At 42.8% G+C, this 288,358-nt stretch overlaps 1 protein-coding gene across 1 annotated transcript in view; it reads right to left on the bottom strand.

The window, feature by feature from the left end:
- Window positions 1–279,230: 279,230 nt before the first annotated feature.
- CDC73 (cell division cycle 73) overlaps window positions 279,231–288,358 on the bottom strand; it is a 103,111-nt gene continuing 93,983 nt past the window's right edge. Inside the window, exons 14-17 of the mRNA XM_083156792.1 lie at window positions 287,013–287,174; window positions 284,406–284,506; window positions 283,972–284,113; window positions 279,231–279,822 (exon numbers count right to left, since the gene is read on the bottom strand). Of these exons, the coding sequence (XP_083012918.1) occupies window positions 279,786–279,822; window positions 283,972–284,113; window positions 284,406–284,506; window positions 287,013–287,174 (442 nt within the window). The 3' untranslated portion in view covers window positions 279,231–279,785. The remainder of the gene's footprint in view (window positions 279,823–283,971; window positions 284,114–284,405; window positions 284,507–287,012; window positions 287,175–288,358) is intronic.

The raw sequence follows: 288,358 nt of genomic DNA, 5'->3' as shown, positions 1-288,358 counted from the left end.
CTGCTGCTTCCGGCTCTCCCACTCTAATGGTGTGTGCACACGGTCAAGTTACCCTTCAATTTTTACTATATAGTCAATTCTTGTGGCAAGGTGTCACCTGTTTTTGCACAACTGGGTGGCTTTTTTGGTACTCCTGCCTTTTTAAAAAGCCACCCAGTTGTGTGGTGAAATGCATTAAGGAAAAAGGTGACACCTTGCCACAAGATTCCAGCCACTGCCACTGTGTCCTCTGGAAGTTGCACAGTGCCCAGTTGCTGGTGAGGTGATATTTAGCTACTTCTATCACCTTTGCAGAGACACTGATCTATTTTAAACTTGCTGGATATTGAGAGAAGACAGAGATTGGAGGTAGAAGCAGATAGGGACTGGGATGGAGTGGAGAGTTTATAGGCTAAAAACTGTCACAGCTCAAAGTGAAAGTAAAAACTGCCACAGCTCGAAGTACATTGCAGAAACCATAATTTTGACAGGCTTTTAACGAGTATACATATATTTAAAATTAACCTTTGAAATTGATGCAAATACATCTGTGTTACAAAATTTACAAACATCAGAAAGTATAATTATGATGATTCATCAGTGCAGCTAAATAACTGCAATTTATGACATGATTCATACAGTACGTTCCAAAAAATAACTATGATAAAATGTATTGGAAATCCAAACACTAAAAGATCTTTTAAAACCCTTTCAGTACTTTAAAGCCCATACACACTAAACCATATGAAGGATGACCGATACTGGTGAAGGATTTTTCTTGAGCCGGAAGGTACAGATGGAGCGTGGTCCATCTTTGCAGGGGATGGGGGAAGATTCACCAGCCGCCATCCCCCGCCAGCCGCCGTAAGGGGACGCGTGCGCCCGAGATGTGCGCGCGCCCCCTTACAACGGGGCTCCCCCCGGGTCCCCGCTGCCTCGCCGGCGGTCACCCTGGGTCCCCGCCGCCTTGCCGCACCCCCTAACCCTGTCCGTCTCCCTGAAGCAGAGTCGAACAGAGTTCCCGTCCCCCCGCCGATGGGAACCTGGGACGCACGTGCGTGTGAGACACACGCGCGTCCCAGTCTCTATCGCCAGCGCTCGCCAGTGCAAGCGATCTGGCGACCGCCGGCCAAAGTTAATACCATTGAGGCCATTGAGACCTTTGCATTGCAAAAATACAATAATGTAGTGGCTTAACTTTAATTTGCACCTGCACACCAAAAAAGTCTCTGCCTCAACCCCCCCACAACATTATCATTTTTTTTACCTACATGATCATTGCCAAGGGTTTCTTGCTCATTTCAAAGAGTTTGTTGCTCATTGCCAGGGGCTACATATGGTTACATGCTTGTTGCGAGCAGTAACATACTCGTTGACAGTGTTGTATGCATTTACATGCTCATTGCCAGGGGTTACATGCTCATTGCCTATGGTTACATGCTCCTTGCAATACTCAGGGCATGGAGGGAATCAGTAGACAGGCGGCCCCAACTGTACCTGCCCGCCGCAAGGTAGAGCTCCCATTCATATATTTACACAGCATATATTGGCTCCTGTTTATAGCTTTAAACAATGGGAGCCAGGGGCATATCAGACACATGAAGACAACAGATGGTGCCCCGTACTTGTTATTTTCACCACCAACACATGCAGCTACATATGTACACACAGCTATACAGTATATACAGTACATACATAACCACATATGCACACATATAGCAACATAAATACCTACATACACACACACGCACACACATATATATATATATATATATATATATATATATATATTCATGACAGGGGAAGCAGCATTACCGCCAATACAGTAACTTTAAGGGTGCCGGACCAAAGTATCCCACGTGTGGGCACCAAATAAAACTCGCAGATGGCCGCACTCCCAATAAGGACTCGAGACACAGGTCACTTGTCAAATAATGTTTCAAGGCTTTATTGCCTCTTCAGCAGATCTGCTGAAGAGGCAATAAAGCCTCAAAACGTTATTTGACAAGTGACCTGTGTCTCGAGTCCTTATTGGGAGTGCGGCCATCTGCGAGTTATATATATATATATATATATATATATATATATATATATATAAATATATATATATATATATATATATATATATATATATATATAATCATGTAGCAGGGAGGTGTGGCGCACGCAGAAGAAGAAATCACTCAGGTACAGAAGGTCATTTAAGGCAACATTTCAATGCCATTTATTGCCATTATCATCAGGCTCCAATAAATGGCTTTTAAACGTTGCCTTGAATAACCTTCTTTACATGAGTGATTTCTCCTGCTGCAGGTGCCGCGCCTCCCTGCTACATGATTCTACACATTTTAGTGAGGGCACCCAGCCAAGCTGTATGTGTACTATTGTGGTTGTTCTCTCCAGTGCACACAATGGCCTGCGTGCCCTTGCAAAATTCTTACATCCAGCAGGTAGGATCCATCAACAGGTTGATCATTTCAAGCAGGGCACTGACAGGACTTTCTTAAAATATCACTTTTATTTCATTTTGAGAAAATTGAGAATACAAAGGTGACCCAAATCACACTAGGTGACTATGGGTCAGGTGCGCCTGATCTGAGTTGTAGTTCCCAGCTGCTGCTCTATGACAGGATAGTTAGTCCTGTGCTGATGTACAAAAAGGGAAAACAGGGGGTGTTTGAGCAGCGCTAAGTACAGTAAGAATGGAGTGATATTATAGTACAAAAATGAGTAAAGATTGGTTAGATCTAGTACAAAAATTTATTACTCTAAAATAGGAAATGACATGTAGCCAGAATACATGATTATTTTAAAAGACATGAATAAAAATGTGTTCGTATCTCACCAACCAACCAAGGAGTTTGAATGACCTGGATATTCCCACAAGTCCAAACGGAGCTGAGATGGTGTCCCCAATTGGGCAATGGGGAGGGAGGACCAGATGTAATGTCCAGGAGCGGCCCAAGTTGGCTCGAATAACCGACTCCCTCCGCTAGATGTAGTATAGCGGGCTGGTATCCTCAACCTCTACCTTATTGCTAGGTGTTTGTATCCAAATTGGACGGGGGTCCGGATGGGAAATGAGCGGGTTGATAATCCCAGGATCTCCTGTTGATGTAGGCTTAGTAGCTGGAAAGGTTGGTGAGAAATCCTAACCGGTTTCGCTGCTCCAGGCAGCTTTGTCAAAGGATATCTGGCTCTGGGAAGCACCTGGCTTTTATTTCCTGTAACATGGGTCATGTGACCAACTCATTAGAACAACCAATCTGTATATTTAAATAAAACAACGCTAGGGTAGGAGGCAAATGATCCCTTTTTCCAAAAAGCAATAAATGTGGTGTGCTGTTTTATAAACTAATAAACATACACATTGTTTGTATTAAGAACGAGAATGGGAATTAAGAGAATAGATGGTAAATGGAGTGGGTATTTCCTGTTTCTCCCCCGGTCATCATGGTGACCGTGCTGACCTAGTTTGTAACAGCCAATCTCTTTGTATGGAAGCTCTATATGCTTCCGGGTCCAGCGGCTGCAGGTAGAGCTGGGCTGTGAGGGCGGAAGTGTTGGCATTGCGCCGCGTCATCGGCGCTTCCGGTAAATCATCTGGTCAGTGATTTAGTGTCCCCGTCATGCGGGGGCGGGTCCTTTTCGGGCATTCGTCGTAGATGAGATTGAGTAGTGAGGGCGGAAGTGCTGATGTTGGGCCGCGTCATCGGCGCCCCCGGTTGCTAGTATAGGCTGAACCTTGTTATCCCCATCATGTGGGGGGCGGGTCTTACATTCATAGTGATGGAGGCTTGTCTGTTGTTTACAAGCCGTCTGGGTTGCCATGGAGATCGGCACCATTGTGAGCAGCAATGAGCGGGGCATTGTAAACATTTATACCGGTATTTATACATGCCATTAATAATAGGAGAGGGGTTGGATTGCCATTTCCATCCCCTTATTATCTTAATATAATAATAAATCCTTAGTGCAATAAGCTCTGAACTGGGATGCATGTCTCTACTGACCCTTTATGGTTGGTTAGCTTATTGCATACTGCAAAATTTCATATAACTACACTAGATATCCCTAGCTACTAAGGAGAAAGAGGAATGGAGGAAAAGAATTACAATATAATATGAGGAAAGTATCATGAGGAGAGGAGAGGAGAGGAAAGATGATCATGTCTATATAAGTAATCATTGGTTTCTTATTAGAAGAAAGATGAGCATATCTCTATGATTTCTCAGATCCGTACAGGTATTTAGATCTGAGAAAGGTACATGTATAAATATTCATGGTGGGGGCGGGGGCTTCTCTTAGTAATTTGGGGGGATGTTGAGTTTGGTTCTGTATAACTAAATAACAGAGTTTAATTTTACCATTTCATTAAGGCCCTCTGGGTGGATAGTGTTCAGCAGGTGCATCCAAAAAACTTCCTGTTTGCACAGCTTGCTGAACCTATCCCCCCCTCTGTTGGTATTTTGAATATGTTCCACCCCGATTAATTCTAGACCTCGGGGGTCTGCGTTGTGCTTCTCAAAGAAGTGTCGGGAGACACTGTGCGATGTTAGACTTTTCTTAATGTTCCGGCGATGTTCCAGGAACCTGATGCGGAGTTTCCTGGTTGTGCGGCCCACATATTTGAGTCCGCATTCACATATTAGTGTTCATTCTAGCACCCGCTATCTTTGAAAATACATGCAGTTCCTCTTCCCTGCCTGGGGTGTCGCTGTCTGCTGTAGTGCTTCTAGCACAGTGCTGTCTGTATATCAGCACTGATATGCAAACCACAGCTGTGCTAGAAACACCACAGCAGACAGCGATACCCCAGGCAGGGAAGAGGAACTGCATGGATTTTCAAAGATAGCGGGTGCTAGAATGAACACTACATATCAAAACATAGATTGTGTAGGTGGTATTGCAATTAATACAATTTCTAATTGGATTTACCTTGTTGTCTGCCATTATTTGTGTGGTCTTGGAGTTTTTTATGTGTGTGCATGTAATGCATCTGGAACTGCCGCATCTATAAAATCCGGCTGGTTGGGAGGGCAGCCAGGACGTCTGAGGTGATGGGGTGATGTTAGTTGGCAAAAAACTGGGGGCCAAAATGTTCTTAAGAGAGCGGTTCCGTTTGAAGATGAAGTTAGGTCTAATGGGAAGTGATCCTGCCAAGAGTGGGTCTTGATGTAGTATGTTGTAGTTTTTGCGAATTATATTTTTTACTTCGGAGTGGTGGCTGTTGAATCTACTTATATATGCCATTTTCCTATGTTCTAAACTTGTATCTGAATTCTTTTCTTTTTTGTGTTTTCTTCTTGGGATTTAGAAGAATATCGCGGTCTAGGCCGACCACCTCTTCGAAGGCCTTTCCAACTAGGAGGTCTGGGTATCCTCTGTTTTTAAATGAAGTCATCATTTTGCCAGCTTGAATTTTGAAATCGGAAAGTGTGGAACAGTTTCTTCTAATACGGATTAGTTGTCCCTTAGGGATACTTTTTTTCCAAGGGGGATGGTGTCCACTTTGGAAATGAAGATAGGCCTGGTTCCCTACGTCTTTTATATAGTTTTTGTGACAATTTTGTTGTTTTGTATCGAGAGGGCCACATCCAGGAAGGAGAACTCTGTGTGGTGAAAAGTGTGGGTGAATTGTAAATTATATACATTATTGTTAAGTGACTGAACGAAATATAGTGCTGATTGTGCGTCCCCATCCCAAATCAAAAAGAGATCATCAATGTACCGCCCATAGAATACCAGACCGAATCTGGTCCCCATGGCGGTACCCATCACCTGTAGATAGTAAGTGTCTTGAAATAAAAAATGATTGTGCTCTAAGATGAAGGTGATGCAGTTAAGAAGAAATAGTCTGAGCTCCACCCCCAGGTCACCATCGTTTTCCAAACGTTTTTCGACAGCTCGACACCCCAGGCCATGTGGGATGTTGGAATACAGGCCTGTGACGTCGAGTGTGAGGAAGTTATAAGAATCTTTCCATGTGATCTCTTGTATTATTTTTAGAAAGGAGGTGGTATCCTTGATGTGTGACCTGAGAGTGGCAACCCTAGGCTGAAGAAAAGAGTCCACCAAAAACGAAAGATTGGAGGTTAAAGAATTAATGCCCGAAATAATAGGTCTCCCTGGGGTGCTGTGAGTGATTTGTGTACTTTGGGAAGGTGATAGTAAATAGGCACCACTGGGTGTTCGGAGAAAAGAAATTTGAACTCCTCCCTGGATATGGTCCCCTCTAACACGGCCTGATACAATAGTTTAAACAGTTGTGCTTTGAATTGATTTGTCGGATCCCCCTGGATTTTTGTGTAGAAGTGGGTGTCCTCCAATTATCTGAGGGCTTCGCAGATGTAGTCTTGCTTATCTTGTATAACAAGACTTCCCCCCTTATCTGCTTCTTTAATAATTATCCCTTTATCTTCAACCAGATCTTTTAGGGCTTTTTTCTCCCGTTTGGTGAGGTTGAAATTGTATCTTTTTTTCTGGGTGTTTTTAGTACACATCAGACACTCTCAGCTCTCTGACTGATGAGACACACAGTACTCTCCTTGAATTTAAATCTGGTGAAGACATCAGTCGGATAGTTTATATATCCATCCTGAATTTTTGATATCCTGCGAGCCTACACCCGTTTCTAGGGTGTTTGATCCAACTCTGGTACTCCTACCATTCGTTATAGAATACATGATTTGATACCTTGTTACCCCTGAGGAAGTCCCTATGGGACGAAACGCGTAGGGTCTCTCGGAAGTGGTATCTCACATCAAATTTATGATGCGAACATCTGTATGAAATACATATTTTATATACTTTTTATTGTATGAAATAAAAACTTTTTACTGCTTTATATGTGTGCATATATACAGTTTTGGTGAAACTGCCATCAGCACACCTCTACACTTTATTTCTCTCTCTCTCTCTCTATGTATGTATATATATATATATATATATATATATATATATATATGAATTTACAGAGCCAAGGAAGAGGGACAGAGAGATAGGCATGGGGTAGAGGGGTGGGGCATCATAGGGAGAGAGATGGCAGGTAGTTACAGTACCTGGAGGTCAGGAGGCTGTTGCATGGTGGCTGAAACCATTAGCCTCTAGTGTCTCTTTGGGGCTCCTTGAAGCCACACTGCTGCAAACCCCACTAATCATCACTGCATCGCAGCTCCAGTGTTTTCAGCATGCCCTGCAGACTCTGCCGGTGCTGGCCCCCTCAAGCCACTGTGGGGTCTGTGGCACAACTGTTATGCCATTTGCGCAGAGAGGTCTCACAAAGGAGAGGTGCATCTATATTTATAGTCCGTCTAGGGCAAGGTTAATTGTTAAAAATGCATTTGGGATCCTCAATCACTAGTTTAGTATATTTAACATGGACATTGACCTGCGCCTGAAAAAGGTGGAGTGGGTGGTGTTTGCATGTTGTGTTCGGCATAACTATCTAAGATAAAAGCCTACCAAAGCAGCATCTGTTTCTACAGCTACAAATGTCCTAGAGAACATAGAGGCCATTGACTGGTGGACTTCTGTGGCTTAGTCACGGGTTTATGTAATACCCACTGCCTGGGCCAATCAAGTTTCTGATGAGAACATTATGGAGGTTATTCTGGTTGGTGCGTAAATTTCTGAATTCTTTCGGAGCGGTCCGCACGCCACGCTGTGCGGACATTGTAAGAAGAAACGCCCACCGGTACTCCGCATTCGGACGGACTCACACTTTCAGAAGAGGGCGTGTTTACGGACTACATCCAAACCTTGCGTGTGCGGTGGACACACACATATTCTGCACGGTCTTACAGCGTCAGAACAGACGGGAAGCTGCCCGTATGCACCGATGCGGTGTATTTCCGCAAAACATACTACTGTCATCGGAACTCATACATCACACACATGACACACTTATGCAATTAGGCTATACCTTTTCCCATTATTAGGCCATGGTGCCATTTATACACTTACACTTACCTTATACCGGCCCACACTATAGATGTGGATTAAAATGTACCTAGCATCAAGGCAGTATTTATAGGCCTATCACATGTGATTTGGAAGCAAGCAGTGATTATTATTGCATGAGTTGTGGACTGGATTAACATATGGAATGGGTTAGTGTCATTTGTTGTACATACCAAACAAGTGCACAGTACAAAATAACATTCACAGATATAATTTATGTCTGCCTAAAGTTGCAGTTGTTCATTGTGATTAAAATCTGCCAATGACTGCAAAATCACAATTAGAATGTAAATTTTTGTACATTTTTGTTTGTTTTGTACATTCCTGTTATGGTACCTTTATTTTTTGGCATGTGCCACATAACATGCTATTAAAATGTTATGCTTTCCCTAACTGTAATAAATTTTTCATTTGATCTCCAAATGTGTCCTATTATTGCTGAATGTAAAAGTGACATGTATATTTATATTAGTGATACAAAGTTCTGTCCATTGCTTGCAGTGTAAATGTGTGCAAAAAATGCAGCCGTGCTTTCAGCATATATTTGTGTGTTTAGTAATGGTCCATTTAGGCTGCAATGGTTCCAACTGAAGCAATGAAAAGAGTGTAATTAATGAGTAATGAGTAGAGGAGTGGATTGTATTGTGTTCAGCTGACAGTGGTTCAGGTGTGGCCGTAGTAATTGGGCGATCCGAATGCCTAGCACATGACCGAGTGTAGTCCGCAAAGTGAAACTTGCTTATGAAGACCGCATATTTCCTGCCTGTTGGTTCGTTTGCAGTCGGTGTTCTGTCCGAATGCACGCCTACCAGAATTAGTGCACTCCCTCGTGTATGCCCATGTTTACGCCCAGTTTAGCCCACTTTGAAACTACGCCCCTGTGTAGTACCGAATGATGCCCATATTACGCCCATATTTCCCGAGTGATTGCGGTGCACATTTCTGTACGGTATTAGTGAGAACGAGTATGGAGACCGTGCGTGGCACATGCGCATAGCGTTGCCCACGCATGCGCAGACGGCTAAAAAACGCCATCCGAAAGAATTCGGAAATTTACGCATCGACCAGAATAAGGCCCTATGTGTGGATAGAACTGACCCACAAGGGGCTGGGGAGTTTTTTTTTTATTTGTTTATAATTTTTTTATCCCATTGATTTTCCTAAATACCCTATCCGGGACATATACAGGGGAATGTTGAAGGAGATAAAGAAGCTTTGGGAGAACCATCATTTTTACAAGATTTACCCTTCCCAATACTGTTAATGGCAGTTTTAGCCAGCTCTTACATTTAGATCTAATAACTTTAATCACTGGTGCAATGTTATGCTTTACAAACTCAGATGTATCTCTAGTTATCACTACACCCAAGTAATCGAACCTTTCAGCATAAGGTATATCTATGGCCTCATGAAGTTCATCCCTCATCTCGGTGTTCTCTGCATTGATCAACAGATGGGATTTACTACTGTTAATTGTCAATCCTGAGTATTGACCAAACTCATAGAGAGTTTCCAACACTTTCGGAAGATCATTTTTATAATCCATCGTTCCCACAAGTAGATCGTCTGCGTATAGCGAGACGAGGCCGCTCCCCCCACTCCCCGAACCGCTCAAGCCCAAGATGTTTCTCAGCCTACATGCCAATGGCTCTATGGCCAATGCGAAGAGCGTTGGGGAGAGGGGGCAGCCCTGCCTCGTGCCGCGGTATATTGGGAATGAATCTGAGACAGCGCCATTAATAGTGACTCTTGCAGATGGTTGCTGGTAAAACAGCAAAACCCTTTTGACAAAACAAGGTCCGAATCCGAATGCCTCCAGGGTGGCCTTCAGATATGGCCATTCCAAAGAGTCAAAAGCCTTGTTTGTGTCAAAAGAGGCCAAGACAGTCTCCAAACCCTTAATTTTCCCCGTCTGTAAGTAGGAAAAGACTCTACGAACATTTATGGCCGTTGATTTCCCTCTCCTAAATCCCGTCTGATCTATATGGACGATTTTATCAACTACCTCACTGAGCCTTGTAGCCAGGATTGATGCATATACCTTGGCATCTACTGTAAGCAACAAAATCGGTCTATAGGAATCTGCCCTTAATGGGTCTTTGCCCTTTTTAAGAATAACTGTAATAATTGCCTCGGTCATGGAATGAGAGAGTTGACCCTCTCTTTCCATTCCTTGAAAAAAGAAAATAAGCCTACTGGCCAAGGTATCACTGAAGAACTTATATATTTCGATTGGCAACCCATCAATACCGGAGGCTTTACCAGATGCCATACTTTTTATCGCCCCTTCCACCTCTCCCTGCGTAAATGGTAAGTCCAAAGCTTCCCTATCTTGAGAGGACAGGACAGGCAAATCAACATTCCCCAGGTAATTCAAGCTATTCCCAAACTCAGGTGTCAATTTAGACCTATAGATTTCCCTGTAGTGGTCCACAAACACCTCCATGATTTTTGGGGTTTCACCAACTATTTCCCCGTGGGATGAACAAATTTTAGTAATTATCCTGGTAGGATCCTCAGTCTTTGCCATGTAGGCCATCAGTTTGCCAGCCCTGTCTGCATTTAGATACTTTTTATGCAAATCTTTCAGTAGCCTGAGCCTAACTAAATCCTGTAAATGTGTAGTCCAGGCAGATTGTGCCAGCAGCCACTCCTGTCTTGCAAGATCTGTCTGGTCCCTAAGATATATTTGTTCTTGTACAACCATTATATTTTCTAATTTTAAGGCTTTTTCTTGTAGCAGAGTTCTAGCATATTTTATGTTTTTAATCAAGGTACCCCGCAAGAACGCCTTAAAAGTTTCCCAGACAGTATTTGCTTTTGCCGACTCAATATTAAAACCAAAAAATCCCTCCATTTCAGCCCTAAGTTCATTCATATTATCCAATTGTGTTAGCCACATTGGTTGGAACTTCCAATACCAAAATCCCTGAGTAGATTCTAAGTCAAGGACCATTATCAATGGAGAATGATCTGAAATGCCCCTTGACTGGTACTCGATTTTAGATATTTTATTCACTAGGGTCCTAGAGGTAAAGATCATATCTATGCGTGAAAAGTTATTATAAGAGGAGGAATAACATGAATATTGACGATAACTAGGAAATTTCTCTCGCCACACCTCATGCCATCCTAAGTTGGCAGTAAATCTGGCAAGAGAACTCTCTCCCACAGGAGTACTTTTCCTAGGATTCCAAATGTCAAGACCATAGTTCATAACTGCATTGAAGTCCCCAAGGCAAATAAAAGGGATATCCGGCCTTGCGGTATTGAACTCCAAGGCTGCTCTAATAATATCAAACCCAAAGGGAGGTGGAATATACACAGATAATATTACAATTCTAATAGTACCCAATATGCCCTCCAAGAAGACAAAACGGCCCATCGGGTCAATCTGATCCGCTATGTGTTCATACACCACTGATTTCTTTACCAATATTGCTACTCCTCTGGAGGCTGACGAAAAAGGAGCCTGGAAAATTTGAGAAATCCAAGGTCGTTTCAATGAACGCCCCTTCTCTATCGTTAGATGCGTCTCCTGTAAACAAATTACGTCAGCCTCCAGAGATTTACAATATTTAAGTACCAAAGCCCGCTTCACCCTGTCATTGAGCCCGCGGACATTCCATGTCACAATTTTAACCATAGAAATGGATTACCACTGGGGTCCACATTATACCAGTAACATAGCAATACCTAGTAATAAATATATCGGGCATATAGGAGATCATACAAATGAATTACCATCAGGAACAACATTATAATAGTAATATAAAAGTAGCAGAGTAAGTAATATAAGGGGCATATAAAAGTCAGAAAATAATATAACAATTTCACCAATAGACCAAACAGAAAAACAAACAACAAATAACATATACCCCTTACCCTCCCCCCACCCTGTATAACCTCCCCTGTAAGGCATACCTATGGCCACACCCCCCATTTACTTCTACTCCCTTCTCCTTACACTTGGGGAACTATTACTAAATAACCACATCAAGCATGGTGGGAGCTCCGACACATCATTTCAAAGCTGTTATTCAAATCATTAGTCCCACAATCCCCCTCCCATCCATCCACTGCATAAATACACCAATACTTTGGCCATAGCCAAACGCCAGGAGAAAGTTAGTGAATAATCTGTAGAAGAGAGAAGTAGCAAAGAAAAAAAAAGTTAGTTTGCTACTATATGCTCGTCTTGCCGGGATAGTACTTATCCAGCCAAGTACCTGCATCACCAGCCGATGAAAAAAAAATTGTCTCTCCATTAGCCACTACTCGGAGTTTTGAAGGGTATTGCATCGAATATTTTAACTCTATTTCTCTTAAGCGAGCTTTAACAGAACGGAATTTTGCCCTATCTCTTTGGACATCTAGAGGAAGGTCTGGGAAGATAGAAATCTTGGCCCCTTTATAGCCAAAGTCAGTTTTTGTCCTTGTAAGTTTTAATACTTGGTCCCGGTCCCTAAAGTGCAAAAATCTGGCTATAAGCGTGCGTGGTGGTCCACCAGGGATTGAGGGACGAGCAGGAATACGATGTGCCCTCTCGATAGTGAATTGATCAGAGAAATTGTCTTTTCCAAATTCTTGCAGCAACCATGTTTCTATAAATTTTTCAGGTTCGCGGCCCTCAGCTCTCTCTTCCAGACCAACAATACGGACATTATTTCGACGAGAGCGACCCTCCAAATCTATAGCCTTAAAGCGTAGATCAGCTATCTGTACAGACATTTCCTTAATCTGGGCCCGTAATGGAGCCACTATATCTTCTATGTCTGAAGTACGTTTCTCAAGCTCCACTACCCTATCCCTGGTTTTTTGAGCATCATCCCTAATCAGCATTATGTCAGATTGAACTTTGCTCAGTTGTTCTAAAAGTCGAGATTCGCATTTACTGACAGCTTCCAAAACTTGTTGCAGAGTCACCTCAGGGACAGACGGCTGTGGCAGGGATTTGGAGGGGGTAGTCTGTGGTGTGGTCGGTTGAGAGGGATTTGAGCGGGCATATTTTTCTAGCCTGGTGGCAGCGGAGCTGCTTGCTGATTTAGGCATGGTACTTTCTCCCCTGGTTTACTCGTATTCGATGCAGTTACTTAAGAAGTCTCTCAATCCCTATTGGAACCAGTCACAGTATTGACCGCTGGCATATAGGGCCAGGTTTTAATAACAAAGATGGTATGAGACAGCCACCTATCAGGCGTGTATCTGTTAATTTTTAGCGCATAGAGAGATAGGGTAAACCCCTTCAAACAATGGGGGACTCACTCTTCCACCAACCGCCTACAGTATCTGCGCAATTCTCCACATGCCCTGGTCAACCACACAGTATTCAGCACCAACCGTGCTATATACTAGAGAGTATTTTTTGGAGTCACAAATCTGTTTAAGCCCAAAGTCTCTCTCACAGACCAGAGCGAAATGACCTGGGTTTTATGCAGAGGAATTACACCGTTATATGGCACCACCAGTGGCCACTCTGGCGGGTGAAGCTTTCTGCCAAATGATGTCATCAGTACATATGAGCCGGTTCTCTCACAACCTAAGCTCGCCCAGGGGTATTATACTGGTGAGGTACCTTCAGTATGCTGGCCGCCGTTATCTGTACACTTTGCAGGGTGCCTTTTATCGATGACAGAGTTGTATGTGAGCGGGCTCTCTCACAACCCAGCTCAGGTGGCCGCCGCTGATCACCCCTCACTCGGTCCTCTCACAGCCGCCACGAGAGACACACCAGAGGAGGCTGCTACTGCTGCTGCTGCCGTCAGCCGTCAGGCGGATTCCTTTTGTCGGTGGCGGGGTTATGTGTCAGTGGGGTCTCTCACATCCCGATCTCATGCAGCCGCCGCTAGTCACCCCTTGCCCGGTCCTCTCACAGCCGCCACGAGAGACGCACCAGAGGAGGCTGCTGCTGCCGCTGTTGGTGACGACAACCGGTAGGCGATTTCCGGCAGTGCACCTCCGATCCACGTCCGCAACAACAGCCCACACAGCACGGCAGTTCCCGCCTCGAACCAGAACGGAGCTGCAGTCACAGCACTCAGGCACACCTGTTCAATGATCTCAGTCCCGGCGCAAGTACCATCGGCAGTCACACAATAATGTATTTCATGTCAGGCTGGATAAAGGGTTTCCCTCTTCTCTTTCAGCGGGGATAGCAGGGGATTAGCGTGGAGTAGTCGGAGCCATGCCGGAGCTCACACTTGCGTGACCTCACTCACGTGCTGCCGTGGTTACGCCCCCGTGTCTTTAGGGCTGGGGAGTGTTTACCAAGGGCCTAATTCTAGTTCACTCTTTCTGACAAAATCCTTATTAGATGGATAAAACCATGTGCACTGCAGGGCGTCAGATGTTACTTGTGCAGAGAGAATTAGATTTGGGTGGGGTTTTACTTCAAAGTAAGATCTATATTGCAGTGCAAAAATAAAGCAGTCAGTATTTTCCCTGCACAGAAACAAAATAACTCACCCAAATCAAATTCTCTCTGCACATTTTACATCTGCCCCCCTGCAGTGCACTTGGTTTTGTCCATCTAAGAAGGATTTTGGCAGAAAGAGTAAACCACGTAGAATAAGGCCCCAAGAGTGGAGTTTCCTGTAACCGCTCAATAAACGGGGTAGTTATTCCCTTGAAAAGACAGTAAGAAAGGAGAAACTGGAGCAGCGCATAAGAATTGAAAAATCAATAAAAATAAGTAAATATAGATTGGATGATCGTATACATGTATTTAATAAAGCATATTAAAATATTAAAAGCAATTAAGTGAAAAGTGCATATAAAATAAAACAATCAGGGGACATCCCAAATGGTATCAATTGCTGCCGGAGAGTCTGTTCCTATACTACTCCAAAAGCATAGAGATGGTATAAACAGGAATAATTACCACCCTTTTTAGGGTATGAGTGTCCTCCACCAGGTCTCCACGTGGTCGGTCTCCATGTGGTCGGTCCAGAATTGGCACAAATTAACAAAAGTCCACTGGAGAGAGTCATCATGAGCAAGATCCCAAAATATGGTCCAGATTAATTTTTGAAACATTACAAAACAAAACAAATATAGTAAATTATAAATTGTAAAAATTAGGGTCGCCAAGGTGATTGGACTGTATACTTATGTCGGAATACACTACTGGAAGTGCTGGGTTAGGAGTGTGGGTGGTGATAGCTTGGGCCTGCAGCATAGCTGTGGGGATGCTGATGAGGATTTCCTGGGGTAGAATACTTGGATGGTTGAGGTGGGATAGGGCAGTGCAGGGGCCTGATGTTGTTGGATGCTGCGGTGATGGAAATGCTATGTAGCATCCCTCCACCAATCTGCCATGGATGGCATGCCACATAGAGTCTTATACCATGGAATTGGCATTGGCGAGTTGTTGTTCATCCAAGTTACTAGCCAGGTTAAAGGCAACATGGTCAAAATTGTCTGGGGGCTTCTGTAAAATCTTCTCCACATGTTTCAATAATTGATCAGATTTGGACATGCCAGAAGTGGATGTCTTGGAAGGCATCCTTGCCTTCTTGGAAGGTTGCTAAAGGTGTTTGATCCATTTTGACACCCTTGAGTTCAGGTTGTTCACTATGAAGTACCAACCTGTAAAAGAGAACTGCAAGTGGATATGTAACTTCAACAAAAGAGTTGCTGTTACTTTAAAAAGCGCAGCATTGCTCAGAAAATCAATCAGTAAATAATCGGTTTTTAAATACAGGTCGAGTATCCCATATTCGAATATCCGTTATCCGAATTATTCCGAAAACCAGACATTCCAGAAAGTGAAAAAATTATTTTTTTTTGCTAAAAACTCACTGGGGACATTTGTAACAGCATCACTGGGGACATGATATGTAACTGGCACTATATATGTGCAAGACAATGATTGCTTGGCATTCAAATTCAGTGCTGAGATAGTACACACATTTTGTTTCACTTTTTGAAACCTTGTTTTTTGAACAAATACAATATATTTGTGTTTATTTTATGTAGTAATAAAATATATTTGTGTGTATATTGTGTGTTTATACAGCATAAATGCAAGATACTTCAAAATACATCATTGAAATATTAAAATATTCCGAAATACGGAATAATCCGTTATCCAAAATTCTCCTGTTCCCGAGCATTTTGGATAAGGGATACTCAACCTGTAACATATATTTATTAAAATAATTCCATAATAAATAGTGCACTTCACATTACTAATTAATAAGACATTCACAAGACGAACAACATATAACATAATATATAATGCTGGCATCAATTCTTATATTTTTAAGAGGGTTTTATACGTGGCTTAAATATTATAGAGGCACCCGGCTAATAAGTCTCTTTAGAGGCAATGGCAATTATATTATAGTTACCAGTCCCGCGTGTGATTTACAATCTCCAGTGGCTCTTGTTAAGATTGCACCTTTTTCAGGCTTTACCAAATAGATGGTGTTAAATGCTCAGTCCTTCCATTCCATGTATTTACAAGTAGGTATAGTACCTCGATTCAACCTAAAAGTGACAGGTACCACGCCTCTTTTCCCTCCCATAACAACACCCACTTTCACGCCCACATTCACGACCCTATTGATATGTACTGGAGATGCTTTGATATTGTTTCATATTTCAAAAATGGTTGTTTGGAATTGAGTGTCACACAACACCGTGCGTCAAAACAAAAGGATAAATGAATCCTATTATGACGTATTAAAACCAGGTAGTTATAGCGGTATTGATAAATATTATGAAGCGGTTAAAAATAAATGTAAAAGAAACGACGTAAGAAAATGGTTACAAGAGCAAGACGCGTATACATTGCACAAGCCGGCGAGAAAAAACTATAAAAGGAATATGATTTGCGTATCAGGGATAAATCATCAGTGGCAATGCAATTTGGTTTCGCTCATAGACCTGTCAAAGCACAACGACGGTATTAAATGTAAATTAATGATCATCAATATATTCAGTAAGAAGGCCTGGGTTGAAAGTCTGCCCGCTAAGAACGCTACAACTGTCGCTAAGGATTTTTAAAAAAATATTCAAACAGGGGGATGTGCTGAAGAAGATACAAACCGATAACGTTAAAGAGTTTCTAAACAAGGTCCTAAAAAAGTTGTTAGAAAAATTTGGAATACAACATTTCACAATCAATAACAATGTGAAAGCCGTTGTTATAGAGCGCTTCAATAGGACTTTAAAAACACAAATGTGGCGTTATTTCACGGCAAAGAATACCTACAGATATATAGATGTTTTACAAGATTTCATAACCAGTTATAATAGCACCGACCATAGAACGATTAAGTGCGATCCAAGTTCTGTGAATGACTCTAACGCATTGAGAGTCTTCAATATGACATATGGCTATTACTTTAGAAATATGAAAATACCCATTTGTTTAGCAATCGGTGACCATGTCCATATTTACAAATATAAGGACAATTTAGATTACCCTTTAAACCCCAACGGTGAGGACCAAAAAAAAATTGTGATCTGTCGACCCGGCATAGTACGAGTGAAAAAGTACTGGCAGATTGAGACTCGCATGCTGCAGAAAACTCAAAAGTGCATTTACACTAAACGGATGCTTACAGACAACTTCACAACCCTGCCGTTTGGTTATTAAGATTGACACCAGATTTCAGCACCCCTTCTCCTGTATTTTAGCGGGCCCATTTAATTCGGGGAAAAGTTATTTTGTGAAAACCCTGTTGCAGCACACCACCACGCAAATGACGCATGTACCTGATAATATTGTTTAGTTTTACACCTGTTGGCAACCTATATAAGACCAACTTCTGCGTGATTTCCCCGGTATACATTTTATAGAAGGTTTACCCGAGTCTTTTAGCGACGACCAGCTTTTTCACCCTGATAAGATTAATTTAGCTGTGGTGGATAATCTGATGGAGGCGGCTATTAATAATTCGGAGGTTGAGAAAGCTTTCACAAAGTATGTACACCATCATAATCTCAATATTGTGTACCTTGTGCCAAAAATGTTGTCAAGGTAAAAAGAGCAGGACTATACATTTAAACACAAAATATATGGTCCTGTTCAAAAACCCGAGGGATAAAATGCAGGTGGGCATTCTGGCTAGGCAAATGTACCCGTCAAGACATTGGTTTTTCATTGAAGCATTTGAATCTGCGACGGCACCCCGTTATGGCTATTTACTGGTTGATTTAAGAAACAGCGCTCTTGAATACGACGCAATTGGGCACCTTTAAAAACCCTGATAAAAGCGAAGCCATCCCAAATAAATGCTATTTTATCCAACACTTCAAACGATTTGGTGACTGCTATATGTTAGATTGCTCTCAATACGCTTAAAGGTAAAATACCTCAAACACCAATTGAACAATCTTAAAAAGAAGAGGGCCCTTATAAAATCACTTTGTAATAAGAAATGCGCCATTGGCAAAAAGAAACGGCTGGTGAAACAGTCGGGCGGATTTATCGGGTCGCTGCTTGGTTTTGCTATTCCATTAATTACCGGATGTCACGCTCTTAGAAGCACCAGCTGCAGAGTAACGTAGGCTGGGTGGTTTAACGTATGGGGGTTGCATCCACGACAGAATGGAGTGAAACAAGTAATATAAAATGAAATTAATTTAATAAAGGTATTGCAAGATAATGATACTGATGGCATAAAAGATATATGGCAGATATGCAAATATAAAGTCAATAGTCCAAAATATTATTGCAGAAGATGATGATGCATGGTCTTGAAAGAATATTGCAATATTGTTTGAAGAGTTGTAGGAATAATAAAGAATCTGATTTGAAGAATGAAGGATTGGTTGAAGATTGGATAACTGGATTGAGGATTGGATAATTGGTTTGAAGATTGGATGATTGGATTGAGGATTGGATGATTGGATTGAGAATTGGATGATTGGATTGAGAATTGGATGATTGGTTTGAGGATTGGATGATTGGATTGAGAATTGGATGATTGGATGGAGGATTGGATGATTGGATTGCGAATTGGATGATTGGTTTGAGGATTGGATGATTGGATTGGAAATTGGATGATTGGATGGAGGATTGGATGATTGGATTGAGAATTGGATGATTGAGTAGTAGCTTGGATGAGCGGATGAAGATTGGAGGTAAATGGATGAAGAAATAAAAGAAGAAGACTTGTCCTTGCTGAGTATGGTCGTGGCTGCAGACAGAGGTGACCGTGGAAGTAACCGTCGGGAATGGAAGCAAGGAGAGACCCCTTGCTAGATCCTCTTTGGCGGTAGGGAGTCCTTGGCACTTGGAGCAGTAGACGACCAGCAGGAAATCTTTAGAGGGAACGCTCAGGATTGTAGCGGATAACTACAGAACCAGGCTGGAGCAATGATGCTGAGGGATCGACATCACTGTACTGACTGCCGGTCTGACCTGGCCAGTCAGTACTTAACAGGTGAACTGTGCAGCGATAGGTCAGGCAATCTGACAGGGGAGGCGGAGCCACACAGGAGAGGCTGAGGTACCCAACCAGATGGCGCCTGCCAGTGAGGGCGACAGATTTCAGCCGGCCTGGATTGTACGCAGCTGCGCAATGCCGGCATTCAGTCAGAGAGCTAACCAGGCACAAACACACATGGCGGCACGCCACTCATACCCTGCATAGGAGCGGAGCACATAGCACCAGTGTCACCACGCGATGACAATGCGGCCACATATACCCCACCGGAGCCAGGGACACAAGCAGAGGTGAGCGCCATGGTTCTATAAGTGCAGCTAGAGAGCCTAGGGCTGAGTGCAGCACAGGGGTTTTGGGTAAACACCATGGTGGATGTGACACCTGACTACTGTCTAATCATTGATGGAGTACGCTGAGAAAATGTATCTGGTGCCTCAGCAGCAGATAGACCGTTTACACAACAAAATGAGTAGCGACGATATACATAAAACAGCCACGCAGGAAATCCTAAGCATACTACATAATAACACATTATCAGAATATGAAAAGGCAAAACTATACACAGCAGCTTTACAGAGATATCTGGTGTTGAGTAAACAGACTGATAGAGAAATGTCAATTTTAACCCTTTTATCACCCAGTGCAAATGCTGATGCTGAAACAGTTAATGCCATGCAAACAGAGGCCGTGGACTCAGTTTATCAAGATGTTTTGAACGGTGTTAATGTGAGGTATAAAAAAAACCTGTGAAATACTAATGAGCAAGATAGTTCGCACTAAACACATCACAAATTGGGATGATAAAGGCGTGTTTATGTATAAAGGGACCGTTGTACCCGGTTCCAACATGTTTGATTTGATAAGAGGCATAATGCAAAATCTCAGCTTATTGAGTCATAAGATGCCTAACAGCTGGCCAGAGTTTATGAGCGCTATGGCTGAATTGAATATACCATCCACAGTCATTGGTAATGCTGCAAATAGACTGCAGCTTGATTGTTTAAAAGCAGAGGCCTTCGCTGACTCTGATGGTTCTTTAATAACCACTGCCCCGAAACAAACTACTCAAAAAAGCTGTATAAATGTTTTAAGTAGCCCGGGGCTAACATCGCCACATGGATACTTGTTACCAAGGAAAAGAGCTGTAAATTTAATTCAGGAATCACAGTGGCTGAACCTATAACTTATAAATAATTTATGCTGTTTTTATACATTAACTTTTGTGTGAATATTTTGTAATATGTTGTTTGTATTGTGTCAAGTCTTGAGCCGTTTTCTATAATATTGCAACACAAATGCTCTATAAATGTAATTTATGTATTAGGTTTAAACACAATGTATTAGGTTGTTTATTATAATCAATATAGTTATGGCGTGTTGTACATAAAACGCATGATGCTCAATATTTGTTGCAACATTTCTAACTCTGTAAATTTGCTTTTCATGTACCAATAAAATATATTTCTGATTTAGAAATTCATCGTTTTGGTCTTTTTTTCTAATCAACGGGCATGGAAGAATCACACAATCACACGATATAAAGTTAAAAACATTGTTGTTTATTATAATCACCATATTTATGAAGCATTGTACATAAAATGCTTTAAACACAATGTTGGTTACAAGTTACACAACCCTGTACATATTTAAACATGTAATGACATAACAATGGCTTCGTGGTAGACGTCTTACAAAGTTTGAAATGAAACGATCATTAAGTTTTTTATCACCGGTAAAACGTACCAGGAAATTTGTAGTTTTTACAGATGTAAAATATAAAGTATATACAATAGTGCCGCAAACAGTGCTGTTAACATCTTGCAGCTGACCATTTTGATGGTAAATACTTTTTGTATTCGCATTTAAAAATTGTATTATATGCTTTGGGAATAGGGTGCTGACAGGGGCTAGGCCGTAAGAATCAAAAAAGTAACATTCGCGCCTTGTGCTCACCTGGTTGTCTGCTGCTATGCGTATTGATTACAAACGCGCAGGGGTATTATGACAGTTTACAGGTAGGTAACATATCATACGGATAAGACCCTTTAACCCCTTCCTGACGCAGCCAGTTTTTGCCTTCCTGACAGAGCCATTTTTTTCAAATCTGACATGTATCACTTAAGTGGGTATAACTTTTTTTTGCTTTTACTTATCCCAGTGATTTTGAGATTGTTTTCCCGTGACACATTGTACTTTAAATTAGTGGTGAAATTTGGTCGATACAGTTTTTTTGGGGGGGGGGAAATACCAAAGTGTCGTGAAAAAATGGAACATTTTGCTATTTGCAAAATGTTCCATTTTCTGCTTGTGAGACAAATAATCATATCACTCAAAATAGTTAATAACTAACAAAGACCATATCTATTCTTTATTTTTAAATCATTATTTAAACCTCCTTTATTTTTTTTGGATGCTAGGGGGCAGCAGAGTCTCAATTTTACACTACATGCATTTCAACGCTACTTTTGGCTATTCACTTTTTAACAGCCAATAGCAGCGATCGCCCAAGACGGGAGGCATCGCTGCCCCCCCTGGGCAATGAGGGAGGATGTCTGCTGTCAGGGACAGCAGACATTGTCCCTCTGCCACCTCGTCTCGAGACGGGGTGGCAATTTAAAGTCATGACGTACATTTATGCCATGTGTCGGGAAGCACATCCCGACCATGACGTAAATGTACGTCAAATGTCGGGAAGGGGTTAAAGTAAAATTGCGTCGTTGGGTCTGCATACAGTATGCAGTTTATCTGCAATGTGTTCATCTTGTTGCTGTGTAATGATGATTGATAAAATATGCAAAAAATATTAAAGTTATTAATTTCATTTATAGATAATCATACAACCAGAGGACATCCTAATTGGGAACCTTGAGTCCTTGAAATTATAGGACATACTGCGGACACTTATTCACTACACCCTGGCTCCAAATCCACCAGGTGCAATGGGATGGTAATATACAGCCTATCTTTCTATCCATTACTCTTGTGCAAGTGATGCTACAATACAGTGCTACCTAGTACCATCTAGAGCGATTCACCTTATAGCTAGTGTTTTTAATGTGTTGTTATTATTAATAAATTTGTAAATTTGTATCTTTTGAACCGCGTATTGTTTTTTCTTAAAACAGCCAGCGCTGGCACACCATTTCTCTTTTCAATGAGGGAGGATGTCTGCTGTCAGGGACAGCAGACATTGTCCCTCTGCCACCTCGTCTCGAGACGGGGTGGCAATTTAAAGTCATGACGTACATTTATGCCATGTGTCGGGAAGTACATCCCGACCATGACGTAAATGTACATCAAATGTCGGGAAGGGGTTAAAGTATAATTGCGTCGTTGGGTCTGCGTACATTATGCAGTTTATCTGCAATGTGTTCATCTTGTTGCTGTGTAATGATGATTGATAAAATATGCAAAAAATATTAAAGTTATTAATTTCATTTATAGATAATCATACAGCACATCACGTCTTTGATTAATTTCAATGATATTATCAAATAAAGCATAAATGATTGACTGTCCGGTCTATTGCTTCAGCAAAGCGGAATTCGGCCCTTAGATTTCCCGTTCTGATTAGCGATAGGTGCTCGGCCCATTCTTGCTCAGCCACGTTGAGGTACTCTTCACTCTTCAAATAGCACAGGAGAAAGACTTCTGGCGAGTTTGATCTTCGAATAAACCTCGTTTACGATAACTTATGTTGATGAAAAAGATTGCAGTGTAGCAGGCCCAGTTCCACCATTTGGGCATGCACCAAGGAGGAAGTTGTGTTGAATTTTTTACTTTTATAAAAAACACCTGGCAAGGAGAGTTTTTTAATATTATAAGTGGACTTTCTACGGCTAATTATATTAATCATTCTTTCTGGGCATACATCCTTTTACTGGACCCAATGGTGAAACTGTCATAAGAAATACAAGATCAAAGAAACCATTATGAGAGTTTCAAGACTTACTAAATCGTAAGTCGGGTACGCACAAACTTCCCCATCTCCTTCTTCATTAGAAAAAATCCCCTGGTACTTGCTGCCCTTCCTGTTTCACATGGTGAAGGTTTATGGTTCCTGTGTATAAAGATACCTTTATACACTTAAAACAGCACTTTACAGTGTGAGTCTTGGTACGCTCCCTGTACACATTCACCTTCTAGAGATAATTATCTGTATCCACAACACTGATTGATATTTTACACATTGTATATGTGCTTTACTTCATTTATGTCGACTGGATGGGAATCTCCACAATTCACTGAATAGACAGAGGACGCCAAACAAAAGAACCTGCTACGGGCCTGTTTACCATCTGAAATACCGTGAGTGGGGTACGCCAATCCTGTCTCAATTTCTTAAATTTTCTCACAAAGAAACCTTTATAGGTGTACCCCCACCGTCCACTTGGTGAGTGAGGTACGCCCACAAAAAGGAAAAAACTTTGTCCTGTTCCTTGGAAATTTCTGTTCTAGGAACTAAACAAAGGATACACACTAATACGAATATTTCGTTTATTTGTTCACTTGTATGTACATACACGGGGAGAACGAAAGGTTGATGTAAAGAACCAGAGGGTCCCTAAAGATAACGCTACATGCCTATACCCCTCCGCTAATACCGTGAGTGGGGTACGCCCATCAATTTTTCTCTCACAACTATTTTTAGTTTAAATAAGGAACAGCATATAACAGTTGGCTTTCTCCCCATTTTTGTTCTTTTTTCATATCGAGTGTGAACATTCAACCTGTTGACTGGTGCCCACACCGGGCGACCGCAAGCGGGTCGCACCATAATTTTAAACCGCCATCCAGTTTATGCTGGCAAATTTCAGCATTGCACGCATCGATTATCAACTCCATAGTTTCATAAAACCACGGTTTAATGCATATCCTTGTGGCTGATCCGATCGATCCATCCCACATTGTTATTTTCAACACACAATCTTGTACATCGATTGTATTCCAGGTGTGGGGGTATTGTATTTCTGTAAAAGCTACTTCCCATTCACCGTTTAAGTCTATCGGCTTCACCAGTTTTGTCGTATACTCAGAAATCTCAAATGTATCGGCTGAGGCGTTACTCGGCAACATTATGTAGAATGGTTTGTCATCCATCTTCCCCTTTGTTTATGTATCATTTATCTCCGATGCTGCGATCCAGATGTTAAATGTTTCAGGGTATCCGCGCCACTTAACTAATGCGTATTTCAGGCCTCTGACCGTATTATATTTTAAAATCTTTTCCACTTTGTAAACCCTATTATAGTTTTTTGGTATGCTTTCTAACTCCTCTGGGTAAAAACTGCTGGTTATAGTCTCGCCATAGAGGTCCTCCAGCTTGCAAAGCGGCTTAAACCCTTTAGTGCTTACGCCATGTGTACAAATATTTCCTCCGAAAAATTATTTTTGTCACCTTTCTGAAATATGTCCTTACATTTTGAAATACGGACGTGGTCACCAATTGTTAAACAAACGGGTGCTTTTATATTTCTAAAGTAATCGCCATACGTCGTCTTGAAGACTCTCAATGCGTTAGAGCCATTCACAGAACTTGGATCGCACTTAATCGTTCTATGGTAGGTGCTATTATAACTGGTTATGAAATCTTATAAAACATCTATATATCTGTAGGTATTCTTTGCCGTGAAATAACGCCACATTCGTGTTTTTAAAATCCTATTGAAGCGCTCTATAACAGCAGCTTTCACATCATTATTGGTTGTGAAATGTTGTATTCCAAAATTTTCTAACAACTTTTTTAGGACCTTGTTTAGAAACTCTTTACCGTTATCAGTTTGTAGCTTCTTCTGCATGTCCCTCTGTTTGAATATTTTTTCAAAAGCCTTAGCGACAGTTGTAGCGTTCTTTTTTTTAATTCAATTTTTATTTATAAATTTTCCAATAAAATCTGTTTACAAACATTCGAGATACAAAATATTAATATTGTTCGCATATGTCTCATTCTTTCTTCACAATAATATATTATTAGCTGCCGGGGCGCTGCGGTGCCCTATCCCAGGTGGCCTATTTATTTATTGAATCTTAAAGTGAGTATAGTCAGACACTTAGTTAAATTTTACCTCTTCTTTAGTATTCTTGGTGCCCAAGATAGGTTGCAGTGTCTCAACTTGAATTATTCTATTGTGGTATCTGCTAACTTTTACTCTATACACCTACTTAATTTGTGCTCTTATTTTTTAATACACTACATCTCATCCATATATATGGAGTTTACAAATATAGCTATATGGTTACCCTACTAGGAATTTTGGGCCCATTTTCCTGTTCGTGCCCCCTACGGTTATCCCTGCCACAGATGGGTAGCTCACCGCAGCTCCCAGCTCACAATCTAAGCGCAATATGCAAACATTTCAGATCTTATTCCTTACTCCCATCCACCCCTCCCTCCCCTGCCCCAGGTACCCCAGGTTAACATTAGCCCGATCAAACTCATATCTAATTTAACACTAATCGCTCCATTTATCCCATATGAGATGGTATTTACTCTCCATTCCCCTGATGCAATATAGATACCTTTCGTGTGATTTGGTCTCTTGTACTAAAACCTTCCAGGAGGCGACTTCTGGCCCTTCTTGAGCCATCCATTTCCGTGCTATGCACACCTTGGCTAACATACAGAGGTTATTGAAAAATTGCCTCTCCCCTTTACTCAATGGGCCCCCTTCTTCTATAGCTAATATACATGCTCTGGGTGTACAACTCTCACGGGGAATTCCTTTTGTTAGGAGTATATTTATAACCCCAGCCCAGAACGCCGCAACGCTCGGACACGTCCAAAGCAGATGCAAGAAGGTTCCAGAGGGATCCTGAAATTTAGGGCAGTTGGTGTTATTTCTACCTCCGAATTTATATAGCCGTTCCGGTGTCATATAGGTCCTATACAATAAAAATAACTGAATCTGCTGGAAAAGTACTTGATTTGTAGCGGTTTTAACATTATTTAGGGCTTTTCCCCACTCCTCTTCTGTTATAAATCCCAAGTCCTCTTCCCATCTCATCTTTATGCTTTCCAGCCCCTCCCCCTGTTTGATGTTAATTAGCGCTTTATAGCAAAAAGCAGTTTCATGTCTTGCTGGGATTCTTTTTATTAATTTTTTTGTTTGGGAATCACGTATCTCTGGTTTATGTCCCTGAAATTGTTTCTCCAGACCGTGTCTTAATTGAATATATCGAAACAAATGGGTATTGGGAAGCGAAAAGTCGAGTTTTAATGACTGGAATGTTCGCAGCTCATCCCCATTATATAACTGGCCAATCTCCTTTATACCCCTTTGCCCCCAGGTTCTTTCCATTTGTAATTCTTTTAGTTCTCTCAGGGGGTGAGCATTATGTAATGGCATTTCCGGGTCTATCCCCTGGCTCTCCAGTAATTTCTCCACATGTTTCCATATCCTGATTCCCTGAATAATCATTGGTGGCCAGTTACGTTTTATATTACCACTCAAGAGCAGATGCAAGGGGGTATGGCCCGGGGATACCATTCCTACTAATTCATATATCAGCTCATACTCGCCCCCTTTTTGAATCCATTTTTTAAGGTGAGTCAGATGGGCCGAGAGATAACACAACCAAAAATCCGGAAGAGCCAACCCTCCTTCTCCCTTTCGCTTCGTGAGGTTGCTTTTCCTGATTCGGGCTCTCTTTCCCCCCCAAACTAGGGATGATATTAGGACCTCCAATAACTGAAATATACTCTGGGGGAGATATTGTGGGGAATGGCCCAAGATATACGCTATCTTTGGCTGAATGATCATCTTGACCAAGCTGACTCGTCCTGTCATTGTTAGGGGCAGTTTACTCCAGGTCTTTACCCTAGTTTACTCCAGGTCTCTTGTACTAAAACCTTCCAGGAGGCGACTTCTGGCCCTTCTTGAGCCATCCATTTCCGTGCTATGCACACCTTGGCTAACATACAGAGGTTATTGAAAAATTGCCTCTCCCCTTTACTCAATGGGCCCCCTTCTTCTATAGCTAATATACATGCTCTGGGTGTACAACTCTCACGGGGAATTCCTTTTGTTAGGAGTATATTTATAACCCCAGCCCAGAACGCCGCAACGCTCGGACATGTCCAAAGCAGATGCAAGAAGGTTCCAGAAGGATCCTGAAATTTAGGGCAGTTGGTGTTATTTCTACCTCCGAATTTATATAGCCGTTCCGGTGTCATATAGGTCCTATACAATAAAAATAACTGAATCTGCTGGAAAAGTACTTGATTTGTAGCGGTTTTAACATTATTTAGGGCTTTTCCCCACTCCTCTTCTGTTATAAATCCCAAGTCCTCTTCCCATCTCATCTTTATGCTTTCCAGCCCCTCCCCCTGTTTGATGTTAATTAGCGCTTTATAGCAAAAAGCAGTTTCATGTCTTGCTGGGATTCTTTTTATTAATTTTTTTGTTTGGGAATCACGTATCTCTGGTTTATGTCCCTGAAATTGTTTCTCCAGACCGTGTCTTAATTGAATATATCGAAACAAATGGGTATTGGGAAGCGAAAAGTCGAGTTTTAATGACTGGAATGTTCGCAGCTCATCCCCATTATATAACTGGCCAATCTCCTTTATACCCCTTTGCCCCCAGGTTCTTTCCATTTGTAATTCTTTTAGTTCTCTCAGGGGGTGAGCATTATGTAATGGCATTTCCGGGTCTATCCCCTGGCTCTCCAGTAATTTCTCCACATGTTTCCATATCCTGATTCCCTGAATAATCATTGGTGGCCAGTTACGTTTTATATTACCACTCAAGAGCAGATGCAAGGGGGTATGGCCCGGGGATACCATTCCTACTAATTCATATATCAGCTCATACTCGCCCCCTTTTTGAATCCATTTTTTAAGGTGAGTCAGATGGGCCGAGAGATAACACAACCAAAAATCCGGAAGAGCCAACCCTCCTTCTCCCTTTCGCTTCGTGAGGTTGCTTTTCCTGATTCGGGCTCTCTTTCCCCCCCAAACTAGGGATGATATTAGGACCTCCAATAACTGAAATATACTCTGGGGGAGATATTGTGGGGAATGGCCCAAGATATACGCTATCTTTGGCTGAATGATCATCTTGACCAAGCTGACTCGTCCTGTCATTGTTAGGGGCAGTTTACTCCAGGTCTTTACCCTAGTTTTGACATATTCAATTTGCGGTGTTACATTGAGCATTTCGAATTTTTCTGTCCTTCTCGAGACCCATATCCCTAAATATTGAAATTTCTCAACCCATCTCAAAGGGAGATGTGTTATGTGATCCGGGGGAAGGTTATCACTTAGGGGGAGGACACATGATTTAGCCCAGTTTATCTTGAGACCAGCATAGTCTCCGTAATTGTTAATTATTTCTAGGGCTGTTGGTAGCACCCTGTAATGGTCATTAATGAACAATAATATGTCATCCGCATATAATGCAATACGATCTTCTCGGGAGCCTATTTTTAAACCCTCCACCTCAGAGCTACCTCTCATTATACATGCCAAAGGTTCAACTGTGATTGCGAATAATCCCGGTGACAATGGGCATCCCTGTCTTGTTCCCCTCCCCATCTTAAATTTTGAGGATATATAACCATTAACGGAGACCCTTGCCACCGGGGACTTGTACATTATTCTGATCCAATTGATGAAAACTGGGCCTATCCCTATCCATTCCAGTGTTTGCCAGAGAAATTCCCACTCAATAGAATCAAAAGCCTTAGCGGCATCTAAGGCAATCACTGCTGGATTTTGACTATCATGCCGCGGAGTCTGGAGGTGACAGTAAAGTTTCCTTAAATTGGTCGTAGTTGATCTTCCCGGTATAAAACCGGCTTGATCCGGGTGGATTATCTCATTTATTACATTATTTAATCTTTTTGCCAATATCTTGGCTAGAATTTTTATATCATTTGTCAATAGCGAGATCGGCCGATATGATTCAGCTAAGCTTGGATCTTTATCTTTTTTTAGTATTACTACGATCAAAGCTTCTGTCATAGAGGCAGATATAGCTCCTCCAGCATAAAGCTCCGGAATCAACTCCATTAGCTTCAGCGAGAAGAACTTACTGTGCCTCTTATATAACTCCTGCGGGATACCATCCACACCAGGGGCTTTGCCTCCGGGAATGTCCCTTATTGCTTTTTCTATTTCGACTAGAGTTATTGGACTGTCCAGCATAATTCTGGACTCATCTGCCAGTAACAGATGTGGTATGCCCCTAAGATAAGCCTGGATTTCCTTTGGGGTTTTATATTGCTGGGAGGTGTATAATTCTTCATAGAATTGCCTAAATCTATTGGCTATTTCAGGTGTATGTGTTAGTACCCCTCCTATTGCGTCCCTAAGTTCTGTTATTGTACTCGAGGAGTGTTCTGCCCTTACCAATCCCGCCAAAAAACTCCCGGGCCTATCTCCCTCCATATATCTAGTGTGTCCTGCGAATAATTCTCTATACATTGTCTTATCTTGTAAGGCTTTGCGCCATCCCTCTTGGGCTTTCATCCACGCTTCCTTGTTTTCTTGGGTTTTCCCTTGTATATATTGCTGTTCTAATCTATCACAATTTGCCTCGAGTTTTTGTTCTTCCTTTTTATGGCTTGCTTTTAGCTTGGCTACTTCCTTTATGAGTGTACCTCTGATATTCGCTTTAAATGTGTCCCAGATAACCTCTATCGGCGCTGATCCTTGATTAAATTGAAAAAATTCGTGCCACTGGGGTTCAAGGTTCTAAAGTGAGGTTTCTCACTTTAAAGTGAGTAAGCCATTTCACATTCAATTTCCATAGGGAGAATCCCCTTTCCTCTCCTAGGTCAACACTAAGCTCTAGTGGGGAGTGGTCTGATATACCCCTGGTGTGATAACGCACAGCGTGAATCCTAGGCATCCAATCTCTAGTAACCAGTGCCATATCGATTCTTGAGAATGTATTGTGTGTAGTAGAGAAACAGGAATATTTCTGCTCCCCCGGGAATCTTGTTCTCCAGGCGTCTACCAGACCCATATCTCTAACAAGATTTGCAAACCCGTTTCCTATCTTCCTCCTGCTTCCATCCCTGTCTAATATGGGGTCGAGAACGTTATTAAAATCCCCTAGCATCAGTACCGGGGTTCTTGGGGACAGTGCTATAAACTCTGCGGCTTTTTTCAATATCTCAAAATTAAAGGGGGTGGGATGTATATTGTCATAATTAAAAATTCAAAGGGACCTAGTTTGCACCTAATAAATATATATCTTCCATTTGGATCAATTTGAATATTTATTGGAGAAAAGGGGATACCTCTTCGGATCAATATCGAGGTGCCTCTGGATGTGTTAGAGAAGGTGGAGTGGTAAGCCCATCCTATCCAGGGTTTTTTAAGGGCCATAACTTTATTTCCCACTAAATGGGTCTCCTGTAAGCATATTATATCAGCGGCGTATTGTCGAATTTGGCGCATAATCAGAGACCTTTTAATTTTGTCATTAATCCCCCTCACATTCCATGTGAGGAGGCTATATTTCATGTTAACCATAGATCATGGGACAATTCGCCACTTTCTTTCTTCTTCACCCACCTCAAAGTGAAACCTACTAAGCAAATTAGTGTACCTGTGTTCGGGCTTATTAACCTGATTACCCTCCCCTTTCCCCTCCCTCCATCCCCCCACCCTGCATGCCCTATCTCTTTTTCTCCCCCTGACATGCCTCACTTCCCCTCCCTCCTTCCTCCTCCCCTTCACTACTCTATCAATCGATCCAACTCCGCTCTTCCTTTAGGGCAATTTATATAATGGCTACGAGACGGGAGCTCTCTCCTGCTCAGGTGAAAGAACCCTATAATTATGAGGTCCCCAGTAGCTGGCCTCTCAGCTTTGGGAAGTGTATTTCCTTTTCTTCCCACCTTCTACATTTCCTTACCCCTCCCTATTCCCCTTTTTCCTCCTTTTTTTTTCCCCTTCTTTTTCCTTCCTCCCTTCCCATTCTTTCCCCCTTCTCCTCCTTCATTGCACCTTATCCTCTATATCTTACCGAGTATACATGTAAACTGAGTAAAAAAGGGCGTACTTCTTTACCTCCCTATCCGGTTCATATACCCCTATTCACACTCATCCATCCCGGGACAATGTGCTTATGTCAATGTGATACCATATACCGCCCCTCTCTCAAAAAAAAAACAGAAAAAAAAAAAAGGGGGACCGCCCCCATTTTACCTCGTTCAACCTCGTACAACCTTTAAAGTGATACAGCTTCTTCCATAGCTAATATATTATATATTGCCTTTAATCAACTTATTTAGCTTTAGGTTATAATTAAATCTTCCCAGCATGAGGTGGCAGTCCCGCCATCCCGTGCTTGTTTGCATCATATCATGACTGTTATGTCGATATTTGCGGCTCCCGTTCAAGCCCTTTTTTTTTTATTTTTTATCTAATCGTCATGATAGAGCATTCTGCATCATGGATAGCGGGGCATAATATACTCTTTATACTTTTCCCAATATAATGTCATCTCTTGCTACTGCTGTCCTATCTATAGCCTTATTCGTGCTTTATGCCACCCATTGCAATCTCTGTCTGGGCACAGCGATTCATACTGTTAACCGGCTTTTTGTTACATCATTATTTGGCTTGTATGGCTGCATTTACATTTTTCCAACCGGTGCTATGGAAACATTTTCATGAGTGCTCCGTGCCCCTCTAAAAAAAAAAAAAAATGTATCTATTTAGCTTAGATTAGCCATCCTTATAATAGATTATCACAATCTCGGCGAGCGGTCTCCTTCAAGAATGCCTGATTACCCCGTTATTTTGGGTTTTAAATCATCATTTGCAACTTATAATCAAGCATTTTTTATATCTTCGCCTTATAACCTATTCTGTGACTTATCTATTTTTCTCAATGTTAAATTCCTCCTATACCACTAATATCCCACATATTGCATTATTAAACTTATATACCGACATTATGATTTCAAATCTACATAATAAATTTTCATGTTGAGAACACCATATCTCATTTTTCAGTGCTTAATAACATCGTTATTTAACTTAAGTGTCAGCTTTTACAATCCTCAAGCCGGTGCTTATCAAAAACATGTATCACCGATAATTTTCAATCCCATGCTTTTGAAACCAAGTGGAAAAACGCTGGGCGAAATGTAATAGGGTGCGATTTTTAGACTAAAAAAAAATCGCACCAAATCGCACCTTTAAAAATCGCATTTTTTGCCGCGAATTCGCATATGTAATGAGATGCGAATTAGCGGCAAAAAAATGCGATTTGCCGCGATTTGCCGCGATTTTTAGTCATGAAAATGTGCGCATTTTCAGTCATGAAAATGTGCGCATTTTTATAAATGCGCTTTTGTGCAAAAAAAAAAAGTTAAAAAAAAAACGGCGTGGGGTCCCCCCTCCTAAGCATAACCAGCCCCGGGCTCATTGAGCCGGACCTGGTTCCAAAAATACGGGGGGACAAAAAGCATAGGGGTCCCCCGTATTTCTGAAACCAGCCCCGGACTCTTGGACCGGTACTGGTTCCAAAAATACGGGGGACAAAAAATCTGGGGGTCCCCCGTATTTTGAAACCAGCACCGGGCTCCAACAGCCCGCGGTGTCATGCCACAGCCGGGGGACACTTTTTATACAAGGTCCCCCGGCCAAAACATGAGCACCGTGGCTGGTCAGCCTTGGACGGGGTACCTGGAGGAGTGGGGACCCCCCCAATAAAGGGGTCCCCCCCCCAGGCTTCACCCGTCCAGGGCTGAAGCCCGGGGCTGTCACCGGCGTCCGTGGCCAGTGGACGCCGGCCTGATAGGGTTAAATCCATCATACATATCATTACATTGCTTTTTACCGGCGAACTACAAGTGCCAGCAGACCTCCCCCGCATGCTGGGACTTGGAGAACCACAAGTCCCAGCATGCAGGGCATTAATGGGCCCGCTGGGACTTGTAGTCCACCTGTAAAAAGAATGTTTATAAAAAACACACACACAGAGAAGTACAAGTTTATTACACACACACACACCTCAATTTTACACCAGCATACTTACCATTCCTGGATCCAGCGCTGGTCTGGCTGCTTCACAGCCGGCTCCCCCCGCACTGACAGTCAGCGGGGAGAACCGGCTTTCTCCGTTGCCTGTCACCGGCTTTCTCCGTAGCTTCTGTAGCTCTGTCCGAGTGCTACAGAGGCTGAGAGCGTGATTGGCTGAGCTACAGTATGCGTCTCCATGGAGACGCATAGCTCAGTCCTGATTGGCTGAGCTATGCGTCTCCATGGAGACGCATACTGTAGCTCAGCCAATCGCGCTCTCAGCCTCTGTAGCACTCGGACAGAGCTACAGAAGCTACGGAGAAAGCCGGTGACAGGCAACGGAGAAAGCCGGTTCTCCCCGCTGACTGTCAGTGCGGGGGGAGCCGGCTGTGAAGCAGCCAGACCAGCGCTGGATCCAGGAATGGTAAGTATGCTGGTGTAAAATTGAGGTGTGTGTGTGTAATAAACTTGTACTTCTCTGTGTGTGTGTTTTTTATAAACATTCTTTTTACAGGTGGACTACAAGTCCCAGCGGGCCCATTAATGCCCTGCATGCTGGGACTTGTGGTTCTCCAAGTCCCAGCATGCGGGGGAGGTCTGCTGGCACTTGTAGTTCGCCGGTAAAAAGCAATGTAATGATATGTATGATGGATTTAACCCTATCAGGCCGGCGTCCACTGGCCACGGACGCCGGTGACAGCCCCGGGCTTCAGCCCTGGACGGGTGAAGCCTGGGGGGGGGGGGACCCCTTTATTGGGGGGGTCCCCACTCCTCCAGGTACCCCGTCCAAGGCTGACCAGCCACGGTGCTCATGTTTTGGCCGGGGGACCTTGTATAAAAAGTGTCCCCCGGCTGTGGCATGACACCGCGGGCTGTTGGAGCCCGGTGCTGGTTTCAAAATACGGGGGACCCCCAGATTTTTTGTCCCCCGTATTTTTGGAACCAGGACCGGTCCAAGAGTCCGGGGCTGGTTTCAGAAATACGGGGGACCCCTATGCTTTTTGTCCCCCCGTATTTTTGGAACCAGGTCCGGCTCAATGAGCCCGGGGCTGGTTATGCTTAGGAGGGGGGACCCCACGCCGTTTTTTTTTTTATAAAAACACTTTTACACATTTTTATTTACAGAACCATGCACAGATCTCAATGATCTGTGCATGGTTCTGTCAAATTCGCCTGTCAGAACCTGGTCTATTTTTTTTGCGATTTTTGGTAACATTGACCAAAAATCGCACCCTATTACATTTGCGAGTTGTATACTTTATAATGGGAAAACATCTGGATGCGAATTGAAATGTGACTAAAAATCGCACTTCTAAAAGTGCGATTTCGCGGTAAAAAGTGCGATTTTTTACCGCGATTTTCAACCTATTAAATGTGCGATTTTCGGAAAATGTGCGATTTCGGCCGTTTTTGACCAAAAATCGCACATGTCTAAAAAATCACACCCTATTACATTTCGCCCATAGTGTCCTAATAAAAAAAAAGAGAAAAAAAAAAACCCTTATCTATTTAACTCATCATTTACAACTTGCAAGCAAGCATATTATATCTTCACCGTGTGACCTATTCTTTGATTTATTTATTTTTCACAATGTTATATATTCCTCCTATACCGCTGCTATCCATATATTGCATTATTAGGCTTATATACTAGCATTTGTGATTCAAATCAACGTAGTGAGTTTTCGTGTTAAAAACCCCATGTCCCATTTTTCAATGCTTAATTACATCATTATTTAACTTATGTGTCAACTTTTACAGTGCTCAAACCAGTGTTTATAAAAAACATGTATCAACAGCAATTTTCAATCCAGTGCTATTTAGAACAAATTAAAAAAAACATAATATCTTAATAAAAAAAAAAAATATAAAAAAAAAGGAAAGAAGCGGTAATTTCACCTAACCCCTGGACTCAACAGCCCCAGAGATTCCAAGATTAATTAGACACTACTGGTCGTTTGCCTGGACACCTAATGTCCAGCCAGGCTGCTGCTTCTTTTGGTGTAAGAAAAAACTTCGTTTCTCCTTCAAAAATCACCCGAAGCTTGGCAGGAAAAAGCATGGAATATTGTAATTCCAATTCTCTCAGGCGTTTTTTTACTTCGTAGAACTGTGCTCTTTCCCGCTGCACCCCGGTGGCATAATCTGGAAACACTGAGACTTTTATATTATCCCAGAGTAACAGACCTTGGGCTCTGGTTAATTTCAATACCGTGTCCCGATCAGAGTAATGTAGCATCTTTGCTATAAATGTACGGGCTGGTGCTCCATGGGGGGGGTGCTCTCAGAGGGACGCGGTGAGCTCTTTCAACTGAGAAAAACCTGGAAAAAGCTTCTTGACCATACTCTTTAATCAGCCAATTTTGCAGGAATAGTTCCGGGTTTGACCCCTCTATTTTTTCGGGTAAGCCCACTAATCTTAAGTTATTTCTCCGGGAGCGCCCTTCCAGATCTGTAAGCTTAAAGTTAATTAGTTTCAACTGGGCTGTCATATTTTCCATCTTTTCAGCCATAGGGGAGACCGAGTCTTCCAGTGTGGATGTGCGGGTCTCTACCTCTTTAACTCTTTCCTTAACCCTCTGGACTGATTGTCTGATTATGTCAAGGTCCTCCTGGACTTTCTCGATTTTATTAGCAATTCGCCCTTCACTTGCCGCAAGGGCATCTAGCACTTTTTGTATGGAGGGCCCAGTTTGTTCTGTTTCTGGGGGGGTGACCGGGGGGTGGTCTCCTCTCTTATGGCAGGTGTTGGGGTGCCTGGTTGTCTAGCATACTTGGCCAGGCTTTTAGCCGCGGCTGCATTCTGGGTTTTTCCCATTGTTATCCTCGACGTAATTTATACGCTTAGTGAAAAAATGGGGCAGGAGGTTTTTAGGTTGCACTATTAAGCCACACTTTAAATTAGCCCTCTGGTACTCAAAAGTCTTTATTTTAGTCAAATTGGAGAAACAAGGAGGTATTACTCACATTTAGAAGCGGCTTACTGTGCTGTGTAATCAGGGGGTGATATTCGTTTTTGCAAGGCTGGCCAGTTGAGACTTCTCCTGCCCCAGCAGCTCCGTCTCTCATTCAGGGGAGAAGAAAAAAAAAAGCCTCTATATCAGCGGCTCCGTGTCTCATCTGAGGCCACTGTCATATGCAATTGTTGGCTCAGGTTGGAGTCTCCGGCAGTTCTGTTCCCCTTTGCGGCCGCTGTATCAGGGCTCCGTCTCTCGCCAGGGGGGTGATGTCGGGTGCCACCCGCTCCGATACTTTCACGCCCTGCGATAGGCGTCTGCAGCTGGCGTCTCCCGCTGTCAGCCTCCTCCTTGTTGGTCTCCCACCTGGAGCCTCTCTTGGGTGCAGCTGGCTGTAATCGGTGTCTCACGGTGGCGACTCCGGCGTTTTCCTGCAGCCGCAGCAGCAGTCCCGTCTCTCACCCGGGAGTACTGTCTAACGCGCCTGCTTCCGGTCCACTCCACCTGCGCCCAGCGTCCTCTGTCCGCAGCGGCTATGCCTCCTCAGCTCAGGGGAGATAACGGCAATATCGGGGATAGCGGAGGTAGTATATTATAAGGGAGGGTACACTTCCTCACTTCCTCCCGCTGATGGCCACTCGTTCCTGGGGATCAGCTATCAGGATTTCTGGTTAACTCATGGAGCAGGAGAGACTCGTGCAACACGTCTCACTCCCTGCTCTCCGTAGCCACGCCCCCAAAACGCTGTTGTCTGCTTAGTTGTAGCGTTCTTTGTGGGCAGACTTTCAGCCCAGGCCCTCTTACTGAATATATTGACGATAGTTAATATATATTTAATACCGTTGTTGTGCTTTGACAGGTCTATGAGTGAAACCAAATCGCATTGCCACTGATGATTTATCCCCAATACGCAAATCATATTTCTCTTATAGTTTTTTTCTCGCCGGCTTGTGCAATGTATACGCGTCTTGCTCTTGTAACCATTTTCTTACGTCGTTTCTTTTAAATTTATTTTTTCTTTTTTAATTTTAATCATTTAAAAAAAAATATTTAGCCGAATCTGCAATGGTGTATGCTCTGTAAAGGGAGGGGCAACTTGCGGCTCGACCCACTCTGCGCCAAAGGAGGCCAAGTCGTGCTAGAGTCTTCCGCTCATGGGTGACCCTCTTTGGAATGCCCAATGATGAGGTACTTACTAGGTACAGGTTACCCCCACATGTTCTTCTAGAGACTCTCTCTTTAATTGAGAGTGATCTGGAACCTCATCATCGGCTCAAGACAGCAATACCGCCACTCACCCAGGTGTTGGTGGTGTTGCATTTCTGTGCCTCAGGTTCATTTCAACAAGTAGTGGCAATACTTGCTTGAATATCCCAGCCTTCTTTCAGCATAATCCTGAGGCGTGTGAGGTCTGCCATGTTTAGGCACAAGGGGCACTTCATGGCCATGTCTTTTGCCCAAGATACCCTTGCTAGGAGTAAGCTGGCATTTCAACAAATTGCTGGCTTCCCTAATGTCATAAAAAAGAAGGTTTTTGTGCTGAGCTCTATCCCTGTATCTTACTGTGGTGCACTGAATAAGTAGGAAAATTGTATGTGGTAACAATATTTTACTTGATAACCAAAATAATAAAATTAATAACAAGTAATACAGTTGCAAGTGCCTGGGTTTAATAAGTCGGAGATCGAGGTCCCCTAAGAATGCACACCAGGCTTGCAGCCCGTCGTGCCAGACTCTGTTGGGGACGGTCTCCTTATTACCCTGAAACCTTAAGAATAAAGTATTGTCCACTTATCCTCTTTTATGGGGGAGAGATAAAGTACAAATCTGCAAAAGTCCAGTTTTTCTGACTGCGGCGTCCCGCAAATCAGATAATGAGGTCTGTACAAGTATGCATATCTTCGGGTACCCCTTTATGACGTCAAATTGTAAGTGTGCAGGTTTTCGGGAGAGGGTGTGGATGGTGCAGCTTAGGGTGCCAATGTTAACAGGAGTGCTCAGGACCGCGTGAGCGTGGCACACGTGTGGTTAACACAGTGTGCTGCGGTCGCGGTCTCTGTGTTAGCAGCTCCGTGTATGTACAGGAGATGGGACTGACACCGATTGACAATAGATTGGCGTGTGCGCGTGTCCCACCGTCCTGCCTGGAGTCCCTCCTGCCTCGAGTTCCTGACCCTACTTCCTACTTACTGTCTCCTTACAGCTTGGTGCGTACAGCTTGTACATACACGGAGCTGCTAACACAGAGACCGCAGCACACTGTGTTAACCAAACGTGTGACACGCTCACGCGGACCTGAGCATGCCTGTTAACACTGGCACCCTAAGCTGCACCATTCACACCCTCTTCCGAAAACCTGCACACTTACAATTTGATGCCGCACTCAGAAAAACTGGACTTTTGCAGATTTGTACTTTATCTCTCCCCCATAAAGGAGGATAAGTGGACAATACTTTATTCTTAAGGTTTCAGGGTAATAAGGAGACCGCCCCCCACAGAGTCTGGCACGATGGGCTGCAAGCCTGGTGCGCAATTTTAGGGGACCTCGATCTCAGACTTATTGAACCCAGGCACTTGCAACTGTATCAGTGTATTCATTTTATTCTTTTGGTTATCAAGTAAAATATTGTTACCACATACAAATTGCCTACTTATTCAGTGCACCACAGTAAGATACAGGGATAGAGCTCAAAACCTACTTTTTTATGACTGTCTAGTTATCAGGACGGTGAAGTCAGACCGTACCTAGTGCTTTGCAGCTAGTCCCCAACAATAATCACTCGGTGCGCAGGTATACTACCACGGCTTCCCTAATGTGATAGGGGCTGTGGTTGGGACCCATGTACCATTTGTGCCACCATCACGGAGCGAGCGGATCTACCGGAACAGGAAGATGTTCCACTCGCTCAATATGATGGTGGTATGTGGACAATCCATGGAAATTCTTGCCTTCAATTCCAACTTTCCCGGAAGTGCCCATGACTCTCAAGTTATCCGACAAACCCGGGATCTGGCAAAGACTGCAATAGCTGGAAGGCCGTGATGCGTGGATTCTGGGTGACTCTGGTTACCCCTGCATGCACTGGCTGCTTACTCCTTACAGTTCCCCAACTCCAGGCCCATAGGAGTCATACAATGGGGCGCATGTCACCACCAGGCACGATTAACCTGTTAAAGGGCCATTTTCATGTGCTCCACTGCACTGGTGGCGACCTGCAATATTCCCCAGAAATGGTGGCAAGGATTGTAGGGGTGTGTTGCCTCCTGCATAACATCGCTGTAAGGCGGAATGTTCCCTTTGCCAAGTCGGAAGTAACAACATCTGAACTGTAAGACGTTGCCCTGCGCCCATCCCGCACCCCTGAAAGCATCCGGGGATACCAACTGCGGGACTGTGTGGTGGCACGCTACTTCAGGTATCTGTGTGAATGGACAACATACAATATAATCTCTTAAACTGCTTGATGACATTATAAATTCAGAAGCAATTCAAAATGTGTTAAAAAGGTGACATCACAGATTATTTGACATTGATGAACAATGCACATGTAGGCTACATAATGATTGTGGTGTAATAGTTTGGGGGCCCAGTCATGTGTTAACTGGGTGATGTATTGCATGTTGGGAAATGTCCTAACGCCTAGCCTATTTATTTTGTTGTTTCTCTATATAGCTGATGATTGACGCCATGTCAGGTGAGTTCATGTTAGTATGTGTTTTGTGTGTTTGTTGAAGGTAGGTATTATATGGTGGTTAAGATTGTTGAAATGTCCAAACTACTAGTTGTTTAGTATACAGTCAGGCAGGTATGGTCAGCAGTCTATACAATGAAATCGTATAGGCAGGAGACATGCACATATGTGTACGGGTATATTTATGTACAGTAAATAGACACATATACATACATGCATAGAGTATGTATTGCGATCCATTCCGATCACCATGGCGAACGAAATTTTGCATACATACTGTTAATTTAACTATTATCAATAAAGTTAATACCAAATAAGAATGTTAACAACCAATCAGAGAACAGCATTATTAATAAATGTTCCTGCATTTGTGTAATGCGCCATAGCCAATATGTCTACACAGAGGGCAGCACCCTTTTCTATAGCCGAGCTGATGGCCCTAGTGGCCATGATGGAGTGGAGGCTGGGGCGGGCAGGCCCCTATGTCTCTAACAGAGACAAGCGCCGGGCCTACCTTGCCGAATTAGATGCTGTGAGTATTTTTGCATTGAACACATATTCGCTGTTTATTGCTAATTTTTGCATGTGTTTGTTCCTATTTGCCCATGTTAGGCCAAATGTTTGTATTAGTGTGAGATTCGTACAGTGGAAGTGAGTGTGAATGAGTGTGAGTGAGTATGAGTCTGTATGCTAGTTTTAAAATAGTCATGTCTATTGGTTTATAACTTCAGCAGTGAAACTATAAAAAAAATCTCCCAATCTTCATGGATTCCACCTACAACACCAAATCTACAATTGGACAAAATATACACAGCACACAGAGCCACACGGAATGGAGGCAGGCAGAGGAAGCAGGGCTGGACCAGGAGGCCCACTCCCAATCCCCTACCCACTCCTAAACCCCTACCCACCCAGCCTTCAGGAATGGGAGCACAAGATGGGGAGAGTGGTATGTACACAATATGCCTCATCTACTTGAAATCAAGTATTTGGTATGTAGTGTACAGTACATGACATATGTAAGCTACTATGGTGGCCATTGATCACACAATATTTGTGTCTAAAACCCATTAAACATCACTTGTTGGGGTTCAGGCACAAATATTATGTGAGCCCATAATGTATCAATGTGGATGCGCAGCATGAATCTCTGATCCCTGCTGCAATCACCCTTCACCACCGGCACCATCATCCCCCATAGGTTTCTATGGGGTTAGCAAACCTGAGTGATGTATCAACATTGGGAAGCCCAACTTCACATCCCTGGCCTATTGCCATTCTGAAATGGCAATAGCCCATTGTAAGGTACGGCTACGGGTTTGAACTGGCCGTGGGGCAGTGGGCTCAGCAGGGGTCAGCGCATAACCACATATGCGCACATCCCCCCAGCTTCCAGGTCTGCACTTCGCAGGGACAGGTTCTTTTTGGAGGCCTGTCCCTGTCATCATCATAAATGGGCCCCTATGTGCACAACAACCATTCTCTTGCACACACACCACTCCAGTTCAAACACCATTGGTATCTGGTATGTGCCGCCCCACACACACCCAGTGGCGTAACTATACCTCCGCAGCCCCCGCGGTGGCGGGGGGGCGCAGAGAAATTGGGGGCGCCGCCGGGGGGCTGCGGAGGTATAGTTACCTGTGGTCTTCGTCTCGCCCGGCTCTCTGCCGGGACCTGCCTAACGTCACGGTCCCGGCCGGCTCCTGCTGCAATGAAAACTGACTATTATAAAATGGCTGCCCCCATACTGCAGACAGTTTTCTGTCTGCAGTATGGGGGCAGCCATTTTCTAAGAGTCAGTTTTCATTGCAGCAGCAGGAGCCGGCCGGGACCGTGACGTCAGGCAGGTCCCGGCAGAGAGCCGGGCGAGATGCAGACTGCGGGGACAGGTAAGTGTAAGAAGGGGGGGTCAGGTTAGGTGGGGGGGTGGCGGGCGGCGGCGGCGGCGGGGGGCGCCGAAAAACCATCCGGCGGGGGGGCGCTAAAAACTTAGTTACGCCCCTGCACACACCAATGACTACTGTGTGTCCACCACAAAAACACTTGTACCCTTGTTGAAGCTTGCCATTGAATCCATGCAGTAAACCTGCAAGGAGAGCCACACCTTACCCCCATTACATTGACATACTGTATACAGTAGTTAGTAATAGTTGTAAATGGACCTTAAATTTTAGGACCTTATCAGTATATTGCTTACTGCAGAGGGTTGTCCTGTTTGACTCATCCACAAGCTTAGGGCCGCTTTGGGCACATACATTTTTTTTATGGCTCAAGCCACACAATTAATACACTAGACACCTGCGTGTCTCTCCATCAGTGTAGTTAGTAACATGTTGACAGCAGGACTCTTCTTCATCCTGTGTAGAAAGGTTGGCTGGGTTCCTAGCTCAATGAAGAGAACTTTAGACACAAAATAATAATATGTGTAAATCATTCTCAAAAACTAATGTGAAACCCTATTTCCCATGCCAACAGATTATTTGACCCAAGTTCACCGGGCCGTGCAAGGAACCCTGGCAAGGCTGCAGCATTTCCTGCTGGCAGCAGCCCAGGAGGTGGACCACCTCTCCAATCTCCTCAATTAATTTGTTTGTTATAATAAAAGTTTATGACAAGTTAGAAGTTGTCTGTGTTTTGTTTGTGTACTGTGTTATGGTAAGGGAAATAGGTACATACAGTATACACATGTGTGGTTGCATTTTTCTGTGTGGTATAAAGTGAAGGGTAATGAATACATCTTGGTGAACGTGTGGTGGGGTGTGTGTGTGTTTTCAGAATAATGGGTTAGCTTACTGTGTGATGCGCATAAATATGACGTCACAATTAATGCATGAATGTAAAGACTGGTAACAGCAGACACTGGTTTGGCAAACACATGTACACATAGGCACACATTTGAGTCCAATTCAGAAATTGTGTTTTGCAATGCTATCAGATATAAGTGGTCAAGTAGACACGCACTGGGCCACATATGTATTGGAGGAATGTAGTATATGGAAGTGACAGCACTGCATGACACAATATTTGAATACTGAAAAATTACAATAATTAATTTCTTATGTGTAATGTTTATGAAAAATATTAGCTGTAGATTAAATAATGGGTACACAACTGTGTCAGTTATAGAAATGGATGGGGGGTTGCTTAAACATTATATTGTAGTGGTGCAAAGGTCATTGCAGTATGCAAAATTGTGGGACACATAAACGCAGGTATAGTTTGGAAACTGCTACATTCTAACAAATACATTGTAATGTTGTAAGGGTTAATGTAAAGTGCAATTTGGGTGTACAAGCATTTAATTGAAAGTAATAGAGACCATAGGGTTTGGCAAATTGTTTAATGGGTTTGAAGCATGAGTTCCGTGCGGATTTGTGCTGTGCTCTGAAAAAATCCAACAGAGGGCGATCGGTCGGCTATCCAGCCACTTGGACACTGAAAGACCGTGTAAACTTGGTTATTCCTGTCCGCACACGGTAGTGTTGATGCAGAACCACGCCACTCATCGAGTGAAGTCACAAGTGCACTTCAAATCATGTTATTTATGGAATTATTTTAATAAATATATGTTATTTAAAAACAGTTTATTTACTGATTGATTTGCTGAGCAAGGCTACACCTCTTAAAGTAACAGCAACTCTTTTGTTGAAGTTACATATCCACTTGCAGTTCGATTAAAGGTGCACATCATTTTTAAAGTGGCAGCAGCGGTGCTCAGTTGATTCATTGGTGGGCTTTAAGGCCCCCATACACTAGGGCGACTTGTCCTGAGGACAAGTCGCCCCCGACTTCCCCCTGAGTTTCCCCGGCAGCTCCCCGGGGGAGCTTGATAAGATTGGCACTTGATGTGCCATTTTTTACATGTGATAAATCATCTCGATTTATCACATGTAAACCCGGGGAGCAGGGGGGGGGGCTGCAGAACAGGGCTGCTGGTGGGGGGCGCTGCTAAGGCAGCGTGCAGGGGACGCTGCGGGGGACAGTGACAGAGCCGGGCAGGGGGAGGCGGGAGCTGTCAGTGCTGGAAAAAAAAGCCCATACAATGAATGGGCAGCCTGTGATTGGCTGAGCGCTCTCTCAGCCAATTGCTGACTGGCTGAAAGAGCGCTCAACCAATCACAGGCTGCCAATTCATTGTATGGGCTTTTTTTTTCCAGCACTGACAGCTTTTCCTGCCCGGCTCTGTTACTGCCATCTCTGTGTCCCCCGCAGCGCCCCCCTGTCTTACTAGCAGCGCTCCCCCCACTCATTGACGGCTCCCGGCTCCCTGCGGAGGTAGTGCAGGCGTCGCAGAGCAGAGACTGTCGGCGCGGCGGGAGAATAGAAAGATATCTTATTCAAGAAACTGGGCGGCCGCTGATTGGCTGAGAGCTCAGCCAATCAGCGGTCAGTCAGGTCAGTTAAAGTATTATAGATAGACCAAATGTATATAAATAATAATAATAAAAAAATATATATATACAAACACAGTCCAGTCTAGAGTAGCACTCCTCACAGGCAGTAAATGTCCAGTGCTCGCCACAACCCGCACCAAGCAGGCATCAATAAAAATAGCGTAGAGGTGGCCCTCGGTCAGTCAAAAATAAATCACGGACCCCCTTGTTTAGGTCAACATACATACACACACATACATATATACAAAAAAGATGGAAGATTGTGCGCAAAGTCTATATGAGGATGGTTTTATATATATATATATATATCTAGAAAAAGAGACAGGGGCGCTCCATAGTGCGTTATCAAAAGTAAACAGTTTTTATTTCAAGGATTTTCTTCCAGCATTAAAAGCAATGGGTCACATACCCTAAAAGGCGGTTAACACAACCGCAATGTACATCAGCATAAAATAAACCTCATAGGTGTCGGAGCTGTACTTGCTCCTTCAGCAACGTTCAGCAACGCCCACGTCCACGCTAGGCCACACCCCTTAGTGAGCACTATTGGTCCCCAGCGCAATGCATATTTAATGAGCCGGCTGTTCATTACATATCCGCATATGTAATGAGCGGCCGGCTCATTAAATATGCACGGCGCTGGCTCAGAGGGGACCAGCTAATGCTCAGTGTAGAGAATGGAGGGAAAGAGCAGGTTTGTCTCGATGGTGGTGCACCACAAAAAGAATAAACGACTTAAAATATAACTTTTAATATTTAATTACATAAAAAAGCTGCGAAAATATGACAAACTACACATAACATGAATACAAAGACAAGTGATAATAGTGCAGGTTAAAAACTAGGGCTCATGCGGCGTCCCTTTAGCACTTTGGATCCCCTTAATTTACAATGGTAGGTGACGTCTCTTCCCTGTGTGTCGGCTGTACTGCCTGGATTTCACTAGGGGGATGTGTAAATCACAAATAAATTTCCTGTCAGTATGTGCTGTCTATATGAGTTGTCTGTATAGATACTATATTCAATCTGAAGGTTTGTCAAATTGTCTAGTTGGATAGATTACTTTGTGGATGGACGGTGAGGCGTGGATCACATAATATTGCAGTCTTATAAGCGGTATATTCATATAATGGTGTTGATACCAATTTGCACTGTGTAGCGTATTAGTCCTAAAGTCGGACTGTCACAGTGATTGAAATTCGGGTAAGGGACAGTAGGCAAAGGATTGCCAGATATATACTGCTCCACTCTTATTAGACTCGAATGTAGGTGACTGCTCCTAAGGTGGACTTTATTACGTAGATGCCAGTAACTGGGGGGCAGATTTGACCAGCGGATATAACCGCTAATGTAGCAGAAACCGTACGTGTGGGTTATGTATTTGACGGGAAAAAACCCTTGGTCTAAACACAGTAGTACGGGACGGCTATGCCATGCTCTGTTCACCTAATTAAATAGGCAGTGTGCTGTAGCAGTATAATAGTGCATACAGTTGTGTCACCCTGCGTGCTAAAACGGGGAATACGGGAAGAACCCCTTTGTTTCCCTTTTGCACAGCTAAGCGGGGTGACTGTCCTCCGTTTGTATCACCTTGAAGGTGCCAGCGGTATTTCCAAACATGTAATCAGTGGAGGTGTGCGGCTCGGAGCCCGTGCATCGAGTGCACCAGGGATACGGGTTGCACCTCGTAAACCTGTGCACGGCTGAACAGGGCTGCACACGCATGTACCTAGACAATAATCAGACAGACACACTCAAGTTAAAGCTAAACATTAGAGTCCTGAAAAGGACTAGAAATCGGACAGACAGGAGTGGGGAAGGCTGAGGGAGCGACCGCACGGCTACGGCCTCCATATATGTGATGTTAGTGTATTAGAATGCTTAATATTTGAAGACACAAAACAGTATAGAGATTAGATTAGATTTGTGTGAGTTATTTTGTTTCTGTGCAGGGAAAATACTGGCTGCATTATTTTTACACTGCAATTGAAATTTCAGTTTCAACACACCCCATTCAAATGTAACTCTCTCTGCACATGTTACATATGCCCCACCTGCAGTGCACATGGTTTTGCCCATTTTGAGAACACATTTGTACTGTGATCAGATCTGAATAAGGGCCTTAGTCCTTGGCCTTGCCACGTCTAGGAACCCCTCCTTTTCCTGAGCGCCAGCAACCCCCACCCACATCTCTTTCCAAGAACGACATTTGCATTTCTGAGATGCATTAGCATGACCCAATAAGAAGCAGCGGGTTCAATCACTTATGCAATATAACCTGAATTACCCCATAGTCTACTGTGACAAAGGATTACAGGTTTTTTTTGTTATTTTTTTTTATTTATTGTTTGTAGCAAAATATGTTAAAAAGAAATAAAGAAATATGTCCTCCTAAGTGAAAAGAAAATTAAAATGTGATCAAAATTAAACTAGAGCATCCTGAATGTGATGCCTAAAGTTTATTCTTGTTCAATCATATCAGAGTGATCATAATGCCTAGGGATTTCATACAGTATGATAACAATCAGTTAATGTTCCTGTGGTTGTATATTAAGGAGAATGCTGTGGTCCAATGTGATGTTCAGTCTTCCAAATATGAGGCACTTAGAATTTTTGGTACTTATGTAATATCTGGGCTCCCGTTTTTCTTATGAGACCGCGTCCGCTCGCCACACTTTGGGCATGGTGGCTCGCTGCGCTCGCCACACTATATAAAATCAACTCCATGCATAGTTAGATAGTAGGGGTATGAAAAAATGAGGTGCATTTAACATGGGAGCCCAGATAATACATACAGTAAGTACCGAATTTTTAAATAAATACTATCTGATGTTCTGTAATGAAGTTTGTGTACAGTGTCATTATATTTTGTTTCAATAAGTATTATGTGAAAATGATAACAGCATGGATGATGCTACAGTATGTGTGTTGAAGATACCAACTGCCATCTCTCATAACCATCAGTTATATAGTACAGTAGTTTGGAAGTGTTGGAGATTAACCTTTACAACTACAGTATGTTTCCAATTACCACTTTCTGTATGTGGTAGAAGAAAGGTTACAGTGTGAAATGTTTCCATCAGTGTCTTCTACAGGGAATACTGACTGAAATCTCTCACGTCACATAAAAAGTGTCCATTGTGACCCATGATATGTGTATTCTTTATTAATATGCTACACATTTTTCAAGATGCTGAAACCTAAAAACTTAAAAGTACTAATGTGTTTGCATATTTAAGTATAATTGGTCCCATACAGATCAATTGGTATAAAAAAAATTGAGGACACTGAGATATAGCCTTTTTTGCTGAATGTTTCATTAATTCAGAGTAGTATAAAAATAAAATCATATTTGTTAAATATTGTCTATGAATTTATTTTGTTTCAATTTAATTATACTGTGTGTAAGAACTGGCGTCTCCCTTCATCTGGAGGAAAGTCTTCATAAGGGTCTCTAAGCATCTCATACAGTAGAAGGGTTGTTTTTTTTTTAACCCTTTGAGTGCCAAAGTTGCTGTGAGCAATCCTCAAAATATCCACAAAATAAGCCAGTGTTGTTCAACCTATTTTCAGTGGTTTTGTCACGGTCTTAGACTCGGGATGGTGAATACCAGACCGGGAATTGGCTTAACCTGACGCAGGGGTGCGGAGTCTACCCCTACCAGTGGTTTCCACCAGTAACTCCTCCAAGTGGGAATTGGGCTTTGCTGCGCACGGTACGCCGGTCGCGGTCCCCTGGTCAGGTTTCCCACATGGTGCTGGTAAAAACTGGGAGTAAGGCAGGCTAAGCTCTGGAATGCTCATGGTCAGACTGGCCGGGTCATACACTGGGAGTTCACAGGAAGCAGTACACAGGGAGCAGGCAGGAGAATGGTCATAGAACAAGCCAAGGTCATACACAGAATGTCACGGATGCAGTACACAGGGAGCAGGCATGAGAAGGGTCGAGGTGAGTCATACACAGGAATACAATAGAAGAAGTACAGAAGGATTAAGCAGGAGAGTTGTCACAGGAAAGCCAAGGTCAATCACTGGAAGTCTGGAGAATGAAGCACAAGGACCGCTAGAGCAGGTTGTGAGCCTGTACTCTGGCAGGGAATACCTGCAAGGAAGTGCCTTTTATAAGGAGCTAATGAGCTCAGCTGTCAGACACTGGGCTATTACCTCACAGGTTTGCTAATTAAGGAGACTGTGCAAGGTCGCATGCTCCTCCGACCAGTGACCATTCAGGGGCTGAAAACAGGAGCTCGCACCCGGCGATTTATCGCTGGTGCACACTCTGATCGCTGGCAATATGGTCGCTCAGCAACCATATTGCCAGCGATAAATGTACCGTGTGTGCACAGCTTTAGGCAACCTTTTCATAGCCACCCGGGCCGCAGTAGCCCAGGATTGGAAAAAATCTGCTCCGATGAGCCTACCCACTTCCCTCAAACCTTCTTCTACAATGATGTCATGGTCTTGCTGGCAGGATTATATAACCTCAACTGAAGGGGCAAACCTATTATTTGATATGGCCTAATTTACTGGAGAACCCTCTCAGATTATTCCTACTTATCATTAACTGTATACTATGATTGCTGCTATTTCCATTTTTGTCCTTTGTGATATTCATATTACTTATTACACTTATTGTTGTTTTTTATGTACTTCGATGTATGTTGGATGTACCCATTTCCCCCCTCCCCCACTCCCTATCTTCATTCTGTACCCATTTCCCCTTCCGTGTTTAACGGAACAAAACCTTTAATAAAAACTAGTTTTGAAAAAAAAAAATAGGAAAAAATATATATTATATTGTAGAGATCACTAGACACCACAAAAATGAATGTAGAAAAAATTGCCTTTGGATAATAAATTACACATCAAAGAAAAGAAAAGATGTATTATCTTGCATATTTCCTGCACATTGTACTAACAGTCTATGTGATTAAAATATAATATTTACTAAATTAATCTCATACACATTTGGGAAAAAAATGAATACCTGTAATATTGTATGGAGATTTGTATACACAGGAGGGGATAGAAGTCTGGCTACTACAAATCTCTAAATTTGGTTTTAAAAAAGGTTTAACTTTAACTGACAATGGCCCTTATTCAGATCTGATCGCAATACAAATTTGTTCTCAAAATGGGCAAAACCATGTGCACTGCAGGTGGGGCAGATGTAACATGTATATATTGAGTTAGATTTGTGTGAGTTATTTTGTTTCTGTGCAGGATAAATACTGGCTGCATTATTTTTACACTACAATTTAATTTAATTTTCAACACATCCCACCCAAATGTAACTCTCTCTGCACATGTTACATCTGCCCCACCTGCAGTGCACATGGTTTTGTCCATTTTGAGAACAAATTAGTACTGCGATCGGATCTGAATATGGCCCAATAAGGGCCAATGTAGGTAATTCACTATTTTGCTTATATATTTGTTCTGGAAATATATCTAACCCTATATTATGTATTTTTCATGTAGTTAATGTACAGTAAATATTATTGTATTTATGCTATAGGACTTTAATTAAATAAGCAATGTTGTTTGTAAACCATCTTGCAAATCCCATTATTCTATAGACTTACTATATTATTGTTTGACTTCTCTTCCCCATGCTGTAATTCATTTTTGTACCTTCTACTAGAGCTCTCCTGTCAGCTTTATTGAGGCTTCATTATCCTCACACGGATTAGACCAAAATAATTCCCTTTGGAGAATGAGGCCATTCAAAGTGCATTAAACATAAAGGAGTCAATCACTAAGTGTCAAGATATGTCAAACCTTTAGCCTTATAAATCTATCACTCATTCTTCCTGGATTGTTATAAAGGAGAGTGCCTGTGAATAATAGTATTTGTGATTGGGACTTGTGACGTAAGCTGTCACTTATCAATAGTCTGGCCACTGACAAATCTTATCTTTACCTTCATGTCTGTTCTTTGCACACTTGGTACCGATTTGCTGACTTCTTACTTAGTCCTTTGCAAATCACAATTTTTTGTTAAAGTCAAATAGCTTGTGGAGTTTTTTCTTATTGTACAACTTTCCTGTACCATTCCATGCCTGCTTTATATTTAATATTTCATTCAGTAGAGTACTCAGTCAGAAACTTACGGTTTCTGTACTTCTTATTACACTTGATACAGTATATGGGTTTAACCTGACCAGCTACATTATTGCATCTTTGTGAAATATAGATGCCCCTTTCTTTGCAATTTGTGTCTAGAGCATCTACTCTTTTTAACTGTTTAAACTTGAGTAGCTCATAATAAAACCCTAATTAGCATTTATGAGGCTATAGTCTGACATATACAAAGTCTAGTGTATGCAATAGGTCAGAAATAAATAATGTCGGCTATCACTATTAGATGCAGGCCAGGTGACAGGGAGGGGGAGGACAAAGGGGGCATGCTTACCAGGCCCGCAGTTCAGAGATAAGCCAGCAGTGGTAGCCCTGCCAGCATCAGTCTAAACGGTGTAGGAGTTAGGACCCAGAGACTGCATTGCCAGGAGATCAGCAGAACAGGATTTTGGACGATCTCTCTGTTACTGGCCTCTCTTCCCCCATTCCCTGCCCCTGGTCTCCCTTTCTCACCTTTGCTCCTGGTCTCCCTCTCTCTTTCTCTCTTCCCCTGGTATATCTACAGTATCTCTCTCTCAGGCCTCTGTGTGTGTGTTGAGGGGGGCCCCCAAGACATGTCAGAGTATAGGGCCTCAAGATTTCAATTGCTGGCCCTGAATAGATGTGCTTGAGTTATAGATGTTATAACTACATGTCTACAGTATGTCTACAGTATAGAGTCTATAGTTTATAGTCTGTAGAGGAGAGAGTCTTAAAATATTCCGTTACTGCATCAAGCATATGTATAGAAATAAGGGCTTTGAAGAGGTTAAATATCCCATAATAAATATCCATCAATAAAACAACCAGTAAGAGGCAGAATTGAGCATCTGTAGCATGCATTCTGCTACCTAATGCTAAGATGTCTCTCTTCCTGCTAGCAGCTGCTCTCTGGTCGCTATGGTCCAGTCTTATGATTGATATCCACACACACAGTAGTCTTGGTAGAGGAGGTTGCTACCACTGCACCTGCTCAGCAGCTCCATTTTATGCCCTACAAGCAACCCCTTCAAGCTTTACATGGGTCCAATTTTGAACTTACTTTCCGTCTAGGAATAATGGTAATAAAATATTTACATTTTAATTACAGAGCTCCTCAAAAAGTAAAGTTAAGGCTACAACAGATGCATTTCCACAAATGAGTCTTCAATCGTCCTCCTTGCTCAGACAGACAATTTTCTTTTACGTGCTTCACTAAAATCATCACTGCAGGTGATGACTGCTAGATCCATTCCATGAGCAGATATCAGGCAGCCATGTTTCAGATCATTACGTCCATGCCCATCCCCCATTGTCTGTGCTAGCAGCTCATGTTGGGGGGGGGGGGGGCTGTGTTCAAGCCATACACCTGACATATACTACATAAATGTTTATCCACAGCTAATACTCCTTGATTTCATGATAAAAAGATGTAATTATATTGTCAGTATAGATCCATCCCATAGGACTGAACCGTTAAAGGAAGTTTAAAGCAAACAAAGTTACATTGCCTAGGGTTTGTATTGGCAGCCAGAAACCCTAGATTCTTCTAGATGTATGGTGCTTCTGCTTTCACAAACTGTAGACGGCTGATTGTAGCAAGTTGTAATTCATACAAGTTTGTATCTTGGTAAATGTTACGATGATTTACAGTGTTTTTAATACGTATTAAATTCCTAGTCAATTTGTTCTTGTGTTTCATACAATCTGAGTTATCACTCTTAGATACAGGAATATCATTATTTATCCTGATACAGTTAGTGTATTTTAAAATATTTGCAAAAATATAAGCATGACTTGCCCTCTTTGAGGTTAGAGTCTCAGTATAATATTTATTATACTCCTTTTTTAAAGCGCAGCGGAATATGCTGCGCTTTATTAGAAACTGTTAATAAGTAAATAAATAAAATTAGCACAGTCCCTCAGTGAAATTCATAATTGTAAGCGAATGTCTTCTCAACACCAAGGGCATCACTGCATCTTGTTGCATCTTGTTGCTGCTGTCCTTTTCCAGTATGTACTAATAAAATAATTTAGAATGGTGGCGGCATATGTCATTAATATATGAAGATAATATGTATATTTTACCTGAAGTATATCACTGTTTTACAATGAATTTTGTTTTATTTATGTGCTTTCATTTTGATAAGTTTCAAATGACACATAGGGGGAAATTTACTTACGCAAATACATCTATTCATTGGCAGTTGTGTGCAAATACAACTGCCTATACGTATTTTCAGCATTTACAATGCCAAAAATACATACATTCGTATTTGAGTGGTGATTCCTTATTTACTAAATATGTAAAATATGGCCGCTAATTAGCGGGATATGGATGCTAATTGCGGGACAAATACCACTGAAAATACACCTAATTTTCCAGGCTATTTGACAAGTGTAAAAAAAAAGTTTCAAATAATTAAAAAAAATGGCATCCCATCCCCGTTTCCCATGGCCATAACCAGCCCCAGGCTCAAAGAACCGGCTCAAGGGCTGGACCTGGTTCCCAAAATATGGGGGAGAAAACGAGTAGGGGGTCCCTAATATTTCAAGAATCAGCACCAGGCCCGACCAGCCAGCAGGGCAATGCCACAGCCGGGGGGATACATTTTATACAAGTACCACCTGACCATTCAGACTGGGCAGGGATTCTGGCAAAGTGGGGAAGCCCCCACGCCATTTTTTTAATTATTCACTTTTTTTACACTACATCAGTCAGATCTGTGCAGGCTGCCAATTTCTATTTGTATTTAGCGGCCGTATATACGACCGCTGAATACAAATCCAGTGGAATATGCCATCCTCCAAATACGAATCCATAAATACAGCAAATTAGTAAATCTGACGTATTTACGAATCATATTTTGGCAAGAATACCACCGTTGGCAGTTGTATTCATTTGTAATATGAATACAAATACGACTGAGTCTTTTTGTATTCTTACTAAATTTCCCCCATAATGTAGTCTTATAAGGGTACATTAAAACTATATTGATGCTAAAGTGATTGGAATGTTTTTGTTTCCAAGGAAGGGTTACTAATTGACAATTTACCAATAATCCAATGTATCATGAGTTATAACTAAAACCTTAATTAAAAGATTAATTAAAGCAATCTTTGTCATTTTTATTAAGTCTAACACTTGTTGTCTAATCTTTTTTTAATAGGCTTGGTTCTATTTGCATTTCACAGATGTTAAGAGTAAATTCAATCGATGTGTTTCCTTTTCTGAAATCCAAACTAAAAATAATTTATTGTTCTGTTTCTTTATTTAAGTTAATCTGCAAATAATATGTCTTCTATATGTAGTGTTTATATGCGTATTGTGCAAAATTGGCATACTTTTGGTATAAATTTTATAATCTGTCTATTGCATGTTCTTGCCTTTACTGGGGGCAAAAATGGTGCTAATCAGTAATGTATTAAGGACCTAGGGCCTTATTCTAGTTCACTCTTTCTGACAAAATCCTTCTTAGATGGACAAAACCATATGCACTGCAGGGGGGCAGATGTAACATGTGTAACATGTTACATCTGCCCCCCTGCAGTGCACATGGATTTTGTCCATCTAAAAAGGATTTTGTCAGAAAGAGTGAACTAGAATAACCCCCCTAGTGTGACGTGGAGTTGTAAATGAATATGGCAATACACAGTAGCTTGCTGTTCATTAAAAATTTTGATAGCAAAAATAAACAAAAATCAGTAAAACCGTGTTCATGGCTGTTCTGGACTCATCAATATTTGTTTGTTTGTCTGTTTTGGGGTAGTAGCCTAATCACAGAATAAATTATCATGCTGCCTTAGTATTTAGGAAAACAAAAACATATGCAGCTAAAAGAGAGAGGGAGGGCATTAGATAGGGCTAATCGCACAGATGAGGGCTCTTTATATCAGGCTCTTTATGTCAGCATATGTAGTCAGGTGCCCACATGTAGCCGTAATACAGGTGAACAGGCTAGTGGCACTCCCACAAAATTTCAGGCATAATCAGCAGGTTATTTCAATGTTTCAATGCCCTTTTTACTATGGCATTTTCATCGGGATGTAAAATAACAATAAAAACTTACGTTATAAAACACCCAATGTGCTAATGCAGCATTTCCAGCAACAACATCATCATGTTGGTCATGTGACCACGCAACATCATGTGCACTCCATCACCATACATACAAAAATGCTATTAAATGAATAGCATACTTGGCTACATAGCACATCATATAAGCAACATAACCATCAATAGTACATGCCATAGGACACATCTAGCAAAAAGTCAAAAAAATAACATAATTATAAGCAGGTGCTTTAGAATTAATTAAGGTATAGGGTACCCATTCTTTGGATCCACCTTTATTCACATTCTAGAAGTTTAAGGGAACGATTACTACCCTGTATATGGTCAAGGATGTGGTCTACATTAACTAAAAGAACATAGTGGATGGGTGCGAAAGGTAAAATGCCTAGCAACAGGTTGTTCAATAGAGCCAATATTGATAGCTGCCTGCCCTGATTGCTGATCTATGGCCTGTGTGACAAGGAATCACATACACTGAATTAAATCATTTTGGTTCTTTATTTGTAGCAGGTAGACTGTAATAGCTTGACAATTCACAGGTTACAGCATGGCAGGTTTTCCAGCAGGAAACACATAGACTTCACAATACGGGTACATGCCAGAGATCCATAGCGAAATCCCCATATTTCCCAACCTATTGCCCATCTCACTAAAAGGTATTGGGAACACTAAACCTATGCTCTGAACAAACATTTAACAGGAAATAACAGGTGTTGTTGTTTAGCAGACAGTGATTCACAATGGATCTTAACAAAACCTGGACAGGATCTAATTTGTCCTGCTGCTGCTCTAAACCCTGGACTGGATATTCCACATTCACTTCATGTGGAATTATGCTGTCCCTGCCACATTCCTTCCCCCTTAGCTTTAACCACCCTTGTGAAGCTAAGACATTAGGCTTTCATGCCTCGTCCAACTTTAATTGTGTCATCTGTACAGATATACAGCACTCCACCACTTTCCAGAGGTCACCCACTTTCTGGAAAGGGCATCCGCATTGAGGTGCTGTTTCCACAGATAATGCTGCAACTCAAACTTAAATGGCTGTAAGACCAAAAACCAAGGGGGTCACATGAGCATTGACCTCTTTATTCATTTGCATCCATTCCAAGGGGCATGGTCAGTAACCAACACAAACTCTAGTCCAAACAAATAATACATTAATGGCTCCACTGCCCACTTAATTGCCAGGCACTTCTGCTCTACAGTTGAGTACTTGTGCTCTATGGGCAGTGATTTTCAGCTAAGGTAGATGATAGGCTTTTCCTCCCCATTTACCTCTTGGGAAAGGTCTACCCCTAATCCTGTCCCAGAAGCATCCGTCTGCAACAGAAACTGTCTTTTGAAGTCAGGAGCTTTTTATGCAAAGAAAAAAAGAGGGACTGTTCTATGAGACGCACACTAGTACACTTTTAATAAAATTTAACTTTTAATGAGTTTATTATCAAATTCCCTTTTAATATTCTGAGGAAAATAGCAGTGAAATAAAGAAGTTAAAATCACGGACACACACAAAAAACATACACACATACATACATAGTGCTTGAAATGAATAAAGAGGTGTATTTAAAACCACAGCGATGTATTACTGAGAAATATTGTGTCAATTTTCGCACAACCCCTATAGAGTTACAGTTGTTACTTTTAGCCTTTATTGGCTTGAATATCTTATGGCATTTAAATTTGGGAGATTTCAGAAAGATTTATTGACGGACATCTTTCCAATCTTTAAATAAAAGTTTGTGCTTGAGCCAACACACTGGGATATTTTACCAGTATAGCTCCCTAAATGGCCACCCCACAGACGCGTGTGTGCAGTACCCAATACCAAATACTCGAGTTTTCGGGGAACTAATAACTGATCTACTCTTTTCCCCTGTAAAGTGGTAACAGAATATAGCAAATAATTTTTTAACACAAAATCTGATATACCCTCTGGTGGCACAGCATCAATCATCTTACCATTAACTACTTTTACTGTTTCAAAGGCATGTACCAGATTTCAATCATCGTGTTGCTCTCACCTGTAATGATACTTTCTCACCAACATGGTTCCATTGGGCTTCAGTCTTTGTATCATCATCTGACTCAGTGGCTGCAGTAGCTCTCCCGGATGACAAGTTTTTTTATTACTGTTCTCCGGCTCCTGAGACACCTCAGCTGCTGACTGTTTGCTAAGGTGACAGTACAGATGGTGTAATAGTTAGCGTTAACTATGGTGTAATAGTTAGCATTATTGCCTCACCGCACTGATGTCATGGGTTTGAATCCCACCATGGCTCTAACTGTGCAGTGTTTGTATTTTCTCCCTGTACTTGCGTGGGTTTCTTCCAGGTACTCCGGTTTCCTCCCACAATCCAAAAATATAGGTTAAATAGCTCCCAACTAATTAACCCTAAAATGTATGTGTGTGTGTGTGTGTGTGCATGTGCATGTCGTAGGGAATATAGATTGTAAGCTCCATTGGGGCAGGGACTGAGTGAGTGTTCAAATATTCTCTGTAAAGCTCTGCAAAATATATGTGCATTATATAAGAAACTGTTAATAAATAATAAATAAATAAGGTCATACCAAATAAAGACCTGCTGCTGGGGATGGAAGTCACAGCTCAGGATCATTGGGTAAGGTAGTCAGGATGTCACCACAGCTACCCCCTTTAATATCCAGCCTTATATTATCATGGGTATGTGCACACGTGGACAGGGGCGGATCCAGGATAAAATGACAGGGGGGGCACCATGATAAAAAAGGGTTTGGGTGGGGGAGGTGCGGTGTTAGTGGTGCCAGTGTACATGCTAAGAGAGCGGCAGGAGAGGGTGGGAATGGAATTAAAAATAGGCCCTGGCATTTAAAGTACGCAGGCCCACCATGGCGACAAAAGTGAAGGATGTAGTTGTGCGCGCGCCAAAGGCGTGCTCCAGAAAAGGGTGTGTGGCCACTCAACAGGGGGCGTGTCAACACCATATACAACTTCTAGACATTATGCAACAAAATACTAGACCCCATTATACTTGCCCCTTACACATGATGCCAAATGGAATGAGCCAAAATTGACATAATGCCACATGGATTGAGCCAAAATTCAAATAATGCCACATGGATTGTGTCAAAATTCACATAATGCCACATGGATTGAGCCAAAATTTACATAATAACACATACGGATTGAGCCAAAATTCACATAATGCCAAATGGATTGTGTCAAAATTCACATAATGCCACACGGATTGAGCCAAATGCATAAAATGCCATACGGATTGAGCCAAAATTCACATAATGCCATACGGATTGGGAAAAAATTCACATAATGCCACACGGATTGAGCCAAAATTCTCATAATGCCACATGGATTGAGCCAAAATTCACATAATGCCACATGGATTGAGCCAAAATTCACATAATGCCACACTGATTGAGACAAAATTCACATAATGCCACATGGATTGAGCCAGAATTCACATAATGCCACACAGATTAAGCCATAATTCACAATACACTTCATAAACAGTGACATTGTCCACCAAAGGCGCGCATTAAACATTTACACCATAATGTCCATTACACGTTAAGTTACACGCCATTATGTCCATTATGTGTTATGCCAAACACCATAATGCCTATTAAAAATTATGCTACATAAGTGCTGCTTTTCCACATCCTCATTGCCAAGGGTTCCATGCTCATTGGCAGAGGTTCCATGCTCGTTGCCATGTGGGATTACATGCTCATTGCCAAGGGGGAATACATGCTCGTGGTAAATGGGGGACAGCCGCCGCCAGGCAGAAGTGATAGCCACTGACAGTGGCAGAGCCTGGATGTATTCAGAGCACTGCAGGTCCCGGCTATTTGAAATAATACCCCTTTCACACTAGAAAATGCATTCCCAGGTTGGCCCCTTTTACACCAGCCTAGTCCCTGCATTTTCTGGTGTGAGGGGGAGAGAAAACCACCCCTCCCCCCTTTAACCAGTTATCTCATTTAACCGGCTATATCTTCGGAACCAACTGACCCATTTACATAAGACAAGTATTATATTGAAGACCTTTTGAGTGGGCTTTGAATGATTTTGGTCCAGTGAAAACGTCTGCCCTCAAAATCATGAACAGCCATGAAATTACATTTCAAAAATAAAAAAATCGGTTTACACGCAATATCTCTGGAACCGATTGACCGATTTGGACCAGCCTGGTCGGAACCGGGTGGGGGTCGGAATTGACGGGTCCCATATTATCCTATGGGGAAAAAACGTTACAGGTTTGCCAGGTGATATCTCCGGTTCCCGTGGGGCTAGAGACACGGGGCTGGGCTCCTTGGAAAGCCCTGGTCCTCAGCTACAAAATAAATGACAGGGGGGGCACGTGCCCAGGTGCCCCCCCCTGAATCCGCCACTGCACGTGGACATCACCATGTATACACAGTACCCTAACAGGAGGCAGGATCTGGTCAACCACTGGAGCTGGAGGTACCACATTATCTGTGTAACTTAGCTGTGTAAGTTCCCTTCCAGTGTCAAAGCTCTCCAGTTTTCCAGAGGTACTATTATATGGAACATGGTGGACCTGCTTAGGATATGTTTCCTGGAGCCATGCTGAGCTGTTTTCCCCATGCTGCAATCCATCAGATCTCCCAGTTTTGGCCAGTCCTGATGTACATGATCAGGCTTCCCGTATTTGAATCACATAGTGGGAGGTGGACCTTTGTCTTGACAAATGGAATCTCAGTTCTGGTACTTTGGTACTGGCACAAATCCTGGCCTGGCTTTATTCAATATCCGAAGGGAGGTGTTCCTTTTGGGAGCTAGATAAATACCTGCACACTAAAAATTTTGGAGAAAAGTTTGAAGCCCCAAGGTGGATTATTTTATCAGTTATGGTGGTGCAGCTCCCAACAGTCAGGGGTTTATCATGAGTTGCAAAAGAAGAGAAAAGGGACTGTTATCGGGGGGGGCGCACAGATAATATTAAAATTTTACTTTTATTATTCAATGTTAAGAAACTCCCTTATAATATATTCTCTGGGAGATAGCAGTGAAATCAGGAAGAATTAAAATCACACACATAGACATACATAGTTACACAGAGTGTGTATCATAGTGAAATAGAAGTGAAGAAAATGTGTATTAAAATACATATGTCATTCTGAAAAATGTCTTGGATTATTCAGTATGGATTGGTGTCAGGAATGGAGTACTTGGTAGATCTGGGCTATTCGTGTGACCTGGATGCAAGGGTTGTTTTGTTTTTTTTGGGGGGGGGGGCTCCTCCTGGATAAATAACCAGGTGTGGGTCTCGCCTCATATATAGTGATATATTTTATTTACTGATAATCACTACCCTCTGATTATATGCGTCTCAAAGCGATATTTGGGGCTTCATTGCCCTTCGCTGGTATATAATAGATCCGGGCTAGTTATCACTATGCGAGATACCACGGTGTTGTATGTTCACTAAGTACAGTGGGGACATTTATTACCTCCTACTAACGTGCTCCAGCTTCTGTGGACCTTATCCTAGCATGTATTTGGTTCCGTTTTAGATACCCTTCGGTGGGAGACACGATATTGGATGTTCACCACATAAATCTAGGGCTTAAATGCCATATACTAGATATTAATATTCATGCGTGTCTCACACCATATTTATAATGTAGGGGCTTAATTGCCACCTACTCAACACTGTAGCTTATGTTATTACAGGGGAGGCCGCTGTAAACATTAGATTTTTGGTAACAAATGTGGGGCTTTGATGCTCCCTACTTAATATTTAAACACCGGCGGATCTCATATTACACACAGTGGGTGAGATTTAATAGGATGAGATTTTCAAAAAGTGAGAGATTTGGTAAGAAATCTCCAGTTTTTTTTAAAGCGGCAATCAGTTACACTGCAAAACCAGTTTTATTTTGAAGTGTAAATGATTGCCGCTTTAAAAAAACTGGAGATTTCTCACCAAATCTCTCACTTTCTGAAACTCTCATCCTATTAAATCTCACCATGTATCTCTCTATTAACTTGATATTTGCTGCCCTCTACTGTTTAGAGCACAATGTATAATGTAGGGGCTTAATTGCCATCTACTCAGCACTGAAGCTTATATTATTACAGGGGAGGCCGCTGCAAACATTAAATGTTCGGTAACAAATGTGGGGCTTTGATGCTCCCTACTAAATAATTAAACACCTGAGGATGCTGTGTATGCTGCATTCACATCACGTGACCCGTCCCCTCCGATCATGTGGGCGGAGGGGATGGGTCATGTGCGCAGGACTTCTTGTGCCCTCTCCCTGGCACCAATGCATGGTGTCCATTACCCTACACACAGCCCTGCTGTGGGATTGGGGTACATTTAGGGGGCTGCAGCCAGGGCTGCAAAGAGAAATCCTGGGCCCCAGATTGGTACAAACAAAAGGTAGAGGCACTCCACAGGCTTTTTAATACATTTTAGTAACAAAGATGTGAATTCCGATGTTTCTGGATCACAGAACCCCTATATTAAGTTGTAAAGGGGGTCTATAATCCCGAAACGTCGGCATTCACATCTTTGCTACTAAAATGTATTGAAAAGCCTGTGGAGTGCTGCTGTCTTTGTTTTGCACCGTCACCTAAAAACCATCTATCCGGGGGGGCACCTGCGGCTGTTGAATTCCATGTGGAGAGTGCCAGGCCAGCAAGCACGCTCTCTCTATACACACACACACACATATATATATATATATATATAGTAGAATGGAGAGATTGGCACTCTGGGGGGGAAGTAATGAGCAGTGTAGGGCCCTGGTGCCATCCACAATGCGGCAGCACTAGATACAGTGGGAAGGATGGTAGCGGCACTCAGAGGAATTGAATCACAAACAGTAGACAGACACAGAGTTTTCTAGGGCAACGTTTCGGTCTTTATTGGACCGTTGTCAAGCTTGACAATGGTCCAATAAAGACCGAAACGTTGCCCTAGAAGACTCCATGTCTGTCTACTGTTTGTGATTCAAGTCCTCTGAGTGCCACTACCGTTCCTCCCACTATATATATATATATATATATATATATATATATATATATATAGGTACAGGATAGGTGCGGCACTCAGCTTGCTCAAAGAAAAACGACAATACAGTGTCTTGGTGATCAACGTTTCAGTGCTCTCTTTATTGGCACTATCGTCAGGATATAAGTGACACACAGCATTACAAGTCTTAAATAACGTGAACAATGAATGAAGAGGCGGGGGAGGTCAGTCACGTTCCCGCCCAGGAAGCGTGGAGCACGTCACTTGGCCACCCCCACCACAGGTGTATTCATACAAAATGCATGTAAACATAAAATACATAAAAAAAGTGACATATAAAATTGACATGAAAAAAGTGACATGTACATTAAATGCCAAAACATTTATGAAGGTGTTTATAAAATTTTTATAAAGGTGTTTATAAAATAAACACGGAAAAGTCTTCAACATAATGACAATCTGATCAACATGTATACCTATAGATGTAAAAACATTATTAAGGATTTAAACTGAAATAATGTTGTCAGCGTAGTAAGGCATAAGGAATGACAATTAGAACGCTGCAAATGACTGATATTCATTGAGCCCACGAGGTGAAATAACATCTAGCCGGTGTATCCATTCAGACTCACGTCTGAGCAAGAGTTTATTACGATCCCCTCCCCTATGTGGGCGACTGACATGATCGATCATCCGGTAGCGCAGGCTGGTGAGTGGATGGTTTTTCTCAAAAAAGTGCCGCGCCACCGGCTGATCGCTGGTCCGATTTGCTATTGCTGCTTTGATGGTGGAGCGGTGCCCAGCCATCCTTTCTTTGAATTTACATCGGGTTTTGCCTATGTAACTGAGCCCACAGGGGCACAAAATTTGATATATCACGTAGGAACTGTTACATGTTAAGTGGTGTTTTATCGGAATCTTTTTGCCCGAGTGGGGATGGTTGAAGCTGTCACCGGCCAATAAAAATTGGCAGGTGACACATGCACATTTGAAGCAGCCATTGCGCTTGGTAAGAAAATGTCCCTGTGTGTGATATCTGGTAATGTCAGATTTCACTAGGAGATCTCGCAGATTAGAACCTCTGCTGTAACAGGTCATCAATTTGGTGTCACTAAAGGGAAGATGTGTGTCACTTTGGACCATAGACCACTGATTGTTAATGACTTTCTGGACCTCTTTAGATTTGACATTGAATTTACTCACCCATGGCAACCGTTTGGTCTGACTGGGTGTGATGTTGACATCTTTATGCAACAGGTCCGACCGTACCAGGTTCATTACTTTAAGTTTGGTGGCACGCAAAAAATCAAAGTCATACCCTCGGGCAATAAATTTGTCAATGAGAGCATCAATTTGTTTAGCTGCTATCGTATCATCAGAATTGATCCGTCTCACCCGGATCATCTGAGAATACGGTAGCCCCATTTTCAGTGGGGTAGGGTGGCAACTGTTAACATGTAAACCTGTATTGCGGTCGGTGGGTTTATAATAAACAGAGGTGTTAAAGGAGGAACCATTCTTGGATATTACAACATCGAGAAAATCGATGGTTTGCTGATGCATGCGAATAGTAAATTTAACAGGGCATGTAGACATGTTATGTTTATCAATATATTTATTGAAATCAGCTTCTGTACCGGACCAGGTTAAGAACACGTCATCTATATATCTAGTATATGATGTAATGGAATCTCTAATGGCAGGTAAATCAAAAAATACAGTTTGCTCAATGTAAAACATGTAGATATTAGCCAATGCTGGAGCTACAGACGAGCCCATAGAGCAACCCGTGCACTGTAGATAAAACACTCCATCAAATAGAAAGAAATTTTTGGACAAAACAAATTCAAGCAGCATGATATAAAAATCAATGTGTCCACTCTCATACAGTCGACTTTCAGTCAGCAATCTCCTGACTGCCTCGCAGCCGTCCTTCTGCGGGATGACTGTATAAAGGCTAACAACGTCTCCACAGACCAACCAAGTGTCTGAATTAATGGATGTAACATTAGAAAGATGTTTAAAAAAAGAAGTAGTGTCCAGCAAAAAGTTCTTGTGTTGTTGTACTAATGGTTGGAGAATAGTATCGAGATAAATTGAAATGGGTTGCAATAGTGATCCTCTGGATGACGTGATGGGTCGACCTGGGGGGGGGGGGAATTCCCTTATGCACTTTGGGAAGTGTATAAAACACCGGGGTGATGGGATAATCTGGACACAACGCTTTAGAAAGTTCATCAGAAATAATCTTATTGTCGACACCAAAGGTAAGTAGATTTTTAAGTTCTTGTTTAAAACTTACGGTTGGGTCCTTGTCCAGTCGACAGTAGGTCGTCACATCGTTCAATTGTCTCATCGCCTCGGAAACATAGGCTTCTCGGTCCTGTAACACGATGGCGCCTCCCTTATCCGCAGGGCGGATTATTAGATTGTCATCACTTGACAATGATTTGATGGCGGATCGCTCTGCCACGGTCAAATTGGGATGATTAGGTGGAGATCGCTTAATTGTGCAGGAAACTTCTTGATCAATCCGCCTTGCAAAGGTTTTTAAACTTGAGCTATTTGACATCGGGTCAAAGTTTGATCTTGGCAGTAGTTTGCGTATTTTTTTCAGGAATCTGAGCTTTTAAAGGAACAGTCACATTAATTTCAGAAGTCTGTGTGGAGTTTTTATGGTAGAATTCTTTTAAACGTAAGTTTCTGTTTAGATGATATTTTTCGACTTGCCAGTTGAAATCATCAAATTGTCGACTGGGCACAAACGAGAGGCCCTTGGATAATAGCTGGGTCTCAGGATGGCTCAACTCGTGTGATGATAAATTGATTATTACTTCCTCTGTTTCTGTGACCTTTTTTCTTTGCCTTTTGCACTGGCCTCCCCGCCGCGTCCGCGTCCGCGTGCGGTTGTAGTAGGAGGGGGATATTTATAAACACCTTCATAAATGTTTTGGCATTTAATGTACATGTCACTTTTTTCATGTCAATTTTATGTCACTTTTTTTATGTATTTTATGTTTACATGCATTTTGTATGAATACACCTGTGGTGGGGGTGGCCAAGTGACGTGCTCCACGCTTCCTGGGCGGGAACGTGACTGACCTCCCCCGCCTCTTCATTCATTGTTCACGTTATTTAAGACTTGTAATGCTGTGTGTCACTTATATCCTGACGATAGTGCCAATAAAGAGAGCACTGAAACGTTGATCACCAAGACACTGTATTGTCGTTTTTCTTTGAGCAAGCTGAGTGCCGCACCTGTCCTGTACCTACAATTTGCTGCACCATCAGCTGTAAGGGCACCAGCGCCAGTACTCTCCTTCAGCTTGGAGTGCCGGTCCAACCGTATCCTGCATGTGGAATTGTGCGTTTAGCACATTCTGACAAGGCACCCGCTATTCCAATTTCGTGGACACTTGACCTGCCGGGTATTCATCACAATTTTTCATCACTTTCTCACTACACTGCGGTGATTGTATCACCTGATTCACTTTTACCTGTGGAAAGTCTACAAACACCTGCGCAGACATGGCTGAAGGCTTCACCCCGGACACGGAGCTCCCGTTCAATCCGTCATTGTACCCTGCAGGCGATCTGTTCAGCTATACAGACACCGAAGCAAAGAATATTCTTGATAAAGAGCAAATTGAAGAATTACCTGAATCTATGGCATTGGACATCGCGTACAGGGATCTACTACGCCTTAAAAAACGTGAGATTGACTTTCAATTGCATGGTATCTGTTTAAGTGACTATTACCGGTCTAAAATGATTCCCAGGGGCTTTCGTATGAAAAATTGCCCCACTATAGGCCGTTATGACACAATCTTCTGCAAGAAGTGGATTGGAATACTCAATAAGTGTTCCTTTGATTTAATGTTATTGGTAATTGAGCAAGCCCATAAAGAAACAGCGGTCACCAAGGCTAAAATCATAGACTTGGAAGCTATTCATCTTACAGCTCTTACCAATGATACTGATAACGATTGGATCAATAAACTTGCCGCACAGACAGTGTCTTATAAACGAGAACTGCTGAAATTTAAAAAAGAAAAATTGCACAAAGTCACTACAGACTATGAACAACACAATGTCTACCAATGGCTATCAGGTGGGAGAAATCAAGGAACCAGACGTCCTTTTTTCCGTAGAGATAATTATCGTAACAACTTGGACACTGATTCATCTCTTGATCCCACAAGCACTGGGAGTGAGACTGATGCACCTGTTCAGCGACCAGCCCCTTTAGGGGTAAAGACCAGATCCAAATATCCCCCTCCTACTACAACCGCACGCGGACGCGGCGGGGAGGCCAGTGCAAAAGGCAAAGAAAAAAGGTCACAGAAACAGAGGAAGTAATAATCAATTTATCATCACACGAGTTGAGCCATCCTGAGACCCAGCTATTATCCAAGGGCCTCTCGTTTGTGCCCAGTCGACAATTTGATGATTTCAACTGGCAAGTCGAAAAATATCATCTAAACAGAAACTTACGTTTAAAAGAATTCTACCATAAAAACTCCACACAGACTTCTGAAATTAATGTGACTGTTCCTTTAAAAGCTCAGATTCCTGAAAAAATACGCAAACTACTGCCAAGATCAAACTTTGACCCGGTGTCAAATAGCTCAAGTTTAAAAACCTTTGCAAGGCGGATTGATCAAGAAGTTTCCTGCACAATTAAGCGATCTCCACTTAATCATCCCAATTTGACCGTGGCAGAGCGATCCACCATCAAATCATTGTCAAGTGATGACAATCTAATAATCCGCCCTGCGGATAAGGGAGGCGCCATCGTGTTACAGGACCGAGAAGCCTATGTTTCCGAGGCGATGAGACAATTGAACGATGTGACGACCTACTGTCGACTGGACAAGGACCCAACCGTAAGTTTTAAACAAGAACTTAAAAATCTACTTACCTTTGGTGTCGACAATAAGATTATTTCTGATGAACTTTCTAAAGCGTTGTGTCCAGATTATCCCATCACCCCGGTGTTTTATACACTTCCCAAAGTGCATAAGGGAATTTCCCCCCCCCCAGGTCGACCCATCACGTCATCCAGAGGATCACTATTGCAACCCATTTCAATTTATCTCGATACTATTCTCCAACCATTAGTACAACAACACAAGAACTTTTTGCTGGACACTACTTCTTTTTTTAAACATCTTTCTAATGTTACATCCATTAATTCAGACACTTGGTTGGTCTGTGCAGACGTTGTTAGCCTTTATACAGTCATCCCGCAGAAGGACGGCTGCGAGGCAGTCAGGAGATTGCTGACTGAAAGTCGACTGTATGAGAGTGGACACATTGATTTTTATATCATGCTGCTTGAATTTGTTTTGTCCAAAAATTTCTTTCTATTTGATGGAGTGTTTTATCTACAGTGCACGGGTTGCTCTATGGGCTCGTCTGTAGCTCCAGCATTGGCTAATATCTACATGTTTTACATTGAGCAAACTGTATTTTTTGATTTACCTGCCATTAGAGATTCCATTACATCATATACTAGATATATAGATGACGTGTTCTTAACCTGGTCCGGTACAGAAGCTGATTTCAATAAATATATTGATAAACATAACATGTCTACATGCCCTGTTAAATTTACTATTCGCATGCATCAGCAAACCATCGATTTTCTCGATGTTGTAATATCCAAGAATGGTTCCTCCTTTAACACCTCTGTTTATTATAAACCCACCGACCGCAATACAGGTTTACATGTTAACAGTTGCCACCCTACCCCACTGAAAATGGGGCTACCGTATTCTCAGATGATCCGGGTGAGACGGATCAATTCTGATGATACGATAGCAGCTAAACAAATTGATGCTCTCATTGACAAATTTATTGCCCGAGGGTATGACTTTGATTTTTTGCGTGCCACCAAACTTAAAGTAATGAACCTGGTACGGTCGGACCTGTTGCATAAAGATGTCAACATCACACCCAGTCAGACCAAACGGTTGCCATGGGTGAGTAAATTCAATGTCAAATCTAAAGAGGTCCAGAAAGTCATTAACAATCAGTGGTCTATGGTCCAAAGTGACACACATCTTCCCTTTAGTGACACCAAATTGATGACCTGTTACAGCAGAGGTTCTAATCTGCGAGATCTCCTAGTGAAATCTGACATTACCAGATATCACACACAGGGACATTTTCTTACCAAGCGCAATGGCTGCTTCAAATGTGCATGTGTCACCTGCCAATTTTTATTGGCCGGTGACAGCTTCAACCATCCCCACTCGGGCAAAAAGATTCCGATAAAACACCACTTAACATGTAACAGTTCCTACGTGATATATCAAATTTTGTGCCCCTGTGGGCTCAGTTACATAGGCAAAACCCGATGTAAATTCAAAGAAAGGATGGCTGGGCACCGCTCCACCATCAAAGCAGCAATAGCAAATCGGACCAGCGATCAGCCGGTGGCGCTGCACTTTTTTGAGAAAAACCATCCACTCACCAGCCTGCGCTACCGGATGATCGATCATGTCAGTCGCCCACATAGGGGAGGGGATCGTAATAAACTCTTGCTCAGACGTGAGTCTGAATGGATACACCGGCTAGATGTTATTTCACCTCGTGGGCTCAATGAATATCAGTCATTTGCAGCGTTCTAATTGTCATTCCTTATGCCTTACTACGCTGACAACATTATTTCAGTTTAAATCCTTAGTAATGTTTTTACATCTATAGGTATACATGTTGATCAGATTGTCATTATGTTGAAGACTTTTCCGTGTTTATTTTATAAACACCTTTATAAAAATTTTATAAACACCTTCATAAATGTTTTGGCATTTAATGTACATGTCACTTTTTTCATGTCAATTTTATATGTCACTTTTTTTATGTATTTTATGTTTACATGCATTTTGTATGAATACACCTGTGGTGGGGGTGGCCAAGTGACGTGCTCCACGCTTCCTGGGCGGGAACGTGACTGACCTCCCCCGCCTCTTCATTCATTGTTCACGTTATTTAAGACTTGTAATGCTGTGTGTCACTTATATCCTGACGATAGTGCCAATAAAGAGAGCACTGAAACGTTGATCACCAAGACACTGTATTGTCGTTTTTCTTTGAGCAAGCTGAGTGCCGCACCTATCCTGTACCTACAATTTGCTGCACCATCAGCTGTGAGGGCACCAGCGCCAGTACTCTCCTTCAGCTTGGAGTGCCGGTCCAACCGTATCCTGTATATATATATATATATATATATATATATATATAACAGTCCAGGAGTACTTAAAAAAGCACTGAGGCGGCACCACGGAGTTTTGAAGCAAGTAAAAGATTTATTAACGTTTCGGGGAACGTCAGTCCCCGTCGTCAGAACATCAGATAATACAAACATAAATTAGCTCACCTTATATCCCCACCGTAAGTGACACACAGACGGAGCCGGGCTGCTGGGCGGCACGCTTCCCTGGGACGCACCGACGGTCGCTCCCCGATGATGTCATAGTGTATTGAATATTCATGAGAAGTGGATAGCGTCTCCGCTGTCTTAGCAACGCGGCTCCGGCTGTCAAAATACATGTAATAAAAGCGGCAATCAATGAGATGTACAACTGTCACAGTGGACACAATAAGGAAAAACCAGATACAATAAGAACAATTAATGCATAATACTGTTCCATGAGATACGTTCATTGAGCCCTTTAGGGGATACCGTTTGTAATGTGTGAATCCAGAATGATTCACGTTTGAGAAGGAGATTGGCTCTATCTCCACCTCTTGGAAGAGGGGGGATATGGTCAATAATTTTATATCTAAGGGTAGATATCTGGTGTCCTGCTTCACGAAAATGAGCTGCAACGGGTTGCTCCATGGGTTTACCAGCCAAAGCCGCTTTAATGGCTGACCGATGGAGGCCCATTCTCTCCTTAAACGTACGGGTTGTCATACCCACATAATGTTTGCCACAAGGACAAATAATCATGTACCCAACGTAGGCAGTGTTACATGATAACACATGATTCATTTAATATTTTTTACCTGAATGAGGATGGCAAAAGAAATTACCTACAAGTAAGTAATTACAGGTAATACAGGAAGGGCAGCGGTAGCAACCAGGTTTTTTAAAAGACTGAAGAGGATTATGATATTTGGTTATGTCTGCATGTACCAAATAATCGCGTAGATTCTTATTGCGGCGATACGCTGTCATAGGTCTTTTATTTTGGAGTCCGGGTAATTTAACATCTGATGCTATAATGGGCCAGATGGCTCTAGTGGCTTTTGGAATCACTGAACTAGAGGTGTCAAAGGTGGTAACCCAAGTGAATTTGTCCTCATTAGATGTTTTAATTTTAGGTTTTAATAGACTTTGCCTATTCAGTTTAAGCACCTTTTGTTGGCTTTCAATTAAATCAGAGTTGTTATAACCCCGGACCAAAAATTTGTTTCTGATTATTTCCAATTCATTAAATAACAAATCATGGTCACTAGTAATACGGGCTGCTCTTAACATTTGTGAATAAGGTAATCCACGTTTCAAGGAGGGGGGGTGTTGGCTGCCAAAATGCAAGAGTGTGTTTCTGTCTGTGGGCTTATAAAAAATTGATGTTTGTAAGGAATTGTCATTTAAGGATACACATACGTCAAGAAAATCAATTTGACTTTTGCTACTCCTGTAAGTGAATTTCACAGGAGATTGAGAATTGTTAATACATGACATCATTTCCTCAAATAATTTCACATCGCCCTGCCACAGTAAAAATACATCGTCGATATATCGAGAAAACATCGAAATATGACATGCAAAATTAACATTTTGAAAAAACAACAATTGTTCCTGATGGAACATAAAGATATTTGCATACGATGGGGCCACAGGGGACCCCATCGCACACCCGGACACCTGTAAATAATGGCAACCATCAAAACGAAAAAAATTCCTATTCAGAACTAGTTCAAGCAAGGTCAGAAATACCTGTTTGTCAAAATCAAACGTATCGCCTAGTTCATCTATGAATAAACTCATGGCCTGTAGTCCCAAGTGGTGGGGAATACAGGTGTAAAGACTGTTCACGTCTAATACACACAGCACAGTCTCAGAGTCAAGTGTGTCTTTGGCTTTAGTATCCAGTAAATTCAAAAAGGTGGTTGTGTCTTTTAAGAAGGACGGTTTTGTCGCGAGAAAAGGTTGTATGATCAAGTCCAAGAACTCAGAAACAGGATGAAACAGAGAACCTCTCGCAGATATAATAGGGCGAGATGGGGGTTCCATGGCATTTTTATGAAGTTTAGGCAACGAATATAAGATAGGCATGATAGGGAATTTTTGGGTCAACGCATCAGCCAATCTTTGATCAATCTTCTGTTGTTTCACGAAATTTGATAAGATAGCTGTTAGTTCCATTTGGTACTCACCAGTCGGATCTTTGTACAATTTCTGGTATGTAGAGGTGTCAGATACATGGTCAAATAACACACGGCTGTAAGATTCCGTGTCCTGTAGGACAATTCCGCCCCCTTTGTCCGCAGGACAAAGATATAAAATTATTATATCTTTCCGCCCCTTAGATATAAAATTATTGACCATATCCCCCCTCTTCCAAGAGGTGGAGATAGAGCCAATCTCCTTCTCAAACGTGAATCATTCTGGATTCACACATTACAAACGGTATCCCCTAAAGGGCTCAATGAACGTATCTCATGGAACAGTATTATGCATTAATTGTTCTTATTGTATCTGGTTTTTCCTTATTGTGTCCACTGTGACAGTTGTACATCTCATTGATTGCCGCTTTTATTACATGTATTTTGACAGCCGGAGCCGCGTTGCTAAGACAGCGGAGACGCTATCCACTTCTCATGAATATTCAATACACTATGACATCATCGGGGAGCGACCGTCGGTGCGTCCCAGGGAAGCGTGCCGCCCAGCAGCCCGGCTCCGTCTGTGTGTCACTTACGGTGGGGATATAAGGTGAGCTAATTTATGTTTGTATTATCTGATGTTCTGACGACGGGGACTGACGTTCCCCGAAATGTTAATAAATCTTTTACTTGCTTCAAAACTCTGTGGTGCCGCCTCAGTGCTTTTTTAAGTACTCCTGGACTGTTATTCAATTTAATGGGCAGAGCACACGGTAACTAATGCATGGAAAGTAGAGTGCCGGACCGACAAGACTTCTATATATATATATATATATATATATATATATATATAGATGTGGGGTTTGAGCCGGCACTCAGCTGCTGGAAATACTGTAGTAATTGCCCCGGGTGCCTTCTGGTGAGGATGAGGTACGTGGAAGAAGACAGCGTCACTCCAGGGGTCTGATTAGAAAACTTTTATAGCGGTAGCAGTAAATCACATAACCATCACATCCAGTCCACCGACGTTTCAATGTCCGCAGACATTTTCCTCAAGGTGTGGTGTGTGGTGACAGGTTATAACAGACAATAACGAGGCTTTATAGGTACTCACCATTCCTGATGATTCTGACCGGCGGCCAGGTGCGCCGGTAACACACCCCTGGAAGTGAGGCATGAGAAGCGCTGACAGCTTCCTCTGTGAGTCCACTGGTGCTGTAGCAAATAACTAATACAGGATACTCCAGTTGAATCTTTCGTTCAATGTATTAGTTATTTGCTACAGCACCAGTGGACTCTCCGTGCAGTACCCAGTGTTTTCCCACTACACAAGCGACTTTATAACATAAGGCATATTTACAGTGATTAAGTACCGATTATTTGATCGTTCCAGGCCGTTTATGTCTATATTAGTAATGGCCATTAGTCTGCTTGTTACGTTTATGGTTATGTTTATGTTGATCATGACCACAACCTGTTATTTCCACAGGTTGTCAGTGTGTCCATGTACCGTATTCCATATGGTTTGTTGTGATTGGCGGCTGGGGACAGCGCCTCTGGTCTGACGCGTATCCCAGCAACGGACTCACAGAGGAAGCTGTCAGCGCTTCTCATGCCTCACTTCCGGGGGTGTGTTACCGGCGCACCCGGCTGCCGGTCAGAATCATCAGGAATGGTGAGTACCTATAAAGCCACGTTATTGTCTGTTGTAACCTGTCACCACACACCACACCTTGAGAAAAATGTCTGCGGACATTGAAACGTCGGTGGACTGGATGTGATGGTTATGTGATTTACTGCTACCGCTATAAAAGTTTTCTAATCAGACCCCTGGAGTGACGCTGTCTTCTTCCACGTATATATATATATTTATATAGGATAGTGAAGAGACAACAGCGGCACTCTGGGGTTTTTTTGAAAAAATATATTTTCAGCAAAAAAAAACTTCCAACGTTTCGGGGTATGTGACCAGGGCCGCCGAGAGGCAGGGGGGGCGGGTACATTTTACCTGGGCCCGGGCCTATCAGGGGGCCCGGGTCCGAGGAGACACACACACTGTTTTTTAAAGTCAATTGGTGCGTGCACACCGCGCGGTTCTGTGTAGCGGGACTCGGGCGACAGTAAATTAATGGAGGAGAGGAGAGCGGCTGCTTACTGTCTATCTGTCAGTGAGTGTGCACGGACAGTGGCAGAGGCGTCCGGTCCACCGCTGCGGAGCTTCCGTGCAGAGAGAGAGAGACTCTCACGAGATGATTATTTCAACATCTCGCAGGTCTGACTGTGTATCTGCTGCAGACTGCAGCAGCTAGGAACGGAACGGATGCTAGTACAGCCTGCACGTGGGTGAGGGAGGGGAAGGTGCGGTGAACCCGGAGGAGCTGAGAGCCTGAGGTCACTGTGCACTGACCCAATAAATTCTAAAAAGGCTGCAGTGCGTGCTTCTTGTAAGTACATTTGTCTGACCTGCCTGGCTTTATATATAACATATAGGTTCTGTCTATAAATGATCTGTGTATATAGATATCTATCTATATATATATATATAGATATCTATCTATATATATATATATATATAGATATCTATCTATATATAGATAGATAGATATCTATCTATATATAGATATATATCTATCTATATATATAGATATATATCTATCTATATATCTATATATATATATATATCTATATATATATATATATCTATATATAGATATATATATCTATATATAGATATATATCTATATATAGATATATAGGTCCTATAGTTTGTAGTCAGCACCATTAGGCATACGTGCTCCAAATGGTGCTGACTACAAACTATAGGACCTTGATCTATAGAAAATTTATTTAATGGTTGTGTCCAAATTGAAGTTGTTTTTTTATAAAAACACACTTCAATTCAATATCTCATTGTGGCCTTGTGGGTGCATATATTTGTAGTGTTCACACTAGGTTTGTAGGCCGCGCCCTGCGCATTTTTCTAACTTGTGAATGCACCCTGCCCTTATTTTGTTGCGGTAATGTGCACCCTTCCACAACCCCCCACCACGCTGACAGGACTTTGTTATCTGCAGCTCTTCCTGCTGCCACTGTGCTGAAAGGCCTGCCCCTCTCAGCCCTCCGGTGTTCCCCGGTGCCGCTGCAGCTGCAAGTGTATGAGAGCGTAGCGCCGCAAACTTCCCTCACCCCTCTGGTGGCTCTCGGCCATTTCAAATGCTGTGCTACTCCTGAGCCAATCATAGCTTGCGTAGCGGCAGCTGCAGTGATTGGCTGCTGGGCCGCGAGCTCCGATTGGCTCACTAGTCAGCGCACCATATTTGAAATGGATGAGAGCCGCCGGATTGGTGAGGGAAGCCTGTGGCGCTGCTATCTGCTCTCCTACAGTGGTGGAGGGGGAGGCCAGACCCAGACTACCGGGGTGAGTCTGCACTACAGGAGGCATTAAGTAGCGGCACTACAGGGAGCATCAAGCAGAGGCACTACAGGGGGCATGCCGCAGAGGCACTACAGGGGGCATTATTCAGTGGCACTACAGTGACATGATGTGGCCACTAAGAGAAAATCTCTACTTCCACCTCTGCATAGTACACACACACTCCATGGCCACTGATGACAGCTTTGTGCATGCTGTCAGTAATACGCCACAAACAGATTAATCTAGCAGCCTGAAATTATGATACATATTATAGGTGTTTAAATGTAAACAATTGTCTTGTATTTTTCTGCATTGAGGCTGTGACTGGTGTTCTGCTGAGATCGACAGGTCAGCTATTCCAAGTACCCTTCCATCTAAGCCTTGGGAGTGAACACTATATTTGTATGTCTATACTATAGTGAAATCCCACCTTGCGAATTAATGTGCATGCTGTGTACTGCTGCTAATCTTTTCGCAGCGGAGCAAAAATGTCTACAGTAAATCCATTTGTGAGACGCTCACTATGAAATGATTTTTTTCACTGGTCACCACTGATTGCAAGCTCTGAGTAGCCAGGGATTTACTCGGCGGCTGCGATAAAATAAGCTTGATCGTGGCTGGAGCTGACATCGAAAACCTTTCCCTAACAGGCTTGGGCACTTATGTGCTATCTCTGACACCCCCAATGGTTTTTTGGCACAGCTAGCACTTTCTAATTAATGGTCGGCTACCAGCCCCAGAAGCCAGCTTCCTATTAATCGCCTTTTCAATGGATTGCTAATAGAAAAAGTACTGACTTAATCACTGGATGGAATTGCACACACGCATTGAAGCCCATAGGCATGCACAGTACATTGATAATCGTCCACTGTGCAAATTTGCAGCCATGCGATTAGGTCTGAATTGGGCCCTATGTGAGTATGTTTGTGTGTACAGATGTGTCCCTCTATGTTTTCTGCAGTTTATCATAGCGGTATTGGTATGTGAAATGGGGGCCCTGGGAAGTTGTTGTACCGGGGCCCAGGATTTCTCTTGGCAGCCCTGTATGTGACACCCCTTTGTCAAGGTTATACGTGCAAACCTTGACAAAGGGGTGTCACATACCCCGAAACGTTGGAAGCTTTTTTTGCTGAAAATATCTTTTTTCAAAAAATCCCCAGAGTGCCGCTGTTGTCTCTTCACTATCCTGTACTTCTGTTCCTAAAGGCACCTGGGTTACCTGTACCGCTGGAGGAGTGCCAGGCCTACACCTCTACCTCTATCTATATATATATATATATATCTTTTACTTTGTAAATCCAGGACAACGGTTCTCACTACAATTGAAAATAACCCCTGGAACACTGCACTATTCTTGGACCTTCTTTGGAACACCAAATGGGTCTTGAACCTGTCTGGATCACTTTGTTTCTCTTTCTTCGTCTCTTCTTCTCCTCACCACCTCATTGGATCCTCCACACCCCCATCCTTTTCTTTTTACAGTTGTGTGTCTCTTATTGATGGATTATAACTCTTCCAAGGGACTTAAGAAGCACTAAAGTGTCTATATGTATAAACCAAGAAGATCTACATCACTCAGGGCATATCTTTTTTCACCACTTAGATCCTTATTTACCCCTGATGAAGTCCTAACAGACGAAACGCGTAGGGTTTCGTATCAAAAGAAGTTTGCTCTTAGAAGTCGGATCTATTGATATCCACTTGAACGAATTGTGTCTGAATGTGGGACCACCCAATGAATCTTGTACTAATTCATTTTTATTGAATTTTGTCTTTGTTTAAAAAAAAAAAACAGAATAAATACAAATTTTATGTACTATTGTATGATTATTAATATACAAAAGTGGTGAAATATACAGAGCGCACCTCTATCTTCTCTTCTTTCCATCTTTCCCACTTGGTACCTACATTAACAGCAAGGTACTGTAGAAATGCAGCTCACACACCAGCGCAGAAAAAGGACCACACACCCCCACTTTATAAATATATATATATATACACATACATACATACATACACACATATCAGTCATAGTATCTTATGTATTTTGTCAGGCAGAAAATTGTACTTACAGAACAGTCAGCTTTTTTACAGTTTCAGCATGAGCATAGCCTCCCTGCCTGAGCTCCTCCACTGCCGTAACTGAACTCCTGCATGTCCGCACCTTACTTGTCCTAAGTGCAGCATTATTCCGGTCCCAGGCTCGCGAGATGATGAAATCATATTCCCACGAGAGTGTCTGCCAAGCTCCACAGTGGTGGATGATTGCTGCCGGCCTACGGCAGCCATTGCAGACAGAACAACAGCTGACACTGCTCTCTTGACCTCTACTCCCTTCTTCATACCCGGCGCCCGGCCATCCATGCTTCCGCCGCCGCGATATATACAGCTGACTGTCGCCCAAATAAAAAATCTGTTTGTCTGGACCCAGGCCCCCACTGACAGGCTGCGGCTGCCAGTCAATAGGAGGTGCCTGTGCATCCCCGGAAACCCCCCCGTACGCACGCCTATTGCTATCAGCAGCGATGGAGTCAGTGCGGGGTGAGTCTGCAGGGGACAGGACAGAGTCAGCGCTGGAGCCTGAAGTTGTAAGTATAGGTGTAAAATGAATGTTTGTTTAATAAACTTTTACTTTTCTCTGTGTGTTTTTTTTTAACATTCTTTTTACAGGTGGACTACAAGTCCAAGGGGGGCCATTAATGCCCTGCATGCTGAGACTTGTGGTTCACCAAGTCCCAGCATTCGGGAGAGGCCTTCTGGGACTTGTAGTTCACCTGTAAAAAGCAATGGTTTTTTGGGGTGATTTTACCATATCAGGTCAGTGTCCACAGACGCCTGTGACAGTCCTGGATGGGTGAAGCCTGGGGGGACCTCATTATTGGGGGGGCTCCACTGCCCCAGGTACCCTGTCCAGGGCTGTCCAGCCACAGTGAGCATAATACGGCTGTGGGACCTTATGTAAAAAGTGTCCCCAGACTGTGGCATGACATCGTAGGCTGTTGGAGCCCAGTGCTAGTTCCAAAATATGGGGTTTTTTTGACCCCCGTATTTTTGGAACCAGGACTGGTCCAAGAGTGCGGGGCTGGTTTCAGAAATACAGGGGACCACTACACTTTTTGTTCCCCGTATTTTTGGAACCAGGTCTGGCTCAATGAGTCCACTGATGGTTAAATTTAACTTTTACACATATTTTAACATAGAACCATGCACAGATCTCAATGACCTGTGCATGGTTTTGTCAAATTCGCCTGTCAGAACCTTGTCTATTTGTTTGGCCAAAATTTGTATCCCATTAAATTTGTGAGTTGTATACTTTATCGAGAAACATCTAGATGGGAATTAAAGTGTGACTAAAAATCGCCACTTCAAAATGTGCGAATACACGGCAAAATGTGCAATTTTTTCCCCGCAAATAGCACCCTATAAAATGTGCGAATTGTGGAAAAAGTACGATTTTGGATGTTTTTGGGGATATTATCGCAAAAGTCAAGAAATTGGACCCTATTAAATTACACCCATCATGTGTATTGCTATGTCTCTTGCTATACACAGTTGATCACAAATTTCGATACTTGTTTCCTAGCACGGCCACAATCGTGGGCATCATGTACCTTAAAGTTAAGGTACACGATGGACGCAATGGACCCGATTTCCTTTGAAATCAGGTCCATTTTGCCGGCAAAGGCAAAAATCGGGGGTATTGCGTTGGTCGCGTGCATTAACATGGCCCCCGACGCGACCGACGCGATGCCCCCAATTTTGCCATTGGCTTCAATGTTAAAATATTTTTAACATTGAAATCGGGTGCATCGCGTCGGTCTTGTGCCATTATAATGGCACAAGATGAGATGGACTTGATTAAGTGACACCAACCCAAAGCGCGGCGAGCCCGCGAGGGGACACGTATACCTGTGAAGTTATACGCGTCCCCTCGCGGGGCTCGCTGCGCTCGCCACACTTTGTATTCTCAACTCCACGCCGACGTGAATAGTAGGGGTATGAAAAGTTCGGAGGACGTGCACCGCTGCCCCTCGCGGGCTCGCTGCACTCGCCACGCTTCGGGTTGGCGTCAATCGTGGGGTGGCGTTGAGGGGGTAAAATTGGGGGTCTGGAGAATACTTTACATTGAATCCAATGTAAAATAGGGTCCCAGGGGCCCTATTCACATTTGATTCAATGTAAAAATTGGGTCGATTGCGTCGGTCGCATCGCATGCGATTTGGTGCATGCGACCGACGCGATTTTTCCGACACGATCACCCCGATGCAAATTGGTGTGGCCGTGCTAGGAAACAAGTACCCAAATTTCAGCTCTTGTTGCAGTATAAGTGTGTTGTTTAAATCCAAAGCATGCTGTCAGTCTATCACTGAACAGCGGGGTGATGCCTAAATTATCTATTGCATCCTTGCTACAACAGGTGATTGCTACATTATTGCTTAAAGTAGTAATTTGTGATGACTGTTTCTAATTCCTTAAACAATTCATCATACACAGTCCGTTTATAGCTGTGCTATAAATGTCACTAATTGTTTTATCAACTATGCAGATTTGTGCTACTTTTTTTGGTCTTGTTTTATTCATTATACAATACATATGCTTAGCAGTTACATTGTAATGTTGTATTAATACATTTGGTAGTAAAATTGCCATTTACCATACTATTAGTCTGTGGTCTCTATACAAAGCCTGAAACACTGGGCGCGAAAATAAAATAAAATCGTTCTTCATATAACCAAGGTCTTTACATAAAGATCACATGATAAGTTAGCTTTTTTCTGTTGGTATAAGTTTTAGTTAGATCTTGTTTTATTCATGTTTTTGTATGTTCGGTATAGGGTATTTTGTACGTATCAGTTCCTGCCTCTGCATTAGGGGTGGCCAACGACCATCGATGATTAGAAATCATTGATGGTTCATGGCCGATGTCAAATAGTTTTGCCATCGATGAGGGAGAACCAGATGGTTTTCCACCATTGATGTCAAGCTTAAATGAACAGTTTTGTTTTTGCTTTTTCACTAAGGAGCCGGGACACAGAGCTTAGCTCCGCCCCTGACACCCGTGAAGCCCCGCCCCTGCATTTTGATTGGCCCACAGGCCAATCAATCAAAGAAAATGGATGGTCATCCATTGAATAGAAATACACTATTGATGGTCTGTTGCATTTTTTACATTGATGGTAACCATCGATGGCAAAGGCAACGATGGCCATCCCTACTACACTAGATTCTTTGTGACATGACTCAATTTAAACCATTTGCTTTTATTATTATTTATTAACAGTTTCTTATATAGCACACACATATTCCGCAGCGCTTTACAGAGTATAGTTGAACATTCACATCAGTCCCTGCCCCAGTGGAGCTCACAATCTATATTCCCTACCACATGTACACGCACACACAGACATTCTAGGTTAATTTTGTTAGAAGCCAATTAGCCTACCAGTATATTTTTAATTTGTGGGAGGAAACCGGAGTACCCAGAGTAAATCCACGCAAGAAAGGGGAGAATATACAAACTCCGCACAGTTAGAGCCATGGTGGGAATCGATCCCATGACCTCAGTGCTGTGAGGCAGTAATGCTAACCATTACACCATCCGTACTGCCCGTTTTTGATGAAAACTTATTGTGTGAGGCTGACACATGAAGATGAAGATGAAGATGAAGATAAAATTTTATTTGATAAGTGTGAGTTCAATGCCTTACCTGTTGAATGACCTGTTGATTTATTTCATAAACTACTAGGTCTAAAAAGACGTGAGACTGACCTAGCTTTACATGGACAGTTTCTGTCCAAATACTATAGTTCTAAAAAAATTACCACATGGATTTAGGGTTGCCAATACACCCACTATTGGCAGAAATAGTGCTGCATTTTGCAGAAAATGGTGTGGTGTTTTAGATAAATGTATTTTGTATGTATAAATATTTTGTATGCATTTTCCTATGTGCAAATTGTAATTGCATGTTTATGTTTTATTTACAGTTTTACTACAATTCACTTGTATATGCAATTCACGTCAACTATATGCAATTCATTTCAACTATATGCAACTCCACTTCATTTCATGTCTATGCAACGTTATGCTTATTAAACCATCTAATCAATCATCGCATATATACACGATCCCTTTACTGAATAATAAATACCGTTCTTCAGACATAGTATCTAGATCGATTATTGAAAAGTAAAAGGAATGTTATGCTGTAAGTTTCGAATTTGCCAAGCGGCTTAGTGAGAGACTGAACAGTAATGCCCTCCAAATTGTGAGTTCCGAGGGAAGGTGCTTACTGCATGACTTTGAAGAATATCACGGTTATTCTTTTTTGGATTATATCTGGATTATATTGAAAATACGTGTCTGGTTGTCATAATTGGATATACCTATAGTTGTATTGGTTATAATGTTGTCCCTGATGAAGTCATGGTTATGACGAAATGCGTTGGGCTTTCCATTCAGACCGAATCTATCAACTGACCAGAGATACTATCGTAATTACCTGTTATGCACTTGTAAAAACATTTTGTGCATACTGCCACACCTTGAAAGGTGTTTTTTATGTGATTATACCTTTTTATTCATTTTATGTATTAAATAATATATGTGAATTGAAGTTGTTTCACTGTCTCAGCGCCCTCTGAAACCCCATTATTTTCTTTCATATATATATATATATATATATATATATATATATATGGAAAAAAAACTGAAAAAAGTGAATATATATATATATTAAGCAGGAACAGATGGGCAGCACTCACTAGACTTTGTGCAAATAAAACAGCCTTTAATATTCCAACCGTGTTTTGGGTTTCCCCGTTATCAAGGACATACAATAGGCAGAATGACTTGACACTCTTATAAAACAAGAATCAAACCGATATACCCCGCCCTTGATCATTAAAATGCACCTGCACTCACCACCTGCATCTGCAGCCAGAACCCCAGAATAGCATATTCCAGCCACTTCATAGGCGGGACTGTTAGGTAGAAACCTGGCTCTCATTAAGGGGAAATATGTCACATGATCAATCTTAGTTCTGGTCAGCTGATCAGCGGCTCCTCTGCATGCAAGGTGCATGATGGGTAGTGCAGACGCCGTGTCTAGGCAACCCAGCCGGGTTTACCTAGAATATAAACATACAGATAAAACACATTAAAATTCAATACAACATGTACATGGGGAGCCTGTTTTAACATTGCAGGATATGACAGTCCATCAATATATAACCAATTTTATGCACATTTACACAAATACTGTCAACCGGTCGACATACAGCATGTCGGTACTTGGTGGACACAAGTTGAACACTAATGGCAAACAACATTATAGTATGTAAAACTAACAAATGCTTTACTATCACAGTGTATATATAGCCAAGTAAATATTGATGGAGGCTTAGGGAAAGAAAGTTACATGACATATTGGAGAGCAGACAAACACAAAACTAACATCAGGGAGAAGACCAATGAATAGTTAAACACACAAAAAACACTGGAGTCCCAATGTTTTGTTTAAACCTTTAGGCAAGTGAATCGGAATCCACCACCTCTACTAATAGCCAAATGAGTGGCCCTTTAGGTGGACGGGTCACATTCCACCAATATCCCCAAAAGGAAGAGGACGAGGAGGGCAGGACAAAACTGTAGAATTAAGGCACTATCCCCCCCCCCCCTGCAAAGAAAATAACTCGTTTTAACCTGTCCAAAACACCGCTCACTGTGCATGAGGTGGAGGTATTATCTTTGGGGCTGCCATTTATACCCACTTGTGAGTTAGATCCGTTTCAATGGAAAGTGGACTCATATAAATTCCAAAGGTCATTGCGATTAAAGGAATATTTTGGGAAAAGAACACGTGATGATACATCTCTCGTTGTAAAATACACCATCCCGGCACAGGTGAAGTAGATTATACCTCTGTCAAAATTTGACCCACTATTTACAAATCCATCTATTAAAACTTTTTCTCGTTTGTTGTCACAGATGGGAGAGGTTGACAAAGAGTCAAATTTGCACTACCACCATAATCTATAAAGAGCCCAATGAACAGCATTGTCTAATCTTTCCAAGAGGAGGGATATAATAGTGCGCAGTGCGGATAAGGGGGGTAAAGTTATCGTCCAAATCATACAGAACTAAAAAGATGAATGCTATCGCCAACTGCATGACCCCAATATTTATCAAGTTCTGCAACATGACCCTACCCACCAGTACAAACGTGAATTTGACATTGTATTACAGGATGTTATCCTACATGGAGATTTGAGTATTGAATTGGGCAAAGCCCTTATGGTAGAATTTCCTGTGGTACCTTTATATTATACAATTCCAAAGGTTCATAACAACCACGATTGCCCCCACGGCCGCCCCATTATCTCGGCCCATGAGTCGTTATTTCACCCTGTGTCAACATTCTTGGACAGTGTCCTGAACCCCTATGTACAGAAGATGCCCAGTTATTTAAGGGACACCACTGATTTATTGCAGAAACTGGACTGGATTCAGGATTGTCCTGCTTTTGCCAGTTTTTCCTGTATCTGTACTGTGGATGTGGCAAGCCTCTACAACTGCATCCCTCATGATGCAGGTATGGAGGCAGTGCGACAGTTTATTCTTGGTATTTCTATGATGGTCCCCCGGTGGGGTTGATCATTAAACTGCTGGAGCTCATCCTCACAAAAAATTATTTTGTCTTTGATGTCTTTGATGGCAAGTTTTATTTACAAGTGTCTGGATGCGCCATGGGGTCCTCAGTGGCCCCAGCGTACACCAATATTTTCATGTACCAAGTCAAACAGAGTCTATTTTTTCAACAAGGGTCATTAATGACGGAGGTCATCTTTTATCATCGTTATATCGATGATTTATTTATTCTAAGGGGGGTGAGCCTCAGCAGTTACTGAAATTATTAAATGCATACAATGAATCTTGTAATGTGAACAAGTTCACTATGCATCTTGATTTGAGAGAGGTCCAATTCCTTGATGTTAATATTTGTGTTGAAGGGGACAAATCCAAATGTATAGGAAGGTGACAGACCGCAACACAGTCTTGCACAATGAGAGTTTGTATCCTGTGCCCACTATTCCCTATTCCCAGATGCTGAGGGTCTGTAGGATAACATCTGATGAACCATCTCTGGATGAAATGATATCTAGGTTTTCAGAGAGAGGTTATCTGTATTGGTTAAAATAAAGGATAGGGTAATGTCAATTCCCCGTTTCCAACTATTATATAGCCAATGCAAACCTAAGGAAAATATGAAGGTGCAGATTACATGGGATAGCAGGTATAACACTAGGAGCAGCATAAACACATCTACAGCTAAGCGTTTCTGGCCAATCCTCTCTACTGATAAGGAATTACCACAGTTATCTAATACCACTTTGCTTCCCAGCTATACTCGTGGTAAAACATCAGGAATCAAGTTGTGAAACTTGACATCACGGGTTGGGATAAATCTCAGGGCAACAAGTTTTTGGGTAGGAAGAATGGATGCTTCCGATGTCTGGGTTGTGTTACTTGTCAGTCCATGACAGTGGGGACCACATTTAACAACCCACACTCAGGCAAAAAAATACGCATACATTACCCATTATCCTGTCATTCTACCTATGTTGTATACACCCAGGGCTGCCGAGAGAAATCCTGGGCCACAGTACAACAGCGTCACAGGGCCCCCCTGGAGTGGCAAGCAACAGAAAAGAGGTGTGGGCATTAAAGGATATAGGGATGTGTACCACACCATATACCCTTTATGCAACACAATAGTAGACCCCTTATACTTGCCCCTTACACATTATGCTACACAGAATGAGCCAAAATTCACATGGAATGTCTTAAAATTCACATTATGCCACATGGAATGACACAAAATTCAAATTATTCCACACAGATTGAGGCAAAATTCAGGGAGAGTGAGAGGAATGGTGGGGATGCAGGGAGAGAGATGGCGGGGACAAAGGTGCATAGAGCGGGATGGCGGGATGCAGGGACAGAGACGGTGGTGACGAAGGGCCAGATGGTGGGGACAGAGATGGTGGGGACGCAGGGACAGAGATAAAGTAGGTCTAGATGGTCATTTCTATGTAAGGGATGGCAACAGAAATCTTGGGGCAGGTACACCAATATCAGCATGTGGGAGGCCCGGCGGCGAGCAGGTTCCGGTGTCGGGTATGATGTGGGAGGCCAGACGGCAAGCAGGTTCCGGCACTGGTGGTCAGCGCTGCGGCCTGCGCAGCGTGACCTATGACCGAATCACACAGCGCAGGCCGCACGCCAGGTCGGGAACAGCCGGGCAGTGTCTGAGTGAGTGCTCAGACTCTGCCCGGCATTAGACTGCACATGCAAATGCGTGAGTTGGTGCATGGACACAGCTAACCCTATGCCCGCTCTCCTAGTCCAGTGGTCTCCAACCTTAATTGAGCGAAAGCTACTTGTGAGAAGAAAAAAAAAAAAAGTCCCCGAGAGCTACTAAAATTTGAACAATGCCCCTAATACTATGCCGCACACCATAATGCCCCAGCGAAATATGCTGCACACTGTAATGCCCGATTCATTATGCCACACACCGCCATTTCTCTGAAACATGATGCAGCACACCACAATGCCTGATACTATGCTGCACACTGTTGCTGATGCCCCTGACACATTATGCCACACATTGCAATACCCCTCACACCTAATGCATACCTCCCAACTACGACAGTGGAGAAAGGAATATATGTGCTTGCCGCAGGCACGCGTCAAAAAATTTTGGGCGCCGTTTTGTAGCTGTGAGGCCATGGCCAGTGTCTAATTCCCACAGGACCATCCCAAAAAAATGGGATGTCACACAAAAATCGATACACACTGACTATGCCACACCACGTTGCCCCCCACAGTAAGGCTTCTAATACATTATAAATTACCTGCTTGTTGCCAAGGGAGTTAATGTCCGTTGCCAAGGGGTTAATATGCATTGCCAGGGGTTATTGCTTGTTGTCAAGGGGAGTTAATGTCTGTTGCCAGGGGTTCTTGCTCGTTGCCAAGAGGGGGGTTAATGTCCGTTGCTAGGGGTTCTTGCTCATTGCCAAGGGGTTAATGTACATTGCCAGGGGTTATTGCTTGTTGCCACCGGATTCATATTTGTTCCCAGGGGTTAATGCTCATTGCCAAGGGGGGTTAATGTACGTTGCCAGGGGTTCTTGCTCGTTGCCAAGGGGGGGTTAATGTCCATTGCCAGGGGTTCTTGCTCATTGCCAAGGGGTTATTAAATGTTGCCAAGGGGTTAATATTTTTTGCCAGGGGTTCTTGCTCGTTGCCAAGGGGGGTTTATTTCCATTGCCAGGGGTTCTAGCTCGTTGCTAAGGGGTTAATATGTGCCCGGCCACCCGCCCGTCAGCTGCTGCCCCCTACTTTACCCTGCCTTCCCCTGCGCACAGAGAGCCAGACGCTAGAAGTCATTTTTCACTTCCAGCGTCTTCGACAGGAAGCACAGCTCTGTAGCGTTACCAGGAAGTCGCAGAGCTGTGCTTCCTGTAAAACGCTAGAGATGAACTATGACTTCTAGCGTCTGGCTCTCCGAGTGCAGGGGAAGGACAGACAGGGGAAGGCAGGGGCAGCCGCAGCTGACGGGCGGGTGGCCGGACACATGGGCGGGCGGACAGGTTCTTGTCCTCCCGACGCACCCGCAGCCCAAAAAATATATTTTAAAGTGTGTGTCCGGACCCGGCCCCCCTGGCAGGCCCGGACCCAGGTAAAATGTACCCACCCCCCTGCCTCTCGGCGGCCCTGTATACACCCTCTCCTGCCCGTGTTGCCTGACCTATGTTGGGAAAACACCTCAGGATTCACTGTAATCCTGACAAAGGGGTCGCCGAACCCCGAAGTGTAGATGCCACTGGATTAAAACATATGCACTTGATTCACTCATTTACAAGACTCCGAGCGGCATTTCTTTCATCTTGTGTCATATATATATATATATATATATATATACTTGCAATATGACGGCACTCCATGTAGTAAGTGATGCAGCTTGGTGGGTGCACTTGAAATCCTTTCATCTATACTCCAAATGAAGGCACTCCACACGATTCAATGCAGTTAAAATGCTGTATTTTAGATGCTCATTTCGCCAAGTACAAGCACTTTCAGAGCCTCCGCTCCGTCATCAGGGCAATGGCAACAGCGTTTTCACACAAAACATAGACAGCAGTGTATCCCCAACATGCCCCACCAGATAAAACAACATTTATACGTTACCGCCATCTCCTCTCCTCCCCGCACGGCGCCGGCGTCTGCTTACCGGAAGTCTCAGACCCGAACTTCCGGTTTCGGGGGCGGGTGTTCTGGACGCACCTGCTTGTGCGTTCCAGCAACATTAGTTCCGCGTTCCACCGGCCTTCCTGGTCTCACAGAACTCCCTGGATAGGCCAAATCGACGGGCATTGCTGCAGGAGTACAGGCAGGCAAAGCGGACCAACGTATCTGTAACACATATAAATGAAAACAATATAAATGACAAAAACATTGATAAATCAAATTAATGACATGAAAAATAAAAATAAAAAATAATAAACTAATAAAAAAGTTTACAAAATCAATTTATGAACAGGCTGTCACAGTTGTAAGAGTACTTATACCAAACTGTTCCAATTAATTTTATCATTAAGGCCGTATGGTTTAATGGTGTTAAGACGCAATATCCACTGTGTCTCTCTAATCAACAGGGCCCTTGCCCTGTCACCACCCCTCAGACTCAGGGGGATATGATCAATGATAAAGTACTTAAGGGACTCTAACTTGTGTCCCTGTTCTAAGAAATGTCGTGGAACCGGCTGGTCCACCACTTTGCCCTTCAGTGTATTGCCTATAGCCGATCTATGTGCGGCCATCCTCTCCTTAAACTTCCTTGTGGTCTGTCCCACATAAAGTAGGCCGCAGGGACAAATTATAATATACACCACAAAAGAGGAATTACATGTCAACACAGATCGGATATCATATGTTTTTTCATGATGAGGATGTTTAAAAAATTTGCAAGGCACCATAAATTTACAGGTGGCACAGTCATAACAACTGTAGCAACCTGGAGGTTTCCTATACACATTGGGGTGTGGGGGTGGATCACTCTCAGTTACATCGGCCTTCATTAGTCTGTCCCTGAGGTTGCGCCCCCGGGTATAGGCCAGCAGTGGCCTCTTGTTAATCAATGCAGGGAGATCTCTATCTGTGGCCACTATAGGCCATAATGCCTTAGTGGCCCGTCGAATGATTGGACTAGTTAGAGAGAGTTCTCTCTAACTAGTCCAATCATTCGACGGAGATAGAGATAGAGATCTCCCTGCATTGATTAACAAGAGGCCACTGCTGGCCTATACCCGGGGGCGCAACCTCAGGGACAGACTAATGAAGGCCGATGTAACTGAGAGTGATCCACCCCCACACCCCAATGTGTATAGGAAACCTCCAGGTTGCTACAGTTGTTATGACTGTGCCACCTGTAAATTTATGGTGCCTTGCAAATTTTTTAAACATCCTCATCATGAAAAAACATATGATATCCGATCTGTGTTGACATGTAATTCCTCTTTTGTGGTGTATATTATAATTTGTCCCTGCGGCCTATTTTATGTGGGACAGACCACAAGGAAGTTTAAGGAGAGGATGGCCGCACATAGATCGGCTATAGGCAATACACTGAAGGGCAAAGTGGTGGACCAGCCGGTTCCACGACATTTCTTAGAACAGGGACACAAGTTAGAGTCCCTTAAGTACTTTATCATTGATCATATCCCCCTGAGTCTGAGGGGTGGTGACAGGGCAAGGGCCCTGTTGATTAGAGAGACACAGTGGATATTGCGTCTTAACATCATTAAACCATACGGCCTTAATGATAAAATTAATTGGAACAGTTTGGTATAAGTACTCTTACAACTGTGACAGCCTGTTCATAAATTGATTTTGTAAACTTTTTTATTAGTTTATTATTTTTTATTTTTATTTTTCATGTCATTAATTTGATTTATCAATGTTTTTGTCATTTATATTGTTTTCATTTATATGTGTTACAGATACGTTGGTCCGCTTTGCCTGCCTGTACTCCTGCAGCAATGCCCGTCGATTTGGCCTATCCAGGGAGTTCTGTGAGACCAGGAAGGCCGGTGGAACGCGGAACTAATGTTGCTGGAACGCACAAGCAGGTGCGTCCAGAACACCCGCCCCCGAAACCGGAAGTTCGGGTCTGAGACTTCCGGTAAGCAGACGCCGGCGCCGTGCGGGGAGGAGAGGAGATGGCGGTAACGTATAAATGTGTTTTATCTGGTGGGGCATGTTGGGGATACACTGCTGTCTATGTTTTGTGTGAAAACGCTGTTGCCATTGCCCTGATGACGGAGCGGAGGCTCTGAAAGTGCTTGTACTTGGCGAAATGAGCATCTAAAATACAGCATTTTAACTGCATTGAATCGTGTGGAGTGCCTTCATTTGGAGTATATATATATATATATATATATGTCTAAAAAGATAGAAAGAAGCGCTCCATAGTGCAGTTTATCCCAATACAAATATTTATTCTTTAAAAAGTTCCAAGGTTTGGACAACAAAGGTCACGTACCACAACAGGTGGTCTCAATACCGCACATTAACAGCATATAATACAGTGTCTCACTGTTTGTTGGAGCGGTTTCACTCTCCTCTCCGTCTCCCTCGTTTGAATGACGCTAGGCCACGCCCCTCAAAAGTGTATGTAGATAGGTTTCAGGAGAAAGAGTATCCTGAGAAACTGATAACATCGGCGATTGAGAGAGCGAGAGGGTTGGAAAGGAGTGAACTAATTAAGTATAAAGAGAACACCGAACAAAAAACGGGGGAACCTTTCTGTCCTTTCGTGACTCAATATAACGTACAAAATGAAGAAATCAGGAAAACACTCAATAAATATTGGCATATTATAGAAATGGACCCCATTCTGAAAGGGGCAATTACCAAACAACCAGAACTGGTTTTTCGACGGTCTTCCACTCTTAAAAACAGATTATGCCCAAGCCAGTTGCCATTAGCAACAACAAGTAACCACATAGAAAGATATCCCGAAGGGATGATCAAAACATCTGGTTTCTTTCCCTGTGGGAGGTGTAAAATATGCCCGTACAGCATGAAAGGTTGCAAAAAGGATAAAGATTTCAAAGGTAAAGAACTGAATATAAAGAGCCTTATGAACTGTAATATAACTTATGTGGTGTATTTATTAACTTGTGGCTGTGGTAAGCTTTATGTCGGTAAAACGAAAAGGCAGTTAAAGATCAGGATTCTCGAACATTATCGTAACATCAAGAATAATGTAGAGAATCACAGCGTACCCAGACACTTTAAAACGTGTCAGAAGGGGTACCCGAAAAACATGAAGTACACAGGTCTGGAACACGTCACTCTCGATATACGAGGAGGTGATCGTGACGCCCTGCTAACTAAGCGTGAGTCATACTGGATAGTAACACTGAACACGCTCTCCCCGCAGGGACTCAACGAGGGATTGGAGATCACTCCCTTTATCAAATAAAGAATATTTAGAGGTATTTGGGATCGCCGCTTTGATTGTCTTGGGTTCATTATTCTGAGGAGATTATGACTATTCTTACAGGAGATTACGGGAATGGTTATTTCGTATTATGAAACAGAGCCAGACTTGGGCTATATGAATTAACTCTTATGCTGCTATTTTTGTTATATGGGTTACCCTATGTTTTAGAAGTATTTGTGCATTTTTAAAAAAATAATGGTTTTTAGAGGAGATTTTTAAAAAAAATATGTGTGTTCTATGCTGCTTAAAAACCATAAAAGGTTTTTTTATGTTTCTTTTTCTGTATATGTTCACATATATACCTTTATGCATTGTTGTTTTAAATGCTTTTTAAAAAAAAATGTATGTCCATTTGCGGTCACAGTAACCGAATTTCAGGAATATATGCTAACTGTTTAAACTGATGTAATTGAACACAGTGGTTTGAGATCTTGTAATTGAGGTCTGGATAGAGGAGCTTGACTGACGCTAGGCCAGCCCTCTGACGAAGTCCGAAGTGACGAAACGCGTAAGGGGCGTGGCCTAGCGTCATTCAAACGAGTGAGACGGAGACGGAGAGGAGAGTGCAACCGCTCCAACAAACAGTGAGACACTGTATTATATGCTGTTAATGTGCGGTATTGAGACCGCCTGTTGTGGTACGTGACCTTTGTTGTCCAAACCTTGGAACTTTTTAAAGAATAAATATTTGTATTGGAATAAACTGCACTATGGAGCGCTTCTTTCTATCTTTTTAGACACAATTTCTCCTGTGGATCCAGGAGCCCTTTGCGGGCAATAAGAAGCAGCGGGTCCTAATTACGGACTCTAGTGCAAGGGAAGATTTGAAAGGTTTCCCTTCCCATACTCTGGGACTTGTAGTCTCACGAGAAGAAAGAGAGAAAAAGACTATTACTTTCCCTGGTTTTGCGCATTTTTCAATTTTTTGTTTGTTTGAATATATATATATATATATATATATATATATACACACACAAAATAGTATCCCCTCCTGCTGCTGCACCAGTTAGATTGAAAGGCAGCACTCACCAAATTTGTAGTAGAAAAGTTTTTAGTGCATAATAAACAAAATAATTTTTTTTACATGACTAACAACATTTCAAAGCATAAGCTTTTTCCTCAGGTCAGATTAGATTGCCATAAAAGAATGATAAATGTGCTACAAAATCCAACAGATAAACAATATCTTACCTGCCCAAAAAACTTTATTTGTGCATAGCGTGCAAACCCTCTCTGTGAGGTGGACACCCCGGACTTCCGGCCACCTCCGTGATTCCGACATGCCCCCACTGGGGGTGGTGAGTACACGCTACTGTGTGCACCTTGCAGAGCTGGATCGTTAAAAAAAAAAACAAAGTGATAACCATGAAAACTTAACGTGAATAATAAACTCCAAATTGCGGTGATAGTGCTTGGTGCGCTATGTGCATACGTAAGGTGAATAGGGAGAATATTTTTATATTAATCAAAGTGATGGTGCTGCTGTAAATGTGAAATTAATAGTGTTAAGAAAATTTTACTAATGAATGAAAAAATTAGGAATATTTGACTGTTCCAATAGTGGCTTGTTCATCATTTATTCTGCTAAAGTATTAGCATTAGATTACTAAGCATGTCACATACCACTTTTTAATTATCTCTAATTATTTTTTATTCCCCATTTTTTCATTCATTATTAAAATGTTATTAAACTTTTCTACTACAAATCCGGTGAGTGCCGCCTTTCAATCCATCTCGTCGCTGGTGCAGCAGCAGGAGGGGATACTATTTTGTAAATTATCAAGTTGGAAGGCACCTCGGTATTGCCTGAAATCATCTAGAGTGCCAGACCATCCATCTACTTTATATATATACCCCCCAAAACTAGGAAAGGTGAGTGCCGATGTTTAGTGTATATATATATATATATATATATATATAGTATAGGTGATCAAATGAATGAAGACCAGAGGCGGCACTCACAATAGGTCAAACAGAACAAAATATATTCAAATCATGTGGAAAAACATCACAGTGACAACAATGTCAGCAAAACGTGTGTCGACCGTTTCGAGGCTTGCGCCCCTTCCTCAGGACAGCTGACTGTGCAAGAAAGCTTCAACAGCTTTTTGCTACAAGTGGATCTCCGTACTAAATAAATGTAGTATGGACCTTATGATCCTCGTTATCGAGGAAGCTGGCAAAACTCTACAAACCACAAGATCCAAAATAGCCACGTTTAAAACCCTGCACAAAAGTACGTTGGATGAAAAGAAACACACGGCACTATGGTCAAAACTGGAAAATCAAGTAGCCACCTACAGAGCAGACTTGGAGCGTTTCAAAAAGAAGAAACTAGCCACGGTCCAAGGCGATTATGAAGAAGCGCGGGTATACCGTTGGCTCAGTGGGACCCAACCCACGAACCAAAGGTACAAAGGCCGCTCTCGCTCTCAGTGGAAATCCAGACGCGACCACACTGGTTCCAATAGTGACAGTGACTTTGCGTTTGCTGATTCAGATGAGCCATCCGCATCCTCTGGTCGTGTCCCTTTAGGCCGCGCCACTCGGGCCCGTACGGGGGGTTCCGTGCCAGACCCACCCGCCGCGGAGGCCAAACGGAAAGGCTCCACAAAACCGCCAATCAACAAACCGAAGATTTGATCTTCAACTTGTCCTCTACCCCTCTGTCTGAACTGGAACATAATGTCCTCTCGAAGGGCCTGTCTTTCGTCCCCACCAGTCGACACCGGGACTTCGATTGGAAAGTTGACCTACATAGGTTTAACAGAAACCTTCGTATAAAAGAGTTTTATCAACATCAGACGACGATCCCTACACCAGATAAGCATCAAGATTTTTTACGTCAACATAGTAAATCCACCTTCGATCCGCCATCACAAAATTCGTCCCTTCGAACATTATCTCGACTACTGGACTCGTCCATCTCACAACTGGACAAAGTCCAGCCACGTCGCCACTACAATCTCTCCAAAGGTGAAAACCAGGCCTTACAAGCCCTATCCAAGAGGGATGACATAATTGTTCGACCGGCGGACAAAGGTGGTGGTATCGTGGTCCAAGATCGTACCACGTATATACAAAATCTTGATGCCCACCTGGTCGATGCCACCACCTACAGGAAGCTACCGGGTGATCCCACACCCATCTTTAAGAAACAACTTGATGTCATTCTCAAGCATGCCCTGGAAGATGGCCACATAAGTAAGAAGACCCACAAGACGCTATCCTCTGATTTTCCCATTACCCCTGTGATATATTCCATTCCCAAAATCCACAAGAACAGCAATAACCCTCCGGTCCGTCCTATCATCTCTGCCCGCCAATCCCTCTGTCAGCCCATTTCCTAATTTTTGGACACTCTCATCCAACCACTTGTTATGTCACAACCCCATTTCCTTAAGGACACTACCCAACTTCTCATCAAATTACAACAGCTGCAAGATCTACCGACTCATACCTTATTATGCACAATGGATGTATCCAACCTATATACAGTTATCCCCCACGCTGCAGGTCTTTTCACCATGAGGACATTTCTTGTTGCCAATTCATTCGATGGACTCGACATTTCTTTATTTTTGGAGTTACTGGAGTTTATTCTAACTAAAAATTACTTTTTGCATAACGGCTGTTTTTATTTACAGTTAACCGGATGTGCGATGGGGTCCAATGTGGCCCCGTCGTTAGCAAATGTGTTTATGTTTTCGCAAGAAACTAACTTTTTCTTTACAGATTCGAATATCTCCAGTAACATTTTATTTTATTGTCGATACATCGACGACCTGCTACTACTATGGGGTAACAGTGAGGAGGCTTTGAAAGCCCTTGTCTTCAATATCAATGCCCTAGATAACCCGATTAAATTGACCATGCAATGCCACCCGTCAGTGATCAATTACCTTGATGTGTTGATCCACTTAAATGATGGCATTATTCAAACTACAGTGTATACTAAAAGCACGGACCGAAATACCCTGCTTCACCACGGCAGCCACCATGCGCCGAGTCTGAAGAGGGGATTACCTCGGTCTCAGATGCTGCGCATTGCGCGCATCACCAGTGACCATGACCGATTGGATGAAGCCCTCAATACTGTGATAAAAAAGTTTCTGGAAAGGGGGTACGATTATAGATTACTCAATAAACAAAAACAGGAGGTATTGGATACCCCTAGAGCACAATTGCTAAATAACAACAACAAAAAAGATACAAGCAAAAAAATCCCTTTCGTGACCTCCTTCTCCACTACCAGTGCGGCTTTGCCGCGGGTCCTAAAGGCCACATGGCCACTGGTGACAAGTGATCGAGATCTTCCATGTTTCTCACAAACCACGCTCATGCCAAGCTTTAAAAGGGGACATAATATAAGAGATTATGTCGTGAAAACCAATTTATTGCCAATTACCCCCAGTAACACCCAAGTGAAGGCTCCAGGGTGCTACCGTTGTCCAACCTGCACGGCATGTCGACACATGGATACAGGTCCAATTTTTACACACCCTAAAACTGGTCAACGCCACAAAATTAATCAGGTTATAACGTGCACCACAGCCTTTGTGGTGTATGTTATTAGGTGTCCTTGTGCTTATATCTATGTCGGCCAAACGAGTCGACCCTTCCGGGAACGAGCCACAGCCCATCGGTCGGCCATTAAAAATTGCCTTGCTGGCAAAGATATAGACCAGCCAGTGGCTCGCCACTTTAAAGCCCACCAACACTCTCTAACCGACCTTAGGCACCAAATAATAGAGCACGTCCCGCCCCTGATCCGTGGTGGTGATAGGATCAAAAAACTCCTTCAAAGAGAGACCTATTGGATTCATGTATTGAATTCAGGATCCCCGCAAGGTCTTAATGAAAAGACATCTTTGAATATCTTTTTATAAATCTTTTTTATAAATGTTCACACAAACAGGTTGTGAACCAGGTTCTGCCACTTTCAGAAGTCCCTATATCTAATATACTAAACTCTGAGATAAAATATAGAGTTTTATACAACTGACGACACATAGGTCGACTTGGTCCACAGTGGACTTTAGTATAAACAGACCCCCTTGACAGGCATTACGCCAACAGATGTCGCAAAGTATGTACTAAATGCAGCATTAATATGTATCATAGAGTATGACTGGGTTCAATAATACCATTATTGTGATTACTGTTTCTTTAAATACGCAATTATGATCATGAAAAGCAATGTTAGCATAAGCACATTAACGTGATCTAACTTTTGAATTGCCCCCTGTTTAATAGCAGAGTTCCTGATTTTAAAGCTCGTTTGTATGTTAAGCACATAGCCACTTTTTAGCACTTTGCACTTTAAATTCACTGACTAATCTGTGCGCCATTGTACATATTACAGGAATCGCACTCTGAAATTGACTCCCCCCACTTGCCGTCTGTCAGTGGGAGCAGACGCCGGCGGGTTGCCGGGACGACAGACTGACGTCAGTTGTCACGTGACAACGCTGCCGGAAGCCAGCCCCGCTGCACAGCGCGCTCCTGTGTCCACGTAAGTGTGCTTATCTATTTAAACCTTGATGATCACTAAGTCTGTTGTTTTCTGCACTGCACTATTTGCTGTTGAAGCTTTCTTGCACAGTCAGCTGTCCTGAGGAAGGGGCGCAAGCCTCGAAACGGTCGACACACGTTTTGCTGACATTGTTGTCACTGTGATGTTTTTCCACATGATTTGAATATATTTTGTTCTGTTTGACCTATTGTGAGTGCCGCCTCTGGTCTTCATTCATTTGATCACCTATACTATATTAAGTTTTGGAAGGCACCTCCCGGTTGTCCATTGATGTGCCAAGTGCCGGTCGTTACCCCCTCTATATATATATATATATATATATATATATATATATATATATATATATATATATATATATATATAAAATCATACAATACCTTTAATCGCGCTCAATGACAAAGGTAATAATAAAACAATATAAAATATATTATATAAAAAGGCAGTTGATCCACTTAGATTCCCTGAAGGTGGGGAACCACACAAGAACAAACATAAACAAAAAAAGTGGAAAAGCACCAGAAAGTAAAGTGGCAGAAAGGAACCTAAAAAGGTTATTGGTAGTCCATGACTTATATGGTTATTAGTATTCCATAATAATGAAGTGCAAATCGGCTTGTCCAGTATCTTTATATGATCGTAGTAATTTCATACAGAAAGAATCAAAGTGACCCAACTCATTTCATCATATTAGTCAAGACTTCATTTCGGGTGTGTTTCTTCTTCCAAAAGAAAAAAATCAGAAAAATGGTAGTATCTCCAGGTCAATCAATTGGAGTTCGAGTGGTGGTGGTATTTATTTATTTATTAAATACGATCTAAGTATAAAACTGAACCAAACAAAATATAGGGTGGTGGAGCGCTAATAAATGCTATGACCAATTGGGTATTACAATTTATTAATACTAAAAACTGATGTTTCACATAAAAAAAGCAATTGCATATAAAGACATATTAATATGGCTGAAGTTCAGCCCAATAATACATATATAAAATCAGTATAGGTGTACAGCCTGATATTGCGTATTGGGAAATATCAATATAGCTTTAAGACAATATTTCTCACTTGTTCCAGAAGTTCGACTCTCAAATTGAGGAAAAGGGGGTATACTCCCAGATGTTGTAGGGAGAGCTGGAGTGGCGGGTGTCCATAAACCTGACCGGAGATGGTTATAGCCTGATCCTGTTATTGATGAAAACAGTGGTCTCAGTCTTCAGATAGAAGGAAATTCCGGTGATTCTCAGGTGGTGGTGTCCCTTTGTATAATCCAGTTGTTTGTAACCCAAGGGGGGGGGGGGATCGCTTGGGTGGGGAATCAAAAGAGAGATGGTCCAAGTGAGATGGTCCTTGTCTGAAGTCCCAGGTAAATCAGAGCTGTCACACCTTGCCTAATGCGATTTGTTACCCACAGGTAACTTTATCAAAGGCATAATGACATGGGGATAGTCAGGGTTTATATACCCCCATACAGGAAGTGAAACATTTGACATCTCATACATTTACCCAATTGGTCCATTCAGAATATAAAAAATAATGCATATATAATCATAAAAAAGGTCATATCATATATTATATTGTTGGTGAACAATAGGAGGCAGTGTCTAATATATTAGGATTCGCTTATAGCAACAATATACATTAAAAAATACAACATAAAGTTCTTACTCGTTCCATTTCCGGTCGTTGGAACGCACGCTGCGTCCAACTTCCGGTTTATATGGAACGCATGTATTCACAGATATTAATTCACACATATTAATATGTCTTTATATGCAATTGCTTTTTTTATGTGAAACATCAGTTTTTAGTATTAATAAATTGTAATACCCAATTGGTCATAGCATTTATTAGCGCTCCACCACCCTATATTTTGTTTGTTTCTCTTTTGCTTGGGGGCTTGACCTCCCCACGGTGGTAGCAGCTTGCCAAATCGCTCACCTCAAAAGCGCCTGTTATATTATTCCACCTAGGTGGCGTAACAATTACAAGTGGTATTTTTGGTCAAAACAGGCTGCTGAGATGAGTTGTTTCGCAAATTTCAATGAAAGGATCAATAGGAGGCAGTCCTATCTATCTAAATGGGAACAACCCAATGATAGAGTACCTAATGTTAACAATGATCTAAAGGAAGACTTCAACTCCCTGGAGGATCTGATGAGGCTGGAAACTAGGCACTGGCTTGATGGGACAAATTTGCAAAAATACCTAGAGCAAAAAATAATCCCCAGAGGCCTTAGAATCAGCAAACCATCGGTCTTCCAGGGAGAGGAAGAATTCCAAAACAAATGGACTATGTTGTTGGACAAATGTTCTTTTTCACTTATGGAACTAGTGGTTGATTATAGACACAAAAAGGCCAAATCAATAGAAGGAGAAATAGAGGTAATTAGGAAAAAAATTGAAAAATTTAATAATACAAAAGAATACAAGGAGAGGGATGATGCCCTAACGGATAAATTATTGAAATTTGAAGGTTCCTTAATGGAAACCAAATGTAAGAAGTTTCAGAGAGACATTGAGGATTATAAAGGAGGAGATATAAGAGCTTACAGAAAGAGAATATCTCAATCAGAGAGAATTAGAAACCAACCGGTTTATTCGAATCAAAGAGAAGTTTCTTATAATAGGGTCAATAATGACAGATATGAAAAACCCAGATATAATCAGAGAAGAGACAATAGAGGGCAATACAACTCCCCAGACAATAGATACAAATACCAACCACAGACTAATTATACACCAAGACAGAGTTTGAGCACTGGAGCCAGACCCAAAATTAGATCTAGGGACACACAAGGAGAGTCAAATCCAGGGTTTTTTTTAGATCCCCCGAATCATCGCCCCAATCAGAGGGATACGAAGTGGGAATTAGTAACCAGAAACCCAAACAAAAAGAGAAGAAACTCCGACCTAGAGGAGGAAGAGGAGGGAGAAAACTTCAGCATAAGAAATTAATACAGAAACACACTATGGATGACAAGAAAAGGAAACGGGTATTCAACCTGTCTTCCAAAACCCTCAGTAGAGGAGAAATCCAAGTTTTGGAAAAAGGTCTGAAGTTTTCTCCAGCCACTCCTCCTAACCTTTTTACTTTGTTTGTAGAATTAAATAGGTACATAAGGACACTTTGTAGGAAAAAATATTTTGCAAATAAAGGAATAAACCAATCGGGTGAATTAGCTGCTCCAATCATATTAGATCAGGAGGATGATATAGCCTTGAGACAACTAGAAAGTCTACTAGAAGAAACTAATCCATCTACTGACTTCATTTATAATCTTAACAGTGATAGAAAAAGGTTTAGGAGAAAATCTGAATTTTATCCCATTAGATCAAAAGGAACTGCTATTGATACTTTTTATAAAGCAACCATGGAGGACTTTAAGTCACTTTGTCTAAAAAACTCGAGAACAACCTACAAAAGGGATAATTTAAAAAAAGAAGAAAGACTAGCCTTATCAAAACTACAGAAAGACCCCAAAATAATAATTAAGGAGGCAGATAAGGGAGGGGGGTAGTAATTCAAGATTCAACAGACTATTTACTTGAGGCAAATAGACAACTTTCCAAAGCCATACACTATTCCAAAATGACCCAAGATCCAACAAATGAATATAACAAAATCCTAAAAATACATCTTGATAAAGCAATAAGTAATAACATTATTTCTAAAGAGGAATATAAATTTATTTTTGTTGAGCACCCCACTACCCCCACTTATTATCACTTACCTAAAATCCATAAGTCACTAACCTCACCTCCTGGACGTCCTATTATTTCCGGTATTCACTCGCTCACATCCAATCTTTCGGCATATGTTGATTCATTTTTACAGTCACGGGTACAATCGCTGAGGTCCCACATCAAGGATACTCAACATTTCCTCAAAATTATTCAGAACATTACTTGGAAAGAAAGTTATGCCTTTCTGACTTTAGACGTTTCAAGTCTTTATACAAACATTCCTCATGACCTAGGTCTGAAAGCAATATCCAATAGATTGACCTTGGATGGGGATCTCAGCGATACACACATCACTTTTTTATTAGATTCCATTAAATTTATATTACAGCACAATTATTTTCTTTTCAATGACACTTTTTACTTACAGGTGATGGGGACGGCCATGGGGACCAGGTTTGCCCCTAGCTATGCCAACCTCTACATGGGCATGGTTGAGGACCAGCTAGTGTGGGGTGGCAAGTACGGGGCGAACCTGGTCCTCTATGGCCGTTATATAGATGATTTATTTTTTATTTGGGATGGGGATGAATTATCAGCACTTTCCTTTGTCACTTATTTAAATTCCAATAATTTTAACTTAACATTTACCCATATTTACCACCCTACCTCAATTAACTATCTGGATATAACTTTAAATATTATTGAAAATCAGGTTCACACGTCTAACTATAATAAAGAAGTTAGTACAAATTCGTACTTACATTTCAAAAGCGCACATTACCCCCCCTGGAAGAAAAATATCCCCCGTGGCCAATTTCAGCGTCTTCGCAGGAATTGTTCCAATCTCACATCCTACAAAGAACAAGGTATTGATATGAGTTGAGCATTTCTCGCACAAGGATACCCGAAAGACTTAGTGGAAAAAGCATTTAGAGATGTTGAATTGATAGACAGAAGTGAGTTGCTTGTCCCCAAAAATAATAAAAAAGACCAGAAACAGATAAAATATGATGGAGATGAAATAGAGGCCCCCTTTATCTCCACATATAATAATGAATCTTTCCAAATCAAACGTATCATTAATAAAAACTATAATTTGCTAAGATGTGATCCTGTACTGAGGGACCAGCTTCCCAAGATACCGAAATTTATCTTTAAGAAAAATAAAACAATAAAGAATATTTTAGCACCCAGTTTTTTTAGGGGAGATGAACGCACAGAGACCAATTGGTTGAGTACCATATCTAAATCGATCCATGGTTGCTTTAGATGCAATAAGATCAGATGCATCACTTGTAAACACATTCAAAACAAACAACAATATGTCACGACGGCTGACAATAAACAATATAAAATCAAATCATTCATTAACTGCGAGACAATGTACGTAATCTATATGGTAACATGCTCTTGCAACTTGAAATATATAGGCCGCACTACTAGGGCTCTTAAAACCCGTTTTCTTGAACATCGACGTAATGTGATTAACAAAATCACACAGCATAGTGTCTCAAGGCACTACCTTACCCACCATAATAGTGATCCAAAATGTATGAAAATTATGGGATTGGAGCATGTAAAAAATACCAAAAGAGGTGGCGATCGCTTTACCACTCTCTCACGCCAAGAAGTATATTGGATGCATATAATGAACTCCATCCATCCTGAAGGTCTTAATGACCAAGTGGAGCTCAATGTATGCTTATGAATTATATTATCCTTTTGATATATTTTATTTAATTTTGATCATTTAAGAAATGCTAGGATACGGTATGAACATCTTCTCCTATTGATTATATATATTCTTTATATGAATATATATATACAATCACCAAAAAAGTTCATTATTTTTGATTGTTCTTTTACTTAGTATTTACTTGTATATAATTTCCACTTATAATGATAATCCCTTTGTGTACCTATTCCCACTATAATCTGAATTGAATATTTGGACAGGAAATAAATTCCTTATATATTATTCTCACCATATATATATATATGTTATGATTTCCAATTATATCTCCCTTTTTAAAAACATAATATTACTAAAAAATCTGTATATGTAAACAAAAAAGAATGCTATGTTGTATTGATGAAGATTCTATCCTTTATATAGACTATGACACATTCCCATTAGGGTGGCCAATCCCGGGATCGGGATCGGCGGGATCCCGGGATTTGGCCCCCAAAACGCCGGGATTTCAATCCCGGGATTGGAGTTTCCAATCCCGGGATTTTCGGGATTAGACTGCGCATGCGCAGTCTAATGCCAGGCAGCGTCTGAGCACTCACTCAGCCGCTGCCCGGATACTCCCATACCCGGCAGAGCAACCCTGCGCAGCGTGACCTCTCAGTGTGACGAGAGGTCACGCTGCGCAGGCAGGCAGGCAGAGATGAAGCCGCCCGTCCACCTAGCCAGCCCACCCAGCAAGCAAGCAACTCCGCATTATGAAGTCGCCCGCCCACCTAGCCAGCCAGCCAGCCGACCCAGCAACCCGGCTCCCTAAGTAGGAAGCTGCCCACCCGGTATCCCGGCTCCCACCCTGCCGCCGGCCGGATGAAGCTGCCCACCCGGCATCCCGGCTCCCACCCATCAACCCGGCCGCCCCTGCAAATGTAAGTAAATGCGGGGCGGCCAGGGCGTTTTTTTATTAGGAAAGCCAATCCCGGGATCCCGGGAATCCCGGGATTGAGCATTTTTCAATCCCGAATCCCGGGATTGAAAAAATGCCCCGGGATTGGCTTCCCTAATTCCCATGTATCCTATCATGCTCTGAGTGTGTCGTGATCTATATACAAAACGGAGTTTGTTTGGTTACTATGGTAACCCGTTATGACCATATCAATGTGAAAATAAAATAAAACAACTGACAGGAATATAGATCTCCTTGTGTTAACCCTAAAATTGTGTAAATAAGTAAAACAAAACTCTTTCTGCAAGCCAAATATAAGATCGTATTTTAGAATATATATACATGTTTAGAACCCGGATATCCGTTTGTAATAACATGCGGTCCAAAGCCAGGAAGGACATGGTGTCCCGCATTACTGCCCCGCAAGTCGGATATGACGCGACATAACCGGAAGCCGGAAGTCCGAACCGCCGCCGAAGATTAAAACTATGTCCCAGTTTATGACGGACATGTAAATATATAATATCACTGACCCTCGTTTTCATGTTACCCTATGTCTCTCTCTTTCTGATAACACTCTATTCCTCAAAACGAACCAAAAAGGAAAGATACCAATTCCGTATCTGTGAATACATGCGTTTCATATAAAGCGGAAGTTGGACGCAGCGTGCGTTCCAACGACCGGAAATGGAACGAGTAAGAACTTTATGTTGTATTTTTTAATGTATATTGTTGCTATAAGCGAATCCTAATATATTAGACACTGCCTCCTATTGTTCACCAACAATATAATATATGATATGACCTTTTTTATGATTATATATGCATTATTTTTTATATTCTGAATGGACCAATTGGGTAAATGTATGAGATGTCAAATGTTTCACTTCCTGTATGGGGGTATATAAACCCTGACTATCCCCATGTCATTATGCCTTTGATAAAGTTACCTGTGGGTAACGAAACGCGTTAGGCAAGGTGTGACAGCTCTGATTTACCTGGGACTTCAGACAAGGACCATCTCACTTGGACCATCTCTCTTTTGATTCCCCACCCAAGCGATCCCCCCCCCCCCTTGGGTTACAAACAACTGGATTATACAAAGGGACACCACCACCTGAGAATCACCGGAATTTCCTTCTATCTGAAGACTGAGACCACTGTTTTCATCAATAACAGGATCAGGCTATAACCATCTCCGGTCAGGTTTATGGACACCCGCCACTCCAGCTCTCCCTACAACATCTGGGAGTATACCCCCTTTTCCTCAATTTGAGAGTCAAACTTCTGGAACAAGTGAGAAATATTGTCTTAAAGCTATATTGATATTTCCCAATACGCAATATCAGGCTGTACACCTATACTGATTTTATATATGTATTATTGGGCTGAACTTCAGCCATATTAATATGTCTTTATATGCAATTGCTTTTTTATGTGAAACATCAGTTTTTAGTATTAATAAATTGTAATACCCAATTGGTCATAGCATTTATTAGCGCTCCACCACCCTATATTTTGTTTGTTTCTCTTTTGCTTGGGGGCTTGACCTCCCCACGGTGGTAGCAGCTTGCCAAATCGCTCACCTCAAAAGCGCCTGTTATATTATTCCACCTAGGTGGCGTAACAATTACAAATAAAACTGAACCAATAAAGGAAAAAACTGGAGGGTTCACAAAAAGTGCCATCTCGTACCTGTGAGGTGATGTCCTCTCCTCTTTAGTCTTTTAAATTAAATACTCTGCTATTTTAAAAGTTACCGTCTATTTCATTTAGCCATATATTTGAATGAGTTTGGTATATTCTCCAAACCAACATGATAAAAAAACACCATAAGTTGCTGAACTCCTATCCCTTTTTTTTTTTACAAAACCCACACATACAATGCAGCGGAGAGCTTCTAATATGAACAACCTTTGAATATATGTTATATTGTCATCAGTATAAAATTAAGAGGTACAAACATACACCTTATAGCAGTGAATCTTCCATGTTAAATGCCAAAGTTGGGATAGGACTACTCACCCACCCTGCTGCCGAACAGCTCAGTGACATCAGCTCACAGAGATGTATCACCTTATCAACTGTACACAAACCTTCATAGAGACAGTGTAAACATATAAATTTGCACACAAAATATATCACAGCTTAAATAAACATTATATTATTTAGTTCAAAATATTTCAATATTTATAATATTATTATACTTATAGTCTATATTAAAGAGCACTATTTCATACCCTCCAGCATGACCCATTCCATTAGGTACAAAATGCTCTGGTCCTGGACTTCCTTGCCAGTGGCAGTTACAGATGTGGGTACTTGTGTATTTTGGCGGCGCCCATCGCATCGCATACCATAACGCATGCGATGGTATGCGATGCGACGCGATTTCGTTGGTTAGTGTACGATGGCATACAATTTTCAAATTGTATGCCATTGTACATGGCATACAATGCCATATGATGCGATGTGATTAAACATTGTATAAGCACCCTAATGGGTGCTTATACAATGTTAAGCACCCTAATGGGTGCTTACAATGTTAAATGCACCCCCACGCCACCCCCCCCCCCCCCCCCCCCCACTATAAACGTGAACCCGAAGCGTGGCGAGGGGCGGCGGTACGCATTCTACGACCTTTTCATACCCCCACTATCCACGTTGGCTTGGAGATGAGAATAGATTAGTGTGGCGAGCGCAGCGAGCCACCGAGCCCAAAGTGTGGCGAGCGCAGCGAGCCCCGCGAGGGGACGCGGATACCTGTGAAGCCCACGAAGGGACGCGTTTACCTGTGAAGGTATCCGCGTCCGCTCGCCATACTTCAGGCTCGCCACACTAATCTATTCTCAACTCCACGCCGACGTGGAAAGTGGGGGTATGAAGAGGTCGTAGGACGCATACCTTATCGGACAGTGTCCGTAATATACCTTGTCGCTATTATGCGAATAAACAGACACGACCACTGTATAGAAATAAGGAGATAAGAACTCCGTAAAAAGGTTGTATTTAAGTCCCTAATGGACAAAAAGGGGTTACAGAAATAAGAATAAACAGGTATAACAAGTGATACAATATACTAACAATGAATACTAAACAGGCTCAGCTAGGGGGAAAGAAAACAGATACAAGACACAATCAGCCAATCAATACAATAAGAATAAATACCGTTAATGCAACCGTTACCGTTCTCATCAAATATGCGAAGCGCAGTCCGGTCAGAGCTCGCTATCGTTCAGGAATGAACTATAGCCCGGTGGTAAGTCAGGGAAAGGTAGATGTGCCGAAGAGACTTGGCTGCTCTGGGTCGCCTATCTTATAGGGTCAGAAAGGGGAGGTCAAAGGCCGTTCTCATTGGTCAGAGGTCGTATGTCAGGTCAGCTGTGATTGGGGGGTAAGATGATACTCCTAGTTTGGCTAGGTCCAGGGGAGTGAACTTTAAGAGTCCTTTGTTTGGTGGTTTCGGCGTCAGCAGTGATAAGAACTGGTTTCATCTGGATTCCTTTGTTACATACTTTCAACAGAAACTGTCCCTGGAATATGGATTATGTCCATAACTATCGAGCTGTGTATATTGCGAAATATTCGCAATGACCGTAATACTACGCATAAGAAACGGAACGGAACGGTACTAAACATGATACAGACAGATGTATGCAGGGCTAACTAAGCTATGTGTGGCGTTCTAAACCTTTAACTACATTTTACTTAGTGTCAGTATGTATTTATGAATTTATGTGTGATAGTATGGCTACTCTTCTGGTCCACTTTGTCACGCATACTCGGGTATGGAAACTTTATTTGCGCAACTCTGCGAACCAAAATGGCGGCCATACTATCCTAAAATGGCGTGTGTGTAACTCGACTTCCATAGTCCACCCTTTAACAGTAATTATAAAACTGTTACAATACAACACATTTCACACGATAATACAGAAATTCATAATCCTAACAAAGAAATTGGGATCCATGAATTAAACATATAAGGGGAGTAAACCATCTGCTCTTGGCCGATCCGGGATCACGGATAAACGATGGGCCGCATTTATCGAACAATCTACTCAGGGTCACGAAGGATAATGTACAATTTTGGGATAAAAATAAAAACAAGGGTGGTTACATATACACGTTCACAAATATGGTTTCTTTAAAGGGAGGTGGTTTCGATTCTAGGGTCATATACCAAACCCTGGTCTTCCTCTGTATCTCTCGTTCTTACACTCATGATTTCGGTACGTTTTGTCTTTCACCGGGTCACCACCTTTAAACATTTGAACAATAGCACAAAGACTATGATGGCACCACCGATACAGAGAAGGAGTTTTCCTATGCTAGCTATGATCCCTTGCGCCCATTCTCCTAAACCAGAGAACCAGTGCATTGGATTCAACCAGGAGGTCCATTCACTAACTTTGTTACCTATTTCTGCCAGGCTGATATTATGTTCCCTTCTAAATTCCCATTTAAGCTGAAGAATCTCATCCATCCGATGATCGATGATTTCTTCTGGGTCTTCAGTATTGTTGGTGATATATGTACAACACTTCACCCCAAACTGTGTGGAGAGGGTGACACAATATCCTCCTGTCATAGCTGTCAGATAGTTCAGCACCATCCGATGTTGGACTAGCTCTCTTTTATATGCTTGCAACTCCTTCCCAGTGTATCTAAAGGTGTCATCATAAATCTCTGTGATGTTATCTACCAAGCTAGCTAATGCTTGTATATATTTAAAATTTATGACTCCTCTGGCGGTATGGGTGATATCTAAAGCAATGAGGAGTTGGATACCGAACGACTCGTGTATCATTTCAGAAGCTAGGGGTTCTTTCTTGATTGTTAAATCCCTTTTATGGATTTGGTCATAATGGGTATGAGTGTAAGGAGGAGGTATACCTCTGTGTATGCTCACCATCTCATCATGTGTGAGGGTCATCACTTCAGGTAACACTCTGCCTAGATAACAAATACCAACGTAGTTCATGGAGAGCCATTTGTACGCCCTCTACCACAAATATAATAAACATCGTCAGGGAGAAAATAAGGGACAGAGTATTTCATGATCTTGTCACACATTATCCATAAGAACATCCCCGTCCCCTGTTCCCTGACTTGTTCCTCACAGATTTCTGGCTGTAGGGTTACATTACAGTAGCCGGCTGATACTCTGCCGGCCATCATTTTACTTCTCTTCACCGTGTAGACATATTTATAGTGTCTCCCACTGGTTCGGATTTTTAACAACAATTCTTTATCAATAGGCTCTCCATCTGGACGCTGGGAGTAAGTTATTGTCTGGTTATGCCATGTCACTTCCCAAGTACCAATCGTTTTGGAACTCGAGAAGTTCATACATACCAGGGATTTATCCACTTGGTATGGGTGTAATCTAAGACTAGGGGACCTGGTATACAGGTATCTCTTATCCAATGGCCTCCCCTTATTTAATACGCTTATCTCTGAAATATTAAGCGGGTATGGGACTAGGCCTACACTACTCCTTTTATGTAACACTTGTGAACACACCCAGCATTCTGTTTGGTTTAAGACCTTACCCACTAGTGAGTGGTAATCACTCAAAGGATGTCGGCCTGTAGTTGCCTTACTTGTCGACTGACATCGCTGGATGCATTCTTCTTCCATTTTAGGTTGACAATATCTACAGACACAGTACTCACCAGACAATAACTCATCACATAGCCCTTGAACTACGTTTCCCTCATACCTTTTACCTTCTCCTGTCATGGGCAAAGTTTCAAGCTGGTTTAGGGATTCTACCTCACCCATATCTGGGTCCATTATTACACTGTCAGAACTCCGCTCCGATCGCTCTAGAATGTGGCAGCCACCGAGTATCTTGGGATGAAGAAAAGAACACAGAAAGAAAACAAAGAAATATATGCATAACTGTGAACCTGTTGCTTGGAGTCCTTCCATCATCTCTACCAGGGGACTTTTATTTTGCTCTGCTCTTGGACCTTTGTTCGCTCAGGTTGCTCGACCTTGGCTGCTTCTCAGTGTTCCCGAAACAATGCTTCTAGCGACACTTCTTCTCTTTCGCTCTCTGCACACTGGGATTCTGGGTTACTGGCTTTCTTGCAGTGGGACGAATGTATCCAAGTCTCTCTCTCTGCGACTTTAATTGATGTAGTGCTGGTCAACAAAACTTGGTACTGTCCTTCCCAACGGTCTATCAAACAACCTGAGTGTAAAAAATTTCGGATCATAACAAAGTCTCCTGGTTTAAGATTATGACAATTCTCGGTAGGCATATCAGGGTTCAGTAACTTCAGCTGCTTTTGTTGCTCCCTTAGCTGTTTGTTTAGCTTTAGGATATACTGTACAGTTAGCTCATTGTTACATTTGAGATCATCCTGTGGGTCTATCATGATGTGTGGCTGCCGACCAAACAATATCTCGAAGGGGGACAAGTTGAGCGGAGTCCTGGGAGTGGTCCTAATGCTATACAACACAATAGGCAGTGCCTCTGGCCATAACAACCCTGTTTCAGCCATAACTTTACCCAATTTGTTCTTAATAGTACCATTCATTCTCTCAACTTTGGCGCTCGCCTGGGGACGATATGGAGTATGAAGTTTACTATTAATCCCCAGGAGTTTACACATGATTTGGAAGACCTCTCCTGTGAAATGAGTGCCTCTGTCACTCTCAATGACCTTTGGGATACCATACCTACAGACAAACTCCTGACATATTTTCTTTGCTGTAAAGGTAGCAGTGTTGGAGGCAGCGGGGAAAGCCTCCACCCAGCTGGAAAACATGTCAACACAAACTAATACATATTTCAAATTTCTACAGGGTGGTAACTGTATGAAGTCGATTTGTATTACCTGGAAAGGGCCTTCTGTAGGAGGGATGTGGGATGGCTCTGTTGGGATGGCTTTTCCAATGTTCTTCCTCAAACAGGTGAGGCATGACATTGCCACTCTACCTGCTTGAGAAGCGAACCCTGGTGCACACCAGTAGGCCTTTACCAGCTTGCACATACCTTCCTTCCCAAGATGTGTCAGCCCATGGGCCGCCTCGGCTAGACTAGAAAGGTATGCTCTGGGGGCCACTGGTTTCCCGTGTCCATCTCTCCAAAGTCCGGTAGACTCTTGGCCACATCCCTTCGACTTCCATACTGCTCTTTCCTGTGGGGAACACAAATTCTGCATGTCTATCAGTTTGGATGTGGATACCATGTTCAGTGTACAAAGGTTGGTAGGATGGGTGAAAATATTTACAGGGCATGCGGCCCTTTTCGCTGCCTCATCAGCGCGGCTGTTACCAAGTGACACTGGGTCCTTCTCTGATGTGTGAGCTTTGCACTTGATAACAGCCACTCTGTCTGGAAGCTGAATAGCTCCCAGAAGTCTCCTAATGTATGTCGCATGCGCCACTGGTGTGCCAGCCGCCGTCATGAAATTTCGGAGACGCCATAGGGCTCCAAAATCATGCACTACTCCGAAAGCATATCTGGAGTCGGTATATATGTTAACTGCTTTTCCCTGGGCCAGTTCACATGCTCTGGTCAGTGCCACCAGTTCCGCTACTTGTGCTGAGTGAGGTGGTCCCAAGGGTTCAGCTTCCACGATACCTTCTCCATCTACTACCGCGTAGCCTGTGCACAGCTCTCCCGTGTCCGTCTGTCTATGACAGCTACCATCTGTGAATAAGGTTATGTCTACCTCACTTAATGGACTGTCGCTTATGTCAGGACGTGCTGTGAAGGTCTGATTCAGGTAGGTCATGCAATCATGCTTGTCCTCACTCTCACTAAACTCTGCTTTACCATATTCAGCAACATTCCCATCACCCTCCACCCTTTGTGCCTTGGAGGGCCAATGAGGAAGGAATGTGGCTGGGTTTAGTGTGTTGCATCTTTTGAAGGTAATATTTACTGGGGCCATCAGCGCCAGTTCCCACTTAGTGAACCGTGCTGAGGACACATGACGTGTTTGGGCAGAATTTAGGAGGGCAGAGACAGCATGGGGAGCATGAACAGTTAAATCGTGTCCCAACACTACGTCCTCACTCTTACTTACTAGTTGTGCTATTGCAGCCACACTTCGTAAGCAAGTTGGGAGTGAGCGTGCTACTGTGTCCAGCTGGCCACTGTAGTACGCTATTGGTCGGTTGGCATCACCATGTTTTTGTACAAGTACTCCTGCCGCACACCCACCTGATTCAGTTCCGTACAGTTCAAAGGGTTTCCCATAATCTGGCATTCCCAGTGCTGGGGCCTTTGTTAGGCTCACCTTTAGTTCCTCGAAAGCCAGCTCAGATTCCTCAGTATGAGAGACCCGATCTGGCTTAGTTGAGGAAACCATCTCTTGTAGTGGTAATGCCAGAATAGAGAATCCTGGGATCCAATTGCGACAGTATCCACACATGCCTAGGAACGTACGGATCTGATGCTGGGTCTGTGGCAGTACCATGTTCTGAATCGCTTGGATTCTGTCGTCGGTGAGGTGTCTCAGCCCTTGGGTAAGGCAGTGGCCCAGATACTTAACCCTGGTCTGGCATAATTGCAGCTTATCCTTTGATACTTTATGTCCTGTCTCTGAGAGATGCATCAGCAGCTGTCTAGTGTCATCCACTGATGACTCCAGTGACTCAGAACACAACAATAAGTCATCAACATATTGTATCAGTATCGAACCACTCATGGGTTGAAAGGATTGTAAACAATCATGCAAGGCCTGGGAGAAGATGCTGGGGCTGTCTATGAATCCTTGGGGGAGTCGTGTCCAGGTATTCTGTACTCCTCTGTAAGTAAAGGCGAACAGATACTGGCTGTCAGGGTGCAAAGGGACGGAGAAGAACGCTGAACACAGATCAATGACTGTGAAATGAGTACAGTGAGGTGGGATTTGCATTAGGATGACAGCTGGGTTTGGCACTACGGGGAATTGGCTCTCAACTACTTTGTTTACCCCTCTTAAATCCTGCACTAGTCTGTAGCCCCTCCCCCCGCTCTTTTTCACAGGAAAGATGGGACTATTGGCCGTGCTGGAAGTTCTAACTAGGATTTCCTGTTGGAGCAATCGTTGGATCACTGGGAATACTCCTAGCTCAACTTCAGGTTTTAAAGGGTACTGCGGTATTTTTGGGGCTATCCTGCCTTCTTTTAAGCGGATTTCTACTGGAGCTACATTTGCCATTAGCCCAGCGTCCTGTCCATCTTTAGTCCAAAGGGAACTCGGTATTTGTGCTGTAATTTCAGCTACCCTAGATGGATTTGATTCTACAACAGTGGAATTGTTAGGAACAGGGAGATCTCGCCTACCCTAACTCCGTTGTCACCCCTTGGAATTGGCGGATGCGTGCTAAGCTAACCTTCACCAATAATAGCCGCGTTCGTGGGAGCCCGTTAGTCAGGCTCCCACCCCGATGCCACCTGGTCTTACTGGAGACAACGCAGCCGCCAAGGCCGGAGGTAAACAAGGGGAAATCTACCTAAAAACCAAGGAGGCGAGAACCACCCTGCCCCACAGAGGGGGATGTCAGTGGATAGCGGACTGGGCTGGGACCCGCGGTGCTAATGCTGTGGGCAGCAGGCCAGACAAAGTACCGTGGCCAAATTGACTGGTATCACAATACACAAGGTGTACCCAGGTGCTAAGCACACGGTATGCTGACACAATCCAAGATGTTGACGGGTGTAACAATACACAATATGTTGACACAATAAGAACTGCTGACGGGTGTAACAATACACAAGATGCTGACACAATATAAACTGCTGACGGGTGTAACAATACACAAGGTGTTGACACAATCAGAACTGCTGACGGGTGTAACAATACACAATATGCTGACACCATATAACTGCTGACGGGTGTAACAATACACAAGATGTTGACACAATATAACTGCTGACGGGTGTAACAATACACAAGATGTTGACACAATAAGAACTGACAATAAGGGAGGAAAGGAGAGAGAGTCTCCCAACTTATCTGACACCAAGATATCAGCAAGCAGACGCAGGCAAGGTTTCTGGAGGCAGCCAGGAACAGGGACTGGAAACCAGGAACCACGGGTGAGCAGGAGCCTGGAACCGGAAACACTCAGGACGCCAAATCAGGAGCTATAGCCGGCGTCTGAGTGTCCCAGCGTCCAAGTTTAAATAGCGCGCCAAGCGCTACCCTGACGCTGCGTGCGGCGTCATGCACACCCCTTCCTCCCTGCGGCCGCCAGGCGTCCTCCGTCGCCTTGGCAACCGCTGCGGCAGGGGAGGAAGGGGTTGTACGCCGGCAGCCTGACTGTCTGCCGGAAGCTCCCGGCTGATGACGCGACGGCGTCGCGGTAACCCGGCAACCGCCGGAAGAACAGAGGAGACTGCCGGGCGAGCGGAGGCGCTGCCCGTGCAGCTCCTAACAGTACCCCCCCCTTGAGGAGGGGTCACCGAACCCTTACAACCAGGTTTGAATGGGAAGGTCTTAAAGAACTCTGCTTTGAGCCTGGGCGCATGTAACAATCGCTCAGGCACCCAAGACCTCTCCTCTTCTCCGAACCCCTTCCAATGGACCAAAAATTTCAGTTGACCCCGAACAACCTTGGAGTCCAATATCTGTTCTACTATGAATTCCTTGTGCCCTTGAACGAGGACTGGTTCGCGGTTGGAAGCAGGCCCTGATTGGGAAGCCATCGAGGCTGGTTTAAGAAGAGAGCAATGAAAGACATTATTGATCCGCAGTGTTCTGGGGAGCTGCAACCTGAATGCCACCGGATTGACTTGAGCAGTGATCAAAAATGGACCGATGAACCTGGGCCCTAATTTGGGACATCTCTGGCGAAGCTTAATGTGGCGAGTAGACAACCACACCTTTTGCCCCACTTGGAAAAAACATGGTCTCCTATGTTTGTCAAAAAAATTTTTTGAACGTGCTGAAGATTGCCTCAGAGCCAAATGAACCTTTTGCCACGACTTCCTAAGGAAGGACACTGTGGAGAAGGGCGGCCGAGAGGAATCCCTCGGAACAAAGAAGGAGTTACACTTGGGATGGAACCCGAAATTACACAAAAAAGGCGAGCTTTTGGAGGCCGCATGATACGAGTTGTTATAAGCAAATTCAGCTAAAGGTACCAGTTCGGCCCAATTGCTCTGACATTTGGAGACAAAGCAGCGTAAATATTGCTCCAATGCTTGGTTGACCCTTTCGGTCTGCCCGTTGGACTGTGGGTGATGCCCGGAGGAAAGACTGACCTGTATTCCTAAACCGGAACAAAAACTTCTCCAGAACCTGGCCACAAACTGAGATCCCCTGTCAGAAACAATATCCAAGGGAAGGCCATGGAGTCTGAAAATATGCGAGATAAAGAGTTGTGCCAACTCTTTAGCAGTAGGAAGTTTACGCAAGGGAATAAAATGTGCCATCTTGCTAAAGCGGTCGACCGTGACCCAAATGGTGGTAAAACGAGAAGAAGAAGGAAGGTCGACAATGAAGTCCATAGAAATATGGGACCATGGCCTTTCGGGAATGAACAATGGTAGAAGAGTACCCACTGGTGATGACCTGGGAGATTTATGTCGAGCACATACCGGACAAGAAGAGATAAACAGAGCAACATCCTGTTTTATGGTGGGCCACCAAACCGCCCTAGACAAGTGCTCAAGGGTCTTGGTAACGCCAGGGTGTCCAGTGACCCTACTGGAATGAAAATCCTTGAGGACCAAATTTCTGAGGTGTTTGGGAATAAACAGTCTATTATGTGGAGTCCCCTGAGGAGCAGAAGGCTGAGAAGCCAGGACACGGGAGGCCAAGTCCTGAGTCAGACCCGCAAAAATGACAGAAGACGGGACAATGGGCGTATCTTTGAGTCCAGTGCTCTGACAAGTCTGGAAACTACGAGATAAAGCATCAGCTTTGACATTTTTGGGGCCGGGTCTGAACGTAATGATAAATTGAAACCTGGTAAAGAACAACGCCCACCGGGCTTGTCGTGGGTTTAATCGCTTAGCAGATTCGATGTAGGCTAAGTTTTTATGGTCGGTAATCACAGTGATGATGTGTTTGGCCCCTTCTAACCAATGACGCCACTCCTCAAAGGCCCACTTAATGGCCAACAATTCACGATTCCCGACATCATAGTTCCTTTCAGCTGAGGAGAACTTACGGGAGAAGAAGGCGCAAGGATGAATCTTCTGATCACGAATGTCCTTCTGAGAAAGGACAGCTCCAGCCCCTACATCCGAGGCGTCAACCTCCACAATAAAAGGAATTCTGGGATCCGGGTGATGTAAGACAGGAGCTGAGCAGAAGGCCTTCTTTAATTGATGAAAGGACTCAACGGCCTGTGGGGACCAAATTTCAGGATTGGCTCCCTTGCGAGTCAGTTCCACAATGGGGGCAACAATGTCAGAAAAGGACCGGATGAATCTCCGATAATAATTGGAGAATCCTAAGAATCTTTGGATGGCCTTGAGATTGTTAGGAAGAGCCCAGGACATGATGGCTTGAACCTTGCTGGGGTCCATGGAAAAACCCTTAGGAGAGATGACATAACCCAGAAAAGAGACTTGAGCAATTTCGAATTCACACTTTTCGAGTTTGGCATATAATTGATTTTCACGCAACTTCTGAAGAATCAGGCGGACGTGTTGCCGATGTTCAGAAAGTGACTTGGAAAAAATCAAAATGTCGTCTAAGTAAACCACAGCAAATACTCCCAGGAACGGCCGAAGTACTTCATTTATAAAATCCTGAAAAACTGCAGGAGCGTTGGCCAAGCCGAACGGCATTACAAGATATTCGTAGTGACCTGAATGTGTGTTAAAGGCTGTCTTCCACTCATCTCCCTTTCTAATCCTGATGAGGTTATATGCTCCTCTAAGATCAATCTTAGAAAACACCACCGCTTCCCGGATTTGATCAAACAACACAGAGATGAGTGGTAACGGATAGGAATTTTTTACAGTAATTTTGTTCAAAGCCCTATAGTCTATGCAGGGACGCAAAGATCCATCTTTCTTTTCAACAAAAAAAAACCCTGCACCTACAGGAGATTTAGAAGGACGGATGAATCCCTTTTCGAGACTCTCTTTTATGTATGAATCCATGGCCTGGGATTCAGGTTCTGAGAGGGCATATAGACGTCCCTTGGGCAATCTGGCATTGGGAACTAAGTCTATAGTACAATCAAAGGGACGGTGAGGGGGCAACGTATCAGCTTCCTTCTTGGAAAACACATCGGCAAAGTCTCTGTAGGGTATGGGTAAAGAAGAAAAAACGGGAAGGACAAGACGAAGAGGAAGAGAGAGACAGTGATCAGAACAGGAAGAGCCCCAACGTACAATTTCTCCTGTGGACCAGTCGATACTGGGATTGTGCTTTCTAAGCCATGGTAACCCTAGGACGAGTGGCGTGAGCGGACAGTGAAACAACAAAAAAGAAATCTCTTCAGAATGAAGAGCCCCCACCGAAAGCTGGAGAGAAGGGGTGCATGCGGTAACACTGCCGTTGGCGAGTGGCTGACCATCCAGACCACAAACCGACAATGAATTGACCAGGGGAATGGGCTTGAGCCCCAAAGAACAAACCAACCCCCTGTCAATAAAATTGCCGGCTGCACCGCAATCAACAAAGGCAGTGGTAGCGACAGTGCAGTTTTTATAAGTGACAGAAACCTGAATAATGATCGAGTCTAGGGGAGAAAAACAAGATAGGCCCAAGTGAGTTTCCCCAAACCCACCTAGGCCCTGTCTTTTCCCGCCTTCAACGGACAGACCACTGCACGGTGACCCTGACCACCACAATACAGACAGAGACCCTTCAGCCTCCTACGATTCTTTTCTGCGGCAGATAAACGTGTGGCCCCAATTTGCATGGGTTCGTCACAGACAACCTCCGAGGTCTCCCCCAGTGATGTGGAAGGATATACCCCGGAAACCCTCTCCCTCTGGCGTTCCCGGAACCTCCGATCTACCTTTATGGCTAACTCCATAATTTCATCCAGGGAGGTCGGAGTTGGGTAGTGGACCAATGCATCTTTTAACGTTTCAGATAACCCAATGCGAAATTGGCTACGGAGTGCTGGGTCATTCCAACCAGAATCAATGGCCCACCTCCTGAATTGGGTACAATAAGCCTCTGCGTTACTCTGACCCTGTCGTAGTGCCCTCAGGTTGGCTTCGGCTGAGGCAGCACGGTCTGGGTCGTCGTAAAGCAACCCCATGGCAGAAAAAAAAGCATTCACAGAGGTAAGGGCCTCGGACCCTGCGGGAAGGCCAAACGCCCAGGTCTGGGGGTCTCCTTGTAGCAGGGAGATGACCATTCCCACACGCTGGGATTCTACGCCGGAGGAGGCCGGGCGGAGTTTGAAATAAAGTTTACACGACTCTCTAAAGTTAAAAAACTGGGAACGTTCCCCGGAAAACCGGTCCGGGAGACTCAACTTGGGTTCGGGGTTTCTAGATGAGGATAAGACCCCTTGTACCCGTTCCTCTTGTGAGTTTACCCGGAGGGTCAATTTCTGAAGTTCCTGAGTAAGAGTATGCATCTGCCCTGCCAGAGCGTGATTAGCAGCCTGCTGGGCCGGATCCATAATGGCTGACTGAAGGTTCGGGTGAAGTATGGGCCGGCTATAATGTTAGGAACAGGGAGATCTCGCCTACCCTAACTCCGTTGTCACCCCTTGGAATTGGCGGATGCGTGCTAAGCTAACCTTCACCAATAATAGCCGCGTTCGTGGGAGCCCGTTAGTCAGGCTCCCACCCCGATGCCACCTGGTCTTACTGGAGACAACGCAGCCGCCAAGGCCGGAGGTAAACAAGGGGAAATCTACCTAAAAACCAAGGAGGCGAGAACCACCCTGCTCCACAGAGGGGGATGTCAGTGGATAGCGGACTGGGCTGGGACCCGCGGTGCTAATGCTGTGGGCAGCAGGCCAGACAAAGTACCGTGGCCAAATTGACTGGTATCACAATACACAAGGTGTACCCAGGTGCTAAGCACACGGTATGCTGACACAATCCAAGATGTTGACGGGTGTAACAATACACAATATGTTGACACAATAAGAACTGCTGACGGGTGTAACAATACACAAGATGCTGACACAATATAAACTGCTGACGGGTGTAACAATACACAAGGTGTTGACACAATCAGAACTGCTGACGGGTGTAACAATACACAATATGCTGACACCATATAACTGCTGACGGGTGTAACAATACACAAGATGTTGACACAATATAACTGCTGACGGGTGTAACAATACACAAGATGTTGACACAATAAGAACTGACAATAAGGGAGGAAAGGAGAGAGAGTCTCCCAACTTATCTGACACCAAGATATCAGCAAGCAGACGCAGGCAAGGTTTCTGGAGGCAGCCAGGAACAGGGACTGGAAACCAGGAACCACGGGTGAGCAGGAGCCTGGAACCGGAAACACTCAGGACGCCAAATCAGGAGCTATAGCCGGCGTCTGAGTGTCCCAGCGTCCAAGTTTAAATAGCGCGCCAAGCGCTACCCTGACGCTGCGTGCGGCGTCATGCACACCCCTTCCTCCCTGCGGCCGCCAGGCGTCCTCCGTCGCCTTGGCAACCGCTGCGGCAGGGGAGGAAGGGGTTGTACGCCGGCAGCCTGACTGTCTGCCGGAAGCTCCCGGCTGATGACGCGACGGCGTCGCGGTAACCCGGCAACCGCCGGAAGAACAGAGGAGACTGCCGGGCGAGCGGAGGCGCTGCCCGTGCAGCTCCTAACAGGAATACAACATTAGCCTCTGAGGACTGTCCAGCATATCTTGCACTTCTTGTGTAAGATTTTTAGGAGTGTCTAGGAACACCCCATCGGGAGTGCAATAGATGACACATCCCATTTTACATAGTAAATCTCTACCCAGGAGGTTAGTCGGGGCCGCTGCAGCCAACAGGAAAGAGTGTTTGGTATGCAGAGGCCCGATTGTAACCTCCGCTGGTTTCGTCAGTGGGTAATGTTGTATTTTTCCTGTTACCCCAATTGCTGCTACTGATTGGTTAGTGAAACCCAAGTGAAGAGGAGTGTTGAGAACAGATCTGGCCGCCCCTGTATCAACCAAAAAGGTTTGTCTTACTCCAGCTATATCAACTTTCACCTGAGGTTCCTCTCTAAGGTGTTGTGTTAGTCTAACTGGCTGTAGGATACAGGTATGACCTGTTTCCTATTGTCTGACCTGGGTTGCCCTTAGCACAGTGTAAGCCATCAGATGGGGAGGAGGCATGTTGCGTGACCTGTCTGTCTCCTCCCATTGTCTAGGGGCTGGGTATCTCCGTGTCTCACCTTTGTGAGATTCCCATTCTCGCTTATGTGTCTGATAATTCCTGGGGTTTCCTAACCTACAATGAGCTGAGTAGTGACCTTCCCCATTGCAGTTGTAACAGATAATTGGTTTTCTACCTGTGTCCCTGGTGTTTCGTTGGTATGCAGTTTTGTTTGGGGCATTAGTAAGGGCTTGGATGCTAACCATCATCAGTTTGTCAGTTTGCAGTTCCCTGTGCTTCTTAATGTTGCGGTCGTGGTCCACAGCAGATTCCCGTAGGGCATCCACTGTCATTCCACGCCAATTTGGAAAAGAAGTTTGGACTCTGGCTCTCAGGTTTTCCCTAAGCCCTTCCACCAGCACAGAGACAATCATCTCCCTCAGGTGGGGGTCGTCCTTAGGCTCGGAGACACCAGTGTACTTTGATACCTCCAGTAAGGCTTTTGTAAAATAATCAGCAGCAGTTTCGCCATCTTTCTGTTTGATGGTGAAAATCTTGCTATATTCTACTGCTGCAGGAAAATACACTCCCAACTGTAAGTTAATCAGGCGTATATTCTCCTGGTTGATCTCATCATTTATCTCCTTGTCCACTTTCAATCCACTATCCTGAATGAATTTCGGGATGTCAATGTGAGTGGGGAGACAGGCCCTCAACATGATTCTCCAATCCTTGTTGGTGGGCTCATCAGAGTTTCCTAGATCCCTTACAAATTTCCGGCATAATGCCAGATCTTTCCTTGGGTCAGGGAAATCTGTAATGATGGACCGCAGCTCTAACCGTGTCCATGGGTTTAGCATGGTCATCTTTCTGGTAGGTATCACACCCTCTCTGTCTGCCTTACCATAGGGAACCTCCAGTGTGCGCATAGGATATGTTTGTACCACATTCGCATTACTGGGACCTGCTTGGGAGTCATTTGTGTCTGTGCTGTGTGGTGCATCATTACCTGAGTCCAATACTATGCTGTTGGCATCAGCCGTCTCCTCCTCCTGTGCTGGGGCCTCAACAGCGGGTTGAGCTTTTCCCTCAATCATATTAATTGCATGAGAGACGGCCAGTGCCAACAGCTGCTCGTTTTCCTCTCGGGTTTCCTTGTAAGGGAATAAGACAGGGTACAGGTTAGCAACAGATACATTATTACTTATACCTTTCTTATGAGTCATTATCCCCTTCGGCACATATGGGGGTGGGAGAGCTGATTCTATTGTGGCAGCGGTTGCATTTATATTGTGGCTGATTGCGTCTGGTATTGCCAGACCTCTGCTTCCCCATTGTTCCTGTCCTTCCTTCTGCCACAATTTAAGAATATCTATATGCTTCACTCTCTCCTTACGACTGGAGAGTAGGCATATTTCATCTTTTACTGCCGATAAGATTTCCGGATCGAAGCTACCAACACTGGGAAATTCTAACTTGCTGCCTTGTGTCATTTTTCTCCATTTATTTTGGTAAACAACTGCGAGTTCACCGTGCTTCCTGCACATAATAAAAGCAGCCGATCCTTTTGGCCGGCTTGCTTCCTCCCTAACATGCACGTTATCACAGCGTGACCCGTTATTACCCATAATTACAGGAATAAACGTTCACAGCTTAATAGATATCGGTGGGTTATTACTTATCTGAGAGCTCCCCAAACACTCACTTCTACAGCTTCCTAGAACATCCCACAGTCAAGCAGGTGCGAAGGATACGAGGTACGATACTCAATCACCAAGTCTTTCAACTAGCAGCGAACTTCTAGCCAACTTGCTTGGTGCGGCACAATTTTTCCAGGGTATAACAAACTTGTTTTCCTATACCCCCAAAAATTGGATTTCTAAAGTAGCTAATCGGAAACAAGTGCGTTCCGATGTATCTTCTTGTACCCTCCTAGCGGAATCAATTCCACTGAAGGGGCAGTTCCTATGGGCACGTCGTCACGTGAACCCTGTCCTACCTGGACTGTCCTACACTGGACTACACTGCGCTTGAGTCGTGTCGTCACACACCCGTTCGCCTCAGTTATTTTTCACACTGGGCGCTGGTTACACCTTGGTCTTATGCATATATTTGAAATATTTCTGTACAGAAAATCTTCCCAGGCTGGTAGCTTTTCACTAGATACTTATGCAGGTATAAATCCCTTATAATACGCTATAGGAATCTATTAAAATAATGCTTGAGTTGCTTGCTTATGAGAAAATGAACAAAAGAAAAAAACTTATTTTCTCTTTATTAACCCCTTCACGACATTGCCTTTTAAGGTAATTTTTTTTTTTTTTTTCCTCCTTGCGTTCAAATAAGCGTAACTTTTTAAATTTTCCGGCTATATAGACACATGAGGGCTTTTTTTTTGCGGGACAAGTTGTACTTTGTAATGGTACCATTTACTGTACCGTATAATATTCTGGGGAATCAGGAAATAATTCAATGTGGGGTAAAAAAAAAAAAAAAAACGCCATTGCACAATTTTGCGCTGTTACGGTTTTTTTGGAGTTCATAGTTCGTTTAAAATGATGGGTTATCTTTATTCTATGGGTCGTTACGATTCTGGCGATACCAAACTTATATAGTTTTCATTATGTTTTACCACTAAAAAAAAAATCGCAACTTTTACGGTTTTTCTAATTTGCGTTGCGTCGCCATGTTCTGCGGCTTATAACTTTTTTATTTTTCCACCTACGGACCTGGGTGAGGGCTCATTTTTTGCGGGCTGAAGTGTACTTTTTAATTAATACCATTATGGGATATGGGCGACTTTCTGATCTCTTTTAGTTATTTTTTTTTGGGTACGCGATGCGACCAAAAAACGTAGTTTTGGCGTTGGGGATTATTTTCCGTTTACGCCTTTAACCGTGCGGGATAACTAATGTTATATTTTAATAGATCGGACTTTTAGGAACGCGGCGATACCAAATATGTTTATTTTTTTTATTTTTTATTTATTTTTATTTGGGAAATGGGGAAAGGGGGGTGATTTGAACTTTTAATATTTTTTTATTTTTTTTTTATTTTTAAACTTTATTTTTTTTTTTTTTTTACTTTTACTACAAGGCCCCCTAGTGTACTTGACCACTAGGGGGCGCGATCGCCTGTACTAGGTTCAGCCATAGAGCTCTATGGCTGAACGTAGTGATTTTATGCACTTTCTATTACATCCTGCCTGAGGCAGGATGTAATAGGTATGCATACACGGCCAGCACAGGGGTCTACATTAGACCCCTGGCTACCATGGCAACCGATCGGCACCCTCCGATCTCACTGCGGGGGGCCCCGATCGGCGCCGGAGGGGGGCGCCCCCCCTCCGATCAGCTATTTAAGCACTGCGGGCGCTTTGCCCGCGGTGCCTAAAGGGTTAAACGGCCACGATCGGCGAACTCGCCGCTCGTGGCCGTGAGAGCAGGGACCTGGCTGTAATATACAGCCATTACCTGCTCTCTTTCAAGCCAGCTCACTCCGTGAGCTGGCTTGATTCCCCCGCAACGGACATATGACGTATATATACGTCATATGTCGTGAAGGGGTTAAATCACCGCCCCATCCACAGTATATTACTATACTGTTTTAAATAAGGCTAGTGGTCTAATGCTGTTCACCTTTGAGTTCCTATGTGTGCTGCATGTGCAGTACCAATGAACAGCCACGTGTGTACGTGCGTTGCTCACAGGCCGCCGATGAATCGGCCACCCACGTGTTCTATAGTGTATTTGCAAGGTTGCACTCGGGTTTCGCTATACGCAGTAATTGCGCCTAAATGTGGAATAAATCCCTTAACTCCGTCCGAAAGTTACGTATCAAGATGCGAAATAAATCCCGCACTTAATCCGTAAATCACGTACAAAGATGCGAAAATTTCCCGATATGGGCACGTGCGCGCGCACCTTGCGTAATACACAATAGACGCTTTACGTTACTGCAAAAGGCCCAGGGCTTGTCGCCACGTGGCGGAGTCTCTGGTTTTGCAGTAACTAACAATAAAAGTTATAGTTTTGCACAGAGGGGATCCTCTATGTACTATAATAAACACAGACTCCACGTGTGCGAACCTTATCGCACGTGGTACATATACTATAATAAACAAGCAGCCCAAGACACTATACCCCGTTAAACTACTTGTGGCAGGCAGAAGTACAGTTTACTAAACACTTAGGTATGATATGCTTTAAAACACGTGGCTTTCACTTATTGTACTCCGGGTTCAGCGCTAGCACTTCCCGAACCCCGCACCGCCGCGGACTCGGCCTATCCAGCAATGGAAACAAATAAATACTTCCACCCTTTTGCTGGTATAGGTCGGGTCGCACGCCTGGTACTGAGTTCTGGAATGTGGAGCGGACGGACGAGCCCTCAATTGTTAATGGCGATTAAATATGACCAGAGTGACAATAAGTGAAAAGTGCTGGTTACGTAATAAGTCCGCAACCAACGTACCCTTTATACCTAACTACGTGCGAACAAAGCGTAGCGCAGCGTAGCGTACCTTTTATTGTATTATGTACACCGAGAACCAATACCTTAATCAGAGATTCCTTCGCAGTACTTTGTCTCTAATCTGCGAATATACCTTATCGGACAGTGTCCGTAATATACCTTGTCGCTATTATGCGAATAAACAGACACGACCACTGTATAGAAATAAGGAGATAAGAACTCCGTAAAAAGGTTGTATTTAAGTCCCTAATGGACAAAAGGGGGTTACAGAAATAAGAATAAACAGGTATAACAAGTGATACAATATACTAACAATGAATACTAAACAGGCTCAGCTAGGGGGAAAGAAAACAGATACAAGACACAATCAGCCAATCAATACAATAAGAATAAATACCGTTAATGCAACCGTTACCGTTCTCATCAAATATGCGAAGCGCAGTCCGGTCAGAGCTCGCTATCGTTCAGGAATGAACTATAGCCCGGTGGTAAGTCAGGGAAAGGTAGATGTGCCGAAGAGACTTGGCTGCTCTGGGTCGCCTATCTTATAGGGTCAGAAAGGGGAGGTCAAAGGCCGTTCTCATTGGTCAGAGGTCGTATGTCAGGTCAGCTGTGATTGGGGGGTAAGATGATACTCCTAGTTTGGCTAGGTCCAGGGGAGTGAACTTTAAGAGTCCTTTGTTTGGTGGTTTCGGCGTCAGCAGTGATAAGAACTGGTTTCATCTGGATTCCTTTGTTACATACTTTCAACAGAAACTGTCCCTGGAATATGGATTATGTCCATAACTATCGAGCTGTGTATATTGCGAAATATTCGCAATGACCGGAATACTACGCATAAGAAACGGAACGGAACGGTACTAAACATGATACAGACAGATGTATGCAGGGCTAACTAAGCTATGTGTGGCGTTCTAAACCTTTAACTACATTTTACTTAGTGTCAGTATGTATTTATGAATTTATGTGTGATAGTATGGCTACTCTTCTGGTCCACTTTGTCACGCATACTCGGGTATGGAAACTTTATTTGCGCAACTCTGCGAACCAAAATGGCGGCCATACTATCCTAAAATGGCGTGTGTGTAACTCGACTTCCATACTATGTTGGGCATACATTTGACCATTTGGAACATTGCTTGAGTGTGTATTATCAACAAAATGTTGGTGTATTCACAATGCTGAAATGTTGCCATATGAAATGGCCAATGGCGAGGTAGGCAGCACTAGAAGGGTTAGCGGAAAGTAAGGGAAAGGTTGGAGGCGGGGTTTAGGGATAGGCAGTAAGGGTGTGGGTAATAATAGAGTCACCCTATTATGTCAGCATGTCATACTTGTTTGACATGGTTAATGTCGACATTCTTACTTAATGTTGCATGATGACATTGCAGCCACGATGAGATTCTCATGTTCAAACTAATATAACATGCATTTTGTTTATAGAAAATTTTTATATACCTGGCTTATAGGGAGCAATTGAATTAGTGCATTCTAAATGTAGGGTCTTTTTTTTTCTTTATGCTTTCCTGTAAACAGTTTAGATACTTGTCAATTAATGACTCTGCTATTTAAAAAAATGTAAGCTGTTTGGAGCCTGTCAAGCTTCTCTGTAGCTATTTATACACATAAAAGATAAGTTACCATGATATCAGAGGCCACTAAATTAATGACTGTGCTTTCACACCCAGCAAGGGCTTACATTTATCACAGCAAAGACTTAGCCTTCTTAAAATTCCATTAAACCGAGTGGGAGATACGTAATTTGCAAAATAACATACACACATTGCAAAAATAAAGATTTATTGCATCGGCTAATACAATTACAAAGTGTGGGTAAACTGTAGATATCACAAGGATTTGAAGCAAGTAATGCAAGTAATAAGACACATGGACAGCAGTGCCCTTACGCAAGCGGAACTGCTTTCACGCTGCAGCGACTCGTCTTGGCACGCCGTTTGCCGAGGATGGGACGCACAACTGTCTCACACGCCCACAAATCCCATTTTCTGTGAAAGTACTGTATACATTACTCACTCACTTATCCCTATAGCCCGTTATAAATATTGTAATGAGACACACGTCTATGTAACAGTATCTTCGGGAAAACAGTGTCTAACATACTGAACAGTACAGTAATGTAAGGTAAAGTAGTTCTTGCGCTATAATGCATTTCATTGAACACTGCACACACACACATTCTGGATTCTTTCACTATAGCTTTGCATTAGACATCTGATGCATGTGCAGTGGTGATTTTAAAAAGCGGCATCTGGTGGATGATCGCTGGTATTGCACTCATTCAGTAACGCTATATGCCAAACCCCAAGCTGTGCTACTTTTTGCGCTGCCGTGCAACTAGGTGCGTTGTGTAAGGTAATTATTTTCCTGCTAGACCACACCCACAATAACCAGACCACGCCCATTGTATTAAGCCACACCCCTTTATGCCCCCCAATGTGCCAGAATTTCCCAGCAGCACAATTTACCATTGTTGCTCCTGCTGCTGCTGCTGCTACCACCATCTGCTGCAGCTGCTGCTGCTGTACCACCATCTACTGCTGCTGTTGGGGAGAGGAGAGTGTGGTGTCCCACTGCTGTCTGTCAGAGGCGGCATAGGAGGAGGAGACAGACGTGCTGCTTCTGGGAAATTCTGGCACATTTTAGGCATATGTGTTTCTGACACTGTGGGTGAATACTTGGCACTTTGGGGGCATACTTGACACTGTGTGGGAATACCTGGCACAGTGGGGGCATACCAGGCACTGTGGGAAAATACCTGACACTGTGGGGAGATATCTGGGACTGTGGGGGCATACCTGTTTCTGGCACTGTGGGGGCATACCTGGCACCATGGGAGCCTATGTGTATTTGGCACTATTGGAGGCATATGATTATCTGCCACTGCACTATTGGGGGCATATGTGTATCACACCCCCATTTTCATTGGCCGCACCCCATGTGGCTACACCCATTTTTTTGCCGCACGCCTTTGGCACGCGCACGCAGTATCACAGGAGTATTTATTTAGACTGGCATCACCATGTGGGGAGCATTGTTTATCTGGCACTGCTGGAGTACGTTATGTTTCTGGCATTGCTGCGGGTATTGGGGGCATTGTGTAACTGGCAATGCTGGTGGCATGTGTATATATGGCATTACTGGTGGTATTATGTGTATATATGGCACTGCTGGGGGCATTGTGTATATATGGCACTGCTGAGGGCATTATGTGTAAAGAAAAAAAAGTTGATGCAACAGTTGATGCCCTGCCCATTTGGTAGCTCCACCCACATCACCACCCACTTCTGCCCCACCCACAGTTCCTGAACCTATTTTACTACAAAAATAATGCATCTTGCTTGGAAATCCCGAAGAACCAAGTTTTATCGCCTCCCTCCCTCGGCCTCAGTGATGGTAACCGCTCCATGTCCAACCGTTATAACTCCAGCCGCTCATCCCCCCTGAATTCTGCCATGACCAGTCCCCCCCCCCCCCCCAAGCACGAGCAGAGCCTCCTCCTCCATGTCCTTCTCCACTGTCTTCCAGGGCATATCCTAGACCACGCCCGAGACCAACATGTTCATTGCCGTGTGGGGGAACGAGCAGTTGGTGAAAAACGCGCTACCAGCAGCTGGAGGACTAAGGCCGCTGGGCCTGCCATTTATGACCGGGTCTCCCCGGCCCTGTCCGAGCTGGCCTACAATAGCACCCCCAGCCAGTGCCGGGAGAGGATGAAGGTAAATGGGGGGAGGCTGGGCCCCTGCTCTTCCGTGTCATTCAGGGCAATCCCAAACAGCCCGCCATCAGCGGCCCCCCTCCTCCTCATACTGGGGCTTTGTGTGTGCCCCTCCCCCACTCTGACATGTATATGTGGGTGGTGGCACTGTCATATGTGCCTGTTACATGTATAATTCCCCCCCCCCCCCCCGCTGTATACCATACACTATACTGCCCCATATTCTCTACACTCTCAGATGTGGCTGCTACAGGTATAATACCCCCCCTTCCTGTATACCATACATTATGCTGCCCCATATCCTTTACACTCTCATATATACCCACTACATGGATAATACCCCCCCTTGCTACATACCATACATTATACTGCCACATATACTCAACACTCTCATATGTACCTGCTACATGTATAAATACCATAAACTATACTACTCCATATCCTATACATTCTCATATGTGCCTACTACATTTACAATACCCCTTTTCTGTATAGTCCCTTTAACAATCAGACACTCTTTTAATCTAAAAATGTAACCTCTAACTAAAGTCGCACTGCAGGGAATCCTCCATATAATACAAACCATACATCACGCAGTAAAGCTGTTCACAAGGGGCTCCACCCCCCTTAACGTGTGATGGTGTGAAGAGCACCTGTAGGGGGCGATAAATCTCCTAGTTTCTAATATGTTCTCCAATGCATGCCTTAAATAGTCGTATAGTGCAGCCTATGGGGGAAATTCAATGTCTGACTATATTTACGACAGGGGAAATATAGTCAGTTCAGTATTCAATCCCATCTAGGACTCGCCTGCACAGACCCACCTTCCTATTACAGTATGCCGCAGTTGGCCTCAGCTGGGCTGTAATTATTCTGGAAGATTTGGAGGAGATTAGAGTCTCTTTCATTCACTCTTCTCCCTTCATTTCCTCATTCAGCATCCACAATCAGTATGCAAGCGTAGCATACCAATCATGCAGGTGAACCCCAAGTACATTTACCTGGTGGGGGACCAGCAGTCCTCATGAGTCAGTAAGTAGGTTTTGGTAAGGGGAAGTGAGCAGAACTGACAATCTGCTCTGCTGCAGCCAAGAGATATATACTTTATACAGCTTTCTCATTCACAAATTCAATAATTTACTCAATGTGTGTCCTTTTGGTACTTGTGTAATAGCACGGCGCCCATTACGCTATTTGCTTAGTGGGCTATTCTGCGTACTGAAATCACATCACATGGCGCACGTCACAAAAATGGGCCATACGATTTTATAAAGTATTTTACACGGAATACATTTAAAGTAATCCGCTGAGCTCGCCACGCTTCGGGCTCGGTGGCTCACTGCGCTCGCCACACTTTATAAATAAACTCCACGCCGACGTGGATAGTGGGGGGTATGAAAAGGTTGCGAAGACGCGTAACGCATCCCCTTGCAGGGCTCACTGCGCTCGCCACGCTTCGGGCTGGCGTGGATAGTGGGGGTGTTTCAGGAACACATTCACACCTCCATTAACATACATCTGAGATAGTAATTACAACATGTGTAAACTGTTAATTTGAATTGACTTAATAATTAAGAATAAATTATAACATTAAGTAATTACAATAATAAATATTCAACAAGAATAAACACAGTGCAAGTGCATGAAGAATACGGTTAAATGCATTATCAGCACACAGAGTCTTCCGCCAGATAAACTCCTGCAGGTAGGAGTCTAAATTCTGACGTGCGGTGCCTCTTTGGCGCTTGTTGCGCCATCTACATGACCCCCAAAGGCGTTCAATGTTCTGGGTGTGAACACCTGTCTCCGGGTCGATAAAATGAAAGCGATGATTCACACGAGCATGGTGATATCCTGACTGCTCCAGCTGCTCCGTATTATAGGCACGCCAGTAATCCGAGTAAATCATTGTCCCCGGTTCAATAAATTGATTTATGGCGGCCATCACAGTACTGGCATCATGTTTCTGGACTGGAGTTACAAAGCACTCACCAGTGTAACTTGAAATGCCTCTGAATATCCACTGCTGAAGCAGCATCCGTCCAACATGGCTTTTCCTTTAGACAAACAGGCTCTCTTCGTCTACTTCGACGATCTTACCGGGACCGCCAATATGCTGTTGGGGCTGTGCCATTAGGTCAATGGTGCAGGCCTCCAGCATCAAATTGTTATAGAGGACCGCTGTTTTATTGGACAATTGCAGTTGTCGCTCACAGTAAGTGATAGTTGTTGTCAGCTCCTCCGCCCAGGAATAAATTAAGCAGATAAGCGTCAAGAAGGATAAACGGCACTCCGGGAACCAATGTGCCGCTCTGAGGCTCACCTTCTTCCGGCAAGATTTGATATGGCAGCGCCACATGCACTCTTTGATAAATAAGCGCATTGGGTGCCCGTTCACACAATTTTGTGTTACTGGCAACAAATTGTGCTGCTGGAAGAACACAACTGCTTCCTCCTCTGTCTTTGGCAAGGTGAACATTGTGACACTTTCTGCAGCCATTACTGTCCCTTCTCCTTCAGGTCACACTGATGCAGCCATTCCTGTCACTGCTTCAGCTCTGACTGAATCTGACAGGGAGCGGAAATTCTACTTCTGACTGACTACGCTATTTACGCAGCCTACGCTGATTCTGACAACACAGCTACGCTAACTGCGTGAGATTGCATCGCACGGCACAAAAAAAGGGGCATGCGATGCACGATGTTATTTCAGTACGCTAGCATACGTATGCTAATTTGGTGCCCTGCTAATAAAAACTGTAGTGTAGGTGTGCATAGGCTCTTTGAATAGTCACCATTAGTCCACAGATGTGGGTGGACTAGTGTACATTCCAATTGTGTCCCTTTTGGTAAACGGAAGAAATGACAACTCCTATATGTATGGGGTACCTGGGTTATGTGCAGCTTTTGAGAGGTGGTGTTCCTCCCAAAATGGATTTCAGCCAGTTAAGCAGTCCTTTAATTTGGTACAGTCCAGTAGATTGTCCTTCATTAATCCAATTGTAAGTGTGGGACTGGTTCGGTCACTAATTCTGCAGGTTCCTGGTCAGGGTAGTCACAGGGACTGTAGCAACACCTAAAAGACACCAATGCATTTTGCTGGTCCTCGCTATCGCTATGGCCCCTGCAGACGAAGTGTGTAGGCCCCATATATCTAAATTGCTGTTTGGAAAAGGGATATACTGCATACATAAAATGTAGTGGAACAGTAAGTGAAAAATCCTCAATTTAACCACTGTCACCTCGGGGTACTGAAATCTCCAACTATGCTCCCACACTTTAAAAAATATATACAGTATGACTACCAGTATTGATCTGTTTGGGTTTTTTGTTTTGTTTTTTTGCATACTTACTTTACATTATAGGATCAATTACATTACTATACCTAAAAGAAAATAAAAATAGCATAATTCAAATATTGATAATTAAGATACAAGCGGAAGTGCTGTGTGTGATTGAAATAATGAACAAATACATTCTTACCATCCTTCCATCATTATCATAGCATTTTAGTGTATTGGGTTAACTGCTTTTTGACATTGATCAGTAGCATTTCTCTAAGTGAGTTAAGTTCTGCTGATCTTGTTCATACAAGCGATTGCTAATAACAGTGATGCTGATTTCCAATAACACTCTCTGCCACCACGTGAAAGTGCTCAGGGAAATCAGTAAGGCAGATGAGGTCACATACAAAAGTGCCTGCAGTTTAATTTTTCCTGCTAATTTCCATAAATAATATATTTCATACATATATAAACTGAATGCAGCTAAACCCTGAAGCAAAACTATTTCCAGAAATGTTTTTTTATTTCCTGTCAATCATTGTATTCACTTTTCTTAAGCAATCTAAGTTTCTAGCACATACCAGTCTTCAGTACTGTACAGATGTTTTGTTTCCATGCAGGTAATTTAGGAATGAACAATGTAACAATTCCAGTGTGTCTGGAAATAAGTTTTTCTCTACTGTCTCTTTGCATTTTAACATTGAAAAATCAATTTAGTGCTAGGGGTCCTTAGAGTATTGTGGCCCTTTTACAAAGAACATTTTTTGCACATACAGAACACTAATGCCTGGTACACACCAGGACGACTAGGGCCCGATCCCCTCAATCTAGATCCAATTCCGACCAATTGGATGTAGATTGTGTGGTGATTGGGCCCTTTTCTGTCCTGGTGTGGACCGATACCGATCCGATGCGCGGTCCTGCGGGTCGGTCGGTCGTTATTCAGATCCTACCTGCTGCAGGTAGGATCTGAATAACGACCATACTGCCGGGTGCGGGTCGCCATTGGATCGGACCCGCTCACGGTGCACATCGTGAGCGGGTCGTGCCCCCCCCCCCCGCATCATCGTGAGCGGGTCTGAAGAAACACTGATGACCCGCTCACAATGTGCATCGTGAGCGGGTCGTCGTGGTGTGTACCCTATATTAGCCATAGATAATGGATCAACTTGATTGAAACTCACTGACAAACCAAACTCCATCTGCAAGAAGCATACAATGTCTGTCCATAATGCTCATACATGAACTGCAAGTTAATATGTTTCACCAACTGTGTTCAACAACAGGCAAAATAATCTCAGTAAGAGAACCTGCTCACAGACCAATGCACAACTGCAAACTATGGTGGGTGGAATGTACTACCTTAACTTCCAAACATCCAATTAAGAATAAAGAAACAAACCAATCACAATATAGGTGGAAAGAATACAATGCAGATGTTAGAAAATCCAGTACAATTGAGCTTCGCCTATAAAAGCTACAGTACCTGCTGTCAGGGCCGGATTAAAGCAAGGGCAAAAGGGGTCAGTACCCCCTAGCTAGAGGCGGTCTAGCTAGGGGCCCCCTGTGGTTGGCATATATTTATAAAAATAAAATAAAATCTTTTTAGCTAAAGGTTTTGTGCATAGGAGTGGGGAAATGCTGCAGCTTCACCTATCTGCCAATGTGACAATGATTAATGGTGCTGACCATGGGGTGCCAAGGCACACTGACTGCACAAGTGTGCATTGCATTACTGGGAGTTGACTAAGTCCCATGACACTTTGCACAATAGGGCAGAGGCTGATAGAGTTATGCTGATCTCTGATTATTGGAGCTCATTATGTGCTTCTCAGGCCCATGGAGGACAGCAGCAGCAGCCTAGTAATGGGAGGGTTTTTAATCAGAGGCAGCACTGGGACTGTGAGGTATCCTACATTCCTACAGAGTAAGGTGCAGAGGGACAAACACAGGCTTTTCATGTGATATGTACTGTATGTATGTATATATATATATATATATATATATATATATGTATGTATATATATATATATATATCCCCTGCAGTTACCCATTGACCAAGTTTATACTGCCTTTACTCTGTGTTTTGACAGTGTAATATTCTCCCATGCAGTTTGCGTCCAGTAATGACAAGTGCCCCCTTGCCCCCCTGTCTAAAGTGCCCCGGGACCCCCGAGGGCTTAATCTGGCACTGCCTGCTGTTCCCTTAGTCCATTTTTATGACTGTCTGTGCATGAATAAACTTTATACAGTATAAAACAGCTACATTCTACACTCCTGCCTCAAGTCACATCTCTGCAGTACAGTCTACACAGGGTTCACAGCTTACCACAGCCATGACATAACATAGCCACCATCCTAGTGCCTTGTAAGTTGTTGTCCTAATGTGGCTGCCCAGTACCCTCAAGAGCGGGGATGGACCCAGGAACTGGGGTGTTCAAGTGACCAAATCTTAGAAGTGTGGGCACAGTTGTCTCCCTAAGCAGCTCTGCAAAGAGTGACCATGTCCCCCTCAGCAACTGTCTCGGCCCTCCACCAGGCCCCTCCAGCAAGCCCAGAATAGTATCTGGAACTCTTAAAAATGATGGTGATCCCCCTAACATATAATAGCATATAATGTACTAATTTAAAGTGTTAACCTCTAATTAGGATTAAAATGAACTGTTGGGCAACTGGCCTTCAATGTGAATGCTTTTTAAAAGATTAAGGGGCAGATTTATTAAGCTTGGAGAAGAGATAAACTGGAGATAAAGCGGAGAAAAGGTAAAAGGAGATAAAGCACAGCCAATCAGCTGGGTTTGAAAAAGACAGTTGGGAGTTGATTGGCTGGTGCTTTATCTCCTTTTACCTTTTCTCTGCTTTATCTCCAGTTTATCTCTTCTCCAAGCTTAATAAATATGCCCCTAATTGCCTCCACTAAGATGGCCACCATCCTAATGCCATGTAGGTTGTTGTCCTAATGTGGTACAACCTTTTTTGATGCATTTTTCAAATGTCCTCTGCGGACCCTGCTTTGGCCCCCTCCGAGGTTACCACTTGTGGACACTCCACGGATTCTGACCGTTCCTCCACCAGATCTATTTCTAAAAAAAAAAAACGTAAATCCACTACCAAACCCAAGCAACCCAAAATTAAGCTGGCTGACATTACGGCAGTGCTTGGCCCCTTATTGGATGAGAAACTGGCTGGGCTCAAAGAGGCCATTGACTCTACTCTCACTCAACTGATCCACCATTCCCAGCGTTTAGACGAGGTTGAACAGAGGGTCTCGTCTTTGGAGGATGACCAAACTGCGAGCCAACGCACTGTCGACACCCAATCTAGAGATATTGCGGCCCTCCAAGAGAAAATAGACGACCTGGAAAACAGGAGCTGTCGCAATAACCTGATGGTGGTGGGTATTCCCGAATCAGTGAAGGGTCCTGAACTCCTACACCTCCTATCAACTTGGCTTCCTGAGCAGCTAGCACTCGATCTCAAAGGGATCCCTCTCGCCATAGAAAGAGCTCACCGCATCGGCCCGGATAGGCCCAGCCGTGGGGGACGGCCACGTCCTGTTATAATGAGGATCCTCAATTACGCAGACAAAATTAAAGTTTTGGATCACTACCGCAAAACTGCTCAAATCTCCTACAATGGAGAACACCTACTCATATTCCAAGACTTCTCCACTTTGGTGGCTGCCAAGCGAAAAGAATTTACACCGGTCTGCAAACATCTCATTGACTCCAGCATTAAATTCTCCCTAATATACCCAGCTCGTCTTCGGGTGTTTGAGGATGGAAAGCCACGCTTCTTTGACACCCCAGAAGATGCAAAAGTCCATTTCTCTATTCCTGACACTTGAACTATGCTCCTTCCTCTTTCATAAGGTTTTCTCGTCTTTTGCTGGAACCTAATGTAGGTGTTGTTAATTATACCTGTTGCCACCTCATTCACATTTAACTGTACGTTGGCTATGATGTGTGACTATTTTCACATACTGATTATTAGTTAGGTGACCATTGGGTCTCTACATGTTTTATTACTAATGTTCTCTCTGTTAGTTTATAGGTTGTTTTTTGTTTTTGTCCGCTCTGACCTCCAGCCCATTCCCTCTGTGGGATACCCCCCCTTTGCTCACTGGGATGGAGGGGGGTTTCACTGGGAGAGATGCCCCTCTTCTCTCATTTAATGTTATCTCCTGGAATGTAGAGGGCCTAAATCACCCAGTCAAATGTTGCAAAGTCCTCACACATTTACAGTGTATGTACCCACACATTGTTTTTTTACAGGAGACCCACTGGGTTGATGGCTCACAACCTGCACTTAGGGCCCCATGGCTAGGCGAATGCATCTCTGCTTCATTCACCAACAAAACTAGAGGCGTGGCTATTTTATTTAACAAAAATCTACAATATTCTATAATCAGGAAGTCTATAGACCCCGATGGTAGATTTATCCTGCTAGATGTACTCATTGATAACATTACATATACTTTGTTCAATGTTTATGCTCCCACAAACCCTAATGAATCCTTTTTTTTTCTTAGTCCTACAGAAATTGCTTTCAGGGGAACATACCAACCTCATCCTTGGAGGAGACTTTAATGCAGTCATCGACCCATCCATGGACAGATCAGGGGTGAGTTCACGCCAGCCTCTAGCACTTCCTAACCTTCTTTCACCTTTATGCTCTCAGCTCTCCTTGAACGACCCTTGGCGTATATTTCACCCCTTACAAAGAGATTATTCATTCTACTCTCACCTCCACTCGACACACTCTCACATAGACTACTTATTTATCTCAGACCATCTCCTTCCCAAGGTGACACACACCTCTATTCATGACATCATCATCTCTGACCATGCCCCTATCTTACTATCTATTAGATTGTCCCTTCCCCAATCCTTCACCAAATGTTGACGCTTTCCAACCCTTTTTTTTCACTCTAATGACTTTCTATTGCATCTTAAACATTCATGGCTTAACTACACTACTGATAATATAACTCATGTTAATGATCCCCCACTGTTTTGGAATGCTTCGAAAGCAGTACTCAGGAAACATTATGTCCTACGTATGCTCTACTCGTAAACGGTTTACACTCCGATTGAAAGACCTAAGTAAGACTCTTACCGAGGCTTACAGAACTTATAAACACACTGACACTCCTGCTACCAAGGAGGCGTATCTATCCTCTAAACTGCTTTACGACACCTTTCTCACAGAACACGCCCAGAACAGTCATAACTATTTTAAAAATAAGCTACATAGATTTGGAAACAAATCTGACAAGCTTCTGGCCAACCTGATCAAAGGATCATGCTCCCGAACGTGGGTCCACACGATCAAACAATCAGGAACACTTCTCACTGATCCCAACGCCATTTGTGCAGAATTTATGGATTTTTACAAATCTTTGTATTCAGTAGGCCTAGACAATATAGCTGAAAGTGAAGCTTTTTTAAATGCCTCTAATCTACCCACACTCTCACAGGAGGAAAGTGACATGTTAGACAGCCCTATCACAGAGGAGGAAATACGTACCACCATTAAATCCCTCCCTAATGGCAAAAGTCCGGGCCCAGATTGCTTTAGTGCTGAGTTCTACAAGCTACTTTGCTCTGAAATTTCCCCCACTTTGACCCTCCTTTATAATCATATTCTGACCTCAAAAACCCTACCACATAATTTCAATGAAGCCAAAATTATAGTCATCCCGAAACCCGAGAAAGACCCCTCCCTTGTCGGCTCATATCGCCCTATATCCCTTCTAAACCAAGATTTTAAAATCCTAACGAAATTAATGGCTAATTGCCTGCAGAAGTGTCTACCATGTTTGATCTCACCTGCCCAGTTGGGCTTTGTTAAAGGGAGACAATCTGTGATGGGCATCCGTGCAGCTATTGCCGCAATTTCCTATACTCGTCTCCACCAAATCCATGACAATATTCGATTGAATTTAGATGCTGAAAAGGCTTTTGACCAGATTGCTTGGCCTCATCTCCATAGAGTTCTGGCTAGCCAACTATTTGGTGAGTCTTTTCGAGCTCTTATTAAATCCCTGTACACCAACCCCATAGCTAAAGTAACAGTCAACAACGTCACCTCCCCCTTCTTTCCCCTTGAAAGAGGGACCCGTCAGGGATGCCCCCTATCTCTCCTACTCTTTAATTTAGCACTTGAACCGCTCCTCCGCTATATTTCATTGTCACCTCACTTACAAGGTATTTCTATAGGCACTAGGGAGTTACGTACAGTGGCTTTTGCAGATGATGTTCTCCTCTTTCTATCCAATCCCAAATATTCTGTCCCTTTTCTAATTGATACAATTAACAGATTTTGCTCTTTTGCTGGATTTTCAATTAATTTTCAAAAATCCGAAGCTCTGGCCATATTTGGCCAGGCACGGGCAGGATGGTCCGCTCCTTTTCCCTTTAAATGGGCTCCCTCTCACATTACTTTTCTAGGCATTATTCTTCCCCCGCATCCCCATAACCTATACACCTGTAACATCACTCCTGTTATTCAAAAAATAAAACAGGAACTTGCTCTCTGGCAAAACTTGCCTCTTAACTTTCTAGGGCGCTGTAATCTCTTTAAAATGGCTAGCTTCCCCAAGCTCTTATATTCTTTACAAATGACCCCAATTTTGCTTACCAAATCTGTCAGCATTTAATGCCATGATCTCTAAATTTATTTGGAACTCTAAAAAACCCAGGATTAGTCTTTATAAATTAATGCAGACCGCCCAAAGAGGTGGTGTCAACTTGCCTAACATTAAATATTATAACCTAGCCTGTATTCTTCGCTTTGCAGTAGATTGGATTACTGACTCCAACACCTTTACAGATGTATCTCTAGATTCCCAGCTTTGCTACCCTCTTTCTCTTAGCTTTATTCTACATGCTAAACCCTCCCAATTAAAATCCAACAAATATGACAACGTCCTCCTCTCTTCCACTGTTTATGCATGGCGACGTGCTAGGAAATCTCTACATTTAAAATGTTATCACTCCCTGTCTCTCCCATTAGTTGGCAACCTAGAATTTCAGAACGGCAAAGCCATGTCTCCTTTCATTTCTTGGTGCTCTTTAGGCATTTTATCCCTACGCCACTTACTGAATACTTCACACGAACCACTAACTTTCGATGAAGCCATGTCACGCTTTCATTTGGCTCCTCAACATAAATTTGCTTACACCCAAGCCATTCACTATTTAAGATCCATACTGCCCAAACTAACACCTCAAGACATTACAAACCCTCTTGATTCTGTCATCCGCACCCGTACACATACCATATCTACATTATATGCACGAATACGCCCTGAATTGGATCCTGATTGTGTCCTTTCGAGTCTCCACAAATGGACTTCACAAACCACGACTCTTGACCCTGACAACATTTTATCCACATTCCTTTTAAATCTGAAGCTCATCCCTGCTAGCTCTTATCAAGAAATGTCCTACAAGATCCTCCATAGGGCATACTTTTCCCCTAAACATTGCCACCTGATGGGTACTGCTGATTCCTCTGACTGCACAAAATGTCATACACATGAGGTAGACATATTTCACTGCTTATGGTCTTGCCCCCATATTCAAACCTTCTGGAACACCCTGCATAATTATGCTGTCTCCTCATTGAAACTGACCTTTCACTGTAGTGACTCTTGGGCTTTATTCGGATATGTTGCAGACCAAACTGATGTCCCCAAACATGACAAAAAACTTCTTGTACTCTTATCAGCGGTGGGTAGGAAGGCTGTTCTACAGCAGTGGATACATGACACTGCCCCCACATTGGAAATGGCAACCTCTCGATTACTTTTCCTATTTACCATGGACCGGCTGGAGGCATCTCTTCATAAAGAATCCATGACTTCGGCCCTGTTCCAAGTGTGGGACAAATACATTCAGACCTTGCCCCCAGGACCAAGAAGGCCATCCAGACCTGCTTCCAGTCCACCTCATGGTATAATCTTCAGCTTCTTCAGAACAGAACCCCTATAGTTATCTAACTACTAGGCTCATGCTACTCTCTTACTTGCTTTCTTCCTCACATATCCCCCTCCCTCTCTCCTTCTTCTTTCCTGCTGGACTGCCGGATCGATCCATGGATGGGTTGTTGGCTTGGAGTTGGAAGCGGACAGTTGTTGATGTTGTTGTTCTTTGATTTTATTTTATTTTATATATATATTTTTTTTTATATCTGCAATTGTTGATTGTTTTTGGTAGCGCCCCTTTTCAATGATTGGTGACGCCACTGGCTTCACACACGCCATATGTATCCTTACACCAATATTATGTCCAACATTGAATTACTAAAAGAGTTACCAAATTATGTTCCCTCCTCTGTTCATATATGTTTTGGAAAATTTGAAAATGGTGAATTGTTCCTCACTTGATACCTTTATATTAGCTTCATTGTATGTATCAACTATGACTTGTGAGGTTCAATCAAACATATTTAAAAAAAAAATGCATTCTGGAGGGTCAGTATCCCATACCAGGGATGTGTCAACATATCACTATTGTGCACTCCCCTGTGTCATTATTGGATTGACTCTCCTACAAATGTACATATTAAAAAGATCACTCTATTGTATGTATGTATGTATGTATGTATGTATGTATGTATGTATGTATGTATGTATGATTGTATGTATCCAGATTACATTGTTACATTAAAATGAATGCATGAATTCATTTTAGGGATGTGCACCGGCCACTTTTCGCGTTTTAAGTTTTGAGTTCTGATAACCTTCAGGTTTTTGGTTCTAATGGGTTTGCCAAAACACCCCCTAAACGTTTTGGCTTTTGGGTTCTGATTTTTTTTTTTTTAAAGCATAAAAACTGCTAAAATCGCATAATTTATTATTATTTTTTGCTCCTACGCTATTATTAACCTTAATAACATTAATTTCCACTAATTTTCAGTCTATTCTGAAAACCTCACACCTCACAATATTATTTTTAGGCCAAAAGGTTGCCCCTAGGTAGCTGGATAACTATGCTAAGCCACACAAGTGTGTGGCACAAACACTAGACTGATACTGAACACTGAACACTTAGCATCACCCTTGGACTGATACTGAACACTTAGGATCACCGCTGGACTGATACGGAACTCTTAGCATCACCCCTGGACTAATACAGCACACTTGGCAGGGCCCCATGAATTATATGGCAGATTTGGCTCACCCCTGGAATTATACGGAACACATGCGAGCACCTTTGGACTGATAAGACACACTTAGCATCACCCCTGGACTGATACAGCACACTTAGCATCACCCCTGGACTGAACACTTAGGATCACCCTAGACTGATACGGAACACTTAGCATCACCCCTGGACTAATACAGCACACTTGGCAGCACCCCATGAATTATACGGCAGACTTGGCTCACCCCTGGAATTATACGGCAGACTTGGCTCACCCCTGGAATTATACGGCACACATGCGGGCACCTTTAGACTGATATGGGACACATGGGGGCACCCATGGAATTACACCACACACAAGCAGGCACCCCTGGACTGATACGATACACATAGCATTACCCCTGGACTGATACAGCACACTTAGCAGCACTCCATGAATTATACAGAAGACTTGGCAGCAACCCATGAATTATATGACGGGCAGTACGGATGGTGTAATGGTTAGCATTACTGCCTCACAGCACTGAGGACATTGGTTCAATACCTACCATGGCCCTAACTGTGCGGAGTTTGTATATTCTTCCCGTACTTGCATGGGTTTTCTCCGGGTTCTGTGGTTTCCTCCCACAATCCAAAAATATACTAGTAGGTAATTGGCTCCCAAAAAATTAACCCTAGAATGTCTGTGTGTGCATGTGGAAAGGAATATAGATTGTAAGCTCCACTGGGGCAGGGACTGATGTGAATGGTCAAATCTTCACTGCAAAGCGCTGCGGAATCTGTGTGTGTTATATAAGAAACTGCTAATAAATAAAAAATATGACACACTTGGCACACCCCAGGAATTATGCATCACACATGCGGGCACCCCTGACCTGATACAGCACACATGGAATTAAAGGGCACAGATGGCGGCACCCCTGGACTGATATGGCACACATGGCGGCAGACATGGAATTATACAGCAGACATGGCAACATTCCTGCAGTAAAAAAAAAGAAAAACTTTTATTCTTTTAATTAAAAACAAGAGCAACACCCCTTGAATTATACGTCACTCTTGGCTCACCCCTGGACTGATACAGCACATTGAATAGCCCTTGCAGTGAAAATTAAATTCATTAATACAGGACACATGGGGGCACTCCTAGACTGATACGGGACACATGGGGGCACCCATATAATTATACAGCACACATGGGGGCACCCCTGGACTGATACGGCACTAATAGGCACCAGTAGACAGGTAGTATTTATAGAGAATGAGATACGGCAGTACTAGGCACCAGACAGGTAGATACGGCAGTACTAGGCACCAGACGATATACAGATAGCGCAGGGCTTGTCGTTGCTGGGGATGGCGGAGGACTCGCCACCCGCCATCCCCCGCCCCTCGCCATCTGTATGTCGGAAGGGGACGCGCGTGCACGAGGTGCACGCGCGTCCCGTTCCGACGGTGCTTTTCCCCGGGTCCCCCGCCGGCTTCCCGGGGTCCCCGCCGGTCCACACCGCCCCCCCGCAGCCCCCCGCAGCCCTGCCCGTCTCCCTGAAGCTTTAGACGGGCAGGACTGCACCTGCCGCGCCGCCTCGCCGCCCGGCTATTGAGACGCTCGTGCGTGGGAAACGCACGAGCGTCTCATTCAGTCAGAGCGCCAGATTGCTGGCGGATCGCCAGGGACACGGTCCTGGCGCTCCGCCAGCAATAATAAGCCCGGCTCCATCTGTATACGGCAGTACTAGGCACAAGACAGGTAGATACGGCAGTAGTAGGCACCAACCGGTAGATACGGCAATACTATGCACCAGCAGAATGATATTATAATAATAATTATATTGCAGTAGGTCCAGCAGCATGGAATTATTTATTACAGATACAGCACTGCAGGACAGGTATTATTTTTTTATTAAATATAACAGCCTAGGTAGAAACTACTAGGTAGGCAGTACCGCTGTCAGTGGGCACCAGACGGTAGATACATCAATACCAGGCACCAGACAGGTAGATACGGCAGTACTAGGCACAAGACAGGTAGATACGGCAGTAGTAGGCACCAGCCGGTAGATACGGCAATACTAGGCACCAGCAGAATGATGATATAATAATAATTATATTGCAGTAGGCAGAGCCGTCCTAAGCTAAATGACGCCCTAGGCAAGATTTTAGCTGGTGCCCCCTAGCACCGCCACTAGTTCCTCCTCTGACTCTGCTCCCCTTTCCCAGCACCATCAACCCTCATCATAGCAGTCATCATTTTGGTGCTCCTACCCGCAATATTTTAAATAGAAACAATGCACATATTCGGTGCACAGCCCAAACAGGGGTGTGTTCTTGCTGGGAAGGGGCATGGCCACACAATAGTACCCCCAATTCAAATTATGCCACACAGTAGTGCAACTTTATTCACATTATATAATGTGATGGTGTCCCTTTTTCACGTTACATCACACAGTAGTACCACTTTACCTTATATTATATATTGTATTTTAAGCACCTCCATGGCCACACTGCAACCCAGCACAAAGCAGGAGGAGAAGAGCTGCAGCTGCTGCTGTCACTTAAAGGGAGGGGGCCCGGAGCCCCCACTGGGCCCCTCCATCAGATTTTGGCCTTTGTAATTTGTACCCCCTACCCCTTTCTCTCGGCACCCCTGATAATACTACACAGTAATGCCCCTTACACATGACACACATTATTAATGTCCTTATATACATAATGCCCCTTATGCATATGCCAACCTTTATTATTTGCCCTTCATACACATAATGACACACATAATGCCCCTTACACATATGTTGCACATTATTAATACCCTTATACACATGACACACATACGGCCAGATGCACTAAGCTTCAAAAGTGATATAATGGAGAGTGATAAACAGCCAGGCAGTCAGCTCCTACCTGCCATGACACAGGCTGGGTTTGAAAAATGTCAGGCAGGAGCTGATTGGCTGGCTGTTTATCCCTCTCCATTTTATCACTTTTGCAGCTTAGTGCATCTGCCCCATAATGCCTGTTACACATATGTCGCACATTATTAACCCCTTCCCGACATTTGACGTATATATACGTCATGGCCGGGATGTACTTCCCGACACATGACATATATATACGTCATGACTTTAAACTGTCACCGCGTCTAGGGACGCGGTGACAGAGGGACGATGTCTGCTGTCCCTGACAGCAGACATGTCCCAGCATGCCCGGGGGGGCGGCGATGCCTCCCCCCCCCGTCGGTGATCGCTGCGATTGGCTGTTCAATGTGAACAGCCAATCGCAGCGTTTTCCTGTGTTACCGGCGAATCAGACGCGAATCAGACGCTCGGTAACAATCAATCACCGCCGGGTGTGAGGGGGCGTGAGGGGGTCACCGGTGATGACCACACCTCACCCCACCTCACCCCACCTGCCCCCAAGGCTGTGATTGGTCCGTCGGACCGACGGACCAATCACAGCCATGGCGCGTGATTTAAACTAACGGTGACTGCGCTGCAGACGCCATTCCGGTCTGGAATTGCGTGCAGAGCGGTCACCGTGCCATCTGTCGTGATATACTGACCTGATCCTTGCCTGATACTTACCTGATCACCGCTGGTAGCGTGCTGCCAGCAGCTGGATGCTTCCTGGATCTTGTGACTTCCTGTGTGCTGCTGCTGCAGTGTCATAGAGTGACAGATAGTGAGAGATAGTGAGAGATAGTGAGAGATAGTGACAGAGAGTGCTATATTTTGTGTCTGCTGCCCCCCCTTTTGTGCTGATCAGTATATCTGTGCTGATCAGCAACTTTTTGGGGGTGCAGGGTTTTTTTTTTATATATATATACCTGTCAGTTGCACCAAAGGTTGTGCTGCCTGTGCAACTGACTGCTGCCCCCCCTGCTGCCCCCCCCCCCCTTTTGTGCTGATCAGTATAAATTAACTGATCAGCAACTTTTTGGGGGTGCAGGTTTTTTTTTTTATATATATACCCTGTCAGGTTGCACCCACAGTTGTGTGCCTGCTGCCCCTCACTGCTAATCAGTGTTGCATCACTGCATCACTGATCTGCAGGTTTTTTTTTTTTTGGAGAGTGCAGTGGGGTTTTGTTTTTACACCCACGTTGCTTTTGTGGGTGTCCTGTGGCCGCTGAGCGCTGATCAGTGACGTACATCACTGAACAGCATTTTTGGCACAGGGTTGATATAATTTTTTTTCTGCAGTTTTTTTAAATTGTTTTTTTTTTGGAGAGTGCTGTGGTTTATTTTTTTTAAAATTGTTTTTACACCCACGTTGCTTTTGTGGGTGTCCTGTGGCCGCTGAGCGCTGATCAGTGACGTACATCACTGAACAGCATTTTTGGCACAGGGTTGATATAATTTTTTTTCTGCAGTTTTTTTACATTGTTTTTTTTTTGGAGAGTGCTGTGGTTTATTTTTTTTAAATTGTTTTTACACCCACGTTGCTTTTGTGGGTGTCCTGTGGCCGCTGAGCGCTGATCAGTGACGTACATCACTGAACAGCATTTTTGGCACAGGGTTGATATAATTTTTTTTCTGCAGTTTTTTTAAATTTTTTTTTTTTTTTTGGAGAGTGCTGTGGTTTATTTTTTTTAAATTGTTTTTACACCCACGTTGCTTTTGTGGGTGTCCTGTGGCCGCTGAGCGCTGATCAGTGACGTACATCACTGATCAGCATTTTCGGCACAGGGTTGATCTATTTTTTTTTTTTTATTGGAATCAAATTCCTGTATAAAGTATTTTTTTTTCTGCACTACATACACACTACACACTACATACCCCCCGTGTTGAAATAAAGTTTGTACCCCCCCTACACTATACACGTGTTGAAACATTACACTTACAGAAACACAAAAATAAAAATGGCATCCCAAATGTCATCCCAAATGTCATCCCAGTCACCCAGAAGAATGTATTCAGCGGAGGAGGCATATGCCATGCTTGCCTCTGACTCTGACACAGCCAGTGATGCAAGCGGGGAATTTGAAGGATTCGTCCTAACCTCATCTTCCTCCTCTAGTGATGAGGGACCCCCTCAAAGACGCCCCCGTAGAGCAGCTGAGACCCCCCCCCCAAATGATTGATCCCGTATGGACCCCACCACCAGACAATTTTGAGCCCCAGGTTCCTGAGTTTTTGGCCATCCCAGGAATCCAATTTGATTCCACAGGTCTCAGAGAAATTGACTTTTTCAAATTATTTTTCTCTGATGATTTTATAAATTTAATGGTGGACCAAAGTAATTTATATGCCCAGCAGTTTATTGCTCAAAACCCCACGTCATCATTTGCTAGGTGGACCCCTGTAGATGCAGTAGAGATGATGACGTTTTGGGGTCTGGTGTTACATATGGGCATAGTAAAAAAGCCAGAAATTAGGCAATATTGGAGTACAGATGTTCTGTACAGCACCCCACTTTACCGTATGGCCATGGCTCGGACTCGTTTTGAGACAATCCTTAAATTTTTACATTACACCGATAATGCACAGTGCCCACCCAGAGATGATCCCACCTTTGACCGGCTATTCAAAGTCAGGCCGGTCATTGATCATTTCAGTGCCAAATTTGCAGAGATGTACATCCCTGAAAAATTTATTTGTATCGACGAGTCCCTTATACATTTTAAAGGAAGGGTTAAATTCCGCCAGTACCTTCCCAGTAAGAGGGCAAGGTATGGCATAAAAATGTATAAACTGTGTGAAAGCACCTCAGGGTACACCCACAGGTTTAGGGTATATGAAGGGAAGGATTCAATAATTGAACCGCCAGAATGCCCCCCCTCCCTCGTAGTTGTTAGTGGAAAAATTGTCTGGGATTTAGTGCACCCCTTCCTGGATAAAGGTTATCACCTCTATGTGGATAACTTTTACACTAGCATCCCCCTGTTTAAGGCCCTTTGTTCAAGAGGTACAGCAGCTTGCGGTACTGTGCGCAAGAACCAAAGAGGCCTCCCAAAAACGCACATTGCCCAAGTACTGAGAAGGGGTGAAAGCAGGGCACAATCCACCGAAAATATGTTGTTGGTCAAATATAAGGACAAGAGGGATGTCCTTATACTGACAACAATTCATGGAGACAGTACCACCTCCGTCCCTGTATGAGGTACCAGTACCCACACCTCAAAACCTAATTGTATCCTAGATTACAATAAGTACATGGGCGGAGTGGATCTTTCAGATCAGGTACTGAAGCCGTACAGTGCCCTGCGGAAAACAAAAATCTGGTAGAAGAAGCTGGCCGTGTATATCATCCAGATGGCACTGTATAACGCTTACGTGCTATTCCGTTCTACCAGCCAGAGGGGGACATTTATGCACTTTCAAGAGGAAGTCATAAAGGGCCTAATATTTGGGAACCAGCAGGCAGAGGGCCCCAGTACTTCTAGTACTGGCCCCCGTATTGTACCAGGGCAGCATTTTCCTAACAAAATCCCCTCCACTGCAAAAAAGGGCAGGACACAAAAAAGGTGCAAAGTTTGCTATAAAAAGGGAATAAGAAAGGATACTATTTTCCACTGTGAAACTTGCCCCGACAAACCCGGCCTATGTATAAAGGAGTGTTTTAAAATATACCACACATCTATGGATTATTAGGTTCATCATTTCACCGTGCTTTGGGGGTCTTGCTAATGCCACATAGCACCCACCATTCATTCCACCAGAATCTGAGCTGCAAAATCCAAAAATCACTCCTTCCCTTCTGAGTCATGCCATGCACCCAAATGGTATTTTTTGGTCACATATGAGGCATTGCCGTACTCGGGAGAAATTAAGGCACAGATTTTGGGGTGCTTTGTCTCCTTCATTCCTTGTGAAAATGAAAAATTTTGAGCCCGAACTGCATTTTTGTGTAAAAAATGTAATTTTTCATTTTCACAGCCCAGTTGTACCACAATTGGTGAAACCCCTGGGGGTTTGAAATGTACACTATACCCCTAGATGAATTCCCTGAGGGGTGTAGTTTGCAAAATGGGGTCACTTGTGGGGGGGTTCCACTGTATTGGTGCTTCGGGGGTCTTGCTAATGCGACATAGCACCCACCATTCATTCCACCAGAATGTGTGCTGCAAAATCCAAATATCGCTCCTTCCCTTCTGAGTCCGGCCATTTTTGGTCACATATGAGGCATTGCCGTATTCGGGAGAAATTGGGGCACAGATTTTGGGGTGCTTTGTCTCCTTCATTCCTTGTGAAAATGAAAAATTTTGAGCCCGAACTGCATTTTTGTGTAAAAAAAATGTAATTTTTCATTTTCACAGCCCAGTTGTACCACAATTGGTGAAACCCCTGGGAATTTGAAATGTACACTATACCCCTAGATGAATTCCCTGAGGGGTGTAGTTTGCAAAATGGGGTCACTTGTGGGGGGGTTCCACTGTATTGGTGCTTCAGGGGTCTTGCTAATGCGACATAGCACCCACCATTCATTCCACCAGAATGTGTGCTGCAAAATCCAAATATCACACCTTCCCTTCTGAGTCCTGCCATTTTTGGTCACATATGAGGCATTGCCATACTCGGGAGAAATTGGGGCACAGATTTTGAGGTGCTTTGTCTCCTTCATTCCTTGTGAAAATGAAAAATTTTGAGCCGGAACTGCATTTTTGTGTAAAAACAATGTAATTTTTCATTTTCACAGCCCAGTTGTACCACAATTGGTGAAACCCCTGGGGGTTTGAAATGTACACTATACCCCTAGATGAATTCCCTGAGGGGTGTAGTTTGCAAAATGGGGTCACTTGTGGGGGGGTTCCACTGTATTGGTGCTTCGGGGGTCTTGCTAATGCGACATAACACCCACCATTCATTCCACCAGAATGTGTGCTGCAAAATCCAAAAATCACTCCTTCCCTTCTGAGTCCTGCCATGCACCCAAATGGTATTTTTTGGTCACATATGAGGCATTGCCATACTCGGGAGAAATTGGGGCACAGATTTTGGGGTGCTTTGTCTCCTTCATTCCTTGTGAAAATTAAAAATTTTGAGCCAGAACTGCATTTTTGTGTAAAAAAATGTAATTTTTCATTTTCACAGCCCAGTTGTACCACAATTGGTGAAACCCCTGGGGGTTTGAAATGTACACTATACCTCTAGATGAATTCCCTGAGGGGTGTAGTTTGCAAAATGGGGTCACTTGTGGGGGGTTCGACTGTATTGGTGCTTCGGGGGTCTTGCTAATGCAACATAGCACCCACCATTCATTCCATCAGAATGTGTGCTGCAAAATCCAAAAATCACTCCTTCCCTTCTGAGTCCTGTCATGCACCCAAATGGTATTTTTTGGTCACATATGAGGCATTGCCGTACTCGGGAGAAATTGAGGCACAGATTTTGGGGTGCTTTGTCTCCTTCATTCCTTGTGAAAATGAAAAATTTTGAGCCAGAACTGCATTTTTGTGTAAAAAAATGTAATTTTTCATTTTCACAGCCCAGTTGTACCACAATTGGTGAAACCCCTGGGGGTTAGAAATGTACACTATACCCCTAGATGAATTCCCTGAGGGGTGTAGTTTGCAAAATGGGGTCACTTGTGGGGGGGTTCCACTGTATTGGTGCTTCGGGGGTCTTGCTAATGCGACATAGCACCCACCATTCATTCCACCAGAATCTGTGCTGCAAAATCCAAAAATCACTCCTTCCCTTCTGAGTCCTGCCATGCACCCAAATGGTATTTTTTGGTCACATATGAGGCATTGCCGTACTCGGGAGAAATTGGGGCACAGATTTTGGGGTGCTTTGTCTCCTTCATTCCTTGTGAAAATGAAAAATTTTGAGCCAGAACTGCATTTTTGTGTAAAAAAATGTAATTTTTTATTTTCACAGCCCAGTTGTACCACAATTGGTGAAACCCCTGGGGGTTTGAAATGTACACTATACCCCTAGATGAATTCCCTGAGGGGTGTAGTTTGCAAAATGGGGTCACTTGTGGGGGGGTTCCACTGTATTGGTGCTTCGGGGGTCTTGCTAATGCGACATAGCACCCACCATTCATTCCACCAGAATCTGTGCTGCAAAATCCAAAAATCACTCCTTCCCTTCTGAGTCCTGCCATGCACCCAAATGGTATTTTTTGGTCACATATGAGGCATTGCCATACTCGGGAGAAATTGGGGCACAGATTTTGGGGTGCTTTGTCTCCTTCATTCCTTGTGAAAATGAAAAATTTTGAGCCAGAACTGCATTTTTGTGTAAAAAAATGTAATTTTTCATTTTCACAGCCCAGTTGTACCACAATTGGTGAAACCCCTGGGAGTTTGAAATGTACACTATACCCCTAGATGAATTCCCTGAGGGGTGTAGTTTGCAAAATGGGGTCACTTGTGGGGGGGTTCCACTGTATTGGTGCTTCAGGGGTCTTGCTAATGCGACATAGCACCCACCATTCATTCCACCAGAATGTGTGCTGCAAAATCCAAATATCACACCTTCCCTTCTGAGTCCTGCCATTTTTGGTCACATATGAGGCATTGCCATACTCGGGAGAAATTGGGGCACAGATTTTGAGGTGCTTTGTCTCCTTCATTCCTTGTGAAAATGAAAAATTTTGAGCCGGAACTGCATTTTTGTGTAAAAACAATGTAATTTTTCATTTTCACAGCCCAGTTGTACCACAATTGGTGAAACCCCTGGGGGTTTGAAATGTACACTATACCCCTAGATGAATTCCCTGAGGGGTGTAGTTTGCAAAATGGGGTCACTTGTGGGGGGGTTCCACTGTATTGGTGCTTCGGGGGTCTTGCTAATGCGACATAACACCCACCATTCATTCCACCAGAATGTGTGCTGCAAAATCCAAAAATCACTCCTTCCCTTCTGAGTCCTGCCATGCACCCAAATGGTATTTTTTGGTCACATATGAGGCATTGCCATACTCGGGAGAAATTGGGGCACAGATTTTGGGGTGCTTTGTCTCCTTCATTCCTTGTGAAAATTAAAAATTTTGAGCCAGAACTGCATTTTTGTGTAAAAAAATGTAATTTTTCATTTTCACAGCCCAGTTGTACCACAATTGGTGAAACCCCTGGGGGTTTGAAATGTACACTATACCTCTAGATGAATTCCCTGAGGGGTGTAGTTTGCAAAATGGGGTCACTTGTGGGGGGTTCGACTGTATTGGTGCTTCGGGGGTCTTGCTAATGCAACATAGCACCCACCATTCATTCCATCAGAATGTGTGCTGCAAAATCCAAAAATCACTCCTTCCCTTCTGAGTCCTGTCATGCACCCAAATGGTATTTTTTGGTCACATATGAGGCATTGCCGTACTCGGGAGAAATTGAGGCACAGATTTTGGGGTGCTTTGTCTCCTTCATTCCTTGTGAAAATGAAAAATTTTGAGCCAGAACTGCATTTTTGTGTAAAAAAATGTAATTTTTCATTTTCACAGCCCAGTTGTACCACAATTGGTGAAACCCCTGGGGGTTAGAAATGTACACTATACCCCTAGATGAATTCCCTGAGGGGTGTAGTTTGCAAAATGGGGTCACTTGTGGGGGGGTTCCACTGTATTGGTGCTTCGGGGGTCTTGCTAATGCGACATAGCACCCACCATTCATTCCACCAGAATCTGTGCTGCAAAATCCAAAAATCACTCCTTCCCTTCTGAGTCCTGCCATGCACCCAAATGGTATTTTTTGGTCACATATGAGGCATTGCCGTACTCGGGAGAAATTGGGGCACAGATTTTGGGGTGCTTTGTCTCCTTCATTCCTTGTGAAAATGAAAAATTTTGAGCCAGAACTGCATTTTTGTGTAAAAAAATGTAATTTTTCATTTTCACAGCCCAGTTGTACCACAATTGGTGAAACCCCTGGGGGTTTGAAATGTACACTATACCCCTAGATGAATTCCCTGAGGGGTGTTGTTTGCAAAATGGGGTCACTTGTGGGGGGGTTCCACTGTATTGGTGCTTCGGGGGTCTTGCTAATGCGACATAGCACCCACCATTCATTCCACCAGAATCTGTGCTGCAAAATCCAAAAATCACTCCTTCCCTTCTGAGTCCTGCCATGCACCCAAATGGTATTTTTTGGTCACATATGAGGCATTGCCGTACTCGGGAGAAATTGGGGCACAGATTTTGCGGTGCTTTGTCTCCTTCATTCCTTGTGAAAATGAAAAATTTTGAGCCAGAACTGCATTTTTGTGTAAAAAAATGTAATTTTTCATTTTCACAGCCCAGTTGTACCACAATTGGTGAAACCCCTGGGGGTTTGAAATGTACACTATACCCGTAGATGAATTCCCTGGGGGGAGTAGTTTGAAAAATGGGGTCACTTGTGGGGGGGTTCCACTGTATTGGTGCTTCGGGGGTCTTGCTAATGCAACATAGCACCCACCATTCATTCCACCAGAATCTGTGCTGCAAAATCCAAAAATCACTCCTTCCCTTCTGAGTCCTGTCATGCACCCAAATGGTATTTTTTGGTCACATATGAGGCATTGCCGTACTCGGGAGAAATTGGGGCACAGATTTTGGGGTGCTTTGTCTCCTTCATTCCTTGTGAAAATGAAAAATTTTGAGCCAGAACTGCATTTTTGTGTAAAAAAATGTAATTTTTCATTTTCACAGCCCAGTTGTACTAAAATTGGTGAAACCCCTGGGGGTTTGAAATGTATACTATACCCCTAGATGAATTCCCTGAGGGGTGTAGTTTGCAAAATGGGATCACTTGTGGGGGGGGTCCTAACTTTTAGCATCTTATGGTGCCTAGAAACCTACATGGTGCCTAAAAAATAATCTCATAAAAAGGAGGCTCCAAAATCAAGTAGGTGCTCCTTCTATTATGAAGCCTGTGGTTTGGTCAACGTGCACACTAGGGCCACATATAGGATATTTATGAAAACAAAAGAATTGGGGGAATCAATTTTTAGTCACATTTCTCTAGTAAAATCTACTGTGTTCCTTAGAAAAATGTATTAAAATTGAAAATCTGCAAAAAAAATGAAATTTCACCTACACTTTGTTTTAATTCCTGTGAAACACCTAAAGGGTTAACAAACTTCCAAAATGCTGTTTTGAATACTGTGAGGGGTGCAGTTTTTGAAATGGCATCATTTATGGGGGTGTCTCACATACAAGTCCCTCAAAGTCACATCAGAACTGAACTGGTCCCTAAAAAAATCAGTGTTTGAAATTTTCTTGAAAATTTGAGAATTTGCTATTCATATTTTAAGCCTCCTAGTGTCCAAAAAAATTAAAAGAAGGTTGAAAAAATGATGGCAACATAAAGTAGACATATGGTCTTTGTTAGTTATTAACTATTTTGAGTGGTATGATTATTTGTCTCACAAGCAGAAAATTTAACATTTTGCAAATTGCAAAATTTTCAATTTTTTTACGACATTTTGGTATTTTTCACAAAAAAACACAGACTGTATCGACCAAAATTTACCACTAACTTGAAGTACAATGTGTCACGAGAAAACAATCTCAAAATCACTGGGATAAGTAAAAGCAAAAAAAAGTTATCCCCACTTAAGTGATACCTGTCAGATTTGAAAAAAAGGGCTGTCAGGAAGGCAAAAACAGGGTGCGGCGGGAAGGGGTTAATGCATTCATATATGACACACATAATGCCCCTTACATATATGCCGAACACTATTGCACACAACCAACGCACCCGCAGACAGCACTCACACAACCGCTAACACTGTGACCTCTGCCTCTGCTTGGATACAGATGTTTCCTCATACATCTTGCCTCAATAGGCCATGCAGCTCCTGGCATTTTCTGCTAACGTTTGGTGCCTTTTTTGCTGAAAATCGTCTAATTTGCATTGTTATGTGACCAGGACACAGAAGGAGCTTCCGATGATTAAAATGATATGTGGCATGCCTATATTCTGTGTGCGCCTGTGGCTGTACCTGCATACGGAATGCTATGTTACAGTGATTTCCATGAATACACAATTTCATATGCAGATACAGCCTCACTCACACACAGAATATAGGCATGTTGCATATCATTTTATTCAGCAGAAGCTGCTGGTGCCCCTAGGCATTCCAAATGCCCTAGGCATTAGGTACTAATTGTCAGGGCACCAGCAGCATGGAATTATTTATTACAGTTACAGCACTGAAGGACAGGTATTATTTTTTAATTAAATATAACAGCCTAGGTAGAAACTACTAGGTAGGCAGTAGCACTGGCAGTGGGCACCAGCCAGTAGATACAGCAGTACCAGGCACTAGACAGGTAGATACGGCAGTACTAGGCACCAGACAGTAGATACGGCAGTACTAGGCACAAGACAGGTAGATACGGCAGTAGTAGGCACCAGCCGGTAGATATGGCAATACTATGCCCCAGCAAAATGATATTATAATAATAATTATATTGCAGTAGGTACTGGTTGGCAGGGCACCAGCAGCATGGAATTATTTATTACAGTTACAGCACTGCAGGACAGGTATTATTTATTAATAAAATATATTAGCCTAGTAGGTACTAGGTAGGCAGTAGCACTCTCAGTGGCACCAGTGGACTGAGTAGGTACTGGCAGCCTCTATTCAGTGCAGGCACTAGCAGACAGCACCAGTGGAATATATATATATATATATATATATATATATATATATATGTATGTATATATTTAATAATAATATAATATTATGTACAGCTGAGCACAGCACCAGAGGTCGGCCCCAGCACAGAGGAGACAGTAGTACTGCAAGTACACAGTTACACACACACACAGCAGAATCGATTATTATCTCTGTTACACAGCTGACTGTTCTTGCTGGGGTGATCCCACCCTAAGCAGAGAGGAGGACAGAGTACACAGCAGCACTGAGGGAGACAGCCCCAGCGACAAAATCAGTTCAAGCCCCAGCAGCAGCACCAACACGCGAAATCCAGCGCCGGGCGATGACGTTTTGCCCGCACGCCCAGATCCAAGTCAGGCGGGAAGCTCCGAGCGCTGCTCAAAACCGGGCTCAGATTGATGGCGTTCGTGGGGGCTCGGATCTCCAGAATCCGAGTCCACACATCTCTAATTCATTTTAATGTAGCAGTGTGATCTAGATATTATTATTTATCATATATCAAGAGCAGATACCGTTATTTCTACTATATTGCAGTAACACAAAGGCTTTCTATTCTGTTTGTCAGTCACATGGATGCTCTCCAGAGCATATGCTATCTTAAGCCACTCAATTGCAGACACCCAGAACTGGCTATATCAGTACAAATCAGTGTTTGGAAGCTGCGTGTTTTTGAGTGGCCTAATATCTATAAAAATGCATGAGTAGTATGTCAAACCGCCTGCAGTATGAATAAACGGGAATCCCTCTGCACACTACAGTAAATTACTCCACCCATTATAGCGGTAATTTAACGCACAGAGAAAGCCAGCACTAACTAACTAAGCTTGCTTCTGTGGCCGCAATATCTCGGATGGAATAGGAGACAACATTACCATGATTAAATACTGTATTTGAGTGATATGCAGAGCGTATACGCAGATACACGCAATTAACACTGCAGGAACACTCCCAAACGGTGGGATTATTGGATTATACTTACTACTTTATCTGTCTTATCAGCTAGCCTGCAGATGCATATATAATAGATGACATACTGTGAATGTGCATAATCAGGCATCCCACATTGTCGATATATGCATCAAAGCATAACCACTAAACAGTGCTTGCTATAAGGTGCAATAATATAGGTGGACCAAAGCCATAATAGCGCAATATTTAAAACCAGCTATACCAGCACAATCAGTGTTTTAAAGTCACATATATATGAAAGCACACCTTATGGTCTGATACAGATACCCTGCATGCACATTGGCAACGCTATCTCCACATCAGTAGCGGAAACTATAGTATTAAACCGTCATAGCGGTAATTATATATTCATACAGACTCAGCAGGCACACATGTACTGTAGCCCGTTTCTGTAGCCGCAATATTCTTGACGGGGAAATAAATAGCAGTGTTCTCATGAATTGCATAGTAGCTACTGTTACAAGTGTAGAATAATTACTTCTGAAGGCAACAGTGTCCTTTAGCAACAACAATAGTTGCGAATACATATAAACCCACACATTCAGTGAATATATACCCCTGACCACACTAGTACTCACTGGTACAATACCACTGATAGTTATCACCAAACTATCAGAGCAAACCTGATTAAAACAACAGTTTACAGATTTTAATCTTCTTATTTTTCTTTTCTTATCTATATTCATTACTTTATTTTAATACTTCGCTATCAATATCCCTGCCACAGGGACTCATTATACCAGGTCACCAGACAATTAATAAAATTGACCAAATGGAATAATAAATGATGGCCTTTTACCTTTATTGCAAACCAATAAAGAACATGTACTAATTTTTATGTCCCATGGGACAATGTGGATGAGGAGTGCATCCCAGTGAAAACTGATTTCTTTCCTTCTTTTTCTGGGGAAGCTCCGAGCGCTGCTCAAAACCGGGCTCAGATTGATGGCGTTCGTGGGGGCTCGGATCTCTGGAATCCGAGTCCACACATCTCTAATTCATTTTAATGTAGCAGTGTGATCTAGATATTATTATTTATCATATATCAAGAGCAGATACCGTTATTTCTACTATATTGCAGTAACACAAAGGCTTTCTATTCTGTTTGTCAGTCACATGGATGCTCTCCATACTGTATGGCAGTCATTTGGATGTTTTCTGTACTGTATGTGGGATGGTCATGTGGATGCTCTCTTTATTCCTCTCTTTATTGTACAGTTGCATACTGTATTGCATTGAGGCTAGGGCTAATGGCATATATAGATATAGCCTTGCTCAACTTTCCTGCTGAGTATCTTTTCACAATATTGTTGGTGTGCTCCTAACTAGGACTCTCAAGTGTATCTAAGTACACATGCCCATAGGAGTACATGGGCGTCGTACTATGTCACAGTTTGACGCACTGTGTTGTACACGTGTGTGCCCGTGCAACCGAGTGCCAGGATGGATGAGCGTGGCTATATCTTCTATAAGATAATAGATAGAATCTGATTGGTTGGCCATAACAACATCACATGTGAAATACAACTCCCATCTCAGTAAATAAACCCCTATGTACATTGAGCAGGATTTTAACTGACCTAGTTTTTCGTAAGGCAAATTACCACTTTAAATCAAGTGATTTATATTAACAAAAATTACAAAAAATCACAAGCAAAAGAGAATGAATAAGAAAGAAAACAAAGGAATCAATATATGACATACAAAATCACAGATAATAAAAACAACAAAGCAAATGAATGAGACACAAATGATGTATTTGCACTTTGCAAACGTAAGGATACAATAAGCAGAGAATGGAAATGCACAGTACTGTATATGGGGCATGGCAGTAAACGTGTACAAAAAAAAGAAAGAAAGAGACTCTGGGAATTCATTTCAGAGTATGGGTACATGAGCACGTGAGGAGTGGCACCATCTTAAGGTATACTAGATTATGGTAACTATGAACAGTACTTCTATATGGGCAAATATATAATTTGTGACTGGACACCTAATAAACAAGGCTATCCACTTAAATACATTTGGGAAATCTTGAGCAAACCATACTCCAGCCATTATAAACTTGGAAAGGGTGGTGATTCATATTTAGAATCTTACCGTGTGTCTCCCCAAGGACAAGACCAAACAATCAAATACTGTACTTTACCATTGACTAGGGGAGGGGAAGAGAACAGGCAAACAGCCTAATATCATCCCATAAATGGTTCCAAAATGCATATACTCTAGAGCACTTCCATAATAGATGCCAATACCTAATGTTGGATGAGACACATTTAGTATAGATAGAATAATCTCAAACGTAAAATAAAAGGAGATATAAGGAGAGAGAAGTACAGTATACTCTGTGTAGTACATAGTACTACATAGTACTGCACCTGCTAATAATTCACACAAACAGTTGTGGTTCTAGTAGAGAAAAGCATCTGCTCCTATTGATCATCAGAAAGAGGACCTAAATCAACCACCTTTTCAAGCCATAATGGTGCAGGCTTAGAGTGGGCATTGAGATTAACATACAGAAACGAGGCATGTGTCCAATTAGCAAGATGATGGAGCAGATACTTAATTGGAGATTGAGAAGTTGGAAGGGGAATGGAACAAACTTGACTATACAGTGTGTTGGCATTACAAATATCTGTAAGATGCAGTGTGAGGGAAGGGAAACCATCAAGCAATTTAGAAAATGTTTTAAAAATACCCCCAGTATAAGTCTGTTTGACAGAAAAGATTCCATTCCCCAACCAGATATTGCCAGAGGTGGAGTTGAGCTTACTCAATGAGACCACAGGGTTGTATCAGGGTCTACATCTGATAAATCAAAGTATGAGCAAAAAGTCAAACTAATAGGGCCTGACATAGTAAGGCAGCCACATTTGAGAACAGAACTCATCACAATGGGTCGATACCCAGATTGCAAAATGTGCATGCTGGAAAGCTGTATAATATAAATGTGGTTTAGGGAAGGTCAATGATATGCTGTCACCTCACATAAAGGAGGATTTGTGCTGCCAATATGACCACTGTTAAAACAGACTATAAGGGGGTAAGACCCATGGGCGGATTCAGGGGGGAGGGGGGGCGCTCGGGCATGTGCCCCCCCCCCCTGTCATTTCAGACATAGGTTTTGTAGCTGTTTGCTAAGGACCTGGGCTTACCAACGAGCCTGGCGCTGTGTCACTAGCCCCCGGGAACCAGAGATACCGCCGGCAAAGCTGGAACGTTTTCCCCATAGGATAACATGGGACCCCTTTATTCCGACCCCCACCCTGTTCCAACGGCTGCCAGTTCCTTCCCTGGGATCACAGAAGCCAGTGGTTGATCTGTTTCAAACCCCAATCACTGGGCCTGATACCAGGCTGGTCCATATTGGTTAATTGGTTCCGGAGATATTGTGGGTAAACTGATTTTTTATATTTTTGAAATGTAATTTCATGGTTGTTCATGTTCTTTGAAGGCAGATTACTCTGGAACCAAACGGTTCAATATGATCCCTCATGTAAATGGGTCAGTTGGTTCCAAAGATATAGCTGGTTAAACGAGATAGCCGGGAGAGAACCCCCTCACACCAGAGAATGCAGGGAGTAGGCTGGTGTAAATGGGGACAACCCAGGAATGTCCCTGCATAATCCTGGGACCATATTCCCAGGTAAATCCCTGCCTTTTCTGGTGTGAAAGGGGTATTATTTCAAATTACCGGGACATGCAGTGCTCTGAATACAGCCGGGCAGCCCCCCGCTGTCTGCCTGGCTGTCAGTGGCTGTTACTTCTGTCTGGCGGCGGCTGTACCCCAGTTACCGCAAGCATGAATTCCCCCTTGGCAATGAGCATGTAATCCCACATGGCAACGAACATGGAATCCCTGGCAATGAGCATGGAACTTATGTAGCATAATTTTAATAGGCATTATGGTGCTTGGCAAAATACATCATGGACATTATGATGTGTGGCTTAACATGTGATGGGGATTATGGTGTAAATGTTTAATGCCCGCCTTTGGCACGCAATGTCCCACTTATTGTTAAACTCACCAGGTTAGGTGATGGTCTTCCAAAGGGAATTCCAGGGAGAGGATCTCACAGACGTCCGAGAGAGAGAGAGGAACTCCAAGACCAAGACCAGTAGCCAGCCGCCATCTTCTGGACGGTCACCCGAGTAGACCTTTGAATCTTCTTGCCTATAACAGCCCCTTTCCCATAAGACTAGACTTGTCTACCGGTACTGATCTACCGCCAGGACTTACGTCGATAGGCCACAGTGTCGGCTTAACCCTAAAAACCCAAAAGACTCGTCGGTAGGGATAGTTACGCAGGGGAACTACCTACTAACACACTAGAGGACAGGGGAACATGGGCTGGTGCTTAAGGACAGAGCGAGGACTACCTAGGAGTGAGGTGCAGGCGGGTGGTATATACAACTGAGTGATAATAGTGTATATACAGCGGGGCGATGCAGGTATAAGTATAATGGCTAGTGACTGGCGGGAAGGTGCACGGTAATTACAGTGGAAGGTGAGACAGAAGTGAGGATGCTAAACATAAATATATACAAATATATACACAAGGAGCCGTCTCAGCGACCCCAATGAGGGTGTCCCACCGGTACCTATGGTGGAGATTGGTACTACAGATGGGACCCTCAGCACACTGGACAAACGCTTCTTTCTCCAAGGGCTAACGTACCCACTAAGGTGGTGACCAGAACACTGGAGAGGAGAAGCAGGCTTCACAGTAACAGGACTAATGGAAGATCAGAGACCAACACAGGGACCAGATATACCGCAGAGCCAAACAGGACAGACCTACAGAACTCTATATCCGGCGTCAGCCTGTGATCCCAATGAAGATTATAAAGGAGCATGGGCCAATCAAATCCTGCGGGACCTGCCCCTAAATTAATTATGCTGCCGCTGTGTGATCATTTTCCCGCCTGCCTGCAGCTGCCTGGCGTCCCCGTCTCCTAGGCAACCGCTGTGGCAGCAGGCAGTACGGAGCGGGGCTGCATCACGGCTGCCTAGTGACGGCAGCCGGAAGTTTGGGCCCCGAAGTGTGCTGGCGTCCCGGCTGCCTAGCAACAGCCGGGGCGCACACTCCGGGACCCGTTCATCGGGCAGGAACGCCGGCGCTATGGGTCCCAACACTTATGAAGCATATTGTGAATCTTGGCTCTATCCATGTGGTATTATGTGAATCTTGGCACAATCCATGTGACATTATGTGAATTTTCGCTCATTCCATTTGTCATCATGTGTAAGGGGAAAGTATAATGGGGTCTAGTATTTTGTTGCATAATGTGTACAAGTTGTATATCGTGTGGTGCACTACACTTAAGGACACGCTCCTTTTGAGTGGCCACAGCCCCTTTCCCAGAGCGTGCTTTCGGTGCGCGCACAACTACATCCTTCACTTTTGTCGCCAAGGTAGGCCTGTGTACTTTAAACGCCAAGGCCTATTTTTAATCACTTATCCACCCTCTCTCTGCTCTCCTCTTTCTCGCCCTCTGCTATCATGGTGCCCCCCTGTCATTTCCTCCTGGATTCACCTCTGGTACGACCATTATGTAGTTTCTGGGCACCAACACTGTCGCGGAGAGAAAGAAGGATACAGGGGTGAGGGGTTATGTCCCTGCCAAGCGGGAAGTCCAAGAGCACCCGGTTTGGCAAGTGCATGGCCTGAGAGCAGGAGTTGAGACCCAAGGGCGAGGGGAGGAGAGAGTACATTGTGTGAAGAGGAGGAGAGCGGAGCAGCGTGCAGCCTGTGGAGCAGGAGCGGAGGAACATGTGGCACAAAGAAGATGGGAGAGTGGCTCTCGGGCATTGCAAGACCCCAGCAGCACTGTCAGTGTGGTGTGACATGCCCCCGGACAGAGGGGACTGCAGTGAGGTGACCAGGAAGAAGACAGGAGATGTGGCATGCACAGAAACCAGGGATAAAGATCCCCGTGCAGCAGCATGGAGGCCTCATCAGCAAGGGGGGGACCCATGTGCAGAAGCTGACTCCCAACCTGCCTGCCAGCCAGCACAGAAGATAGCCTGCCATACAGTCTGGGAGACAGCCTACCAGCCAGCCCAGAGACCACGAGCCAGGAGACCTGTGGGGTTGGAGATGCCCAGCAAGAGCCAGAGAAGAGTACAGAGGTACCAAGCACCCCTGGCGATCCCCTCGAACCCAGACAACCTCCCCTGGACAGTTTTGATCCTCCCTCCATCTCCCTCATGTGAGCTGGTCACAATTAGAATGGCATATGCCATTTAGCCACCACAGTAAGCCATCCCCACTTGCCCCTTCATCTATCCACAGCATGATCTCACTGGCTACTGCTTATTGAGCTCTGAAACTTTCCACTCCTATTGTGAGCAGCAGTGGGCATAAAAACTCACCAGTCCTTTCCTAAGTTGCCCTGATTGCTTTTCCCAAGCTTGAGGAGACATAGTGGGTGAAAATCCTCATTGCTTTATCCCTGAGGAAGCTGTTGCCTACTCCTAATGACACAGTATTATTTATCTGTAATGCTTATAATTAAATGTATCTTTGCATGTGACCTATGCCAAGCGTTGATGCCTCGTTGCATCCTCTTTTTGCATATGTACCTGGGGCATGTGTTATTGCTAACGTCTGCTGTGTGGATATGTATTATGTGTGTTTGCTATTAACCACCTTTTGTTTGCAGCGGTAACCGGTTGCTTTCTTACCCAAAAAATTGGTTGTTACCGCCAAGAAGTTTTGAGAAGCTCTACGCCAGCCGTGAGTAGCAGAAGAAGTATACAGTAGGTGCAACACTACACTATCACAGGGGTGATATTACAGATGATAAAGTTAATAGAGGTAAACACTTTCTGAAGTACTGTATATCAATTGGAGCGTGCTGAACAAGGTAAAGATATTTTGAATAGATGATCATCCTAAAAAGATTGCTTCTCCCTGTAATTCTAACTCTGATTTAAGAGGTCGCAGGATTAAGGTTAGATAAAACACATTAAATTAGTTTGGGATTACCCACAATCCCAAATAACTAAAAAGTAGGTTCCACTGTAAGGGTCAGAGGAGAGAGATGTGGGGATAAAACTAGAAATTGGAAAGATACTAGACATACTGTATTCCAATTATTAAGAAGCCTTGAGAAGCTTCCAAAATTATTATCCACCCACAAAAGGGTTTAATTTGCATCAGCCTTGTACAAAATCATGTCATCATATAGACCAATGTTATCCACCACAGCCCTAGGTCATAAGACCTGGATATCAGGTGTAGAATTCAACAAACATGCCACTTATGCCTTGTTCACACTGCCCGTGTGAAATACCCAGCTTTAACCTGGCATTTTAATGAGCGGGGACTGCAGTGATGGACCCCCATTCTCACTGCTAAGGTAAATTTCCAGGTGAAGCAGTTCTACCCGGTAATTTGCCTTTTAACACAGGGTTCTCAAACACTGGTAAATAGCAGAGTTGGAGACCTGGGAATTTTGACACGGGTTGACTCGTTCACACTGAAAAAATTGTGTTAAAAGGCAAATTACTGGGTCGACGTGCTAGACTTCAATAGCCAAATCGTGCAGGAGAAAGAAGGCAGTCCTGACATATGCCTCTAGCTAGGTAAAATAGAGCAGTAGAGAAACTATTAAATGAGATGTGTGGGAGAATACACCAGCTGAATTCATCAAAAGACTCAAAGGCCTTTGCAATCAATTGTTCTTGACACATGGGCATCTGAAAATGGTAAAAAAAAAAAAGGAGACAGAGATTCTAAGTAGTAGGCTCTACAGCCATGAAGCCAGTCTGTCAATAGTGTACTATGATGACAGTGACAGAATAACATATTTTAAAATGAACCTTAATGTTAGTTGGCAGTAAGCCTATAATAGTCTGTTAATAGGGAGTCTAAATAAAAATGTACATAATGACATCATACACTGAGGAAGAGCCCCCACCTTACATAGACCCTTAAAGGTCTCCATGAGATGGATTTTTCCAGAGATGTGGGAAGGAATTTTAAGTGGCTATTTCTCCTGAACCCTGACACCTAGGGTCAGATGCATTAAGCTTCAAAACGTGATAATGTGGAGAGTGATAACAACCAACCAATCAGCTTCTAACTGTCATTTTGAAACCAAGCCTGTAACATGTTAGCTAGGAGCTGATTTGCTGATCCTTTATCACTCTCCACTGTATCAGTTTTTGAAGTTTGATACATCTGGCCGTTAGAGAGATGAGGTCAAAAATTTTTGAAAGAGGAAATTCCCTTCTTTCAGATATGGGCCCTTATTCTGATCGGTGCGTACTTTCCCGAATTCCTACGGTGCTGTCCGCACGCAACGCTGTGCGGTGGCGTGCGGACATCGTCCGTAGAAACGCCCACGGGTCCTCCGCATTCGGACGGACTCACTCTTTAAGAACAGGGCGTGTGTACAGACGACATACAAACCTTGCGTGTGTGGTGGACACGCACAGATTCTGCACGGTCTTACCGCGTAAGCACGGTCTTACCGCGTTAGAACGGACGGAAAGCTGGCCGTACGCACCGATGCAGAGTATTTACGCTCAATACAACACTTTTTTACTGAGTACACACAGCGATCACATGACCCACTTAGGCAATTAGGCAACCTCATTAAAAAGGGATTGTTATCTATTTGAATCAATTAAATCCTAATCTATACTGAACCACATTCCTAGTACATTCATTACACACATTTACCCTTACAGCATGTGACCCTAACATACATCTATATACACTATTTACATTTTTCTAATTTAAAAGATTTTAAACAAGTTACACATATACTTTCCCATTTTAAATAAACACACAGACAACTTCGAACTGTAATAAACAATTTATTAACATAACATTTTTTAGTTTCAACTTCAAAAAAACAACCAATTACAAGTCCCCCTCAACTAGCTTGTCAATCTCATTCAGCACCTGCCGCAAGTGGCCTCTGATCCGTAAGAGGGCCCCACGGAGACCCTCTTGTGCTTGTGCTGGCTCATCTGTGGACCAAATCAAAATTGAAAAATTATTAATGATATTCAGGCATACATTTAACATAGTCATACCTAAATTTTAAACATGCACCGTGACAGGTGTGTGTGTGTATATATATATATATATATATATATATATATATATATATATATATATATGTATATAGACACATATATAACTATATATATGACACATACAGCTATACATACATGCATACATACTACATGGAAAGCCTGTTTTTTCCCCTCTACCCTTTACTCTGTAGAACACCTCACAGTCATAGTGCTCCTTCTCAATCCAAACCCACCCATGACTAAGCTCTGAGAAGCATGTCATGCGCTGCACCAATCCCAATTCTGCAAACAAAGTTCAGTGTCTGTTATATGATGGAGCGTGGCAGGGGAGTTACACAACTCTCAGGAATGCTCAGTACATTTGTGCAATCAAGCATGGCTTGCCTGCTGATGGTCTGCTCCAGAAATCATTGTCATAATGCCAGTTAGGTGAAGCTGCAGCACTAACCCACTCCCATGCACAAAATCATTACAAACACAAAATCAACAAACAATTATGGTGCCAAACATACATGCAGACCGCAGGGGGTGGTTAGCTACAGGAGGGCCCAGGGGCACTGACCACTTGTTACTCCAGTCTAAGCCACGCCTGTCCATACTCCATTTATGCCATACTGAATCTAGTTTACAAAGATCAATCACCAGTAAACTCTACTCACCCATATGAGGCTACAGATTGTATGCTTGCAGCAGGGACATGTAACCCTTACATGAGCAAGTCATCCCTTTCTTCCAGGATACAGATTAACTACACAGGTTCAGTGGCACTTAAAATCGACCTGAAAGCCATCCCCACAACCTGTGTCATTAATATGTGTCTAGGATTAAAGGGATGGTTTGGCCACCCTATCTAACCCCAAAAAGTGTGTCTGTTGCTACCCAATTTGTTGTTTGACTTTATAGTATTTTCAAACACAATTGAATCACCAGTGCTACATATCAAATAGTAGATGACCAAAGGAATAATGATTCTTTATGTATACATACCACTTTCGGCCGCCTGCTCCACCTAACAGGCCTCCTCATCCTCCCCCTCTTCCTGGCCCTCCTCGGCTGCCACCACCTCCTCCTCGGCTGCCACCTCGTCCACCAATGGCAGCACCTCCGCCTCCACTGCCCACACATCCTCCTCCACTTCCTCCCTTTCCTCTGCCTCCACTTCCTCCGCCACCCCTTCTTCAGTTTCACCCTCCTCGGCCATAGCTGGCTCCGCCTCCTCCTGGGCCTGGGACGCCTCTGACTCCTCCCGGGCCTGTCTTGCGTGCTGTGTTTGGGAAAATTCAAAAAAGTGCCAATTAGTGGTCATTTGTATGAAGCCTTATCAAGCTATAAATGCAAAGGTTATAAGTACTGATAATTGTACAGGCAAACAGCTCCTTAGTGGCCTTTACAAAACACCGCCTGTAACATGGCAGGTATGCTGTGACAGTTGGGCCATTGTAAGCATCACAAGCATTAATCCTCCCCAATAACATATTTTATGACCATTTATGACCATTACAGGGTGTCAAACAGGAAGTAGCACACATATAGTGTATGCCATGTTTAACTCATGATCAGGCTGGTGACCTTAGTGGCTTAAATAATGTCAGGTAAGCAATCAGGTACAAATGGACATTTACTGTAGAAACACTCACATCTAGCAATACTGCCCCTGATTTGCTGGAGCAAATCCGGCTGCCGACGCCTCAGGTCAGACCACCGCCGCTCCAGCTGAGCGATGGTCCGCCGCACCTGTGTGCGGGCGAATATGCGGCGGCGGGCCACCGCATACGCATTCCGCTTCTGGCGGTTGGTAATGAATGGGCCCGCCCGCCCCAGCCTGGTCTCCATAACGGAGACCAGTGTCCTGAGCTCCGCAGGTGAAAAAGGTGCTGCTCTTCCATATGCCGCCATCTTAGCAATGGCACAAACCAAGCAATCATGTGCTGTCATTGGTTGATCAGAGTGATATTTGGTATTAACTTTATTGTTCATTTTTACACTAACAGCGTGTATGCGCCCGAACAGACGGCTAACCCATTGCATCGCACACCCACACTTGCTGTACCTTTGCATAGTTTAGCAGACCATCCTAAACAGGCAGTGTCAAATAAGATGGGAACCCATTATATATAATCTATAACAATCACCAAACATGGGTATAAGCAACAGGTGAAATAGTCTGCATCACTAGCCACTTACACCTAACTCAACAAGGTACTAAACAGCTATTTTATAATGAAAGCTATGCTGCAGAAACATAGCAAATAGTGGCAGACCTTTTCCCAAAATTAGGCCATGCTGCCATGTGTACACTTACCTTCTACTGGGCCATACTAGAGAGGTGGAATGAAAAGTAGCTAGCATCAAGGCTGAATTTGGAGAGCTTTCACATGTCATTTGGATGCTAGCACTGATTACTTGTGCCTAAGTGGTGGACTGGATTTACATATGGAATGGGTATTGTCATTTCTACTACATACCAAACAATTGCACAGTACAGATGTACATTCACATATCCATTTCATGTATGACCTCAGTTTTATTTGGTCATTGGTGTACTAATCTGCATTTACCTACTAAATCAGACTTACTCAGTCTGCCAGGTTTTTTTTTAACCTATGCGCCGCACGGTTGAGGCTGCCGTACGGAACGCGGACGTACGGAACGCAGGGTGGTGCTGATGTACGCCGATTACAGAAAAAGTATATAAAGGTGTGTTTGCCAAATGCAATGTGGTTGCACACATGTCTGCATCTGAGGAAGAGCAGGAGTTGCAGGACCTATTTGCTCAGATGGACTCCAGCACCACCTATGTCCCCATCAACCCTGAACAGCCATTGGGGGAAGAGCAGCCAGATGGGCCATCGAAATCAGGCCAATCGGCAGCTGGCCCATCCTCAGCCTCAGCAGAATCATTGGGAACACAGCAGGTGGCTTCCCAACAGAGTAGACTGGCCAGCACTTCAAGTACAGCAACCGGTGGCTGTGGCCGTGGCCGTGGCAGTGGCGGTGCCAGTGGTCGTGGCCGTGGCCGCAATCGGGCAACAGAGGAACCAACCACCAGAAACATGGCATATGAACCGCAGGAGCTTGCCATCCTGGTGACCCGGGCACGGGATTTGATTGAGTGCCCACCGGAAAAGTTGACACACACAAGGAGATGGAAGATCTGGGAGGACATAACGGCGGAGATTAATACGGTGGCTCCACAAGTTCGTGAGGTGGAGCACGTCAAGAAGAGGCAAGTTCATGTGTGTTACATTTGAGCAGTACAAGTCCAGTAATGTTTACATTAGATATTAGATGGAGTTGGTCAATGGGCGGTGACGTTGCTTCAAGCCACAGACATGTTTGCCATGTCATTGAATTGATAGTTATTGTAGGGTGAGTGTGATTGTATCTTCTAAGGGTTGTTTTTCAAAATTAATATAATGTAAGTTTGGTGTCAGGAGGCACATGTTGTATTATGTTTCAGATTGCATTGGGTGCTACAGCAAACATGAGGAGTGACATGTATTAATATGTACACTTTGATTGCAGGTGGCACGACTTCAAAACAAACCTCAAAAAGAAATTGACCCAGCGGTGGGAACACAGCCACACCTCTGGGGCTGGCCCCATGCCTTCAAAGCTGCAGCTCACCCCCCTGGAACAGATGGCAGAGTGCTGCATTGCAGTGGAGGAGGTCCGGGGGGTGAGCACCATGGACAGCGAGGCCCCAGCGGAAGTCATGGCTTCTTTGCTTGAAGGTAATTATTTGCCAGGCCATAAGTAGATGTTTCGAATTTTGCATGGAATGTGTGGTAATTGGAATTTTCTCTTTCAACAGCATCCCCACCGCTTGGTCAACAATCTCTTGAGGAGGTTGTGGAGTCTGTGCCACCTGGCCCCAGTAGCAGGCCCGTGCAGCAGCAGCCGCCAATGTCCGCGGCTGAATTGGCCACGTGGGGGCATGTGCTTGAAAATATTGTGCAGCAGGGAGAGTCGGCATCAGAGCGGGTGCGTAGGGCCGAGGAGGTGTTACAGGGCTTGACCAGCAGCCAGCAGAGTATTGCTGCGAGCCTGCAGGCTATGAGTGCCAGCCAGCAATCTATTGCTGCTAGCCTGCAGGTGCTGGCTGATCAAGCCCTGCGGCAAAATGAACTCCTCCTCCGCCATAATGATCTTATGGTGGAGCTAGTTACCACCAATAGGGTCCTTATGTCACCCGTTTCTGGTGCATTACCACCATCATCACTCCCTGCTGCCAGAGGGGGAAGACGATCCACCCCCTCCCCAGCATGTGCTCCACCTGACCCACCATCTGACCGTGGCCGTGGGCGAAGAGCTGCTGCACGTGGCAAGGAGCCTGCCAGGGGCAAACGTGCCCGCAAATTAACTTGTGTCCCCATTAATATCCACCCTTATGTCTTCCCAAATCTTCCATTGAGCTGTGTGTGTCAGCATCCTGTGTCAAATTCCGTGCCGAGGGTCACCACATTTGCCCTCGGTTCAAATGTCATGTTTGGTTCCCCTGTTGCCCTGTTTTGGCTACCATTACTGTGTGCTGTACTTGAAGTGTTTGTGCTATACTTTTGTTGTGAAGCCACCTGATGTGTTCCTAATGATTCTGCTGTGGCTATGTATGTCTATAATACATGTATTTATTATATATTATTTACTTTTAGTCCTGCTATGCTACCATTTATTTTGTGACGGTTTCGAAATTATTTTATAAGTTTATTTAATAAATGTTATTTTTGTCCCCCAAATGTGTGGTTTAATTGATACATGTAGAAGTGACATGTGTATTTGTATTATTAATATGAAGTTGTGTTCATTATTTGCAGTGTAAAAGTGTGTGAAAAGTGCAGCATACTGTATATGTGTGAGTTTAGTAATGGTACATTTAAGCTGCAATGGTTCCAATTGAAGCAGTGAGAAGCGTGTAATTAACAAGTAATGAGTAAATTAGGTGATTGTATTGTGTTCAGCTGACATTGGTTGAGGTGCGTCCGTCCTGATTAGGCGTTCCGATTGCCTAGCGCATGACCGAGTGGTGTCCGCAAAGCAATACTTGCTTATGAACACCGCACATTTCTTCCCTTTTTGTTCGCGTGCATTCGGCCTGCTATCCGAATGCCCACCTACCAAAATAAGTGCACTCCCCCGTGTCCGCCCATGTTTCCGCCCAGTTTAGCCCACTTTGAAACTACGCCCCTGTGTCATTCCGAATGACCCCCATATCACGCCCATATATCCCGAGTGATTGCGGTGCACATTTCTGTACGGTATTAGTGAGAACAAGTACGTAGACCATGCGTGGCACATGCGCATGGCGTTCCCCACGCATGCGCAGACGGCTAAAAACGCTATCCGAAAGAATACGGGAAAGTACGCACCGACCAGAATAAGGGCCATTGTGCCTAAATAGAGATTTTTGCACAGTGATCAGTGTGATCAACAGACAAAACACCCTACACGTCAGAAAAATCATGGAGTCTAGAAATTGGGGATGATTTTTCCTAACCTGGCATACGGTACAAGAAATCATGAGCAGACATTGTAGAAAGGAGGTCTCTTTTAAATTATTTTGCCCATTAGTAGCTATTGTTAGCTATTTTGCCCATTAGTAGCTATTGTTAGGTACAGATACAGAATACATATGTTATCCATATATGGGTGTCAGGGCACCCCATGCCATATCACATACAGTATGTGTGATATGGCATATACAGTAAGGTTCATTCCAACTAGGTGACACACCTAGCGGCTATTACAGTATGTGCTGTTCATCTGTGATCACAAAACAATTTCTCCCAGGACTACATACAAATGTGCGCCCAATCCCTCTTATACCTTTTTGCACACACACAAAGGCACAATGTACCAAATGTAATAGCCTCTGATTTTACACAATGTATTCCCTTGGTAGTTATTTTATTCTGATCACCAGACAGTAACTGAAATGTTATACAAATATATAATCAGGCTTTAGATAGGAGTCATCTAAAGCCCATACCTCCCCATTTTGTGACTCCTTATACATGTAGGCCCTTATTCTGGTTCACTCGCAAAGGCCAATTCCTTCTCAAATGGAGAAAACCATGTGCAATGCAGGGGGGGGATGTAAATTGTGCAGAGAGAATTAGATTTGGGCGAGTTATTTTGTTTCTTTGCAGGGAAATACTGACTGCTTTTTTTTACACTGCAATATAGATCTCACTTTGAAGTAAAACCCCACCCAAATCTAATTTTCTCTACATATGTTACATCTGCCCCCCCCCCCCTTGCAGTGCACATGGTTTCGTCCATATGAGAAGGAATTTGCTTTTGCGAGTGAACCAGAATAAGGGCCTTAATGTAAACCTGTAGGTTTTCAAATTTTTTAAATGGTGAGCCTTGTAGAATTATTCTGCGGGGGTTATAAGATGGGGGGGAAATCACATTTGCTCTTGGTTCTATTTTTTGACATTTTTTGTGTGGAGAAATACATCAGGTGGATTGTTATCTTCTTATTTTCTCTGTATCTGTCATAACAGCACTTCAAATATACAGCATGTAGAGTATCATTGTCTTGTGTGATTCTTGCATCCAAACTTTCTGCAAGTTTCTTGGTTGCTTATTTGTACTTTAAGGAAATCTGTCTATTTCATGAGCTGGAAGATTCATTGTCTTTAGTGAGCCGTGGGTATTATACCCATAATATGAGACTTCCTGTTGTAAACTCGTTTTTTTTTTTTTTTTACTGTTTTATCGTCACAGGAACACAATCTACACAGAATTGTTACTTCTCATTTCTCATTACTGCCATTGTCTCATTATCAGACTTTGAGTCTGCAGCTGTGATGCTTTTTCTTTTTTGTCACATATGAGATTTATCATCATAATTCATTACTGGAAAACCGTAAATTCCAAGCTTTCACCATTTCGTTGTATCTGTGCTATAATATGGATTAGAGAATCCAGGTCTTTTAAAACCCTGAGGAAATGTGTATAACTTTATATTAACAAGTATTCACTATCTGCTAGCAATCATCCTGTTCTCAGCACCAAGTGTATGATTTTAATTGAGCCACAGATATTGGTACAGAATACGTGTTACTCGATGAGAACTATTCTCTACAAATAATACGCCACAGGAGTTCAAGCTTGCATACTGTATCCAACTTCTTCCAACTATGTTCTTTTCATTGGTATCACAAGCCATAGCATTACATTATTACATTTTTAGCGCTTTTGAATTTAAAAATGTTGTCCCATTCATGATATACCTGTAGGTATATTTACAGTATATGTACAAGTTGAGTATACCTTTTCCAAAATGCTCGGGACCAGAAGAATTTTGGATAACAGATTATTCCGTAACCAGTGTTGCAAGTAAGGGGGTACGGCGTGGTACGGAGTACCTGTAAGAAATATGTTGCAGGTACGCAGTACCACTTACCCCCTGACCCACTGTCAATTCTATTTTTATTTTAAGTCTAAATATAATGCATCCACAGCCCGCCCACCCAGCGTTATGATTGGTGCTGTATGCAGCTACTGCTGATTTAGCCTGTCACATTGACAGGCATCATCGGCGCCGACAGCATGAAAAGCAGGCTCCACAATTGTAAGCACAAGCTGCCCGGCTCTCCCCCAAGCAAGAGCCAACCCACCCCCAGCCATTCCCTGCCTCCTGATGCCACGCCACTATTGTCATTTAGTCACTCCTCTAGCTTTGTGTGACCACGCCCCCTCATAAAACATTGCCACGCCCATTTTTGGTGGAGGCCATCAGTACCACCAAGAAAAAAATTCTACTTGCACCACTGTCCGTAACTTGGAATATTATTATATTTGAATGAGGTATCTTGCATTTATGTTGTATAAACACATCAAACACATGAAATTCACACAAATATATTCTATTTGTGCATGAAACAAGGTTTTAAAACATGAAACAAAGTTTGTGTACAATCTCAGCCACGGAATTTGAATGCCAGTTACATGTTATTTCCCCATAGTGCTAGTTACAGATGTTCCCAGTAGGTTTTTAGCAAAAAATAAAAGTACATTTGGGAGACTATGGTTTTCGGTATAATTTGGATAACGGATATTTGGATAAGGGATACTCAACCTGTATATACTTTGTCTAAACTATTGATCATTAGGATTTATTCTCTTAATGTCCTTGTTCTATGTATAAAATAGGAATTAAAGTATATATTCATGGTATATGTTTTTATATAGTGCAAATGTTGATTGAATTTTTAGTGTTTGGTTCAATTTGGTATTTTTGGTATTTTTTTTCATTTTACAGTTGTTGACCACTTGTGCCCTGTAGTGTGATTTGTATGTATGTAATAAAACAGATCTTAGTACAGACCTCAAATATGCTGTATTTGTAAATATCTGATAGCTTGAATTTAAGGGGCGTGCTCTTTTTTTTATCAGGTTACTTCCCTCCAAACCTTTTGAGCTCTCCTGTCCTCCTTACATTGTGTTGCCCACCATTGTTCCACATATTTCAGATATTGCACCATGGGAATATATTTAACTACGCACTAAGCACTAAGTTGTTACTTAACCACTGCTGTAACTATAGAAGGAGCATAGGTACCATTGCTATGTGACCCTGAGGCTTAGGAGAACCACTTCCCTTGCACCCAGGTCTCAATCACACAGAATCATGCTTCTGTACATGTCACATGCTTCCCCCAATGTACTATCAGAAATAGTTTCCAGATACCATCTCTGAAAAAGTGAAATAATTATCTAGAAATCTAAATTGTAAAAATTCCATATCCACAAGGCCATCGTAAAAAGGCTATAGCGAAATTAGGTTTTTGGTGGTACTCATACAATTATGATCATATACTTGGTTGTATCAATAGAGAAGAGCAGACCTGATCTCACAGCTGCGAATTTGCAGCAGCCATCAATCAGTTAAGCCGCAGTACTACTCCTGTGTAATCCTGCCTTGCTAATTGATGTGCTTGATGTGCGAATAAATGTGTACAGATGTGTATGGGTGCACATCCATCCGCACCCGTGCGAATATGTCAAAAATCCTTCATAACAGGCTCCCCATCGAGAGATTTTTTTTTTTATTCAGTAATTTTTATTGAGTTTCTGCACTTAACAAAAAATAGAAATCCACCTAGGATAGACATGGTGAACATAAATGATATGCTGCAGTACAATGTATTAACAAAATAGTGCAAACAGGCATGAGATATAGAATATAGTCAAGAGTTATAGAATACCCCTATATTAAGGAGCTAAAAAACAAAAATGGCACCGTTCGGGCACAATTAGTTATATATAGGTAGGAGTATAGAAAGGAGAATAGAGGTGCACTATAGTAAATTACCACTCAGTGGCTGTATATAAGCAATGATACAAGAAATATTACTTTTTTAAAAAACAAATGGACATTTATTGTAGGTTTTCCAGAGTAAAAAGACCCATCCACATTTTCATACTCTTATGGATGCCACATATAACATGAATCCGCGGCCCGACGCGTTTCGTCCCTTAGGATTTCATCAGGGGCAATGAATCAATCTATACAAGTGGTAAAAAGTTTGCCGTTAAAATACACATATTAAATAATATGTTTAAAATATACATATCAATTTTATAAAAAAAAAATATATATACACAAAATACACAAATTAATATATAAATAGAAGCAAAGGATAACTGATCGAAGAGGAGGAGGAGGAGGAAGAGAAGGAGGGAAAAAAATTGATTGAATGATGAACGAGGAAATGAGGTACAAATAATTTTTTACATACCCCAAAAAGCAATATGGCCTCTTACGTAATGCGTAAATGGAGGAATCCACTAGCTTAGTGGTGCCTATTGCAGTCAATTATTGCAATGGTTGGTAGAAAACGGTTAAGGTCCCCTGAGGAATGAATAGATAGGGTGTTTTTTTTAATATATATAAATAAAAAATGATATATGCATATATAGCGTCTACATACATAAATTACATCCACATACATATGCCTATACGTACATACATAAAAATGTATAAACAATATTGCCAAATAGTATCCAGAAGAAATATGTGACAAGAAGATATATTCACATGGATAAGGTGTATAACCCCATTGTGTAAAGCATTTGCATACCTATTTAACAATAGGTCCAATAGAGCCTCAGTGGGTATATTCAATGATAGTTGGATAACTTTTTCTGTCCACAAAGCAAAGATTAGCATCTAAAGTAAAACAAACCTTACATCAAAAATCTGTTACAAATATGTACCCAAACGGGTGCATTCACATATATGGAGTCCATAAAGGGTGCAACCTTACCTAAAGGTGAGAGACACTGTGGATCACAGGTTCTAGAGACTGCTCTATGGGGCTTCCTTATATACCCCTATCCTAATGACCTCACTTCCTGTCCCTGTGAAAAGGGGATATGTATGCCAAACACATATATAAGAGGCATATAGGTACTATAATCTAATACATTTTATAGTGATTCTGGCATTCACCTTGTGTAGTTAAAGAAGTGATGTGCATGAAGTTTAAACACGATAAAAAGTGCTAATTGCCGGTACTTCCGGGACGCCAGTGCGTTCCAGATGACGCACTTCTGGTGTAGGCTTACTTGTACCAGCCTCGTCGGAGAGTGAGAAAAAAATGCTAATGGCCGGTACTTCCAGGATGCCTGAGCGCTCCAATATGCGTTCCAGATGACGCATTTACGGTGTAGCTTCGTCAGATGGTGCATGACCTCACTTCCGGGAGGCTGGATGTTGAATAGCCGGGTATATGCGTTCCACCTGCGTTCCAGAATGTCATTGCCATATTCAGCTGACTTGGGGCTCAAGTGATAGTGAGATGGGATAAGGTGATAGTGGTAACTATAACATTAAAGGGGCATTGTCACCACTTCTGGCTACCTAGCCAATAATAAAATGAAGGGGTAACTATAACATTAAAGGGGCGTTGTACATAGGTAGGAGTATATATATAAAAAAAAAATTTAGTGTATCAAATTGTACAAAAACAAACAGCAGCAGATCAAAAACAGATATCAACAGTGTTAAAGCATCGATATCTAACTATCTATTTATCTAAGAAATCCCTTTTCAAAAACAACCCACCCCATAATCCCTCAAAACAAACCCCCACCCTGTACAACCCACCCCCAACTTAGACCTACTTGGATCCCATAAAAGAAACCTACCCCTACCCCTCTAACTGCTATGGACCATAGGAGAAAGTAAATTAGTGGCCTCTAGCTTCTATGGTAGCTAACTGTGCTAAAAATCTAACCTATTGTACCCCTCCTATGCTACCCATCTAATGCTAATCTAACCTACCCCTCCCCTTCCCACCCACCCAAGTAATGAAAGATATGTATACGGATATCTCAGGGGCTAAAATATAAATGATTAAAGGCCTTAGCATGGCTCGGAGCAGCTCACCCACATTATTCGGATTAGCATAGCCCTTAAAGTCTAAATTGAATAGAGCTTCAAATATTTTGAGTGTAATCAGAAAGACAGATGGAGTCAGGATATGTGAAACAGAACACACTAAGCTCTGCCCTCCCATCACACACAGTTTGCAAGGCACACATTACAACATGAATTAACATAGATTGCATGGGTAAAGAAAACTTAAAACAGAATTAGAAAAACGGCAGCAATACTTTCCATGCCAAAGGGTATGGAATTTACTAGATATATTAATTATGTCTTGTACAACAAAAAGAATAAAAATAGTAAGCACTGGAGTAGAAGATATGAATTAATCCGGCCAGGCCCTCTGGAACAACAGAGCCAAACGAATAGTTGTTTCTCTAGCACACACTTAAGGGTATACATTACGGAGGCCAAATTCCGGGATCGGGATCGGCGTGATCCTGGGATTATGGCCTAAAAACGGTGGGATTTTAATCCCGGGATCGAGCCATCCAATCCCAGGATTGCAGGATTAGTACCCGCTTGTAAAATACAGGCAGCGACAGCAATAGTCACAGTGTGCTGTAGTGGCATGGTGGCTGTCGGGCTGCGCAGCGTGACCCCTGACATAACGTCACACTGCACAGACCTGCCGCCGCCATGGTACTACAGCACACTCGATAACCTGGCCACGGGGTTCATGCTCCCAGTCACCTGCTCTCCCTCCCGCTGTGCAACGCTCAGCTGTCCTCCTCCCTGTCAGCAGCGCACCCGCCTGCTGTGCAGCTTCGAGCTGCCCTCCTGCTGTGCTGCTCCTAGAGGGTCGCTCGCCCGCCTGTAGTGAAGCTACCAGCAGCCCGCCGTGTTGCTCCAAGCCGAGCGCCTGCCGGAGATGATGATTCTGCTACTGCCTGTCAACACCATGTAAGTGACAGTGCAGTGCAGAACAGGGCAGGGGGTAGGCAGAAATGGTGATGATGTCTGCCTTTCAGTGAAGTGCGTGCCGGGCAGTTTGGGGGGGTGTTTTTTTTATCAGGGAGGCCAATCCCGGGATCCCGAGAATCCAGGGATTGAGCATTTTTCATTCCCCAATCCCGGGATTGAAAAAATGCCCCGGGATTGGCATCCTTAGTATACATATGGGAAGCGAGAGTGTTGCAGCAAAGAGAGCAGAGACATGTTGTGAAACCGAGGAGCTGTAAATAGGATCCATAAGCATGGACAAAAGGAATCCTGGAGAGCAGAACTTTCCGCCAAAGTCATATTGCAAATGTCTGGACAGCACCATCTAGTAGGAGGCAATTTGTCAGGAACAGAATGAGACAACTCAGTATGGTAGAATGGAATCAAAGGAGTATCGACACCTGCATCTGGAGCCACAGAAGGCATCTCGAACCTGCTGCATATATCTAGGAGATTCGCGGGCTCACACAGGGTGTTTTCACAGGATGTGGGACCATTATCAAGTTTAGCAATGATCTTCTGTGTAGAAGTATCAATCGCCTTAAGCAGCTGGGAATAATCGTTCATAATTACAATGGTATTTAAATAGCACTCCAGCAGGAGGTCAAAATAACTAGGTGGTGGCTAGCACACCACCCAAGCTCGCCAATTAAAAAGTTCAGTTCAGGGTCAGATAATACAGGAGCTGGATATTAAGATAATGTGCTGTTGCAAAGATGTGACCCCAGTGGTATTAAAGGCATATAGGGTTGCAGAGCACTTTGTTCATGCAGTCCCCAAATGTGTTTGAGAAGCGACAGACAGCCCTGGGTTATTGTGAGGAGATGTATAATGTCCTTTTATATATGCAGTACCTTATAAGCCAGGATGGGTTTGACCTCTCTCCCAGCTTATTGCGATGTGGCTGAGCTGTGCTGTTATTTTGTGCACGCCAGGAGTGATAGAGGCGCTGTCTGTGTTTGTCTTGGACGTTACAAGATGGCTGCGGCCTCTCTTCTCCCTGGCTGTATATGGCCGGGCCGTACTGCCTCCAGGTGTCTGAAAAAAATGTGGGCTCCTCAGCAGGCAGGTGCATCTGGACCAGACGTGCAGGAGGCTGATGATGTGGCAGATCCTGCAGGGCGGAGCAGGACCCGGGACGCCGGGAACCCTGATGGTCTGTGTCCCCCATGAGGCAGGAGCAGCAGCAATATGGCCCCGGTGCCGGACCTCTGGCCAGAGCTGCAGATTGGCGGGTCAAATATCTTGACAGCGGGTGGCCCAGCCCGGAGTCCGAGGTGACAGAGACACGCAGGGAAGCTTCCTCCTCCCCCACAGGCGGCCAGCAGTGGTGCAACTCACACACCGCAGCCCTAGAGGTCTCAGGGGGGAGCTGGTGTCAAAGGGGCACAGGGTCTCAGTGCAGTGATTGCTTGGCCGGGAGTTGCAGGAGCCAGAGGCAACAAGATGGATGCCGGGGTCTGCTGGATGATGGTAGAGCTGTAGCTACTCTTTTGCCACCACAAAGGGGGACTCTCCAGCACACAATGATAATAAAGCAGGAAGTGGAGCCTGCCATAGGAAGCTCTTCTTACACAACGTTCACCTTTAGGCCCCCCACCAGATCAGCTTCCTTTCTGGGTCCTGAAAGAACTCAGTCCCCATGGTCCGTCCTGCTGCTTCTGTGGGCACCGCACAGGATGAAGAAAATTAGATCAACTAAGATGCACAACACAGAGGTATTTGCTGCTGTCTCTTTCACTCTCTCTCCTGCAGTCTCTATCCCTCTCCTGTGGTCTCTTTAACTCTCCCCCTCTCCACTGCAGTCTTTCTCTCCTGCTGTCTATATCACTCTCTCCCTCTCCCATACAGTCTCTATCCCTTTCCTGCAGTCTCTTTCACTCTCCCCTGCAGTCTTTATATCTCTCCTGCGGTCTATTTCACTGTCTCCCTATCACCTGCATTCTGTATCTCTCTCTTGCGGTCTCTTTCACTCTCTCTCTTGCAGTCTCTATCCCTCTTCTGTGGTCTCTTTCACTCTCTCCTTCTCCTCTGCAGTCTTTATTTCTCTCCTGCAGTCTCTTTTCCTCTCTCTCTTGCAGGGGCGGATTGGGAATTAAAACCAGGCCGGGAAATATCTTGAAGCAGCCCTATAGGGGGGTGGGGGCGGAGGGGGTGTTGTTGCGAGCCGAATGTGCGCCCTTTTTGGGGGCGTGGTCTATCAATATGGGGTGTGGCCTATTTCAATGAGGCCACGCCCAATTTGTTGCCGCTGTGGAGGCATTCCTAGTGGCTCTCTGAGCTGCTGGCTATGTCCCCAGCCCCTTAGGCCACACAGAATGAGTTTAAAAAAAGCTAAAGTTCACATTATGCAACGGAATGAGAAGACACAAGGTGAGAGGGGGATGGTGCAGGGTGAGAGGGGTTGGTAATGAAGGGTGAGAAGGAAGTGACGAGGGGTGAGAGTAGAGTGGCAGGGTGGAAGAGGACGCAGGGAGGGAGGATTTACACAGGGTGGCACGGGACGCAGAGTGTGAGGGGGGCATGGTGGCACAGGATGCAGGGTAGGAGGGGGAATGCAGAGTGGCAGAGGATGCAGGGAGGGGAGTCACAAAGTGGTGGAGGATGCAGGGAGGGGAGACAGTGATGCCCATTATACATATGCCACACACCGTGATGCCCATTATACATATGCCACACAACGTGATGCCCATTATACATATGCCACAAAACGAGATGCCCATTATACATATGCCACACACCGTGATGCCCATTGTGTGATATTCACCATCATTATGGTCGATTTCACGCCTGCGTTGTATTGGCACACCTCTCTGATCATTGCCAAAACAAATATCACCAGATGTCAGCTGCCTGCACAACTGGGGGTGGGGTGAAGAGAATGTGGGCTAAAAATTTACAATGGGCCTACTGTGTGCCAGTGCCAAGGGTGTGACCACCTATATGGGCATGAAACCAGTGTGTAAATATATTATAGTATATTTCACACAAATGATAGACATATTGCACCCAATCTTCCATCTAAAGTGACAGGAGAAAGTAGGGCGATATGCAATTGATCTATTTTTTATGTTGAAGGTACTCATTATGGTCAAGTATAGCTGAACATAGTGGCTAAACACATCCAAACCAATGGGTGTACCATTAACAGTCTTGCTTGGCTGCTCAAACAAGTGAATTTTTGCAGAATTCAGCTTGCCACCCTTTTCTGCGAACTGAAATGCCAGTGAATATGATCCATAGAAAGAAATATAGAAAAAATCCATATACACAGTATGTGTGTATGTGATACCCTCACAGGTAAGTATCCTTTGCTTTACGGGTAAGTATTTTGTCTTCTTCACAGGTATTTTGTTATTAACAGACTTTAACAGTTCACCACAATAAGTTACACCAATACAACAATATAACGGTTTTATTTCACTGGAACTCAGCTTCCCTTGAGTATGAGGAAATTCAAGGTTAATCCGGCACCAATGTAACAATATATAGATATAAGCAATAAAATCACTTTCCTTCTAACAGTGGTAAAGTATATTAACATCAATATCAATTCCTTAACTAATGCTACTATTTTGCAACAGGGCAAAACGGTTGCTGCCTATGCACTTACAATGTATCAATAGCAATTACAATGTTAAACATTTCCACAACACTTTTCCTACTCTATGAGGCCTCTAATTACTCAATTAGGTTAATTATTGCGCAATAATTATTTAGGACTATAATAGTCTTGGGTTAACCCTTGTGCGACTGCAGTCACCTTTTGTATAAGCGCTTATTTTAGATTAACTGTCCCTTCTTTTACAGGATTTTTAGGTACCACGTTGAGGTGTCTATTTCCCTAAGTATTTGTAATCCACTATGGAAACTCTGTAGTCACTGTATAAAGTATTTAAAACAGAAACATTGTATCCCTTCAATCGGCTCTTTCTGTAGTAACACTGCTGCTGAAATTGGTACCTTTTTTCACTAGTAAATAAGCTGGCAGGATAGCCTCCACAGAATTGTCTGGCTACACTTCTCTGGTACCACTGTTAACCATAGAGTTGGTGTCTTTATTTCAGTGTGAACAGTCCATTAGAACATATGAAGAACATTAACTTTTATTGTATATTTCTCTAGCAATGTCCTCACAACAATATTTGTTGTAATCTCCTCTGTAAACACTGTAATTCTCCTTCAGTGTCCCCAACTGTCAATATCTTTACAATATGTTCACTGTGCAATACTTATCCTGGAGATGTTATATACTATTAAAGAAGTTCCTTTTGGTGTATCTGAGCATCCTATCTGACTGTCACTCTACGCTGGCTGGGCCTGTTACAGTCCGTTTGGTCATATATGGAGTCCTAGGGGTTGAGTGCACTCACCACTCCTCTCTTCTCATATTATAGGCCTCTGCCTATTCTCCACCTTACATGCCTGCCTTCAGGGGAAGCTGCTGCTGCTGTGTCTCCCTCCACAGGTTCTGCCACAAAGCGTCTTTCTCCCGCACTTTAGCTTTCCTCAGCCCCTCTCTATAGCACACTAACTGTACTTTCTACTCAGCAGCTCTATTTATAGTCTCTGCTCTGGGGTTTCCTGATGAGCAGGGGCTCTGCCAACTGTTAGAGTATATTTTCCTTTCTGAAATGTTCCTCACAGTTCTCCCCTTTAAAGCAGGGTATATGGTATAGTCCACCCTAATGGGCTAGGAGGACAAGTCCATTGTCAGTTCAGGAAAGGGGTAAACAGTGTTCAGTTCACAATATTCTATTAATAAGGGGTATTAACACATTAATACTTTTCCTAAATAATTCATTAACTACTAATATTACTTTTGATATCTGCTAGATTTACTGTATCACAACCATATAACATTTTAGTTTATGTATAAACATTAACCCTTATTGGGGTGTTACATTACTTCCCCGCTGGAACGTTGTGTGTCCTCACACAACAGACAACATCCAATAAAGAACAGTCTAATATTTGTGGACACACACACACGCACTAAAAAAAAACCACTTTTTACAATTAATATTGACAAAAGCAGTACTTATTCTGACATTTATGTTCAATCTAATGCCTATACTGTATAAATGGGGCACTTCTGTTTCTCATTCCATATTTTCTCAAAATATGGTGCATAATTAATGCTGTTTCACTGGAACTTATCTCAATATATTTACTATTTGGAAGTTTGTACTCTGATGGAACAGAAGTTAAGGGCTCTTTAACTGAAATATATGGTTCTTCACATAAAATAGATTCAGACTTTAGCATAAAAGAACCAAGGCAATTAAGTTCATGGGAACCCAACCTCTCTGCTGTGGTTGAGTGGGCAACTCTTTCAATGTCTTCCTTATATTCAACAATTTTTAAATCTGGCTGGTTGTAGTGAACTTTACCAGCATGTGTGTCATCCATTCTAGGTTTAATCTGGTATTCTGGCTCTGGAAGAGATTGTGGTTTGTTAGTATCCTGTAGGTTCTGCTGCACCAATTCACTCTGCTGCTCTACATTTTGTTCAACTGTCCTCCCAACTGATTTTCTCTGCACTGGGACATTGGCATATGGACTGCGACCTGCTGCATATTTGCTGCCTTGTACTGAAACACCATTAGGACCAGTTACATTAGTAGCTTTGGTGCCCTTCTCTCCAATCTCCACATTGAACTCCACCAACTCTCCTTCTTCCAAACTGCAGAAGAAGTTCCTGGGGTTGTTCTTCTTAATGGCAGTATAGTGCACAAATACATCTTCCTTGGTGTCAATACGGTTTATAAAGCCATAACCCCGTTGGACATTAAACCATAATACTCGACCCAAAATGTTCCTTGTGCTGGCTGGCAGAACACTGCCTGCATTAGGTACACCAACATTTTTAGCCTGGTTTTGCAATACTGTTTCTGGACCTATATCTTGTCTGTCATCCACAGGTTGATCAATTCTTGCTGTGCTTCCTGAGCACTGATCCTCTGCCTCAGGGTTTGAGTTTAAATTCTCATGTTGCCTGCAGTTGAACTGAACATGTTCCTTTTGTCTACGGCATTGACATACTGGCAATCCCTGTGCGTCAAACTGGTAGGTCCGTTTTATTCTCGAATTCCTGGCTCTCTTTTTTCGATATAACCTTTCTGTTGTTCTTGAGGAAGCAATTGCTCTTTCGTTGGGTTTTCCACCTCCCTGCACAGTTCTGTAAAACCCTGGATAGATTCTTCAATCTTGCTTTTTAATACTTCACTTTGGTCAGGGCAGGAGGATAACTGAGCATGCTGTATGACTGCCTCTTTGGGTGCCATGGGTTTTTTTCTTTCATTATAGCTGATTTTAGATGGACTTCTGGCCTCAGAATTTTCCACTGATAAGGAGGAGGTAGTTTCAGAAGATGTATTCAGTCCCAGAATTTTGATAACAGTCTCCTTAAATTCAGGGAAAGGGCAAGTTGGATTCTGTGATCTCACCATGCATAATGTAGTACGCACTGCATCCCCGAGAGCTCCTTCTATAAATTGACTGGTCAATGTTTCATCCTCTTGTTGTTTTTCACGGGGGTCAAAGTTCTGTAGTTCTTTGAGTGATTCCTGCAAACTGAGAGCAAATTCTCTTAAGGATTCATGGGGCTGTTGCTTTCTTCCATAGAAGTTAATTTTAAGTTTAGATAAAGTTTGCAAATCAAAAATAGTGGACAATTTTTTAAATATGTCTTCTACGTTCTACTTCTGTTCAGTAGACCAAGAGTTTACTTCCCGAAGGGCTAGGCCTCTTAACTGTCCGATCAATATTTCCACCTTCTGTGGCTCATTAAGGGAACCTATGCAAAATAGTGACAGCAGTTTTGACTTGAAGTCCTTAAATATACTGTTACCTGGAGTACATGCTTTCCCAGAATAAGTTGGCAGCCATGGGGCTCCAGGGTAGTAAGGCATTGTGATTGGTGATGCCATTGTTCTTTGCCTCGGTGACATGGGTAACAATCTCCGTCTCAAAGTTAACACAGGAGTCTGGATATCCAACATCTTGTTCCTATCCTGTTCGCGGATGCCAAATGTGATACCCTCACAGGTAAGTATCCTTTGCTTTACGGGTAAGTATTTTGTCTTCTTCACAGGTATTTTGTTATTAACAGACTTTAACAGTTCACCACAATAAGTTACACCAATACAACAATATAACGGTTTTATTTCACTGGAACTCAGCTTCCCTTGAGTATGAGGAAATTCAAGGTTAATCCGGCACCAATGTAACAATATATAGATATAAGCAATAAAATCACTTTCCTTCTAACAGTGGTAAAGTATATTAACATCAATATCAATTCCTTAACTAATGCTACTATTTTGCAACAGGGCAAAACGGTTGCTGCCTATGCACTTACAATGTATCAATAGCAATTACAATGTTAAACATTTCCACAACACTTTTCCTACTCTATGAGGCCTCTAATTACTCAATTAGGTTAATTATTGCGCAATAATTATTTAGGACTATAATAGTCTTGGGTTAACCCTTGTGCGACTGCAGTCACCTTTTGTATAAGCGCTTATTTTAGATTAACTGTCCCTTCTTTTACAGGATTTTTAGGTCCCACGTTGAGGTGTCTATTCCCCTAAGTATTTGTAATCCACTATGGAAACTCTGTAGTCACTGTATAAAGTATTTAAAACAGAAACATTGTATCCCTTCAATCGGCTCTTTCTGTAGTAACACTGCTGCTGAAATTGGTACCTTTTTTCACTAGTAAATAAGCTGGCAGGATAGCCTCCACAGAATTGTCTGGCTACACTTCTCTGGTACCACTGTTAACCATAGAGTTGGTGTCTTTATTTCAGTGTGAACAGTCCATTAGAACAAATGAAGAACATTAACTTGTATTGTATATTTCTCTAGCAATGTCCTCACAACAATATCTGTTGTAATCTCCTCTGTAAACACTGTAATTCTCCTTCAGTGTCCCCAACTGTCAATATCTTTACAATATGTTCACTGTGCAATACTTATCCTGGAGATGTTATATACTATTAAAGAAGTTCCTTTTGGTGTATCTGAGCATCCTATCTGACTGTCACTCTACGCTGGCTGGGCCTGTTACAGTCCGTTTGGTCATATATGGAGTCCTAGGGGTTGAGTGCACTCACCACTCCTCTCTTCTCATATTATAGGCCTCTGCCTATTCTCCACCTTACATGCCTGCCTTCAGGGGAAGCTGCTGCTGCTGTGTCTCCCTCCACAGGTTCTGCCACAAAGCGTCTTTCTCCCGCACTTTAGCTTTCCTCAGCCCCTCTCTATAGCACACTAACTGTACTTTCTACTCAGCAGCTCTATTTATAGTCTCTGCTCTGGGGTTTCCTGATGAGCAGGGGCTCTGCCAACTGTTAGAGTATATTTTCCTTTCTGGAATGTTCCTCACAGTTCTCCCCTTTAAAGCAGGGTATATGGTATAGTCCACCTTAATGGGCTAGGAGGACAAGTCCATTGTCAGTTCAGGAAAGGGGTAAACAGTGTTCAGTTCACAATATTCTATTAATAAGGGGTATTAACACATTAATACTTTTCCTAAATAATTAATTAACTACTAATATTACTTTTGATATCTGCTAGATTTACTGTATCACAACCATATAACATTTTAGTTTATGTATAAACATTAACCCTTATTGGGGTGTATATATTTTGAATTTTTAGAGTACAAAATAAAATTAAACAGTGCATTTCCTGCAAATATTACTTATTCCTATCAATAGCAAAATAAGCCAGGCAGCCAGGACTAACACATCCCCTCAGACAGGAAAATCAGTTATCCTGCCTCCGCATGGTGAAGGAAAAAGGCAATTTAATTGAATAGTTTTTTTCCTGCACCCCTTGATAATAACATGACAATTAGCCGCAGGATAAACCTTGCGGTTAATTGAACATGTCCTTTAGGGTCTGATGCAGAAGTGCCCGAGCTGGCAATACGCACATGGAGCCCGTCCCTGTGATGCTCTCAGCTGGGGGTCTGCAAAATCACGCTTAGTGGCAGTGCCTTCTGCAGCCATAGGCTACAATGAGCTACCACCACCTCAGCATGGTGGTAGCCCGGGGACCCAAAGCTATGCTGCCCAATGTTGATACATCAGGGCAGCTTCGGATCCCCCATAGAAACCGATGAGGGATGCGGCTGGCGTCAGTGCAGGAGGTAACGCAGCAGGGACCGGAGATTTCGGCTGCGGTCTCTCCTATATACATTCAGGTGATACTTAATATTTGCGGCTAACCCCCAAAAAGATTAAGCAGCAAATATTAAATGATAAATGGGCCCTTGGATCAATGGAGGGGCAGATGCAAAAGGGTAACAGAAATATGTTCCAAGGATAAATAAAGTAAAATTGTTCCCTATAGCACAAATAATACCTGATGTGGAACTTCCTTATTTACACAGAACAAATAAATATCTGTTGCTCATTTTATTAGGATTGAGTGCTTACCTCCTACACTGGCCATAAACATAAGGTGAACACTTGCCTCCAAGGTACAGTACAGCCGCTGAATACAATGATCCAGCAGTGAGCAGTGTTGCGTGAAGGCTGTCTGTGGTGCTCAGCGTGGAAAACAAGCCGGAGTAGCAGTTGCTGCTTAACTATTTATTTTACTGTGGAACTACAAGTGCCAGCGGGCCCTTTAATGCCCCGCATGCTGGGACTTGTGGTTCTCCAAGTCCCAGCATCCGGAGGAGGCTTGCTGGGACTCATAGTTCCACGGTATAAGAGAATCGTTTATCATCTATTTTTTTACACAAAATCAGCTCGATGCCCACCGCCCAGGGGCATTGAGGACAGGCTAGGCTTCAGCATGGACAGGTAAGTTCTGGAGGGGAGGACCCATTCTTTGGGGGGGTCCCCACTCCCCCAGGACCCCTGCCCATGCTGACTGGTCAGGGGGATGAATGCTTTGGCCGGGGGGGACTTGTATAAAAAGTCTCCCCCTGGCTGTGGCATTACCCTGCTGGCTGGTTGGGCCCGGTGCTGGTTCTTGAAATACGGGGGACCCCTAGTCATTTTGTCCCCTGTATTTTGGGAACCAGGACCGGCCTTTGAGCCTGCTGCTGGTTTTATAAAATCCAGGGGAACCCTATTAGTTTTGCCCCGTGATTTTATGAAACCAGGACCGGCTCTTTTAGCCCGGGGCTGGTTATGCTCAGGAGAGGGGACCTCACGCCGTTTTTTTTTGCATTTTTTTTTTTTAAACAAAAATCGCAAGTTTAGAAATGTGCGCATTTTCATGACTGAAAATGCGCACATTTCCATGACTTAAAATCTCCATAAATCGCACCATATCGCAATTTTTCTCCGCAAATTCGCATTTTATTAAAAAATGTATTAAAAATTGCGAAAAACTTTCATTCTATTAAATGTCACCCTATATATATTAGTATTAGTATATCTATATAGTATAGATATATATTATAGATACTATATATATATTAGTATATTTATATAGATATAGATATATATTATAGATACTTGTAGATGCCACTGTTTGAAAAGCATTTATTCAAATTTGCATTTAATAATAAAGTACAAACATTATTTTTATCACATCCTCTTGACAGTTCTAAACACTATATTCAAAATGTTTTTTTTTTTTTTTTTTTATTCTTATTTTTATTGAATTTATTGTTAAACATCAACCAAATGCCAGGAACTGAAAACTAATGTAGCTGTCAGACTTTGCTCTGCATAAATAGACATTTTTATACAGGTGTCTGCTTTGAAACAAAAGGGTAACAATATGCAACAGATTGACAATGCATGTGGCAGACATCCTTAAATAGTTTCTAAAATCATATGGTTATTCTTATTTTGCTGTCTAAAAAGTGACATGCAGAAAAAAACCTTCACGCTTAATAAACAAGCGCTTTCTTTGGCTTGGACTTCATTTAAAAAGCGTTCAACCATATGTTTATGTAATGGAATTATTTATTGAGGATGTGCATAATAATGTTTATTATAGAAGTTTGTCTATTGTTTATTTTCTATGGTATTGTTACTTACGGTAATCTTAGCTTGTGGTATATTGTTATTTCACTCTGTCCCCCTAATTGATGGATGTGACATCATGGGAGTTTTTGGCAGGTTACATTTACATCACAGATAAAAATGTGTTTGACACAACTCTCAAATTGCTCAAAGCTTTCACATCACAAGGGGAGTGTGGGGGTGCAGGCTGCTAACTGGTGTCACGCGCTGAGTGGTAACACCAACGTGCTGATTCCTCCTTAGTGATAGGAGCTGGTTGCATTACATGCAGCAACCAGCTCCTGTCACAATGTAGGAGCCAGCACTGTCTCTGGGGGCCAGTCGGTACTTATGTAATATCTGGGCTCCCGTTTTTCTTATGAGACCGCGTCCCCTCGCCACGCTTTGGGCACGGTGGCTCGCTGCGCTCGCCACACTATATAAAATCAACTTCATGCGTAGTTGGATAGTAGGGGTATGAAAAAATGGGGTGCATTTAACATGGGAGCCCAGATAATACATAAGTAACGGCCAGTCTTATCTCCAGGGCCCCTGAGCCTCAAGGCTACACCCTATACCTTCGAGACCACACCCTTTTTGCCAGCACACTCGCTACTTCATCAGATAGCCCTGAAGTAGGGACGCCACTGGTTTGAAGACATGTTCTTCAAACAAACGCAAGGGCCACAAGATTTGCATTGAAGTAATCAAATCTGTTTTAGGGAACAGAGCAGAGCGATACACATGCCCAGTGGTGGTAGCAGCTGCTACTACCAAGATTTTTTTGTGTGTGAAAAACTAAGAACTCAATCAGTGCACTGTACCGGTGAGTAGATGTAATGAAGTAGGATCCTTGACATTAAGGTGGTAGAATGTGTGCTTATAAAAGTACAGTTCTGATTTCTACTGGTTCTATTATGTTTGTGTATTTATTAAAGTACTGTATGTTTAATAATTATTTAAATAATACCATTGCCCATCTTAGCGGGGGTGGCCAAACCTGTCCTCAAGATCTACCAATAGTTCATGTTTTTCAGGCAACCTGTGGCTCTGCAGTAGGAAGGAATGCAGCATGTTTTAAAATGTGAAAGTTAGTAATGACTACAGCTGTGCGTCAGTTAGGTGATTTAAAAAATGTGGACCGTTGGTAGATCTCGCAGACCGTTTTGGCTACCCCATATATATATATATATATATATATATATATATATATATATATATATACACATAGAGAATCCAGAATATAAAAGACAAATGTTTACACTAATGCCCAGGGTAGTTGCTAGGTCCTTCTAGGGCTCCCACAGACTCCCGCACTTGCTTTTATGTTATACAGAGTGGGAGATGGTGGATTTAATTCGGAAACCCTGAATTTGTCACTGTTCATAATGAACTAATTGCAAGATTGGAGCAAATCAATGAAAGATACCAGATGAGGCAGCTGCCATTTTTGGTGTAATAAATAGGCTATGGGAAAGATTGGCAGTCAAAAGGTCGACATGGCGTTCTTCACTTTTTTGTCCCGAATGTTGACACAGTCAATATGGACACTACAGAGGTGCACCACGTCCACTTGCATGGCTCGCTGTGCTCGACATGCTTCGGGCGCAGTGCCTTGCTGTGCTTGGCACATAATTAAATTCACATAATAGTGGATGATAGGGAATGAAATATCGCCGGTCGGCACATGTTGGCTAAAAAAAAGTGAGAAACCCCATGTCGACCTTTTGACTGTTGACCTTCCCCATGTAGACCTAATGTTTGTGTCGACCTAATGTCCCTGTCGACTTAGCCCATGTCGACCTTCAGTCATGTTGACCTTCATGCATGTCACCCTTCTGTGGTCGACCTAATGCTTGTAAACCTAATGCTTGTCAACCTAGTGATCTTCGGCATCTGTCAGTAACTTTAGAAATCGATGCTTTATCGATCAATCAGAGAACAGATCACTCATTCAGACAAAAATGTAAAAGTATTACAGTGCCTTGAATATCATGGATCTGCTCTGAGCTGAACTCCTCCTTCTCTCGGCAGTTTATTTGTACAAAACAGGTAAGGGGTATGGTAGGCTTAACATCCAATCATAAAACAATGATTTTTTTTTTATTAATTAAAAACAGAGTATAGGGGGTTTCCAGTAAAATACTAAATATTGATGCCGTATACAGTAACTTAAGATGTTTCTGAGAATTTGCACATATCAACTTGTCAACTTGTTTTGCATCCAGCTGCTTTTTCTGTGGTTTTGTCTCATCTTATGGTTATTTTAGGTGAAGTGTTAATTATTTTTGTAAAAGCTTTCAGTAAGTGTCAGTGTGGTAAGAAGAGCATACTGTCTTTAGCTTACTCTGGAAAGTTCAACCTTAAACGGGATATAAGGTTATATATAAAGTCCTATTTACCAGCAAAGGAGAAATTCATCTGCTACAATGCCCCCTGTGGTGTATAATGCATAGGGAGGACCACAAACGTACTGAAAACAAGGATAGTATAGCATATATGAAACATGGAAAAATAGATTCAAAGAATACAGGTTTTCTGCACATTTCTGTGAATTCCACAGCAATAACCCATAAGGTTTAAAGTTCATGAACATTTTAAAACAAAGTTGAAATATCCCAAGACAAAGTAAAAAGGATCTACAATTTGAACACTATGCCATATAGTATATAGATTTACTTTGATTTGGGAACCTTTATGTGAAGACCATTCATAACAACAGGGTTATTCAGACTTGATCACACAACTGCAAATTTGCCGTACGATTATTGATTGACTGCACATGTATACCGCATGCAGTGCGCATGTGCGAGGACATCCTGTGATAAAATCTAGCATCTTTTTTTTTAATTGCTGGCCTTACTCAAGTTGATTGACAGGAAGCTGGTGTTTAGTGGTGGTAACCGGCCGCTTACTGGGAGTGTCAGGGAAAACGTAGGCGTGTCCAAGCATTTTCAGGGAGGGTTTTTGACGCCAGCTCCTGCCTCGATCAGCCTGTTTGTATCACACTGGCTGAGAAGGTCCTGGGCTATGCACAGACTGCACACACTTGAAAATTTGTGGTGGAAACACAGTTGTTACTTGCCTGCATCAACACACTTAGGAATTCTGGAGGTTTCCAAATATTTGATTTTAGAGCAATTGTCGCAATAGACTTCCCTAAACAAAGTGCAGTTAATTATTATAAAGTACTTCAGACATTAACTAGCACCCCACCCACCTGTCCCAGATTGATTTTAAATAGGTTGGAGTCCCAACATTCAAGACTGCACACCTCAGCTCGGCACTATGAGGGTAAGTCCTACTATACATATATGCTGAGTGTTAGTCTGTGGGACTGTGTTTGGGGCGCTGGGCTCTTTGGGCTGCTGTTGCTGGGCTGCTCCATGGCATCATATCGTATACTTTCAATCACCCCTTTAGTTTGTTTAATATATATGTAGCACCCTTCACATTTATTATTACTTCTTACCTAGGTAAGTCCGATCACATATAATTCACCCTATCCCTTTTACTATCACTTTAATTTCACACTAATGTGATGCCATGGGGTGGTTCTGCTGGGCTGGCCTGGGGGGCCCTGTGCCCTGGACCTGTCCCAGAGTAGTGTTAGGGACTTGTCCTATTGAGGTAACCTGGATGCGGTGGACAAGCCCATACTAATGGCCATTACTATGCTAATAACCTCAAATGCAATATAGCAAGATATTAAAAGGTCTAGCATATATATTTAGTGTGCACCTGCAAACTCCTCCTCCTGCTTGCTGCACTACAAGTCTCAGCAGGTAGCACCTCATATGTCCAGGGTGTGCAGTTTAGGGCCCCTCCCCCTATGTACTTCAGACATTAGGTTTGCAGGCCTAATGATCACAGTAAGCCACCTATCTTATTCTATCTTTGGTGTGATGATTGAACTTTCATATCCACAGACACACATACATCACACTTGCTAGTAAAATCTACTGCGATTGGGCAGGTGCAGCATCTCTATTCTACCCTTTTCTACTTTGATGGTCTAATTGCCAAGAAAATGACCACCACATTATTTACTCAGTATTTGTGCAGAGCTTTTACTTGCAATGCGGAACTCCAGAGAGGTGAGTATTGAAGAACTTTGTGTGGTTTGAGCAACTGGGGACCCAGGGACAGTGTGCACTGCACCCTACACCCTGCAAAATACTTGCCTACTCTGCTGAAGCTTGTTTGATGAATGTTGAAATGTTTGACTATTTTGTTTTATTGTTTAACAGCTCTTACATTTGTTTTTTTTCTATTTAAGTGACATTGTTGTGATTGTCCTGTTATCCCATATCTAAAGTGACCATATATTCTGTGCCAGAGTTTTAGTGACTGTGACTTAGGGCCTTATTCTAGTTCACTCTTTCTGACAAAATCCTTCTTAGATGGACAAAACCATCTGCACTGCAGGTGGGGCAGAAGTTACTTGTGAAGAGAGAATTAGATTTGGGTGGGGTTTTACTTCAAAGTGAGATCTATATTGCAGTGTAAAAATTGAGCAGCCACTATTTACCCTGCACAGAAAGAATATAACACCCAAATCTAATTCTCTCTGCACATTTTACATCTGCCCCCCTGCAGATCACATGGTTTTGTCCATCTAAGAAGGATTTTGTCAGAAAGAGTGAACTAGAATAAGGCCCTTATTTCTTATCATTGTATAACAGTGCTGTGCATCAAGGATGTATAAGTGTGCGTACCAGGTGCCAGTTGCTGTTACGGTATCTTTTCTGTTTTATACAATGCTTGCTTCCAGTTATATCAATTGGAATTGTGCAGCATAAACCCAGAGATCACAGTATCAAAAATGATTATGAAAATTCCCTTGCTGTTTTGATTGTTTTAATTAATTAATGACATTCCCCACATATGCATACTTACAATTGTTCCATTTTCATACCTATTTATTGGGCACATGTATTAAGCCTGGAGAAGAGATAAAGTGGAGATAAAATGAAAGGAGATTAACAAGCCAATTAACTATTTTTGAAAATGACAGTTGTGAGTTGATTGGCTGGTGCTTTATCTCCATTCACTTTTCTCCATTTTATCTCATCTGCGCCAATTATTGCTATAATGTCTAGGTCAACAGTCACTAGGACAACCACTAATGGTCGACAGTGACTAGGTTGACACCTAAGGATGTATTAAAAAGAGTATAGGTTGCGCTTATATTAGCTGCTTAATAAGAAAATTGGGTAGAGAAAAAGTATATATTAAGCGCTTGAAATTGACATGCCAAAAATATGTCTGATTTGAGGGAAAAAAAACAAGAAAAAGAAAAAAGAAAGAAAATATTTTGTTTTTATAAAAGCAATAACTTTAATAATAAAAAATAACTTTAATAATGAAAAATAACAAAATAAATTATATTGCTATTAAAAAATATTAAAAACTGTTTAGTAAAAAACATGGCAGTTATTTGGCAGGTATTCAATGCGGCCGGCGAGGGGGTTAAACAGCGAGGATTGCAGAAAACCAGCGATCCTCACTGTTTAACCCCCTCTCCAGCCGCTCGCCCTATTCAATGTTCTGGGGAAATCCACGCCGTCACAGGACGGCGAGAATTCCCCAAAACAGTGAGACCCGCGGCTAATGCAGAAAACTCGCTGTTTTTAGCCACGAGTCTCGCTACTTCTGGAGCCGCATACGCCAATTCCTCCTTGCTCAAAAAAATGGAGCGAGGGGGAATTGGCATATGAAGGTTGAATACTGACAGTGTGAGTGGTGACAGCGAGCAGGAAGTCCTGCTCGCTGTCGCCACTTGTCCACGGCATTGAATACCTGCCATTGTGATGTTTACAGCTCTTTATTGAGTTCTACTTTTCTGTGTGTGTGGTTTTTTTTTACATTCTTTTAACAGGTGGACTACAAGTCCCAGTGGGCCCATTAATGCCCCGCATGTTGGGACTTGTGGTTCGCCAAGTCCCAGCATGCAGGGGAGGCCGGCTGGCACTTGTAGTTCGCCTGTATAAAGCAATGTGATGTATGAGTGTGTTAACCCTAGCAGGCCGGCGTCCAATGGCCAGGGATACCAGTGACAGCCCCAGGCTTCAGCCCTGGATGGGTGAAACCTGGGGGGATCCCTTTTATTGGGGGGGTCCCCACTCCCCCAGATACCCCATCCAAGGCTGACCAGCCACGGTGTCCCCCGGCTGTGGCATGACACAGCGGGCTGTTGGAGCCTGGTGCTGCTTTTTAAAATACGGGGAGTGCCCAGATTTTTTGTCTCCCATATTTTTGGAACCAGGACCGGTCCAAGAGTCTGGGCTGGTTTCAGAAATATGGGGGACCCCTACGCTTTTTGTCCCCTGTATTTTTGGAACCAGGTCCGGCTCAATGAGCCCAGGGCTGGTTATGCTCAGGAGGGGGGAACTCACGCCATTTTTTTTAAATTAACTTTTACACATTTTTTAAGACAGGGCCATGCACAGATCTCAATGGTCTGTGCATGGTTCTGGCAAATTCACCTGTCAGAACCTGGTCTGCATGTGTGGAGATTTTAGTAACATTTTCCCATTTTTGCATCTCATTAAATATGCGATTTGTATACTTCACAATGCGAAAACATCTGGATGCGAGTTCCAGCGATACTAAAAATCGCACCTTCAGAGTGTGCGATTTTGCTGCAAAATCCGCATTTTTTGCCAGTTTTCACATCTTATTAAATATGCAATTTCAGAAAAATGTGCGATTTTGGCCGTTTTTCCTAAAAATCGCACAAATCACATTTTCGCATCTCATTAAATGTCACCCCCTGTGTTTTTGTCATCCTATTTGTGACCCCTTCCATATGAAAAATAGATCGTCAATATATCTGTGCCAACAAATGATATTGTTGATGAATGAATTATTGGTCCATATATGGGTCTCCTCCCATTGCTCAACAAATACATTTGCATAGGACGGTGCAAAAGATGTTCCCATGGCTGTCCCTTTGGTTTGGATATAATAGTTGTCATTGTACCAGAAATGGTTATTTTCCAATATAAACTCGATCTGCTCCATACTGAAATTGATCTGTCTGTTGGGTAGTGTGGTTGGAGTGGTTAATGTTTTCCTGACTGCTGCGCAGCTCAGCGAGTGTTGAATGCAGGTGTATAATGATTTTATATCACTCATGCATAATGTATAGCTTTCACCCCATTTGGCATTATTGGGAATTTGTAAAATATGGAGGGTATATTTTAAATAACCTTTCTGTTGTTGTACAATTGGTTGAAGGAAATAATCAAAATACTGGGTACTTATGTAGTATCTGGGCGTCCGATTTTGTGATTGTATGCCTTACCTTAAGGCATACAATCAGATGCGATGTGATGCGATTCGATGCGATTTTGCATAGGATTCAATGTTAAGAAGGTCCTGTTCATTTCCCCACTATCCAAGTGGGCATAGAGTTGATTTTATATAGCGTGGCAAGCGCAGCGAGCCACCGAGCCCGAAGCGTGGCGAGGGAAGCGAGCCCCGCGAGGGGACGCATATTTCTTAAAAAGTATTTTGTGTCCCCTCGCGGGGCTCGCTACGCTCGCCGCGCTTCGGGCTCGGTGGCTCGCTACGCTCGCCACAGGTTTATATCCAACTCCATGCCCACTTGGATAGTGGGGAAAGGAAAAGGACCCCTTTTTCCCATTGAATTCTATGTTAAAATGGACTCAGACCATTTTAACATTGAATCCTATGGAAAAATCATGACCATCGCATCGCATACGATTTGGTCGCATGCGATGCGATCCGATCCGATTTCAAAATCGGACGCCCAGATACTACATAAGTACCAAATACTGTTACAAGTTGGCGGTAAGCAGAGGCGGATTGGCCCACCGGGAAACCGGGCCATTTCCCGGTGGGCCGGACCAGATTTCCCTCTGGCTGGGCCGTCTACCTTGGTTCCAAGCAGCCGCAGCCCAGCCTGGTCACAAATGGCAGCATTGCCCAAAACAAATATGGCAGCCGCATATATGCATATATTATATGCACATATGTGGCGGCCATATTTGTTTTGGGCTATATTGCACTATGTGAGCAGCTGTGGTGGTGGTGAGCAGTGTCCACACACCCCCTTCCCCCCGGGCTGTAGTGTCAGCACCCGCAGCACACACACACCCCCACGGGCTGTAGCGTCAGCAACCCCCTCCCCCCGGCTGTAGTGTCAGCACCTGCATCCCCCTTCCCCCGGGCTGTAGCATCAGCACCCGCAAACTCTCCCCCCCCCTTCCCGGGCCGGATTGCGATTCCAATCCGCCCCTGGCAGTAAGTGATCCAATTCCAGAAACGATGGGGTGCCCAGGTGGGTTCTTAAGGTTTTTATGCATTTTTGGCAGTTGATAGAATATGGGAATGAAGGGGTGCTCTACTGAAATTAATTAATGTTCTTTTCTGGTGAGAATTCCTAATTGGAGGCCTTCATCTAGTTGTTTCTGTATTTATTTATTTTTTGGGAATACTGATGTTGGATCCTTTGTTAGTGTATTTTTCTCCCAGTATATTTTCAACTTCATGTTCATATTGGTATTTATCCAAATTGAGCAACCCTCCCCCTTTATCCGCTGCCTTAATGACAATGGATTTGTATTTTTTCGGTTGTTTTGAGTGATTGGTTTTTGCTTTGGCTAGTAAGTAAGTAAGTTTTATTTATATAGCGCACTTTCTCCAACAGGACTCAAGGCGCTTTACAGACATTAAAAATAATAATAAAAATAAAAAAAATAATGCACATACTGTAATACAAAGGGTTGTCAAAACGGGCAACAATGGCAGTACAGATTTACATCACACATACAGATATGCACTAGATGCATTCTAATGAGGGACATGGACAACATATTTACTGAGCTGTACAGCACCCAGGCAGCCATTCGTCGGCGCCACATGGTGATTGCACCAGCCAGAAGGGTAGACAGGTAAGACAGTACAGATATAGGACACATACAGATATATACTAGATGTACTCTATTGAGCGACACGGACACGGGAACATATATTTACTGAGCTATGCAGCACCCAGGCAGCCAATCAGCGGCGCCACATGGTGATTGCACCAGCCAGATAGGTAGCCAGTAACAGTACTGATATATATATACTAGATGTATCCTGATGGGGAACACGGGGACAGGGAACATATATTTACTGAGCTATGCAGCACCCAGGCAGCCATTCAGCGGCGCCACGTGGTGATTGCACCAGCCAGATAGGTAGCCAGTAACAGTACTGATATATATATACTAGATGTATCCTGATGGGGAACATGGACATGGGGAACATATATTTACTGAGCTATGCAGCACCCAGGCAGCCATTCAGCGGCGCCACATGGTGATTGCACCAGCCAGATGGGTAGACAGGTAAACAGGTAAAACAGTACAGATATAGGACACGTACAGATATATGCTAGATGTATCCTGATGGGGGACACGGACATGGAGCACACAGTTTAGGCCGCTGCTGTCAGGCTATGCACAGCAGAGGCGCAACACGTGGTGTGGGATAACAGGAATAAAATTTAAGAGAATACTACAGTGGCATACAAGGCAGTATTAAGACAGTGGTAAGGTCAATAAAATTATATTTCACATGTTTCAGGGAGCAGCAGATGATCTTTGTAGCAATAATGGAGCAAGGTGGTCCAGACGCGCGAGTGGATGATATAGTCAGAAGGGTATACAGAGCAAGTAGGTAGATGAATGCGGTCCTTAGCAGAAGAGTTACAGTATGTGCCTATGCACATCCTTGCTGGCGGGTCGCCAGAACGTACGCGCTGGCGACCCGCCAGCAGCCTCGCCAGCGAGGAGACTGAGACGCGCGTGCGTCTCACGCGCACGCGCGTCTCAGTCTCCGTCGCTAGCGTGGCGGAAACCCTGTCCGTCTCCGCCTCAGGGAGACGGACGGGGTTAGGGGGGGGTTAGGGGGGATGCGGGCAGGCGGCGGGGACCCCGGGTTACCGCCGGCAAGCCGGCGGGGACCCGGGGAAACGTTTGGAAGCGCCGTCGGAAGGGGGCGCGCGCGCCTCTCGTGCGCGCGCGTCCCCTTCTCACGATCGCCATGGCGCTGGCGGGGGATGGCGGCTGGCGACGCCAGCGCCATCCCCTGCAAAGATGGACCGTGACCCATCTGTAGCTGACAGGATAGTCTCCATTGTTCGTCTGATGTTTCCCTTCTGTTTAACTTCTGTATAACTCCAGCTTCGATATAACTATTTTAATATCACTTTGAACTGATCACTTAGAATCTGATCAGCCTTGGCTATATCAGCCTAGCACTCACTATAAGTAGGGCTGCTATCAGGTGTCCACACAAAAATCACCCCACCCACACTAGCCTTCCTCCAACAACAAAAGGTCACCAATTAGGTAAGCAAATGGTGAGAGGGCAGTCTATACAATACAGAATCAGTGATTTCCTGCCTTAATTCAAAGTTTAAAATAAGAAGGGGAAATATGCTGTAGTCAATTACCAATAAATTTCAAAGCTGGGATATACAAATTCAAAGCAATAGGGTTTGTTGGGTGTTGTAGTCAATTACCAATAAATTTCAAAGCTGGGATATACAAATTCAAAGCAATAGGGTTTGTTGGGTGTTGTAGTCAATTACCAATAAATTTCAAAGCTGGTTATATTTAAATTTAAGGTTATATTTAAATTTTTCTTTTTCTGGTAATTTCCTCAGATCCTCTTCAACTACTAGTTTTTAAAATGTCTGGATGTGTGGTCCTTTTACATGGGTTGGATAGAATGTGGAGGCTCGTTTGAATTCTGTATGTTGGTACGGTTGAATTGTATTGTACACATTCTACAAATTGATGGGAGAAGAAGGTAGCGACCCAACCATCAGTGCCTAGGTAAGAGCAGGGTTATTTAGCCAGTTTCCACCACAGCAGCTCCCACTGGACATCTCCGCAATACCATCAATAGCCTGCAACAACAGATACCGGATATTGCGGCACCGCCTATTTGCTCAAAAAAAAGCTGTAAACATCACACCACAATAAGTGGAATGTTTTTACTAAGCAGTTTTTTTATCTTTTTTATTCCCAATTTTTTTGTATTTTTATATTTTCCATTATTGGTCTATTGCTTTTATAAAAAATATTTTTTTTCTTTCTTTTTTCTTTGCTTTTTCTCTACAATCAGGCATAGTTTTGGCATGCACACTGTAACTTTCAAAGGCTTAATATATACTTTTAGTCGGCACCTAAGGATGGTCGACATACTTTAGATCATCATTGGCAGAAGGTTGATATGAGCTTATGGTCGACATCGACATGGTACAGCTGTATTCCAGCCAATGACTGTATCATAGTAATGGTGTGGATACAAGCTGTACCAGGCTCTGAATGGAGGTTCTGTAATGGTACTGGCAGTGATTGCAGGGCCTCTCCTGCAACAAAAGGGAAGAGGTCCATGTCCCACTGTGGTATTCTAGCAATGCCAATTTGGCACTGCTAGAATACCAAAGTGGGACATGGACCTCTTCCCTTTAGTTGCAGGTAGTGTGCAGTAGTCACTGGCCATCTTGGTTAGCCTATGCAGCCTACTTGTACTAGTAGCACTCCTAGATTTGCAAGGTTTTTTTTGCTCTTTTTGCTGTGCTCCCAACTCCGAATCTGCCCATGAGTGTTCTCTTGTTATTTAGTGTTCCATGAGGTGAATTCTACCTATACCTTTTCCAAACATTCCAGCATACAAAGATCAAGCCAACAGCAACAAAGATTAATGCTGTGTACACACGGTCCAATTTCCTTTCCGATGTTGACGATATAGTCAACATCCGATCGGCATCGGATCTGAATCGGATGCAGATCGCAAGGGTTAAAACCCTTGCGATCCCGATCCGATCCCGATGCGCGTTCACGTATTGCAAGCCGGAAAGTCTTGGCTGCCTTGTCTATATAGTGCAGATATGCACTATATAGTCAAGATAGGATGCAAATCGGATGTGCCTTAAGATCCTATCCACGATCCTATCTGATCAGATCGTGGATAGGATCTTAAAGCACATCTACCGTGTGTACACACCATAAGACATCTGCAGCAGACTGTGAAATCTGAGAAGGTACAAGAGAGCTGCATACAGACATGTTCTGCTACTGCGTCGCAAGATTTGTACTGATGATGTGCATGCATAGCAGGAGGTCTATGGGGCAGGAGGCTGTGATCCAATTGCAGCTACTGCTCTCCCATAAAAGTGAATGGATTGTGCATTTATGCCTGTGAATCTTGGTAGCTGGCAGTCGTGCTGCCCATACTATGCAGCAGGCTGTAACAAGACACCTCTGTATTCTGTCACCTGTCCTTATTCTAATACAACATATATTGTGGGGAGTATAAGGGTTTGGGCACAACCTAAATATAATATTTTCTCCCTGCAGCTTGCTGCAATTACTTTACCATTGTGGCACAGCACACTCTTCCCTTCTGACCTGATTTTTTTTATTATTTTTCATTGGAAAGAAAGCATGTGATTGAGCCAAGTACTAATATTGCCAACAGTTGCACTGATTAATAATAATGTATTTGGCTATACCCTTTTGAATGCTTAGGGACCCTCCTGTGTGGTGTTTTATTGATCATAATGTTGTATGAGCTGCAAATGAAGTGCAATGTTCATGTAAAATTAACATTTTATTAAAGTAAGGCCATAATGTACCTGAGTGATTCGAAGTTCAAGAGAAAACATATGGAAAAGTGAATCCATTTTCCTTTATTTTCCAAACTATTGTATCGTCTAATAAATATATATTTGTAAACATTGTTAAAACAGTGACATTTGCTTGAAATCAAATAAACAAAACCACATTGATGTTAATGGGAGATTATTTTGAAAGGTTTGTAACGTGTTTGCTACAGTACTTCTTGAAACCCAACTGAAATGGTCCATTAAAAATGAATGATACTGGAAAACCTACATGGAGCTCCTCAGCAGGATTAATTGTTCATGTTTGTTATATAAAAAGATTTAGAAGTCATTAATTAGCATCTATCATATTGATATCAAAGTCAGGAGTACCTGAAATTATCCTTGCACAGTCAATCATAATGACCAGTGTGAGAAAATGGGACATTTTAGTGCTGGTTGGAGAATGGAGAGTAATAATGACCATTTATTTATTCAGGTTCCCTATTCATTTCAATAGTTTCCACATTCATATCAATCAGCCCATTCGTTTCAAAACGGACAAGTAAAAAGAGTTGTTGTTTTTTTAATAAAATCGGCAGTTTTAAAACAATCTCTGGAATCTGAAACAAAGGAATAGTTTGTGACTTCTATAGTTGTTTACTAAATAATAATAATTCATTGAAATACTGTGCAATGGCTGTGATGTGTCTCCCATTATATTTGTGCAAAGCCGACATACTGTACAGTTCAGTGTAGATGCGCAGGAAAATTAGCAATGGTAAATTACCATAATATAAATTTGGCATAGTGGGTCTCTCCTTCATTCTTTTTTTAATATTTTTTTTATTGAGACAGAATGGATAAAGTGCACAATAAAGGAATGTGTTTAAGTACAGAGAAGGTTTCATTAAATGTGCATTGAACAGGTTTACACCATACATAAAATGAGTAATAACAATATACAATTTAAAAAAAATCACATACAATTTGTCAAAGGTTAGAACCATATTTCAGAACAATCATCGAAGGAGCCACCACCCAAAGATTCTCTCCTAAATTCTGAAGAAAGTGTTTACCTGCTGTAGCTCAATGAAGAACCCTTTCCTCAATTAAGACCACTAAGGTATTAAACCTTGTTATATGAGTTATTCATGGTGACTGTAATATACATTTTGCACCTTCAGCTGCCCCCTATATGCTGGACAATCTGAACCTTGACTTTGCTGACATTACTCTGCTTGTTTAATTTGCTGTCTAGTGTAATTTTTATTTTATTATTAACTATTTCTTATAAAGCACAGCAAATTCCATTGCGCTCCACAATAGGAAGAAGTGATAAAACAAACTGGGCAGTAACAAACCGACATAGGAGGGCCCTGCTCGCAAGCTTACAATCTATAGGAAACTGAACTGTTGTACCTGATCTAATCTCTTGATGGCACCTTGTGTAAGAAGCTGATATGGTGCAATTATCATGTGTGATTTGATCTTTTTATTTCAAATCATATTGCGACTAGTTCAAATCACACCGTGTTTATTTTCCTTTGCGATACAATTCGCACCCGCGTAGTCAATATCACAAGGCAAAATAGTACGTGTATGCAGGTATTTTTGTACTACAGATGGAGCAGCTCTCATTAGAGCTGCTCCTGGCGATCAAATCGACAAGACGCTAGCGTATCTCGTTCCGAAAGAGCCCCTCCGCTGCAGCTCCCCTTATGCCCCCAGCAGCTACTCCCAACCCTGTCCGTGTCCCTGAAGTGGAGACGGGCAGGGAAAGTGCTCCCTGCAGCCGTGTTGACGGGACGCGCATGCATGTGAGACGCTCGTGTGTCCCCGTCAGAGGAGCGCCTCTCCACTAGGGATCGCCAGCTAAGGGAATCTGGTCATTCCCAGCACTGGCTGAGAGGCTCCCCATCTGTACATCGCATGCTATTGTACTACAGGTACATACTATTGTAGTGTAGTAAAAATCTGGTGTACTTCAAATTACAAAGTGTGTACAGTCCAAATTGCATAGCACACATTGTATAGGTTTAACTCGCACCTATCACACATGTCACCATGCATGGGCACCATTACACTGACTCTGCCTTTCATTCTGGAATAAAAGCTAAATTGTTTGAAACATCTCAGTCACTTGTTGGTATTCTAGATCTTACCCACTACAATAAGGTTAGGTGTACACTCAAACATTTAGAAATGAATCACCCGCATGCAGTATATTTTAACTGTTTTATTTATAACACAGAGAAAAGGGCAACTGTGCAATATCTGGTATTTATGGTAACGTTTGGAACACTGGTAATTTAGAAGGTGATTTGTCATCAGCAGTGGTGTAGCTACGTTTTGGGCGCCCCCCCGCCGTTAGGGGGGGCGCCCCCCACCCCCCGTCGCCGCCCCGCCGAGCACCCCTACCCCGCCGCCCCGCCGAGCACCCCTACCCCGCCGCCCATGCAAACCCCCCTCAATCCCCCACAGCCTTACCTATCGCGCTGGTCCCGGCGGCTCCGTTCTTCTGCTGAGGACCACCAGAAAATGGCCGCCCCCATACAGCAGACAGTTTCAGAGAACTGTGTGCTATATCGGGGCGGCCATTTTGTGGTGGTCCTCAGCAGAAGAACGGAGCCGCCGGGACCAGCGCGATAGGTAAGTCTGCGGGGGATTGAGGGGGGGTTTAACTATAGCACCGCAGCCCCCGGCGCCCCCACATGCACAGCGCCCCCCCGCGGTGGCGGGGGCTGCGGTGCTATAGTTACGCCCCTGGCCATCAGGAGATTTGACCACTATCGACTACACCTGTAAATCACTAAAATATAGCAATTGTTATCATTATATCTGAAAAGTAATCATTCTACTGTAGATTGCATTATAATTTACATAACATTCAAATAATTTTAAAAACAAACTGTTAATATTAAATGGCTCTCCTCAGGGACCGGTTTGGGAACTAATAGTGGCTGTGGAAAATGTTGTATAAGTTAGTAAACATGGACCACACCAGAAATACAACAAGCTGTGTAGCCATGGCGACATCACTGGATGGTAGAGTTGCTGAACTGTAGATGGAATAACAGAATGAATGGGGATGATGGACTGTAATAAGTGCCAGTGGGTTGTATGTCATGTGGGTAGTAGGGCCACAAGTCAGCATAACAATATGGGCCTAACAGATCTGCCAGCCCACCGAGAAACTTTCCTGTGAACCCTATGGGCAACCTTCCCCTGGCTCTATTTTTGCAGTAGATGTATGTAAATCAGTGATAAGTGAGAAGTGAGCCAGAGGAGATGAAGTAATATTTGCATAATATGAAATTATACAGAACAGCTGATTGGTTGCCATGGGTCACTTCTTCTCTGGCTCACTTCTCCCTTCACTGCTTATACATCTACCCCTCAATTACTACTGAAAAGAGAAAACTGATTCTCTAATAATATATTGGTTTCTAATCACAGATGTATACAACACCTAGATTCAGTTAACGTTCTAACCCCAAATTTACCCTAAAAAAAATATGCAACGGTACTTGTGTATTATCAGGGCGCCCGGCTATGTTACATTTTCAACGTAGGCTAAGCTACGTTGTCAGCGTAACCGGCGCCGTGATAATACAGGAGGCAGCAGGGTGGTGTGGTTTATACTTACCCTCCTTCGGCCCAGGCACCACATCGATCCCCTCGATTCTCGCTGACTCACCGTGATCCACGTTGACTCCTCGGCAGTTGCATTCAGTCCCGGCACTCGCAGCGGACGCTGTACGTAATTCAGTGTAGTGCCGCTGGCGGGGAATCACATGGTTTCCCTGCTCCAGGGGGACTGAATGCGTCTGCCGGGGAGTCACTGTGGATCACGGGATTCAGCAGGGATCGATGCGGTGCCCGGGCCGAAGGAGGGTAATTATAGACCAGCTATTTTACCCCCACTATCCACGTCATACTCCCACTATCCACGTCATACCAGCAGTATCCACGTCGGCGTGGAGTTGAATTTATAAAGTGTGGCAAGCCCGAAGCGTGGTGAGCGCAGCGAGCCCCACGAGGGCACGCGTATCCGCATCCGCTCTCCACTCTTCGGGATCAGTGGCTCGCTGCGCTCGCCACACTTTATATAATCAACTACACACCGACGTAGATACTGGGGGTATGACGTGGATAGTGGGGATATTAAGCATTGTGTATTTTTAGGGCTCCAGAGCCACTTATGTAGTTTATGTAGCCAGCATAGTGCTGTATTGGCAGTGCTATTTTTCAGCAGGAACCAGCAGGAACTCAGTTCCTGAACCTCTAATTAAATATGACATAATCAGGAACTGAAAATGTACTTTTTATAAGATAAGTTTTATTTTAAAGTCACCTGTGAGTGCCTTTGCTTCCAAATACAATATATACATCTATCTCTCCCTCCCTCTATCTATTATATATGTTTTTTTTTTTATTTAATTGATCCACCTGCAGACCTGGAGTTCCTGAACCTATTTTTCCAGAAAAATAGTACTGTGTATTGGTATTCTCCATACACCACTACGTAAACTACATAATGGGCGCCCTGATAATACCAGTACCAATGCAACAATTCTAATATCCATCAAATTATGTGTGTAAAAAGTTTTTTTTTATTTAAGTTATTTTTGTAAATCTAATAAGAATAGCTACTTTATTTCTTAAGAGCATGCAGCAAAGAAATATTTTAGCCAAAGAAAATAATATTCATAAAATGAACAGTTGAAAACAAAAAGAAATCATAAAAACAATAAGCAAAGTTTCCATACAATATATCCTAACTTCACAACCGGACTATAACTTGGAATATTACAAAATGATTTAGAAGGTTGGACCAACATCACATAGATTATTTAATGAGTAAAACAGTTTTTATGTTCACCCTGGGGTACTTTGCAGACAGTTTGCAATCTACTGTTCTATTGGTGTAAACCACAATGTAGATATTGATTGCACAGCTGAAGGGAGATTTATTGTATAAAAGTGGAAAAGTATGAATTCATGAAATGTTTAAGCAACTTCTGAAGCATTTGAAAAATGTGTTTTTCCATGCTTGCCTGTGTATTACTTTAGAGTTTGGATCCACTTCCTATTGTATTTAAAGTGATTTCGAAATTTGTAACCATTAGATATCACTGCTGATTTGTTTTGGGCAGAGATGTCTGAGGGACCAAAACACCAACAAATCATAGCTTCATTTATAATTTTTCTGGCTTTTCAAGCCTCCATAAAGTTGATGCGTTGCCCATGGCTTGCAACTGGAATTACAGACAGCACTACAGTGACATGAGCAGGAAACACATTTCCATAAATATACTTTAAGACAGTATTTAATAATATATCATTTTTACGAGAATATCTCAAACATTGAGACAAATGCAAAATACATCTGACGGATTTGCTCTGTGAAATGTGACATGGTAAAAAAGGAACCAACGTAAATTTGCCATGATGATCTAGTAAAACAACAGAGTGGTGAAATTACATATTGTTCTCCTATTTTGAACATGTAAAACTATTTTTTACGAATCCATAGAAAAGACAAAAGGGAGCCTGCATTATTATAAATGTATAAACAATGAATGAGTAGAAATATGCAGAGAAAAATATCTTTCAAAAAATGGCTAGATTTACTAAGTAATGGCCTTTGCAAGCCACCATTTCGCAGTGCTTTTGGAATTTCAAACAGGGATGATATTAAATGCAAAATACACTTTTATTTGCCTTTAATATTAATGCCATTTTAAAGAATACTTACCTACCCTGATAGACTCCGGAAACTTCAGCGGCCCTCCCATGTGCCTGAAAAGTAGGAAAGATGCTCTGTGGTGGATCCAGGGGTGGGAGGGTTAAAACACAGACAAAAGTGCTAATCTGGAGAAGCTGTGTGTGTTACATTGGGGTGACTCATTTTATCTGCCATTGGTAACTATCCACTGTTGCCCCTTCCTGATTGAAATGCGCTGACCAGGTGGCTTAATGACAAGATTCACCCCTCCCTTGAGCTTTACAATGCTGGTAATTGTGGCTTTGTATTGAATGAGGCGGGCCATGACAATCCATTCATAATGCCATTTTTCATAATGCCATTTCCCCCATGCTGCTATCCATGCTGTACCACACCCCTGATACGACCCAACTAGCTGCCTCTTTCCTAAATTTAGCCAGAACATCCATGCATGTACTGCTCCATCTGTAATTCCAACACTGTGTCCAAAAACAAATTCTACTGTCAAATGAATCCTAACAGCCATTTCTGTTATAAAAGTGAACTGTGTGGGGTCCCAAGGACCAAGTTTGAGAACCCCTGGAATAGAAAATGGCATAGTATTGTTCAGAATGTCTTGGTATGCTGAAGCATTGATATTGCCTTTCACTGGTGATATGGGACCTAGCTAAAACCCTGAAAAACAGCCATATACAGTTATCCCTCCTCCACCAAACTTCAAAGTTGGCATAATGCAGTCAGACAGGTAGCATTCTCCTGGCATTCAACAAACCCAGACAAGTATTGCACCAGCAAAAGGTGCTCTTTCTTCTTCCAATCAAACAGAGCAGCTGCATAATGAATCAGGAAAGGTTTGGTATATTCTGAAAAGGTTATTTGACCTGGTGAACAAGAAAGGTATTACATGGAGCTCCGTTGAGATGTTCCTGCCCAGAATCTCATATCTCTTCCAGATGGAATTTTTCAGTGTGTGGTTACCTCACTCTGGGCCAGATGCACTAAGCTTCAAAAGTGAAAAAAATGGAGAGTGATAAACAACCAACCAATCAGCTCCTGTCTGACATTTTTCAAACAAAGTCTGTGACAGATAGGTAGGAGCAGATTGGCTTGCTCTCTATCACTCTCCATTTTATCACTTTTGAAGCTTAGTGCATCTGGCCCATTAAAACACTTTCTGTAAAAAAATAAACTAAGAGCAAAAGTCTCATTAACATCATGGTATAATAATGAACTCCTTGCAACAGACTCTCCACCCATTCAGTTCCATCCATATTCTTCTTCTTAGGGACTCTGTGTGTTTCCCGAACAGTACCTATTTCTATGACAAGTGTTTGGATTTCTATCACGTTAGGTGTGTTACTTTGATGTAGAAATCAGATGATGAATACCATTGTACCATTGTATCATTTACAAGACATCATTTACGGCTTACTACATATTGTCCACATTACGTGTTTTCTATTATTGTAGTGTATTCTTCATTTTAGATGATAGGCTGTATTCCTACAGTTTCAATATAAATTATGTTTACAAAAATAAAATAAACAAGGTTGGACAAACTATTGGTTAAAAACATCCAGGGGAACAAATAACAACCATAATCTTTCTAAAATGAAATTAGAATACACATTTTCTATAAATGGATGTAGCAAATAGATCATACACTCAAAGGTTGAACTCGAATGACGCACATCTTTATTCAGCCATAACTACTATGTAACTATGTAACGTGCAGGACAGTTTGTATAGGTGCAAACTCTAAGTGTGATGCTTACTCAAAGAGGTGATTCAGGACTGATGGTCGGTTCTGATAATCACATAAATGAATATAAGGAATTTTTTACAAGGACAGACCAATAGCAACTGCTCAGTTTCATTCTATTTCCCATTTCATTCTCTGTAATGATAGTAAATGCAAATGGTGTGCTGTGCTGCATGTAGACAGCAACTAGTCCATGACTGCACAGTGTTCAGATTATGGGCCAGCTGTATAAGCTTGAAAAGTGATACAATGGAGAATGATAAAACCAACAGCCAATCAGCCCTTAACTATCTTGTTACAGGCTGTATTTGAAAAATGACAGTAAGGAGCTTATTGGTTGGTGGTTTATCACATTTAATGTTACCCCTTTTCAAGGCTTAGTAAATCTCCCTCCTCAGAAGCTATCATAGTGAAGCAATGATATCACTATAGTGGAGACAGAGGGGGAGATTCTCTAAATGGAAAATGCTGTAAAAACCCCGTTATCTGGGTTTTTACTGCATTTTGATATGCAGGAAAACCCGCTCAGTGGGTTTACGTTGCAGGGGGTATCTCTAGCAAAAGCTGGCGAAAGCCCATAGAAGCCTATGGGCTTCTTAATGCCACCCACGCCGCCTCGCACCGACCCCACTCACCTCTGTCCGGGCAACACAGCTTCTCCCATCCCAGGCAGTGCGGCTCTGCGCAGCGTGACGACGTCAGAGGTCACGCTGCACAGGCCACACAACAGCCTGACATTCTGACTCCACGCTGACCTCCCGCCGCCTCCAAGACCACCCACCCACCGAGGCTGACCCCCGTACCATCACCCGCTCAGGCTGCATCATCCCAACCAACCCACCCACCCAGGCTCCATCCGCCCAGCCGCACCGCACCTGTAAGTAAATATGCGGGCAGCTGGGGTGGGTTTTTGAATTAGGGAAACCAATCTCGGGAATCCCGGGATTGGGCAATTTGTAATCCCGGATTCCAGGATTGAAAAAATGCCCCGGGATTGGCATCCCTACACGTGGCCACTATAACCTATAACATGTACCCTTTTCCCATAGTCTCATACAAATCTACGGGCTAGGGTCAGGCTTGGAGGGGGTTCTAGGTTTAGACTTGGGGGGTTAAAGTTAGGGATAGACTGCAGGGGGAGGTTAGGGTTAAAACCAAGAAAATACAGAAAAACAGCGCTAAATAATTAATAATTATGCAATGAATCAATAAAAAATTATTTTAATAAAAATACACTAAAACACAATATATAAAGATAATGATAATATATAAAATTGAACCCAGTTTGGATAGTCACCAATTGTGAATCAGATGACCTGCATTGATCCAGTGATGTTATGATAGGCGGAGTCCTTATTAGCCCTTTTAATGGTATCCTGGTAGCTGTGCACTGGTCTCAAACCGAAGGCAGATGATGGAAATTAGCCAGCTCAGGAGGTTAGGGTTATGCTGTGGGGAAAGCAGTAAGGGTTAGGCACCACAAAAGGGGTTATGGTTAGGTTGTGGGGCAGGGGGCTATATCTAGGGAGCAGGGTTAGGACCAGGCTGCAGGTGGGTGGGTAAGGCATGTTAGAGAGGGATAATGGTTAGGCTGTGGGGCAGGGGGTTAGCTTTATGTGGCACTGGCAGGGTATGGGGGTTAGGCATTAGCAAGTTATGGTCAGGCTGTGGCGTGAGGAGGGTTAGGCTGCTAGAGGGGAGGGGTAAGGTTAGGTGGGTAGGGGAAGATAATTATGCTACTTACAGGGCCCCTGTCAGTAATGGGATTGGTCCCTGAAACATTACAGAAAAAATGCTCTAACGTTCAGGGTCACTTGTGAGTGCGTCCACACACACCCACTCACCCTCACCATGTAGGCTGCAACAGTAAACTTAAGAAGTGAATACTCACTGTTGTGAAAGGCAGCAGGGCTGACAGCTGCTGCCTAGGTCAATGCCATCATCTGTCAGAAACATCCTCCTTAGAGGAGCGCTGTAATGCTTCTCTTCATCAATGGCCTGTAACGAGGGGGAGACTGGGTAGCTGTGGTGTTGATAATCGCGCTGTGTGGAGCATGCAGCCACCTTTGATTGGCAGGGCAAATCATTATTGACTTGTGCTGCGAGAGGGGAGGCGGATCGGCTGGCGCTGGGGGATACTGAGCCCTCCTCCCCAGCTGCACTTGACTGTATCAGTGGTGAAGGGAGAAAGTTCTGTGGTGCAATCAGGAGGGAAGGAGAAGCACGGACCCAGCACTCCATGCTGCGGGGTCTGCAGACACATTGTTCCGCCACTGCCTCCTGCAAACTCCCTCCCAGTCCCTGCAGCCTGTGTGTCATCCAGTCACCACAGGCTGCAGATGCTATTGGACAGCCGCCGGAAGTACAGCTCTGCGGTGGCTGTCAGTCACTGCCTGTGTTTCAGTCAGCAGCGCTGCGGATCGGAAATAAAGATCTTATCCACGGCGGGTGATGGGGTACCTTTCCCCCCTAAGCTTAACCCAGCCAGCTTCAGACAAAGAAGCAGAGCAGAAATGCCCCCTTTAAGGCTTGGCACCCGGCGGCAGGAGCCTCCTTTGTCTCCCGGAGTTCCGCCACTGGGTTTTGGACATATTCACTTAGATGTGAATGGATGAGCCACTGTACACATCAATTCGCACAGAATGCATATCACTTTTCAAGGCAGGATGTCACTCTAGCGGGGCTGCATCTTAACCCTTTGAGTGGTAAGTGAATTTGTCAAAATATGGTGTGAAAATTGACAGCAAACATCTTTATTCATCATGACATGTAATGCTTACCTTATATACAAAATATACTGTAATCTTTTTTTTATTCCAACATTGTGAGCGATGCTGCATTTTTTAGCCGATATTTTGCACATTTCTCACAGAAATGTTGGCGCTCAAAGGGTTAACTGATCGCTGGTCATGCAATATTGCGGCTGTGCGATCAGGTCTAACTCAGGCTCTATATACATACACTTATTAGCTAGTAGATTGATACTGGACTGGATACTCTCAGGGCCGGTGCGCCCCAGGCAGGGTCAGGGGGTGCCCCGGCGCTCACATGCTCCAGGGAGGTGTGGCTGCCGCCGCTGCGCTTCATGGGGGGGTGATCCGGCCGCCACCACTACGCTCCACGGAGGGGGGGAGAGTTGGTGGCGGGAGATGCGGCGGGGGGAGGGGTATGTGAGAGGCGGCTCTGGGTGGGCTCCATGGGGGGCGGGCTTAGGGTTACCACCTAGTCCCTTTAATTCCGGACACATGTTAATTACACAGGTTCTGTGGCAGTTTAAAATCAGGTGAAGTGGAGTCTTGAAGTCAGCCAGCCACAGAACCTGTGTAATTAATATGTGTCCGGAATTAAAGGGACTAGGTGGTAACCCTAGGCGGGCTCCAGGGGGCGGGGGTCACTCACCTGCTCCCAGCTCCTTTCTTCCTGCTCTCGTCGGAGGGAGCGCTGCTGCTGCTTCCTGCTGCTCACCACCGCCCTCCAGTGGCCAGCACCCTAGGCAAATGCCTAATCCTGCCTAGTGGTGGTGCCGGCCCTGGATACTCTCAGTGTAGCTCTGTAGAGCTGTGTAAAAAGCATGCCTGTCCATGATGACATTTTTCAAATTTTTAGCATTCCAGGATATTTGTTCTCCTAGACAAACATACTATATCAGCTTTGTTGTTAAGTACTAGTGAGGTTTAATTTATAAGCCTGTATCTTTTTCACTTTGTCAGACAGCCTAGCACGCTGGTATATATTCCATTCTGTCCAGATATAAAGCTAATCTATTGTGACTTTGTTATCAAAAAGTAATTATTCTATGCAGAGAGACCCTGAGCCACAACAGCTCCTCTTCTGACACTGGCCATTATTCTGGTTCACTCTCAAAAGGAAATTTCTTTCTCAAATGGACAAAACAGCTGTAACATGTGCAGAGAGAATTAGATTTGGGTGGGGTTTTACTTCAAAGTGAGATCTAAATTTCAGTGTAAAAATAAAGCATTCAGTATTTTCCCTGCACAGAAACAAAATAAATCACCCAAATGTATCTCTCTGCACATGTTACATCTGCCCCACCTGCAGTGCATATGGTTTTGTCCATTTGAGAAGGAATTTGGCTTTGCAAGTGAACCAGAATAAGGGCCACTATGTAGACTGGAGTGTGTGAAACACATCAGTACACCCGAGTATTGTCCTTACTTCATGAGTATACAAACTAAGATGGCTGCCAGAACATTTACATATAAGAGGAGTTGTTGCTATGATGTCACTTCTGACAACCAGTGTAACAGACATTGGCAACTTCCTCTACAAATAAATTGCCATCATTTTTCAGCAGTGTTGCACCAGGTCAGAGAGATGGTCACTTGATAGAGTAACTTTCGTGTGGTGAAACATAATGAAAAATTCGTTTCCACAACTATGTTTCTTGCAATATTCTCTTGTGTAGTCCTGGCTAGGAGTAAAAGCTCATTAATTGCTTGCTCACTATATCAGTTCAGGTACCGTATGTAGTTCATTTGAAAACACCTGCATCTATTTTAAGTTATCTACTTTTGGTGCTGTTAATTAACAAAAAAGGTGGGGGGTACATTTTATATTGTCTTAGTGGAATAAAATAGATGTTGAGTCATGGCATTACCCCCATCCCATAAATGTGGAAGTCAATGAGCCATAATTAACTGCTCCAGTGAGATGTAATTGAAACATATAAATCAGTCTTTTCTGCCTCCTGTATAGATCTCATTAAATCACCATTAGAGATAATTAACATTTTCTGCAAATGGCCAGGTTAAAACATAAAATAATTTGTCTCCCCTCTATGTGATGCAGAATATGGTGAAGAGCCTTAACAGACACTTATATATAGTACAGAATGAAATTAATATAAAGTGCAGTACCTACCCTAAGTTTGACCGGTTATCCCATATAAACTGCTGTTACATTCTGAGATTTAAGCACATTTCTTAAATTTGTCTCTACCAAAAACATTATTCAAGTCTAAATTAGGAAAGATTCAGGGGATACAAATGTCCTGTACCAATGACAACATGATGGAAATAAGCAGAATTATATGGAAAAAGATTGTTATTTGTTTTTTAAGTCAATAGTGTACTTGAAAATGGCATTTTCTGTACAATTTTCTTTGCAGAGAATTCCTTGTTCATAATATCTGCAATGACTCATGAGAAGCACTTTTCTTTGATTATAGTTCTGAATGTTGTTATAATTTTTTTGCCGGCTTATGGGACAGAGGGGTAGATTTATTAAGCTTTAAATTGATGTTTAGTTTTAATGAACCAGGTCTAATTGGGCCAATTCGATCAATTCCAGTTGGATAGGGATGGTTGCTGTGTTTTGCCACACACAATAGTCTTATGAGACAGTTCCAATGAGCTGGTCTCAAACTGCGGTCAGCTGTTGTGAACAGCAGCCGCGTCATGCAAATACCCTTCCTTTGGTACTAACTGCCCTGGGTTGTCCCCTATAAGTATAGTTGGAACTGTCTAATAAGACTATTGTGTATGGCAAAACACAGCAACCATCCCTATCCAACTAGAATTGATCGAATTGGCCCAATTAGCCCTGCTTCATTAAAACTAAACATCGATTTAAAGCTGCTTCCCCGAGTGGGACACTAATAATATATAAAGATCACCGGGACTCTCTTTTTCCCTATACCATCGAAAGGATCAGAGTTGGATGTCCATTAAACTACATCTACTAACCAAAGAGTACACCTGCAGCTAATAATATATATATATATTCTAGAAAATTATCTTTCTTTAAAGAACTAAGCTAATGAGGTTGATCAATTATTGGAAAATTGTCCACTGATTCTCATGATTTTAGACTAATACTGGTATTAAATAACTATAAATTGTTTTTATTGTCATTCAATTGTGTGCTGTATGATATTAAAAACATTTTTCAAACTAATATAAATTTTATGTGTGTTGGTTTTTTGGCTAGGTCCTTTGGCGCTACTTCTGATGCTTTGCTGCCTCACTGTTACAAGAAGGGACTATCCCTTAAAGTCCCAAAACGTTGCAAGTTTGACAAAAAAAGGATTTGGTACCAGTGTTGGCGCTGCATCAGTTAAGTATAGGAAGATGGAGGATACTTAACTTTGATTTCTGGTGTTACGGCTTCTAGGCTTGTCCTTTCTTCCGCCAGCATGTCCTCGTCGGGTATATGAAAAAGAAGATTTTTCAAGGGAAAAGGTATTAAGATGGGTTCTACAATACACAAGGGATTCTTTTGTGCCCGGATGTGTGAATGGTTCCTACCTCACTTACACAGTATTGTAGTGAGGGGAAACCTATCTGGGTTTCTTTTAATTTTCAAATTCAAGGAGAAAGCTGTACGTTGGCGTACCTCACTCACATGACAACATGCTGTAACAGTCTTATCAAGGTATCTTTTAGATGGCGTACCGGTACTCACGATTGTCATTGAAGAAAAACTCTCATCAAGGTTTCTTTAGTTTCTGTGTAAAATTTATTTGGACATATAATAAGAGCTCTTATAGGATAAAATATGTTAAGAATATAATTAAAAACACCTTTTTGCTGTTGGAGGGTCGGTACGCATCCCTCGGAGGATTTGATCTGATCCAAGTATAGTGCTGTAGACCGTTTCTACTGCATATACTTATGAAAAAACAAAGATCCTACCTTTCACTTTGGTTGCGTCGAGATACCAAGTTCCTTCAGCAAACACAAAAGGGTTTTAAAATAGCAAGTCCTCCTGCCTACGCGTTTTGAGATTAGGATCTCTAGGAACACACAGCGAAACAACGGACAGGATATCAGAAGTTCACAGTGAGGAGCTAGGAACCGAGAGCACAGCAGAACTTGTGAGCGAAGTTGCACCAGCACCAGACTCATCTGGGATCCATCCCTAAATACCCTCCCCTGACTGTGGATTAGCTCATTCTGGGAAAATGCAAGTCAACAATAGAAAGGCCCAGATTGGCCAAAAGGATTCATGTGGCTCCGGCAAGATGGCAGCGTCCTGACGGGTAAGTGTCGGCACAGCGGCTGCGCTCTCTGCCGCACCATGACAGTACCCCCATTTCGGAGTGTCCTCTGGACACTTCCCAGGTTTAGATGGAAATTCCTTATGGAACTTTCGAACAAGGCTGGGAGCATGCACATCCAAAGCGTTAATCCAGGAACTCTCTTCTGGACCATAGCCTTTCCACTCCACAAGGTATTGCAAATGGGAACTCCATTGTTGGGAGTCCAGAACCTTCTTAATTTCTAACTCAATCCCACGTTGAGTACGTATGCTGAAAGTTTTTGGAAGCGATCATCAAAATCGGTTCAGGATTAGAGGTTTCAATATGGAAATATGGAATGTGTTGGGAATTCTTAAAGATGGAGGTAATTTAAGACTAAATGTTACAGGATTAATCACCTCGATTACTGAGAAAGGACCAATAAATCAGGTGGCCAACACATAATCTGAGATTATGGGTGGATAACCACACCTGATCTCCAACTTTCATGCTAGAAACTTCTCTTCTCTTTCAGTCTGCAAATTTTTTATACCTGACTGAGGACCTCAGAAGAGTGGCATGAACATTTTTACAAATATTCGAGAAATACTGAAGGGAAGAATTGACAGCTGGGAGATCATAGATGGGTAGCTTTTGGAACTCGGGAACCCGTGGATGAAGTCCATAAACTGTAAAGAATGGGGTAGCATCACTGGAGGAGTGATATGCCTTATTATGGGTGAACTCTGCCCAAGGAAAGAGCTCCAACCAATTATCCTGAGATGAGGTCAAGAAATGCCGGAGGAATGCTTCCAAATCTTGATTTACTCTTTCTGTTTGTCCATTGGTTTGAGGATGATAGGCTGTAGAAAAGTTGAGTTTTATTTGTAGCGCAGAACAGAGCGCTTTCCAAAATTTAGCAACAAATTGCCCACCCCCCCCTAGTCGGAAGTCCATGAAGACGGAAAACCTCAGAAATGAATAACTGAGCGAGACAAGGTGCTGAAGATAATCCTTTAAGAGGAACGAAATGGGACATCTTTGAAAAACGATATATGATCACCCAAATGCTATTAAAACTCCCAGAGGAGGGAATATTGGATTTAAAGTCCATAGATAAGTGGGTCCAAGGATGAGTAGGAACAGCGAGGGCTTGAAGTTCGCCAGAAACTTATTGTCGGGACACTTTTTGCTGAGCACACTGAGGACAGGAGGCTATACATTCTTTAACATCGCTTCTCATAGTAGGCCACCAATCGGTTCTCTGCAGGAACTTTAGAGTTTTCAGAATTCCTGGGTGTCCTGAAAATCTTAAAGAATGGGCCCAAGACAGAAGTTTCCATCGAAGCTGAGGAGAAGCAAAGGTTGGGGCTGATCCACAATTCTTGTATTAGCGAACACAGTAGGACTGAGGATCATTTGTTGTTTGGGAAGCTCGAGCTCTGGAGACATGGAACAGGAAAAGGCATTGGCTTTATTGTTTCGAATTCCGGGACAGAAGGATAACTTGAAATTAAACAGGGAAAAGAACATGGCCCAAAAAGTTTGTCTAGGATTAAGACATTGAGCGTTTTGTAAATACATCAAATTTTTGTGGTCAGTAAAAATGGTGATGAGGTGATTAGCACCCTCCAGCAGGTACCACCATTCCTCAAGAGCCAGTTTTATTGCTAATAATTCTTGTTCCCCGATTGCATAATTCCTCTCAGCTGGGAGGAATTTCTTAGAAAAATACCCACAGGGATGTAGATTCCCATCTTCAAATCTTTGTGACATTACTGTTCCTACTCCTTCTGACGAGGCATCCACTTCTAAAATAAAAGGTTGTTTTTCATTAGGCTGATGGAGAATAGGAGCGGTCACAAATGCTTGTTTTAGCAGGTTGAAGGCAGAGCTTGCTTCTGGAGGCCAATTCCCAGGATCAGAGTTTTTCTTAGTGAGAGCTGTGATTGGTGCTACTAGCGTAGAAAACCCTTAATGAATTTGTGATAGTAATTTGAAAAACCAAAACAAAGTTGAATTGACTAGAGTAGTCGGTCTTGACCAGTCACGGATGGATTGGACCTTAGCAGGGTCCATTTGAAGCCCAGTACCGGAAATAATATAGCCCAAGAATGGCATAGATGGTCTTTCAAATATACACTTTTCAAGTTTGCAGTAGAGTCGGTTAGAACGTAATCTGAAAAGAACCTCGGCAACATGGAGTCAATGGGAACTTAAGTCTTGAGGAAAAATTAGTATATCATCTAGATAGACACCCACTGACTTGGAAAGTAAATCTCTAAAAATCTCATTAACAAAATGTTGGAAGATGGCTGGTGCATTACTAAGACCGAAGGGCATGACCCGATACTCATACGTCAGGAGTATTGAACGCCGTCTTCCACTCGTCACCTTTGCAAATGCGGATGAGGTTGTAGGCCCCGAGTAGATCTAATTTTGTAAACACTGTAGCGCCTTTGATTCTATTGAATAATTCGGTAATGAGGGGCAGAGGATATCTATTTTTATTGTGATCTTGTTGAGACCTTGGTAGTCAATGTATGGTCTCAATCCACCGTCTTTTTTTAACAAAAAAGAACCCTGCTCCGGTGTGAGACGAAGACGGTCAGATGAATCCTTTTTCTAAATTTTCTTTGATGTACTCTGCCACGGCGTTGGTCTCGGGCACTGAGAGGGGATAGATGTGTCCTCTTGGAGGAATTTTACCTGGGATTAAATCTATTGGGCAATCCCATTCTCTATGAGGTGGTAAAATATCAGCCCCAGTCTTGCTGAAGGTGTCCGAGAAAGAATGGTAGTATGATGGAACCTCAAATGTCTGCAACTTTGGTAAGACCGAGGGGCACTACCTTTGAGAGACAGGTTTGGAAACATCTTGGACTCCAGGAAGTGACCTGCATGGAAGTCCAATCAACTTGTGGTTGGTGTTTCTGAAACCACAGGAAACCTAAAATTATGGGCTGAGAAGCTTGTGGAATAACTAGGAATTCGATCTCTTGGTGCAAAGCTCCAATACGAAGTTTGAATAGCCGAGTGCAGAGAGTAACCTGCCTATTGACAATTAGACTGCCGTCTACTGCAGACAGAAGGAGAGGTTGAGTTAAGGACTGAGTGTCCAAATGATGTTGGAGAACAAACTTTTGGTAATAAAATTCCCAACAGCGCCAGAATCTAGCAGGGACACCATATCCAGAGGCTTAGAAGGAAGGATTAACTGAACGGGTTTAACGGACTCATGGACAATAGGTCACTAGTTCTAATCTGACTTCTCCTGTTCCAATTAGGACTGGGAGTTTACCAGAGGACTTGGACATGCTGCCACCAGGTGACCGCAGTACATGCTGCCACCAGGTGACCGCAGTACATGCAAAGGTTGTCTCTACGACGCCATTGACGTTCCTCTGGAGACAGACGTGCTTGATTAATTTGCATAGGTTCTTCTTCTGGCACTGGAGAGGGTGGTCTAGGACGAGGAACAGGGTAATTTCTAGGACGATCACTCCGGTATCTTTCCTCCTGATGTTCCCTGTACCGGAGGTCGATTTTGTTACATAAAGATATTAGATCATCTAATTTAGTTGGAAGATCCTGGGTAGCCAGGTCATCTTTTAACCTATCCGATAAGCCATTCCAGAAGACCGACGTGAATGCCTGCTCATTCCATTATAGCTCCGAAGCCATGGTTTGAAACTGGATAATGTACTGGGACATGGGTCAATCGCCTTGTCGAAGTCGCAAGATTTCAATGACCGTGGATGACACCCTTCCAGGTTCATCGAATATTTTCCTGAAAGAGGCGATGAATTCAGCATAATTACTGAGTAAAGGATCGGCTCGCTCCCATAGAGTAGAAACCCACTCCAATGCTGGCCCAGAGAGCAAAGAGATGATGTATGCCACCTTGGACTTGTCAGTCAGAAACAGGGTGGGTTGGAAAGTGAAGTGGACATCGCATTGGTTGAGGAAACCTCTGCATAATTTAAGTGAACCGTCGAATTTACTAGGGGGTGGCAGGCGGACATGAGCAGAGGCGGCGGCTGCAGATGGAGGACCCAGTTGTGGCGGAACTGGATCAACATGAGAAGGCACAGAGGTTTTGGATAGTGTGGCCTGGAAGGTATCTTGATGAAGGGAGATATCCTGGAGGCATTGAGCCAGCTGTCTTTGGGATGCCTTAAGACTTTCTAATCGATTGGCAATCTGATGAAGAAGATCTGCACCAAACTCTTGTCCGATGGCCAGATCCATTTGGCTGGTGCAAACTGTTACGCACTGTGGACTTTGTGGAACCAAGTCTTGACTGATGCAGCGGTGGAAGGAGGCGGTTGAAAACTGGCTGGCCTAATGTACTGCTTCCTCATATGCTGAAATAAGATGGACAGGTACCCAGTAGTTGGCTGAAACCCAATACAGAGGCGCAGAGTCTAAACTCGCAGGCGGTCTTCGCCAGGGACCCCTGCAAGGAGGTTTGGACTTTGCAGCGTTTGATGAGCAGGTCACAGCCCTCAGCACGGGTCACTGGGACCTGCGTTGGCACTTGGGAGGAAGCACGGGAGAGTACTGAGAGAGCCCTGCCGACAACTGGATGGCTGCTGAGATAAGATAGAGGAACTGGGTCACCAATCCTGCTAAACCCATCCTGTGTCCCGGTAACACTCCCTTCTGCCCCACAGTGCCATCTCACCTCTAACTGCACTGGGCTGAGCGCACCGGCTACTGTCTTGCCGGCTCCGGTGCCTCTGTATCTCCCCTCGCGGCCTGATCCCTACCGTTGCAGCATCTGTCGGTGTCTCTGGTCAGGTCGGTATCCTGCTGCGCTTGTCGGGGCCGCCAGGCGAGCACTGGTAACTCGGGCAGAAGCGTGGACGGACTCCCTGAGACCTCCTATCCCCTGGACTGCGGTGCTCACCTGCATGCTGGTGCCCATACTGTGCTCCGGTGGCCATCTTGGATCCTTGTGCTCCCTGCAACCATCTAGGCTGAGTGATTTGCTGACACCTCTCCCTGTGCTCTCTTTATTCACCTGGATAACAAAGTTTGGTGCATGTTGGACCTCCTCATACATTCTGCCCTCTCCCTCTGTGTGTGCTTAAAGCAAACCTCCCAGCTTTTTAAAAAATCTGGGAGCCCCACAGCGAAACGCGTCAGTCATTGACACCCCCATCCCTACCTCATTGTGGACTGTGGATTACAAAACCGGGTAACCCACCCTTGAACCTGGGACTCCAAAAATCGGACCTTAACATACATGCCTACAACTTATAACCTACTTGTCCCCATTGCTCTCTCACCATACTGAAGCTCACTATCTACATGTCTTTAGTTTCTTGCACAAAAATGCCCTGCAATGTCTTCTACCTTGAAATTCTTGGCCATCATCTGGGAGACATATGAACATCAACTGTTTATATCTCCTTTTGCCCTCATTTTCTTCTGGGATAATCTGGATTACCAGGGCTATTCTGCCATACTGTCCCTATCATGGAGTGCTCTTTCAGTAGCATTTGTTCTTTTAGATAACTGTCATTTGAGGAACACATGTTCTCTTCCTTCCTGACATTAATACTGACAGGATGGCTACCTAACTAACGTTGGACCCTGGAGTGGTATGATCTTTATACTTGATAATGGTCTTGTATGACCGAAATGTCGCAATGTGATACTGACTGCTTAGATGATTGATTATTAAATATGTTGTATACACTGAAACCTTGGTGAGTGCCTATTATCTGGAACAATAAATATGATATCATCTTCACACTGATGGCCATTATAGTGCACGCCACTGCTGTTGTCTGGTGATGTAGTTGCGGAACTCTGTGATGAAAACAGGGCCGGTGCAAGGCACCGGAGCGCCCCAGGCGAGTTGGGGTGGGGGCGCCCCGGTGCCGGGGGGAGGGAGGGGGGGTAGTACCTGTGTAAAAAAATTGCTGCCCCGGCGTCCCTGCAGTGCTGGGGCGGTCAGGGGTGTCCGTGCCGTAGGGGTACCTGTGGCGCCGTCATGTGTATAAAGCTGGCTGCGGCCGGCGGGGTCCCTGTAGTGAATAGCAAATAACTAGCGCTTCCCGCGCCGACGTGCGCATAGCGCTAGTTATTTGCTATTCACTACAGGGACTCCGCCGGCCGCAGCCAGCTTTATACACATGACGGCGCCGCAGGTACCCCTACGGCACGTACACCCCTGACCGCCCCAGCACTGCAGGGACGCCGGGGCAGCAATTTTTTTACACAGTTCGCTGCGGGTGAGGGGTGAACTGCCGCCCTCCAGGTGCCGGCGCCCTAGGCAAATGCCTAGAGCTGCCTAGTGGTGGCGCCGGCCCTGGATGAAAATGATATAGATATATAATATATATATATATATATAATATATATATATATATATATATATAATATATATATATATATAATCCCTTTCTGATATTGTAAATGTGCTCTGCGTGATGAACTTTTAGTTGTCATAAAGTTCTTCCTACATAAAATAGTCCGCAGGCACACTCTAAAACATAAATAATATTTTTGAATGGCATGTGATAAAATCTTCAATTTTATTAGTTAATACCATTTACTCTAAAATTCACCATTTTTTTGTCACAAGATTTTACAGATTTGCACATGAGGCAACATCCGCAATGATGATTTTGAAGCCTTTCGTTCTCTCACTTTGCCTCTTATTCACGTCAATTGTGCTCCTGACTAAATGATCCTTTAAGGACTTCGCTTTTCTGTAAACAAAGGACGGTTTAGGTGGCAATAAGGTTCCCAATATTGGGTCCTGTTTTAAAAGGTGCCAATTGCGTTTGAACACTTGTTCTATTTTTTTATGTGAGTCATTATATTTGGAGATAAAGGCCCATTGATGTTGAGAATTTTCTTTTTTTATTATTGGGACTTTTTCTTTTAAAAGCTTATCTCTGTCTAAAGCATTAACTTTTTATTTTACTTTAAATAAAGTGTCTTGTGCATAACCTTTGACTAATTAACGTTCAGATACTTCTTCAAGTTGTTCTTCACAAATATTTTTATCCGAGCAGTTTCTCTTTATGCGTATAAATTGGCTGTACGGAATGCCGCTCAGCCAATTCCGATGATGAGCACTATTTATTTCTATGAAGCTATTCGAGTCTGTTGGTTTCCTGAATGGCAACTGACTCATGGGGGCCACTACCAATTATATTGTTAATAAATTGTTAATATATGCTGGTAATGCTGTTAAATGTAGAATGTGCAAATGATTCCAGAACCACAAACACACTTTAGAACCCCCCAGTTCACAAACCTCATTTTACATATGCCACAGGACCCTTCCACTGATTATCCTGCAGATTGCCCTGTTGTTAATACAGCTTTGTGTCCAAATAGTGTTACTTCTTTGACATACACAATAGCTATCAAGCACAAGGCAGCTATGGGGGTTGGGGGTGTCTGTGGGGACTCCAGTCCCGGGTAGGATGGCCAAACCCTGGATCGGATCGGCAGGATATCATGATTTGGCCCCAAAATTAGGGAGTTTTGAATCCCAGGACTTCTTAGACTTTCGGTCAGCATCTGGGCACACGCTCAGATGCTGCCCAGCTGTTCCCATGCCTGTGTGTGACTCTGTGCAGAATGACGTGATGTCAGAGGTCACTCTGCACAGGCCGCACCCCATACTGCCCAACTTGCTTAATCCCAGAATCCCATGAATCCCAGGTTTGAGCATTTTTTTCAATCCCGAATCTCAGGATTGAAAAAATGCCCCAGGATTGGCATCCCCAGTCCAGAACCCAGACAGAAATGGGGCCCAGCACTGGAGTCTATCAAGTATCATTTGTCATAAACAAAGTTCACATTTCCCTTGAAGCAATGTAGAGGTTGAGTAGTCTGGCTAGTGCTGCCAACACCGGAGGTCTCACCAGGCATGCCAGGGGTTCAAGAAAGGGAAAGGGGGCCCTGCCTATTTTGTCGGTCCTGGGCCCCACAATTTCTGATGGTAGTCCTGACAGTATACTCAGCATTATCGCAGATATGAACTGAAAAGATAGGACTTACAGTAAGTCTCAAATATATTGCTACCTTAAGTTTTAATTTAAAATGATAAATTAGCAGAATTTTTTAAAGTGTTATAAAAACAAACTCTCATTCCATATTTAATTTTGTATTTTCACTAGTAGAATTTTGCGTAAAGTGTTCCAAACTCATTCCCTATATAAATTCTGTGTTCGCCCCTGGTTATTTCCTCCACCATCATCATCCATACTACAGTATTCATATATCCAGTACTTCATATTATAAAATACACATCTTAGTTAAGACTAGCAAAACCATTGCAGATTAATTTTCTATCGCCTGTATTTTAAAATGTGTTCTTAGATTAATCTGCTTAGTAGACTTTTTTTTAAATCTGCTGTTCCATCTGTGTATCCTTGAGATAGTTCATGCATTGCATAACCAGTAACTGAATCCCTTTTTTATGAGCAGAAGTTGAAATTTCAGCAATAAAAAATGCAAAGAACATTATGTGCTGGTATTTGAAGATCAGAAAGGTTATTTGGACTTTTCTTGCATAAATGTATTTTTTGAGCAGCAACGCACATCTAAAAGCATCACAGCCAAGATGTGGGCCATTATGGATCCTTGACATTTTACCCTTAAAAGTCATAATGAATCCATATCTTTTTCATACTCCATTTACAATATACCTTCTCTCTTTTGAGTTTTCATAAATGCAGTTATTACTGTATGTACACTGGCTTTCATTCAGGTGCTGTAGCAAAGTGCCTGAAAGTACGCAAATGGGTAAATGTTTTCTTACTGCGCATGCGCCTGAGCTGCAGAGGCTAGTGCACGTACAGTAACTGAATTGCATTGTGAAGCCACTTGCGGTGAGCAATCATTAAATTAGTGAGTGACAAGAAGACAGAATTGGGGGGTGGCAGTGGCAAACGCAGGATTTCTATAGGGGGGCTTCCAAATGCAGTCAACAAATTTTCCACTGAAACATTGGAGCAAGAACGGGAGTCTGGAGGAGCGCTAGTAGAACCTAGTAACGACCCTTGACATTAATGTACACACTAGTCTTTTTATACACTGGATACTGTATGGAATACACTACTAATATTTAACACTATATATAACTATACTTTAGTATAGGATTTATCAAATGTTTAAATAATATAAATAAGTTACACTTAATAGAATCAGTACTGCACTTTCAAAGCTCACATTCTCCCACCTCATGATAAGGATCCTGTGTCTTCTTCCTGGCAACTGCTCTCTGGTCCAGTGCACTGACTGATGACACAGAAAACTTGGCAGAAGAAGTTATTACCCCTGGGCATGTGCAGCAGCTCCACTCTGTCCCTTACACTGCATGATGTGGAGATAACTCCAGTAATCGTATTATATACCATTGCTATTGTCATAATTTGAACCACTTGCCAATAGGATGGGGGTTTCCGGGAAACCAGAACCCCCCCTGTGTGTTTGCCTATGGGTGGTAATTGGGAGTGGTCGGGTAAACGGACGCCTGTCCTTTCCATTCAGATGGTGTTGTTGAGGCATAAATTAGCAGTTGTGATCTCACTTATGACTGGAGAGCAGCTCAGCCTGTGCATCTTCAGAGGCACTCAGATTCTGCGCCATCATCAGATATGCGATAGTGGTACCTATGTTTAAGCAGCTGTACGTCATCAGACAGAAATGTCAACAGCAGGCATCTCTATGCTCAATTAGCCTCTGCCCAAATTAGGAAATCATCACAACAGCTAAAGATTGTAACAGCAACCTCAACAACAAAAACATCTCAATGTCCACAATATATGAAGTTATATGTTAATAACAATCATTTATGCACTGGTAACTATGACGTATACTAAAAATAACTATTTTAATTTTTAGGTAGCTGTTGTTCATTAGTGATATAAAATGAAGGAAACAAATTAGTTATAACAAACAACATCTTGATTTAAAGAATTTGGTCCCCTATCTGCAAAATATAGAATTATTAAATATGCTGTGAATGGGGTTATTATTGGACCTAACTGTATAGGAAATACATTACATAGTGCAATCTTCTAAAGTAAGTGGTCAGTAAGCTGCCTTCCAGCTGCAGTTGAACTACACATCCCAGCATACCCTGAGCGCAAAACTGTGGCAATGTATGATGGGACATGATGTCCCACAGCAGCTGGAGATCTGCTTGCTACCAACTCCTAGTGTATATCCCTGTCTCCTCAGGTAAATGGAACCGAACATTTTCAGCTGCAAACTTTCTATCCTGTATATTGCACACAATTTGTGAAGTTATGAAAAAATGGGGTGCATTTAACATGGGAGCCCAGATAATACATAAGTACCATCCAGCAACACCACCGGGATCACACCGTATTATCACTACTCACATTTTCTCTGTAACCATTTCAGTGTGCTAGATTCCACATCAGTCCTCTGTGCATTGTATATGTCCCTCTACACCTGAATCTCACACTACTTACCCTAACTCTGTATTTATTTTTACTTTCTCTATTTTGATACTATCTTTCTGAACTATACTGTGGTACCACAGCCATGGTTCCTCAATCCTGTGCTATACATATTCACTCTGCATGCTCTCTGCCCCCTAGCAGGGGGGTATTGTGGCATTGGCCACAGCACAGGGCTGTTAGGGTTCAAGGGTGCAGGTGGAGGGGTAGACAAGGATAGGAGGAGGGAGAGGGCTATGTTGTCCATGCTCACTTCTTGCCTTCAGGTCTCCTTACCATGCACCTCATGTCACCTGTCTGTCTCCCACTCCTTCTAGATTGTAAGCTCCTTAGAGCAGGGTCCTCTTCCCTCCTGTTCTCACAGCACTCTTCTTGCATTTCAACTACAGCTCTCTTACTCATCTACAATCTATACCTGCATCTATTCTCATTCACTTCCTTATATCTCAGCTTTATTGTGTACTAAGATTTGTGATTTAATTGTGTTATGTCTAGTTCTGTGTACCCTGTACTGTTCTAATGTGTTCTATATGTACTGTGCTGACTGGTGCAATCACCATGTGGCGCCGCTGAATGGCTGCCTGGGTACTGCACAGCTCAGTAATTATATGTTCCCCCTGTCCGTGTCCCTCATTAGAGTACATCTAGTATGTATGTATATATATATATATATATATATATATATATATATATATATATATACCTGAAACCTGTGACAGCTGCCCTTTTAATACTAATTCCGGTGCTGTGTTTGGGATGGTCTCACCTTTAAAAGCCATAAGGTACTTGGCAGTTCAGCTTTAACCCAGGAAAAAAACAAATGTTCATCTTAGCTATGATGTGCAATCAGTTGCCAGGTTCCCATGAAAACCAGTTGCTAGTGTAGGACTTGCAGTGAAATGGGGTCCCTTGGCGATGGGCTGCAAGCTTAAATGCATTGATCAATTCATGAACTAAAACCCCATTATTTATTTAATTGATTATTTGAATGTTAAGGTGAGTTAGTTTGTTGTAGTGAGTGCTGGGCCCCCTGTGTTTGTATTTACTAGAGTGTGTGGTCACAGGCCACTGCACCCCATCCTGGGAAGTGGGTGCTGTTTGCACCCCATTCTTAGGAATGGCGAGTGTGTTGGTACTTCTGTATCTATCTATCTATATAGATATATATATATATATATATATATATATATATATATATATACACAGTATTTATCTGTACTGTTACTGGCTACCTAGCTGCCTGTGCAATCACCATGTGGCGCCTATGAATGGCTGCCTGGGTACTGCACAGCTCAGTAAATATGTTCCCCGTGTCCGTGTCCCTTATTAGAATGGATCTAGTTCTATATCTGTACTTGTGATTGTATATGTGTGATGTATATATGTACTGCCATTGTTATTTGTTCCTTGTACTGATAACCCTTTGTATTACAGTATGAGCATTGTTATTTTTAATGTCTGTAAAGGGCCTTGAGTCCTGTTGGAGAAAGTGCGCTATATAAATAAAACTTACTTACTACTTACTATACAAGTACAATTATTTTAAGTGTACTGTCCACATTAGGCACAACAAGGCATAGCACTATGCATGGCAATGCATACTTGTAAAAATCTTTTGCCTTTTAATCCAGGTTAGTGTCTGTATCCGAAACAGCAGCTGCATGCAATTCAAGCAACAGTCAGTGTCGACTCTGACCAATTTGATGCCCATTGGAAGATTCTGGTTGGTGTTTCCCTTCCTCACCAATATAGGAGAAGTTTGTCATGGACTTGTGACAGTGGATGATATCTTCAGCTATGAAATCTGTCTTGTTGCTGTGACAGCTGTTATTGTTCTGTACAATCACAGCCTGGCCCTCAATTTCCCCTTATGCACTTCTTTTACCTGCTATGTCCCCCCATTTTAGCCCTTTAGCTGACATATGTGCCATATGGTTAGATGGGACCTCATTCCAATGTCAGCACCATTGGCCTTAGCCTTATTTGCCTACTCCCTCCCTCACCACCACCACTGCCACCGCCACCACACACACACACACACACACACCAGTCCACCCCCATCCTTCTCCATAACTGCATAGTTAGTTGCATCCATTTCATTTCCAATCTATTTCTGATGACCTTACTGTGTGCGCAATGACCTTCACTGCAATCTCTATCTTTCAGACCTCCATCACTAGTTCGCTACCATGGGCCGCTTTCTTATCTTTTAAGGTGAAGGAGCTTAACACTCCCCCAGAAACACAGAAATCTCTTTGATGTGCTCAGTCTCCCACAGGGGGACTTGGTCTTCCTACGACAAACTCATCATTTGCAGAACTCCTACATGAACTGCACTCCAGAACCTATCCTGTTACCTAACCTGCATGGGACCACACTGCTATCAAATGCTATGCTTAAATCCTATTTACTCACCAACTCACTTTTGAACACTTTTGCAGATAAGGAGGGGCGTGTACACATTTTAGTTGGTAAGCTTAACAATAGTCTATGCACACTAGCAAATGTTTATGCCCCTTACTAATGTCAAGATGTGTTTTTCCCAAAATTGCACTCCCTAACCTCTCATTTCACCAGAAATTTTAACACAGTTTTAAACAAAACCTTGGATCATTCTGCTCCTGTGGCTGTGACTCTTTCCTTTACTGATTCCTTAAAATTCCCAATTTCTCCTCACCTTCATGAAATCCCAACTTCTCTATAACTCTTGGAGGGCTAAAGAAACATCCACTTTTGACTTTACATTTTAATAAGCCTTACACAATTCATATTCCTGCATTGATTTGATCCTGCTCAGCCACAACTATGCTCTCCATCTCCTTTCAACCCAGGTTTGCCCTCTTATTTGGACTGACAACAATCCCATCTCAGTCGATATTTCTGATATAGTACCCCACCCTTAGCATGATAATGACTCTTTTCTACACACCCCAGATGTACTGTCACACCTCAGGTCTCAATTTACTTGATAAACTTGAACAATTGCTCTAACATTTCCACATCTACTCTCTGGATGTTGCACCAATTTGTCTTGTGGGAGAGCCTGATCAGTGTGCCTTCTAGAAAAAATAAAGAATCTCTTACCCAGATCAACAAACTTTCCATCCAACTCCATGTTTTGGGATCTAGACACAAAATGACTACCAATCCTACCACCCTTGCTGCTCTTTGGGATACCAAGTCCAAACTTGACCTACTTCTCTAAGTAATGAACGTAGGTTAGAAAGCCTTCACTGACAGTGCTCACTTGTGGGGGAGCTTCTGGTCTCTATTGAGGTAACCTACCTCAAGGGTAATTGAATAATAACAAGGGGGTGAGACCTGTGCTTCTGAGGTGGAGGTGCAATCCATACAATATAACTCTGCAGTTTTAGTTTTAATTAATAAGTGTAGGGGCTAATCTGTGGGAGGTGGCAAAGTCAATGAGGTGCTGGGTAGAGGTACAGGTCAGTGCTGTGGGAGTCTGATGTCCCATCCTACCCACGGTACACTCTAACCCAGGGCTGGGCAACACCGGCCCTCCAGATGTTGATGAACTACACATCCCAGGATGCTTTGCATTAGTTTTGCTATGTGGCCATGCTGAAACTGATGCAAGGCATGCTGGGATGTGTAGTTCACAACATCTGGAGGGCTGGTGTTGCCCAGCCCTGCTCTAACCTGTCCTCCTGCGTCACTCAGCATCCTCTTCTGTCTTGCTTGATGTAGCAGTCTGTGCGGTTAAAGCTTCCTGCATCCACAGTTGTGGCTAGGACCACTTCTGTTTTTACACGCACTGTGTCCAAATATACCTGCAGGGGGGATATAAATCCATGGTGAGCGAAGGGTGGCAAGCGAAGCAAGTCTGGAAGGGTACAATCCAAGTGAAATAAAAGAAAAAACATAATCTACACCTATGTAAATTATAGATAAAATTAAAGCATCTAACAACTTCCACCCCCCTAACCTAACATGACATCCTGTTCAAAAAAACAGACTTGGATCTAGACACAACTAGATATAAATCCACAGCTCCTCTGGTCTTCATCTTGGTTGTAAAATTGCAAGATCCCACATGCTGACGACCCTGCCCTCCATTGGGTGCCATGCGCTCAACTCCCTGTGGGGGAGAAGACTTTGGGTGTGGTGGGAGAATTTGGTCTCTGTAATGAGTGTCCTCCATTGTCTATCGGCTCAAAAGCCTTCTTCAGGGTGTAGTGATATTCGTCTGGAGCAATAAAATCTGTTGATGGGATTGTGGCCAGTGTCTGAGGCTCCGTGGGCCATTTTGAAAATGGGTATAACAGCTGGTATGGACCCAGGTGTGGGCGTGGCTAAGGTGTGTTTTTTGCAACTTGAGGCAGCCATGTTGGTGTGGTATAGGGCCTACAAACGGGATACCACTTGCCCACATTGCGGGCTTTGTAACAGCCTGCAATGTGGGCAAGTGGTATCCCGTTTGTAGGCCCTATTAATTAGATCATGAAATTATGGCTTATAGAAGGATTGGTACCATATGGGCAAATACTGTAGTATCCCAAATGTATGTCTCCATTCTGAGTCTGTATTAGCTGAAGTCAATACGGTCATGAGGTTGTAATAGAAGCATATTATTACAGAAAGATGGGGTGAGGTGATTTCATGTCATCTCAGTTGCCATTGATATTTCAACTTAGTCATTAACCCCTTCCCGACGAGGCCTTTTTTGTTAATTTTTTTTTTTTTCCTCCTCGCGTTCAAATAAGCGTAACTTTTTTAATTTTCTGGCTATATAGACACATGAGGGCTTTTTTTTTGCGGGACAAGTTGTACTTTTTAATGGTACCATTTACTATACCGTATAATATTCTGGGGAATCAGGAAATGATTCAATGTGGGGTAAAAAAGAAAAAAAACGCAATTCCACAATTTTGCGCTGGTTACGGTTTTTTTGGAGTTCATAGTTCGTTTAAAATGATGGGTTATCTTTATTCTATGGGTCGTTACGATTCCGGTGATACCAAATTTATATAGTTTTCGTTATGTTTTACCACTAAAAAAAAAAATAGAAACTTTTACGGTTTTTCTAATTTGCGTCGCGTCGCCATGTTCTGCGGCTTATAACTTTTTTATTTTTCTACCTATGGACCTGGGTGAGGGCTCATTTTTTGCGGGCTGAAGTGTACTTTTTAATTAATACCATTATGGGATATGGGCGACTTTCTGATCTCTTTTAGTTATTTTTTTTTGGGTAGGCGATGCGACCAAAAAACGTAGTTTTGGCGTTGGTAATTATTTTCCGTTTACGCCTTTAACCGTGCGGGATAACTAATGTTATATTTTAATAGATCGGACTTTTAGGAACGCGGCGATACCAAATATGTTTATTTTTATTATTTTTTATTTATTTTTATTTGTGAAATGGGGAAAGGGGGGTGATTTGAACTTTTAATATTTTTTTATTTTTTTTTATTTTTAAACTTATTTTTTTTTTTTTTTTACTTTTACTACAAGGCCCCCTAGTGTACTTGACCACTAGGGGGCGCGATCGCCTGTACTAGGTTCAGCCATAGAGCTCTATGGCTGAACATAGTGATTTTCAGCACTTCCTATTACATCCTGCCTCAGGCAGGATGTAATAGGAATGCTGACACGGCCAGCACAGGGGTCTACATTAGACCCCTGGCTGCCATGGCAACCGATCGGCACCCTCCGATCTCGCCGCGGGGGGCCCCGATCGGCGCCGGAGGGGGGCGCCCCCCCTCCGATCAGCTATTTAAGCACTGCGGGCGCTTTGCCCGCGGTGCTTAAAGGGTTAAACGGCCACGATCGGCGAACTCGCCGCTCGTGGCCGTGAGAGCAGGTACCTGGCTGTAATATACAGCCATTACCTGCTCTCTTTCAAGCCAGCTCACTCCGTGAGCTGGCTTGATTCCCCCGCAACCGACATATGACGTAAATGTACGTCATATGTCGGGAAGGGGTTAAGACATATACTACCTCATCACTTTTACTATAATAATATGCTTCTATTACAACCTTCTGTTATAAAAACAGACCATGATATACACATATTCTGCAGCGCTTTACAGAGAGAATATTTGAACATTCAAATCAGTCCCTGTCCCAATGGAGCTTACAATCTTTATTCCATACCACATGCACACACATACACAGACATTCTAGGGTTAATTTGTTCGAAGCCAATTAACATACCAGTATATTTTGGATTATGGTAAGAAACCGGAGTACCCAGAGGAAACCTACACAAGTATGGGGAGAATATACAAACTCTGCACAGTTAGGGCCATGGTGGGAATCAAACCCATGACCTCAGTGCTGTGAGGCAGTAATGCTAACCATTACACCATCCGTGCTGCCCTGGATATGGGTGCTTCCACTTGATATGGGTGCTGAGTGTCACCATTTCCTGTTTTCTTATGTGACCATTCAGTAGCCAGTGTAATAACTTACCATATATACTCGAGTATAAGCCTACTTTTTCAGAACATTTTTTATGCTGAAAAAGCCCCCCTCGGCTTATACTCGAGTGAGGGTCCCACTTGAGTCAATAAGTTTTTTCCCAGTTTTTTGTTGTAAAATTATGTGCCTCGGCTTATAATCGGGTCGACTTATACACAAGAATATACGGTAGTTGTTCAGCTGATCAGTGACATCCAATTTTCACTTCCCAGAAAGTACAATATATGAAGAGCCAGCTCTTAGGCTTCAAGCTGCCATTGCAATGATGTCTTTAGCCTAGCTGCGTGTCTTCAGTGAGCTCCAGTGAAATACCTGTAATTTCCTAGTCAGTAACTTTAGTGAAGATTTCCATCCTGCGGCATTGCACAGTTCCAATCGTGTGAGTCCGTGGAGAAAACGACACCTCTGCTTTTGATAAACTGTCTGGACTGGTCAAAATTCATTTCACAGGCCAGGAATTATATCTGGACAACTAGCTTACAGTTTCCAAGTTCATGGTCCATTCAAATCCTGATCCACAAAAGCCTCAGAGCATGACAGTATAAAAGGTAAGAATGGATCCATTCATATGCACCAGAGATCTGCTTTTAATCATGTTTTATTAAAATGTGAACATTCAATGAGATTGTTAGGATGCCAGAGCACAGTGTGCTTCTACTTATGGTTATAAGCATTGTGGTCATCACAGAAAAGCTTTACGTTATTAAGGAGCAGGGCCAGCGCTACCCACTCAGCAGCTCCTGCAAAGCAGGAAGGCGCCATGCTGAAAAGGCGCTGTCTCCCTCCCTGCTCTGCTAAAGCTGCCTCACCGTCACTGCCTCCTGCACGCCGCCCGCAGTGCCTGTCTGACAGCGGGGGCGGCAGTATGGAGAGGCTGAGCAGCTCCATGCACACACTGTCCTCCTCCTGCGACCTGCCCCCTCTTCCTCACGGACACTTGCGCTGAGGCATGTAGCGCTGTCTGTGAATGCCTGGATGACATGTCATATCCGGATCCGCCCCTTACCCATTGCTCCCTGCGCCTGTCAGCTGTCAATCATATGATGAAAAGGCAACAGCGCCGCATCCCCTTCCTTCCCTCTTCTCCTGTGTGCTGTGCCAGTGCCACTGCCAGTCCTCAACACTCCGCCCCCTCTATCTCCTCCCCTCTTCTTCCATCTCCTCCTTCTCTCCACTCCTTTCCCCCTTAGTCATGAGAGGGGTGTAATGGCGTCCTCAGCAACCTGCCTACGCAGATAGAAGAGGAGGGACTGCACAAGAGTTAAACCCCAAAAGAACAATGAGTCTTTTATTATACATGTTTATAACAAATTTTTTAATAATTGTAGATTTTTTTATATTAATTTAGACACTTTTTAAATAATGGACTGGGTTTAAAATTAGCAGCGTGCAAAGCGATGTGAGCGCCCACGGGCATCGCATCACACAGTAAAAAAAAGTATGTGCTGCACATACTTTTTGTACTGCTTTCGGATCGCATCGGACACACATTGTATGCAATGGGCGATGCAATGCGATCTAGCCCATAACGTATGCTATTCTCGCAGCGTGTATGGGCACCTTTAGTGCCTGCAACATTTTGGGGACACAGCACTGAGATGGTGTATGCATACATGTACATGCACACAAGATCCTCCATAGGATCGCATGTTGCATACGCTCCCACAATCGGGGAGCAACAAGCTTGTTGCAATGGCAATGTGAAAGGGTGCACAATGTATGGTTTGTAGGAGGGTGCCGGACACCCTAGCACCGGCCCTGTTAAGGGGGCACAAACAGAAGATAGAGTGAATGGCTGAGCTACCTCAGCCAATCAGCAGCCACCCATTCATTTGTAAGGGAGTTTTCAAATCACCTGCCCCCCCGCAGCAGGGTCTGCAGAGCAAGGAGAGCAGTCTGCATCCGCTGCTGTGTCGTGGCACACACGCAACTGATCAGATGCGATACATCGTGGGAACTAAAATGCACCCGCGTTGTGCCACTGATGACTGTACATACTATTCATCTTATGTGCAGCACATTCGACCTCCGACTCCAGTCCAATGCGCATCGTATGTCATACACCTGCGATTTCTGCCGATTTCACACGTTTTCTCAGCCTGTTCAGCTGGAATCGGGTGAAATCGGATACAAATCGCATAGTGTATATGCATATAACCAACAGCATGAGTGAGATCAAAAAATGGTGCTGATGAAAAGATATGACATCTTCTAATTAGTGTGATGGTTGGAACTAGAAATGTATTGTAACTGGCAGCTGGTGTGCAGGGTTAAAGATGAGTCTGTTTGCGGTGAACATGTTTTTCCTGTTTCATATTAGATACATGACACTTATGTTGTGTAATAATGTTTTGGTGTTCATTAAACAGCTTACTAAATGAAGCCTAGTTAAAGTGTTGTAAACATGCTTACTATCAAATGTGCGGGTCTCTGTTTTGCAGAAAATACATAGATATCCCTGCAATGTCTAATGCAAGACTCCAAAATTAACCGTTTACAAAAATAGTTTTATCTTGTAAATATGATATCCTACCATTAGAAGGTTGCAACCTAAATCCTAGTAAGATGGAAAGTGGTTTACAAATATATACCATTGACAGAGCTAAAATGGTATATCCTTCTGAATTATAATGTGGCGACTTTCAAAGAAAAATGTTTTGATTGTTAAGGTTCTGAAGAAATCTAAGCACAGTATTCCAGATGGTACACAGCACTGTGTAGTTCTTGGTAATAATGCAATTTGTCTTCTAATTTAATTTGGCTTATAATTTTCGAAGATATACTTGTTCTAAACAGATTAGTGGTGTTAATCAGGGTATGAATTGAATCTGTGAACCATAATCAATACTGAAGACCTTTATATGTGTGTTTTCATCTTATGCATATACAGCTAATTCTGAAAGTCAAACTTACAAATTACATTTTTAATTGTAAACAGCTAACATATTCGGTAATATACTTTTCATGAAAATAAATCTCCCAAAAAGCGGAACATCTAAAGGTCCATATATGAGAAGCGTTAAGAGACATTTTCTGTTTACTACTATTGCTGAATATTCCCAAGCACACAGAAACCCAGAATAGATCATCCTTCTAACATAGCATATAGCATTTTCCAGATGTTCTTTTTGAATAGCCATTCTTGGTTCTTGCTGGTCCTGTATAGTGTCACCTCTCTGAGAGGTGACACCAAGATGCCAGTTCCCCCCCAAGATGCCAGTTCCCCCCTTCCCTGGTGTTGCACTGTAATGTAATGTGCAGAACTCAGCATCTGTCACAATTTAGAAGCTGGCAGTGTATAATGCATACAAAAGTTTTAGGCAGGTTTGGAAAAAATGCTGCAAAGTAAGAAAGCTTTCAGACATAGACGTTTTATTAGTTTGTTATTAATTAGCAAAATTAATTAACAGAAATCTAAATCAAATCAATAGCTGATGTGACTTTGCCTTCAAAGCAGCATCAATTCTTCTAGGCACACCTGCACACAGTATTTGAAGAAACTCGGCAGGAAAGTTGTCCCAAACGTCTTGGAGAACTAACCACAGATCTATGGTAGTCACATAATCACTTGCAGGACTACAGTATTTCCTCTTTATGCTGAAGATAGTTAATGACATTGGCTGTGTGTTTGGAGTCATTGTCCTGCTGCAGAATAATTTTGGAGCCAATCAGATACATCACTATGATGTACCTGCCTGTATTTATCAGAATTTAGGAAACTGTTAATCCTGACCAAATCCCCCTGAAGACACTGATCCCACAAGGACTTACCTAGCTATTGAAGGCAAATCAATTGTTAAGAAGAAACAGCATTTACAGGTAGATATCTGGACTAGCATAATTCTAGTAGCAACAGAGATCAGAAAAGATAAGGAAGCATATTACTACTGTAACAGCAGTAATAATACTGATCAAGGACAATAGGAAAGTGCAACAGTAATAGAGGTATTCAACATCAATTACCAGTCTAACTAGATTTGAACACAATTCTATTATGAACTTTAATAGGAACCCAATACAAAACAGAGTTACAGTACAAGGGATTACTGAATTTACACAGAATGGATAGCTATGTATTTAATATCACTAATATGGAGATCACAGACAGATTGTCAAGATCTGGAGTTTAAGGACCCAGTTGTGACCTTGATGGTCTGGTGGCAGATACTCGAGGAACACGTATGATGATAAAATAACTTTATTTATAAACCAAGTTCAAGAATTATACAGGTGAATTGCAGAAATGAAACAATGGTACTGGAACCAGGAATATGCAAGGACTGGACTGGAATGAGCTTTCAGGCTTAGTTTTAAGTCAAAGGAAGACTGGTAATACAAAAGCAACAAACTAAAGTTCATCAGAAATAGACTTGTAACAAAAGCAGGGGTAGCCTTGTGGCAGAGCAGATGTAGGCAACAATTAGGTACTTCACCAGACGGACTGGTCTAGACTGGAAACACAATAGGTTTGGACACTGAAGACTCAGGCTGTAGTATAACAGATTACAGACTTGACCGGATAATCTCACCAGGTTTGCTTGACCGGATTTGGCAGAGGATTGTACCACAGGAGAATGCAAGCTGTGGTAACAGGAGAGGCAGGCTAATGACACAGAAAAATGCAGGCTGTGACAATAGCAGGGGCAGAATACATAAAGCGATATTCTAGAATTACAGCGCAAAAAAAGAGGTTATGCAGCTCAGGTACCAACGGAATCAGTGTTTGTCAATCACCAACAGTAAAACAATAGTGCAGAAAAAGTCAGTCGACACCCTTAAGGCCCATACACACTGGGCGACTTTGAGCTGAAAGTCGCTCAAAACAGGAGGTTTGAGCAGCATTCAGCTCAAAGCTGCACAGTGTGTATTGCCCGGCGATGAGTGGTAAGCGCTGCTGCTCGCTCCCGCAACATCGCCGGGAAAGCCGTTCATCTGCTGGTTATACAACAGATGAACGGATTTCAGGACGGCTTTGCATAGCGCTCTGCTATGCAATGCCGTCCCCCCAGTGCCAGATTAAGCCTTCGGGGGCCCCCTTGCACTTGTCATTACTGCCCGCACACTGCATGGGAGAATATTACACTGTCAAAACACAGAGTAAAGGCAGTATAAACTTGGGGTAAACAATGGGTAACTGCATATATATATATATATATATATATATATATATATATATATATATACACACACACACATACACATAAATACATACCATATGAAAAGCCTGTGTTTGTTCCTCTGCACCTTACTCTGTAGGAGACCTCACAGTCCCAGTGCTGCCTCTGATTAAAAACCCTCCCATGTCTAAGCTGCTGCTGCTGTTCTCCATGGGCATTTAATGAGCTCCACCAATTAGAGCTCCGCACAAACCTCTAAGCCTCTGCCCTCTGGTTTAAAGTGTCATGGGACTTATTCAACTCCCAGTAATGCACTGCACACTTGTGCAATCAGTGTGCTTTGGCTCCTGATGCTCAGCACCATTAATCATTGTCACATTGGCAGATAGGTGAAGATGCAGCACTACCCTACTCCCATGCACAAAACCTTTAGCTAAAAAAAAAAAAAAAAAAGCAAAAAAAAATTTTTTTTTTTTAAATACATGCCAACCACAGGGGGCCCCTAGCTAGTGGGGGGCCCAGGGGCACTGACCCCTTGTGCCTCCATTATAATCCGGCCCTGCGTCCCCCCCCCTCCGTCGGCTCCGGGCAGGGGGAAAGCCACTCAGTGGCATGTATTCAATGCTCCTATGTCGCCGTAAATAACGGTGAGTGTGCATGTTTTTTGGAGAGTAGTGAACTTTTCTCTCCTATTTTGTGCTTCCCTGTATTCAGCTCTGTTGCTTCTCCAAAAATATTTTGCGAAGCTAACTCAGTTCACCCTGCACTTCTCCCCATGTCTGTTCAATGGGGATTTTAGTGTCTCTCTCAAAAAGTGTATTCAATGCACAAATTGCGAGTCCTGCTGGTTTCTTTTTTTAGAGATGTTTTCCATTTTTCCCTCTGCATCTTTTTAGGTGAACTGTAGTTAAGTTTTGTTAAATCTTTGTTAAAGTTGTTATTTTTTTTGTTTTTAATGGTTCATAAATTAAAAAAAATGTACTCTAATGTATTTATTGCAAGTGCCATAATGCTGTACTTCTATATTAATTTATTTGGAATTTAATAAGTTATTTTAATGGTAACCAATAAGAAATCATTTTGGAATGCTCCTAGTAATTTCCCATGCTTCCTCTCTTCTTCCTCACCTAACCCCCAAACAGGCTTTTAAACACGCTAACAATTATTAAATAAATTAAATAAAAACACAGGGCAAAGAAACAATGCTAAAAGCACAACACAAGAATAAAGGCCAAACAGAACAAAATACACCCGTCTGCACAAACCCAATTAAAATAGTCACACAGCCATTTGTTGTAAAATAAATACTGAACAAAACATTAACCTTTCTAAACCTTTGTAAAAAAATACAAGTCCACAAATGCGAGGAACACGCTGCTGAGATGAATACCCTGCTCAGGAATATCCCAGTCTGACCAGCTCACGTGGAGAGCAGGAGAAAACAGATCTCTCCAGTTACAGCACTCCCATTTGAACTCGCATAATTATGCTAAGTTCGCAAAAGGGGCCGGCGAGCTGGCCACAAGTTGAATACTGAGGAAGTCAGAAATGAGGAGATAAGAAAAAGTGCCGAGCACTTCAGCGAGATCACAGGGACACAGAACATTGAGCGGTGAGCCAGACTCTCAAAAAACATTGAATACTCCTCAGTGTGTATGCACTGAGTGGCTTTCCCCGCAGCGATGAACGCGATCATCACTGTCCATACACGCTGGGCATAGTCACCCAGTGTGTATGGACCTTTAAGCCATACCTCCAGTTTTTAAACATATGAAAGACCATGCAATTGAGATGGAATACAATACATAACTTAACAACACTGGTGACTGCGGCTTCACATGCCCCAATGAAGGGAATATCCTTCACCAATCTGAAAAGACAATCTCCAAGCACCCCACAATTGGAGTTTTTGGAGCTATCTAAAAAACAACAATTGGTGCAGTAGATCTTAAAGAGAATGAAAAAAGTTTTTATTCAATGAGATGCACTCACAAGCATACGATGTTATAAAGGGCACATAGGAAATTCCTCAAGGCTAAAACTGCTGGGCTATTCCACTGAACTTCAGTATTTCCATAGAAGGTGCAGTACCTCTGATATTACATAGGTCTCCAAAGCATCCAGACATAGAGGTTTTTTAATGGGTTGTGTTGGAGACCAAAAAAGGAAAGCAATTGGTGCAATACTTCATAAACAATGACAAAGTATTTATTGATAAAATGCACTCACAAAAACAGACTTATTAAAAAAACAAGAACATATCCACCAGGCAAATACTGCTGGGCCAGTCCCCCACAAGATCTCTCACCCATGATGGAACCAGGGGAGGTAAATGGAGTCCAAGTGAGCAGCAGCAAGTCCACAGCAGGCAGTCCAATAGCAGGGGCAGGCTTGTAAAACAGGAGACTTTATCAGACACACTGGACCAGGTGGAATAGCTGAAGACATACAGGTTTGCAGTGAGGCAAGGAACAGCAGGCTGTAGCATAGAAGGTTCAATAAACTCTAGCAATAAGGCTGTAGTATAGATGATCTCAGCTAGCTGTAGAAAGGAAGTGAAGGATGCTGTATCCAAGGTGCAGGAAGATTTGAATGAACCAAGAATGAGCATGCAGAGCAATGGAGCAGAAAAGTGACATTGCTCAATGCGCCAGCTTTAAGTCTATAGGATACTTAAACTCCTTGCCTAGAACTGATTGACTGCAAGGATCTGGCAGGCTTAGGGATGAAACAGAACCTGTTGGAAAACATGGAATGTAACACTGTCAGGAAGGATGTGCAGCACATACTTTTTGTACTGTGCGATGCGATGCCCACGGGAGAGCGCATCGCATTGCACGCTGCTATCGCAGCGTGTATGGGGACCTTTAGAACATGCAGTAATCAGAATTCTGCCTGTGGAGTAGTTTGTGTGAGACTGGAGGATTACAGGTGTGCAATCAGCAGCAGTAGTGCTCAGTCTCTCAGTGAACAAATGTCAGTAGGATTGCAGTCTGGATAAAGCTGAATTGAAAATACCCAGGGCTGCCTACCTGACCCTCTCCTTCAGAGAGAAAATGCTCTGTTCCTGGACTTCCTTGGTAATGTATGATTGCCATCACCTGTGGTAAGCTAGGTAATTGATAATAAAGGTATTTCACCACAGGTGATGGCAATCATACATTACCAGGGAAGTCCATGAACAGAGCATTTTCTCCCTGAAGGAGAGAGTCAGGTATGCAACCCTGCCCATACCTCCCAACATGACCTTCTCCAGGAGGGACTCAATGCTCTGTTCCTGGATTTCCTTCTAAATTTAGGATTACCATGTGGTGAAACACCTTTCTGAGAAATGAACCTGTTCAACACAGGTGATAGTAATCATACATTAAGAGGGAAGTCAGAAACAGAGCATTGTGTCCCTCCTGGAGCGGGTCATGTTGGGAGGTACGGACACCTGCAACAGAAGGTCACATGCGGAGCAGGTTTCCTGGGCACATATAATAACAAGACAGGTAGGCCAGATAACTACAATCGTGACACAGATGAACAATATAGATATTACTGTGGTGCATTAACATTAGACACAGACAGAGAGCTTATATTGTGATTGACAATCATGTAGTCCAATATAATTAGGACTGAAACCCACCAATGACAGACAAGCCTGAATGATATGGCACTAACACACATCTCTCTAGAAGATGCTATCAATTGCTGAAACATGCTGGAGGATTTGACACCCCAGTAACCTCACAAATATCATCTGTAAGCACCCAAAACTCTTAAGGACATGCGATCACGTGGCATTCTAAACCAGAAAACTGGGGCACAAAATAATACGGAGTAAGCAGCGGAGGATGCTGCAAGGAAGACACCGACAGTAGATCGCCGCTGGAAGGGACCAGAGGTGTGTAGGAGAGAGGAGTCCGGAAAGAAGTGGAGAGGAGACATCCCTGAGAAGGAAAGGTGCAGACCCTCCAACATGACCTATTCCATTGAGTACAAAATGCTCTGATCTTGAATTTCCCTCTCACTGTATGATTGCAATCACCTTTGGTGAAACACCTTTCTTATCAAAGAACTAGTTTAGCACAGCTCATGGCAATCATGCATTAAGAGGGAAGTCTAGAAACAGATACATTTGGACCTAATGGAATGGGTCATGTTGGAGGGTATGAACGCAAGAGCTATCTCCCAACCACAAGATGCAGCTGAAGGATCCAGCGTGTGAGATATTTGCTAGCCGCACACATCATACCTAGAAGGCATTTTGATGGTCTGGATCACCCATTCAATGGCCACACACACCCTTCTTGGTTCTAAAGCTTTAGAGAGGGTGCCTGAAGACTTGAGATTCTAGGACATGGGTCTTCAAACTGTGGCCCTCCAGATGTTGTGAAACTACAAATCCCAGCATGCCTTGCCACAGCTTTGCTATAAGGGAGTGTTAAAACTGTGGCAAGGCATGCTGGGATTTGTAGTTTCACAACATCTGGAGGGCCATAGTTTGAAGACTTATGTTCATCTAGGACATTATGAAGTGTGGAAGTGGGATCCCGCAATACACACAGAATGTATACACCCTAAATCCATCTTTCATGTCCCCACCACAGCAATAACCATATCCAGAGGAACTGATTTGAATTATTTTACTGCTACCATTCAGTTATTTCTTGATTTTTTTTTTATGTAACACTGAAATGATTTAAAATAAAACATTTGCATTAACCTGCTTTAACCATGCAGCATTTCTATTGCACAATATCAGAGACACCAGCTTCTGTATATAATCATTGCCTGGCTAGACTCACGCATGCATGGTTTATGTAGTGGCTGAGTGCAGCACATACACCTAATTATCTTGAAGCCCATTCTGTTTTGAAATCTTTGCCTTGCTGATGCAGTATAATTACCTTGTGTATTGTTGCTGTGCTCGGTGCTTGCCATCGTGTGCCATGGTGGGCACTCTACCACAACCTCACCTGTGTAGAAAATTTTGACAGTTCCGCACTCAGTTTTAGACTCCTACACTGCAGTTTCTGTTTCAGTTAATGGCTGGTCACACCAAATATTGATTTGATTGAGATTTCTCTTCTGCCCATTTACTTGCATTTTGTTAATTGATAAAAAATAATCTATTAACACAATTAACAATTTTAGAAATCATTCCTAGTTTATAGTATTTTTTCCACACCTGCATAAAACTTAGGGACAGTATATCGCTCTGCCTTCCAACCATAGCAAAGGTATCACCCCACCTTCTAGATATCTTTGCTCCCCCTCCATGGCAGTGTTATCTCCCCCTGAGCCCCACTCTATATGTCTCTGTTTCCCAGTGGTGGAACTTGTGGGTTGTGGGCCCAGGTGCAAAAATATAATTTGGGCCTCCCTACTGCATCCCAACTCAATTCATAATAAGCAACACGGCAGAGGGTGAGAGGGAGAATCAGAGGGTGATAGGGAGAGGTATATACAACAGTATTAAAGCAGCGCTATAATGAGCAGATTGTGGGATTGTTTGTAAATTGATATAAACAATGTATGAAAACATTTCAGTAAGCAATTGTAATATTAATAATTAAAAAAGCACACAGTAAGTGATAAATATTCCAAATTGATTAGAAGTTGGCACCTCAAGGATATTTTTGCTCCTCAATATTTAGGGTGTCCTCAAATAATAATTCATACTAATATCAGGTAAATCTCACCACTGTGGATAGGTGGAATCAATGTTAAGGCAAAAGTCCAGGTGTCCTCACAGATATATGGCATTCAATGCTGTATGGAGCTGCCGCTAGAAAAATTTCTCCTTAAGACTTACAAAGTAGAGCCTTTAGATGTCCATTCTGTGTGGGTCAGATTCCATGCCCGTTTGGTGACTTGAGTAGTATACAGGATTCCAGCAGATGTCCTTGCGTGCTCACTCCTGTACCCACCGACGTGTTTCAACTTTTCCAGGTGATGATATGGGTCTCCAATTGTGGGTTTATATATCCTTTACATAATTGTTAATTACACACACATGCATCAAACAATCCCACTAATAAAAATTGACATAATTAGCTTGTTCTTATATAATAAGGACCAGAAGACAAACCTTTATTAATCTATATGTATTAATCCAAAAAACGAGAATTAGAAATGTCAGAAATACGTAAAAACATTTATAAAATCAGAAGATAGGACTTACGATTCATTTCCGGGTTCCAAGTCGCTCTATGACGTATTTCTGACTATTGGAACAGCGGACACCTGGTCTTTGTACTGCAAGTGTACAGATTCCCCTGGTAACAGCGCATAAGGAGCCCATACAAGCTCCGTTTTGCGGCGGCTCCGTTCTGTACTATGCGATGCGCGCTCCCATGCATCACATAGTACGGTACAAAAAGTATGTGCTGCACATACTTTTTGTACTAGCTACACATCGCATCGGATCGCATTGCATGCACACTGCATGCACAAGGCATGCGATGCGATGCATGCTATTTAAGTCCCAAATGGATCCATTAAACAGACCGTGTATGGGCAGCTATAGACTTTAGTACCAGGTCCCCACCTTATCGTGGGTTACTTGTGTACATAAAAGACCCGGCACCCGGTTTCCCGCCTGAGTTAGCGTCCAATTGTCATGGTGATTGACGTATCAGCCGCTGAGAGCAGCACTGTTCTTTAGTGTTTGTAAATATATTGAAATTCTTTTCCAACCATATTTTAAACAAAACTATTATAAGGATGGTCAATTTTTAGAATTTTTTTTTTTTTGATAGGGAGAGGCAAAGTGAAGCAGAGTGTGACAAAGAAAAACAGTGGGTGACAGGAAAAGGGTGACAGGAGCAGCAGTGGGCCCCTTAGTTCTCATGGGACCCAGTGCACTGCACCTTCTGCACCAATGGTAGTTCCACCTCTACTGCTTCCTCCATAGCAGAGTAATATTCCCCAGAAGCCCCCACTCACCATATGTCTCTACTTCCTCTGTCATCCAGCTCTAACCTTTCTGCTGTGTCCATTACTGTAAGTGTGTAGCTAGTGCAAGTCCGGCTGTAGCTTTGCATGCTCTGTCTGGCAGCTCAGCATCAGAATGGAGAGTACACAGACTCCTCCCGGTTGCGGACGTCTATCCGACAGTCGGGATTCTGACAGTCATTACTCCGACGTCGGAATCCCGACTGATCCCTCGTGGGGGTCCACGGCCCCCATAGAGGGAGAACAAAATACACCCCCTCCTCTCTAGTAGTCTTAAGCTGGCTACACAATGAAGTGATGTGTACCCAGCCGATAAGTTGGTCCTTCTGGCTGACATTTGGGAACCTAGGTATAATGTAGGACTGAACAATCACTGTTCTGTCCTTCATTAATATGTATTGGGTCGCTATCACTGTCACTAGGTTTGATATGCAGCACTTGAAACATAGCATCGTCGCAAGTGTCTGTGGGATTATGCATATCACTCAAACACACTAATCGGTATAGAAAATATGCTGACATTTCACGAAGTGTGTGTCCGCATTAAGGGTGATGGCATTGATGTTGTGGTGTGGGAATGTCCTTTTGTCGCAATCTATGGAGTCAGGTGATAGGGGGAAAAAAACCTCTGCCCTCATAAAGGATGAAACATGTTTGGATAACATTCCTACACTATACATTAACTTCTTCATGCCTGTTATTGAATAAATACTTTGCTCTTTAATACAGAATTTTCATTGAAATTATACTGAACATGGTGGGACAAAGAACATTTTTATGAACTCTATACCATAATGGTTTTAACATGCATAAAAATATATGCATATCTGAATGTTAGATACTCTCAAGGACATCAACACAAAACCTTAAGGTGCCCATACACTGAGCCGATTAGGGCTGATTTTATCTGTGAAATCATCCCAAATCGGCTCAGGTTCATGGCCCCTCAGGTCCGATGCACAATCCGACCTGGAATCTCCTTCCTCGTGCGGTGGGGTAGACAGCGGGGTTTGGCCAGCTGAGAGTCTCAGCCAATCAACGTCCAGCCAGTCATTTCAAAATATTCAGCAGCACGGCAAAATGCCGCTACAAGCTCCAGCCTCTTAGGGAACTACCGGGGGGCTCTGGGCTAACTAGTCCCACTTGTCCTTAGGACAAATCGGCCCAGTGTATTACGTGTATTTAGAGCACACCAATTTATACTGATTTATTAAGGATGTAAACAGGAGGTTAAGACAAATCTTATTGAGGCTTCTTAGAATAAACATGTAAAGAGCACTGTATGTATGTATGTATGTATGTTTATTTCTACTAAAACATTGGGCCTTATTCTAGTTCACTCTTTCTGACAAAATCCTTCTTAGATGGACAAAACCATGTTCACTGCAGGGGGGGCAGATGTAAAATGTGCAGAGAGAATTAGATTTGGGTGAGTTATTTTGTTTATGTGCAGGGAAAATACTAACTGCTTTATTTTTACACTGCAATATACAGTAGATCTCACTTTGAAGTAAAACCCCATCCATATCTACTTTTCTCTGCACAAGTAACATCTGCCCCACCTGCAGTGCACATGGTTTTGTCCATTTAAGAAGGATTTTGTCAGAAACAGTGAACTAGAATAAGGCCCTGACAGGGGAGTCACATGCCTCAATGTACCCCTTCCCCGTCAGTTGCTTGGAGGCCACCTTTTGTGCTCATTCATATCAATTGGTCGAAGTTGGGATGTCTCAGAGGGATCTTTTGCTTTCAGCATGGAGTGAGAGCAAGACCAAATACTAATGGCTTGAAAAGGAAAAAAACAGTTTGCGCATGCAGATATTCATCATACATGAGTGGCAGCCCACATGAACATGAGCTAGTAAGCAGGCTGCTGCAACCATGTGTACATCCGGATGCAGAGATGTCCAACTAGAATCATTCCCATAGTCTTTCCTTGCTGGTATAATAGGGTGAAAGAGGCCAAGTCTAAACTATATTACACTTCCAAAATAGAATGAATTAATTATATTCCCGCCAGCCAAGAGTACTTACTAACCTGAAATTTCTATGATAACACAACAATCAATCCTACCTAGGGTGGCCAATCCCGGGATCGGGATCGGCGGGATCCCGGGATTTGGCCCCTAAAACTCCGGGATTTCAATCCCGGGATTGGAGTTTCCAATCCCGGGATTTCGGGATTAGACTGCGCATGCGCAGTCTAATGCCGGGCAGCGTCTGAGCTAGTGCTCAGACGCTGCCCGGCTTCTCCCGTCCCGGGCAGTGCAGCTCTGCGCAGCGTGACGACGTCAGAGGTCACGCTGCGCAGGGCACACAACAGCCGCCGCCTCCTCATCTCACTCCTGCGCTGACCTCCCGCCGCCCGCCGCCTCCTCATCTCACTCCTGCGCTGACCTCCCGCCGCCCGCCGCCTCCTCATCATCTCACTCCTGCGCTGACCTCCCGCCGCCCGCCCTCCTTCCCACCCAGCCTGCATTCTCATCACCCGCCCGGCCGCACCGCACCGCACCTGTAAGTAAATATGCGGGCGGCCGGGGCGGGTTTTTGTATTAGGGAAGCCAATCCCGGGATCCCGGGAATCCCGGGATCGGGCATTTTTCAATCCCGAATTCCGGGATTGAAAAAATGCCCCGGGATTGGCAACCCTAATCCTACCCCACAAGCTCACTGCCTACATGTCATCCTTGACTCTGAACTTATTCCTCACATTCAATCTGTTTCTAAATCATGTTACATGCATCTAAAAAAATATCCAAAATTTGATCTTACACAAGCCACTGAAAAATTCTGCCATATTCAATAGAAAACACTTCTACTCACATACAAGGCCATTAACCAGACTACAACAACATATATCTCTTCGCTCATCTCAAATCATATCCCCACCAGACCTCTCCTCTCTGCATAAGATCTGTGGTTCTCATCCACACTTATTACTACAGCCCATTAGCAATTGCAGGACTTTCTATGAGCAGCACCCACCCTATGGAATGCACAATAAGAATCTAATCTAGCCTCCAAACATTCAAGCGTTCTGTCACCTCTTCAGGCAAGCCTATAATATTCCAGAACCCCCAAATAACCTCCAGTAGCATTCATATTTAATTACATCCCATCAGGACTGTCTTGCAATCTGGTCATTCTGCCATGGTATGGAATCCTATCCTTATGTATCCCTCTGATTATCCATATAGATTGTAAGCTCACGAGCAGGGCTCTCCTACCCAGGGCCGGCAAGAGGTATGCCGGGCCCAGGTAAAATTTGGGGTGTGTGGCCTAATCGTGGGAGGCAGTGAAAAACACCCTAAAGTCGAGGGGGGGAGTGTTATTGACCTCCCCCCTCAGCAGCAGTAGCACACCTACAGCATGTGCTGTGCTGACAGTCAATAAGACGCTCATGCTGAGCCTGCTGTAAGCACAGCACATGCTGTAGGTATGTGCTGCTGCTGCCTGTGAGTAACAGAGGGGGATGTTGTCAGACCAGGGCCCCACTGGGCCTTTCCAGCAAGCCTGGTTAATTAGTACCCCCCCCCCCCCCCCTCGGCAGCCCTGCTTATACCTCTATGTCTGTTTGTTTATACCCAGTTTGTTTTATCACTGTTGTTTCCAATTTTAAATATAAAAAAAAATTAAATATAAGAAACTGTACATAAATAAAAAATTACACATAAAATGCTTGGCTTTTAGTTGCACCGTTTTCTTTTCTACATTATACTGTACGTATGTTAGTTGCTGATTAGTGTTCTACTATAAACCAAATAATATATGTTTTTACCTGGTTAAGCTGATTTTTGTTGTCCTATTAATCACTCTGAAGTTTCACAGCTATTTTTTTCTTGTTGGGGTTATCTCTCCAGCAGATATCAGCAACATTTGCTTATCAATAGCAATCACTGAGCCTTTCTGTCTTAAACCTCTTTAATAATGCATCACTTCCTAATGATTTAATGAGCATGACTGATGAATTTCAATTGCGGTCAGAATCTACTATTGTATAAGTGGGTATTGAGTTACGTCAATCTGTGGAAGGAATGTTTTACTCATTTGGAAGCTCACCAAGGGTCTTTGGTTTCAAATAAATGGTAGTGGTCTCATTATTTGTTAAAGGGCTTCAGCAAAAACACCTTTATAGTCCAGTATCACGCTATAGCATTTGCCATATCAGTAATACTATACATTTAAAACACATTACACTAGAAACAGTATTTGGAAAAATTGTTAATTTATTGTAGAAAAAGCAGAGTGTAAATCACATATGTTATTCTTTATAGTGAGCTGATTAACTGCCAGTTGTCCTCGGACATTCATGAATAGCAATGATTAATGATTTAGGTAATTGTGGCAAATACAATTTAACATATAAAAGTGCAATATAATGCAATCTGGAAAGGCAAACCATATGATTAATGATACTATGCCCACAACCAATAACATAGAAAAGCTTTGTGTTTTATTACATTAGGAAAGTCAGACAATAAAGTAATACACCACAGCAAAAGCTTAGCATATGCCGGTCTAAATGAATCACTTCAATTTAAACCATTACAGATATGTAATGAACTATTAAACAATAATAGTATTCATTTGTTAAGCACATATATGCAGGGCCGGTTCAATGCACCATATGGCCTATGCTTAATTCACTAATTGACTGAAACAACTGGGGACATACTTACCTACTTTCTGGCTGCCCTTTCCAGGAGAGGGCCGCCATCTCAGGGGGGCAGGGCCACCGGGAGTGAGAAGGGGTGTACAGGAGCAGAGTTACATGAGTGGCTTCTTGTTTGGGGGCGTGGCCAGAGTGATCACAATGTTTTAGCCACGTCCTTGACGCCCAATGACATTTTTAAGGCATTGCACTGCATTAGGTTGGGATAAAATGGCGGCATTTGACCCGCGGGCCCCCCTGCTGAGGGGGGGGGGTCGTGGGAGCTGGGCAGCTTTCTGGGAGGGTAGGCAACCCTGACTGTGGATGGTACACGGTCATAATGATGACATTCAGAATGATTATTCAATAATGTTGACATGGGCAACATTTCAATTTATTCATATTCACAATATTGACACTGATGCAATGTTGACATCAGTCACTGCACTGGCTGATGGATCTTTACCCTCCAAAACAATAAGCTCTTCTATGGGGTCAAACCAACTAGCCGCAGCCTGCAGGATTTGAAAAAAAAAATTGCTCCACATAATTTTTTTTCATATTTCCATGTTCAAAACCTCGCGCTTTGCAAATGCACCTTTTCTCTTTGCACAACCTTTTTATATTTGAGCACTCCCCAAAAAATGGTCACGTTGCGAAAACAAGAACGAGCAAGCATTTTCATGAGTACAGGGCTAGGCTATTCAATTTAACAGGTGGCATAAATCTCACGCTCAATTTTTTAAATATCTCACCCATTTTTTCGGCATTAGCATTTGAGTGTGACTAAAAAGTGTGCATGCACACCCCAACCCCCACAAAAGCAAGTGGTGCAGTCCATAATAACTGAATGGAACATTCCCATCAGTTTCCAGTTATTAAATAACTGTTCATCCTGAAAATTGTAGGAGCAGGTCTAATTATAAGGAGAATGTGAGAAGTAATGGTGAAGAAGATAATGGTTAATGGTGGGTGCTGTGAATAAACAAAATATGGTTTTAATGATTCTAATCGGAAAGCGCTCAATACGGGACCGCACATTACAAAAACTGGGCGCAAATGTTGCAGGAATTTTAAATGGACAGGATTTTGAAAAACCTGCAGCTAATTAGATTGACCTCTATATATCTAGCGTTGCAAAAATGTGAATGGCCATCTTCAACAAACCTTCCCAGTCGTTACACCAAAAACCTCTGCTACTAGCAACCAAAAGTTGTAGGGCCTAATTCAGTCATGGCCACAGATTAGAGAAAATTGCTACCGTGTTTCCCTGATAATTATACCTACCCCGATAATAAGCCCTACCCCAGATTTGGAACATTTGTCCAAAATAAGCCCTCCCCCGAAAATAAGGCCTATGAATTTTCCCATAGATTTTATTAAAGTTATTAAAATGTAGCCCTGCTCAGCCCCGCTCAACTCTCCTGTACCTGTACGATAATACCGCGGCTCCCGTTCCCAGGGATGCATTGCGGTAGGCGCGGCGTGACGTCACACCGCGCACATCACGCCGCGCACATCACGCGGCTGCTGAACAGTACAGCCTGTACAGCACACAGCGCCGACAGCACACAGGGGCCATCAATACAGTTCTGGCTGTCTCGGTAAGCAAACAGAGGTTTGGGGCCATCAAGAATGTGGGGGCATGTGGAAAGGTTTGGGGCCATCAAGAATGTGGGGGCATGTGGAAAGGTTTGGGGCCATCAAGAATGTGGGGTCTATTAAAATAAGCCCTCCCCCGAAAATAAGACCTATGGTCTTTTTTTGAGAGGAAAAAAAAAATAAGACAGTGTCTTATTATCGGGGAAACACGGTATTAGGTAATTATTGCTAAACTGCACAATTAAACTGCAGTCGCATTGAAATTGCAATCTAAGGGCCAATTGGGGGGGGGGCAATGGGGGGCGTGATCCGGACAAATTCAGGTGTATCTGAACTGTTTGTAGCCTGGTGACTGCATTCTAATCTATGCTGCACAGGCTGGTGGCTACCAGTAGAATGTGAACGCTTTGCTATTCAGCAACATGGATTTTGAAATAAAAGACAGTTTACAACCAGCAATATAACAACAACTGGTACATCAGTACCATCAGTAACACAGGCAGCATCATCAATGCACATAACTCCAGTGAGTGATTGGCCTCCCTGCATACTTCCCAACATGACCCTCTCCAGGAGGGACACAATGCTCTGTTTCTAGACTTGCTTCTTAATGTATGATTGCCATCACCTGTTCCACGCAGGTTAATTGATAAGAATGGTGTTTCAACACAGGTGATGGCAATTATAAATTAAGGGAGAAGTCCAGAAACAGAGCATTGTGTCCCTCCTGGAGAGGGTCATGTTGGGAGGTATGTCCCTGTGTGTCAGTTACACACACAGCGCTGCAGTTAGACATAAATAAAGTGGGGTATGGAGGAACACTCCAGCAGCAGCAATCACAGGATATAGAAAGTGGCAGATGCTCAATTAGTTTAGTAATACCATTCAGGTGCATGGAAAGGAGGGGTAATACTGAGTAAGTAAAAATCCATGGTTTATCCCAACTCACTGAATGGTATTAGTAACCAGTCTAGAACACTACATACCTCCCAACATGACCCTCTGCAGGAGGGACACATTGCTCTGCTCCTTGACTTTACACTTAATGCATGATTCTCTTCATCTGTGTTGAACATGTTAATTAATAAGAAAGGTGCTTCACTACAGGTGATGGTAATCATACATTAAGAGGGAAGTGCAGGAGCAGAGCATTGTTTCCCTCCTGGAGAGGGTCATGTTGGGAGGTATGACACTACATGATAATAGAATTCAGAGATATTGGTTACATATATTTGCGCAAATTTATGTGTGATCCCCCAAGCCATCATCAAGGCTTCTCTGTACAGTTGTGCTCATAAATTTGTAATTTTCTGGCCATTTGTCAGAGAATATGAATGATAACTTACAATTTTTTCTTTCACTCATAGTTAGTGGTTGGGTGAAGCCATTTATTGTCAAACAACTGTGTTCACTCTTTTTAAATAGTAATGACAACAGAAACTATCCAAATGACCCTGATCAAAAGTTTACATACCCTGGAGATTTTGGCCTGATAACATGCACACAAGTTCACACAAACGGGTTTGAATGGCTACCCATTCTTACCTGTGATCTGTTTGCTTGTAATCGGTGTGTGTGTATAAAAGGTCAGTGAGTTTCTGGTCTCCTAAAAAACCCTTGCATCTTTCATCCAGTGCTGCACTGACGTGTCTGAATTCTGAGTCATGGGGAAATCAAAAGAATTGTCAAAGGATCTGCGGGAAAAGGTAATTGAACTGTATAAAGCAGGAAAGGGATATAAAAAGATATCCAAGCAATTGAGAATGCCAATCAGCAGTGTTCAAACTCTAATTAAGAAGTGAAAAATGAGGGATTCTGTGGAAACCAAATCACGTTCAGGTAGACCAACAAAAATTTCAGCTACAAATGGCAGGAAAATTGTTCAGGATGCCAAGAAAAATCCACAAATAACTTCAGCTGAAATACAGGACTCTCTGAAAAAAAGTGGTGTGGTTGTTTTAAGATGCATTTAAAGAATAATGGGCTTCATGGTTGAGTTGCTAGAAGAAAGCCATTATTACGTAAATGCCACAAAGCATCCCACTAACTGTTGCATACCGCCGTCCAGGCTGCACTGCACCCGGACGGACGGCGGATGCGGCACGGAGTGACGTGGCTGGGGACGTTGCCGGGCAGCGTCCCAAGCCTCATTCTGAGACGGAGCATCGGGACATTGCCAGGCAACGTCCCCCGAGCTTCCGCCCGGCGGCCTCGAGTGCCTGACGTCAGTCAGGTGGCGCGGATTTCAAATAAATAGCCGGCGTCTGCTGGGCACAGACGCCGGTTATAGCTTTTTGCATGTTGCAGCCAGCTTGTTAATTTCCGGTCCCCGTGGTTCTTGGTCCCTGGTCTTTACCTTTAGAGATCTGCTCCAGTCTTCTCGGTGTTTCCAGCTTCCTCTTGGAGTTTCCAGTGGTGTCCATCTCCAGTTTGTGAGCCTGCTTCTGACCCACAGTCTCCATCTTCAGTAGGTCACGTAAGTGCTCCAGTAGAGCCCTGGTCTTATTTCCTCCTGGTCCGATAGCCCTCCGTGGCTTCGCCCCTCCGTGGGCTTGTTGTTATCGTCCTCCCTTTTTGTTATATCTCCTTTTCTCCCTCCAGGATATTTTCTCTTGTCCTTGTTGTCTTTCATTAAGATTTTTGTTTAGGAAAGTGATTCTTCCTTCCTCCAGATTCCTGCTTTGGGGAGTCACTGTCCCTGTGGTGTGTCTTGCTGGGGACTCCCCTCTGCCAGCTGGTGTCTGTGACTAGGTCGCTCTCCCGTCTTGGCCAGGTGCCGGCAGTTAGGGGCCATTTCCCAGTTAGGTCCAGTAGTCAGCTTGTCCTCTTGGGTTACCCCGTGGCAATCGCTTTCCCCTTGTCTCTACCCAAGACCTAGCTGCATCGGGGTCGGAGCGGGCCTAACTCGCTCCTTCGGACGTGGCGGCCACAGGCGAAGCCTATCTCTGCAGGGGTTTGCCATCTGCCTCGGGGACTCAACAGAGTGAGTGTAGGATCCGCTGTGGCCGTCCTAACCGGCGGTCCCGGCTACGGGCTCACGCCTGACCTCCTGACCTCCAGTAACCAGCCGTTGACTCCAGCGCCCAGGCAAGGGCATCGTAACACTAACAATACTCCAAACAGCACAGAGACAAGGCTCAAAACTTCTGGAACAAAGTCATTTGGAGTGATGAGACCAAAATTTTACTTTTTGGCCACAAACATAAATGTTACAATTGGAGAGAAGTCAACAGGGCCTATGATGAAAGTTACACCATTCCTACTGCGAAACACAGAGGTAGATAGCTGATGTTTTGGGGATGTGTGAGCTACAAAGGCACTGGAAACATGGTCAAAATTTATGGCAAGATGAATGCAGCATGTTATCATGTTATCAGAAAATACTGGAGGAAAAGTTGCACTCATCAGCCCGGAAGCTGCGCATGGGATGTACTTGGACTTTCCAACATGACAATGATCCAAAACACAAGGCCAAGGTGACCTGTCATTGGCTACAGCAGAATAAAGTGAAGGTTCTGGAGTGGCCATCTCAGTCTCCTGACCTCAATATCATTGAGCCACTCTGGGGAGATCTGAAATGTGCAGTGCAGACAGCCCAAGAATTTACAGGAACTGGAGGCTTTTTGCCAAGAAGAATGGGCAGCTTTACCATCTCAGAAAATAAAGAGCCTCATCCACAACTACCACAAAAGACTTCAAGCTGTCATTGATATTTGAGGGGGCAATACACGGTATTAAGAACTGGGGTATGTAAACTTCTCATCAGGGTCATATGGATAGTTTCTGTTGTCATTATGATTTAAAAAGAGTAAACACAGTTGTTTGACAATAAATGGCTTCACCCACCCAATAACCATGAGTGAAAGAAAAGTTTGTGTTATAATTCATATTATCTGACAAATGGCCAGAAAATGACAAATTCTGCTAGGATATGTAAAATAATGATCCCAACTGTATATTGGGGGTCCCTGGCGCCATATCTAGGTGAAGGGTGCGGCACCCCAAAGAACCAGCATAAGCTAGAAAGCAGTGAAAATACTATAGTGTTAATAGATATTAGTAATATGAAACTGAAGCTATATATAGAAAGTGAGAAAGGGGGAAATAATGAAATGTAACATTAAATAGCGTTATTGAGAGAGAAAAAATGTGCTAATTGTTACTAAGATCACTAATATCTATTAACACTATAGTCTTTCACTGGTGTGCTACTCTGGGCTTTCTAGTTTATGCTGTTTTTTTGGGGTGCCGCACCCTGCACTAGGGTTAGGGTTCCCCAATATGCAGAGAAGCCTTGACCACTGCTTGGGGCTTACAAATAAATTTGCTCAAATATATGTAACCAATATCTCTGAATTCTATTATCATGTAGTGTTCTAGACTGGTTACTAATACCATTCAGTGAGCTGGGAGAAACCATGGCAATCACAGGATAACCTTGGCTGCTGCAGGACACTGGTCACCTGTAGCTGTTCACCAATCTGTAATCCCCTGACAAATGGCCTCTGCACCATTTTTCAGTAGATCTGCAGATGCACAGTACTCAAGTGCTTAGACTCCTACAGCGTGGCATTGGAGACAGTAGTTAAGATGGGGCCCGGCCAGACCAGGTTGTAGACAGGCCTCCTCCTAAAACACCCCTGCTGACACAATAATATCTGTTTAATAAGGTGCATATGCGTTTATTTTCGTAACAAATGCCATAGCTAGTGTGTACATAAGGAATCCAAACAGAATCAGATAAAAAACAAAAATTTGTTCATGTGGTATCTGGTTGCCAATGTATGTAATGGCAGGTACATGTGAATACAAACTTTCTCTGCACGGTACAATGCCCCACCTGCAGCGCAGAATGGTTTTTCACATTTTGAAAACTAATTTGTCCTGCAATAAGGTCTATATTAGGCCCATTACCATGATTTATCTTATCAACTAATGTTAAAGGTTACATGTATGGTTTCAATAACAATAAGAACACAATTCAATGCAGTCAAAACAAAATTGCCAAGCAGAGTACCAAAGAAGACTTATGCTGTGTACCCACAGTGAGATTTTGTGTTCAATTTTGATTGTATAGTCAAAATTTTATCAAAATATAATTGAAATCAAATGGACATAGGACAGTTTTCAGCCTCCTTCAATGCCAATTTGATCCTAATGCGCACTCCTGTTTAGTGTAATCGTAAAATAGACCGTGCAGGCAAGATTATATACAACATATCTATACTATATAGTCCAAATTAAAAGCATTTTGCTTGTCATTTATTTCAATCCTGATTCGATCCTGATTCGATCCCAATTAAATTTAGTTGGAATTGCAAGCAAAAATTCTTCAAACACTTAATGTGCATCTACAGTATGGAAAAACAAGAATAGTCTCACTTGCGCTAAAAGTATAGTCCCAATACAATATTGATCCGCGTGGTTTTCGCCTTCCTCTCCGATTCAGATGAAATAACATGCGGAGAAAATAAAAATAATGCAAACTGATGTAATATTGCAGGAATAGAGAAAAAAATCTGCTTTTTTCCTCAGTGTTGGAATGGTATGGAAACAGTGCTCCCAAGGTATCCCAGAAGTCCAGGGGATGCATCTACAGTATATTTACAGTTATTAGGGTAAAAACATAGTAGAAAGATATCATCAATATATTAAATCGTATTTATGATAAGGGTGAATACCAAAAACAGATAGCCAGGAACAGAAAAATATCAATATAGAGTTTAGGGAGAGGCAGGAGAAATGAATTCCACCACCTCTCCATGTTCACTTTGCATTTAACTATGGTTATGCCAATGCTTAATGTAAAAAAAAAACTAAAACAATTCAAATGCTAATGTTGTGTCTGGACTCATGTATTATAAAATAAATCTCCCCCCACATTTTATTATACAGTACAGTTTCCTTTGCATCCATGCTATTCCAAACTTCCAATCCCAGTTGAAGGTTGGTTTGTATAACCCATTAAGTAAATCTTACTGAAATTGCATGAAGCATGTCACTTATATAGTATTAAAGTCTACCAACGAATTAAACAAATATTAAATAATAAACACAGTGGTAACACTGTAAAGGTGTTGTAACACAATATGTTATAATCTTGTGACTTCATAAAATAATTCAATTTACCTTTTACTACATATTAATAATACATGTCACTGATTATACCACTATGCTGCCACAAATTATCTGTGCACAGATGGCAGAAAACATCAGGACTTTGTGGTTTCTTACATGACATACAAGCTCCTAATTGTAATCCAAGATGACAGTTGCTTACGGCTGTTTATCTGATATGGCATATTTTTCTAGTGTGTCTATTTTTAATAGTACCTTCACATCAAACATAGACTCTTTGAAAGATATTGTGTGATGGTTATGAGAGTAGTATTGGTCAGTATTACCTAAAGGCCCATTTTAATGAATTCTTCTACGGATTAAGTGTTATTTGCCAAATCTGATACTAGATTTCCAGTGTCCTAGTAATACGATTTGTCACATGATAAGATAACAGGCTAAAAATTGCTAATAATATTTCTATTTCTGTGAAAAGTACATTGCATGGTTCTTCATCAGAATATAAAGCCCACATATAAAATTAAACCAATCATTACCAATATTTATATTTTTTTCAAAGTTTTGCGACTGTAAAATATTTTGTAATAGATCATCATTCTAAAAAACGTATTTTCTTCTAATAGTATAAATAATACTGATTTAGGGCTAGATATAGACCTCCACATAAAAATAGGCTCATCGTCATGTCAGCATAATGGTGTCCAGCTGCTTAGTTATCCACAAAGTTGGCTGTATATTAGTATGTTTTTAATTAACCACACCTAAACAGCTCCTCCCATTCTAGTATATACGGTATAATCCATACTTGCCTACCCTCTCGTAAAGGCCAGGAGGCTCACATAAATCTGGTCCCCCTCCCGGTAACTTGGAAGGGTGGGCAATTCTCCCACAAGCTCCTGGACCCAAGCATCCCCCCCTTTCCCCCAGCCTCCTCCTACCATGCTGGTTAAATGCCGGCATTCGCGAGTGTATGTGGAGGGGGCGGGGATAAAAAAAATGCAAAGTGTGACATTTTAGCCCTGCTCCTTCCAGTACACCCACAAATCGTGGCAGTTCTAATGATGGGGACGGGACTTGATGACATCAGGCTCTGGCCCCACCCACAGTAGCACAATAAAAATCTCCTCTTCAGGCTTCTCCAGGAGAGGAGAAATAGAAAGTCATCAAGTATGGTATAATCATTCTCTGATCTCTTCAACAAAATACATGTCGGTTTTTGTAGTTGCTGATGGTAACTTCACTGTGTCTTCCAACTGTTTCAGGATAACTGAATGACAAGGATTTTGTAGCATACACTGACATCCAATTACCATCATAACAGGCTTTTCTGAAGAAACAAATGTAGGGCCTAATTCTGAGCTGAATAAATCTATTAGCAGTGGAGTAAATGACAATTTTATGCATATAATGCATGTACAAAAACTATATTACATATTTTTTCCTTTTGTCCTCTGTCCTATTCTGAGTTAGATGAAACTTGCATGGATCTTGTCTATGAAAGCAGGAAGGGAAGTGGGTGGTGTTGATGCAATCTCACAAACTCCCTGATTTGTGGTAATGTTGTGGGCATGTATCAGGATTCCATGCCTATGAGGAAGAGAACTATAGAACCAAGTGGTGCTTAACTATACAGGGACCACAAATGATTGAATGAAACACATTCATTAATGTAATACAATACAAGACCTCATGGGGGTAACAGTGATTAATATATATATATATATATATATATATATATATACATATATAAATTGAATGAACATTGAATACAAAGATACAAATCTGCATACCAAATGTTGCTGCTTGTTCTGCAAAGAGCTGAATAGATTGTGTCCAAACAAGGACACTCCCCGGACAAGAAGATGAAAACCAGTATATATATATATATATATATATATATATATATATATATATATATATATATACTGTATATATATATATATATATATATATATATATAAAAACAGGGTTGTATCAAACAGCGCTGTATCCTTAACCGGTTTCTCCGCACACAGGGCAGCTTTCTCAAAAGGCCTTCTGATAAACAATAATTTACATATTAGCTTTATTCCATCCACTGTGCGCATGTTTAATGTAGTGGGTAATAGGAATTTTGGGATGTATTTCTCTTTTATTACAGTATATGCATGTTTTAAATTCTAGATAATTATTTTACTGTTGATTTGCACTAGTTCTAGTATGTTTTGTACAATGTAATTTTGTCTGTGAAAACCCGGTCTTTGCTGATGACAAACTCATAATCATAAGACCAGTTATCCAAATACACTATAGATACACTATATGGACACAACTACTTGGCTGGCCACATCTGTTAACTATTGAATTTAGGTGTTTCAATCAGACCAGTTGCCACGGGTGTATAAAATCAAACTTCTAGGCATGCAGTCTCCATTGGCAAACATTCTAGAAATCCGCCTCCCCATTTCCATTTCAGAAAGGAAGAATGCGGACAGTCCCGTCTCATATTACTCCAAACAGAGTAAGATCGGACGGCCATCTAGCATCAAGACTCGCAACTGTAGGCCCCTCCTTGACGGCTGATAAATGTCACAGCCATGGCATTGTGTGATTGAATTCAGAGGGCATTTCCTTGCAGGGGATAGTCCTCCTGCCCCAGAAGCAGGTGTATAGCCTGAAGCTCCAAGTACAGTTGGCTTCCTCTATCTGCCTATCATTGTAAAATGCAATTTTTTATAAAGAAAAGTATTAAAAACTTAGTCCCCCAAGCCCAGGTATCCTACTTCTCCAGGCACTTTTCTAAGACTGAGGTCTAGGAAGGGGATAGAGAGGGAGGAGCCTGCCACATTGTAAGAATTTTCTATCACAACTCTATTCCCAAAGTATGAAGACTGCAGTGTCCCTTGGTGGATGAAGGAGAAATATATATATATAGCAGTTATTGAATAAGCAATCGACAGCGCAGTGTAAGCGAACAATGTTTCAGTGCTTTATTTCTGCACTATCATCAGGATAAAGAATTAGTGATACAATCTAACCTTATAAAACATCACCCTGTGACATGTTACTGTGGAGCCAGACGCCGATATCCCGCCCAACGGCTGTAAATGACATCATAGCTTTTCCTCCCAAAGCTTAATGTACCATCATCTAAACAACAACGATTGCAGCAGGCATGCTGGATTAAAATGATACATATAAGTAAAGCATTCAGAGGCAAAACTGGTTACAAAAAAAAAAAAATGACAAACTGCATAATTGTCCTGTGAATAATAAAACATACAAAGAAAGTCAAAGAACATAGAAAAGGATAAATGTTCATTCAGCCCTTTAGGAGTATTGACATCTAAACGTAAAATCCAAGTATATAGAAACAACAGGAAGAAATGTAGATTGCACTACTCAGGTATTGAATTACCCTAACAGAATTATAGATATTCTAAAATTAAAAGAGTGATCAGGTGCATGAAAATAAAAATAAATGTAATAGCAGTATTGATCATAAAACATTAAAAACAAGAATTTAAGTGTTAGGACATTCAGATCAATAGTCACCCTCAATTTCCGCAGTACCAGGATACGTAGGACCTCAGGGACATTTGTATATATGAAAACCATGAATACCAGGATTTAGTTGTAATCAGCCCTTTTTTGCATAAAGGGATTAGGAACCAATTTGTGCAAGAGTCCTCAACTGTTAGGAATACCTTAAAAGATGTGGCGTACCTCCAAAAAACAATCTTGTGCCTCGGAGTTGAGTGAAGGAATCAACTGCAATCCTGAATAAAGGTATCCCAAAGTGGAAGGATTGTATAGTACTGGGTCCAGACTTTGATATTGTCCGCAGAGTTGGGGACCAATCCATCTTCTGGCAGGGATAAAGAAGGTATCGGATGTCCACACTGATAAAAACGGCATGCGGTTATTTGGTCTACAGCATTATGGTGGACAGTCATTAGGTCGAAATGGGAAAAGGTCAACATAGGTCTAGGTCGACATGATTCTAGGTCGAAAGGTCATTAGTTTGACAGGTCGTTAGTTCTACAGGTCATTAGTTCGACATAGTCTAGGTCGACAGTCAAAAGGTCGAAATGGAGTTTTTCACTGTTTTTTGAGCCAACATGTGCCAACAGGTGGTATTTTATGCCCTACCATCCACTAGGGCATGGTGGGAGAATAAAATAGTGTGGCGAGCATAGCGAGGCACCGTGCACGATGCATTGCGAGCGCAGCGAGGGGATGCGGTGCACTTTAAACTGTGTCCATGTCGACTGTGTTGACATTTAGTTAAAAAAAACGGTGAAAACCGGATGTCTACCTTTTGACTGTCGACCTAGACAATGTCGAACTAATGTCGAACTAGTCAGCTTCTTTTTATTTATTAATTTATTTTATTCAATTTATTATTATTTTAATTTTTTTTATTATTATTATTATTTATTTTTATTTCATTCCAATTCACTGTTTTTCTTCTTTTCACTCTGTCGTTCCTTGATCACCACCCCCAAGTGATCGCCACTCTTCTATCTTCACTCTCCCCACCCCTCCTTAATGTAAACAAGCGCCGAGTACTTTTCCTTTGCTCATAGCAAAGATTATTCCCCATTAATATAAACACTGGGCAGCTCAAACAAATTACTGCAATTTCGTTTCAGGGACACCTGTCCCTCACCCTTTTATAAGCCGGAATAAAATACAAATACATCCAGTTTCTGTTATTTCCTGTATTTGGCATGCATAAATTAGGCAAATGAAGGCCAGGTATCCGGTTATTTGGAACGCATCCAGCATCATGTACCCTTTATATGGCTACAAATCACAATATAGAATCGTTATTTATTTCAGAGTTTCAAACAAAAACAAATACAGTATGAAGGGCATAGACATATAGAGGGGCATAAAAGTTATAAATATATAGAATGTGTGTATACATATCTATATAGCAAAGAAAAAAAATCTAAAAAGTAAATATATATATATATATATATATATATATATATATATATAAACATCAAATACATATATTAGCACAGATGGTTATGTATTAATTATACAGGGGAAGACTGACATATTTCACAGTACATAAGAATCTTTTTAGAAAATGTAGTGTGGGCAAATGTCCATATTTTTTGTGTGTGTGTTTTGTTTTGTGTGTTACCAATTATATATACAAGAGGTTTAAAGTGCAAGGAATTTTTTACAGTTCTGTCTACTGTTTTATGAAGGCATAAAATGAGGACTTAAATAAGAACAACGTACAAAAATCTTCAGATGAATTTAGTTCTATGGCTTCATTTAAGCGCTCTGGATGAATTGATTGCATTTTGAACATCCAGTAGACTTCTTGTTTACACAGTTTTTTAAAGTGATCACCCCCCCTGATGGTTTGGGGAATATGTTTTATGCTCAAAAGGGTCATTCCCTTGGGATTGCCTTGATGTTTTTCTGAAAAGTGTCTTGCGACACTATGTGTCTGTATTTGTTTGAGAATATTAAGTCAGAATCTAATTTTGAATTTCCTGGTTGTTCTACCAATATATTTGAGCCCACAGGGGCACGTGAGCTGGTAAATGATGTATTCTGAGTTACAATTAATTAAATGATTTATTGTGTGTGGAGTGGAGTTCCTTCACTATCGTTCATTTGTAAATTGGATTTGTGCGAAATATAAGTACAAGTTGTACATCTAGTACTGCCGCATTAGGAAAGGGATTGAGCCACAACTCTTATTGTATTTCCTTTTTTTGTTGTTGTTTTTGATTATTTTCTGTCTGAATAAAGCTTGGAGCTAAGGAGTTCTTTAAATTTTTGTTTTTACGGAAAACAAAAACTGGTTTCTTTGGAAGTAGATCTGCTAGTAGGGAGTCTTGTTTAAGTATGTTATCATTCTTTCTAATGATTCTTTGGATATGGGAAGAATGATTATTGTATGTGCCATCTGATATTGGTTTTGTTGATTGTTTTGAATAATCCAGAGGTACAGTAGAGGTTTTTTTTTCTATCTAGATGTATTACTTCATCGTATGCCTTGTCTAACAGAGGTTTTGGGTAACCTCGGAGTTCCAAAGAGGAAATCATGGCTTTGGCTTGCTCCTCCAAAAATTTTCTATCTGAGCAATTTCTAAAGAAACGAAGCAATTGACCTTTTGGTATCCCCTTTTTCCAGGGAATATGATGGGCACTAGCGTGTAAGACGCAGAGCCTACTTCTTTAGTATAGTTAGAGGTGACTATGGAGTCACCGCAAATTTAGAGGGTCACATCCAGTGTATGGTGTGGGTGAAGTGTAAATTATAGTGGTTGGAATTTAAGTGATCAACAAAATCAAGTGCTGTTTGTGTATCCCCATTCCAAATAATAAATAGATCATCTATATAATGGCCATAAAGGACTAAGGAGGTTATTCTGATCGTAGTGGCCAAATGTGCGTACGTTCGCTATTAACGTACGCTATCCGTACGCGGCCGTTGGGGTTAAGTCCACCCACAAATCAGCCGCATACGTACGGGCAGAAACAACGTCGAAGGGGAGTGACGTACAATTGAGCGTACACGGACGGACCAGCCCTTACACTCCAACAACTGGCGTACAATTGAGTGTACGCCAACGTTTACGGACGTCTCTCGTCCGTCTTCCCACCGACTTCTTGCGGCTATCTGAGCGTACGCCAGCTTGCACGGACGGGTCCCTATTGTTTTCAATAGAAAACTCAGCTTATGTCACCGCTCGTGAGAGTGAGCGTACGTCCGTGTACGCTGGCATACCCTTCACATATATGGACCTGCAAATCTTGCCTTTCAACTCTAATTATGAAAATTAATTAATTGATTGAATTAATTAATGTGCAAAATAGTGGGCATGGGCTTAAAACATTGCTGAAACATCCTTTGTAGGTGTTAGATGTGGTTTATGTTATTGTATCATAAATACAAAACCTATGTTTGTATTAGAGTGAACACGTTGACACATGTCGACTTGTGTAGATTGAGTGTGCTACTGTGTAAAGTCTATGAAAGCACGTAGTGAATCTGTATAACTGTTTAACAAATACCTACCTTAGCATATATAAGCAGGTCTTAAAAAGATTCTTACCTTAAATTAAACAAACCTTTAAATGTAGAGAAGTATAGAAAGATAAGCTTCCAATGTGTTTGAGTGCTGTGTGTGGCTTGCAGGTAGTGAAATCATGGTTTGGACTTAATAGACTGCAGCATTGGTTATTACATTCAGGTGTATGTGTTTGAGTAGTAATCAGCGTAAATTAGCAAACCCAGGCGCACGCTGGCATGCGGTATCTGTAGGGGTGGTCTGAGGTGGCGGTTGGCGGCCGCCTGTTTTGTGTCCGAAATGAACGGTGCTTTAGTCGATCGTGCGGTAGTAGCACCGTTCATTTTTGGTGCACACCCCCGTGTACGCCCATGTTTACGCCCATTTTCCCTCATTATTTCGGCCGCTCCCCTCAACACGCCCCTATGCCGCCCCCAATGCCCGTACTCTCGCGTACAGGTTTTTTCACACGGAGAGACCCGTCCGTAAGCGTTGTGGAGTGTTCGCGCCTGCGCATTAGCGAATGTACGCATGCGCAGATCATGAAAAACCCCGGAACGTACGCGTACGGCCCGGCCGCACCAACCAGAATAAGGCCCTAAGTTTGCTGCGAATCCGCTACTCCCGATGAGTTTTTGTTCTACTTCGCCCATGTATAGATTTGCATAGCTGGTGCAAACCTGGTCCCCATGGCCATCCCCATCACCTGTAAAAAGAAAGTGTCCTGAAAAAGAAAATAGTTATGTTGAAGAATGTAGAGAATTGCATCAGTGATAAATCTCCTGTCTATCCCCCTAGTCACCATCACTGTCAAGCCTCCGTGCAATTACCTGTGTTCCCAAAATATGGGGAATGTTGGAATAGAGGCTTGTGATGTCAAGGGTCAATAATAGATACGATTCTCTCCATTGAATATTTTGTATTAACTGGAGGAAGTGTAATGTATCTTTAATGTGGGATTGAGGGCAGACACTCAAAGTTGGAGATAGGAGTCCACATAAAAGGAAAGATTGGAAGATAGTGAGTTAATAACAGAGATAATGGGACGCCCAGGAGGTGAAGTGAGTGATTTGTGAATCTTGGGAAGGTGGTAGTAAATAGGGACAAGAGGGTGCTCACAGAATAAAAAACACAGTTCCTCCCTGGAAATGACCCCAACTTGCTCTGCTTCTTTCAGTAGATTAAAAAGTTCTATCTTTAAATTTTGTGTTGGGTTATGAACCAAAAATTGTATAGAAAGTATGATCCTGTAACTGTCTATTGGCTTCTTGTATGTAATCTGTTGCATTTTGTATGACAACCCCCCCCCCTTTCTCTTCTGATGATGATAGATGTGTCTTTAGTTAGTCTACGGAAAGCCCGTAGTTCGTTTTTAGAAAGATTAGATTTGTGTATCCCTTTTCCATGGCGATTAGTTGATTTACAAAAATTTTTTAAATCATCCAAGGTAACCTTATCAAACGATTCCACATTTGAACCTTTGGATTTTAATGGGTAAAATTCTGATTTGATGTGAAATTTGTCTTTTGAGATATCAAAAATTTAGATTTATTTCGGTGATTCACCACTTATTTCATCTAATAGTTCTGTTAGGGCATTTAACGCGGGGACATCGCCCTGGTCCAGTATTATACCAGCCGCTTCATCTTTATTCTTATTGAGTTTCTGCTTCACAAAAAATCTTTTGCAACATAGGCCTCTGATATTCAACCCAATTAAAAAGTCAAAGATGTTGGGGGATGAAGTCGGGGAAAATTTTAAGCCTTTATTTAGAAGGGACAGATCAGCATTTGACAAATTTTTTGGAGGTTATATACACACTGTTTTGGTTGTAGTTTTTTATTTTTCTGTTTCAATTTTTTCTGTTGCTCCTTTTTTATTAATTGCAGCTGAGCTAAGCACACTCATATTGAAGCGCCTTTAGTGATATTTTTAAATGTAAAATCCACTCTGTTTCCCATTTAAGCAGTAATTCATTGCAATCACCCCCTCGAATTGGGGATGTGATTGATCATGCGGTACCTGATGGTAAGAGCGGTACATGACCATACATTGTTTCATTTTGTACTGGGTTTTCCCCGATATATAAGACCACATGGGCAGATAAATTGTTATATTGCAAGAAGTGGTACCATATGGATAATTTCTTGCCCGATAGTAGATGGAAAAACATTTCGCCTGTAAGTATTGGCAGGTGACACAACTGCACATCCAAATATTTTATTTGACATCAAGTGTCCACTTCTTGTAGGATAATAAATGTTGACATCAAGTGTCCACTTCTTGTAGGATAATAAATGTCTGATCTAAACCAGCAAGTCACAAAAATTGGGACCCTAGAATAACAAGGCATTAAAGAAGAATTTTTGAAAGGCAAGGTGTTATCAGACTTTAATTATATTGCAGTGGTTTTTTTAGCAGAGTTTTAAATATATTATATAGATTTGGGTGGGGTTTTACTTCAAAGTGAGATCTATATTGCAGTGTAAAATTAAAGCAGCCAGTATTTACCCTGCACAGAAACAAAATAACTCACCCAAATCTAATTCTCTCTGCACATTTTACATCTGCCCCCTGCAATGCACATGGTTTTGTCCATCTAAGAAGGATTTTGTCAGAAAGAGTGAACTAGAATAACCCCCTAAGTTTGGCGATTGTCTGTGCTTGGTGGGGTATGGTATCGCACAGAATGGTAATTCTCACAGTACTTATGTGTTTTTTGCTGCCAGGTTTGCCGGATTTGTTGGGATGTTTTTTGACAAGTATTAAAAACGCTGCGGCGTCCCGCATAATGCTTAGATGGATGCAGGTCTACGTGGCCTTGTTCGGGAGTGGTGGTGTAGGTATGGGATACACAGGGGGAATTTTGTCAGGTGACTGTTCTGTTCAGATCTTTTAGGCTCTCCTGTGTGGGTACTACTGCCGTCGCCGGGACAATTTTGGGCCGGGTGCAGCTGGCGTGAAGCCCACACAGATTGCCTCAGATCTGATGGAAGGTGAGCGGGAACCCCAACTGGACCACTGATTGTGTGCAGTGGTAGATCGTTCCAGTTTAAATGTCCCTCCATTCCTACCATTCTCCGTTGTGAATCTTTGTTGCAGTCCGTTCTCTGATTGGTCTATATCATGGGTCTTCAAACTGTGGCCCTCCAGATGTTGTGAAACTACAAATTTAAGCATGCCTTGCCACAGTTTTAACACTCCCTTATAGCAAACCTGTGGCAAGGCATGCTGGGATTTATAGTTGAACAACATCTGGAGGGCCACAGTTTGAGTGATAACCATATAGACCAGGGCTGGGCAATTGCGGCCCTCCAGATGTTGATGAACTACACGTCCCAGCATGCCTTGCATCAGTTTCAGCATGGCCACATAGCAAAACTAATGCAAAGCATCCTGGGATGTGTAGTTCATTAACATCTGGAGGGCCGCAATTGCCCAGCCCTGATATAGACCATGGGTCTTCAAAGTCCTGTGTTCAATTCATTGTTTTTTTCACTTTTGTTTGTTACTGTTGCAGTTTTTTGTTGCAGATTACTTTATACTTCTTGGTACAATGTTTTAGATTCTATATTATCCTGCTACTCAATAATAATTCATCATAGTTGGTGGTCTCGAATATATTGTATATTTCAATTAGGCTTTATGCATCCTAAACAGTATCTCTCCAACATTATCTCTTAGTTCTTTACACTATTTTGCAGATGTTCTGGATGTTGTGTCTATCGCTTTCGGTACTTGTGGAGTATCACGGCTCCCACGACCTGCATCGTATGCAGATCGTATGCTAAAAATTGCATCGCATCGCATGTGGCATACGATGCGATGCGATGTTTTACCGATTTTTGCTCAAAAATCGTATGCCATCACATGGCATCGTATGCCATATGTAGTGGCATACGATGCGATACGATGTTTTACCGATTTTTGAGCATTTTAGCTCAAAAATCGTATGCCATCGCATCGGATGAAAACATCGCATCGCATCGTATGACATCGTATGCCACTACATATGGCATACGATGCCATACGATGGGAGCCGTGATACTCCACAAGTACCTCGCTTTCTATTGGGATTGCATGGAATGTATTCTAGACATGATCTCTCTAACTTTATCTCTAAAAATCTTTTTCCACTGTTTTGTGAGTGTTTTTGGGTGCTGTTATGTTTATTTCTTCTTAACGGTCAACATGGTTACTGTTTTATATCAGGAATACATGAAGTGTATGCTAAACCTTATCTCTCCAACTTTATCTCCTAATTTCTACTTTTATTTTGTGGGTGTTTTTTGGTGTTAAGGTCAGTTCTCTCTATTTTGTCAACTTCCCTCAATGCTTCCTCTAGTTCTGCACTTTTGTACCTCTTGTCTTTAAATTGTGTAGTAAGTTCTTCGATTTGTTCTATGAAGTCACTTTGTTTAGAGCAATTGCGTTTTATTCTTATGAATTGACTCTTTGGGATTGATCTCAGCCAATTTGTGATAATATACAACTATTCACATCTACTGTTTTCTTGTATGTTTTTGTGTTTATTTGTTCATTGTCTATAAATATTTTGAGAGCTAGGAATTCTATTTCTTTTTTACTGTAGTTGGTTGTAAATACTAGATTATTACTATTGTTGTTCAAGAAGTTTTGTAAGGATAACTCGTCCCCTCTCCAAATAAATATTACATCATCTATGAATCTCTTCCATAGCATGAGATTATCCCCCGGACCGCCCCCACTCCATATATACTGCTCCTCCCACCAGCTCAACTGAGGAAGCCGCTGATGTGGTCTACATAGGCGGAGAAACGCGTTTTGAACTGTGCTTTTTTTCTCCAGATTACTGCTGATCTAAAAGTCCGCTGGCTAAGAGTCTATATGGTGGCTTGCTGGAGTCCTATTGGTGCAGGAGTACCTTCAACAAAAGCATTATCCAGAGCGCAACTCTGGTAAGAAAGGGAAACTGCTATCCTGATATTCACCATCATTTATTTGGATTACAAATACGCAACCAAGGACTATCCACCAAGAGCGGGACTGGTAACTATAAGGTGGCATTATTCCACTATACCTATGTTAAAGGTGTTACAAGAGCCATTTCTAGCCTCACAGCCTCAGTAATTCAAAAATGACTTTTAAGTGTTATTCGTTGTAAGTCTTGTCTGTCTTGTGTATATTTATGTAAAAAGTGCACTTTCATGTATTTAAATTTGTTCTATGTATTTTTTATAAATAAAATATAAATTTATATTGTCATATTGGTATTTGTGTGATTGAGCATAGCAGCGCCCCTTAAACAGACTCTGTGGCTGGTTGCCACCTAGACTGTTACACTCCGATTGTTTGCAATTCAGAGGTACACACCCTCTTAATTGGGGCTGCAGCATTGCCCAATCAATTAGATAACTTTGCTTCTACCTGGGTTATTGTACAAATTGTTATAAATCTGATTATTTTGGTGGAGTGCATTTATTATCCAGCGCTTTTGGGTGACTATTGTCACATTTTCTAGCTCATGAAGAGGTTGGCGTATCCGGGGGCGAATCTCGTGCACATTGCTGTCCATGTACTCTGAAGGTAATACTGAGCTTCAAACCATACATAATTATGTTTCAGAATTAATCTGATACTGTCCAGTAGAAATTTGGTCTGTTCCGGTGTAATGGTATCGTCTTTAGTTAAATGATAATTTATACTTTCTGTGCCTTGGTCATGGTCAATTACGCTATAGAGAGAGGTCACATCAGTTGTGACTAGCCATAGGTCCTCACTCCAAGTGAAGTCTTGTAGGTGGTTGAGTACGTGTGTTGTATCTCTTATGTATGATTTTTTTTTTCTGAACGTATGGTTGTAAGAACGTATCAATATATTGTGAAAGGTTTGAGGTTAGTGCATTGATTACTGATCTAATTGGTCTACATGGTGGTTTTATTGCGTTCTTGTGGATTTATGGTAAGTAATAAAATACGGGTCTTACTGGATGAGGTGTTTGAATGAATCTTAGTTCTTGTGTACTAATAATGCCTGTATGATGTCCTCTCTTTAGGTGTTGATCCAATTCTTGTTTAAATTTGTTTGTAGGATCACTTTTTAATTTAATGTTATGTTGATTCGTCATTTAGAATGTTGTGGGCCTCATTTAAATCATCTTGTTTATTCAAAATCCCTATCCCTCCCCTCTTATCTGCTGGTTTGATAATTATATATTTTTTTCTTGTAAATCTTTTAATGCTCTTCTTTTCGGGTCATGTTTTTATGTGATGATGTCTGTTAGTTTTTCGATATCACGTTCTACCATTTTTACAAAGGCATCTATCTGTGGGCCCTTTCTGTGGCTGGGATAAAAGGTTGATGCTGGTTTCAATTCTGTATGTTTATATTTGGATCCTGTTGTGTCGTTCCTAACTTCTATCGGTAGTGTGTTGCTGAAATATATTTTTTGAGAGTTAATTTTCTGGCAAAATTGTGTAGATCTAGATGTGTGGAAGTTGTCTAATTTGTTCATAGGGGCAAATTTCAGTCATTTGTCTAGAATCTTCATGTGATCTTCTGATTCTGGTTGTGATTGCTTAAATTGAATACCCCATTTCCTATTTCTGTACTGATAGGAGAAAAGGAACAAAAAAGAAAAACGAGGTACCTATCTCCTCCCCTGCACCCACTTCTTGTTTTTTCATGCCTAGTACTCTTGTTCTTACTTTGGTTTTTGTTTTCTTTTTTGTTTGGTTGGATGTCTGCCTTTTTTTCGTTGTGGGTTTGATGTATGGACGTTCATCTAAAAAATGAACTGGTGTTGTGGTTTGATTTGTATCCATTTTATCCTTATTTACTTCGGTGTTGTTCTGTGTGTTTTGTGTATCCTGAATATTACTAATGTCCTGTATGTTGCGGGTCTCTAGTACTACACTCCTTTCCCACCCTTTCCTTATTGATAACCTTGCTAGAGTATCATATTTATTAGGTTCCTCCCCTTCTGTATCATCTTCCAGTTCATGAACCGAAAAGGAGCTTAATTGAAATATACAATATATTCGAGACCACCAACTATGGTGAATTATTATTGAGTAGCAGGATAATATAGAATCTAAAACATTGTACCAAGAAGTATAAAGTAATCTGCAACAAAAAACTGCAACAGTAACAAACAAAAGAGAAAACACAATGAATTGAACACACAGGACTTTGAGTGATAACCATATAGACCAATCAGAGAACGGACTGCAACAACCATTCACAATGGAGAATGGTAGGAATGGAGGGACATTTAAACTGGAACGATCTACCACTGCACACAACTCCCTAGAAGGCGGCTGTGAGCCGAAACGTGTTGGAGCACACTACTACCACAATAGAGTAACGTCAATATCAGCACCATTACCAGGAACAATACCGGACAAGTTGGAACGAACAAGCCAGGTCACGTGACCCGGAAGAACCTTACAGGAGGACGCCACAAACTGCACCATCGGAGGAGAAGACGGGACTGAGGGGTGTACGGAGAGGACACAGAGAGAGGAAGCTTAGTGCGGCAGGGTCCATAAAGGAAGGTGCGGCGAGGAACAATCATCGGTCCAGTTGGGGTTCCCGCTCACTTTCCATCAGATCTGAGCCAATCTGTGTAGGCTTCATACCAGCTGCACCCGGCCCAAAATTGTCCCGGCGACGGCAGCAGTACCCACACAGGAGAGCCTAAAAGATCCGGACAGAACAGTCACCTGACAAAATTCCCCCTGTGTATCCCATACCTACACCACCACTCCCGAACAAGGCCACCTATACCTGCATCCATCTAAGCATTCTGCGGGACGCCGCAGCGTGTTAATACTTGTCAAAAAACATCCCAACAAATCCTGCAGCAAAAAACACATAAGTACTGTGACAATTACCATTCTGTGCGATACCATACTCCACCAAGCACAGACAATCGCCAAACTTAAAGACTATGCCCTAATGAGTAGAATTGCCTAAATGATATTTAATATATCCATTTTGAATGTTCAATTTTTATGTTGATTTAACCACTATTTATTGATATTTGTGTAATTTTAACCATAATTAATGCGTGTAAAACATTAAACTAATTTTTAGCCACTGCATATGTTGATATAATTTGAAACCAGACACTCAATATATACCAGTCACAGTTAGGGGTATAGGGGTATCAGTGAAATTGTTTTATATGGATGAAGGATACTAGTGGGAAACAAACATCACAAACCACCCACCTGGCAGCAACAATAGGGGCAGAGCGCAGCAATACTGCCCATTTAGTCTGCGTATGTTGGAATACCACTCCTGAATATATGAATAAGACACAAACAATAAACAGGCTGTGAAAGCTGCAGCTGACAAGCTGTACAAGATGACATACAAAAGGTGATATAAAAGACTTCTGAAAGATCAGAACTGTATATACTGTAAACCCAGCAATAAATATATCATACATAAAGAATAAACCAAACACTATAATAACAGCAGACAGAGAATCTTAATCATTAATCTATATTTTTTTGCACAATTTTCTTTTCTTTACACGTCTATTGAAAACATTTTAATACTTCGCTCCCAACATCCCTAATACAGGACACCAAGTATATATATTATAAGGTAGCATAATATACCTAGAGATACAGTATATAGAGACCACTGGTATCTGATTTAAGAAAAATTGTTTTTAATATGAATAAAAAATAAATTTTATATTAATTCAAATCATGTTTTGTGAAGCAAGTGCATCTAAACGAACTGATTTTTCCTTTCTTGTTTTTGTATGGTTTGCCTAATATTTGAACATCAGTAGATCGCACCTTAGAATACCTGGGTGATAACTATAGGACACCCAGATCTTGTCATTACAGACCCCTCCACTATTTATATACTGTATATACATATATATTCCTCTAGTGTGGGTTCCCTTTACATTTTAGCAATAGTCATAACCTCTAGCTCAGGCATGTGCAGCGTTGGCCCTCCAGATGTTGTGAAACTACACATCCCAGCATGTTGCCACAGTTTTGCTATTAGAGAATGCTAAAATTATTGCAAAGCATGCTGGGATGTGTAGTTTCACAACATCTGGAGGGACAACATTGGACATGCCTGCTCTAGCTGCAAACCGAGCCACTAATTGATCAATCTGGGTTTCAGCACCCATTATGTCCATTTACCGTCCTAACTCGGATCATTTGGGAGTATGGGGATCAATTTTACAGGATGACAGCTAGTGCTCTGTAACAGTGAGTCCCGGCCAGTAACTTTTTGGTGAACAGTAGTGGTAATGATTGAATCATATTTAATGAGCACTACATACAGGTGAGTTGATAAGTTCACTGAACTCTTCATCTATACCCCTCCAATCTGGAAAAAATTATGTACCTGGTGAAGATCAAATTGGTACTTATGGTCAAATTTTGAGGGAAAAAAAATTATTTTGTTCAACCAGAAAATGTCTCCGGTGCCTTCAATGTAACCACCGGAATGGGGTCACCATATAGAAGTCCACTTCAGCGGCACTCAAGGATAAGTAATATGCTTAGCTCAGCTGGTTGTAATCAACGTTTCGAAATCACTTTATTGCGTCATCAGGATCCTGGTGACGAAATAAAGTGATTTCGAAATATTGATTACAACCAGCTGAGCTAAGCATATTACTTATCCTTGAGTGCCGCTGAAGTGGACTTATATATATATAAAAGCAAAGGCCAGGGTTGCCGCAGAGCCCATAACCACAACCTAAAAATGCACCATTAGACATTAAGTAGTTATTTTTCAAGACAAAGTTCTGCAATAATGACATCCAATGTAATCACTGTTAAGTAGCCTGCAAGCAGTCATGAACACTTTAACTGTGGCAATACTGATTTTTGAGGAATAACAGCGTATAAATTTACCACGTGTGCACAAATGAGCCCAGCATCGTTGGGGACTTGTAGATTGTTAGGAAGAAATTAAGTACTGTCCAATAAGAAGTTTTGAGGTTTCTGGACCAGCAGTTGGAGTTTGAAGGTAGATGGAAATGGGTTGGGATAGAGAGCTCTTTGAGGAGATAATCGGTCGTCCTGGGGGTGGAATAATGTTCTTTTGAATGTTACAGCGTGTATACAACACAGCTTTAAATGGATATTCAGGGCATAATGTTTTAGCTAGCTCCCCATCAACCACGTGCATGTCTATTCCCAAGGCAAGTACTTTTTTCTTTATTTACGTTGGAAAAATATGAATGGGTCTTTATCCAAAGGTAGGTATTTTCTTGTACCCTTAAGTTGTTTAGGAATCTCTTCAATGTAAGTGTCTATGTCCTGTGTCACCTACCAATGCTTTCAGGTGATATGTTTTTCCATCCACACTCAGGCAAGAAAATATCCATACGGCACCACTGATTTGCAATAGTACACAAGTCATATACCAAATGATCTGCCCATGTGGTCAGACAGAGGGAAACCCAGTACAAGTTTAAAGAATGTATGGTCATGCACCATTCTACCATCAGAGCTGCCCTTAAAAGTGGAACTAGTGACCATCCTGTCACCTGACACTTTGCGGAATACAATCACACACTAGCCAGGTCTCAGGTACAGCACGGTCAATCGCATACCCAATCCAATTCAAGGGGGTAATCACAATAAATTCCTACGTGGCAACGGTCCTCGCTGCCGCCCCCCTCGCCGCCCAGACCCCCCCGAACTGGGCAGCGTATCTCTGAAGCGGAGACGGGAAGGGAGACACTGCCCAGCCGCAGTGATGTGCATGCGACGCATGTGCATTCCAGTCCCTATCGCCAGTGAAAGGGTTCTTGCGGGCACTGGCCAAGGATGAAGCCTGCTACATTTGTATACATTTTTTATTTCTTGTATAGATGCACTCACCAGGGACTTGTAGAATAAGAATTAATTTGTATTAATCCATATGTTTAAAAAAAATTCAACGTTTCAGCTGCTAAAACGCTAACATGAGCACTCCACTAGGAAGACTAAGTGATATATATATATATATATATATATATACGAATCTGTGGTAGGCGGCACTCTCGATAAATCAAACACTCAATGGGTCAGGTTTCTTTATGCGACGTTTCGAAGCTCTTTATTTACGCTTCTTCATCAGGACATATAAAAGATTACAAACATACAAAGCATTTATATACATACCCAACCCAGCGTGATACCACGGTTCCCGCGTCTCCAGCCGGTCACAGCAGGAAGACGTCATCGACACGCGTCAATACGTCACTCCGTACTGCCGGGGATACGTCGTCACCATGGAAACATATATACAAATCATGTTGTCAATGACAGCCGTATAGCATAACATTTGAAAAAACACCAAAATCCACACATCTATTTTAAAATAAGTGTACCCATATCAAGTAAACATCAGGTCCGATATGAAAATCTTGTAAACACTTATCCCAAGTTGCCAAACACAGAAATATATAATAACATGCAAAATAAGCTGATGTGGCTCCATAAAAGAGAGCCCTACATTATAATAGCCGATTTCAGATGTGATCACTTAAAGATAACAGATCAATGATAATGATAAGAACAGAGAAATATATAGCAGGGAACTTTCATAAAAACACATGCAGACCCGCAGACTCATTAAGCCCACGCGGCGATAATGTGCCCAGTCTCTGTATCCACTCCGTTTCACATCTTAGGAGTGCTAGAGGACGATTACCTCTTCTGATATCATAAGGTATGTGATCTATGATGACATAACGCAACATAGGAAGAGTGTGTTTAGCGTTCAGAAAATGACGGGCCACAGGCTGGTCACTGTGCCCCTTTTCCAGTGCCTTTTTAATCGCTGACCTGTGACCCGCCATTCTCTCACGCAATGTCCTCTCGGTCTTTCCTATGTAGTGCATGCCGCACGGACAAGAAATCATGTATATAATGAATTTAGTGGTGCACGTTACCCTATGTCTGATTAGGTAACGCTTACCACTATAGGGGTGACAAAAGGAGTCTGTGGCTATAAGCGACCTACATGTAGTGCAATCAAGGCACTTAAAACACCCTGGCCTCCTGCCAAGAAATTGCTCACTACCACTAGATTTTAATTTGGCCACATCAGATTTAACGAGTAAATCCCGTATATTGCGGCCTCTGGTGTAACATGGCATAATTTCAGTGTCTTCTAAATGTAAGGATCGGTCTGTTTTAACCAGTTTCCAGTTTTTCTTAGCAATACGGTTGATATCAATACTAGATTGGTTAAAATGGTTAACCCACGGTAGTCTCTGTCGACATTTATCAGTAGACTTTTTATTGTTATATGTTAACAGTTTTTCACGTGGTGTTGACATAGCCTTAATTTTGGCTGACCTCAATACTGAGTCAGAATACCCTCTCGCCGCAAATTTAGTGATCATAAAATTAATTTGACTTTCTGCCTCCCGCCTGTCACTACAAATTCGGCATACCCTCAAAAACTGAGAGTATGGTAATCCAAACTTGAGCGACCTCGGGTGACAGCTTGTGGCGTGCAACATCGTATTTCTGTCAGTCTCTTTAGTAAATAATGTCGTAGAAATCAAACCCTGGGAAACCATAATTTTAACATCCAAAAAGTTTACAGTCTTGTTGTCACAGGAAAAAGTCAATTTAACCGGATTATCGGTAGCATTATGTCTGGCAATGACCGTACTGAAGCTCTCCAAGTCACCCCTCCAAATTACAAACAGATCATCGATGAAACGGGTATAGAATACCACGTTTCTCGATATCACAGAGTCATTAAAGAAAATATCCCTTTCATTCATCTGCATAAATGCGTTGGCATACGATGGTGCGAAATTGCTACCCATCGCACAGCCACTCCTCTGCATGTAGAATTTACTATCATACAGAAAGTAGCTGTGCGTGAGTACAAATTCCAATAAATCAAGAAAAAATTGTATATCAGGGCCATTATAACAATCACTCTGCTCCACAAGAAGACGCACAGCCTGCAGACCGCCATCATTCGGGATGACGGTGTACAGGCTGGTAACGTCGACACTGCAGAGCAGACAGTTATCTGCAATCCGACCCACACCCGCCAATTTGTTCAAAAATGCTGTGGTATCCATCAAATGACTGGGGCTGGCTTGAATGCAGGGTTGCAGTATGGCATCAATATATGTCGACACGTTTTGAAAAAGAGAACCACTGGCGGCAATAATCGGCCGACCAGGGGGTTTCTCTAAACGTTTGTGGATTTTTGGCAATGTATACAGGAGGGGAATGGTGGGGTACTGCACTATAAGTGCCTTCTTCAGTTCACTTGTCAAAATCCCCGCACCAACCGCCTCCTGCAACATGCCATTAAGCTCACAAGCAAATGCATCAGTGGGATCACTAGAAAGCTGCGTATAAACACCATCATCTGAAAGCTGTCGCTCAATTTCAAGTTTGTAGTCACACACATCTTGTACCACGACAGCACCGCCTTTGTCGGCGGGCCGTATTATAATGTTAGTATAGGAAGCTAAGTCCTTTAAAGCTTTCTGCTGTTGTTTGGTCAAGTTGTGTCTGACTACATTAGCAGTGCATGGCAGCACCTCCTCCTTCACCTCCGTCTCCAACATTCTCATATACGTTTTTTGGGTATCCGTTGGAAGGCACCTACTATTTGCACACATTTGAGGAGTGCTGTTCTAAACAGACTGTGTATATTTGGTACTGCATAGAGGTCGGCTCTACAGTGTCCTGGAACAGAAGCACCCATTGATCTTGGTACTATATGTATCGATCCAGTGATTATACTGTGATTTTTACTCCACATTGGTGATGGCAGAATATCACGGAGGTGTCAGTAACTTATCGGATGATAATGTCAATCTTGCATTGGCTACCCAAGGTAACACCTACTCCTACTCAGAATCCGAAGCGGAAGCGATTATCACCAAACATGCGATTGCAGATGATGAGGAGGTGAGACCGTTATCATTTTTGTACAAAGACTGGTTGAGATTACGTCAGCGAGAGATTGACTACATGTACCATGCAAGCACTTTGAGTGACTACTATAAATCTAAACGCATACCACGAGGCTTCCGGGTGCGTAATGCACCCACAATCGGACGCTTTAACACAGCTTTCTGTAAGAAGTGGATAGCGGTGGTCAACAAATGTAGCATGGACCTCATGCTGCTCGTAATTGAGGAGTCGGGCAGAGAGCTGGACATCGCTCGTGAGCGCATTAAGTCTTTTGAGGACAAACATAAAGCAGCGTTCCTGTCTGATTCTGATCCTGACTGGATTGAGCGTCTTAACAAACAAGTGGCATGCTATAAACGTGATCTTATACAATTTAAGAGACATAAACGTGTAAAGGTCGATTTGGACTATGAGCATAACCGGGTTTACATGTGGATCCAGGGAGGTCCTAACCCAAATAATAAACAACAACAATATAGGAAGCAGCACAAACAACGCAGGTTTGGAGGTTATGCTGATTCATCTTATGAACAGCCAACGACCAGTGACTCGGATGTTAATGTACAAAGTGGTTCTGAGTTTAACCCCCCCATCTCGCAACACCCTTTAGGGGTACGCACCAGACGGGGAGAATACCCCCCAAAAGGTACAGGACGCGCCGTGGTGGCCAGAGGAAAAGGGTACGGCAAACGGGGCCGGCCGCCTCTGAGGAGATAGTTTACAACTTATCCTCCCAAGTATTGACTGATGATGAAAAAAATGTATTGGGACTTGGGTTGTCGTTTGTACCTACTGTTATTTTTGATCCGCTTAAATGGGAGGTTGAGAGATATAAGCTTAACAGAAAATTGAAACTTCGTGAACATTTTGGTAAACAGACTGATGATACTAATACTATTGATGCTAAGATCTGTTCTATACCCACACAACTTAAACGTTTACAAGCTAAATCTGTGTTTGAGCCTATATCATATAACCCCACCATTAAAACGTATATGAGAATGTTGGAGACGGAGGTGAAGGAGGAGGTGCTGCCATGCACTGCTAATGTAGTCAGACACAACTTGACCAAACAACAGCAGAAAGCTTTAAAGGACTTAGCTTCCTATACTAACATTATAATACGGCCCGCCGACAAAGGCGGTGCTGTCGTGGTACAAGATGTGTGTGACTACAAACTTGAAATTGAGCGACAGCTTTCAGATGGTGGTGTTTATACGCAGCTTTCTAGTGATCCCACTGATGCATTTGCTTGTGAGCTTAATGGCATGTTGCAGGAGGCGGTTGGTGCGGGGATTTTGACAAGTGAACTGAAGAAGGCACTTATAGTGCAGTACCCCACCATTCCCCTCCTGTATACATTGCCAAAAATCCACAAACGTTTAGAGAAACCCCCTGGTCGGCCAATTATTGCCGCCAGGGGTTCTCTTTTTCAAAACGTGTCGACATATATTGATGCCATACTGCAACCCTGCATTCAAGCCAGCCCCAGTCATTTGATGGATACCACAGCATTTTTGAACAAATTGGCGGGTGTGGGTCGGATTGCAGATAACTGTCTGCTCTGCAGTGTCGACGTTACCAGCCTGTACACCGTCATCCCGAATGATGGCGGTCTGCAGGCTGTGCGTCTTCTTGTGGAGCAGAGTGATTGTTATAATGGCCCTGATATACAATTTTTTCTTGATTTATTGGAATTTGTACTCACGCACAGCTACTTTCTGTATGATAGTAAATTCTACATGCAGAGGAGTGGCTGTGCGATGGGTAGCAATTTCGCACCATCGTATGCCAACGCATTTATGCAGATGAATGAAAGGGATATTTTCTTTAATGACTCTGTGATATCGAGAAACGTGGTATTCTATACCCGTTTCATCGATGATCTTTTTGTAATTTGGAGGGGTGACTTGGAGAGCTTCAGTACGGTCATTGCCAGACATAATGCTACCGATAGTCCGGTTAAATTGACTTTTTCCTGTGACAACAAGACTGTAAACTTTTTGGATGTTAAAATTATGGTTTCCCAGGGTTTGATTTCTACGACATTATTTACTAAAGAGACTGACAGAAATACGATGTTGCACGCCACAAGCTGTCACCAGAGGTCGCTCAAGTTTGGATTACCATACTCTCAGTTTTTGAGGGTATGCCGAATTTGTAGTGACAGGCGGGAGGCAGAAAGTCAAATTAATTTTATGATCACTAAATTTGCGGCGAGAGGGTATTCTGACTCAGTATTGAGGTCAGCCAAAATTAAGGCTATGTCAACACCACGTGAAAAACTGTTAACATATAACAATAAAAAGTCTACTGATAAATGTCGACAGAGACTACCGTGGGTTAACCATTTTAACCAATCTAGTATTGATATCAACCGTATTGCTAAGAAAAACTGGAAACTGGTTAAAACAGACCGATCCTTACATTTAGAAGACACTGAAATTATGCCATGTTACACCAGAGGCCGCAATATACGGGATTTACTCGTTAAATCTGATGTGGCCAAATTAAAATCTAGTGGTAGTGAGCAATTTCTTGGCAGGAGGCCAGGGTGTTTTAAGTGCCTTGATTGCACTACATGTAGGTCGCTTATAGCCACAGACTCCTTTTGTCACCCCTATAGTGGTAAGCGTTACCTAATCAGACATAGGGTAACGTGCACCACTAAATTCATTATATACATGATTTCTTGTCCGTGCGGCATGCACTACATAGGAAAGACCGAGAGGACATTGCGTGAGAGAATGGCGGGTCACAGGTCAGCGATTAAAAAGGCACTGGAAAAGGGGCACAGTGACCAGCCTGTGGCCCGTCATTTTCTGAACGCTAAACACACTCTTCCTATGTTGCGTTATGTCATCATAGATCACATACCTTATGATATCAGAAGAGGTAATCGTCCTCTAGCACTCCTAAGATGTGAAACGGAGTGGATACAGAGACTGGGCACATTATCGCCGCGTGGGCTTAATGAGTCTGCGGGTCTGCATGTGTTTTTATGAAAGTTCCCTGCTATATATTTCTCTGTTCTTATCATTATCATTGATCTGTTAGCTTTAAGTGATCACATCTGAAATCGGCTATTATAATGTAGGGCTCTCTTTTATGGAGCCACATCAGCTTATTTTGCATGTTATTATATATTTCTGTGTTTGGCAACTTGGGATAAGTGTTTACAAGATTTTCATATCGGACCTGATGTTTACTTGATATGGGTACACTTATTTTAAAATAGATGTGTGGATTTTGGTGTTTTTTCAAATGTTATGCTATACGGCTGTCATTGACAACATGATTTGTATATATGTTTCCATGGTGACGACGTATCCCCGGCAGTACGGAGTGACGTATTGACGCGTGTCGATGACGTCTTCCTGCTGTGACCGGCTGGAGACGCGGGAACCGTGGTATCACGCTGGGTTGGGTATGTATATAAATGCTTTGTATGTTTGTAATCTTTTATATGTCCTGATGAAGAAGCGTAAATAAAGAGCTTCGAAACGTCGCATAAAGAAACCTGACCCATTGAGTGTTTGATTTATCGAGAGTGCCGCCTACCACAGATTCGTATGTTGGACCCCTGCTTTGGGTATCCGTTGGAGGGCACCTACTATTTGCACACATTTGAGGAGTGCTGTTCTAAACAGACTATATATACATACATATATATATATATATATATATATATATATATATATATATAGATATAGATATATATATATAGATATCCAGCAGCCTTCATCTGAGAAATTGGTATTTTCCTCCTTCCTTTCAACCATTCCACAGTCAATGAAGCTTGCTATTAACACAGATGGGAGTTAAGTGGTGCCGCTAGCTCCTTCCCTAGCATTTTCCCTCTCTACCTGAGGACAGGAAAGGACAGGGAAATTACAGAAGTTTGCCCAAGGTCCCAAGGTGGCTATCGTCATGCGCACTCATTTCATGAAGTGGGAAGCCGCAGATTAACTTGCAAGACAGACGCACCATAATGGGCAGGCATGGGAAACTGCTACCCTCTAGAAGAGCTAGAGCAGCTCAGGAAAATAGACACAATTAGAAGAAGACAAGGCATGGATACTGTTTACTTCCCCAGCAGTCTGGCTTTACAAATAAGCAACAATGGGGCAGAAGAGATAAACTGAAAATAAAGTGGAGATAAAGTGGAAGGAGATAACGCACCAGCCAATCAGCTGTGCTTAAAATATGACAGTTGGGGGTTGATTGGCTGGTGCGTTATCTCCTTCCACTTTATCTCTTTGCCTGGCTTAATACATCTGCCCCAATAAACACAAACTCTACCCAGAAAACGTTTGCATCCAGAATCCTGGAAGAGATATGAAAAATGTTCTTTAGCAGTAGTACAAATAAGTAAAATGAACAAAGCAACACTACGACAAGGTACTAACTATATTAAGATGAGACAACTCTATAGGGTTTAATATCTATTTTTTATTGATTTATATTTGACCTTAGCCATTTGTTGGAATGAAAAAAAAAAAAAATCAAACCCCAATGTTCAAATTATTATTCTCACTTGCAGTCCTTGAATAATACCTTTTTTCACTGTACACAAATTCATATGCAATCAGTTTGACATTTTCGTATTTTAAACATAACTGAACATTTCATAGAAAATATATTTATGCATAAGGGGTGAGGGGAACAAAAAAAAAAAAAAAGTTGAGAGAATACACCCTTACCGTACAGAGTTGTGTGTTCTGTAAACAAAATCTAAAGAAAATGCTGCTTAAAACAAAGTAACTCTTGCTATCAAAATATACAATTTTAATTGCAGACATTATGCAAACATTTAAAAAATAGTACACTTTTTTGTTTTAATTGAAAATTACGACAGTCTCTTCCTAGGACCAAATGATCCATTTGCTCGAGTTGTTTTCATTTCAACATTTTAAATGCAGTCTTATCCTTGAAGCGAGAGTGAAGTCCTAATTCATTTTTCAAAATATGGCAAACATTCATATTCTTCAGAACCGTAAGTGTGATTTGTGCTTCACCATATATCTAAACAAAAAAAAAAATAGTTTATAAAATATGCATTATGTAGAAAGTCTAAAATAAAAAGGTACTTATATGTTAGTTGGGCACCCACTATAGTTATTACACTCATACCCCCACTATCCATGTCGGCATTGGGAGTTGATTTTATATAGTGTGGCAGTGCAAAGCGCACCGAGCCCGAAGCGCGGCGAGCCCCGCAAGGGGACGCGTAAAACTAAGCAAATAGCTTAGTGGGCGCTCAACTAACGTATACGTACCAAATAAAATGAAACCGTTTGTACAGTATATGTGTGTCTACTTTTTTGTGGTTCATATAAAAACTCGTTCGCCACATATCGCAGTATCTCACATCAAATAAATCAGCAGTCTTCTAAGCTGTCTTATACAAAAAAAAACTGATTTAATAAAAATAAAACGCCACTCATGGTTCTTAATGGTAGTAGAGTGGCATGAGATATGGCAGCTGACGGATGATAGGCATCTGGTGCTGTGCAGCATAGACACACAGATTTGGAAAAATTTGTTGGCACCCTCCATGATTTTCATGGAAATAAATTTATAGTGACCAAAGGAATTGGCATCCAGCAATAGTTATTGCGTATTTAATAGAATTATACTTTGCATTAAATTTGACACAAAAGTTTAGCTTAAAATTATGAAAATGGCATGAAAACAAAAGTTAGTGGACCCATATCCTCATATGTTATCGCACAATATTTAGAGGCAATACCTGCAATCAAGGGATCTCTATAGCAGAGACTTTTGTACATGACAAAAGGCAGTTTGTCACATACAAACAGCATACTCTGTCCCAAGGTTCCCGCTCTAGACGGTATGTTACAGGAATTTACACGTTCAATAGGATTCATAGCAATCCAATTCAGAACAGTCAAATGTTCTGTTCTTATGCCTTATTGGGTGTTTCCAGTTGTGTGTTTGGGTCAATTTCCTGTTCCAGTACCCATGACCTACAACTAAGACACTAGGTGGTATGTTTCACTCGAAAAACAATGTTATACTTCTTTTATACCGCTGCAAAAACCCGGGTATTTCCCTTGTAAATAGTCTGCGGCAGTGTAAAAGGGGTTAAATCCGTGCCCTTTATACGGGACTTCTACACAGGCCCTGACCAGGGTAGAACACGGGTAGGACCTGGGTAGAGGGCAGTGTAAACGGGTATGCAATTTACAGCAATGGGGAAGCTCAACCAACTCTGCAGACAACAGCAGAAGCAGGGAAGAGGTGAATGGATGCCTGTATGCTGCATCCATTCAACTTGCGGATGGGGCTGGGGTGCACGGGGGCTGCGCAGCAGCTTACCTCCAGCGCGACGAACGTCAATCCCGGCGGAGTGATCGGCGGTCCCGGTGATTGGAGATGTAATCTCCAAAGGCCCCCCGTTTACACTGTGGGTCTGCACCGCAGTGTAAACATTGCATATCCTGAATCTGACCTGGCTTGGAACCAGTGTTCCAAATACTGGGTCAAGACATAACCAAGCCTTATTCCAGTTTCACTATGTTATTAATTTTTAGAGCTAATGCTACTCGAGTCAAAACTGAAGTTTTTTTGACTCATCTGTTCAAAGGACATTCTGATATGCACATTGACACAATGCTAGTAGAAAGTTTCAGTTTGGGGTTTTTTTTGTTTGTTTTTTTAAAGCGCAGTCCTGAGTCTTCTTACATGGAGCCCACGGTCACTCAAAAAGCATCATATGGTAACATCAGACAATGAAATCCCTTGATCTTGGAGCTCAGCTTTTATCTCTTTAGAAGTTTTGCCACTCCCACTATCTTTCGGTTTAAAAGGTTGGCTAGCGTTCCATAACCGTCACACATCCGAACATCTGCAACTGTAGTCACATGAATGTCAAGCTGCTTATGCTGGCAATACAATAGTCCAACTTTCATTTAACTAGTTAGTTGGATGGAATCCAAATCTGATGCTGGATGGGAGCAAATGCCATTTCTAATTTGCTCCCAAAATCTGGAAACAAAAACAGTAGTTCAGACATCGCAACGGCATCAAAACCGTTGAGATGGTAGTGGACTTTAGGAAGAAGCTATCAATTGCTGACAGTGTGGTGTCGCTAGTGGACTCCTTCAAGTTATTAGGAACCACAATCTCCCGGGACCTTAAATGGGGGCCCAACACCGATACTATTGTTGGAAAAGCGCAGCAGAGGCTATTCTTCCTTAGGCAACTGAGGAAGTTCAACATCCCGCAGAAGCTTCTGCTCCTCTTCTACTCTGCAATTGTGGAGTCTGTACTGTGCTCCTCAATACTGGTCTGGTACGGCTCCGCCAGCGAGAGAGATCAATGCAGACTTCAAAAGGTAGTCCGAACTACGGAGAAGATAAATCGGGACAAATATTCCCTCTGTATAGGACCTGTACCTGTCCAGAGCAAAAACGCAGGCAACGAAGATAGTCAAGGACCAACTACACCCTGGCCATGGCTTGTTTAACATGCTGCCATCAGGCAGATGCTACAGGGCTATTCCCACCAGGTCCACCAGAAGCCTAAAAAGTTTTTCCTCAAGCGGTTCACCTGTTGACATGTGAACTCATGAACACCTCACTGTCGCGCCATAACCCTTTGCACATAACACCGTCTCCCCTCGTAATAACTTTCTATATGACTGTTCATGCTCCCACCACCTGTTTATATTGTTTATGGTTTATACTGTTTACTTGTTACCCATCTGGCTGCATCACAGCAAACCGAAAACGAATTCCTAGTATACGCAAGTATACCTGACCAATAAAGTCGATTTTGAGCTGATTTTGTACTGTAGTTGAATTGGGTTAATTTAAACAATTTGACTGAATGTTTTTGTCCATTTTCCTGGGTGTGAGAGCAAATAGACGATTGTCCTTTGCTCCCATAAAGTACCCGATTTTGAATCCAACTAGTTGGATGAAAGTTGGTCTAGTGCAGGGCTGGGCAATTGCGGCCCTCCAGATGTTGAGGAACTACACATCCCAGGATGCTTTGCATTAGTTTTGCTATGTGGCCATGCTGAAACTGATGCAAGGCATGCTGGGATGTGTAGTTCATAAACATCTGGAGGGCCGCAATTGCCCAGCCCTGGTCTAGTGTATGCCCAGCATTACAGATGTTCTAGCCCTTACATTTAACATGCTTTTCTATAATGTTCTTTGGAATGTTCTCAGACAACTCTCACTTTCTCTGGTCCATGTTCACTTTGGTGCACAGAATACCAAACAGCAGGGACTACTTTTCTCATTTTTTTATAGGCTGAATCACTATTATATAAATGTTGAGTAATTATGCTAATTCAAGACCTTAATTACTTGAACATTTTATCTTGATTTAAGAAGTACAACAAATGTTTCCATTTTAGAATATATTTGGTGAATAAGAAATAATTTAGCTCTTTCAGTTTATTTCATTATTCTGACATACCAAAGGCATGGAGGTATACATGAGAAAATGGCTTCTAATTTCTTGACTTTTCAGGAGGAATGCAGTATTGTTTTAATGAGCTGTAAAGCTAGCTACACACTTAGTGATGTGCAACCACAGCCCGGCATGGCCGCTGATTGGAGCCACCATGTGGCAATTGCATACATCCATGCCAATGCCGGGTCTGATGGGGAAAGCCACATAGAATGCTGCATTTTTTAACATGTCCCTGCTAGGGACATCTCCCATCTGCACTGCTACACAGCTGATGGGGGATGTTTCTAGTGACCTGCGGAAGCGTGCATATCATGGTACACAGTAGACATTGTACCTGATATGTCAACCCAATCCATAGGATAAGGCAACATATCTAGTTTGTACCCAGCTTTAGGGTGTACACAAACAAGAAAACTAAACTAAAAACATTAAAAATGGAAAAGAATATAGATGTACGGGGAGAGTACACATACAATACCATGGAAGACCGTTTTACAACGTAAAAACCAGTATTCTCAAAAGAGTAGCAATATAAGTAAAGTATAAAAATGTAGTGCTTTCAAATCATGATGGGAATGTTAAATTGAGATCGTGACATTACATAAAGCAAATTTAAAAAAAAAAAACTATAAATTCCAAACTACATATTTCACTTAAAATATTGACCTCAATATTAAAGCTAGAAAGCACAATTCTGAATAAAGATTCCTAAAAAGCTTTTACCTGTCCAATGTTTCCCAAAACTTTAGGAAAACAGGTCTGTCCAAATGTCTTTTGTGGTAACTCAACTCCAAAACGGTTACATCCCATTTCTGTACATTTGTGTCCAATCGAACTTCATCATACTTGAGATGGAAGGCTTTAACTGCATTAAGCAACAAAGATGGTTAGAAATTGTACATTTAAATAAGATGTGTTTTAATTTTACTCCCAATTCATATTAATGGGGAGATGTATTAAATATGTAGTGCATTTTAGTGTCAATGGACAATCTTTTTTTACAACAAACTGAAGAGCAACAAGCTAATTCTGAATAGTTACAAGGTAAGCTCATTCCAGATCTCTAACTTTAAACCTCTTCTGTTGTATAAATAATATATTAAGAACAAAACAGTTTAAAATAATTGATTCACAACAAAAAGTGGTTAAAACCTTACTTTTTGCAAATATATCTACAGGAGATCCATCAGGCAGCACCCATGGCCAGCCCTTAAATTGCCAAGCAGGACCTTGAACAAACACTGCTACCACACGGTCCCTGGAAGAAAGAAGCATTGTTACATAATAACACTATTACTCCAGTCAGGATACAATGTTCAATTAGGCCAGACAAGTATGGGTACCAAGTTGGACAAGTGCTAGTTGTCTGCCCAGCACTATACTACCAAGAAAAAAAACACACGACACAAATCTAAAGGAGGAGTCACACTAAGGCCAGTATTCAATGGTGGTGATCGCAATGTGCAGCGAATCCTGTTTAGGATTCGCTGCACATTCGCAGGGTTACGGAGGGATGGAGCATTCGCTGCCAGCCCTCCTTGTCACCCTATACAATGCCGCAGGGGCTTGCTGCCTCTGACGGTGATATTTAACCGCCACAGGGAGCCGGCGGCAGGCAGAGAGATGGAAGTCTCCCTGCCTGTGCTGGAATGTGTGGGGGGGAGGAGGGCTCCCGGGGTCACAAGCAGCACAAGCTGCCCCCCGGAGGAGAGCTGGCAGGGGAACTGTGGAGGGAGCCGCTGCATTGGTCCCGCTTGTGCATATGTAATGAGCGGGACCAGTGTGAAGTGAATATCTAATGAGCGGCTCTCAGCCCCCTGCTGGCGAATGTGGAAATAATAAAAAATAAACTTGAAAATTAAATATATTTATGTGCTGCAAGCACATGAGTAAAAATAGCATGCCACTTCACAGAATAAAATTACAGAATTTTTTAGACAAAATAACCCCCCCCCCCCAAAAAAAAACAAAAAAAACAGTACTTGTGTATTATCACGGCGCCCATCGCATCGCATACCACTAAATAAGGTATGCGATGGCATGCGATTTTCGCGTCAAAACAGAAAAATGTACAATTAAATATCGCATTGCATGCCAGCAAATGTCATGCGATGTGATCACATGCGATTTTTATTGTATAAGCACCCTAATGGGTGCATACGATGTCAAATGATCCCCCCCCCCATTGTCAACGCGATCCCCACTATGAACGCCAACCTGAAGCATGGCGAGCGCAGCTCCACTATCTATGTCGGCGTGGAGTTGAATTTAGATAGTGTGGCGAGCGCAGCGAGCCACCGAGCCCGAAGCGAGGAGAGCACAGCAAGCCCTGCGAGGAGACGCGGAATACATGTGAAGTCATCCGCTTGCCACGCTTCGGGCTCGGTGGCTCGCCACACTATCTAAAATCAACTCCAAGTCGACGTGGATAGTGGGGGTATGAAAAGGTCGGAGGACGCGTACCGCTGCGCTCGCCACGCTTCGGGTGGGCGTTGATAGTGGGGGTGGCGTTGACAATGGGGGTGCATTTAACATTGAAAGCACCCATCAGAGTGCTTGTACAATGAAAAATCGGATCGGATCGCATCGCATGAGGTTATATCGCATGCGATGCGATGCGATGTATGCGATGTACTAACATGTACATCGTGGGCGCCGTGATAATACACAAGTACCAAAAAAACTTTATTTTAAAAGATCACATTTCAGTTCACCTTAAAAAGATCGCAGCAGTCTTCTTTCACTAGCAAAATATTTTGTCCACTTCCAGTAGTTTTACTGTGCTTATAAGACGCTTGTTGAACAAACTTATGCTAGGTGTCACCAAGTCACTGGGTATGACTCTACTTCTGCCACTCCCCTTCAACAAAATCTGCACTGGCTCCCATTCCCCTACACAATCCTCTTCAAACACCTCACACATTTCTAATTCCATTGCTCTATATATCTCTAACCTCATCACCATTCACACACCCTCCCGTTCTCTACGGTCAGCCGACGGCTGTAGTCTCTCCTCCACCCTGATCACTGCTTCCCATGCTAGAGTTCAGGACTTTGCCCGTGTTGCACCCCTTCAGTGGCACTGAGCTCCGATAGACTCTCCCCGACCTTGCAAAGCTTCAAACGGGCACTGAAAACTCACCTATTCAAAGTGTACCCTTCCACTGCATAAACCTGTCCTGAGGCTGGTTCTCTGACCCCCTGCCTGCTTACATCCTGCTATCAAGCCACCTCCCAATTGCTTGCACCTCAAGTAATCGGTCTGTCTCCCCCCTTCCTACTAGATTGTAAGCTCCTCAGAGCAGGGCCCTCTTCCCTCCTGTTGTCAAAGCCCTGTTCTATTTAAACACTCAGTAACCATCTTTGTCCGCATACTCATCTCCATCATTGGCCACAAGCCTCTAGTAGTATGTTGAACAAGTCCTCACTACTTATATTTAAGCGGTAATGTGTATTGAACTGTGGTGCTCTTTACCTGTACTCTATTTTTGTTATTTATTCAATGTATTGCTAAATTTTTTTCTCCCTGTACTGTTCCTTTGTACGGCACTGCGAAACACTTGTGGCGCCCTATAAATAAAATTATAATAATAATAATAATAATGATACACCTGTAAGTGTTCCCTTAGCACAATGTCTTATCTGGTTTAGACAGATACAAAGAAAGCAGACAAATGAAGATTATAACATACACAAACCCTCAATGTTGACTTTTGTTTTGTTGTGGTCATTCCACAAAGAATGTTGTACAGTGCAACACGTACCAGTCCTGTGGCAGCAGTTTTAGGGGTTGATCTATTACCCTGTATGGTACAGTAACACTTATACTCGTGCCACCAGGCTGCATTTGGTCTTTTCTTCTTTGAATTAAAACTTCATTTTCTCTCTGACAACCTTGTTTCTTCTTTTCATCTGATGAAACGAACCTTTTAAAACAAAAATACATTTTAGAATAAGTGCAATAGTATCTAGAATACTGTAGATATCCCTTCATTTTTAGTAGTTTGCTGATAAACCAGGATGCAACATACAAGGATGAATTCAGTGAAGACACTGAGCACTTCCACTAGAAGCACTTTTGGGAGGTAGTGAGTGCCTGCTTACTTACGAGTCATTGTCTACTTGACAAATTTAGATAATAGGAATGAGTTAATAGAATAGTTTAAGGCAATAGCTAGGGAGTATACACAAAGCATTTGTACATTTCAGCTCACCACTCCCAGGGAAAAATAAATTGAATAGTGCCTTAAGTGTCTTTGTATGACAAAGGAGTATGTTTTGCACACATAATAAATAGGGTATAAGTGGACTAGCCTGAAGTAATAATGCGCTGTTTTCTTTTTGTGCAAAAATTATAGGGGACAAGTGATAGACAGTAGGACTGTCATTGGAAATTTTTACATCACTCTGTATGAAAGAAGGTTGCTCATGGAAAGAGGATTAAATCAGGAACCGCTGTGAACAAGTAATTGGGAGAATGGACCTTTGAGAGCAAGGGAAACAAAATGAAGTGCAATGGAAAAATGGTATAGTAAAAAAAAAAAAAAAAATTCTGCAGGTGAAGTTGGACCCCTCTTTGGATCTATGAGTGTGAATAAGCGCAATTCCCCTTTCTATAGTGGGAGTAAAGGTGCGTACAGACTGGATTTTTTTTTCTTTATATCATCGCTCTTTTTTGGCCATTCTGAGCAATATCGTTTAAAATATCGACTAGTGTGTACGCTATGAACGAAACATCATCTGTGCATACAGATCAATTTGACAAATCGTCAACAGCAGCATTCTCAGTGGGGGACCCAGTGATGTGACTTAACAAGATTGTTGACAATATTGTTCAGTGTTTATCCGTACAATAACGATATTGGCAGTCCTACAGACCATTGTGTGTACGCACCTTAAGAGAAGGAAAACAAGAAGTGGTTTTTTTTGTGCACTCTAGCATGCATGACCTGTTTTCAACACAGTAATTTATCAGACATTTAACTTCTGGGGGGAAAAAAAAATCTTTTACTAAAACATGTCCTCCATTCAAATGTTTATCTAAAAAAAAAAGAAAAAAAAAACCCCAAAAAAACAAACAAACCGTCGATCATTATTCTGGTTAGCAGTA

The sequence above is a fragment of the Crinia signifera genome, chromosome 8, assembly GCF_055691185.1.
Source record: "Crinia signifera chromosome 8, ASM5569118v1, whole genome shotgun sequence".
In the NCBI taxonomy this organism is placed as follows: Eukaryota; Metazoa; Chordata; class Amphibia; order Anura; family Myobatrachidae; genus Crinia; species Crinia signifera.
This window is presented reverse-complemented; position numbering and strand designations above follow the sequence as displayed.